Raw genomic sequence first — 259,910 nt, forward strand, 5'->3', positions numbered from 1 at the left:
CTCTGTTGTGAAGGTCATAACAACATTGCCTGAGGAATGTGCTCCGAGAAAGCGGAAAGGACACCCTGGCAGGGGCGTCCAACCTTGTGGCACCTCTGGGTCCCACTGGAAGAAGAAGAGTTGCCTTGGGCCACCCACTAAATACATTGCAACATGTAATTACAAACATATTTATAATGTTTTAAGTAAATTTACAATATTGTGTTGGGCTGCATTCACTGCTGTCCTGGGCTGCATGAGGACCACGGGCCGCAGGTTGGACACTCCTGCTGAGAATGGGAATGATACAATTTCTGAGAGTTCAAGGCTTTTAAGAAATTTGCACTGAGATTGCGATATGGAATTCAACCTGTAAAGCATTAGGAAAGAGGCCAGACAACATTGCAATATTTGTTGGAAATAAAAACACGGACGCTTTGCTGTGGGCTTCTGGAATGCTGCAAGTGTATTTTGCCTTGGAGATCAGCTTACATTAGTTCTCGAATCTTCCCTTCTAATTTCTTAGCATCAGCTCCACAAAATTCAAAAATCTGTTCACAAATACACAAAGGTGAAATGTTTATTGGTTTAAATACTGTAAAGATGTTAAAGCGTTTAAGAGTTTTGTTCCTGCTTGTAAAATCATCCTCTTTTCATTTTCAACATTGACAAGATATTTTCAATATAAATATGCATTGGACACATTCAATTCATGATGTTTTAATTGTTTGGTACCTTTTCAAAACTGTTTATGCCAGTGTTTTTCTAGTTTTATACAATTTGCCATGATATTCCCCTACATTAAAATCTAAAACATACAAAGTTGTTGAAAATGAGGAAACCCAGTCATTGAAATGTCTGAACTTCTATCCATCGGCATTCAGGGCTTGCTAACTCACAGACATGAGTCCCTGAAGTCCAATGGCTTGTGACTGTCCACTCCCTGACTGTTGCCCAGGTGACAGCCTTGCAGCCAATTGCTTCTAAGCAGCACATTTTCTTTTCAGAATTTCACACCTCTGAATCAGGATGCCTTTCACGGGGGCTGGAATGTTTTATTTGGGACACTTCTCAGGAGTGTATAAAATGACGGTGCAGCGCTCAATGAGCATCTTATATTCGATGAAACAGGAAAGTTAAAGACCTTACTATTCACTATCCTTTTAGTATCAATTATCTGAGGCAGTTGGAAGGAAGGAACAGTGTGGGAAAACTGAAGCTGGGACTGGCCGAAGACTTGATTCTCCAGGGAGGGAGATTTCAGCAGCTGAAACTCAGTGTTTGGACTTTGGGGCGGGGGTTGGACAAGTTTAGGGGTGACTTCCCTGCTCAGTGTGCAGCGGAGAAGCAGCGCTTCCCGCATCGAGTGGTTCTGCTTCCCCAGCGTTCAGTCTGGGTGCTGCCTGCGGGCACCACGGTTCCTTCTGTTCCTTTGAAGTAAGCCCCTGTGTTGTGACTCTGTCTCAATCCCGTTTCACTTACCGGCTTGCCCAGGAATCCACTTCTATAGCAGCAAATTGCTCTTTGGATTCTTGAGAATAGGTTTACCTAAGTGTGGGTGCAGAATTTCATGATTTATCTGGGTTGTCTGGTTTATAGTCATCTCCTCTACAAAAAGTTCTCTTGGCCTTGGCCTTGACCACCTGGGGAGGAGGGTGTCAGCAAGGGTCTACGAGAGTCTCTCTTGCTTACGAGTCAGGTGGCAGCTGGATGGTGGCTCTAGGCATGAAGAGAGTTTCATAATCCTCTGAGGCCAGAGCAGGTACCCAGACAAGAAGTCCTGGTAAGGACATAGGCAGGGTGTGGCCACCTGAATGACTGGACTTCTCAGGGAGCAGGAAAAAGATACTAAGCTTATCTAAGTGACCAAAGTGCTAAGTGCATTCCTAGGAAGCCAGGGATGATGACGAAGCAGCACGTCCCATAGGCGTGGGGAGTTGAGAGAAAGGGGGATGCTTTTTAAATGTCTTTTCACTTGGAGGCAGCAGGACTTCCTGGACAGCTCAATCTGCTCTTAAAGGGGCTTCACCCTCTGTCTCTCACCAACGTGGAGCTGGAAGGCAGGGCGGAAACCACAGTCTTATTCTGTCTTTCCCCACGGGAGCTGAAAGGCAGGTGTCCCTATGTCTGCAGTCCTTCTTGGTGGCTTCTGTCTTAGATTCCCATCCTCTACTCCCCTGCTTCTGGGATGGCTCGACTCAAGTGAAGGAACGTGTAAAGCTCAGCAGGAGAGACACGCTGGCAAGGAAGGGATGGGAAGTTCCCAAGGTGTGTCTGCTCCCCACGACCACTGTCGTGTAATTCTAGAGAGTCCCCTGGACCCCCTGTGGTCTATAGGAGGGTATTTTGTGTATCCTTATGGGAATAACTTCAGTGGATCTGATTGTGCCTGTTTACTTTAGGACCTCCCCCACCACCAAAGGGCATCGTGGCACCAAAGAGAGTTTGGCTCCCTAAAGAAGGGCTTCTCCTCGTGGAGGAGACTGCTTCTCACACAGGGATGGCACAGGCTTGGGGGCAGGGGTGATGAGAAATAGGAGGGCACAGCCCCGAGGTAGATTTCCAGGGAGGGGCGATTTCCATGACCATGGAGTTATGAGAGCTTATGCTGTGACACCAGGACAGCCGCCAAGGGCAGCCAGAAGCCGCAAGTGCAAGAAGAGCCCCAGCTACTATGGAATTGGACTCCTCTTCCCTTTAGATACATGGAACCTTGTATGGGCACCACCAGCCACCCTGTTACTGGAGCCAGGGAACCGAGGCCACATTAAAAAAAATTCATGCGCACCCAGACAACCGCACAAATCGTGAAGCATACAGTTTGGAGGAATATTAGAAAAGAGAGCACATCCACACAACCATGTCCAGATCAAGATACCGGGCTGCACGGGTACCCAGACCCCTTCCTCCCAATCATTGTCCTGGGCCCAAAGGCAATCTCTAATCTGGGTTTATCACCATCAGTTGTTCCGGTCTGTGTTTAAACTTCCATAAATGGAATTCCACAGTAGGTATTCTTCTGTATCTGATCTCTTTCATTCAACATAGTGATATTTACTTGTATAAGTGGCAGCACATTCATCTTTCGTGTCTTACAAATAATTATTTTTAAGGGGATATCTTTGAGGACATACAAACACTCATTTCTGTCGGGCTCTGTCGTGTCCCTGAAGGTGGGATTACGGAGGTCGGCTTCACTAGGAGACACCCAGTGGGTTTCCAAAGCGATGGCATGAGCTGGCACTCTGCCAGCAGAGCCCACGTGTTCCGGTTGCTCTGCAGGCTCGACGGCCCTTGGTTCTGCCAGTCTTTTTCATGTCGGCCACTCTGGAGGCTTCAGGTGGGATTACATTTGCCGCTGAACTCATCAGCTTTCACCTGGACTTAAGCAACGGCTTCTAATTTGTTTTTATCTCCAGTCTTGTGCTCCTTAGATTCCTTCTAACCCTTGAAGCTACCTCCTCCCCCCGCCCCCCCCCGCCAAAACAACGAACCAAACAAACAAAAAACACAATTCCAGGCATGCTATCCTTCCTTGTGAAACTCTTCAATGCTTCTCCATCATTATCAAGCCCAAGTCTCTTACATGGATGGAGTCCTTGATTTTTGCCTTGTATACATCTATGCCACTCTTGACCATAAACTCTAGCAACACTTTCCAGATAAATTCGCTTGACCAATACTTCATCAGTCCCCACTAGAAGCCAGAAAACCAGACAAGATCCCCTCATGAAGTTCGTATGCTAGTGATAACTTAGTCATTTCATGCTATTGTGATATCATGATCAAACAGTTCCTGACACACAGCCATGCTATTTTATTATATCTCTTTGTTTCTTCCCATTTTTCTCACTTGCTAATCCTAACCCTCCTCAAGATTTAACCCATGAAACCTGCCCCGAAGTCTTCTCTGTGATCTCACAGTCCCCTGCGCCTTCCATTATAAACAGATGATTTTGTTATCTTTCTTCCCTATTAGTCCAAGGACGGGAACCAAGTACCTTGTTCCTTCCTCTATGTTGTTCGTTTCTAGCCCAGAGCCTTGCACCTGGGCGCTCTGTGAACGGCTTTAGGCCTGAAGTGAGTGGAGTGAAGCTGATGTCTCATCACTGAAGTTCGGGTCTGAGGCTCTGGGTAGTGCTTAGTCTCCGGCACTGGAAGGCACACACTCCTCACACTGGGACCTCTGTTAGGCTCTCCCTGGCCAGTGCGCCAGAAGCAAATGTTGCATCTGTGTCTCCAGTCTAGCACGGGCGTTGCATACAGGAGCTTGATAAACGCAGTTAATGAAGGAAGAGCAGCTTCCTGATAAGAGCTTATTTCATAAGTAGCTTTTTTTTTTAAGAGAAAATGGATGCAAGGCAACTAATCTGTCTGTTCTGCCTAAAATGTTTTCTCATTTTAACCTGAATGTTTGGCTGTGTCTCTCAAAGGCATCCTCTACTCCGGAGCATTGGAGAGCAATACTGACCTCTGTCTTCTCAATGCCTTCACTTCCCACGGACTGCTGGTCTTCTGCTAAGGATTGCTAATGACATTTATAAGCTCCAGGTCACTTGGGATACAGGGTGGCTGTCCATGCATAACGGAAACAGCCATGTCCAACAGTCAGGTTTTTTGTTAAAAAGGTTTTTTTCCTTGGACATTTTCAAATATACATAAAAATAGGCTCATGAAGTGAACTTCCCCACTTACCTATCCAGCTACAACCAGAGACAGTGTTTTTTTAAATCCTCCATGAAAGTCTATTCCTGTTACTGGGAAAGTGCAAAGAGGCTGGACACAGTGGTCCCTTCCTAACAGAGGGACTTCTGAGAGTGTAAGATCAGGAGTCTGACTAACGCCACAGTCATAGAATAATTATAAAATGTCTTGGCCAGTTGATATGCAATGTGGTTGAGTGAATACTAACATTATATTTGAACCAGCTGCATGAAAGCTCAAAAAAATTTTCAGACATCTGTACATGGTTAAAAACAATAACAACAAAATCCTGGAAGCAATAGCAACAGGAACAGTACAAAAAAAAAAAAAGAAATCTCAACCCACCAACCAACACAAAACATTTTGGGGGGATGTTCGCATGCACAGTAGAAATGTTTGCATGTACAATACAATCTTGTCATTTGTAGTAGTATGATGCTCTTTTTCTTTAGGAAGGGCTTATTTACTAAGGCGGTAAGTCTCACAAATAAGATGGAAAGGATACGTCTAATAAGAAAATTTTAGCCCTGGCTGGCATGGCTCGGTGGATTGAGCACGGGCTGCGAACCAAAGTATCGCAGGTTTGACTCCCAGTCGGGGCACATGCCTGGGTTGCAGGCCATGGCCCCCAGCAACCGCACATTGATGTTTCTCTCTCTCTCTCTCCCTCCCTTCCCTCTCTGGGGATAAATAAATAAAATCTTTAAAAAAAGAGAAGAAGTTTATTAAAAAAATAAAAAATAAAATAAATAAAAAATCCTATCTCCTAGAATCCCATATGTCCTGGAAGCCAGTTGGGACTGTCCAGCTTTTTTTTTTTTTTTTTTTTTAAAAAAGAAAATTGTAAAAGTACCTTAAACTTCTATTGAGAGGTGGACAGTATTAAGCACTGTTTGTTTCTGTCTTGGCCGTTTCTCTGACCGCCACCCACCCCCAGACCCACTCCTCCCCAGAACCATCTGCATCACGGCACAGGTGTTTGTACACTTCCCCTCGGGCTTTCACAACACCCGGGGCAGGCCTTGCACATGTCAGCAGCCCCGCTAAGCTCTTTTGGAGTTGAGCAAAAAGCAAACCAAGAAGTCAGGCAGGGCCTCTTAGAAACGGTCTGTTTCAAACAGCTTGAAATGATATGGGTGTGAATTCAAGCACAAAGCATGTAAAAGCAATCTATTATCTCATTTTCTTCCTAATCTAGACTGGCCTTTTTCTCAACCCATTACAATAGTGAGATTTCAATAAATTATTAACTTACTTTCACTTTGAAACTCTGCCCACGTATGTTTATGAGAACCTCCGTGGCATAAATAATGACTAAAGTGCTTTTCTCCTTCTGTGTAAGAGACTGACACGCTGTTTTGCGAAGGGACTGATAACACCTATTTTAGGCTTTGCAGGGCACGTGGTCTCTGTTGAAACTACTCAGATCTGCTAGTACAGTGTGAAAGTAGCCACAGGCTATATTTAAACAAATGGGTATGGTTGTGTTCCAGTGACACCTTTTTTTGACAAAAACTGGTGGAGGGATAGATTTGGCCTCTGGGCCAACCCTTATTCTCTGCTATCGGCTGAAGTTGCTGAGGACACACAATGAAGCTGCTGAGAGCCAGTTAGCGCCTCCGTATGGCTTCCGGTTGAAGGGAAGAGGGGGCGTGGCTGGAGTGTGGGACCTCATTTGGAGCCACACTGGAATAGGAAAAGTGATTTTGGACTGTGGCTGGAGGAGGTGTCATTCTGCCCATCACGAGAAGCATGGGATGGAACGCAGGAACACCTTTGGAGCCGTTTCCTTCAGTGGCATATACCCGTCGTGTTTCCCCTGGAAAATCTGCTCCCCTCTGAAGTGCTGGGAACGTATGCTTGCTTTTCCCCTTCCCTGACTTCTGTCCAAGTTCAGAGGCGAGCTTCTCGGTTAAATCTAGGTGCAGGAGAGAGCTCATTCCATCTTCTCCCTTTGGGGGGATGTTCTGCTGAAGGGACGGGTCTGCTCTCCTCCCACTGCTCTTCTGGAAAACACATCTGACGGGGGCCTAAGTTCTATTTCCTACACATAGGTCTCGAAGGCTCTCACCCTCTGACCTCACTTTTGGGGATCCATAGTTGTGAAAAGCAGCAATATCACCTTCACCTGGTGGGTAAGTTTCTCTTCTGCTGCCCCAAACCTCCCATAGACGGGTCATCTGAAAGTCAATTTTCAAGGGATCGTGGGAAGTCTGTTGATGTGGGTACAAGCCATGCCCTTTAGTTAGTAGTACATGGCACTTCTGTTACTTAAAATAAAGGTGATATTTGATTTTCTACTTCGCACCATGTAAGAAAAGAGTTAGCACAGCAGATCTGGTAGCTTGCTTCTTGCATGTCTCCAAGAGAACAATGAGAGAACTTTGAAGAATTACTCAGAAAATGTGGCCCTCTGAGTTTTCTGTGTGTTAGTGATTGATGTTTTATTATACGAGGTCTGTCCGGAAAAAGTTCAACCATTGTTCATATAACAAGAATGGTTTGTGCACTGGTGTAACCTGGCAGCCTAAGAGAGTGGACTGGACTGTGCATGTGTGAACAATGACCACTTCACTGTACTAGTCCGTGGGGGCAACAGACATCATTGAGTGAGCATGTGCACTGTGTGGCCGTCCCATTCAAAATGACTGAGCAAGCAGAGCAATGAATTTTCATTAAATTTTTTGTGAAGCGTGAACATTCTCCTGTGGAAACTATTCGGATAATTCCAAAGGCTGCAAATACGGGCAGCTGGTGATCGGCAGCTTCGTCACTACAACACACCTGCTCATGCATCATGTCTCATACAGAGTTTTATGGCAAAAGATGAAGTCACCCAGGTGACTCAGCCCCCCTCTACAGCCCAGATTTGGTGCCCTGTGATTTCTGGCTTTTCCCAAAATTAAAATCAGCTTTGAAAGGGAAGAGATTTTGGACTGTCGATGAGACTGAGGAAAATACAACGGGGCAGCTGATGGCAACTGGGAGAACTGTGTGAGGTCCCAAGGCGCCCACTTTGATGGAGACTGAGGCATCACTGTCCTACACACAATGTTTCTCATATCTCCTTCAATAAAAATCTCTGTTTCTTATATTACATAGCTGGATACCTTCTGGACAGACCTTGTATCAGTTTGGAGTGAAGGACCGCTACTCAGTGGCTTGTCAAGCTGCTTTGTGTAAACATCAGTATTGGTCATGTGAATCTGGCTTTGTTTTGGGGGTCCTGAGTTTCCACCATCATGGCTAGTCATGTAGCAATGGCTGCCTAGCATGATACGTCTGTGTAACCAGTCCCCACACCAAGTCCTCAAACCCTGAGACTCAAAAGGAGATCCCTCAGGTAGAGACATTGTACACATGCCCCTAAAGTTCATTGCCAGAGAGAATATTCTTGTGTGTCCTTGGACAAGGAAGAACATCAGGAGCCCATGCTGAACCTCTCCGGACTCCATCAGTGCATTTCTGGTTCCTGCTGTTTCACTCTCTACTCTTTGCTGTGATGAATCTCAGTTATGAGTACAGGCTGCCATGGAGTCTTGTAAGTCTTTCTGGCGGATCACCTATTTTTCAACAATTTAAAATTCAGAGAACAATGGGGCTTGGCCTAGGGTGTAAATTTAAGGGGTGCCAGAAACTCAGGATTCAAGATAAATAAGAGTTTAACACATTTTTAAAAGTATTAAAAATGAATGCAAAAATCCATAGTAAACACAACACGAAACATTCACATAAAGACAGGGTTCCTTCCACCTTGTACTTGCAATATCCTGCCTCACTTGCCTCACCCTAATCCCTGCCCTGGAGAAAAGAGGTGCACGAGCAATTACTGCCTTTCTGTTGCTAAAGCCCAGAGCAGTGCCTTTGGCAATGCGGTCAAGGTTGCTCCATGGTGATAAATGCTTGCTGCACTTTCCCCGTCTCACTCGGTTCTTGCGTCCTCCCGTCAATTAATCTTTCCCCATGAATCAGCTGCTTATGGGCTGATAGGAAACTCCTTTCAGGGATCTGCACCCTTTGGTACCCTGAAGACCGTGTGAGAGTTCTTGTTTTTCCCTTCTCATGCAGAACCCTTCTGCGTCTGAAACAATCCTTACCAGGTTGGCTGTCATTGGGCAGGTAGTTCCTCCGTGGTAGGATGACTTTCTTTAGATGGATATTGTAGTTAGTCAAAGAGCTTTGGGGATTTCTCATAATTATTATTTCTGAAGTTCTATTTATTTCTACATTTTCAGGACAATAGGGGTACAGGTAGATAGATCCTGGGGCTCTGCTGGCAGCTACATTTTGCAGCGTGTGCCAAGTCCAGGGCAAGGGCACCTTGCGTACATTTTCATGACCATCATTCAGATACACGTGATACAGTCCCTATTGCACAGGGCAGGCCACTGAGCCTCAAGGTGGTTAAAACACATTTCCAAGGTCACTCACTGATAGGAGGCAGACCTGGGGTTCAACCTACAGCTGTCTGACTCCAAAGATGGCAGAAATTAGCTGCAGACACTACTCTTAGAGGGTGGGTCCAACGCTATTTTTTATGAACTTGAACAGTGAGCATTCGAGAGGGTGATTTTTTTCAAGGGCCACCTACCATCTTCCTCACTTCCATTGTCTCATCTACTGTCCCTGCCTGACCCTTGAGGACACCGAGTTGGTGACCCCTGCTTCTAAAACCGTCTTCTTTTTAGTACACAGTGTTGCTGCCTACTTGGGATTCTTTTCCCCTCTGTGCCTGTGTCAAGCAGGGTGCTGGCTGGAAATGACTTCTATGACTTCAGCAAGAACCTTGTGCTCCACAAGCATAAAGGCCAAGTTTCCTCTCACTTAATTGGAGAGCTCAGTTCTTCTGAGTTATTCATTTGTGAATAATCCATTTGTTACTTAGCTATGTAGCCATATCCCATCACTCTTATGAGAAGACTGAAGTGCATTTTATCCTATCAAAGAATGAAAGGTGGGACCAACTGTTGCCAGTGGCCCATACTTAAGCAGTTGGCCAGGACTTGCTAGGTCTTTGTTACTCTACCTTCCCCCCTTCCACGGACATCTACCAACGCTGATGTGGAACCAAAGGTGTTATCCAAGGGAATCTCTTCATGGGCTTCAGGGGCTCATCGAGTACCCTGGTATGATATGTGCATGTCGGTACATGCACACTATGTGCATTTTGCTGGAGAGAGCTTATAGTCTTTACTGGCTTTTAAGAGGGTCTGTAAACCAAATTTATGAACTACTTATAATAGAATACAATATACTATTCTGGTTACAAAAGCCAGCCAACATTTTGAATGCCCCACCTGGAAGATACCACAGGAATGCACTATTTTTTTAAACCACCATTAACGTTACTGGAACATAATGTGATGTCTCAGATGAAAACACTGAGAAATACAGCAGGAAGGAACAAACCCACCTTATTTATGGACTGTAATTGGCTTTGGCTGCCCTGCGCCCTAAAGCTGTGAAACAACGGCAGCTGTTGTTCCCAGGGCATCCCTGCCAGACGTTTAGCCAACTTCTGGATGAAAACTTCTAGCACCGAGGAATGCCCATTGTACACCATGGCCCTGCATCATTGTTATAATGGCTTAATTTATTTTAGTTTTTTAATTTTGTTTATATTCTACACACCTTGAAAATATTTGAAATGAGCTAGAATCAAGAGCAAGGCAGAATAACAAAACGTCAAAAGCATGAGGCCGTGTGGGGATGGTAGTTAGGAAATGCCCGGAAACTGGCTAAGGGAGGCAACAGTGTTTGAGTAGTGGAAGGAACCCTGAGATTCTTGGCAGCGATGGAAAAAGGGAAAACCACGAATTCCCTAAGTCTCCTGATTGAATGCAAGGGAGCAGATGCTATTTTCAAGGGAGGCAAATATTCTCCACAGTCTGTGTTCTAGGAGGAATTACCATAAGGCTTTTTGTACACTGTGCTTTTAGAAAAGGCCTAATGGACTATGACTCTGCCAGTGAGTGGAAGCCTGGAACAGAATAGAAAGAATTTAATCAAGATGCGGTGGATGGAATGGATTTGGAAGGAGAAAGCATCCTTATTTCTGAGGTGGACAAGAAGAAGAAAACAAAAGATGCCACAAAGAACTTCACATGGAGGCGGGGGAGGATGACGGTGCGTATGTTAAACAGCTTCAATCTTCAAGTGAAAACGCAAGAGAGGGAACAGGTCGTTTTATTTTTTTTTTGAAATGTTATTTAACTCTATTGCTCAAGTGTTGTTAAAACTTGTATACATTTGTATGAGAATTTCATCACGTCCTTTTTTTGGTAAGATTCTTTCTGAATGGTTTACCCCAGAGAGAGAGGTAATAGTGGGGTATTTCTTATGTATTTGGACTCCTCAAGTGGTCTGAATGGGGAAATTTATTATCATTCATGCGTTTTTTAACTCCTTGCCAATATGTAAAGCTCAGAAGTAAGAATTACATTGCTAAGTATTAAAAATAAACACAGCTGTTTAATCCATCCAGGATACTCCAGTCTTTTTTTTTCTTTTTTAGATTCTGATGGTTCTGTAATCTATCTCAACTTTGCCAGTTTATCATGGAAACATACCTTTTTGGCTTGCTTGAACATCTGAAATGTAGGTATTACTCTGATGTGACAAGTTTTGGCCAACTCCTAGGGAAGAAAAGAAATGTCACGAAGTCAAAATTTGGTACCCTCTTTTTGTAACAAGCATAGACTTTGGTGACTTCTCAGAAGGCTTATCTTAAAGCTCAGGGACAGATGACATTTTTAAGCTTCTCCTACCAGGAACTTTCTAACGTATCCCCCAAGCTTCCAGGGTGTTACAAGAGAAAATGACTGTTCCCAGCTTTCCTGAGCTCTCTCACCCCAGAGCTGGAGAAGAGGGGTGGGGGTAGGGGTACCGAAACAGAATGCGTTGAATGACTAAATGAGCTCTGCTTAAAAGAACCAGAAAAAGATTGCAGAGGAACCCAGTAGAAGTCAAGATGGAGAGAGAACATTGGGGGGGAAAGGAAGAAGGAAGAGTAAAGGTATCTTTATAACTTGCACTTCTTGCACTTGAGATATGGAGTGACATAATGGTCTAGCATTTTAAGTGAGGCTTAGATGTTTCTTTTTTTAAGCCTACTCCTCTTCACGGCCCATCTTTGTAAAAAATTTGGAGCAAAAAAAAATGTCAACATGTCAGTTGTTTTAATCTATTACAATCTGCTTTCAATGGCAGTTTTTGTTGATCTTGTTTAGAGCTAAAAGAAAATCACTCACAGGATCAACAGAATTGGGCTTTTTCTCTGTGATATACTTGTCACTCATGGTACTAAATCTCTTCCCTGCTACTACCACACTCCCCCCACACACTCACACACATGTGCACATACACATTACATTATAATTTCCATGATAACAGCAATGACAACAAGTAATAAATAAATTACTATCCGGGAAAAAAATTGTGCATTTTGTTTGATCTTAAAAGCCAAAGAGCTACAATTAAAAAGGCAAACAATAATGTGTCAGCGAAGATGTGGAGAAATCAGATGTTTATACGTTGCTGGTGGGGATGCAAAATGGTTCCGCTGCTTTGGAAAATGGTTTGTCAGTTCCTTAAAAACTTGAACATGGAGTAACCATGTTACCCAACAATTCCACTCCTAGATATACCCACGCGAGAAGAAAACATATGAAAGAGCAGAATGGGTGGACCACATGCTCTTTTGCTATTCTAAAGCTCAAATTCTGATGTTTGCATAGGTCACCACTTATTGTTACTTTTCCTCATTACAAATAAAACAAATGTTAGGAAGAATAATACTGTAGCCACACTCTGTGTATAATAAGGCACAATGTGAGGACTTGCGGCTGATTATTTTTGGCGGATGGGGTCAGAAAGAAAGGCTCTAGGGACATGAAAGAAAGATTTCCTGGAATTTCTTGTGATGTTTTAAAAAAACCCTACCCCCCCCCCCAAAAAAAAAAAAGAAAGAAAAAAAGATACAGCAAGAGGTAAGGGAGATAGATTAAAATGTCTGTAATGCACTGAGTTAGAAATTGATTCATAATCTATCACAGGGGTGAAATTCACTTGTTGTCCTGAGCCCAGCTCCAACCAAGTGGTGTGGTCTGCCTCCAGCAACTCTGCTGAGCTGGTTTCTCGGGCAGAGTCCAGGGCGAGTAAGTGGTGAAGAATGTGGGGATTGATTAGTGAAGCCTGCCTTCGTACGAGGGGGGAGGGGCGGCAGGAGAGACCCATGTTTGCTGTTTTTTAAAAGATTTTTTTGTAAGTAATACACAACACACTAGAGCATATGAGGGAGTTTACAACCGTTTACCACAAAGAACTGTGAAATTTTGCTTGACTTTAAACCGACTATAACCACTCACTGAGACAGTGCTCTCGGTGAAGTTACATTCAGATTTTTACGTGCCTACGTGGAAAGATTTAAAACTCTTACCCGAGAATCGTCGATATCCACGTTAGCAAACATTACATTTTGGTATTGCAGAGACATTGCCTTGAAAAAGAAAAGCATAAAAATTCCCTTTTAGCTTAGTGTTAATATTAAATTACACACTAGAGGTGCCTTTTTTGGCAAAAGCAAGAAACGAACAAATGTCCAAGACAGCTAAGCATCATTCTGGCCTTTCACTGCTGCCTAGACCCTGAAGCACCTAAGTATTTCAATGCCAAGGTCGAGTTAAAGTCAACAGCAGAACCAGAGTCTTAAGAACCGAACTGAAGGTTAGAGTTTCAAAGTTGGGCAAGGACACAAAGCGAAGGAATAATGAACAGTATGTGGTGGACCCAGACTTACCTGGGGAGAGGGAAGAAGAGATAGCAGCTTTTTCTGGGGGGAGAGTCTGTTTTCAGTGGTCTGAAAAACACAGGCCTCTGAACCAAATACCAAACGCTGCCTTTACTGTCTCCTCTTGCCAGGCTTTTTGAAGGTGGTGATGCTGCGGGTGGCGGAAGGCTCTAACGGCTGAGGTGTTACAGAATATCTGTGCCGACCATTAGCCTAATTGCTTTCTCCCCCACTGCCATCCCCGGCGCTTTACTCTGCACTGCACTGCGAACCTGCGTTTTCCGGATCCTTTGCCAGCTGTCTTCCAATTAGGTTCTGCCAAGGCGAAGCATTTGCAGAAAAATGGAAGGTGAGAGGCAGAAAAGCAACATTCTCTGCTTCTGTTTTGTTCTGTGTCATGAGCAAACATTTCACGATACAGTCTTTCCTGTAAGCCAGCCCTCAACACCGCCCCCACCCCTCACCACCTCCTGCTCAGGCTGTCTGACCCAGGCCTTAGGAACCGAAAGCGTCAGGCCACCTATATGGTCTGTGCGCCCCACAGGTAACGCTGCCACCAAGGAAAAACAGTGAGTCCACAGAGGTCACTGCGCTCTTCACTCAGCTTTTATTAAAGTAGATTCGATCCAAATCTGTAATAACCTAATAACGCTAATCATCGCTCATGAACAATTAGCAATAACATCACACAAGAGAACCGAGGGATAATGAATCCCAAGGGCCCGGATCAGGGTCTCGGTCCGGGAAGCAGCGGCCAATGTTTTGCAAGGCAGCGTCTGCAGCGGCTTCAGAGTCAGCGAGGGCAGGGCTGGTCAGGGCAGCGGCCTGCCCGTCCTCTCCCTCTCAGCTGTCTCGGCTGTCTGTTTGAAGGCTTCTGCTTACATAGTGTTGCAGGATGTGATGCTCCACCAGCCTTCGATGAATACATGTCTTGTGCCACTTCTGTAAGCACATGCTGGTTATGTCACCCCACTGCGCATGCTCTGAGGGTGGGTTTTACCCCTTGGGTAAGCACGTGCTTCCTCCCACATTGTACTGCGCCTGCTCCCGGGGTTGCACTAGCCCTCTGAGTCATTGCTCAACTGCGCATGCTCCAAACGTGGCTTCTTAGAGGACAGGACAGATACCATCGTAGGACAGAGCCCTGCTCTCCACATTCTGGAAGCGTTTTTGGCAGCGGCTGTGACAATGGTGTTAGTGATGGGGGGGTGGCATAGTGGACGCAGCAGCAGAAACAGCCTGTAACTGTCAGCTCCTGCTTTTGTTTTGTTTTGCTTTTTTCCAGACAGCTGTGTTCATACTTTGACCCTTAATAGCATACTGACTTGTTTGCTTTAGCATCATATTTCAAGCATATCCAGTGACCTATTTCAAATGCGACCTCTCTCTGATCATGGTGTAAGGCAGGGTTCCCCAACCCCTGGGCTGCGAACGGTGACGGGTCGTGGCCTGTTGCAAATGGGGGCTGCACAGCAGGAGGTGAGTGGTGGACCAGTGAATGGAGCCTCCTGAGCTCCGCCTCCTGTTCCCATCTCAGTGGGAAAATTGTATTCCATGACACCCGTCCCTGGTGTGGAAGAGGCTGGAGACCGCCGGTATAAGGTATGCTGAGCTTGGCCAAGGGCAGGCAGTAGGAGATGGGGCTGTCACTGAGGGCTGTGCCCACGGAGAAGAAGGGAGGAGCATGGAGCGGGCTGAGTAGTGGAGACAGCACAGTTCCGTCGGAGGGGTCTCTCCAGATGTTTGTACACAGATTGTGACCGAAGGGGGAGTCCCTTCTTTAGAAACTCATTAAGATGGTGAAATCAGGGGACAATTCTCAGGTGATAGCCACAAAGGCATTCGGAGTTTTAGAGTACTTTTCAGATAAGAAAGTTGTTGATTTTGATCGGCAGCACCTTGATGCCTGGCGGGAAAATGGTGTCACCCATGAACTCGAGGGCGGATGACTTGCTTTTTGCAAGTTTGAAGGTATCTGGATGTTCCCCTGTAGGGGTCATGGCGATGGGTGTGACCTGTGTGGGCACCTAATTCCCAGGATCAGTTCTATTTATGAAGTTTCCAGAGCCTCCCAAGTCTGTCAGGAAATGCACAGGTAGGTGGCAGTTTTCAGTTTTCTGTCAAGTGGCAGCCAGAAGACATGGTAGAGAGATGATTCCGTGCTGGGTCGGAGTTCTCGTGTGGGCATCGTCTCCTTTCACTGTCACTGTCTCCACTCCTCCCACCTCGTACCTCTCTCCCCAGCCCCTAACAACAGCTCTTCCTTCTGCTCTGTTCTTCCTCATGTTTAATGTTACTTTTGGGTCACCTACTCTGTTGATTTTAACTCTAAAATGTCTCCTGAATTTGGCCTTCCTTTTCGCCCCCAGAAACCACCAAATCTCCAAAATAGAGATTATCGTTCAGCTTGGGTTACTTGCCTTCAGTCTTTCCAACCCATTCCTAAGCGACAGTGCTCAAAGTATTTTCTAAAACCCACATTTGATCATGCCAAAACCCTTTTTAAAATTCTTCCGAGTGTACAGCAACTTAGGTTATTGCACAAGGTCCTTCTTGATCTGGCCTCAGCTTCCTTTCTGAAGCTCCTTTGTGTACACTGTAATTAGCCTCAAAGACATCTGCCTTTGCATGATCACACCGTGCAGTTTCTCAACAAATTTACAACCTTTCCCTTTCCAGAAATGCTCTTTCTGGGGAGTCTATGCCTGGTGATCCTCTCAGCCCGGGGTCAGCAGACCGTGCCCTGTAAACCAAAGCCAGCTCTCTACCTGGTCTTGTAAGTAGCATTTGATTGGAACACAGCTTATCTATTCATTTGTGTATTGCCATTGGCTGCTTTTGTGCTACAACAGCAAAGCTGAGTAGTCATTGACAGAAACCATACGGCCTGCAAAGCTGAAGATATTGATTTTCTAGTGTTTTACAGGAAACATTTGCAACCCCTGCTCTCAGTCATCAAATGGGACTGTGGAATTTACTTAATACTTAAAGTTCTAAATGACTTCTTAAAAACCACTTTTTCGTATAATTCACCTTGTTCTCGTTGCAATGCATCCTTTAGCAGAGATGCTATGGGTTGCAGACTTACAGTTTTTGAGTGTCTAAAACACCTTGAGTTCTTCTTCCTTGGGTAAAGGTTTAGCTAGCTAACTTCCATTCCACCTTCCTTCGGAGCCTAGAAAGGACAAAAGGCGACGAATCCTTGGACTCCCTCGCAGCTACAGTCTTGGATGAAAATTGGTTTTACCCGTGAGATGCATGCAGGTAAGACCTGGAAGGCAAGGCAGCAGAAGACAGAAGGCACTTTCTGTTTGTTTTTGGGTGTTCCTGCTAGAAAGCAGGACTGTAGGTACCGGAAGGCAGTTGTGCTGGAGGCAGCAGCAGCCGCCAGACTCGGATCCAGTGTCACCCATTAGCTCCCTGATGTGCAGACGCAGCTGTGGCAGCAGCAGCAGCTTCCCGACTCCCTGGTTGCTGCTCTGTGGTTTTTTTTTTGTTTGTTTGTTTTCTTCCAGTGGTGGCTCCCATCTTCCCATTTTTGATTATGGCAAAGTTAGAATCCCTCTAGGTGGGTCCGTGGTGTTCAGAAAGAGTTCATGGCCTGCCAATCCGGAGCCCATTCATCCAGTCTCTCAGTGATGTTATAAGTATTAGACTTCTTGTATTAAAATCTTTCTGTCCGATTTGGTTTTTGTTTCCTGCTTTGATCTCTGATTGATAAAAGACCTAGAGGAAGGAAAGTATTTTCTCCAACCCCCTTATGTACTATGAGTTTTTAAAATATTACACACAATACATGAATACATCCTCTTGTAAAAGTTCAAACATTATAAGAAAAACAGAGCAAAACATGCACTTCTCCCATTCACAATCTTCCCTCAATCTTTACTCCCTTTCATAGAAAAAATGTTGATATGCATCTTCTGCTTTTTCTCTGCATACATGTGTGTGTACACATATACATATGTGTTTCTATTTTACATAAATGGAACCATATCTATAAATTTTCTTCTATTGTGCTCTTTATACTTAATACTGTGCTATCTTCAAGACATACATGTCTACTTGATTCTTTTCAACATTTTAACAGTATTTCACAGTGTGGATGCACCAAAATTTATTTAAAAACTATGTTTGCATTAGTCAGACTCCAAGAGAAAACAGATGGCACATTCAAGTTAGGATAATTCAGGGAGGTTTATCTCCACAGGGCTACCTGTGACTTACAATAAAGAAAGAGGCAGGGGAAGCTGTAGGAGCCTGGATGCAGCAGCAAAGCTGTTACTACCCTTAAAACCCAAAGGTATGAAGGGAGAGGTAACCAAGCCTCAGGTTTCATTGTGTTTTATGAAATGCCTCTGGTTGGCTGTGGGAATTTGATCAGCTTTGGTTCTGTAACATGTGAGTATATTTATGCTCCTGAAGCTGAACTTTGGAGATTCTCATAAGGTTTTGAGTGTCAGAATAGAGGGGCCTGTCAGATATTTTAATGTTGCATCTCGATATGCCAAGAATTTTAGGCACAGAATAGATGTTCATATGTCATGTAGCCAATTTCTCTATTTGAATCTAAGTTTATTTTAAATTAAATGTCAAAGGTTGTAACTGTGGATAGAATGAACTCAGGTTGATTCAAGAGTTCAAGTCAAAAAATTGAAATATTAGAAACCTCACTGAAAAATAAACCAGATTATTTCCACTTCTGTAGAGAAATGAAAACGTGTTTATGTTTGAAGAACTAGATTTCACAAACTTGACTGTAAATGCAAAACTTCTGCACTTATGGAAAAATGAGAAGAAAATGCCCTGAAGTTTTTCCTGCAGCATGTTATGCTGAAAATTAAAAAGTAAAATGGTGAAAACTTGTAAAATGGGGCAATAGAAAAATTAAATAGATAAAAACATTGGATAGGCATTAAAATTATAATCTGAAAACCTGCCAAAACTTGAACAAATGTATTTGTAGAAAAAAATCTGAATATAAATGTGTGATTATATTCTACTAAGTAGAATATTTTAATAAACTATTTTATAAAGTAGATCAAAGATACCAAAGGAATATGTAAGAGGGTTGAGGAATTGGGGGTAGTTTATTCTTTTATATTACAGTTAAAACCAAGTTTCATGTTTATCTGAAATCTATTCTAATATTTAGAAGTGCTCAACTCAAGAACTTTGGTAAAATGTCCTTATTATGAATAATCCATTCACTTGTACAATTGTCTTCTTTTGCACATCTTAATGTTCCTTGCAGAATTATCCATAGACAAATAGTCTTCATCTTCTGGTGTGTGTACTAATTAATTTGATCTTGGTATATTATATGCAGGCTAATCAAGATGCTTCAACAACTATGATTCCATAATGGCTCATAAGTGCCAAACTTTTAAGACTTTTCTGTGAAAAGTATTTGGGGGCTTGAAATTCCTTCTAAAACTGGAAAACAGAGACTGGTGATACTTACATGAATAAGAGGGTAAATCCTTTTGCAAGGTCCACACCATCTCGCTGAAAATTCAACCACCACAAGTTTGCATCCGGCACTTTTCAGAAATGTTTTGAATTCGTCCTGCAACCAGAATATAAATGAGGAAATGTGCATCATCACGGAAACTCACAAAATTTTACAAAGAATAAAATGATAGGTGATTTCTTCCAAACCTCACCCAGGTTCCCCATTTAATGGTTCTCCTGGTGGCCCAAACTTTCCCAAATGTCCCTGAGGTCATATATGTTTATCTCTTAAGTACATGTGATGATAAATCACCCTCCAAATTAGGAGCCTATTTACCAAGTGATTGTTGGTAACGGTTATTTACCCCTGGGGAAAACCAAGATTAGTCAGTGAGAGAAGGGGGGGGAGGGGGGAGGGTTGTTTAACGTGAACATCTGTATTGAGTTTTCAAACAAGGACCTAAACATGCATAAATAGTGAAATTTAAAAGGAGAAGAATGAATCTAACACCTTGAGTCACTTGTTCTGTTTAGTTTTGGGGAAGTGATCATTATTAGATCTATTGTCATAACCATATATTTAAGGATTTGACACGCTTCCTGCTGAATGTCTTAAGTAAATTTTCCACCACCTGTCCATATCATCTAAATAAGCTTTCCCTTCCTAGGACCTCATGTCACTGTATCCATAATTGCTTGCCGTATCAACAAGATAAACCGTGTAGGTGCATGGTTTATCTCTCTATCAAGCCCCTGCAGAACTCACCTGGACTCACTCCTGTGACCTCCATGGCACCTCCACAGTGATCATGGAATGTGTAGTTAATGAATGAATGGTGTGCTAATATCTAGTGTTCTGGTCAAGATTTGGCTTTCCCTTTCTGACTGGAATTGTAATAATAGTAGTTAACTTACTTTGTGCCTGGTATTCTCTCCCTTAGTCTTTAAAACCACCCTATGGAGTGGGTATTATTAGCATGATCTCCATTTTACAGATGAAAAAAGAAAATTGATCAGTTTTCTCACGGTCAGCCAGCTGGTGAGTGGTGTATTGATTGCTTATCTAGGCAGCCGACTCCGGGGTCCGTTTTCCTCAATTGCTACACAAAGTTTCTCGGAAGTTCTTTTTAGCACTGGGGCTCAGTCTCCCTCTCATGGGTCCTAATTGTATCACGTGCTCATCCCTGGAGCACTCGTTAAGACGGGGAAATGGGATCACCAACTGGATAAAGTCAAGCAGGGCCTACTACTGGAATTAGGGAAGTGGTAGATTCCACCCAAAGGGCCACTGGCTCTGCACTAGGCGAGTCTTGACGTGTTCATTGCCGTTTGGTTTAGTTTCAAGCAGGTGAAGCTGATGGCTCAAAAAAGATATACTTCGTTTCTTTACCAATTTTCCTCTTGGACAGAGATTTTCAATCGGGGCGGCGCAAGGATTTTTAAAACATGCAATACCTGACTCTTTAGTCAGGAGCACTGACCCCTTTTATTTCTCAGATTGTCAGATAAAAAAAAAACATGATAACACCCTACACAGCCATAGCTGACTGGTGTGAATGAATCAAAGTCATACCTGTTTTTGTCATGCAAAAAAAATACATTTTTTGGTATGCTGCAGAACTTGAGCAATTAGTTTATGTGAGCCAGGAGATGAGAAGGCATTGGAAATCACTGCTCTAGGCTATGGGGCAATTACCTTGTCAGAGAGCCACGCCAAGCCTCTGTTTCTCAACACCCTCCACCTCCCAGCAGTTTCTGGGGTGTAAGCTGGCGTAGCTGGACTGATGACGTGGCCTTGGCTAAGTTCTCTGAAGGGAATACCCCCGCCATGCATGTGCTGACTCAGCATGCACCTGCTGGGGCCTGCTCCAGGCCAGCTACTGGACACACTGCCAGGACGCAGCTGTGGACAGAAAAACAGACAGAATGTTCCCTGCCTTCATGGGGCTTATAATGTAGAGGGATAACAGATGGTAAGATCGATGGTAAGATCAATAAGGAAAATATGTAGTGTGTTAGTGATCATTGCTGATAAAGAAAAAAAAGGAGAAAAATGAAGTAGGAAGAAAGGACAGAAGCAGGATTATAGTTATAGTCTGGGTGGCCAAGGCCCACCTCAGTGAGAAGGGGGGTTTGGATAAAGGCATGGGGGAGACAACGGGCCCTCAGGAGAGGGGTCTGAGGAGGAGATGGAGAGGGCTTCTCAGGGGTGGGGAGGCTTCTCAGGGGCGGGCTGTACTGTGAGATTCGCAGAAAATGAAAAACAGAAGCATTAAAAGCATCGGCAAATGTGTGCTGTTTTAAAATGTGTGCGTCCATCAGCGATGTTCAACCTTTTTCATCTCCTGGCACACATAAACTAATTACTAAAATTCTGCGGCACACCAGAAAATATATTTGTTGCTGATCTGACAAAAAAAATAGGTATAATTTTGATGCATTCACACTGGTGGCTATTCACACACACTGGTGGCCTATAAGGGACTGGTTTGTTTTGATCTGGCAAATGTGACTCAGCTCTGTATGGAAAACCTACAGAAGCGAGGTGGTGGGCAGGAGCCAGACCCTCAAACCGGGTTTTCCCGTGGGAATCAGGCCTAGAAAATACATGCAGACTGCTATGGTTTGCTCTTGCTAAAACTCCATCACCCTGGTCTAAAACAACAAATGTGTACTGTCTATCTTCGAGGTAATTTCCAAAGCCTGTGTGAACTTTCCCAAGGACAGAGCTAACCAGCTTTCCCTTCTGCATGTTATTTTCACTTCCTTGATTGTACCTAAAATGTAGACAACAATATTCTAGGTAATAGGTACTAAATCCTTCTTTGATGTAAGACCCGAGAAGAACATAAAAGCTTGTCTAGGTAAGGGTCGGCACGCTCTCCTCTTGAGACAGTGGCCGAGGCACCCCAGGGGCGCTCTCCCCTTGAGAGAGTGGCTGTGCCGTCCCCTTTTTCTCCACAGGACTGCTGTCTCCTGGGCATTTATTCTCATCTTCAGTCACAACAGGCGGACTCTGCTGGCCGGAGGCCACCACAATTGTTGTGTTGGCTGTTGTCATTCTTTAATTTGACAATCTAGGGAAAAGAGGTCAGTGTCCCTGACTCCAGTCAGGTTTTGCATGTTTTAAAAAGTCTTGCGGCGCACCAGGGCGCTGCGGCACAGCGGCTGGAAATTGCTGGCTTCTGTCAAGGTTAGGAGGCAATGCTTCCTTTCAGTCTGGTCAGGCTCATTTTTGTGACCTTCTGCACAGCTGCACTTGGGGAAAATGTCGAAAGTCAAAATCCGAGGGAGCTGGCAACCCAGGCCCTCTGCCCTCCCCACTTTGGTCCATCCAGCTCCTGGGCCTCCTATAATGAAGCCTGGATTCTAATGCCCACTCCACTCCTGGATGAGGTAGGATCTCAGCTTCTCTTTTAGAGCCAATTTTCTCCTTTATAAAGAAAGAAGTATCCCTGGCCTGTCTCTGTATTTAGGTTTGTTGTGGTGATGACATTGGGCAATGGATACCAAGTGGGTTCATGAAAGACCCCTCAAGGATTGTCGATACCACTGGCCACCGTTTTTCCTACCCCACTCCATAGCCGTGTCTCTTCTGTTCTCTTCCCCAGAACAGGATAACTATGCGGACTCTTTGGCTTCCGTAGAATTTCCCTTGGTTAAGGTAGACTCCGTGGGATCGGGTACGGAATGGGATATGTTCGGAGCTGGCCTGGGCTTAGCCAGAGTCAGAGCAAGAAAGGAGCATCAGGGAGGAACAAAGCCCTTCTTCATTCATTTGCCCCTGGCTACTCTGTCAGGGGTGCCCAACCTTTTGGCGACTCTGGGCCACACTGGAAGGAGCGTTGTTTGGGGCCACACACTAAATACATCACGACACATAATCACAAAAAAAATCTTATAATGTTTTAAGCAAATTTACGATTTTGTATTGGGCCACATTTATAGACACCCTGAGCCACTTCCAGCCTGCAGGCCGTGGGTTGGACACCCCTGCTAGACAGTGCCACCTTCAAGATACAGCACAAAGAGCAGGAGTCTTGAAATCCCCCCCTTGCTACAAAGCAACGGAGTCCTGGGTGGAGGGAATCATTCTTAAAGTTGATTACATCTGTTCTCAAGTTGGTCTCTTTGGAAATATTCAACGAAGCCAAATAAATACTTGCCTCATTTTTAATAATCTGCACCATGATTTACACCTGGCAACTGCTGACAAAACTCTCTTGTTGGTTCAGTTGGCTCACTGTAGCTGTCTCTTATTCATGGCAGGATCTTAGCTGGAATATAAGGGTAATTTCTCTGTGACATCATTAAACATGACATCTCAGAACCTAGAACTTTGGTGGAGCTAATTTTGTTTTTATGCCACAACTAGTAGTCGATGGGTGGTCAGCCAAGAACAGCCGCCTGTGGAATCAATAATGGCTCTGCCTTTGGCCTCCCATCACCCACTTCCATGCGCCCCTCTCCTTTCTCCAGCCCCGCAGCCAGCCAATGAGAAAGAGGCAAGATAGTAGTAGTAGATGAAAGTTGTTTTCAGTTAGGACTTTGAAGGGATTGTTTTGCGGTCAAGGAAATTACTAATGCCTTAATTCTATAATAGGTTTCCTGTGAATTTGGTTTTGAGTCATGGATCTGCTAAACTTTGTTATTTTGCTCTAATAAGAGGTAAAGAAACTTCACTTCTGTGCACTGGATCGGAGGCTGGAAACTTCTTCTGAAAAGGACTCGATAATAGTTGGGGTTTCACAGACCCTATTTAAGTTTCTGCTGCATAATCTTTGCTTTTACAACCTTTTAAAAACCATTCTTGGTTTACAAAAACAGCAGCAGTTTGCCGAACCCTGAGCACATGATGGTTTGTCATTTTTCAGAATTTAGTGTTAGAAACCCTCCCAAATGGCAAATGTTCCCCAAATCTTCTTCAGAGCAACAAAAACAACCACAAAGTGAGACACAGCAGATTTCTGTCTTAAAGCAAAAACAGCAAAATCCTTCTGTCTGGGTTTCCCATCCAGCCTGGCTCCCCCGGATGAATTTGCTGCCTCTCTTTGTGTGCATGAGAGAACATGTTGTATGAAGTGTGACTATGTCTCGTACAGCCACAGACCAGGGGGGTTTTTGTAGCGAGTATCTGTCAGTTGCCTCCCTGACCTCATGGGAAATGGAGGAACACTTTCCATTACAAACATACTCACTTCTCTGTGGGCAAATATACCCACCTCCCGCCCCACCTTTTTTTAATAGCAGCTGTGCAGCTGGAGTGGGAGTGGCAGAGCCCTAAATCCAGAGTTAGACCTCATTACCTTAACTCAACCGGCAACCCTATCTTCGGGCTAGAAAGCAGGAAAGCCAGAGAAAGCAATTCCTGGCACTGAGGACAGGGTTACTACACTGTTCTCTTTCTCTTCCCCAGGGTAGAAACTAGAAGATGCTGGCTGATAAAAAACACATGGGAATCCAATCTTTATTTCAGGCCGGATTTCAGAAAGCAGTGAGGAGACCTAGAGGAAATCTGGGGTTTTGGTAAAACCTTGATCTACTGGATTAAGTCTTGCCAGACACTCGATCTAAGCCTGACACTGTCATTTCCACAGCCAGTAAGTTCCTTATAGTTTCAATTGGGTTAAATTGGCATTTCTCATACCTTCCTGGAAACCATGCAGATATAATATTAAGGAAGTTTCTCTCCTTGGGTCTGATTGCAGGAACTATGACTTCCCACCATTACTGGTGTTTAAAAATTTCTCACACGAGGTCCCTAAATAGTAGAGCCAAATCTAACTTCAGGATGAAGGGAGTTCGTTTCTGGCCTCTAATATGTCCAGGCTCAAAATATTCACTCACCCTCTGAGGTACCCACTTCCTAACTGGCATTCCAGTGACCTACCTAATGTTTATCAAGAGAAACCATGGAAGGAAAGTGAAGCTTGGACTCAAAATGTTATTTTTCCCCTTCATGGTACGAGAGAGGCACTACACTTGGACAAAACAATCGGCTTCAACTCTGAGCGCTGCTCCTGTGTGAGATCTTGGGCAAACTATTGCTTGTCTAAGCTCGTATTTCCTAATCTGGGAAACAGGGATCATGCTCGCCTCATAGGGACACGGTAAGAATTAACACACATGAAGAAGTCTAGTCAAGGGTGTGCAATTTCCAGCCTGAGCCAGCAAAGGCGTGCACACATTCCATTCTGACTTTCCAAGTTCAGGTTTCAGAAAGGGCTTTCTTACCTCACAGAGAACAGAAAGTGAACAGCAATTCATTGTGTGCCCAGGTTGCAACCTCATTGTCCACAAGCCTGCAAGGGTATACTCTGTTGGGCCGTACCACAGGGCTGGCTGACAGTTATAAACTGGAATATTTTAGGAATAAACAAAGCCTCTTACTCATCTTGAAAACAGCTGTAAGACCCGGCAACATGGAGCTTAGAGTCTGGTGTTGCATGATACCTGTCAGGTGGAGAGGGAGTGGCTCCCCTCCAGAGGCGGCATGCTCTGTCCAGTTGACCCCTGCCCCACTGCCTCCTTGTTACTTCGAGAACTCAAAGTGGAGTGGCAAGATGGCATTTTTGTTATGGGTGTGTAGCTATTTTCCTAATGCTAAACTAACAGGCATTGGAAGCATTTCTTTTTTTTCTTTTTTTTTTTTAAAGATTTTAAAAAAGATTTTATTTATTCACCTTTAGAGAGGGAAAGGAGGGAGAAAGAGAGAGGGAGAGAGAGAAACATCAATGTATGGTTGCTGGGGGTCATGGCCTGCAACCCAGGCATGTACCCTGACTGGGAATTGAACCTGCGACACTTTGGTTCGCAGCCCGGGCTCAATCCACTGAACTACACAAGACAGGGCTTGGAAGCATTTCTAATGCAGTTGTCCACCATCTGCTTTGCTCTTTTTTCTTTCCCTCAGTGGTGCTGTCCTGATTCACACAACCTGCCTGGGTTTACTGGCATTTGAGTTTGAGCCCTCAGATTTTGATGCTCTACCATCACAGCCAGGGATTTTACTGGCACTATATATTGCAGATTTATCATGCCCTCCTCCTTTTTCTTTTCCCTCCTTTTCATCCAGGAAGGAAAGATGGATGCTGACACATACTAAACACCTTCCAAGCCCCCAGTTGAGAATGGCTGTGAAGAAGTGTGGGCCTGGTTCTAAGCATGCCTTTCATCTGTTAAGTTACAGGCACCCAGTCAGTTAAGGCGATTGTGTCCCCTCTACCAATGAGACGATCAAGGTGAAACAAGTTTGGATAACTTATCCTGGCTAGAATTCATTTAGAATTCAGGTCTGGGTCACCGGTCACATAGCGAGGAACACAGGAGCAGCTAAAACATGCAAGTCTCTTAGAAAAGCCATTAAGCTTTGGGTGAACTGAATTCAGAGCGATGTCCTCTTTCCTGTCCAGCAAGAAGACACCTAGCATTTCTACCTTCCTTTTCCTTAAAAATTTAACTCCTTGTGAGCCTCACTGCATTTGGAAAGAGCACAGTACAGAACTCACTCTCAGACACAGACAAACAGACTCCTGCCCTGTCCCTGGGTTCCGAGAAGTGGAGCAAGCCTTCGTCACTGATAGACTTTTGCAAGGAACTCACAGCTAAGCACCTTGCTCAGCCCAAGGGCAGGGAGTGTACAGGCTCAGCTCACGGCAGTCTGTTTATTCCTAAATAGAATTAAGCACTATTAATATCCAGAAAACAGCCACGTTCACAAAAATGAACATCTTTTTTATATTTTGCAGAGAGAGAAAGAGTACTTAGTCAGTAAGCAGGACAAATGTTTAGTCCTGGAATAAAGCCCTGGTCAAGTATTTTCTAGAGAAGAATGATCCAGCCTTTCCCTTTGTACTTGACTGCCTTCTTTGTTTCTCTGACATGCACGCACATGTATTTTCTTAGACTGATTTATGATCTCACCATTGGATTTATGAAGCTCCAAAACAATCTGGGTGGAGTTTCTTTTTGAGACTTCAAGGTTGAGTGGTTTTTTTTTTTTAAATTAATTCAGGGGTGGAATCCTGAGAATGGGTTGGGGATTTTAAACATTAAAAAAAAATCAACAAGAAAATAGCAGAGTGGGAGGAAAAGAAGCAAAGAGACAAAGGATAAAAAGAAAGCTGGTGATATGACAAGGGAGAAAGAAAGTACAAAAGATGGCAAAGTGAAAAAATTTTATAGAAGAAATAAATAAATCATTCATATACTCAGTTATAAATTACCTCAGAACTTAGAGACACATGGACATATTAAGTACCACAGAAGTAGATAGAGAACTATTTTATACAAAACTCAGATCATTATTAGTCCTATCCTAAGGAAGAAAGTTTATTTCTCTCTTACCTAGCTCCCTGGTGGGATCTTGCATGTGTGTGCATGCATGTTCTTGCTTTAGTTTCATGGTGAGATGTAGTCACCATGGGAAGGAGGCCAATGGGAAGCAGGGAAGGAGGGAGGGAGGGAGGAAGGGAGAAGGAAGGAAGGAAGGGAGGGAGGAAGGAAGGAAGGAAATGAAGGAAGGAAGGAAGGAAGGAAATGAAGGAAGGAACAAAGGAAGGAAGGAGTGAAGGAAGGAACAAAGGAAGGAACGAAGGAAAAAGGAAGGGAAAGAAAGAGACAAGACACAGACAACAGTATGGTGGCTACTAGAAGAGAAGAGGGGTGGGCGCAGGTAGAAGAGGGTAAAGGGGGGATAAATACTGATGGGAGGAGACTTGACTTTGGGTGGTGAACACACAATATAATATACAGATGATGTATTATAAATCGTTCACTTGAAATGTATATAATTTATTAACGAACATCACCCCAATAAATGTAATGAAAGAAAGAAAGGAAGGAAGGAAGGAAGGAAGGAAGGAAGGAAGGAAGGAAGGAAGAAAGAAAGAAAGAAAGAAAGAAAGAAAGAAAGAAAGAAAGAAAGAAAGAGAAAGGAAAAAAAGCTACAAGAACAATAGCACAGCGGAATAATAAATGAAAGAAGGATGATGAGAAGTCACTTGTGTACCAGGAGGATGATGGATTTATAAGTAGGACTTTTGTTATGTGGATGAGAAGGGTGAATTGTCTATCATACTCCAAGACCATGCTTTTCAAGGTCACATGGACTTTGGCATCACCTGGAAGCTTGACAGAAATGCAGAACTTTGGGCTCCACCCCAGATCCACTGAATAGGAATCTGTATTACAAGATTCCCAGGTGATTCTTTTTAAAACAAATATATTTTATTGATTATGCTATTACAGTTGTATTGATTATCCCCCTTTGCTCCCATCTGCCTGGTACCCCCATTCCTTCCAAGAATTCCTCACACTTATTCATGTCCATGGGTTGTGCATATAAATTCTATGGCATCTCCATTTCCTATACTATTCTTGACATCTCCCAATTTTCTACCTACCAATCATGCTTCTTAATTCTTGTACCTTTCCCCCCATCCTCCCCCTTTTCTCTCCCAGCTGATAACACTCCAAATGATCTCCATATCTATGTTTCTGTTCCTGTTCTGGTTGTTTGCTTAGTTTGTTTTTTTAGGTTCAGTTGTTGATAGTTGTGAATTTGTTGCCCTTTTAATGTTCATAGTTTTTATCTTCTTTTTCTTAAATAAGTCCCTTTAACATTTCATATAATAAGGGGTTGGTGATGATGAACTCCTTTAGCTTTACCTTGTCTGGGAAGCACTTTATCTGCCCTTCCATTGTAAGTGACAACTTGACTGGCTAGAGTAATCTAGGTCGTAGGTCCTTGCTTTTCATCACTTTGAATACTTTTTGACAGTTTCTTTTTGTCTGCAAAGTTTCTTTCGAGAAATCAGCTGACAGTCTTATGGGAACTCCTTTGTAGGAAACTCTTCTTTTCCCTTGCTGCTTTTAAGATTTTCTCTTTACCTTTAGCCTTTGGCATTTTAATTATGATGTGTATTGGTGTGGTCCTCTTGGAGTCAAACTTGTTTGGGACTCTCTCTGTTTTCTGGAATTGTATGTCTATTTCCTTCATCAAATTAGGGAAGTTTTCTTTCATTATTTTTTCAAATAAATTTTCACTTCTTTGTTCTTCCTCTTCTCCTTCTGGTACCCCTATGATTCAGATGTTGGTATGTTTAATTGTCCCAGGGATTCCTAAGTCTATCCTTATTTTTTTAATTATTTTTTCTTCCTGCTGTTCTGATTGAATGCTTTATCCTTCTTCGTGTTACAAATTGTTGATTTGATTCTCAGCTTCATCCTCTCCACTGTTGAAGCTCTGTAGATTTTAAAAATTTCATTTAGTATAACCTTCATTTCTTCCCTTATGTTTTTGCTGTATTTAATGAGCTCTTTGAGCAATCTGATCACCAGTGTTTTGAACTCTGTATCTGATAGGTTGGCTATCTCTGTCTCATTTAGATATTTTTCTGGGGTTTTGATCTGTTCTTTCATTTGGGCCATATTTCTTTGTCTCCTCAATTCGGTAGCCTCCCTGTATTTGTTTCTATGTATTAGGTAGAGCTGCTTTGACTCCCTGTCTTAGAAAAGGCACCTGTAATTTGCATGGGGCAGACCCTTAGGTAATTGCCAAGGCAGGGCAACCTGCTTCAAACTTTGTGGCTCTGTTGGGGCGGGGGAGTGTTGGGAGAGGGGATAATGCTGCTGCCTGGCTTCTGGGGTTTGTCCAGCAGGTTCCCCATTTCTAGTAATTTCACCCACTTCCTGAATGTGACTGGCACCCTTCCGCTGTTGCCCTCCCAGGTGATTCATATGTGCCGTGATATTTGAGAAGCACTGCTCTAGATATACGTATCCATCAGGGAGCTGTCAGTGGAACAGACTATCCAGTGCATGAGTATTAGCGTTGCCTGGGAACGGTGAGAAGTGCACATTCTCAGGCCCCACCCTGGACGTACTGAATCAGAATCTCTGAGGGTGGGGCCCAGAAGCCAATGTTTTAATAAACCCTTCCACGTGATTGGGCTGATGCTCAAGTTTGAAAACTGCTTGGGCTGCAAGTTGTCTGGAAGAAATAAATGTTAAAACAGTGAGGAGAGGAGAGAAGGGAAGATTCAGATTAGGTTTTTCTCCACTGTATTAGGGAAATTCTACGCAGGGACATCGTGAAGGTCTGGGCATGGAAGTCTTCCACTTTCATAGACAGCAAAGGGACCAGACAGCTAGACTAAGAGGCATCCTTGCCTCCTACTACTAAGTCCATTAAGTTTCTATTTTATCACCTTTACTGGAGACAAAACTATTATATATATTTTTTGCACCATGTATGCGTTTTCTCAAGAGGGAGTGTAGTTAACATGTTCATTGGCATGGGGAGGAGAATACATCCCCAAGCCAACATCATGTCATTTTACTCTGAAGAATAGATGATATATTAATCTAGCCAGATTCCCAAATGGAGAAGAAATTTAAAGGATTACAGATGAGGAAATCTAGCACCTGGTTGCCTGAGGATGCCAAGGATCTAGTGTGGGGAATGCTTTGGCCCTTCCCACATACCCTCCACTCTGTGATGTGGATGATGGACTCTTCCTTGATCTTAAATAAAGTCATATATAAATGGACCTTTTCACTCCATTTTCCAACTACATTGCTGTCCCTACAAAGCCAGAACTCTCTGGGTTATAATAGTGATGCCCAGTACATTCTCATATCCCGTTATGACAACCCAGAAAGGTTACACAGAGGATGATAGCTGTCCAGTGTTGCAATTTATCAGCTCTGCTTGAGGCTGCAGCTGGAAAGAATCTCAACTGAGTAAAGAGGTACCTGTGCTCCACGGAGGAATGGCTGGTGCCAGTGGCCAAGCTTCTGTTCTTCACTCCCTTCCTTATCGTGCCACCTGGGTACCTCCCTCACCCCTGAGCTTCATTTCTAAAATCAGAAATCACGAGAGTTGCTGGCTTATACAACTCTTAACTTTCCCGAGGCCCTTTCCCCTTCTGGCGACAACAACCTTGCAGAGAGTTGAGCTGCCAAGACTGATGGCAATTGTTACTGCAGAAGCTGATTCGGGGAAAGGCACATTTCCTGGAGAGAGAAAAATGAAGATGAAAGCACACCAGGAAAAAAAGAAAAACTATTGTATCAACAATCAGAAGACAAAGTTGGGGTTTAGGGGTGTAGTCCAGATAAGCTGCCAAAAAGACAGGCCCTCCAGTGTTTATTAGGTGAGTCACCAGGGACCTTGATGACAAGGCCGATAATGGGTGGAGTAGGTAGTTCAAGCATAGGGAAGGGAATAGCTCTGTTATAAGAGCCATTTTAGGGAGAAATAAGCTGGATTTTGCCAACTTCTTTCCCCCATATTTCCACTAACCTATTAGAAAAACCAAACCAAATTGGGAGGAGGGCCAGGAACCACAGAGGAATCCCAGAAAGACTCAACCAAGCAAAAACAACGGTGCTCAGGGAAGAGCCTTTCCCAAAGCGAAGTTCAGGGTTGCAAAGAACTCATGTTTTTCCTTTATCCCGATATTTATTTTTTATTAGAAATAGCAGTGTTTAGAGAACACAGAGACTCAAGAAGGCTCTTCACAGATGTAGAAAATATCTCTAGATCCTTGGGCCAGTAATTCACCTAAGCTTATAAATTTTCATGTCAAATACTGTATGGATACAATGGCAGGCACTGACGAGTTCATTTGATCATTTCTTATCCAATCACACAAAGATATACCATTAAACGGCCAATTATACTATGCCATGACATTGTAAAATGCATTTCCACTTCAGAGATGTTAAAATAAAAAATATATATATATTTATTTATATATATGATAAATGAAACATGTTGAATATCCTAACTCTGTTGAATATTATGGTTTATGTTTAAGTCTAACTTTAACTGCTACCTGGATACTATTATATCTCAGGATATGGTGAGGCAACCAAGGCTAAGACTTCATTCATCCTCAAGACCTTATTCGAATACCCGGACCAGAGTCCTGAACACCGAGCCAGTAGAACTAAGTGGAGAAGGTCACTGGTGGTGTGCTGGTAGCAGGAGCGCTCGGTGGTTGGGTATAGAGACACTGATTGTCTTGGAAAGTTGATGGCATAGCACACAACAAGCCAACGATAAGAATGTTCTTCAACTCCAGTTCCAAGTGCTTGACAGTGCGGTCCCTCCATCTTGTTCCTGCTTCAGTGAAAGGCATCAGACCCATAAGATCCTATTCAGCTGTTGAGCATCAACAATGAAACACTGAGCTAACGTCTGTGCTTTCCTTGGAAGGGCCTGTCTTTTCATATTGTTGTGAGGTTTCCTCCAGTCTAGCCCACTTGCTTGAACCAAATACAGGGTCAGGAATAAAAAAGCCTGAGTTACAGTCCCATGGGGCACACAAGGAAATGCACTTAACTGGGAAAAATGGACTGATCAGTAAGTCGTGTGCGCACCTACTTCTTTGTGAGAATCCTGAATCCTCACAACAACAACAATAGGAGCAGGTCCTGCTGTTGCTTCTGTTACGTAGACGAGGAAAGTGAGGCATTCTTGTCCAACTCATGTGGCTTCTAAGCTGGGAGCCGGGAACTGGATGTGCGAGGTTCAATTCCCGAGCCTGTGCTTTTAATCACTGCACCCATAAATAAGAAATAAATCTTTCCATTAAGGAGATTCACACACACACACACACACACACTGGCTATGACACGGAGCAAAAGTACTTGAATAGAGAAGTGTATGAAGTGCTATGGAGCCCAGAGGATGAAGCAATTACGTTCAGGGTTCTTACATATTAATAAGAAAACTGAGCATGACTGAGCCCGTTACACTTTCTTTCTAAGAAGAGACACACCTTACTGTTCTGTAATTCCATGTCCTGGGTTTCCAAGATACCATGCATTTGCCTGTTCGTGGGGTGAGCAGCAGTGCATTCACTCCAAGGTTCATGGGTACCCAACACAGGTTCTTTAGATATTAACCAATGTTTTGGCTGCAGAAAATTTCAAACACACCCCCAAAATAGATAGTATAGTGTAATAACCCCCCTAGTATCCCTTGTTCAGTTTCAGTCCTAATCAGCACTATGCTGTTCCTGCACCCCCACCTTTTTTTAAAGGAGCATTTGAGATCAATCCAAGCATTCATATCATTTCAGTAGTCAATACTTCCGTATGACTAGCTAAATATACCAGCTCTTAAAAAATAATCGAAATGCCGTTATACCAACCAAGGTAATGAACAATGACAAATATTCACCAGTCTATGTCGCATTTCTCCTGACCAATCAGTATGATTTTAACAGAACTTTTACTTCTTTTGTATGGAATAGAGATCGTTTTCCCTCTGAGTTCTGGTCTGGCATATTTGCAAAGGCTCCATACCCTTTAAAGGAGCGATTTAGGTTGTTCAGAAATAATAACAAAATGAAGAGTTTTTATAGACCGCACATAAAGTATAGCTTTATTCATAAGGTTAGAGTCACAAAGCAGATTGGAAACAAACCCCTGGCAGTGATGGGCATGGAGCAGCGAGTGGCCCGTACCACCGAGGCGGCAGGCTGCATAAATCCACGAACGCGGAGCTGCGGAGACGCAGGTTGTCATTGTGCAAAGGAAGGCTGCACAGGTACCTCTTGGATGCGATTTCAGTCTGTTTCTCTGACCACAGTAATTCACTACTACCAAGTACCTCTCCGGACCTCATCAGCACAGCAATACGTAATTACAGCCTTAACACTTCTCAGCGTCTTCTGAACCAACCCTGCCTTCCAGGTAATCAGCATCATTCTTATCTTTCACATTTCTTCTGCACACCGATATGTTATTCAAACTATTATAGGTTCATGATATTATATTGCTGGGGATCCCCCTAAATGCTGTTTTGTTATGTTGTATAAAAGCTTTCTTTCTCCCACCAATCTTTATCTCATTCTTTCCTTAGTATTTTTTGAGCATCTACTCTATGCCCAGTATCACCAAGGGTACACTGATAAATAAGATAAAAAAAACCCTGTCTTTAAGGAAGGAGGGAGGGAGGGAGGTAGATGGAACACTTTGCTATGGGCCAAACTCAGAACTGTAGTAGAGACGCAAGTGCTGGGCAGCTGGAAATTGGAAGGGCTGTCCACCGGATAGCAAGGGGGAGGGCATCAAGTTTAGCAGCCCATCTAGAAGGAGTCGAGTTTGTAAACTAAAGTGTGCTGTATGTCAGCAGGTGGAATGAGGAGAGAAACCAGGTGGAACTGTCTGAGATGGCTTATCCATTTTTAACTATAAGGGAGGGAACAAGGGACAACAGGAATAGGAAGAGTTGAATGTCCCATTCTGGTTTGTTCTACGTGCACTTCTCACCTGGTTGTCTTGGTTCTAGATCTTTAAATGATAGGGATTGTATGGAAACTGTATTAAAATATAAAGCACATTAAATAAACACAGCATGAAGCAGAATGTTGGGAACCACCCTGCCTGGTTTCAGAAGCTGTAATTAACCCCCCCTAAACCACTAAGGAGACAAAGCTTATCTCTCTGGCAAGGGCGCTGCCTCTGCCCCCTTTCCTTCACACTTCCTGGCCCCCAGTGCATGACCAGTTAGCCAATGATGGGTAAGATTCTTCAAGGGAGGGATGGCTTAAGATAGGCATGGTCATGAGGGGGCCCTCAGGGAAGGACTTGAGGGGCTATGGAGAAAGGGAGTGATGGACCCTTGCCCCTCGGCCTTGACGTAGCCTGAGTCCTTATTCTGTCTCCTAATCTCTTGGCTGCCTTACTTCCCCTGCCTGACTTAAACCTGAAACAATGACGGAGGGTGGTGCAGCTTTGTGCTGGAAAGGGTGGGTTCCCCGGGGCGATCCGGCCTAAGAAAGAATGCATAAAATCCTGTGAAACCTGCTTTGCTAAGAATGTCCTCAGTTTTCTGATAAGGGTCCAAACATGAAATGAGTTTGTTCTCCAAAGTTTTATGGCCCTTTAGCTAACTCACCCTGACTCAGAATAAGCCCTGGTAGTTCTTTGTATGCTATCTATTGTGTGATCCTTACTGCCTGACAATGATTGATGAGCTTTACCTGTATTCCTGTGCAAACTGAACCCAATAAAAGCCCCAGTGAGGGAAAAGGCTCTTGGCCCTTCTCTTTTGAGAGATCAGCCACCTTTCCTCCCTAAGCAGTTCACGTGTTGGTAGACTTATTCTCGTCCGTGGTGGTTGAGGGGCGGTGGGGCGGGGTGGGGGAGGGGGGAAGGGCCCTGCGGGCAGAGGCCCCCCACAGCAGAACTTCTAGTTCCTTTCACCTTGGGGAACGTTCCGGGGTATGTTTTAGAAGGGGGTTTCTGATGGTAGACCAGAAGTTCAACTAGACCTGAAGCTCGGCTAGATGGGAAATTCATCTAGACCAGGCCACAGAGACTAGGGAGAAGGATGATTGTGACTTGCACAGATTTGTCTTTCCTTCAGTTTATTATACAACTAGCAAAACAGTAGAGGTATAAGGACATACCTGAGATCAAGGATGCAAATGACTGAGTGTGCCCTCCTGTTGCCTCCCTTGTTCCGCTTGCTGGGCTAATCACAGTTTGATCATCTCGGCAACCTGCGCAGTGAGGGACCCACCAGAGCTCAGTGCCTGCTCCACCTTTTACTCTAGTGGGAGCCACCTGAGCACCCAAGAGCCTACCCTATTCAAGTATATTTTTACAATGACATATTATAGGCTCCTGGGTTTCATTCCGTATTTTGGGTCTACTTAAGGTCCAAGTGTAGAAAGCTGGGCAGTGGCTTATGATCAAGGTCATGAATTGATGGGGATAAGAAGGTAAGGGGTGGCGTGTGTGTGTTTGTGTGTGTGTAAGAGAGCTTTGGGATATATCTAACCCATTGCTGCCCTTTCTGAATCTCAATACACCACACACACAGAGGATATTCACTCTGCAGTTGAATGTCCATATTGGTTTGCCTGTCCTACTCCTTGGCATTACTGACTGGAATGAGTCTGGGAATGAGGAAGGGCAGAGCTCACTTTCGCTGTGTTTCCTATAAGGTGATCTTTGGGTGGAGACGGGAAAGGGGGCTTTAGAATAAAGTCAGGAGCATCTGAGAAGTCAGCAACACGGAGTAGAAAGAAGAGTGTGGGGGTGGTGTTACGATGGCGGGGTTAGGTGAGAACCAGGTGAGGGGTAGAGGAAAGTGACCTGGGTAGAGGAAATGCCTTGTGTGAAAGCCTCAAGATGAGAGTGTGGATAGTCAGAGAACTGAAGACATTCGTCATGAGCTCCTGCCAATGTTGCAATTATGACTTACAGAACAATTCTGGGCTGCCCTTTACACATAGCCTGAAGTTATTTGGTGGGACTCTTAAAAGAAAAAACAACAAAGGTTCCTTGTCATTAGAAACATTTTCTTTTGCAAATGTCAGAAACATAGCTTGTAATAATAACCATAGCCCTAAAGCTTGGGGTTGAAAATGCCACATTCTCGCGAGGGTTTGCTTCCCAGAACATATGCTGTGGCTGATTACTCTGGACCCTAGCCTTGGGCTTCAGGTGTTGGGAAAGTCATCTCTAGATTTTGTAGGTTCTGCTTCTTTGCAACTCAATGTTCTTAAATGCAAAGCAAGAGCTTTGCAGAATTAGTGGAGACGGGCTGGGGAAGGGCTGAGCAGAGGAGGGACACCAATGTTTATACCATTGGTCTCTGTTAGGCATCCAAGAAACTTTCAATTCTCACAACTTTATGAGGCAATGTAGGAGAAGATACACTTTAAATTACAAAGCAGAATACAAACTATACGGTGTGCAAAAAAGAGCTTGGGACTATTTCCCCTTTGACGACATAGTCTGCAGATTCTCAATTAAAAAAATCCAGAGTCTTTGGAAGAACATAGTATATACTTGAGAAATGCACGCAAGTAGTTTTTGCTACTTTTTGTGGGACCTTCACCTAAATCCATTCTTTCAGGCTTTCCTAGTTTGTCAGTTTGCACTCTTTATTCCACGGGCTGATTAGACACATTTTTAACTTGTGAAAGCATACACTAGCTGGAACACCGTGCTGGGAAAGTGAGAGGTCCAGTGGACGTGACGAAAGGATTTGTGATTCAGAAGGGCGAGGACTGGGTGGGTGATCAGACAGGTCAGGGCTTAGGAGGGTGGAGCCAACACCCTAGAAATGGTTCCTCTGAGGAGAGGGTGGTGTGATCAGCATTTCCTTCGGAGAAGGGGACTGCGGTCACCTACTGATGCCCACACAGCCTAGATCTCTGTGAGTCTCTTTAAAGTAACTTGGTTTCTTTTATAGGACGTAAAAGCCCAGATGTATCCTGCCGAGGATCCTATACATTACATGGCTTTGCCTGCTCACTTTGGCAGCTGGGACCGTGGAGCAGCAGTACCAACCGAAGACAGGTAGCCCTGACAATATTTGCAGCTTTTCATTATTTTCAAAGGGGTCCTTTCTTTCAGGTTTCATCCAAGTTTACACTTTGGGTCCAGGCTACCTCGAGTGGCTGCTTGGTAAGATAATTAGGGGCAATAAAGATCTGAAGTTGTTACTGCCTTAAGGTCAGAGTTAGGAGGGAAGCATGAGTAAGCAGCTCTAATCCCTAAAATAAACCAAACAGTATTGCTGCTGCTATGTTGGTTGTTAAGGAAGCAGAAGAAACTAATTCAGATGGAACTTGGCTAGTAAGTTGCAGATATTGTAAGTGTCCTTCTTTTAGGTTCACCTGCAGCATAAAGCACTAGGATATACTGTCAAAATACACCGATAGTTTCGGTCATTTGTCAGATTTCTTAACTTGATCATCCTGTGTATACAAGTGGCTCAAATTTTATTGACACTTCCTCTTGGTGACAGCTTCTGTTTTTACATTGAACTCATATTCATTCATCTTGACCGGAACTCTTCTTTCGGAGGAGTCTTTAAGAAAAACTATACAGAGGAAAGATCTTTAAACTGACACAATACATGTCAATGCCTACGCCAGATTAACTAGAGGAAACAGAAAGATGGTATGTGCATTAAGTGGGGCTTTTACTTCAATTAACTTTAATGAATTAAGTGTTACTTTTTTGTAAATATGAAAGTGTATATATGAATATAAAAAGAATTCATTTCATTGAAAATAGGTCAGAAATAAGGGGGAAATTTGGATAAAAGATAAAAGTCACCCATAGTTCCACGTCCTAGGGAAAATTATTATTAACAAAGGTTGGTGAATTTCTATTCCTATTGCATACGCACGTTCTGGGCACTTGGGAGTCCACTAGAAACACGGTATATACTGTTTTCATTGCTTCTTGGCAATATACTATTTTCCACGGAACATTATGCTATAATGCTTTTTCAGATTATTAAAACTCTTTGTATATGTAATATTTAATGGCTTCATAGTACCTAATTTTATAAATATACCATGAATTCCATAGCCAATTCCAGGATTTTAAGTCATGGAAGTTGTTACTGGTTTTTAATATTAAAAATGCTGCGATGGTGTTCTTGTGTGCCTAAATATTTTCCTCTAAATCAGACTTTTTAAAAAATGGGATTGTGTCTCAGGAAAGAATTATGGCAGTAAAAGATAGGCAAATATACTTTTAAAGTTTTTGATACATGTTGACCATTGTTTTGAAGAAAGGCTGCATGAGTTTAAATTTCCTACAGAAGTTCAAAACCATGATGTCATCGAACAGCCAAATCCATATTATCACTAACACAAGCCCTGCCTCTGAAACCTTGGCCGACTTGGTAGGCCAGAATTTAGAGCACATTATTTTGCATGTGTTTTGTGATGAGTGAGACTGCTCATTTTCTGTCTGTATTCTTTTGTGAATTGCTTGTTGGTATCTCTCCCCAAAACAAAATATTTTTTATGGTTATCCATTAAATCATAACATTTTAGAATACCATTTTGTCATGTACGTTTTTACTTGGCTTTAGTATTCAGTTTATGTTCACTCTTGACTTGTTAGAGAAGTTTCCACATTTTTTGCAGTCAAATATATTTCTTTTTTTGTGAGTCTTTAACATTTTATAATTATTTAAAATTTTTTAATTTATTGATTTGAGGGGGGGAGAGAAACATCGATTTGTTGTTCCATTTATTCATTCATTCATTAGTAGATTCTTTTTTTTCTTTTTTTTATAATATTTTGATGAGTTCTTTTTTTTTAATTTTTATTTATTTTTAGAGAGGGAAGGGAGAGAGATAGAGAGAGAGAGAGAGAGAGAAACATCAATGTGCGGTTGCTGGGGGTTATGGCCTGCAACCTAGGCATGTACCCTGGCTGGGAATCGAACCTGGGACACTTTGGTTCCCAGCCCGCGCTCCATCCACTGAGCTACGCCAGCCAGGGCTCATTAGTAGATTCTTGATTCCTGTATGTGCCCTGAGTGGAGATCGAACCCGCAACCTTGGCGTATCAGGGCTGGCTGGAAGCCTAGCTCTCCCCTGGGTAGCTTCAATTCTTCTGGCAGGTGGACCAGGAGCTGAGTTCTAGGAAACTTGTCCCATTTGACCCTTTCCCTCCCTTTTCCTGTCCTCCTGTTTGCGATTGCTTTTCTCCCAAAGCAGTGAGTTGTGGGCTTATGAACCAGAAAGGCCTCTGTTAAATATCTTCCAGTTCTAGCATTTTTTCATTCCAGATGTGAGAAGGAAGGGCAAGGCTTTGTTTTGTGGGCCATGGTCATTATGTTTTCCCCCCATCCATTAAGTTGGTGCCTGCGGTTTTCTAGACGTTGGGAAAGGAATTGGCCAGGCTGATGTCAGCACCAGGCAAGCATGCCATGTGAAGGGTCGGAGGTTTGGTAGTTATTATCTGATTAAGCAAAAGGAGACCTTCACTGTTACACGTACTGTGAAGAAGATGGAACTAGAAGGAAGGCATCTTTTTTATTGTAATTTCTCGGTACACTACACGTGATCCTATATGATGCCAGAAGTGTGGACGGAAATCACTAGTCCTCCTCATCGTTCTGTGGTTACCTCACAAAATGGCACTTATCCAGCAAAATATTATTTAGTAGCAAAATATATTTTAATTGAAACATATTAAGTAACTGAATAAAAATGTGTACCAGGAACTTTCCCAACAGACAGCAGAGTATGTACACTTTGTGAGATGGAGCAGCATCTATTTAACATATTTTTATATAGAAAATACAGGCATATTTAAGAATGGAAACATAAGAAAGTACACCACGAGGAATAACAAAGTATAACACAGAATAAGAAGGCAAACCCCCATCGACAAGCATACTGAACAACACAACACCCAGCACCGGGTCGGCATGTCTTTGCACAAGTTCCAGGATGCCCGGGGCTCTGCCAGGAAGAGATGATCCTGCTTTCAGGAGAGCTGGTTGGTTGTGCGGTGGTTAAAACCCAGGCCTCCTTTTCCTGGAATGAAAAACAAAGCAGTTCAACAGAAAAGACTGAACTGAAGAGGTAACGGCCCCTTTGGGGCTGATTGAAACGGGACTGAAAGCCTCAGATACCTGGGCGCCATCCCTGGCGTTGTTGGCATGCATGGTAGTCATTTGTTGAGACAGCCGAGGGGCATGAAGAACACATGCTAACTTATGAAAGGATCTGAGGATCAGCGGACCTGGGGGTTAGTCCCGGCTCTGTCACTAGTTCCTTGTCTGATAAAGCGCTCATCTATAAACTGAGGGGTTTGGGCATCACGGACCCAAAGGCCTCTTACAGCATTACCAGTCTACAGTTTTTATTTAACGGTGTTTGTTTAGGGGCACTTTTCTGAAGAGGCACATTGAGATCAGGGGAAACCCAATCTCTTCATAAGGACTGAACTACCTTGGGAACACCGCCAGGTCAGTCCTACTCATCAGGAGAGAAAGTTACTGGTTGAGGGGTTTGATGAACGCTACGGGGCATTTCTTCACGGGCTGTCACAGGTGAGCAGAAAATCACTCCATCTGACAAGAAGCATTTACTGAGTGTTCATTTGTGTGCCTCTGCTAAGTACGAGGGACACAGTCTTTTAAGTACTCAATCTCATGGGAGAGAAGAAAATAAAAAATTATTTGTAAACATCTGTTGTTTTGATTTCTCAGAAAAAGCGTTCTCCCCCTCTCATTTCAGGGAATTATATTCCATCTCTCTTTCTTCTGGGAATTGCCAGCCTCCTCTCCCCTCTACCCAAAGATGAGGTAAAAGCTTAGACAAAATGCCTCTTCACGTTAGTACCACATAACCCAACCTGGGGCCATAGTGGACTGACCCACGGCGGGCCCCCGAATCCGTCGGGCTAGTAGGTTCTTCTCCTGAGTTTTTAAACTGGGTCAGAGCACACTATTGCTGTGGACACTGCAGTATGACATGTAAAATGTGGGAGCTCCAAGGAGCTCTGTCATTCCACGTGAGCTGAACGGCAGAGAAACCCACTCCGCAGCGAGAGAGAGAGCATGGAGCAGACGCTGGAGAGAGGAGGTGGGACAGGAGGTGGGGAGGCTGCAGGTGGCTTTCAAGGGCTCAGTCTGACCCTCCTGGTGCTCAGTCATCCCACGTGTTTGGGCTCCATGCAAGGTCCCTCTATTGTGACAACGCATGCCTTTCTTTGGTCAGGCTGCATAGAGCTGCGACTAGCGAGTCCTAACTAATGCAGACCTTCTAGAAAAATGGGTTGCAGTGTAAGTGGGGGTGGGGTGTGGAGTGGCCCAGTCCCCTGGGTTGAAGTTGGCCTTTCCTTGAATGTGGGATAACACTTCTCGGCTTCATTTGCCACATTTTTTGGATTTCTTTATCAAACTTTTGCATGAAACGTAATTTTGTTCTCTTTGTTAGACAGTATTTTCACATAAGTTGATAATCACCATTCCCCTTGTCAAGGAAGTCCCCTTTGGGAGTGTTTTGATGTTAGGAAACCACACACACTCTGGGTTTCCTTTTCTTGTCTGGAGGAATTGAAATAGAAAGTCTAAAATTATAAGGATGTTATAAATACTTCCTGTTCCCTTTTGAGTCACTGTCATTCTTATTTCTTTTATCTTTCCTTTTTTTCTCTTTCTTCTTTTCTCTCATTTTACCCAGAAATTCATTCCACTTTTTAAAAACTTTTTTCAACTCTACTCTCAGGTAAAACTATCATCTTTGCCTTGGAAGCTTCTAAGTACACTTGTATAATCCAAATGTGCTCTTTGGGGTTCAGTTTATTTTTTTTCTCTCTGAAGAGATGGCATATGCTGAGATGATATGAGGAAATTCATTGGCACAAGGCAGATTTTTCTGTTGTTGTTAATTAAGCTTGCATTTAAATAGAGTTTTGCCTTTGGAAGTTGACTTTGACATTCCAGTCAAAATAAAAGGAAATGAAAAAGAAGAGTTGTTTTCAGTTAAGTGAATTTCCCATTTTTAAAAATGAATGTGGAAGTAGACCTTGTTTTTAGTGAGTCCTGTACGATGGAAGCAGATGTACATTATACAGCTCCAAGTGATATAACGTGATGATGTATACTAAGAGTCTTAAAGCTGGTAACATGCCAACATTGCAATATTTGTGAGGACAATATTATAATATTGAAAATATTTTATCCATGGCACAATATATCTGACATTTCCTGAGGTTTAGAAAAGTTTAAATCCTGAGAAAGAAGAAAGATCAAAGCTGGAGGCATCATACTCCTTAATTTCAAGCTATATAACAAAGCTATAGTAATCAAAACAGTATAGATTGGCGTAAAAGCAGATACATATATCAATGAAACAGAATGGACAGCCCAGACATAAACCCATGCCTACACGGTCAATTAATTTTCAACAAAGGAGCCAAGAATATACAACAGGAAACATAGGCAGTAAGCTCCTTGACACGGATTTTGGCAATTTTTTGGATTCAACACCAAAAGCTAAGGCAACAGAAGCAAAAATCAATACATGGGACTACACCAAACTAAAGTACTTCTGCACAGCAAAGGAAACCATCAATACAATGAAAAGGCGACCTACTGAATGGGAGAAAATGTTTGCAAATCATTTATCTGGCAAGGAGTTAATATCCAAAACATATAAAGAACTCATATAACTCAACAACCAAAACTGAACAATCTGGTTAAAAAATGGGCAGAGGACCTAAGTAGACACTTTTTTCCAAAGAGGACATACAGATGAAAAGCTCAAATTACTCATCATCAGGGAAATGCAAATCAAAACCACAATGAGATATCGTCTCACCCAAGTTAGAATGGCTATTATCAAAAAGACAAGAAATCACAAGTGTTGGCCAGGATGTGGAGAAAAGGGAACCCTTGTGCACTGTTGGTGTTATGGTGGAATGAACGGCCGGAGGGGAAATAAAGTCAGGATCCTCACCATGACAATCTAACAAAGAACTTAATACAGGAGGCTAAAAGCAAAAGCTCACATGCTGGCCCAGTAACCCTGAGTATGGCTGATAAGGCTGGCAGGCAGCTGGAACAAGTGAAACTATGATACTGTGGGAGGGTGGAGGGCACCCTTGAAAGTCTGTGTGTATCATCTCCACTAGCTGGGAGAAGGAAAACCTTGAGACTTTGCATTCATCCCAAGGCCTGGAAGAGAGAAGGAGTGGGGGACTACAGTGCCTAAAGGAAAAACCCTGTAAGACAATTTTAGTTACCTGCTTCCTGTCACATCTACAAAATAAGCAAATAGAGTCTGGAGCAAGATCAAGATTTCAGCTAACAGACTCCCACCCATACCTACGTTTAGGTGGTCACGTCTCCCCTGGAAAGCTAGTACCACTTTTACCCGCCAACCAAAATGTGACTTCTTCACCCCCACCCCACCAATTATGTAAGTCCTCAGAACAAAGGACTCTCCTCTCTTGGCCTCGTGGCTCTCTTGCCACATGGGGGACCCTTGGCCAGCAGGCCTCTGGCTGGGGGGAGGCCCTTGGCGACCACTTTTGGCCACCTGGCTTCTAGCCACTTGGCCCCTGGCCATCCAGGTGCTGGCCACTCAGCCTCTGGCCACCCTACTTTTGCCACCCCTGCTCTAGCCACCCTTGCTTTGCTGTCCTATTAGAACTCAGCATTAATGAACCTTGCTTGCACATTAGTAGGCTCGCTGGCCTGGGATTCTTTACTGTGTTGGCCAGAAGAACCAAGTTTCTGGGAGCTTCTCCCGTAACATTGGTGGGAACGTAAATGGGTGCAGCTGCTATGGAAAACAGTACGGAGGGTCCTCAAAAAAAAAATGAACTACCATATGATCCAGCAGTTCCTCTTCTGGAATATTATTCAGCCATAAAAAAGAAGAAAATATTGCCATTTTCAACAACAAGGATGGATGCTGACGGTATTACGCTAACTGGCATAAGTCAGACAGAACAACAAATACCGTATGATTTCACTCAAGTGTGGAATCTAAAAAAAGCACAACCCGAGCCCTGGTTGGCGTAGCTCAATGGATTGAGCGCGGGCTACGAACCAAAATGTTGCAGGTTCGATTCCCAGTCAGGGCACATGCCTGGGTTGCAGGCCACAGCCCCCAGCAACTGCACATTGATGTTTCTCTCTCTCTTTCTCCCTCCCTTCCCTCTCTAAAAAAATAAATAAATAAGATATTTTAAAAAAAAAGCACAACCCAAACCAAACTCATTGGTACGGAGAACAGACTGGTGGTTGCAAGAGGTGAACGTGGAGGGCTGGGGGTTGGTGAGATGAATTAAGGAGGTAAAAGATACAAATATCTTGTTGTAAAATAAACGAGTCACAGGGATAGAATGTCCACCATGATGACATTAGTTAATAATCTTATACTGCATATTTGAAAGTCGTTAAGAGAGTAAATTGCAAAAGTTCTCATCACAAGGAAAAAACGAACTATGTATGGTGATAGATGTTACCTAGACTTGTTGCAGTGATCATTCCTCAGCAACATACAGATCAAATTGTTATGTTATACACTTGAAACTAATATAATGTATGTCAACCAATCATTAAAAAAAACCCCCAAAACCTTAGCCCTGACTAGTGTGGCTCAGTGGATTGAGCGCCATCCTCCAAAGCAAAAAGTTGCAGGTTCAATTCCCAGTCGGGGCACATGCCTGAGTTGTGGCCCAGGTTCCCTAGTTGGGGCCTGCAAGAGGCAACCAGTTGATGTATCTCTTGCACATTGATGTTTTTCTCCCTTTCTTTCTTCCTCCCTTACCCTCTCTCAAAAAAAAGTAAATAAATAAAATCTTAACAAAATTTAAATTATTTTTGAACTATTTTTCCTTTGACTTTTTAAAAAACAATTTTGTTTGTTTTTAGAGAGAGGGGAAGGAGGGAGAAAGAGAGGGAGAGAAACATCAATGTGTGAGAGAAACATTGATTGGTTGCCTCTTGCACATGCCCCAACTAGGAACCAGGCCTGCAACCTAAGCAAATGTGCTGACTGGGAATTGAACCCACAACCTTTTGCTTTGTGGGACCATGCCCAACCAACTGAGCGAACCTTGGACTTATTTTTGTGATGATCTTTTCTCAACTGTATTTATCTAGTTAGAAATCAGAAACCAACTGACAGAAAACATATTTACATAAATTTTCTTGTGGACAATCAAGTACTGAATAAGTGTACACATTACAAATATAAAACAAAATATCTGACTTTGGAAATAAATAATCCTTACCAATTTCAATGCCATTTTTATTGTAACTAGCAATGCAAATGCATGTCAGTAAAATGTATGGGGTTTATTATCTACTTTACATCCTTGAATATAAAGAATACAATCTGCTATTCAAGAAGGCAGTTAATTTATTTGTTTAATCCTTTTTGTGGAAAAATATGGAATGCTTCACGAATTTATGTCATCCTTGTGTGGGGTATGCTAATCTACTCTGTATTATTCCAGTTTCAGTGTATGTGCTGCCAAAGTGAGCACAAGATTATTTATTTTTTGAGATACCAGTTTTATGTGTCAGTCCTTAACTAGTATTTTGTTGCCTTGCTTGCAGTTCAGATTTAGAGAGTGTACCTCAGCATGGGTATTTTTAGGTACAAAATGCTCACACGCACTAAAGGTACCTTCGGGGTCTTGAACAACGTGACTTGAATTTCGATCTCTTTACGTTGTAGAGAGACATTAGTGTGTGGCCGTCTTACCTGGAACAGTCATGTCCGGTCCAAGGCAAGGGACAATGGCATCGGTTTGGTCTTACGCATCTTCCGCCATTTAAGCAGGGAGACTGGCAAACAGCTGGGAGAAAAAGTTCATGCATTTATGTAATTAGTACTTAGCAATTCTGAAGATGCCCACAAAAGCAAGTAAATAATACTTGACTCTGTTTTCTGCTCCAGCCACCGGCATCCCTCATAGTCTGTGTGCATGGCGCACTTCGGCCCCTTTGCGTGACCTCACGTCATTAGTTGGTCCCACCTCCTTTTTTCCTTCCACGCTGGTCAATTTTCATATGAAGTCCCAGGTTAAGTTCTAATTGTGTGTTGAAATCTTTGCTGGTAGATTTCAATGTGAGTCCAGTGATTTCTCTCTTAATACTTTTATTTATGTGACTAATCTGACATACTATTTTGCACAGTGACTGTACATCTCAGCTGGACTGCAAATCTCTCGAGGGAGCCAAGCACTGAACCCCAGTGAACTGAGTCATTATATCAGATGTCAGCTCCTATGACAATAAATCAGGTGCATGGGTTTTCTAAAATGACAGATGATTCAAAGTCTGTTGTGTTTGTGAGGACACACAGTTCGTGATTTTTACTGGCTTTAATTGGAATTATGGAACCTGGAATAGAGTTAAAAATTAGCCACAGATGAGACCCTGAGTGAACGCCCAAAGATTTACTAGAAAAGCATCTTTTTCACAAATCCAGAGTCTCCTCACTGAACTCTTTTCATTTGCACAAATCTATTTCTTAAAGAACCTAAGGATGCTGAAAACTGATGAAGACCTAACACCAGCAAGTTTAACGGCTCTAAGAGTAAGGAGAACCCCCTACGGGAAGACAATAAAATGCCTGTTGAGAGAGGGCTGAAAAGGAGAAACATTTTGGTCTTTATTTCAGCCTCATTGTAGTTTGGAAAGAAGGGCAAGCTTCCCCAGGTGAACAGCTTGTCTTCAGGGAGATAGGAGTACATGTTACTTCTTACTCATTCACTCATACAGCATGGGGACCATGCCCGCCAGAGCCAGGCACTGGGCTGAAGGACAGAGGACAAGAAATGAAACATTAGTCTTTGCCCCAGGGAGCTCTCTTGGTGGGTTAAGAGTAAGAGCAGGCCAACAGAATGCATGCATTTGTAATACAATAAAAAGAAAACTATGGAACAAAGCAGGCTTAAAAATAGCAAAAAATAAAACCCAATCATCTAAAACCAATTCTCCATAAATTCTGCTTGCTAATATTTTAAAAAAATATGGCTCCCTTTCAGAAGCATGATGATTTCATAATGCAGGGCTGTACTGACAAATTGGTCATTAATTTCACTTCCCCGTCTAAAAGTTTACCATCTTCCTCTGTCCCTACACCCTGGGTGTCCTCAGTGTTTCATTCTGAGCCACCTTCTTATGCCACGTGTCTTCTGCAGCCTTGTTTTCCCCACGAATGTCTTCCCATGATGACCTCCATCTTCTATCTTCAATCTAGATGTAGCTCCTGGGAACCTCAAGCATCATCCAGCAGCCTGTCGGACCTCCCCCTTGTACAGTTGATGCCCCCTCAAAGCATGGCGATACTTCACTCCATGTCCAGATCTCCACCTGCCCCTCCTGGGGCCTCTGCCTCAGTAAATGGCACCATCACCCCTTCAGGGGCCCGAACCAGAAATACCAGTGTCCACTCTTCTGAGACCGTCACTCTCACAATACAACCCATAACCAAGCAGCACTGATTCACCTCCCTACCTTCTCCCAAACCTGCCTTTTGGATTATCATTTCCCCAGACTCTATTACACCTTTTGCCAATTCTGCTTTGACAACTTCCTCACTGGTCTCCCTATTGTAAGTCTTGCTTTCTGCCATTTTCCCATACTGCTGTCAAAACCATTGTTCTAAAAGAAAATCTGGTGACATGTTTTTCCTGCTTAAAACCCTTCAGTGGCTTCGGTGGCTCACAAGACATAATCCAGCATCTTGAACTTGGCACTCAAAAAAAAAATTCTTCTAAACCTCTGCACAATGTTTTTCTCTACTTTCTGCAGAACAGAGCAGACGACATGAAGGCGGCTGACAGCTCAGTCCACTCGGACGCCCTTCTCTCCCACACGACCCCGAAAGGCGCCTCCACGGAGCCCAGTCACCAAGACGACGAAGCACGAGAGGAGGCCCACCTGTGTGACAGCGGGACCCTGTCCAGCCAGGCGTGCAGCTGCACTGGTAAGGGGCCACACAGCGACCACCGTTCAGACAGGGCAGAATGCATATGGCTGCAAAGAGATGAAAAGAGATCTGATGAAAACACGCACACTCATACATGTTCATGTGTTCAAAAAATCTTCTCTAGGAGGAGCATACGCTTGTATGAGAATCCTCCTGTGTGTGTTCTGTTCATTAGTCGGTGTCACTGGGGAAAACACAACGAGGAGACTAACTCCGCCCCTTAGCCTGCTGCAACGACTAATGCCAAGTTCACTCTTTTGGAGAGGACACGCTGTAATCAATATCTGCTAAGTGCTTTGCTTTCCCTTCACAAAGTAAGCAGAATGTTCTCCACTTATTACAGTTTCAAGTTTCCATCACAGATTACATAAAATGCTCTAAGAGGGTTTGGCTGCCATGGGGCTCTCTTCTCGCCGTGAATTAAATGTGAGAGTGGGAGTCGGATGGGCTGCCCTGCAGGCTGCGGGCAACACCTCGGCAGTGAGGGCAGAACTCGCTCTTTATTTCCTTGGAGCCGAGGCCTGGTGGTGACTAAACCCAGCCTCTCCTACACCCTCCATGGTACACACTCCTCCTACTAGAAATTACTGAGCAGTTTAGAGAGGCGTAAGTCTGTTTAAAAGGAGTGAGATTGTCTCTTGGTTTGCTACTCAACGCATGGTTCTCAAACCAAAAGCATTGGCATTATGTAGGAGTTGGCCAGAAATGCAAAGTCTCAGGTCATGATCAGAGTGTGTATCTAACAACATCTCCCAGATGATATCTGTGTGCACGTTAAAGCTTGGGAAGCCCTGGTCTGATCCGGGCGGGCAGGCCCATGCTCAGCGAGCTAAGCACGGCCAGTTCTTAGCGTACCCCAGGGTAAATGTCCCCGAGTCTTTGGACCCTTGCCATTACAGCAGGTCAAGTGTGGCAGCCCTAAGTGGGAAGGAATGATTGGGGAAAAGAGGAAGGAAAAATGTGATTTCTCTTCTTTCTTCATGAAAATACTTGCTTTAGTGAGTTGTTAGTGGCCTGCATTTATTGCCATGTTATATTTTCCTTTCTAGATTAGTTAAAGTAGCTACAACCTAAAATCATTTTAGAATCTCATAAAATGTCTGACCTTAGAAAAAACTGCTGGAGACCAATGGCCAGCACATTAATGGCTCAGCATGATTCACGTACCCCATGCCCAAAGAAACGTGAGATCATTATTCCCCATGCCACTCCCAAAGAAATGTGGAATCATTTTATCCTCAATATGCTTTTTAAAAGTGTGGTTTAGACATTTAAAAAACATTTAAAACCACTTATTCACAGTCTCCTGGAAGTTCAACTTGAAATCTATTATTACTATGAGAACCAAAATTCTATATGAATTTACAGTAATATGTCAATTTATTAATTAACATCGACACACAAATTTATATATTAGTAAACAAATGAATCCACATTAATATATATTGATAATATATTCACATATATTATTAATACATTAATGTATATATTAATTTACATAGGTACAGGAGTGCCCACTTTCCTTATTCCCTTCACTGGAAACAATGAGAGAGAGAGTGCATGGCGAGCTGCAAAGTACAGTGTTAGGCAACGCCATGAATTTACAGCTGCAGCAACGAGTGGCAGAGTACATAAATGGACTCGAGATGAGGGAAGGCCAAGGCTGGGAAAACCTTTATTATAAGCTCCTTCCCGAGAAGACCCTGAGAAATCTGCGCAGGGGGCACGTGGAGACGGCTCTGACAGACCTATTCTAGTATCTCCGGTAACTGCCCAGCATGCACAGGTCAGCCCAAGCTGCTGGGTCTGGCCTGCTAGCGGAGAAGCAAATGAATTCCTGCCACCAGTGAAGCCAGTCCCTAGCAACTCGGAGGTGGCAGCTTCCAGGCAAACGGTCAGGACTCAAAGTAAGACTACAGGACAGACTCACGCTCTTCACACAGGCGCCCCATCCAGCCGTCTGGACAGGAACAAGCATTTGGGCGCTGGCAGACACCTCCATTCTGACACGGGAATCGACAGACAGCTGTAAAAGAGGCGGGATGGTCACACATCTGAGGAATTACGGAGGGGGGAGTGTCAGAAAATAGGACTGCTCAGTCATGTTGCTTAAGCTTTAAGAAAGAGAAACAAAACCGAATCTCAGGGTTTGGTTGGGGGTGACCACGAGGGGCTCAGGAGGGCCACAACCAACCAAGGCTGGAGCATTCTGAGAGCACGGGTATGGAGGCTTTAGCAATGTGGAGACTCGGGGCAGGAGGGGAACGGGCGGTCTATACAAGGAATGACACAGACTTTGTGGTCTGGACCAGGGGGATGCCCCTTTTAGAAGGTTAGCAAACGCCTTTCCAATGACGGCCTTTGACGACCAGTACACTTAAAGAGCACTCTTTGGTGCTGCACTGCCTTGGGGTGTCTTAATCAGGAGAAGCACCAAGAGCAAACAGCCACCACACGGCTTTCGTTGCGTTCACTTTAACCAAAACCTGGGCTAGTCCTTGAGGAGGCCACCTCCTCGGCAGCCCTCTGAGGAGAAGGTTGCAATTTCTTGTATCTCCTGTGCTGGCGATCTCTTATCTCACTGTTGCTTCCAGACAATTAATCTCCTTGGTCCTGTGATAACCTTTGCCACTTTTCAGGCTCGTGCTGTCCATCTGTGGGCTACCTCAGTTCTCCCTGTCCCGAGTCATTAAAGACTTCGGTGTTTTTACCCCAAATCCAAGTCTGACCATTGCCCGTGGGGCCACGTGGACAGCCCACCCAACAACTTGATTATTCTTTTAGTTCCTTGGTTATGTCTGTCTTCTTCACCAGCATAGTTTCTGGCTTTCAGTAAATACTTGTAGAATGAATGGAACAGTTATTGTGATGTGTAAAATAATTATTAGTAAAGTGTCAGTTTTAGAAGGCCATACTAGAATGCCTCATTATCTATCTCTTTCTACTTTGCAGAATTGCAAGCCTAGAATCTTTTTATTATCCCAAGATTGTATTGAACACACACACACAAGTCATCCTTGGGTTTGAAAACTCCATCCAGCAAAGAGAGACGGCAGTGCCCTTGTGAACACGGAGGGCTGGCCGCCAACCCCAGCGTAGCCAGGGTGGCCATGGGGGTGGGGTGCTGCTTCCCTGGGGCCGCCGGGTGCCTCTTGCTTCACACTCTGCCCATCGGTAGGCTGCTCCAGCCCCTATGGGCCTGGGGCCTGCCTAAGATGTGTGGGTAGAACTGAAATTGGAGTGTCTAAGAGGTGCCCTCCTGGCCCAGACAGGACACAGTTCCCCTCAGCAGCTGGGAATACTCCTGAGATTCGGAGAGAAGACTTGTCTGAGGAGCCATGATGGGCTCAGGAAGGGGCTGTGTGCTGGGCCAGAGTTCCGTGTGCCAGCTTTCAGAACTCGAACCCACAAAGTTAAGCAAGATGACACAGACGTTAACATTTAAAGATGAGGAAAAATGCAACAGCACGCGTACTAGTATCACCCACACGAGACTTCCCTATCCTCTCCCTATGGCTTCACTAAGAAATAACCATGCCAATGTTTCCTCACCTCTGCACACAGGAGGCGACGTCCAGTTTCCGCTCTTCAGGCACACACGCCTGAAGGAGCCCTCCATCATGTACCCACCGTAACACGAGTAGATGATCATGTCCCCGTACTGATAATGGATGCCTCGAGGAATTGCGTTCTGTACGTGACTTGGTAGACCGCATGAGATTTCTGCAGGAAAACAAACAAACAAAACAATTAAGCCTGTGCTACTAACTCAGCCAGTGGATGTAAAAGAACACAGTCTCATCTCTCAGACTGAATCGATTTAAAGAGCAAAAATGAAACACATAAAGGTGACCTTTTTACCTATAAATATCTAAGAGATACAAGGAATTAAAAGCATAAATTGCTGCTGTGTAGAAAAATTCAATGTGCAAGATTCAAACATTTTTTGTCTGTTTCAAAGGTTGAAGCTGAGTTGTTTTATACTCAAGGCATCTGTGGAAGGCCAAGAATAAGGTCTTGTAATTCAAAAACAACATGGCTGCAACATAACTTCGATATTATTAGTCACTTATCAGATTAGAAGAAAAGAAGCATGAGGATTACTTGCCATCCTTTATTTTAGAAGAAAAACCACTAATTGCAGTACTGCACATTCCATCAGGGCTGTTTCAGTAGTACCCACAACAGTGCCAGACATGCAACAGGTGCTCGATACATATTTGAAAAGTGAGCAAATGAATGAACATTGTCTCTAGCCTACAGATGCTACGTTTACAGCCCTTGATGAGGTCTATAATATGCAAGGCTTCATAGTAGCTTCCCTCATTTCAAGACTGTAAAGCAGTGACGCTCTGCTTTTGGAATGTGTTAGACTGAATAATAATCCAATCTTTTAAATGTAATACGTATTGCATATTTCAATAAAAATGTTTATAACTGATTTGGCTTTGAGAATTTTATGAGGGGCTTTGAGAGACCTAGAGCTACTCTGGGGTGGCTCACAAGACCAGGGCTGGACTGGAATCAGGACTCTCATCACTATATAGTTTGCACACATCTAACTCAAATGAATCTTCACAAACAGGCTCCTGAAGGTCGCTTCGTGGTCATGATGCTGTTCAAAACTTTTCAGAGGGGATGATCAATTTGTACCATCTTTTTAAAATTTCTCTTCCTTCCCAGGTGGATAAAAATATTAACTCAATCAGTTGGCTATCAAATACATAGTAATGTCTACTACGTATCAGAAACTGTGCCATAGGAAAAATGAGTAACTAGTTCGAATTAGTTCAATTTAATGTACACTGGTAATGTAACACAGATTACGATGACTAAGGTGAATATCACTAATTATGCTTCGGATTGTGAGGGTCGGAATTACAGCGCAAGTGGCTTTTGGACGAGGCTGTAGAGTTTGAATGGATCAGAGAGAAAGAGCTTGCACGTGGGGGTGGAGGGGAGCGCATGTGGCAAGGTCACGGAGAACGGAGAAAGGATGGGAGGTGATTATCAAAGCATGGACCTCAGACCACCCACATGGGCACCACCTTGGCTTATTAAAAATGCAAATTTATGCATTTTCCAGCTTATGAGGCTGCATCTTACATAGTTTCCCTGGGCGATTCTCATGTATATTAAATTTTAATACTTGATTTGTAGGACTATGGGACAGGAAGAGGCAAAAAGAATGAGGAAAGTGGCTGTTCAGGTTCTTTGGGCAACACATTTTGTTCTAAGCCAAAGACTTCCAGTCTAACAGAAAATGTAAACAGAGATTAGGATAACAAACAGTAGCAGAAATGGTCTCCTCTCCAAGGCGACCCTGACCCTCCCAGGAACACTGAGGAATCCTGAAGCATGCGCCAAAGGGACATTTTCGATACATGCTTGTCTCTCCCGCTCTCTTTCTCCCGGTGCCCTGACTGACCCATGTGAGGATGTGGGGGCAGAATCAGGCCTCTTGCAGTACGCTTTGCTGGAGCACCATAAAATTCTAATGCCGCAGGAGGCTGCCAGTTGGAAATTCAAGGACTTGTGCCACTGGTGTGTCTCTTACCAAAAGGAGATATTGCTAATACATATCACTTCACTTATTCTTCAAAACAAAACCTGTAAGGTAGGCAGTGCTACTGTTGCTTGAACTGAGAACCCTGAGGTTCAGGGAAGTTAGGAAACTAGCATAAATTTAGAGGTGGAACGCTCTGAGGATACAATTCAAAGCCAGGTCTCCTCTGAGCCTATATTCCCTGTGGCCTTCGTACCCACGTTTCTTATCTCCTTAACCGAAGGGCAAGTGTCCTGAGGAGGGAAGCCATTGCAGGCATGATAGGCTCTTATACTATGTAGCCCAGTGCCTTGCATCTGGTTGGACTCAGTGAACATTTGTTAACTGATTGCTGGAGAGGGAGCTACCTTGGACTACAAGGAAGGTGGCGGGCAGGATGTTGGGCAGGAGGGATGCTTTAAGTGCAGAAACTGTCAAGGGTTGTAATGAGGCAGCAAAAGATGCTATAGAATGCATGTTGTATATCAACACGGAGCTAGCCCCGAGCTTCTCAAATTGTGGGTCCAGCACCTGCAGTATCGCCATCAGCTCCACCTGGGAGCTTGTTAAAACTGCAAACCCTCAGGCCTCATTCCAGACCTACTGAATCAGGAACTGGAGTCCCCTGGGGGGCAGGGGACAGCTATCTGTTCTTAAGAAGCCCTCTGGGTGGTTCTCAGCAGGCTCCAGTTTGAGAACCACTGTGGAATAATTTTTGTATTGCAAAGCATGAATAGCAGATGAAAGGACAGCTTGGGGACTTTTCCTTGTGGAGGAAAACTGTATTTTAGATTTAACAATAGAAGATTTAATCTCAGAAGAGCGCACCTCAAAAATTTGCTCAGTGCATCCTGGTCAGGTCGGTTTTAGCCTGGTTCTGGAAACTTTTAAGGTCTGGAATTCAAAGGTCTTTTTTAAAGAATTTTTCAAACTATCAACATAGAAGCTGATAAGCATGATAAGACAGAGATCAAAACATCTGCTGTTAAGTTACCCGCCTGAAAATAGTCTCACAAATTCTGGACTAACGCGGTTCACTGGGTCCCACCTGCCGACTTACTTTTGCATCTGGCACTTGTCTGCGTCCACGTCTCGTCGGGGTTGCAGGTAATGATGCCCTGGCCCTGGAGCAGGAAGCCCTCTTTGCACTGGATGGACACATTCTGGTCAACGTAAAACTCCCTTTCAGAAAGCACAGCGTTCTCGGGGATGACAAAAGGGACAGGGCATGGATTTGCTGTTAAAAAGAAAAGAAAACACTTACTGATGTTTTCTCTCCTTTCCTCCTTTATTCCTTTGAAGGTGGACTGTGAGGCCCTGTAGGAGTTGGCCTCTAAGTGACAACAGTATGAGGCTTAAAAAGATAGAGCTTCCAACATGAAACACAGACTTGTCTGGCATCCCCACGAAATTATTTGGGAGGATAACATTAGATAAGATCTGAAAACACCACGTTATTCAACCACTAATGCAGGGTCCTCAACCTCTAAGATGGCAAGTTCAATAATTGTCTGCTTACGGCCAACAGCAGTTTTCAGACTGCTTTTTGATCAGCATCAAGGAAACAGAAGCCATGCCAGAAACCAAGGAGTGCACTGAACACTCCCCTAACGTTGGAAGAATATTTGAGAACAGAGAGTGAATGTTTCCACTGTCACTTGACTTTCTTTCACTGAGCATCCCTGAGCAGGAGGAGCCAGAGGGGCATCAGGCGTACCTGATTTACGTGAGCGGAATATGACTTCGCACCTGGCACTGCCAGAGACAGGGTCTCAGAACCTAAACAAACTGCAGAGTTTGCAAGGCTTAGGGACAAAAATGGGTTCATTTTTCTAGGTCTACAGGAAAAACAGGAAGGGACAGTGGAAGGATTTCTTTTACTGAAAGTGTGTGACACATGCATCAACACATATTTCAAGCAATTACAGTGCCTTTGATTTTTGGTGGGCACAAAGGAAGTCTTTGTGAGGGAGGAAGTCCCCAGCCGAATCCTGTGGGCCCGGTCACTGCAGTGCCTAACACCCTGCCACAGAACCGGAGCTCTCTCAGCTGATACCTTGCTCATGAATATGGTTTTCTTGCCAGTGGTGATAGCTAATTACCTTTATGTACTATATTTATATATACTTATTCATATTGCACATGAAACATATTTTCTTCCTTCACCCATTTCACATCCCCAAATTCATTATACATGCATTGATGTCGAATCTTTTTCATTAAGTTGCAGTTTCCCTTAGCACCTTCAACTTGCATTCGGCCAAGGAATCTGACAAAAGCTGATTCTCGGCTGAGAGATTTTAGACAATACAGATAGGTTTCTGAAAGACCGCATGGTATTTGGTTCGGGTACACACAGACGGCTTTCTCTGGGCCAGTCTCGTTTATCAGAGGAGTTCCCTCCTCTGTATTTTAGACATGTGTGGGCGAACTCTTCATGACACTGACTAAAGCGTCTCTCAAAGTCAACACACACGTTTGCAGTGAGGAGCTGGGTGGCTCCAGGTCCCGTTTTCAGTGCAATGCACCTCGGGCGCCCCCTCCAGGCTGTAGCCTCTGTTGCAGGAATACAGCACTCTGGGCCCAGTGGTGGTGTTTCCGACCTCTTCTGCTTTCCCGTTCGGGAACACCAGGGGCACTTCGCAACCAGGCTCTGGAACGTAGAAGAAAAAGGGCTCACGTTAAATGCTTCACCCAATTCTCTTTGCTTCTTCTGCGATGACTTTTAAAGGTACTCAATGCACCATATAAAATATTATAGCTTACTCATGTGTGAAGCACCATGATGCACATTGATAGGAGAAAACCCCTCAGCATGCATAAGTTTTATAGTAATACACGCAGGCAGTTAAAGATTGCTGTTTTTTCCCAATTCATTCTAGCTGTCTTTATGGGTGTTGCCACCTTTTGTTGTTAACACAGCTGGGGTTCGGATGGGCAGGTGGGTCAAACAAAGGAATTCTCATTTGTGTTTTCCATGGCAGAGGAGTTTCCAGACTTGACCAAATTTATTTCTTACAACTGCAGTTGACCAGCTAAAATACAGGCTATCTGGTTAAATCTGGATATCAGTTAGACAGCAAGGAAATTTTTAGAATAAGTATGCTACATATTTATATTAAGAATCGTTTTTAATCTGAAGTTTAAATGTCATTGGGTGTTTTTTTTTTTTTTTTTTTTTTTTTACTACATCTACATCCTTACAACAACTCAGAGATTATCTCATTTCGCAGTCGAAGAAAAGGGAGGTGAAATGATTTGATCAAGGTTATTCTACGTGTAAAGAGAGATAAAAGGTAAAATTATTAGAAGGTGAAATATAATAGGAGAGGATGAAGAACAAGGGAATCGTGGGCACAGCTGAAAATCAGGTAAGGAACACTCTCCGCACCTCCCGTGGATCTAGACCCTGTCCGCTGATGGCAAATTCCCGTGTCGTTACAGATCATGGCTGAGCACCCATGAGAAACATTGCCCACAGGGATGTGCCGGTGGACAGCAGGATCATCCTTGCTAGAATCTGAAAACATGGGTCTGAGCCTTAATTTTACGAGCTTGGTGAAGGCAGAGGGGGCGGTCTAGACCCATGATTCTTGGCCTGGGCTGCACGTTATAGTTCCTGGGGAGCTTCATGCCAAGGGCCCCGTCCCAGACCTAATGAATAAGAATCTCCATTGTGGACTTGCTTTTGGTATTTTTTTCTGGAAAGTTCCCCAAATGATTCTAATGCTCACTCAGAACTGAGAGGCCCTAGGTTAGATGCTAGCTGACTTCTTTGGGCTTCTTACAGCCTGGTGAGTACTGGGACCATGGGTGTGAACAGTGGCTGTACCTGGCATGTCCTGGGAGCTTTAAAACCACAGTGCTGTGGGGCGCCACCCTCGGAGGTCTGATCTAACTGATACAGGATGCAGACTGGTCAAGGGATTTTCCAAAGCTCCCCAGGGTATTCCAATGTGCGGAAGGCTAAAAACCACGGCACTGCTTCTCAAACTGTAATGTGCATGGGAATCATCTAGGGACCTTGCTAAAATAGCAGCTTTGATTTGGTAGGATTGGGGTGTGGCCTGAGGTTCTGCATTTCTAGCAGGATCCCAGGTTACTGCTAAGGCTGCTGGTCCTATGGCTGCCCTTTGAGGAGCACCAGCCTAGGGAATCCTTCTGACTTGAACGGGCTTCCCTGAAATCTGATGGATACAGATAGCAATATATTTAATAACTTAATAACTATTATAGAGGGATCTTTCAAATCAGGATGCCCAGTGTGAGCATTATTTCCCCCCCAAATATTTGTATTTTTTATATGCCTAGGAAAAAAACCACACAATACAGTACATCAAAATATCAAGAGTTTTTATCCCTGAGTGGTGGGATTAAAACTATTTTTTTCTTTTTGCGTATTTGTGCTTTTAATATTTTTGCAAAGAATGTGTATCATTTATTTAATAATTAGAAAGAAAAAGAAAAGAAAACCACTGAAAATAATCGCATTCAAGTACAGCTTTGTATTATTTTGCATTTCAGAGAGAGAAATGATAGTTACCACTGACACTGTAGTTTGATTTAAGCCTGCTGCAAATTGAAACGATCCCTTCACATTTCCTAGGCAGGCACACTCATTTCCTTTTCATTCCCTACTCTCCTCCCTGCACACGCACACACTTTCTGAGCATATGCAGTTGGGATAAAAATGCTATTATCGGGAATGCCCAATGATGCCTTTCTGTGACTTCAGGTGTTATTCAATGTTTTTTAAAAATATTTTCCTATATAATATTTATACAACTCTTTGAGAACCAAAAGATCGTATGTCCTCCTTTGAGTTTCAACCATAAAATATTTCTTAAAAGACTTGAGATTCTATATACATGAAATCAACTGGTTAATCTATCCCAGAGGACTCAAATGCTTTGAGTCCCAGTGACAACTCTGCCACCCAATTAATTTACGATACTGGGCAGGTCACCTTACCTCTCCTAGCCCCCTTACTCGTTTAGCAAGATGAATAAATCTTACTCATCTTGATGTAGTCCCACCTGGTCCTCCTAGATCACCTGAAAGGTTGCTTAGACTCGATTATTTAAAAGGCTCCCTCTAGTTTGAGAATTTGATGACTCCCCCAGGATTATTAAGAGAAAAAATATTTAAAAGCTTTCCACATTGATGGACTTCTAGAAATAAAGACTGCCTTTTGGCAGGGGAATCCTATGGACCATATACTGGAATGGAGTCACGTGAATTAACCCACATCTGGCTAAACACACTTGACTCTTTTCATAAAACGAGTTCACGTAAAATTCCATGAAAATGTGAACATTCATTTACTTGACACGTGAGCTAACATCACTTTAAGATGTCAGTATTGGTCAGTACTGTCACCCAAAACCAAAAGACCTGCTTTCTAATTTATAATTATTTGCGGGGGGAGGGGGGCACACAAAATGCAAATAAACTCAATAATTAACTAGTTTCTAAACACGACGTTTGCCATTCCAGAGCTGGTCATCTTGTGCTCCATTCTCATGTAATCATTAATCTCAGCTACAGTTTTTGACCCTTTTAGTGGTTTGGTGTCCCTTCAGTAAAAGTCCAGAATCAATTTTTTAAATGACAAAGCTGATTTATAAAGACGCGGTAGTCGCATGTTACCATGTCCTCAGCATCACTTTGGGGGCTGCGAAGTGCCGCTGGACTTACTTTTGCACGTTGCTACCCCTCCACTCCACTGGCTGTTCTCCTGGCAGACACGTTCCATGTCCCCCTGTGAGTGGATGGAAAAGAGTCAGTGACAAGATCACAGTCTATGATGAAAAGACAGCAAGGGAATGCAAAGCAACCATAGCTGTGAACTTGGATCTCTTGGCATTGGAATGCTGAATACATTTAATAAGTAAATGCAGTTGAAGAGGCAGGTTTAGATTTGCAAAAAGGTTTTCATCAGATTTCTTCAAAATTCATAGCCTGGCTGACTAGCGTAATTAAGGCACGGGCTTTGTTTCACTTTCTGTTTAAATGACAACTGGTCACAGCCAACAGGTGAGACGGGAGAATGTTTGACATATCAAACAGGTATATTTGCTTAGTATCCTTTAAACATATTTTGAGTTGAATCTATGTTTTAATGCCTGAGAGGTACAGCAAAGAATAAAATTCTTCATCTTACACCCTTGAACATGAAACATGCCAACCTATTTTATTGGTATGAGGACTGCATTTTTCAACAATGTAATTTATCCTAGATAAACTTACACTATTAAGGGCTTGAGCATTTAAAATTTTAAATATTTTAGGTAAAATTTTTTCAAAATCCACTCCTCTGCCTTGTGAAATAGAGTAAAATGAACATAATTTACTTGAACATGTATTTGTAATTATGATACTGAGTATACGTTCTGTATGTTTTTCAATATCCCATTACCCCGGGGGGCCATACAGGCGGTCCCTACAGCTACTACAGGCTACTATATCACTATTCTTTGACTCTGCGTTATAATTTTACATCTTTGCTTCTTCCTTCTTTCTTATTTATCTTTTACAGTAATCATCAGTGTTCCTAATGATAGCCCCTTTTCATGCTTTAATTCCTAATCTACAGAATAATAAACAAGATAAGTAAAATTTTGTGATATTACATATTAAAAGAAGATCAGGTTTTAAGTAATGTATTAAGGGTCTTGACTCTAAGTCAAATGTATGAACTTTAGCATGTGAATTTTGTCACATGCTTTTTCATCGTTAGGAGCCCTTGGATATCTCATCATCTTGAACTTGCTCCTAAATTAGCAAGACGTCTGAAAGAGCCTATCACCTTTACTTAGATTAGTATCTGGATTCATTGATGCCTTTCACGCTTAGTCATCTATGCAAAGGTATTTTCTCTGAGCTTTCAGATAAATCTTTACTTGCTAAAATTCCATTAACTTAGATGGAAGGATAATGTCCTGACTTTCCAAGAAAATAATTCCTTCTATAAAATTAAAATGTTCCTTAAAGTTCATATTCATTATTTTCTTCATATTGAAAAACCAACATGTGTTCATTAGAGAAAGTTTGGAAAATGGAGGGTTTTCCATGATTCTTCATCCGGAGATAAACACTGTTAATATCTGCTATACTTTTTCTAGGCTTATATACTTACGTAGGTACAAGAAAATATACCATTCTAGTTTGTGAATTATTTTTTATTAATTTCAGGGAAGTATATGGCAAGTCACAGAAGTCAGCTAACTCCCCAACTATGTGGGTTCTTCCAGAGTAGATTATAACTAATTAATTAATTATTAAATTAACTAATTAACTCAATTAGTTAATTTCAATAGTTTTGTATTTTTCCCAGTACTATTTTTCCTTGTTCTCTTTCATCTAATGATTTCAATCATAATATTCTGCTTTGACTATGCTGATTTTAATGCCAGCAAACACTCAAATAAAATCTATTTTCTGTAACTATTGATGTAAAAAAAATCAAACACCATCTGTTGGCTGGCTCCCTTCTCAGTAAGTGACAAATTTCATCATGCTTTTCCTTCTTTCTTTTTCTCTCTCTGTTTCTGTACATATCTTGTTTTTGATGAATTAAGCTGGAGATTTAGATATAGATTAGCATTAAATTATTATTTTTGACCTAATGCATCTGCTTGATCAACAATTAGGTTAGATGGCTATCTTAAGTTTTAGAATCATAGCAACCCTTTTATGGCTCACCAGCAATGGTTTTATATCACGACTATTCTATCTTTGAGGTCTGGATTTCCATTTATTCCCCAGTTGCCTATAGTAATTTTTATTCCAGAAAGATTGCATGTGCAGTAAAATTTTTGAGGTTTAGGTAGCTCAAAAAAGTTGTGTACCTTACACATAAATGACAACTTATTTACATAGTAGGATAAGTGAACATGGTTCACATTAGTTGTCCTACTTGCTTTGTCTGATTTTGGTAATAACACAAATACCGGAAGTGATAATAATCACTACCGTATAAAGAACTCAGACAATGCATAAAAGGCCATGCTTCCCACTTTATTTCACCTCCAGCCCTTGCAGTAACTTTGCAAAGGCGGTTGTTGCATTTCTATCACAGACAGGACAGAGCAGAGGCTCAGAAGGGTTTGGTTGGTTCTCAAACAACTTTTAGGCGGTAAGAGAGCAGAGCCTGTACCAGAGGTCTGTCTGCCAGGACAAGTCCCTGTCCTTACCCACTTTCCCTTCCACGACCTTTGGTGTCTCGGGTACTTGTTACAAACACCAATCCCCAAGTCCTGTTGGGTTCAGAAGGTCCTGGGCCTAGGGAAATACACTCCTTTAAACAACTTCCCAGATGATTCTCAAACAAATGGCTCTTGGACCACACTTTGAGAAACACAGAAATGTCTCAGATTAGTGACTCTCCGTCCTGGTTCAACATTCACTGGGGAAATTTAAGTAAGATGCTCCTGCCCTCACTCCAACCAACAGAGACAATGAATGAATTAGTCTGGGTTGAGAACAGTCATTTGCATTTTTGAAACTATGTCTTATGGAAAAAGTCAAGCATGTGAAGAATAGTACAGTAGAAAGAACAGTGTAACATACTTCCATGTGGCCGTCACCCAGTTTACACAATGGACTCAAGGCCAACCCTGTCTAATTTAAGCCCCACCCCACCTTGTTCTGAGGCAAATCCCAGATGTCAAGTTATTTAATAATAATTATTTCAGTATGCATCTCTAAAATATAAGAGCTCTTAAAAATTATAACCACAATAACACCATTATATTATAAAGTAATGACTCATGAATATTAACAAAATATTCAATGTGCTCAAATTTCCAACTGTTGCATAAATTATCTTTATACAATTCACTTAAATCTGGACGAAAGGAAGGTCCATGTGGTTCATATATTTCTTACATACTTCTTTAAACCTATGGGCTGCTTCTCCTTTTCCTCTCCTCTTACCCTGCCAATTTATTTGTTTCAGAAAACAGGAGACTGGCTCATTAGCAGGTATTTCCACAGCCAGCAGTTTCCCTGATGGCTTCACTATGGTGCCACTTACCATGTTGCTCAACTCCGATACCAGCGGTTGGTTATGTGGAGGCTGGATAAGATTCAAACTGAATTTTTCTTTTTTTGGCAAGACTTTTTCAAATAGTGCGCTTGTCCTTCAGGAGGCACATGTTTTTTTTTTTTTTTTTCTTTCTGACTTGAATAGCTGTGACGAAGCTAGCTTAAATCCATTAATTTATCTAGGCTGTAAATTCTGGGACTTATATTCTACAATTTAGTACCTGGGGTAATTCTATAAAGGGGAACTTCCCCTTTGCTTCTATTTTGTTGTCTAGCAGTCTAGGTAGCCTTGAAAAAAGACAAATTTTCCCCTTTGTTTGTTTTCAAAATAATGGGTTTGTCAAGAGCATCCTCTCAAGTTATCAAATGATTTTTTTTCACATTACTGTAAGTCTAGGACTATGCACGAGACTTTTGACGTGTTTCAGTCCATTGTCGTTATTGTTCTTATCGATGCTGACGTGGTCACGTGGTCTCTTCTCGGCCTGTGGGAGCCTCGTTCAGGTGGGGCCTCTCAGTCTTTCTTAACGTGTGGCCTCTGATTGGTTCTGTCCTGTCTCAAGTGACAAGATTTTCTAGGCTCATCTTTCACATTTCTTGTCCCAGACCTGGAATAGGTTATTTCTGCAAGTAACTGGACATGAACGTACTTTTTCAAGCTTCTCAGGTAATTCTAAGATGTAGCTCGGAGGGACAACAATTGCTGTGGCACCTCTCTCATTTCTGCAGCTTACACCAGGGCATTTCCAAAAATTTTTATGGCAAACCATCTACTTCCTCAAATTTAATTTTCTACATGTTTGTTTAAATCTTATTCCATTGTTTGTTTTTTCTTAACAAATTGCAAGATTAGTACTTTTACATGAAGCACAACTGGGTTTCAAAAGCAGGAAATCTTTCCCACTGCAATCGACCGTTATATTATTACCCTTAACTTTTATTTATTTAATCTTTTGAAGGATTTGAACAAGATCTGTATCAGTCCAGTCCCAGCACTCACGTGCCTATTTTATGAGAAGTCTTTGATTCTGTGGTCACCGAATGGAATGCGCTATACAAGTGCCACTGACCACTGGCAGTGACTACTTCTGCAAAAGTGGTATTTAAGTACCACCGTAACAATGTGAACAGGGAAGAAGAGTTTCCTGAGAAACCAGACAACAACATTAAGGCAGATTTCTTAAATTTCCAAGTTGGATATCACTATGCTTTCAGCAAAAATGATCGCAGTGTTTCCATCAAAGTAAATAGGGAGACCTCCATGCTGCTGATGGGCTTTTTAAAACAGATTTTGTTTATTTATTTTTAGAGAGAGGAAAAGGGAGAGAGAGGGAAGGAGGGAAACATCAATGTGAGAAACATCTATTGGCTGCCCTCTGGTATGTGCCCCAACCCACAACCCAGGCATGTCCCCTGACTGGGAATCGAACTGGCAACCTTTTGCTTTTTTGGGAAGATGCCCAACTGAGCCACGCCGGTCAGAGTACTGATGGCAATTTCATATTACAGACCAGGTCACTTGGCATTGGGTTAGAAGTACTAGGAGACCTTTCAGGCCAGATCTGCCATGTGGGAACCTGGCATCTCAATCAAGAGCCTGACCAGGTGTTGGAGCCCACCGCTTGAGGAAAACCTAGCCTTTCATACCTAACTCCCAGCTTTTCATACCTAAATCCCCTAGGTCGCTGCTCCATGGTGACAGACAGACTGCTTTGTTTCGGAGCATGACTAACAGGAAGCTGAAACACAGGCTTGTTGGGCCAAAGGAAGTACCAGTATCAGTCTTGTGGGTGGCGTACTAACTTTTTCCTTTTTGTGGCTGTGAGTTTTTTTAATTCAAGACTTATTTTGCTTTTTTAAATTGTAGTTCAGTTACCGTTGTCCCCATTTCTCCCCCATTACTCTCCCCTGCCCTACCCACCCCCACCTCCTACCGTCAATCCCCCTCATTGTCTTTGTCCATGGGGCCTCTATACATGTTCCTTGATGACCCTTCCTTCCCTTCTCCCCACTCCCCCGCCCCACCATTGCTACCACCCTTCCCCTCCCTTCTGGTTACTGTCAGTTGGTTCTTTTTTTCCATGCCTCTGGCTCTACTTTGCTCACTAGTTTTGCTTTTTAAAGTTGTAAGTCACATTAAATATTTCTTGTAAAGAATTAGGGCGGAAAGTAACTAAGTATAAAATAATACTTTAAGACCAAAATCAGTGAAGTAAATCAATACTAATACTAAAAATGTTCCAAGCAGACTGGAAATGCAAACTAATTCTGGTTAAACAGTTTGTTCACTCACCTCTAACTCGTAACCAGGTTCACACTGATAAATAACGGTGCTTCCGAAGCTGTACTCACTGCCAACCACAAATCCATACCGTGGGCTCTCGGGTTCCCCACAAGAAACTGGGCTGCAGGATTCATCGGAAAGTGGCGGCTCCCAGGTGCCACCAGGCTGAGAAACAAGTAAATTACAAGTTATGTTTAAGAGTTAAATTGTATGAATGAAGAAGTCTGTAAATACTGATTGTCTAGCAGAGTAATCTCCAAAACGACAGTCAAAAAAACCTATTGTAGAACTTGGTCCTACTTCTGCTACTCATTATTTGCAGCCTTAAAACCACATTAGTTATTACATGGCTTTCACAGTCATTGCTAAACAATTCTGGCCATTTCTTACGCATGCAAAGAAGCATTTTTTTCCTAAGAAAATCCACTGAAAAGCCAGTAACACCAAGAAGTATGTTTTTATTATGCTGTATGAGGACTGGGTGGATGATACAAATATTCTGTGACATACCGATATATTCTCATATTTCACAAAATTCTATATTTTAAAGTTTATGAGAAATAGCAAATTTTAGGCATACTACTCAAAGTTTAAAAAGATGGCTTCCTTTTCTGCATTTCAACTCAAATACTTGAAAACAGTTTATTACATATTTTGGTGTGGGTCACATAAATTAAAAAAAAATATATATATATATATATTCAGATTTACTTTATTTCCCCACCATCATAGCTAGAACTAGCATTTCTCAGCCCTCTAGCTGGATAAGTGAAGTACACACAGATATTTGCCTTGCCTGTTATTCTCTTGCTAATATTTTTGTTTTCTTTGAGGAAACAGCCCATGAGTTGAGTAACTGTCTAAAAGAGGACTGGAGGCAAAGCCTCGATTCTACATATGAGCCAGAAGTAACTTTACATGTCTATGCCTACATATAATCAACCATTCTCCTAATGTTGGAAATATAAATTATATCTCATTTTCACACTATAAATATTGCTTCAATTAATATATATTTTTTTGAATAAATTATTCTAGGTATTTTAATAACTTTTTAAAATTACATAATATTGTTTTCTTTTGTGATAGCTAGAATTTATTTTGGTATGTGTTAATTTTTCCCCCTAATGGTTATTTAATTCTATCAGAATAATTTGTTTACTAATTATGTCTATCCCTACTGTTTTGTGATGACTCCTTTATCAGAATTTACTTTTGACTCATTTCTTCTCTTCTATTAAATTTTCCTTTTACCTAATTTTACACAAATACTACACTGATAGGAGTTTTGTAATTCTGCAAAATGTCTTAATTTCAGGAAGAGCTCATCATCTTTTAGTATTCACTTTTCAGAATTTGTAATGATCTTCTAATTTATTTGTTTTATGAACTATAGGATCATGTTATATGACAATAAAATATTTTTAGGCACTGGACACAGTTTTACACAATTTATACATTTAAACTTTTACAAAGGGTCTAGTCCAAAAACTAAACTGAAACTCAGTTGAGTGAAGGTTACGGGCCATACTACGTGGAGAGAAAGTAATGAGGGCTGCCAAAAATATTGCTTCAGAAAAAACGAGTGTTGACACCTGAATGGCTGGGTCCTTTGGGGCACACAAGGAGCCACCCCAATGTCCACACCCAACCTGGAGAAGCTTTGGGAGCCACTGAGTTGAGTCCCGTAAATACACTGGGACTTTGCTTGGTTTAGAGAGCTCAGGGTCTTTGAAAACTTTCCCTCTCAAACAGCTTCATGTCTAGACCTAAAACGGAACATCTGGAACTGCACCGATTCTGAGAGCAACTTTGACAGCCATCTGACCTGCTCCCCGTGATGCTGCAGCTCTTAGGTTTGGCAGCAGCCAATCACCGAGGACGCATGATCTATGAATGGGAAAGTGGAAGGAGGAGGAAATAGTTCTTGAGTCCCTACATCATGAGAGCCATATACTAGACACTTCACTGCATCACATAACATAATCCTTTCAATGACAGATATATAAAGAAAGGAAACAAGTTGGAGGAACATAAAGTCACAGAGACTAAAAATATTTGAGATGAAGTTCAAAGGCACGATGAACATAAAGCCATTCTACGCCATGCAGCCCTCCTTCTCATCAGCTCTCGCCACCACGCCTCCGCCCCGAACTCCAGCAAGAGAAGACCATGTGAATGGCTCGTTTATTTTTCTTTCTTTGGTGCAACTTATGGAAACCAAGAGAAGGGCATGTCTGGGAGGCTGGCTGTCAGCGGTGCCGGGCGAGGCCCTGCCCTCATTATCTGCCCAGTGGTTCCCATCAATCATGTGAGACAGGCGTTGCTGTCCATTTGTTTCTAATATGGAAACTGAAGCCCAGAGATTTTAGGTAGCTTTCTTAAAACCACACAAGCAGTAAGTAGCGGACTCAGAATCTCACTCCAATTTTCTGTCTGTTTCTGCGGCCTCTGATCTTCCTAAAACCAGGAATGTATTTGGAATCATCAGAGCTCCTTCCTATACATGCGCACTGTTTTGAGCATCTATGTGTGGACCACAGGACCAAGCAGTTAATTTTTCATGAATATCTTGTTACAGGTGTCTTAATAGTTCATCTAATGTCACCACTTTTTTTCACTGGTCCTGGGCATTTTTGTAGTTTAAAAACAGGAATGTTGAAAAGAAAGATATATTTTATTATATTTCTACCAAAAACTTCTCAAATCCTTTGACACAACTGGAAATGTGAGGCATTTTTTTCTTTCTTTTTAGGACAGGAAGATACTGCTTGTGTGATGTAAGACATACACACACGCACACACATACACACGCAGATATGTACATACACACACAGATACACACACATATATGGTGAGTTACTCTTACATGCTCTGATTCAGGCAGAGAATCTTACCTGACATGTCGATATGTTAACCCCCTCGTAGGCGTAGCCTTCTACACATGACACGGAAACTTGCTTGTTCACGCTGAAATCGTCCCCATGAACAAGTATACGTGTTGTGTTGGCTGGTGGAGAGCAGTTTTTAGGACTGCAGGAGATTCTCTCAGGGAACCAATGGCCATCCTTCTGACAAGTGAATGTATCTATGTCTGTATCCATCATGTAACCCTCCAGACACCTGCAACAGAAAAGCAAAAAATGGGTGCCTTAAAGAGAGGACAACACGGTCAATGATCTGTTTGTAGATTTGAGGAGCTGCTACAAGGCTCAGTAGATATTTTTGGTGCTACGTCAACACCGACTCAAGCACCAGATGGATGGCACTGTGATGCAGAAACACCAACATAATGATAACCAGACCAGGCCTTTGTTACTGACGTTAAGGATTAGCCAAGTTAAAGTTGCTTTAAATGTTATGGTTGACCTTCACTGTGCACAGCATCATTACTGAATCCATTTTTACTGTATGACAGCTCACAGTGTAAAAAATTCTAGACAAAGTTCAAAGTAGACTCAGACACTAGTAAGAATAGAACATAATTAATATTTATTAGGCATCTACCCTGTGCCAAGCACTGTTCTAGGGCTTTTAGATAATTTAATCCTGATTATTAGATACTATACTGTAACAATCGTGTGGTTGTTGAAGCTCCAAACTGGCTCTCAAACACCATGATTTAAAAATTTTGCGTTTATTTATTCAGCAAATGTTTACTTATTAAATTCCAGTCCCTGTTCTAAGTGGCCTACAAATAGTAACTCATTTAGTACTCAAGTTAGCCCTAGGAGTAGGTGCTATCATTATCTTTTTTCTCATCTTGTACATGATGAAACTGCTGCCAGAGAGCTGAGAATCTGGCTCTAGAGTGAAATCATTTAATTAGCTAACCTTTATGAGGTGGATATGTTTTTTTTAATTTCACAAATTAAGGGCCAAGCAGGAGTCAGAGGTTTTGCAAGCTTGGAGTGACCTGCTTATCCATCAAGCAAAGATGGGAAAGACGAGGTAATCAACCAACAGCAAGGGGACAGACAGCCACGACATCTTGGGAAGCAGGTGGTATTGTGACTTCTCAAGATATCCAACACACTGACATCCAAACAGAAATTTTAAAATGTATTTCAAAAACAAGGAACATTTTTTGTTTTTCTTTCTAGTGCATGGTCCATTTTTCTATTGCTTTGTTATTTATGAGCCTTCTTTGGGTCTGTTTCTTACTGCAACTAAGAGAAAATAAAGGTAGGGCTACAATGCCCACAACAGACATGCCTAGTAAGAGTTACTGAATCATAAATAAAATCTAAGAAGTCGTCACTATGTGAAGGATAATCTTAATTCTTTCAGAATGTGAGTAAAACCTAAATTGATTTAAAGGATTGAGATCTCTTTACACATTACAAACATATATCCCATTAAAGATTTAATTTATACATTTGTTTAAAATTTTCTCATCTTTTAAAACAATGCATTTTAAATAGGAAACTTTCCAGCAAAAACTATAATTTGTGTATTAAATGCTCAGTTTGTCCAACAGCACTGGTTGGAAGTCCCCCCATGAAAAACTCCCTATTTATACTGATCAATGAAAGAATGTGATTTTTACCTGAATTATTCAACTTCTGTCTTATTTCCTCAACATTTGCATGTATGGATACAACCATACAGTGATTTCATAAAGAAATTTGCTAGCATGATGTTTATAAAGAGCCTTATGATTTAAGAGGCAGTAAAACTAACTAGAGGATCACGAAGCTCAACAGAATATGATAATTATGATAATTACATTAGGGGTTACAATCTGAAAATGTAGGAATTTATTTTTTACAACCAATGGGTTTCTACATAATTACAGGAAGAATAAAAGCAAGTGCTAAAAACTTCAGTGTTCGGAGAGCCGTTCAGAGGTGGTGTTTTCTTCCCAATGAGTTACATTTTGACCAATCCCGCTTCCCTTTACATCTCTCTCGCCTGCATCCCTTGGAGACTTAGAGCTGTGGTCTTACCTGAGTTTCACTTTACTGTCATAGGTGTGTGCCTCTCCGGATGCCACTGCGTTGGCCACAGACGGCGGGGGCCCACAGGACAGGGGCTGACAGACTGGGTGGGGCTGGCTCCACGCCCCTGTCTCGGTACAGATGAGGTCCGCACTGCCCTGGATGGCATACCCAGGTCTGCAGCTGTACGTGACCACATTCTCCTCCGAAGAGCCACTCTCGTTGACGAATGCATTTGGGATCGCTGGGAGAGAGCCGCAGGACACGTGTTCACAGCGTGGGAAGCCAGAGCTCCACTGGCCGTTGGCTTCACAGGTGATTTCGGAAGGTCCCAGGAGCCTGAAGCCTTTGAAGCACCGAACCTGAGCTGCCTTCCCACAGTCAAAATCTGTCCCATTGACGGTTCCACCTTCAATGACTGGTGTGGCGCACCTGCAAGGCAGGCAGGAAGGTGGGCTGCCGCTCCAAGAGCCGTTGGACAGACACCTCCTTGACGGACTCCCGTGGAGCTTATAGCCAGGAAAGCACTGATACTGTATGTGCCCCCCACGGTAGAAGGACAAGCCATTAGGGAAGCTGTGGGAAGCATTTTCAGGAGGACCACAGTTCACTGGTTTACAGAGAGGGAACTCCGCATCCCAGTTCCCATCCGACTGACAGGTGAGTTTCGGGGCACCGTGCAACATGTAGCCCTCCTGACAGCGGAACGTCACTTCCTTCCCAAAGCCGTACTCCAGGCCGTCCGTCTCCCCGTCTGCCAGCGGTGGGGGCGTGGCGCACTGGACAGGCACACACGTGGGAGTGGTTCCACTCCAGCTCCCGTTGGCAAGACAAACGCGACTCCCGGCTCCCTCCAGGAGGAAGCCTGCATCGCAAGCGTACTCCACCTCCTTCTGGAAGGTGTGCTCATCTCCTCTCACCCGGCCGTTGGCTGAGACTGGGGGTGCACCGCAGTCCACAGGAATGCACACTGGCTCCCTGCCGTCCCAGTTCCTATTTTCTTGGCACGTTCTCCTCTCAGTGCCATTCAACACATACCCGGGATCACACTCATAGTGCACCACGCTCAGGTACGTGTAGTTGTTTCCTTTGACGGAGCCGTTCGGAACGGCATTGGGTTTGCTGCATGCAATGGCCTCACAGCGTGGGGAGGCGCCGCTCCACTCTTTACTCTGCAGACAGAGTCTGATGTCGGGGCCCACCAGAGTGTGTCCGGGTCTGCAGTTATACTGGACGGCACTGCCCAGGGTGGTCTCTGTAACATGCAAAAAGCCGTTTTCAGGAGCGACGGGCAAATCACATTTGATGGAGATACAGGACGGCGCACCGCCACTCCAGGTTCCATCTTCCTGGCAGGTCAGCACAGGGTTCCCCAAGAGTTCGTATCCTGAATGACAGGCGTAGGAAACCGTGGTGCCGTGTAGGAAGCTCGCTGGAGGTGTGGTAGGAGTTGAGTTTTCCCAGGTGTTAGCCACAGCTCCCAGAGGAGGATGAGGGTGAGGGGCCAGAAATGGAACTTCCATCACGTCTTCTTCTGGGTCAAAATATACCTGAGTGTCTTCGACTTTAGTATAGTTTCCAAAATCAATTTGAGGAGGGAGACCACAGTCTATGGGCACACACGTGGGGATGGAGCTCGACCATCCCGACTCTCCACAGGTGTGCATGGCGTGGCCCACCATCTGGAACCCAGGGAAGCAGCTGTAGATGACCATGGAGCCGTAGCTGTAATCCGCACCTTCCACAAAGCCGTTTTCAATGGGCTGTGGGGGATCGCAGTGGATGGCACTGCAAGATGGGGCATCCGTGTCCCAGTCACCTCTCTCTAAGCAGGTCAAGGTCTGGGGACCTTCGAGCTTGAAGCCTGGGTCACAATAGTATGTAATGGTTTCTCCAGGGCGTTGGTTTCTGTAAGAGAACTCACCATTCGAAATCTCCTGGGGCTTCGGGCACTGGATGAGTTTACACGTTGGTGTTCCTCCAAGCCAGTGGCCCTTTTCTCCACAAAGGATGGTGGTATTCCCCACCAACTGAAAGCCCGGCTTGCAGGTATAGAAAGCTGTGCTGAGGTAGGCAAGACCATGCACGTCGACGATGCCATTGAGAACCTCCTCAGGTTGGGGGCACTCCACCGGGACACACTCCGGCAGCGGAGAGCTCCAGGTACCGTCAGCCTGGCAGGAGGTGCTGGACTCTCCAGTTAGGGAAAAGCCATCCACACAAGAATACTCGACAGTACTTCCAAAATGAAGATTGGAGGCAGGAGCAGAAATACCAAAGGCAATTAGGGGCGGCGGGAGGCAAAGAACCATCTTGCACACAGGAAAAGAATCATTCCACTGCTGGGAGGACAAGCACCTCAGGACGGAGGGCCCCTGCAGGGCGTGCCCTTCTTTGCAGGAGAACGTCACCACTCCCACCTCCCCGCTCAGCTCCTTCAGCACGAGCTGGTTTTCCAGGAGGGGTGGGTCTGGGCACTTGGCGGGCACACACTTTTGGTTCGGCTTCTTGTTCCATTTGCCGGATTTCTGGCACGTCCAAGAGGTATCCCCAATCAGCTCATAACCGTCGTGACAGAAAAACTGAACCTTGGAACCTACTTCGAAATTTTCTCCTTTCACGTAGCCATTCTGGATCGGGGGAGGTCTTTCACAGCGGAGAGGGACACACGACAGAGGGGAGTCGCTGTGCCAGTGGCGATTGGCTTGGCAGACGAATACAGGACTTCCCACCAACTCGTATCCTGGGTTACACTGGTACCTCGCTTCACTCTCGAAGATCCTGCCAGTGGCATTCTGCGTGACAAGGAGAAAACGGTTAAGGATGATTTGTGTAACAGATAATATAATGAACTCAACACACTGAATAGTAACAATGAATTAAACTAAAATGCCTCCTTTAAAATGAATCAATTAAGACATAAGCAAGTAAGGATTCGTTTTTTTTTTCCAATAGGTCCAAATGTTATTTTTAAAAAAATAAGTTCAAAGGACAATAGGAAGTCAAATTAGGTAATCACTACTTCAGGAATGTTTACCATGGTACTGAGCCTGTACGTAAAAGGTAAGCAAAAGTCTCTAAATTAATGGATGGATTGATAGAGTGATGCTGAAAGTTGTAAGTTACTTGGTAAATTCAAAAAATCTTGCTGGCCAAGGCAATACTACAGTTTGTTGTTTAAATCGCAGAGAAGAAAATGCATACATAAACATACTTTATTGGTTAATTTTTTTAGATTACTTAAAAAGCTGATAAAATATTTTTCATGGATGTTTCTAAAAGTACTGTCAGAGTTCGGTGTTCATTCTTAGTATGCTTTTAAAAAATTGCTGCTAAAACCTAAGGAAGGGAAATAAAAAAAAACTCTATGTCAACTTTTAAACAGAATACTTAATACTTGTGATCTCAAAATTGAAATAAATAAGGGTATAACAACAAATCATTTTTTGGTGGCATGAAAGATGAACTAGGTGTGAAACCTTTCAAAGAGTACTACGGGTCTGTGTTAGTGGGAAAGGCGAAGTCCAGCTTCCGTGTTGTGGCAAACTCCTCGGCACTCGGCCACAATGATTGGCTTTGTCTGCTTCCTTAGAGCTTGGGGAGCCCACGTGCAGGTCAGCGCTAGGCCATTACGGACCTCACCCATACTGTTCAGCACTGGAGCTTCCGTGTTTACCTGGAACCTAGCAGGAGCTCCAGAAATACTTGTTAAATGAATAAAGACAGCTTCCTTGCATATACTATAATCTTCCAGTGGAAATCTAATACATTTACTCGAAAATCTTAAATAAAGGGCTTTTACTGTTTTGTCGTATTTGAATTTAAAGGAGGATAAAAAGTATTATGTGAGTGTTGGTTATTAAAAAGTGTTTAATTAGAATATTGTCTATTTAAAACGACTCTTGGTTTGGGGGAATACGTTTTCATTCCTGTTTTCTTGATGGACTGAATGAAAAGACAGGTGTTAGAAAGCTAATATATTAAAGGGATTCCTATCTCCGATATTTTCTCCAATATTCACCACCTACAGATTTAGCTACTTTTTTTCAACGATTAATCTGTTCACTGGCCCTGCTTTTGAATCTGGGTTGGCCACACTGGCTGGCCCTGAAAGTGACAAAAGCCACAGACTGCTTGCTGGTCGGCCTCTCACCTCCAGAAAGCCGTTCTCAATCTTCGGCGGTTCATTGCAGGATACGGGGTGGCAGGTGGGTATGGGGCTACTCCACTGGCCCGTGGCTTCGCAGGTGCTCTTCTTCTCCCCTTTGATGTAGAACCCCTTGTTGCAGCTGTAAGCCACCACGGCCCCAAAACTGTAGTTGGATCCGCTCGCATAGCCGTTCGTGATGCTTGGTGGCTCTCCACACCGCACGGGGATGCACTGGATGGTCAGCGGGGACGGGCTCCACTGCCCACCTCTCACGCACTCAATCTTCGCCGAGGTGTTCAGGACGAAGCCTTCCATGCACTTGAAGCTCACAACTGAGCCTGCTGCAAATTTTGCTTTGCTCACAGATTCCAAGATGCTGTAGGAAACAGATGGGGGGTTTTCACAGAAATGAGCTATACAGTGGGGCATGGCCTGACCTTCTGGGGGAACCCACTTGCCCTGGGCATTGCAGAGGAGCTGGGAATTGTCTGCCAGGCTGTAACCATCCGAGCAGTAGTAGAAGGCAATGTCTCCAAACAACCGATGGGCAGTCTCCGGAGAGGCGTGCTCCACGTGGGGGGGCTCATCACAGGACACAGCCAGGCACTGCTGGTTACTGCTGCTCCACTTGCCACTGGCCAGGCACTCGATGGTGTCAGGGCCCGCAAGGGTGTAGCTAAGGGGTTGGGGGGAAAGAAACGGTAAGGATGATACGTGAGAAAAGGTGTTTACATCTTTTTATTCCAATTTTACTTTTATTACCTGTCCAACAATTATTCTTTACTCCTTTAAATAACAGATCCTATTGAGCTCATTGATCACATGACTTTTATCTGGGCTACAGAGATATATCTTGATTTCAATATTAATGCTCATTCAGAAAGGGAAGTGGATTGAACATTTTTGCCATTTAAGGAACTCTAAAAATTGTGACGCGTTTCTTTAAAAATTCAAACGAGGGGCAAACTAAAGCCTGGCTTGACCCAATTCAAAATCAAAACTTTATCTTTAGATGGTTTTAGCTGATTGGTTTCATCACTAGTCTTTCAAACAGTCTCTTATGAGCTGTATATGCATGCAGCCTACAGATAGCTCACAGTCACGCCTCCTCATCTTCCATGAACGTCAAAGCAGCAATTACAGTTTCAGCCTCCTTCACCGTATGTGCACGTTAACAGCTGTGTTCTACCCATGGCTCTGCTCTTCAACCAGTACGAATAAATTATGCTTTTAATGACTCTCATCTTTCTTCATGCACAAGGTGATTGCCCAAATATGGCAGATTGATAACTCGCAAAAATCTTGAATTACTCTCAAGTGCTCTCATGAAGCAGAAAAGGATAGTAGGATATGCAGTATTAAAATAATTATATTTGAGTCATTCTTATTTTTATTCTCACTTTCTTACTGAAGGGAAAGATGATCAGTCTGTCATTTTGACATTAATGAAGGGTGAGGGGACCAAAATATTAGGCACCGAATTCAATTGTTTAGACTTATTAATTCCTTCATTTGACAGGTGAGTGAGTGGTTATTTAGACAGGTTAAGAAACCTGCCTAGCACCACACAGCTGCGAGCAGCAGAGTTAGGATCCGAATTGAGTTTATTGGGTTCCAGCAATTGTACCTTTTCATGACATTGCTGTCTCTCTTCCTCTCCCTGTAAACTGAAGTAGGTGAGAAAGCAATTTGTGGGTGTCCTATGGAAACTGTACTGCCTTGTTACTCCTACAAATGATCTGACCTACCCTTTAGGAAAGAATCTTAGGCACTAGTTAGTAAATATTCTCCGAAGGTCCCTCTGAATTTTATAAAAGATCAGCTATTACACAGGGGTTGGAATTCCTTCACCCTAGCAGGCAAGATTTATGAAATTTATAGGATACGGATCAAGGAGAAAATGATAGAGCATCAGCGGAGGTGCGTGCATCCACCCTACCTATGGTCATATATCACAGTATGGCCTCAGAATGGATACTCTCCAGCATCCCCAGCGGCCGAGCCCAGCGCCCACTCAGGGTCTGCTGCACGCACTGCTTTACGTAAGCACAGTTCTTTGCATAAAAATCTGAACCTAATACAATTTTTAGATGGCATCTGTCTTAGAGGATCCAGGCAGGTATATAAAGACCATATGCTAAAACAATTGTGTTATTAAAAAACCCATTATTCAAGGCCCGGCTGTCCAGATTCTACTGCTTCTGTGTAGGATGTGCTCTGGGTCAGGATTCGATTTGTAGAGGCTCTTGATGTTTTATAGTACAATTTACATCCTTTGCCCACTTTAAACCATGCATTATTGTCACAGGTCCCTTGATGTTGCTAGCATATGTCATTGGCTGAAGTTCACAGACATCACCTGAGACATCCCTGATTTATTAGGTTCCACTGCGCCATCTATAAAACACTTCCTATTAGTTCACGGGACCAGCTGTTTTGTGACGGAAGCATCTATCTCCAGAACCTTCCTTATTCCCCAAAGCCTCTTGAGGACACGTGAACTGTGTTTTGTAATTTGGCAGGACTTTGTTAGACCTCTGACCCCTGAGCTTCTGGAAAATCCCCACCAACGATTCCGCCCTAATGGAAAATCACAGCAAAGCTCTTCTGTAATGGCAATGGAAAATTACCACTAAATATGAGGGGGGACCCCCCTAAAAATGGAATTATCTTTTGGTGGGTGGGCCCCTTGTAGTGCAGGCTTCTCCCTCTAGGTGAGTTCTAGGAACCCATCTGTATCAGTGTACCAGCTGGTGGTGTTGTGAGAGGTTGTGTTCGGCTTCAGTGAATTTTTTTGAAGACTCAATGTGTTTGATCATTTCACGATGGGTGATTTACGAGGCATCTGCCTACAAAGCACTGAGTGTTAAGCAGTTTTTGACCCAAAACAGCATGACCCCATGCCCTACCCTCTCTATTCACCCAATCTTTCCCTGACCAACTTTTTTTTGTTTCCCTAGAAGAAAAATGTCCTCATAGGGAACATTTTGCTGATGTGGAAGAGGTGATACAAAAAAATGACAAAAGCACTAAGACAACAAAATTGATGAGTTCAAAAACAGTTTTGAGCAGTGGAAAAACGTCTTGATAGGTACATGCATAACATGGAGAGTACTTTGAAGGTGACTGAAGTTTAAACATGTAAGAATAAATATACAATTTTTAATAAATAAATTCCAGGGATTCTGACCCCCCTTGTATATGTATTTTGAATAAATGAATTTTAAAGGGTGTATTTTTACACTACCCATAATTTCTTAGATCCTATACTATTTCTTTTTCTGACCTACAATCTTGACTTTTCTTTGTGATTCTCAGTCAACATTTAATTATCAAATAAGGTAAGGACCATGCTATGCGCTAGAGTTGCTTCCTTGGTGCACAGAGGTGATGTCAGTGCATTTACTTGTTTACACGTCTGTGCCTGTCCCCCACTCCCATCCACCCCCATCGCCCAGTGCATTGTAGGCCCCTTTACACTCAAAGTGGTTGCTTAAAGGAGAAAGGGTTGATTCCATCTTAAGAATGAGAAGAGGAGGGAAGTCCTCCCAGGTGAAATGGTTTTTGAGTGGAGTCCTAAGAGCTGAAAAGGAATCATTCAGGGCAGAAAAATAACATGAGCAAAGAAATGGGAGCGTGACAACAGCTGGGGTGCTCTGAGACCTTACAAATAGTTAGAAATAGCACAGGAACCCCCGGAAGAGGAAGTGGTGGTCACCAGGGCTGTGTATTTTCACAGGCTGGGACGGTGGATGGGTGAAGATGTAGCAAGCACAGATTAACTGGAAGTGGTTTTTGGACAAGAATCTCTTAAGATTTTATCAGACAAAATGTCACTAGAACAGAACGCTATTTAAGCAGTTTCTTAACCATACGACCTAAAGGATACTGATTAATAGAAGCAAGCAGGGTGGGAGTCTCATATCTTGTGAATGGCACAACACTTGGTCCTCAGCCCAGACGCTCATTAGCTTGTAAGCAACACAAAACTATAGGGTAGGGAATATGGACTTTTTCCTTCTTTCTTTTAGCTGAGTTCAATGCTTCTAATTCTCCAAGGCGTTATGCAAGGAGGACAAGTGCAGATCTGAGGTGGAGCTGGCTGAAATGTTTGTCTTCTCAATGGCACATCTGTCTTTCAAGGCTGCGAGTTTGGTACCCGAGCCAGAGAGAAGCCTCATTTTTTGGTCATGGACATGTGTGAAGGGGCTGGGGCCCTTATCAAAGCCTCCTAATTGGCTCTAATGATTGAGCTGTAGGAGAAGCCAGTACCAAGCTGTCGATCCTTGAAGGGCTCGTATTTCAGAGGAGCAGAAAAATGTCCAGAGTGGCTGCAACAGGCGGAATTGGAGCCAGTGCTTTTGACTAGATAACGTGCTCCGTGAAGACGGGGATAGAGGGTCATTAGAAATAACCATCTTCCACAATACGTCAGTTGGTCTTTTGAGGAGCTAAAGAAAGATACACTTTCCAAAGGACAAAAAAGTGGGATTAAGTGTTAGATACAAATATAGCTGGTCTCTGATCAAACTGTGCGCCATTTTATTATGTTAGAAATCTGATCGCATTAAGATTTCTGGGGGGCATATTTCACTCGTTGATTTATTTTAAAAAATCAGTTAAAATGATAAAGTCTTGTACAGATGGTGAGACATATCATCCTATAAATGTTGGCTACCAAAGCAAGAAACATTAGAATTGATATGCATCTAAAATGTTAGAATATTTAATTATCATCTGTGTGGCACTTTGTATTCTCACTCAAGAGACACCCTTGCATGCTGTTGTTTGAAATTGGCCACACGCATTACAAAACACATTGTTTTACTCCAAAATTCCATAGAATAATGGCACATCAATACTACAGTGATGCCATAGATGAACACTGCCATAGATGAACACACATTTTAGCATGAAATGGTTGCCAGTACATTAGCATATTGCTGGCATAATAATGAAAAATCCTTTGAAAATGGGCAGAGTAATCTTAACATGCAATTTTCAGTGATTTGATTCATCCGCTGAGTGGAAGCCTACTAATGAGCATACGCCTGGGAAGCTTTATGAATGAATTCCCGAGTGGGTTATTAACTCTTCTCTTTTTGTAAGAACCATAAAAGAGGCTTAAAAGAGCTATAATTTGATAAGAGAAATAGAAAGTATGAATCTGCATCAATAATTCTGTTTTGAGTGAAAAGCGATGATTAGAATTTTATCTTAGCGTACTCACTAATGGCATTTGAAAGTCTGCATTTCAGAAGAATCAAAAGATAGACGCTCTGTTAGGGTTTCTGGGTGTCAATGAGCCTTCCTTCCCTCTCAGTCCCTCACTGAGAGAGTGGGTCTACCCATATGGATGAAAAGGAGAATGGGAAAGAAGCAATCATTTTGTTACTTTGGGCCAACAGCTGAAAACCCCAGTGCAATGTTTTCATAAAGAGATTCTGAAAGGCCACGTGTAGGGCAGGAGGCAGAAATGAGACTCTTTGCTTGCTTCCTTCCTTCCTTCTTTCCTTCCTTCCTTCCTTCTTTGGCATCATCTTCCTCCCTCAGTCTCCTCAAGTACCTGCTCTTCCATCCTGCTCTTGAGAGTGGATCTTTCTGCTTTAATCCAACACTAGTATAAAAAGCAGAAAACAGCGAGACCAAAGCAAGCATGAATGCACCTGCAATCCGCAGGCGTAGGAGGCGTGCAGAGTGCAGGGTCAGGCAGCCCCAAGGGAGACGAGGGAGTTGAGAATACGCTGCAGAGAAACAGAGGCCTTCGCCCTCTTATCAGGCCAGCGGCATCTCAGGAAGTGGAATGAGAGAGCAGGACAGAACCTACTACACAAAAGCCACAATCTGAACACAGTGGTTCCCTCCTGCAACAGAATAAGACACACTGCGTGCTAACTTATGCCTATCAACCCCCTGGGGAAAGAAACTGAAACAAACAAAGGAAGAGAGAGAGAAGGATGAGAACCGATATCTCATTCTGGCTATTACATGGGTTGAAAACCCTCCCCATATAATACTTGATGACATGTAACAAAAATGATTTTAAATGCACACCTGAGCTGTGAAAGAATGCTGTGCTTGCCCTTGGATCGGACCGGGAAGAGAAGGAGAGAGGATAGGGAGTACAGGCTCGGAGTTGAGACTGAGAGTTGCAGCTAAGTCTCTGGCATGAATCGCTGAAAAGCTGTTCACTGGAAAATGTCTGCCTAGAGGCCCAGTGAGGTGACAAGTGAGGTCTCTGCCTTTGCTGGTGCTCTGGGCGGAAAAACGAAGTCCCTGCTCAGGTGGCAGTCCCCAGACCCCACCTCATGTGGACTGGAGGGCGGGATCTATACCACTCACTTTGTGAGTCCTCAAACTGATAAATAAATGTGAAATGAGGTTGTTGGCTGGTGATGCTCTTAGGGCTCTTGGCAGAAAAAAGAATTCACACACAGACCATAAGGGACTATCATAAATAAAACAAACCCTGCATAGTACAAGGACACAATCGGAAATTATAAAACATATACAAGCATATTTTCCATTATGAATTGCTCAGCAGAGAGACCAGACAGCAAGATTAGGGCACCAATAAATTAAGATAATAGAAAAAGGGTCTAAAACCTAAAAAGTAATCTGAAATAAGTATGTTGAAATAAAGGCTAAAAGAAAGACTCAAAACTTTATTTAAAAAGAAGAGATTATGTAAAAATATTTGAAAAATAAGTGAACAGAAATTCTAAAATGATAGAAAATAAAAATTTTTGAACATTGATGGACACATTCAAAAACAGACTTTAGATAGCAGAAAGAAACATTCGTGAACTGGAAAAACATGTGAGGAAATCACCCAAGTGCAACACAGCTTATAAAGAGATGGAAAATGTGACCAGTTAATACATATGGAAAATAGAAAGAAAAGATCCAGTATAAAATCTAGTTAGACAGAAAGAGAGAAAAGAGAAAGCAAAGAAGAGGGAATATTTGATGTGAAAATGGGTGAGAATATTTTAAAATTGGCGGAAGGTATCACTTCTCAGATGTAAGGAGTGCACTGAGTCCTGAACTCTATGAACAACGGTAAGTATAGCAGTGGTCATATCACAGGGAAACAAAAGACATTACTTATAGAGGAACAACAATTCAACAGGAGTTTCTGCCTCAGCACTACGAACATTTTGGACCACGCAATTCCTTGCTGCGGGTGGCTGTCCCACGCACTGCAGAACACTTGGCAGTCAGTATACCTGGGCTCTATCCACTCGATGCTGGTGGCACCCTCCCCCCCAACTCAACAATGAAAAATGTTTCCTGACCTTGCCAAATGCCCCTGGAGGGCAATATTGCCCCAGGTGGAGATCCACTAAGTTAGACTGTGATGGAGTTCTCAACATTAGGAGTCATGAGGCAATGGGACAATATCTTCAAAATGCTTATGGAAATAATACTATTAAGGTAGGCTTCTACACCCAGCTAAACTATAATTCAAGAGCAAGGGTAAACCTTTTATTTTCAGACAGAGATTGTAGAATTCACTACTCCTGTCTAAAGAAAGATGTAAAGGATATATATCAGGAATGAGAACAACAAGTTCGAAAGGGAGGAGTGGGAGGCAAAAACAATAACAACAACAACAACAACAAAACAATGGTGATGAAGAGAGTAATACACATGTGAGTATATCTAAATAGGCATTGACTTTATTAAAATAACTAATTTGAAAAGTTGTGAAGTAAGAGGGAGATAAAATGTAGATGATGATAAGACATTTATGGTGAGTGGGATGACAGAAGTTAATGTTTTCCAAGATCTTTAAGCTGTCCAAGAAGAAGGCAGAGATACTGAGGATGATTTCAGGGTAGGAAGAATTTCTTAAATTTGACACTAAAAACAAGCTATAAAGAAAACACCCAGTAAGTGTCAAGCCCTGTGTAGCCATGTTAAATACATGCATATCCCACGACCCTGCAGCTCTAGCTCCTGGTGTCCAGGCCAGAGGTATTCTTCCGTATACGCGCCAGGAGACAGGTGCAAGGATAACTTACTTGAGAACAGTTACATCAGCATGTAAAGTGAAGATAAACCAACCCTGCCCTGGTAGGGCCACGGGTAACTTTGGAGATGGCTCATTCTCACAAGGAAATGCCATACAGGAGTTACCATGAATTCTGTCACTTTACATGAATCAACAGAGATGATGTTAAGTGAAAATCAAGCTTCTAAAGGGCACTTAGAGTGTGGAGCAACATGCACGAACATTAATGCATGGATCGGTAGAACACTTGTTTGTGGGGATATGCATGTGGAATAGAGGCAAAAATCCCCATTTGTTACTTGGGGAACTGTGGCGAAGTGATGAGAAGGGCCTCTGGTTGCATCTGTAATATCGCATTTCTTTTACGAAAAGGGGTCACACAGTAACCACCGCAAATATTTAACAGGTACTTTCATCCAGCAATGGCTATGCAGGTAATTTTAAATAGACATTATTTTTTAATTTATTTTTGTGCTTTTCTGCATATTTCAAATGTTTCATTAGACACCTGGCCAGAAAAAATAGGCAGCTCTCCTTCGAGCGGGGCCACCCTCGTAGCCCCCCACAGTGGAGGCGGTGAGAAGCCGGGGTCTGAGTGTTCTTCCTCTCACCAGAAGTTTTACTTGCAGGGAAAACATAGGCGGTCGTGTTTTGGAACTCTGTGTACTTTCTATTAATTTGGTTAATTATCTAAGACAGTTTCTCCCATAACAGTAAAATGTCATCACTTTACATAACAATAACAATGATGCAGAAGATAATAATGAAGCTACATAGCACTTCGTGCACACATAAAGCACTTCAGCCCTTTAATGGTTAAGTGATTAAGGTGCGTAGGTCTGGTTTTCACCGTTTCAATGAGAAAAAGCTCCCTCAGAGTGTCCACTTGCCTAGGCCAGAGGGACATGTACAATAATAACATGACCCAATACCTTCATGTATTAACTATAAACTGAGAATAATATTTATTTTGCCAACCACCATCATTGTAGAAGGGAACATGAGATAACTCACATGAAAACCCTTTAAAAACTGTGAAACCCTCTACAAATGAACCAATTTCTTGTAATTTTCATTATTGTCTCTAATGTTTCTTTTAATCTCTTATGTAATATATAGATTTAACGTTAGGCAGACAAAAGACTCTTATGTTATAAGCAAATGATTAGTAACAAAAATACATGTGTGCTTTGTGAAGAAGAGAAATGTAAATTGCATATACCACATGATCCTTAATACTAAAAAATATGCAAAGATAAAATTCTGTGAAGAAGTATAGTAAAATACCACTAATATTTACCTTAGAGTAATTTTTTAAATAAGCTTTTTATTTTCTAGTTTTATATGGTGATAGTGCCTCAATTTTTTAATAAGAAAAACCACAGATGTTGTCAATATCTGGTTATTATTTGGGACATTTATATTTGATAAGATTTCACAAAAAATGACCCATCTGTTAATAGTCCCACGCAGTTTATTCTGAAGCAGTTTTTAAATGAGTCAATCCACCACGGAGTGATTGGGACCATCAGACATTAACTCCTGCACTAATATTTTCATGTTAAAGAATTCTTTTTCACCTAAGGCACAGGAGGCAAACACAAGGCCTGTGGGCCGAATCCGGCCTTCCACCTTGTTTTATCGGGCCCGGCACCTAGTTTTTACCCGGGGCAGTGCCGAGCTCCCTTGCCCCTAGTTAAGGAGTAGTTACATTTATACAGTCCTAAAATTACATTTGGTCTTTTTGAAAACATCCACGAGCCTCATGTGGCCCCCAGTGAAAATGAGTTTGTCACCCCTGACTTAAGGTGTTCAGATCTGAGAGTTCTGCCTGCCATTCACGCAATCTGCAACAAAATGTTGTCGCCACCTGCTGGCAGCCCCGTACTAGTGAGAAGGTCTTCTACCCAGGGGAAAAGAACTTCACCTTCTGTGATCATACAGAAACTGTACCCTCTCACTGTGCTCTGATCATCAAGACAGTGACAATTTCTTGTTGAGTTTATGAAGTTTTTTCTGGCGGGGCCAAGCATGATATCATGTCATTTCCCGCACTATCCATCAGAATTGTGAACCTTCAGTGAACTCATCTTATGTGGGACAATCGAAGCCCAGAGCGCGTGCACACTTTTCCCAGGGCCGCAGTCAGTGAACGGCAGAGCTGAGGTTACGCACCCAGAAGATGGCAACCCTTCTGTGGCGGCAGCTCCCTACCGTGTGAAAAGCAACTGCGGTAACTCTGGAGTGTGAAAGCACACACTAGGAAGCAGGGGGTAAGTCAGAGCACCTGGGACTCAGGTGCCCCTCGACGGATTCTTTACGGCCTGTCTGAGGTCCTAAGCAGACCACCGCCCAGCGTGACCTCCCCTTTCCCTGCACCTCGCAGGGTTTTCCTGAGGATCAAATGGGACATGGAGGGCAATAGCCCTTTGTCACCTGCTTCCTGGTTTTCAAATTTTATCTCCCAAATAAATGAGATCATTAAAACCGGCAAAACCTGAATTTGATTATTTTTTTTTCCGAAGATGTGTCATCTTTATGTGGTAACGACGTTTTGCCTTTCCGTTTGCCGAGGATAAACACACAAGTGCCTATTTAAGCGTGCTTTCTGCATCTTTAATTAAAGTGTCATGGTAGCTTCCATGCACTGCCCAATGTCCGTCACTCAAGGCCTGGTGTGATAAATTACTCTAATTCCAGGAAAGCGCTGTTCCCGCAGGAGAACGTGCTCCCCTTCTGCCATCAGGAAACAAGAGCATGATGCTGCTCTGGCTTTGGCTGACAGGTAGTGTAATCGAATGCTCTGCGGGGCCCATCTCTGCAGTCGGGAGCGTCCCCGCCCTCGGCGGCTCCCACTGCTCCTCTCCTCCACAGGGCTACTCACCCCTCTTTGCAAGTGTACGTGACAGTGTTCCCCACAGTGAAGTTACTCCCGGCGGTGACAGCATCTTTGATGGCGGGCGGCTCTCCACAGAAGACAAGATGACAGGTAGGTGGCGCTCTGTCCCAGCTGCCTGACGCCGTGCATTCAAGGATGGAAGGGCCCTGTAAGCTGCAGAAAAGGAGGACACCGCCTCTTTCATTGGCTGTGTATGTACTGCTATGGAGGTGAAATAGGAAGGACTTTGGAGAGCACAGGGGGCCTTTGAGGAATCTGAGTACATGAATATAAAGTTTTTCATGTTTTATTGCTGTATATAAAAGCAAAGGACACCTGAGCAGGTTATGGACCCTTTAAAACAATGAATGGACTAAAATGAGGTAACTCGGTGCAAAATAAAACGTGCTCACTGGTGGTGTTGTAGGGCCCTGCTGACCGTGTGAACAGGTGACTTGGATGAGAAGGGGTTAACAGGCAGACTAGGGTCCAGAGGTGAAGGAGACAGACACCCAGGAAAACAGACACTCCGGGTAACTGAGGTCAAAGGGCACTGCCCTGGCCCCTGAGCCTGGGATCTGAACTGTGTTGCTCCTGACTCTGACCTCCGGTCTTCCTCTGATTTTACAGCCCTCACATCCTGTGGTTTATCCACCTGTGTTTGCCAACCTGATTCTGATCGCCCGAATTACTCACTCCACTGTCTGTTCACTTGATCTGGTGCACTTCAGATCCTGTTGGCCAAGTTTCTGATCACAGACTGAATCTCTCTCTCTATTGTCTCTTCTGTTTGAACACACACACACACACACACACACACACACACACTACTCAAATTAACCTCTGACAGTATCAGGGACTTAGACCCCGACATGCTTCTATAACAACCCATGTGATGCTGAGTAGAAGCTTGGTGAAACATTTACCAAAAAACCCAGGCATTGTCTTCTGCTTCACAACACTTTTTGCTTTCATGTTTAATGTCTAAATGTTTATAGCAATTAAAGTAGTGCTTCCAGATGGAATATTTCCTCGGGTATTGGCTACAAGCCAGGCCTCAGGAAGCATACAAATTTGAGAATATCTTTTACATTTGGAAACTTGTACTGAAAGTCAGCCAGCCACATGCAAATAAATTCTATTAAGCAAATAATCAAGTAACTGGGTACTGCGGGAAGCTGGGCTGGTGGCTGTAGACTTACCTGTATCCGCTATCACAGGAATAAGATGCCGTGGAAAGGTAGGTAAGCCCACTCAAAACATATTTCCCATGGTTTATGTTGTCGGGGCTAGAACACTTGACCAGTTCACACACAGGAGAAGAATGACTCCAGGAGCCATTAGCGAGACAGGATGATTCTTTATCGCCCTCCAGAGTATAGCCTTTATCACACCTAAAGAAGATAAAGGAAGAGAACAGAATACAGTTTGCTTTACTGTGCATCATTTTACCTGTGCCAAAACCTCCAAAAATATTGAGCATTTATTCACACTGGAAGAGTTCTGTTTTCCTCCTGAAATAACGCTTTGAAACTCTGTTTTCAAGGTTCAATACTGTACCTCTTCCCTGGTCATCTTGCTGGGGGATAAGCAGGAAGGCAGATTTAAAGACTTGGCTTGCCTCTAGTTTGTGTCATAGATTAGCAGCTGCAAACGCAGCATTCTTGGTTTGACAGTGTCTGTTCTAGTATTAGTACTTAAAACATTAGGTTTGGAGCCATAGCTCCAGCTTATTTTTTTAATTTCCAATTTTCATATTTTTAATAAACTTTTAAGCGGTTTCAGGTTCAGCAAAATTGAGCAGGAAGCATGGAAAATTCGTTCCCAGGAACCTCCTACCCCACATATGCACAGCCTCTCCCACAATCACCCACCTGTCACAGAGATATATTTGTTAAAATCATAAACCACATAAATATGGCTATCATCCCAAATCCATCATTTACATTAGAGCTAATTCTTGGTGGTGTACATTCAATGGGTTTTGACAAATATATAATGACATGTATCCACCATTATAGTATCATACAGATGCAAAGCTCCAGCTCATAACCAAGACTATTAATTGGCTTGCAGGGCCTTCTTACAAGGCATCCATTCTTAGAGCTCCTCCAGGAGGCACTGGTGGCAATGATAGGTTACTGTCATTTAAGGGTTCTACATATGATGACCATTAGAGAGATTATTGCGCTCAATTTCTTCATACTACACACAATTCAATTAATTCCATAGTACTTCAAAACCATCTTCTGGGATTATCCTTCCTCCTTTCTTCCAGTATTATCACCGCCAGCATTTCACCAACCGCTTCTACAGTGTACTTTTAATCTCAGACACTTACCTATACATTACTTTACTGCCATAGGTAAACGCTGATCCATCCACACCACCGTTTTCGGGAAGAGCGGGTGCTCCACAGGAAATAGCTTAGAGAAGGGAAAACCAACAGCATGGCTTTTCTTAGTAAACGTGTGCAGAATGTCTCCAAGTTCAAGGGCAGCTCATGTTTCAATTTGAGCCTACTCGTTGGGTTTTAAATACCAAAAACGTTGACACAACATAACCCCTGACATGTCTACCCCTCCACTGCAGGACTGCCACCCACCATAAACGTGGGAACTTACGGAAAATACCTTCACAGCTGGGTATCGGATGACTCCATTCTCCAGACTCCAAACACGTGACATTGCCGGCTCCATTCAGCTGGTGTCCTTCCCCGCATGAAAACGTGACTTCGGCACCCACTGTATAGACCTCACCCGATGAGTGGCCATTTTCTGGGTTTCTTGGAGCCTTACATTTTATGGGTTCTTGAAAAGGAGAAAGGGTTTTCGGGGAAGAATAAGTGGCTTTCACACAAGCATTCAGTAATTCCACTATGGGTAAGGTACCAGTTACATCCGGCCAAAAAAAAAAAAAAAAGGCTTTTGAAGGGAGACACGTGAAAGCCAGGGAGACCTTGAATGATTAGATCAGAAAAATAATAGGCATTTAAACAATATTTTGAAATAGCAACGACTAACAACATATATACAAAATTTATCTGGCCAGACAGGGAGCTGTTTACTGGGGAGGCAGTGGTGGAGCAGGGCACGGCTTCGAAAGGATTCAGCGCCCTTGACTTCCCCTAAACTGATACCCACGTTTCAAGAGTAACGGACATTCTCTCCAGCTGGTCCAGAGCACATTTAAAAGAAGTCCCCAGACTTTTCAAACAGACGACAGATCGTGAGCCCCTGCTACATGCAAATGTGGGGTCAGTTATTACTTTCAGGATGGGAAATGAGTTAAAGGGAGATTTGGGGCTAGCTTTGAGTAGCAGAAGGGACTATAATACTGAATTCTTAAAAAAGGAAGATACATTGATTCCATCTTTCTAGAGAGCATTTTGGCCACAAAAGCCAAGGACTTTACATGAAACGCTCTCAAAAAGTCAGTGCAATTATAAGACTGGATTTTGACAATTCCTCTTTATTGTTTCCTGGGTAGTTGTTTTCTCACAATAAATGTAGAAAGACATTGACGGGTTGAGAGATACCATCAAAGTGACCACAAAACCTAGAGACATGGAAAGGAGAGATGCCCACTTTTTTCCAATGCTATTATTCTGTGTGGCTGAGGCAGAGGAAACATACTGACGGTATAAATGTGATAATGCATCTTTTTTTTTGAACAGGCAGTGGAGGCCATGGATTGTATTTCTCAATTCACTGTTATTCTCCTACCTCGCAGGCATTCCCTCAACAGTCTGCAGATCTAGTTGGCTCTCGGTTTTGTTATTCAGCAACTGGGAGTTTGGGAGAGACACCGTGCTCATTTAAAGCCCCTTTAGCGGTTACCTGTGGGACTTTTGAAAGACAGTCTATGTTCTCCATCTGCGCATGAAGGCTGGAAATATTATCTCATCTTCCAATAACATACGGTGAACATGTATACTTGAGTAACACACTGACATAACCTCTTCCCAGCTGCACGAATGCTAGTTACCTGCACAGCGTTTACCGTCCCCCGTGTAGAGGGGGAGACACAAACAGGTGTAGGATCCATTCGTGTTCAGGCAGGAGGCGTACTTGCTGCAGTCCGACCCGAGTGCACATTCGTCAACATCTGAAACGAGGACAGATCGAAGCTGATTTTTCTCACGTATCCATCACTTGTTTTTATTTTTAAATCACTGTGTATGATTAAAATCATTGTGGAAATCATACTTCCTGTATGACACTCTGTTTTCTATATAAAATTTCAGGATAGTAGTTACCGTGACATTGCAGATATACAATGAAAGGTATTATTTCCCTAGTTTATAGGTGGGTAAGTAGAAGAACAAAGAAACATAGATACTCTTAATAGGGAACCTGGAAGAAATTTGAAATGTTTTGGGCACCTCCGTGGACAGCTGCTTTGACATCATGGTTTGCCGGAGCTTACTGGGACGAGATGACGTGAACAAGGGAGTACCACGAGAGTCTCAAAAAATAAGGGATGACTGTCCCCCGTAGAGTTTGAATAACTCCACACAGTAACTGCCAAGGTCTATCTCACCAATGCATGATGGTGAGATGCCATTCCAGCTCCCGTTATTCGTGCAGAACATCCTGGAATCACCCAACAGATAGTAGCCATTGTTGCACTGGTAGGTCACTGTGCTGCCGGCATGGAAGTCCTCGGCCGAATAAAAGCCATTCTCCAAAGAGGGTGGCACCCCGCAGCTAATGCCTGAAATGCGACCAGAAGAACACAACCACATTAGGAACTAAATGCTCAAAGAACACTTTGTGTATACTGAACGTGTAGTTAAGTGTGCATTTTTCATTGCCCACAAGCAATCGTTGAGAGTGCTCTGGGGGTGGTAGCAGCCTGTAGTCATGCCTGTGCCCTCAGGATCCAGCATATTATCTCGCTCAGAGCAGGCATGTGATTCATTCATTTAAAAGCTTTTATGGAGGCTGCCAATTAAAATGGTGAAGTAGGTTAATATGGAACTTGCATCCTCCTATGACCACATCAGAATCGTAGCTAAACTACAGAACAATCATTATTGAGAGCCACCTGAAGTCTAGCTGAACAGATGTCCTATAACTAAGGATATAAAGAAAAAGCCACATCAAAACTGGTAGATGGGAAGGGAGGCAGAACTGACTGGTCCCACACCCAAGTGTGGTGGTTAATAATTGGGAAGATATCTCAGCTGCAGAGCTCCCCGATAAGGAGCAAGGAGTCTCAGCCTCTTACTAGCCACCCTCCCACCCCAGCCCAAGGTCCCAGGGCAAGGAAGGGAAGCCCCATAACTTTTGGCTATAAAAACTAGTGGGGATTGTGGCTGAGTGAGACAGAGGACTTCTAGAGTCCTTTCTGTTGAAGGACCTGTGCCCGGACTCACTCAGACTCACTCCCTCTGACCTACTGCACTGGGGCAGTAGCTCAAAAGGCACCAAAGACAAACTGGAAGAACTCAATTATCTGGCTTCAGGGCAAGGGCGGAAGGAGCGTCTTTCTCCCAGACAGAAGTGCAGGCAGAGGCCAGCCCCTTATCTGAGTCTCCATCAACCTAGTTAATACTGTTCACTCCTCCCTGGTGATTCTCTGAGATCTCACCCCATCCAACGTTCTCAGACCAACCCAAGCCACTTACAGTAGCATTTCCATACAAATGGCTCACAGAGGCACTTTCATACAGATGGCCTGTCTTGGCTCATGCTTTGGACCTTCCTAAAAATCTTTCAAAAGTCCACAAACCACAAACAAGCAACATCTGGCCTTGGCGTGCTCTGCACCTCTTGCTAAGTGCCTCAGACCTGGTGTTAGAAGCACCCAGCCTCAGTTTGCAGCTGAGGCTCCCCGGTGCACCTCCAAGCCCAGAACAAGTAGCAGCCATCAACAGATCACTTTGTGGCTCATGCCAGGTGGCCCCAGGCAGGGCACAGGCAGCTGCTGACCTCAGCCTGTACTTCCCAGGAGGCCCCAGAACAAGAGCATCCAGTGGACATCATTGCATCACACCAGAGCACCACCTAACCACGTCCACGAGCAGGGCAGACTCAGCGGGCACCAGAGCCCCACTGAAGCAAGTCCTGGTCCATGGGGTGGGTCCCTACACAGCAGATCTCCTCTATTACAGTTGCAGCCAGTTCTTGCAGCCAAATGATCTGGAAGTAATCCCTCCTGCTGACAGGCCAATAGTTATAAAAGCTCAACTACAACAAGAGGGTGCCCATAGCCCAACTTGGTGGGGGGTGCACATGGAGCACCCTGCTTGGGTGACCAGAGAGCCTGTGCCCCTGGGCTCCACAGGGCACCTATTATATGAGCTCACTCTACCAAGACCAAGAGATGTAGCAGCTCTACCTAATACACAGGAACAAACAGGGAGAGGCAACCAAAATGAGGAGACAAGTAAATATGTCCCAAATGAAGGAACAGGGCAAAACTCCAGCAAAAGAAGTAAACAAAATGGAGACAAGCAATCTGCCAGATACAGAGTTCAAAACACTGGTTATAAGGATGCTTGACAAACTTAGGGAAGGTTAAATCAACTCAGTGAGAACTACAACAAAGAGATAGGAAACATAAAAATGGAAATAGAAAACATAAAAAAGGATGAGTCAGAAATGAAGAGTACAATAACTGAAAGGAAGAATACACCAGAAGGAATCTTCAGTAGATTAGATGAAGCAGACGACTGATTCAGGGATTTGGAAGATAAATTACCCAATCAAAAAAGAAAAATAATCCAAAATAAATGACAATAGTTTAGGGGCCTCTGGAATAACATCAAATATACCAACATTTGTATCATGGGGTGCTGGAAGGAGAAGAGAGTGAGGAATTAAAAACCTGTTTGAAAAAATAATGACAGAAAACTTCCCTAACTTGGTGAAGGAAATAGGCATATAAGTCCAGGAAGTGCAGAGAGTCCCAAACAAGATGAACCAAAAAAGGCCCACACCAAGGCACATCATATTTAAAATACCACAGATAAAAGACAGAGAATCTTAAAAGCAGCAAGAGAAAAGCCGTTAGTTACTACCAGGGAGCTCCCATAAGACTGTCAGCTGATTTCTCAACAGAAACCTTGTAGGCCAGGAAGGACTGGCATGAAACATTCCCAGTGACATAAAGCAAGGACCTAAAATCAGGATGACTCTATTCAGCAAAGCTATCATTCAGAATCAAAGGACAGATAAAGAGCTTCCCAGACAAGAAAAAGCTAAAGGAGTTAGTAACCTGTTACAAGAAATGATAAATGATCTTCTTTAAGAAGAAAAAAGGATAAAGAATACAAACTATAAAATGGAAATAAATACATATCTATCAACAATTATTTTAAATACAAATGGGTTAAATGCTCCAATCAAAAGACACAGTGTAGCTAAATGAATCAGAAAACAAGATCCACACATATACTGCCTACAGGACACCCACTTCAGATCAGATGTCACACCCAGACTGAAAGTCGATGAATGGAGAAGATATTTCATGAAAATGAAAATAAAAAGCTGGGGGGCCCTGGCTGGTGTAGCTCAGTGGATTGAGCTCAGGCTGCGAACCAAAGCATCGCAGGTTCGATTCCCAGTCAGGGCACATGCCTGGGTTGCAGGCCATGACCCCCAGCAACCTCACATTGATGTTTCTCTCTCTCTCTCTTTTTCCCTCCCTTCCCTCTCTAAAAATAAGTAAATAAAATCAGGAAAATAAAAAGCTGGGGTAAAAATACTTATATCATAAAAAATAGCAGGACCCAGCAATTCTACTTCTGGGTATTTATCTGAAGAAACCCAAAACACGGATTCAAAAAGACATATGAACCCATACTACAATTTATTTATTAAAAAGTCTGTTTGTTCTTATATGTTTGTTCTTATATGTTCCCTCTGGGGAACGTTTCATCCAGGAAAACAAAAAGAAGTCTCTCAGGGCAAGACTGGGTAAATAGGGAGGTTGGGGCACAGGGGTCATGCCATTTTTGGTCGAAAACTTCTGAACACTTGACATGGTGTGGGCAGGTGCGTTTGTAAATCACCCATCATGAAGTTGGCAAACATGTTGAGTCTTCCAAAAAAATTCACTGAAGCTGAACGCAACCTCTCACAACAATGCCAGCTGGTACAGTGATACAGATGGGCTCCTAGAACACTCACCTAGCTGGGGAAGCCTGTGTTATAAGGGGCCTGCCCTCCAGAAGATAGTTCTGGTTTTTCCTGGGCCCCCCTCATATGTTCATTGCAGCATTATTTACAATAGCCAAACTATGGAAGCAACCTAAGTGCCCAATCAAGAAACAAATGAATAAAGAAGATGTGATACAGACATACAATGGACTCTTACTTGGCCATAAAAAAAGATTGAAATCTTACCATTTGTGAAAACACAGATGGCCCTAGAGGGTATTGTGCTGTGCAAAACAAGTCAGACACAGAAAGACAAATACCATAGGATTTCACTTATATGCAGAATCTAAAGAACAAAATAAATACACAAAGTAGAAACAGATTTATAGACATGGAAAACATTTTGATGGTTGACAGAGGGGAGGGAGTTTGGGGCCTGGGCGAGAGGCGATGAGATCAAGAAGTACAAATGGGCAGTTACAAAACAGTCACGGGGACATAAAGTACAGCACAGGGAATACAGTCAATAACATTGTCGTAACTGTGTACATTGCCAGACAGGTGTTAGATTTACCAGGGTGATCACTTTCTAAATTATACAAGTGTTCAATCACTGGGTTGTACACTCAAAACTAATATAAAATTGTTCATCAACAGTAATCGAAAAATAAAAATATTACTAGAAAAACAGTTTATGGAGGTCCCGCTACCTGCGGGACACTGTCCTAGGTGCTGAGGTTACTGTCATGAACCGAACAGACAAAATCTCTGCTCTAGAGACCGTACTATCTCGCGGGAGCAGAGAGACAAGAAACGGAAAGATGTAGGTGTGTCCGCTGGGAACAGACGCCATGGAGAAGCTCCTCAGATAATCCCACCCACAGCAGCAGTCTTGCTTCCACCCTACCCCTCACTCTGGATTTCCCTACCCTGCTCTGCTGCTCTTTATAGCCCTTATTTCTGGCCCTTTGTGTTTCTTATTTAATATAAATCAATAATATTGTATTTACTTGTGATTTTTTTGCCTCCTCTACATTATAAACTCTATAAGAGGGACTTTTCCCCCCAACTGCTGTCTGGCACAGACTAGGCACTTTAAAAACTGCTGAATAAATAAATGAATGGATGCACCCAACTCAAGAGATGTCTTCCTGTTTTCCCACCCAGTGATGACCCCCCTCCCTTTGAGCATCAACCCCCATGTCTGCCTTTCCCTCCCACCCAGTTCCTGTGCCAACTGGGCAAGTGGTGGTTGCTTTGGATCATCACTGCCCACCCCCCTCAGGGCGCCCAGCACACAGGCCTCACTGCACAAAGGAAGCGTCCAACGAATATTTTCTTTATTTGCAACTGTCAAGTGTCTAGCTTTTATAGAGCATCCCTGAAAAGTGTTCTCATGGTTCCAGTGTTTTTCAAGAGCTACCAAAATGCGTCCAATAGGGGCGGCTCACGTTCACAGCGAGGGAGGGGCTGTGTCCATTGCCCTTGGTTCAGACAGTACTGCACGGGGTTCCCGACCATCTGGAAGCCTGGGTCGCAGAAAAGGCTGATGTTGGAGCCCGGCTTTAAGTCTACTGAGGTAGCTCTCAGATGAGGTATGGACCCTTCCAGTGGCGGGCAATCTGAAGGAAGAGAACACAGGTACAGAGCTTGTCAACAACGTAGTGGAGGAGGACTGGGTCAAGGCTTTCTAATTATCTGTAATATCAGCAATTGAGAGCCCCTGTACTGACATGAAAATCAACGGCAAGCAAAATTACTAGAAAAGAATTCTTCAAATCAACAAACAACATTCCCTCTTTCGACAGAATCTGCTAAATATTTTCAAACGACAAAACAGTATTTTAGGAATATGAATAAAATGTTCTTATAAGGAATCAAAAATCATACATTATAGGTCACCTGCAGGACCTCGGCTAAAGACACTGAATGTTAGGAGGCAGTTTGGATCACTCAGAGCTTGAGTCTTTGGTGTGCAGGGGGTGATGTCCTTTGTGTCACCTGCCCCTGGACGGCCGCTGGCAGGTGCAGAGCCGAGAGGGCACCCACCCCAAGTGGGAGAACAGGACTTCGGTGGGCACTGAAACCATTCACCACATTTACCTTCTCATCCTATTTTCCCTCTCTCTCTCTACCCTTGCCCGACTTTGTTCCACAATGCATTTGCACATGTGTACCCTGCTACATAGAATGTATGTAAGTAGTAAAAAAAATCCTTTGGATGTAGTGGGGTGAAAAGGATTTACTAGCTAAACAAATGACTAGTAGGCACACACTCTTTGACTAACAGAGAATTTCAAATTGTGTCCTTTTGCTAGAAAACCCCAGAGCAGTTAGGAGACAGCAGCGTCCATGGAAGAAGGAAACTAACCAGAACAGAAGATGCTCTTGGAATCGACCTTCACTCTCCCCACAATTCCCGGCAGGAAATCAGGCCAGGCTAACACGTTCCCTTTAGTGAGTTCCTCTGGGCATGAGGTAGCCAACGATTTCACCTGAAAGTTTAAAAACACATCTTTAGGTAAGCCTTACTTGTTTCACTGAGATGGAGTTATCGTATATTAGTTTAGCCCTATTAAAAACATCTGCAGATTTGCTGGGGGGGGGGTGGTGATGGGGAAGCAGGCTTTTGTATCATATGACTCCAGGTCAAAGGGAAATTCTCTTCCCTCTCCCTCTTTTCTTCCCTCCCATCATTCCCTTTCCTAGATCTTTCACAGTTGCTGGAAATTCTGAAATTCTACACGTAGAACTTGTCTAAAGCTCTGCGGTTTGTTACGGTGTTACAGAGGTTCCTCCTCTGCATTCTCCTGTCCTTCCATCTCTGATTTAAAGTTGGGGCAGCGAAGGCTTAGTCAAGTTCTGCCTCTAATAAAAAGGACAAGCATTTATCAAGCCCTTACTGTGAGTCAAACTACACCACGATTATACATCTTAATCCTGCCCAAGCCGCACTCCACAGTTTTGTTTATCTTCATAGATAAAACCAACCAACCAACCTACAGCTTAGAGAGAGGGAGTAACATGTTCAAAATTGTCACGGCCAGTTCGTGGGAAAACGGGGATTTGAACCCAGGCCACTGGGCCGCAGCCTGACTTTAACCACTAGCTCATCTGCATAATCTTAAACCACCCCTGAATTTCTGCATATTTAGTAAGAGGGGTTTGAATTATTATTCTCTATGATTTTTTTCCAGCTCTGAAATGACAGGACTTTATAAAAATAATCACGTCCGATAAAATTTAAAAACATCACCAAGAAACAGAGAAGGAGAGTTATCGAAGGTCACCATAGATAGCCTCTGTCTGGTTCAGTCTACGACCAGAGCCTCAAATGACATTGGTGGCAAGCTCTGAAAACCCAGAGGTTACAGTATGATATGGCATCATTAGGCTGTCCACGTTGTCACAAGGTTTGTACCTTCGTAGCTCATTACTGTCATACACTGAAAATGGAATTGACCTGCTGTGGAGTCAGGACATAGTCCCAGAGGTTGAGCTGGCTGATGGAGCCCACAAAAGACTCCGCTGGGTTGAATCCTTCTCCTTTTATGTCTTGCTCTTGCCCGAGAACTAAAGCGCCACCACCTAGAGAGAGGAGGAGACAAATGGGGGGACACTGGTCTGAGGGTTACGCCTAAAATGCCAACTTAATAAAAGCCCAGCCAATGCAAACATATCAGGGGAAATTATTAAAAAGCTCCATTATCTACAGTGACTGCATGTTTTAACAGTAAGGACAAATTCAATGTTTTGTATAACAAGTTCAAATAATGTTGTATTTAAATATTACATTGGATTTATAAGTATTTAACTATAAAACTATATCTATACATGTATATGAATATAAAATGTCATGTCAAAAAAACCCAGTAAGTCCTATATTGCCTCCTTTCTTCTAAATTATCCTCCACGACAGACTACCAGTTGTAACTCTTTATCTTCTTATTCTGAACCCTACGATGCTTACATTGCCATCACCGATTCCAAGGGGCCTTCTAAGGTTGCCAGTGGCTGCCTAATTGCTAACTCCAGTGGAAACTGTTCAATATTCACCTCCGGTGAGTTCTCTGTATCGTGTTCCTACAGATGTATTCATTCTCTTTGACTGTCTGCCCCGGTGTACTGGGTGGTCTGTGTCTGTCCCTCCAGAACCGACCTCCACCCTTCTCCACTCTGCCCCGAAGGTTGACACCTATGGACTGCACCACCTCGTTTCCTCATCCCTTTGGCTTTTGTTTGTGTGTGGCCAATGGGAGGACCAGCCCGAGGTAAGAAAGCAGGGTTAGGAAGAAGTTTAATACCCTGGATACTTTCCTCCCAGGCAGCAGAGGGCAGTGGCTGCCTTCCTCTGTCTAACACCATTGTTCCCACTGGGCAATGCTTTCCAGCGCTACAGGTTTGCCTCAATTCTGGTTCTCCACTCCCAGTCACCGTAGGCCCATCCCTCGTGACGTTCCATTGTTGCTAGCCAGGGGGTGCTCTGCTACCATAGTTTGGTTTTCCTAAGCCTGATCTTGCCTTTGAAAATAGTCCCTTCCTTCAACTCTTTAGTTATCCTCCTTGAGTGTGCCACCTGTTTCCTGCCAGGAGCCTGGCTGATGGCACTTGGTTCCTGGGACAGCATCCTCTCCTGGCTGTCTCAGAACCTTTCTGCCCTCTTCTCTGCCTGTCTGCCAGATGCCCGCGCACCCGGGCTCCTGCCCTGGCTTCCTCTCGGCCTTCCACTGCCCTCCCCGTCTGACCTCACCCCCCTGCTAACCACTGTCTGTGGACCCTCTTTCGTGATTTCCCAACCTACATCTTTTTCTTATAAAGTTAATAATTAAAAATCAATACATATACATGAAAGGAAATTTGGGGGTGGGGGAAAGTATAAAGAATTCACCCTACCCACAAATAATCATTTAATAGTTTTAATATTTCTTTCTAGGTTATTGTGTGTGTGTGTATGATATTTTAAAACACACAAGTCAGGATTGCACTATACGTGATGTTTCAAATTTGCTTTTTTTCTTGAACCTGTTTTCATTTCATGAATTTTAACAGCTATTTTATCACATGAATGTACAAGAATCTATAATTTGCTTCATTAACTTCACAGCCACTTCTAATCAGCTACACAGAGATAAATATATTAACACATAAATATTTCATTTCTGGTGGTTGAATTTTTGATTGCATGCAAAGGCTCTTGATGAAAGTTTCTAAATTGCTTCCCAGAAAGGTTGTTATCAATTTACACATCTGCCAGCATTCTGAGCCTACCATGCTGCACCCTTGCCAGTCACACCTTGTCCCTAGAACCAACCTTGTCTATTTGGTTTACTCGTAAAGTTCTGTCAACCTATGTTTTTAGCTGCGTGTATTCCTGTGATTAGAATTCAAAACCAAATACACGATCTGCCCCTACTCCAACTCTCCTTCTGATGATTGCGCTTTCCCTGGGACTCCTATCGTAGCTTACAGATTCTTCAATAAACTGTGTCATCCAAGCTGAAACCAGTCATCCACTGAGCGCTGTCAACTGAGCCTTGCAATATTTATGGATGCCAATTCATTCTTACTTTGTGGTCAGACAACCATCTCCCTGGGTAGATACTATTACAGTTTCCTTTTCTCCCCCCATTCTTTTAACTCACTTCTCATCTTCTATCAGCATTGAATTCTACAAATGCTCTTTTCTGAAGCATAAATGAAATGCATGGTCATTATGAAAATGTCAGAATAGAATAAAGAAGGAAATAGAAGGCCCCTGCTGTCCCATCGCCCAGAGACAAGATCGCTGAAAATGAGAACGCTCTAAGTTAGACACAAAAAGAAACTGCCACCCTTCTTCACCTGATAATGCCACTTCCCGTTGAAACACTGACAATGTTTCTATATTTACTAAAGAAAACTGCCATCCATTCATTCCTCCTCATTTGACATATGTCACAGAAGAATCAAGATAGAGCAAGCTTCCTGCCATATACAATACTGAGAACCCTGGATTGCCTAATGCTTTTGTATTCCTTTAAACTAAAACTTTGAATATTTTTCTAAAAGTATTTTTAGAAGTAAGTTTGAGTTTTGGAAGAGAGTTTGGGTTCTATTGGAAAAAGAACACAAAAGTCAGATAGCTATTAAGAATGCTCCAGTTTATCCTGGCTGGCATAGCTCAGTGGATTGGGCATGGGCTGCGAACCAAAATGTCGCAGGTTCGATTCCCAGCCAGGGTACATGCCTGGGTTGCAGGCCATAACCCCCAGCAACCACACATTGATGTTTCTCTCTCTCTATCTCCCTCCCTTCCTTCTCTAAAAATAAATAAATAAAATCTTTTTAAAGAAAGAACGCTCCAGTTTATATACTGGAAATACCTATATACTGTGTATAGTAACCACAAAACAAAACAGAAACAAAATCAACAAACAAAAAACATTAGCAATTAAAATCCTCCTTGGAAGACAGTTTGGGACCCACCCGCTGCTCGTGCAGAACGCTCCTGGGCCCTCTTACTAAAGACCCCAAAGGCACCTCTTACACAGAGAGGCATGAAACTCACCTAGAAAAAGCTTCTCACAATGTACAGTCTGGATAATCGGGGCACAGTCAATAGAAAGATAATCATTGATCTTTGTCTAAAACCAAAGACAACAAAGCCAGCACACTCCATGTTCACCTAAGCACCACCACCTCTAGTGTTTAGCACAACTACACGCATTTCTTTTGCTAAGACATACCAGGTATAGGCGAGCCAACAGAGAGCCCCATACCACCGTCCGATAACTTCCCGTCGATATAGACTTTCCAGGCTCCACCAACACTCGTCCAGGTGATCGCTATATGATGCCAAGTGCCGTCATTCACGGAGGGGCAATCTGTTATCCTTTCCTTGCCATTCACGTAAAGGACCCAGCTGTGGAGAGATGCCAGGGCACACAGGCATCAGTCATATCTTGTAATCCCACCTGTGGGGCGTGCTACTATTTTTTTTCTTTTCTTTGTTTTGCTTTTCATGTAGGTAAAAGCACTTTGCAATTACTTCTTCTTCTGCCTTTGGTCATATTTCACAGAAGCAGATTTGACTTACTAATTAAACTTTATTGTAGCTCCCTGAATATTTGTGCTTTTTAAACACAGAGTACTACTCAAAAGACAGGATAAGCTGAGACATGCTGGTCCAGTTTGAGATCCACCCCCTGTCTCTTCCGGAGAGTGTGAGTCAGGAATGCAAGGCATGAGAGCTGTGTGAGCATTGATTGGTTGCCTTCTTGTAAAATGTATGTTTCTAACATCAGGGACGAACTTCAGAAAATAACTCTGTCTCTCTATTGTCGAAGCTGTCATGAAGGTGACCGACCACAAGAGGGTTCCAACAACCATGTCACTTAGGGAAATGTCAAAGATAATCAGCTGTTTAAAGTGCAATATCTTCAAAAGCCACGGAGAAACAAAAAGGATGAGGGAAAACCAATAAGGAAGATAATAATTAATTGAATACCTCTCCCAGCATCTTCTCAGCCCTATTCTCCAAGATCTTTATGATGAAATAATATGTTTATAATATTGTTTCCCTTCTGTGTTTTCCCATTTTCCTCCTGCTGTTCAAGCAGGCCACAGATTCTCCCTACATTTTTTGCCTTCGAGAAAGCTTTTGCAAATTTCTTGAATTTTGTTTCTGAAAGTTCAAGTCCACTAAGACTAGGGTTTGAGGCTGGGAAGATTTTCTGCCAGAGCAGTGAGAGTCCCGTGGGCTGAGGAGAGGAAAGAGAGCTCAGTGGGTCTTTGAGGCTCACAATCTGCTCAGCAGCAAGCAGTCACGAATTTGGATGCATCACAGAGGACTGGCCACGTGATAAACCATGGAATCTATCTAGCTTGAAGGTATGAGCCTCGGCCTTGCTACATATTCCACATGTGACAAAGAGCAGTGGTTCTGAAGGGACCACAGAGCTGAGGCAACGGGCAGCTCAGTGACAGGTGATGTGGACAGGTGACCAATGATGGAAGTCCTGTCCACATCTGTGGATCTTTAGCAAAACTCTGTGTGTTTTATTAATTAACCTGCAAGAATCTAAAATAGATAAAACACTCAGTAGGAAAGAAAGCGGGGAAATAACTGAGGTTGAGAGTTCTAACATTCCAGAGGAACGGAGCCCTGCAACTCAAATTTATTGATCCAAAAAGAAAAAAGAAATGTCATCTTGCAACCCAAGTATGTAGACTGACTGATACTCAATATATGCATCTCCAACAGGTCACCATTGTCACTGAAATCCCCTGACCTCCGGAGGCCCTGATAAGTAAAAGGAGTGACAGTCTTAAGGGTCAGAATTTGAGACTTGTTTCTGCCACGCCCAGAATGTGACATTTCGGGCAAATCATTTAGTTTCTCTGAACTTTCTTTTACTATATGTAAAATGGGCATGAGTTCCTCAGGACACAGTGAAGACCGAATGAAGTACTTAGTGAATATTAGTACTTAGCAAAATACCAAGGAAATACTTAGGAAATAGAAAAATACACGCATGAAGTATTGTCATGAAAACTGCCTTCTTGCAGAAGTTGTCTGCATGCTCTACTTGATTATCGTCACCTGCTGTCTGCTGGAGCACCTGGCTCTCCTACATCCCCACCCCCAACGTCAGTCCTCATTGGTGCCAGGATACAACCCAAAGCACAGACTCCTGGACATTGCTGCTTACCCATTGTAATCGGTCAGGAGGAAGGTATTGTCACTGCCGTTCTCAAGTGCGTAGGAGATCGGGGTGCCGTAGTTGTTGATGTCAGAGGATTTCATCCAGAAGGCGCAGGTTACGGCGCGGAGAGATGGAAGCACGCCATCTAGGATGACGTAACCATAGATACCGGAAACTTCGAAATCCAGGTTAAATCTCGTAGACTGTTCTGCAACAAATAAGAAAAGTGTGCAGACTGTGGCACTTGCAAGGCACTTTTAGGTTGTCTAACATAAGTGGGAGGTACACAAGATTGACGAAGAAGACACTTCAGTAAATAGGATGATCTGAGAAGCAGTTTCAAAATTTAAAAATATGTTATTTACAAAATATAAAGTGTGCTTTAAAAAATAAAATAGTCAGTGAGTATCTAAGATAGGAAAAATACTCTGTAGTGAAAGGAAGCAGAGACACAGGGAGTAGTGGAAGGAGGGGGGGATCGGGGAGTCATTACAGATGAGAGACACGAAAGTGTGTCTGGACGCTGCTGAGAACGACCCATGGAGAGGGCTGACTGATGCAGGAGAGATGGAGCGGTAACCAACTGAAGGGCACCATCCTGTCCCTACTCAGGTCTCTGGCTCGTTCCTGTCTCATGACCAGTTCAGCTCTGCCCCAATCTTGCATACTTCACGCACAACGAAAGTCCTACAGTTGCCAGACCCCAGTGCCGAGAAAGCAGTTCAGCATTGGTTCTCAAACATGTCTGGGGCTTGTGACCTCTTCAATCAAATGGCTTATCAGAGTGTCCCTTCTAAGCATGTAGAATGTGAAGAGCCCCGCCACAGGCAGTTTTCTCATTTCCCTGGCACACCTCTGAGTGTCCATTTCCTCATCTGCGCTACTGCAGAGAAGATTCCCTAGTGTATTGGATGGCTCGGAGATTAAGTAAGGACAAAATGCTCATTGTAGTGTTGGGTATGTAGGCAGTGCTTGTTTCAGGTAAAAACTGACACTGTTATAGATCATTATTTTCAGTTAGTACTACATACATACATACCTGTTTCACACCTGCTGCCCGAAAATCCCGGCCGACATTTACAACTGTACGAGTTTAATTTGTCCACGCAGGTGGCCTGGTTTCTGCACGGGTTAGACTGACACTCGTTGATGTTCAGCTCACAGAGCGGCCCTGTGAAGCCGGCTGCACACTGGCACCTGGAAGAAAACAAACGGCACCCATCAGAACAGCCGCAGAAGGGCCCGGGAGGGTGTCTCCCACTTAGAACTCGTCTTGAAGGATTGAAAACTGCAACGCTGAAACCTATTTCCCACACCAAAGCATTGCTTTAACTGTTATTTATTATTTTACTTTTTTTACTGTTGTTCTATTGCAATTGCCCCACTTTTCCCCTGTTGCTCCCCCCTGCCTTTTTTAAATTCATCTAATTACACCTATTTAACACAACACTTATTTGAAATGTTGTAGTAGCAAAAATAGAGTAGAAGGTAGCTCTGGTCAAGGAGAAGTATTATTCACATATTGGGAGTTTCTGTCCCCGCAGAAGTGCTAGGAAAAAAAATAAGCCAAAACAAACAAACAAACAAGTAAGCAAATTATAACCAAAGACACTGAACTAGAGAACAGGTTGATAGTGACTAGAGGGTCAGGGGAGGGAATTTCAGGGGAAAGGGGAAGGGTCTGCAGGAACAAATATAAAGGACACATGGACAATAACAAGGGGAGGGGCGGTGGAAATGGGAGGGAGGTGGGAAGGGCTGGGATGGGAGTAAAAGGCAGAAAACTGTACTTGAACAATAATTAAAATTAAAAAAAATAAGCCCATATGCTGTTCTGAAGGTTTTACTTATATTAACCAATTCTGATAACAATTTTTATAACGATCATCATTCTCATTTTACAGATGAGTAAACTGTGGCCAAGAGAGGCTAATTTGCCAAAGCCCCCATCACTGAGAGGTGGAGAAGGATCTTGAACACCGTCTAGTGCCTTGTTCTGAGTCATTACGCCGTACACTGGCTGCTGTGTACAACAAACCACTTATACCCGTCAGGACGGAAAACACCTCTGGTCATGTTGAACACTGACAAGGGTGTTGTGAAATGTGAGCTTACAAAGCTCACATTGTAAGTAGAACACAATTTGACAATGTCAAGGGAAGCTGAGGGTCTGTATCCCCAGAGACCTGTCTACCCATTTCCAGTTACATACATAGTCCAGGAGACTGTGGCACAGGTGCACAAAAACACATGCAATGAATGTTCACAGCCATGTGTTCTGAATGTTTACGGGGAGGAGAATGGGAAAATAAACCATGGTATAATCATGCAATGGAATGCTAATCAGCGTGGATCATCGCTCACAATGAAACGAGCAAACTAAAGCCAACTGTATCAACCGTGATAATACATAATGTTGATTGGAAAAAACTCACGAGGATTTAAACAGTCTTCTACCATTCATGTAACATGTGAAACAATGCTATATTGTCTGTGGAGTCTTATATGTAGTAAAATATAAACTCTGAATGAGAAAGATATGCACTAACTTTAGGGCAGTGGTAACGAGGAAGAAGAAACACATGTCTGTGTGTGGGGGGGCGGGGGGGGGGCTGTACTGGAGGAACTCCAAATCTATATTGAGAACTTATTCTTTAAAACAAAAGATGTCAATCAAATATACCAAATGTTAAGGTTTGATAATTACTGTGACGAGTGCATGACTTTTATTATTTTTTGTAATTTTCTATATTTCTAAAATATTTTCTGATTTAAAGCACTTGTCAAATAAATGGCAGTTAATAGTGTAACCAGCACATTCATATGGGGACCTCTTTGATATTGGCCTAAAGGTGACTATTATGAATAAATGATATTGGGGGGTTTAAAGGAAAATATCAGTTTGCATTGTGGAGATCTTTACTGAGTTCTCTGCATTTGATGATGTCTATTTTAGCTACAATTTCACTTATCTTTATCTTCTCTTGTTTGACATCATTGTAGCAATCCAATAACCCTGTCTAGGGAAGAGGTTTACTTTGGTGACAACTACCATTCCTTCGAATTAGGAGAGTTCACCTTCACCTTTCCTCCAGTTAGGATTCAGACAAAGTTGGTATTCATCAGTTGTCTTGGACCCTGGGGAGAACTTGGAACTCTGCTGTTCAATTCTAAGTTTCTCATTGTCTGTGGTAGGTGTTATATGTGGAAGATGTAAAAAGCCCATGAAAAGATGATGCTATGCTGATAAGACCATTTCCACATGGAGATGGAAAGTCTCACGGGCAGAACTGGCTCCCTCTTTCTTGGGACAGTGCCCTGGCTATTTGCTGGAGGTCGTAATGGAAAGGGGGCTGAATCCACAGAGGACTGGGAAAGGTTGCAACTGGGGTAGACTTTCATTTCTTTGCTTTTTTAAAAAAATGTTTTATTTATTTTATTTTTAGAGAGAGGGGAAAGGAGAGAGAAAGAGAGGGAGAGAAACATCAATGTGTGGTTGCTGGGGGTCATGGCCTGCAACCCAGGCATGTACCCTGACTGGGAATTGAACCAGCGACCCTCTGGTTCACAGGCTGGCACTCAATCCACTGAGCCACACCAGACAGGGTTACTTTTTTGCTTTTATCTTATAGGATCAGTGGCTTGTTGGGGACAATAAAGTTTCCTGATATTTCACAAACAAGGCTGGTCTGTCTTTTGTGCGGCAGAAGCCACAGATCCTGCAAGGGGAAGGGGGTGGGGGAGGGCAGACTTGATCGTGAGGAGAACGGTGTTGGTTTTCCAACCATATTCTGTGGGCACCCTAAGAGCTGCCTCAGGAAGACAAAGTCTTTCTCCCCCGTAAACGCTACTGTTTTCAACCAAGTAATGAAAGCTTAGCCTTTATTATTCTATTTGTTTACCTTCATATCGGACTTCTTTTGAACCAAGGGTTATCTCAACTAAAAAAAAAAATGTTTGAAAACCAGACGCAGAATGTGTCTGGCACAGGCACGGTGTGATTGCATAGTTCCTTCTGAATTTATCTAGTGTGAAAATCCCAGCTGAAACATAAGACATTTGAAAATGAGTTTTGTTGAGTGCTTCCGCATTGGCTTCTTGTAGAAGAGTTTCAACTTTTACGCCTTCCCAGTACCCTGGCCCTCCGTATCCACGGGTTCCGCATCTGCAGATTCAAACCACGGATCGAAAATATTCTTTAAAAAAAGTTATGTTGACGTAAACTGTGTCATTAGGCATTTGATGGTTGCTGGCTGGGTCTGCACTGAACACGTACAGACTTTTTTCATGCCATCATCCCCTAAACAATATGGCATAATAACGATTAACACAGTACTTACATTGTGATAGACATTGTGAGTACTCTAGAGACTGTTTCAAGTACGCAGGAGGATGTGAGCAGGTTATATACACATATTAGGCCATTTTATAGAGGGGACTTGAGCATCCTTGGATAAGGTATCCGCAGGGGTCCAGGAACCAGCTCCCCATGGATACCGAGGCATGATTGCATAGAACAGCAGTTCCCAAATCTGGCTGTGCACCACCATCACTGGGGAATTTAAATCACACAGTTTGCCTACTTTAACATGACAGACTCTACACCAGACTTAGTGAATCAGAACCTCAGAGGGTGGGGAGTTGCTGCTGTAGTCTATCCTTGGGCTAGAATTTGGGAATGGCTGACACGGGACTCAGAACAATACTCCATAAAGACCACAGAATGACGGAAGAGTTCAGTAAATAAAAAGAGTGGAAAGAACCAGACCTGGTCTTTTACCTGAAGCTATTGACTCCATCTTTACAGGTAGCTCCATTTTTGCACGGTTGACTGAGACACTCATCTATGTTTTTTTCACACCGGGTACCCAAAAATCCAGGGGGGCATTTGCACAAGAACTTCCCAACCTGATCTTCACAGACCGCGTTATTTAAGCAGGGGCTTGACTGGCATTCATTGACTTCTGTTTCACAGTGCAGACCTGGGGGTGGATGAGGACGAGAAAGAGCCCACATGGTGATCCCTTCAGAGAACCGCGATCCAAGGGTGGTTCCCTGCAGGATTCTGCTTCTTCGTGGGGGCCGTGGCCGGCCTACCAAACTGGCGTGAGCCCCATTCTTTAATGAGCTCTGGCTTCTGGGAGTCATTTTCAGACTGCTTTTTGGATAATCTTCTCTTTCCCCCTTATGTCTTTCTGAAACTAATACTAGTAATGGCCATCTAATTGAGATAATGCTAAACAATAAACATTACAATTTACTTCAAAATTTTCCTCTGTTTCTTTGTTCTTGACTTTTTTCTTCACTGTCTACTTTCGTTTTTGGACTTCTTCTTTATCAATTAAATAAATATATATATTTAACCATATTATTTAGCATCCATTTGCCATATAATCTTATATGGTTTATCCCTAGTCCCTTCTTGAATGTCTGCTTTACTATATAACCTCTTGTCTTCTCTCTCTCCATCTCTGTCTCTCTTTACAAATACACAATGCACACACAAAGATATTATTTTTTCTTAACTGTTTAGGAGTAAATTGCAAATGTGGTGCCCTTTTATTTCTGAATACCTCAGGAGAGTTTCCTCAAACACAAGAAAATGAACATATATTACATTAGTCCATGTAATAATTTGTGGTGCTTTATAGAACTTTAAGACAATGCAGTGAGAATGGAAACAACCTACCTATGTAACCTTTCACACATGCGCACTGATAGCCAGCCACGCCGTCAATGCAGGCTCCTTTATTCAAACAGGGACTGGAGCTACACTCATTTATATTTTCTTCACACAGCTGACCTGCAAAGAATCGTGCGATATCTGAGCTGGAGGAATTTAAGACTAATACTATTCAAGCAAGTTGTTTGGGTATAAAGCAGAACAATTGGAAATCATGCTAACATGCTTAAAAAAATTTCACTCTTTGCCAAATACATTGAAATGAAATGTTTTCTTCTAGTCTGTGAACTGCAAAAGTTTTAGTAAGAAATTTGATATTTTCAACATGCAATGGAAAATGACAACCATGAATATCTAGCCAATTTTAGTTGAGAAGATAAGTGTGATTCTATGTTAATTTTTTATCATATTGTTTGTTTCACACCTTTTTTGAATTTATTCCTTCAGGCTGTAACATGACTTATTTATCTACTTGTTGCAGGTTTATACCCGCAAACAGCATAGCCTGAACACCCCCAGCCACCAGCCTCTGGCAACCACCCCTCCATTCTCTGTTTCCAAGAGTTTGGTGTTTTTTTCTTTCATCACTGAGATTTCATTGCTTGTTTTGAGGATAAGGACACAGATAGCTCAACTTGTACACAATTTTTAACATACGTACAAAAAACCTGAAGTTATGTAGTTGTGATTTTTTTCTAAACAGTTATTCTGGTGACTTTCCAGCTTAAAATGTGGAGGCTAATTCTCCTTGATAGACTATGTACCGATATTTTCAAATGTTGATGTGCTGTTACATCAAAGTCCCACCTCTTTACAATTTAATATCCTATATACTACATAACCATAGTTTTTATCTTCAACAGCACATTAACAAAGTTACTGGGAAAGCCGGGCTACCGCCCCGAAGATGTTGCATGAAATTCTGACCCAGAGAGTCGAGATTCAAGAGTGGTTTTCTTTAGGAAACAATGCTACCAAAAACATGAGAATAGAAGCAATTGTAAAATGTTCAAGACATAAGAAATGCATGGCTGACTCCAGATTGCATTTAGCCTGCTTTGTGCTATAGGCTGCAAAACTGCCTCTAGCTACAGACTGTTAAACTGACACCCACGACAATCCAAGCTTCCCACATTCACTATCCCACTATTTTCTGGTTCTACAAGGAGAAACAAAACAAAACAAAACAAAACCCACCCCCAACCCCCCCCCCCAAAACAGCAAATGATTTCATTTCTTTAAAAAAAGGCATTTACATGAAAAGAAATGTTTCTAGAGCTACTAAAATGCTAGCATGTATGGCAGTTGATAAAACATATTCCTCTGAAGCCCTGGCTGGCGTAGCTCAGTGGATTGAGTGCAGGCTGCGAACCAAAGCATCGCAGGTTTGATTCCCAGCCAGGGCACATGCCTGGGTTGCAGGCCACGGCCCCCAGCAACCGCACATTGATGTTTCTCTCTCTCTTTCTCCCTCCCTTCCCTCTCTAAAAATAAATAAATAAAATCTTTTTAAAAATCTTTAAAAAAACATTCCTCTGGATTGTACAACAAGGGAGACAGGGACCACTGAGAAAGCACGGTATATGACATGTCATATTAATGAGACTTGGTTTCTTTCTCTCCTGCTTCACCCAAGACTGGACTCTGCTTGTTTTTAAAGATCTTATTTATTTATTTTCAGAGAGAGAGGAAGGGAGGGAGGAAGAGAGGGAGAGAAACATCAATGTGAGAGAGAAATATTAATTGGTTGCCTCTAGCACATGTCCAGAACCCACAACCCAGGCATGCTCTCTGGCTGGGAATCAAACTGGCGCCCTTTCGCTTTTGTGGGAGGACACCCAACCCACTGAACCGTGCTGCTCAGGGCTCTCCTCATTTTCTGCAGGTAGATCTTTGGTGTCTTGGTTAGCCACTCCGGCCTGTTGTCCCTTTGCTCCCCTTTTCCTTTTAGTTTGCACTTTTTTGTCTGCAGATTTATCTTTTCCTGCTGCCTCTTTGAGCTTCATTTCCACCTTTGCAGGAACATATTTAGGTGACAACCTTGCCAATCTCCTCCTGGGCTCCTTTATGCTGCCTCCTGGGCGGGGCTGACTTTCCTCTTGGGCACTGTGGCTGCGGGGGCAGGTACTCTAAAGGCCTTTGCAAACCTGGGCTGACTGGACGCTGCTCCTTCTCCCGCGGCCCTAGCTGTGTGGACCAGCAATGGTGGTGGTGGGAGAACCGGATCGAGTTTGGCTTTTTAAGTTTCCAGAGAAGTGAGATCATATAGGATATGTCTTTCTCTGTCTGGCTTATGTCACTTAGCACAATGCCCACAAGTTTCATGCATGTTGTTGCAAATGACAAGATTTCCTTTTCTTGTGGCTGAATAATATCTGCGTCCATATCCATCACATTTACTTTATTCCTCCATCCCTTCATACACACTTGGGTTGTTTCCACAGCTTTGGCTATTGTGAATCATGCTGCAATGAACACAGGGCTGGAGGTATCTCTTTGACATAGTTGCTTCATTTCCTTTGGGAACCCCAAAATGGGGTTATTGGAACATGTGGTATTTCTATTTTTAATTCTTTGAGGACTCTCCATACTGTTTTCTACAGTGGCTGTACCAATTTTCCCACCAACAGTGCACGAAAGTTCCCTCTTCTCCACATCCTCACCAACACTGTCACCTGTCTTGACAATAGCCATTCTGACAGGTGCAAAGTGGTATGTTGCTGAGGTTTCGATTTTCAGCAATAAAACTGCAATGACTCCAAGGTTTATGTTGTGAAAACAAGAAGCCTTCCCTTACCTGTGTAACCAGACGGACACTCACAAATGAATTCCCCTACCCGGTCCTTGCAGGTTCCATTGTTGAGGCACGGCTGTGAGCTGCACTCATCAATGTCCGTTTCGCACTTTAAGCCTAAAATGCAAACCAAACTCTGAAGGACAATCAGAGAGAGGGATTACGAGAAACAGAGTCATACACATTAACAGGTGATTATCCCAATAATCTGCATTTATGGGGAACGGTGGTGGTAAAGAAAAAGCCAATATGCATTAAGTACTACCACATAGATAAGTATTTAATAAAGGTGCTGCCTCTTTCTAAACAGATTTAAGATAACCTTATAAGGATACATAAACGGCAGGAAAATATCACGAGTTGGAAGTATGTATGGTGGGGGAAGGAAGGAGGGACACCTAAAGCATAAAATGGAGCCAGAAATTTGGTTGATTTCAAAGTTGAAAACATAGCCAAATATATTTGCTACCAAGCTCACTCGGCTGAGGGGTGGGGGCGGGGCTTAACCCTGCCAGATCTCAACTCACAGGCCAGGTGCCCTAGAGTGGGACGGCATCTCCCTGCGGGGGTGCCAACAGGCTATCTACAGGCCGGCTCTGCGGGAAACCGAGTTCTTCTCTAGACCGCGGGGTCTCAAAGGGTGGTCCCTGTGTCAACAGCATCAGCGCCACCAGGAACTTGGCAGAAATTCACATTCTCCGACCTTTCCCAAACCTACTGAATCATAAGTTCTGGGGCGGCGGTCCAGCAATCTGAGTTATCAAGCCCTCCAGATGGCTCTGGTGCACCTCAGTATTTGAGAACCACTGTCCTGTATCACACCCTTTCTCAACCGCTACTCATCCATCAAATGCTAGAACAAGATCCATTATTTCTTATGGAATGTCAGGAAGTTTTTTTTAACAGAAGGTAAAACACACGCCCATGAGCAAGCTATAGTGAGTAGAATACCAATATTCTTGACAGCCTTGGGCTATATTTTGTTTCCCAACTTTCCTTTTGCTTAGTTTGTGGTGTATTCTTTTATTTAAATATCATTTTTTCTCAAAAAAAAACACATTTCATGTTGGTTGAACAAAATTCAGAAAAATGCAAGTACTTAATTTCTAGAAGAAAACTGGAAATTATTGTAGATAAATTGCAATCTTAAGATATAGTTTATGTCTCCTTAAAAATTATGTTTCAGAACTGAGTGAGAATGTGAACCAAACTGCAAAAAAAACATAATTCCTACATAATCAAGTCCAAAGTCATATTAGTTTTCTAGGCAAAACTTCTAGAAAGACAGAAACAAAGCAACAAATGATAGCTATTCACAAGAATGTCCACCAGTGTGAAGCAAAGGAGGGAAACTGGAGTTTCTTTAAAAATGCTTATGCTGCACAATCTGTTCTATGTTGAGTGTCAGGTATTTAATTTGTGTTAGAATGAAACCTTGGACATAACCTCTGCAGCTGTATTCCAATTTAAATTATAAGATAGGATGGGAATTTTTCACCAAAAAGATAATTCTTTATTCCTCTTCCAAACGTGCAAAGAAAACTGTCATTTTTAAGATGTGTATACGCTTTTTCATCTATTGGTTTATCTTGTTCAACCAAATTTTTGTGTATCGATACAGCCTAATGTATGTTACAGGGCTTACTTTTACTGTTCCAGAGTTTGATTCTGCAAGTCACAATGATTTCATATGAAAAACGCTTTACTATTTGCATTTCTCTATGTTACCTGTATATCCAGGTGGACAGAGGCAGACATAACCATGCCCAAGCTGCTGGCAGGTTCCACTATTGTGGCAGGGGTTTAGGAAGCACTCGTGGAAAACCTGCCGGTGACAGAAAAGAAATCTGTCAGACACAAGACTCTGTGCATTTCAAAGGCATCTCACCAGGGAGCTAGGAGGCTTCACCATTAGCTCGCTGGTTCCTGTTTCCAGGTGAGTCCACTCAAGCTAAAGGTACTGCTACCTGCCCATATGTGGGTGCCCTCCATAGACGACCTGTCTTATTCTTGAGTGACGTTCCAGTAAAGCCAAGCGGTGTTTCTAAGTGCTGACTGCACACGAGCATCCCCTGAGGTGTTTTAAAAGTGTACTAAGAACAGGGCCCCAGCCCAGACCAACTATATCAGGATCTCTTGGAGTGGGATCTGGGTGCATGGTTATTGTAAGAAGTTGACCAGTAGATTCTAGTATGTCTCCAGGGTTGATAGTTACAGCTCTAGAAATCCTGACAAAATCTGTGTCCACTAGGCTTAGTTTCAAATATGACTTATGAAGCCCTTAGAAATTGGTGTTTAGACAAGGCCACAGGAAGTTGAAATAAGACATAAAACCTCATTATCCTTCTTAAAAATACTTAAAGGGAGACTCACGATGACATCGGGCAGGGTAAATTCAGAGTAATGGCCGAACAATTAATTTTGTTATATTCATGAGTTATGCTTCTTAATTATTTTAAACCTTAATTATTTTTTTTAAATCTAGTAAATGATTTTTTTGCAGACAAAATAATTTAAAATAATTTTCACGGAAGTTGAGTAATGCTTCCCACCAATCAGAAAAGGCCTTTGGCTAATCCAAATGCCCTTACTCAAATGATGGGCTATGTTTATGGTAAGTTAATTATTAGTGAATCAAAAGGCTCCCATAACCAGCTCTGGCCAGGCAGCTCAGTTGGTTAGAGTGTCGTCCCCCTGTGCCAAGGCTGCTGGTTTGATCTCTGGTCAGGGCACATACAAGAAGCAACTGGGAACAACAAATTGATGTTTCTCTCTCTCTCTTTCTCTCTCCCCCTCCCTCCCTCCCTCCCTTCCTGTTTCTATTTTTAAAAAAAATCAATAGAAAAGACTCCCCATATCTACATATTCTCTATGCCAGAAATTGCTTGGAGAAAAATTCCATTTTTGGTACTTAGAACTTCTGATGCTGAATTTTTGGAAAGTTCTCATTAGAAGTCACAAGTACATATAATTATCCATTGATAATATTTATGAGTCTTGGTTAAAGTTGCAACTCTGATCATTTTCCTCTGCATGGCATGGCCATCAGCAAATTGTCTCCCAAACATCCCAAGGGAGCAAACTTCATACACAGAAAACGGGCTTGCCTGACTGCTGACTTCATACTTGGTCCTGATATGCCCGGGGGATGTCTGCGGCACTACACTTTCCTCTGCTGCGGAGAAAGTCGACCCAAAGCCTAAGAAAACCAGTGGGAAAACATCAGAGAAACATACTGCGTAGTCGAGATTGCCAGTACGTAGATTCTATTCAAAGGCTATGGTCAAGATTCTGGTTGCCAGGGTAGGCAAAGCCACGCGCATTTTGTTTTAGTAATATTACAAAAGAAAACAGAGATGGATGGGATACACCGTTCAATTCTAGACTCTTGGCAATCGGAAGTTACCGAGTTCAACATTCCCAAATTAAGAATCTTTGAGTCACTGTCATCAAAAAGACATCAAAAGGACAATTTAGTAAGTCTAAACGCCCAAACCCACTGACATGTTAAAAGTCGGAACTGAAGCTACCGCAGAGACGAGCTAACATCTCCAACAGAGGGGGATATGTACGTATAAAAAGATGTCATCTTACTGGAGCAATCTGTGATGGACGTGGCGCCAGTGAAGGTTGTAGTCCCGTAGAAGGGGCACGCCAAGCAGAAGGACTTCCCTGCATTGGGTTGGTAGTAGTCTTGAGGACAAGGGTAGCAGGGCTTTAACCCAGATCGGGAGAACTCTCCTAGTGGACAAGGTACTGCAAGGGAAAAAACAGACCATTTGTGCACTGAAGTAACATGGCCTACACTGAAAAGAAATGCGATAACCTTCGGTTGTAAGAAAGCCACTGAATTGCTAATACATTCTTTTGTGCATGTTTAATACCCAGACCATTTTATCACCCAGATGAATGTTTTGTTTTTCCTTCTTGCCTTTTATAACAGCTATAATCTTAGTAAAAATTCACACTGGCCATATAATATTGTATTCTGATTTTTCTACTTAATGTTATATCATTAGCATTTCTCACGTCATTCCCCAAATTATTAAATAACATGGTTTTGAATAAATGAAAAATATCACATTCCTTTCACAGACCATAACTGATCTAATGCCTTCTACTATTGGACATTTAAGCTGGTCCTATTTGTTTGCTATTATAAATAATGCTGACATGAAATTTTGTACATAAATTTCATATATATCTCCAATGACTTCCTTGGGATAACAGTTGCATTTGAGGTGAATAGTCAGATCTAAAGTCATGAAAAATGTAAAGCTGTTAATATATATAATGTCAAATCACTGAAAAAAAGTTAGTTCCAATTTACAGTCCTATCAGCAGTGCATGAAAATGCTCTTCTTGTTGCATGCTTATCAGCATTGATTATGATTATTACATTTTTTTCTGATTTGAGTGTGAAAATAAAATTGTGCTGTTATATTAATTTGTATTTTGATAGTAAATAAATTTGCTTTTTACTATATTTAAATTTTTTAAAAGATTTTATTTATTTATTTTTAGAGAGAGGGGGAGGGAGAGAGAAAGAAAGGGAGAGAAACACCAATGTGAGAAACATTGGTCAGTTGCCTCTTGTGTGCCCCCAGCTAGGGACCTGGCCCACAACCCAGGCATGCGCCCTGACCGGGAATTGAACCAGCGACCTTTCAGTTTGTTGGCACAACGCTCAACCCACTGGGCCACACCAGTCAGGGCTAAAGTTGCTTTTTAAAAAAAGTCTATCAGAAATTTTTATTTCTCCTGTATATTTGACATTTGTGTGGAGGTCTTTTATTTTTAAACCTGCTAAATGTCATTTTGTAGTAGACATGACTTTCTACACAACACTGAAGAAAAATTTAAACACTGTTAACCAAACCTGAAATTCTCGCCAATCATTGCGAGAATAGCAACCAAACAGGATAACAGTCTCAAACACAACATGAGCCTAGTGTTTCTTCCGAACAGTTTGGCTGCATTCGGCAGAGGGACAACAGATAGACTGCTGACGACTAACCCCGTGGACTGGGTTTAGACTGTGACCCGCACACGCACTCCGGTCGGTGGACTGTGCTCCTTCCTGTGTGAACCGGTAACATCTGTGGGAGCCCTTAAACCATTATAAGCAGAAAACTACTAAAATTATTAAGGCCTATCTGCATAAATTTAAGTATAGAAGATAGAACATAGAATGTCGCTATTTCAGATATCAACATACTTACTTATTTAGGTTTTGGGTTCTTGCTTATAAAAGTTAATACAGCAGAAATAATTAGCAATATGGCTGCAGCAGAGATGCACTTGAGGCTCAAGGCAGCCAGATACCCCAAGCGACGCATCTCTCCTTTGGTGGTATGACAATAACCATCACATAAACAATAGTGGTTGTGATAATCACAGGACAGTTGGATCAACATTCTTAAGGAGTTGGATCAACATCCTTAAGGAGAAAAATCCAGCCGAATCTCTTGCCTAAGAGTCATTTACACACCCAACTGACAAAAAGGAGTCAAGTCGAGTGATGGCAGAAAATATAAACATGAATGCCTATGAGAAGAAAATATTTCTTGTGGCTATATTCATTATAATCATGAAAACTTTTGAACTACAAGTATCTTTTTTCACCAAGGGTAATCTACTCTTTGTTGCTAAATCTCAGAGTTCTAAAAAGGGTTCTGCATAACCATAGTGTAAACTTGTGGAGTTTAAAATGGGTTTTCTGAATCTCAAGTTCCCAAAAGTAATTGTCTATTTGGAAAAGGTTCCTTCTAAATAGCTAATTAAAGTAGGTAATTGAAAATATAAATCTTCCACTGGTAAAAATATAAATTCTGTCAATAAAATCCAAGATGCTATGATAAATTAAACTTTTTTTTACATATAATTGTTTTCAGTACAATCACACCATTAAAAAAAAGGACTATGGCCTTAAAAACTGACAGGATGTCAAAAATTATACTAGGATATAATAATAAAACCTTAAGATTAAAAGTCAATAAGCCAGTTGGCAACTCAAAATAGTGGACATGCTATGTTGTCTATACTTTACTTTCGGGCATAGAAAGTGTAAAGTAAATTTTTATGTGAAAATTACTTTAAATTACATTCCAAAGGCAGACACTTATCATCAGAAATATACTTTCCAGGGGTGGATAATCAGCATTTAATATATTATTTATATATGCAGTAAATATATATATGTGTGTGTATATAAATATATGTATATATACACGCACATATATGTGTGTATAAATATATTCACAATAGCACTATCTAGTACATAACACAGTATTAAACACACATGCACACATACATGTACACATACATGTACATATACATATGCAGTTTGTAATGGAGTAAAGTCATAAGAAAAAAAAGAAGAAAGTTTCATCTTGAACCTTGGCCAGAAAAACTGTTTTCTGAGTCAAGAAAATGGAACAAAATCTGCCTCATCTCTTCTAGTGAAAAGAGAGAAAAATTTCTAAGTGTGCCAAAAGTGATATTAAAATAGAGTTATAAAAAACTAAAGCAATGAAATGACCAGGGTGAGGTGTAACCTGAATGTCTGTCCCCTAATAGTGTCCGGGACAGTGCACCACCCTGGAGCCACGTAGATTTTGCCTTTCAAATGGGTTTCCCTGGACCGGGTCAGAGGTCAAAGACTCTCACTCCCAGTTTCCTTTTAACTTCATCCCAGAGGATCTGGGTGAGAAATGCTGCCCTCCTGTCTCTTCTCCTATGGCACCATACGGAAATAACACCATCACCAAAAACATGTAGGGGGCTTACTCTTCAGCTAAAAATCATTTAAAATATTAAAAAAAATTCGGACTCTTAATCTGTAATCGTAGACCCAAGAATATTTAATAGCTTAAGGAGTGATAAAAGAAATTTCATAAAAGAGCAATAAAAGATGAAATGTGTAAAGCATGTAATATTACTTTAACATAATCATATACTTAAATATAATTGCTATAATGATGAAAGATATTTTAAGTTCAATATGTGAAAGAGTGTAAAAAGTAGTATCTTGGAAAAAAGATAAACTGTACTATGACATACCCATAAAAATAAAACAGAAAGGAAACAAAGAAAAAGGAAAGAAAGAGGGAGGGAGGGAAGGGGTGAGAGAGAGACAGAGGGAGAAAGAAAAAAATAGAAAGAAAAGAGTGTACTAAAACCTAAGAAAAAATGTGTAAGGGACCATTTTAAAGCTCAAATTCAAGTTTAAAGTAAAACGGTGTCATCCAGCAGCACAAGAAAGAGTGTTGAGTTCTGTTGCTTCCAGTTCTCACTCAGGACAAACAGAATGTGGTTACACTTGTGCTAGGAATATTAGGAAAAATAGGCCAGTTACCAGAAGTTTGGAGACTTTCTGGAAATTGTAATCACTTAATTGCAATAATTTGCTGTTAGACAAACCCCAAGGCCTACTTGGAAAGCTAAAGTAAAAAAAAACTGTCTCATGCAAACTTGTTTTACTGTAAAGATCCTAGTTGCTTTTGTGGTTGGAGAAAGGGAGTGAGAAAGAAAGAGAGAATTCTTTTACTGCCGACTTTCTCCCCAAATTAATTTGTATGCTGAAAAAATAAAATTCTCTAATAGATCTATTTCAACCATAATGGGAAGCCTTGTTTGACTTTTCAAAAACACAAATCCAAAGCTGGTATTACATACCAGACATGGTTTATGAGTGAAAATTAGGTTCTAGTTAAGTTCTCAACTCATCAGTGAAACATTAGGTTAATGAACACTCCTCGTCCAAGTCCTCAGGTCTAATGGACCTTCATCTGCTGTGATCCTACCAGACTAAGATAATTTTAACCGATGGAATACATAAAAACCAATAGCATACTTCCCCTGTAACCCTCAACTTAGGAGAACTACATTTCCCAAGATGCAGTGCTGGATACTTCTCCCTGCCAACTACTACCCTCAAAGGCCCTAAGGAGCTGTTTTCCAGGAATGTCGGTCTCTAATTGAAGGCAGACGTCTATATGACTGGCATGCAATGAGGGTGCGAGGGGTGTGTGTGAGTGTGTGTAGCCTGAGAGAAATGGCGAACCAGCAGACTGCCTTCTTAAAAATATCGCTTACTCCCTGAGGGAACAGATTTTTAATTTTTAGATTGCCATAGACCTTAGGTTTTTAAATAAGGTTGTGGAGAATGAGAATACACAATATTTTTTTTTTTCCAGAAAGCCATCTTGCAACCAGGCATGCTTGTTTTGCTGCACGATGCAGCAGAGTGAGGCCAACAACTTTTTATTTTTAATCCAGTTCCACTGATTCTGCAAAGTAGTAGCAGTTTTTGGAATTTCTGGCAATAGGCTGACCTTAACTCCATTCCTACTTTTCACTTAAGCATTGGCTGGCAGCATAAAAGGAAACACTCTAGGAACAGACAGTTATTTATATTCGTTGCATACAGCAGACATAGGGTTTTGCTGAAAATATTCCACCGCTCCGTGCATAGAACCTAGTGGGGTTGAAGAAGTATCAGTGTGTAAGGCTTTGCTAACCTCCACAAGCAGAAACGTGCGCGGCTCCTCTTTTCACCGTTGAGGTGTTTGTCGGACACGGGAGGCAGCTCCGGGCACCGACGTCTGGCTGGTAACTGCCCAGGGGACACGATTCACAAGTCTCAAGCCCATTTGTTGAGTAGGTGCCTTGTTTACAAAGAGCTAAAACAGAAAAATGTAGTATGGTTAACAACGATGACATTAAGCTATACAAAAACTAGTATTGTGTAGAACAGGGGTTTCTGCATGCTAGTTTTAGGACAGAACGAAGGACGCGGACCCCCAGCACACACACTGTATTTTAGTCTTCCTCGTACTTGTGCATCCCAGCAAGTTTCAACCTGATTCCAGTTACTTCTGTGATTACCCAGCACAGTGCTTGACCCAAAGAAAGTGTCAGTAAGTAGTTCTGCAGTGAGTTTAGAAATCTGCATCTGAGAAAGTCACTATCCTGAGAGCAGGTTAGCATGGCAAAACCAGTTCTTACACAAGCTCTCAGCTTGAGCGACAGAAAAGAAACCCTAAACGGGGCTGGAGCCTCATACCCAAGCTGGAACCTTTGCCGCTCTAATTACAAACTGGCCCTCCTACCTCTTCCTAGCCACAGACAGTCTCTATGAACATTTAGCTTAATTTGAGGCTCTGAGATATTGGAGGGCTGGAGGGGTAGAAAGTAAGCACCGTCCCAGCACCAGGCCCAGAGCGGTTAATTAAGCAATGTTCTAAAGCTCATTGCAATGGTTCTGTAGTAGGGGAGTCAGGCCAGAGTCGCCAGCTCCAGGCGTGCTGTGCTCCCCTTTTGCCCTTGTCCCCCACAAGACTCTCCCTTTCAGGACGCTAATAACGTATTGAGGGCACTTCCACCCGGCCCTGCTCCTGAGTTTGTATTTGCCAGTGTGCGTCCACAGCTGCGTTTGCAACAACAGCAAGGAGGCCGGATTTTGAAATTCCTTCCTTGAGGTCTGTCTTACCATAACTTCAATTGTGAGAGAAAATGTTTCCTTCAAAAATGTTCATTGAGACTAAGAGTGAAACACTTTGAAAATATTGAATATGTTCTTTAGTAGCCAGAATACATGCATGTTGTGGCTGTAGTTATGAATTTCTGAGTAAATAGAGAGTGGATCCCACCAGGTCGAATACCACTCTAACAAAAAAGCAACCTAATGATGGCTGTTATGAAAGTCCTTCCCCCAAATTAAAGTGAGATTCAATTAAAAAATCCAGGCAGGCTGATGAATGCAGATTGGAATTATTGCCAGTGGAGTCTGACTGAGAGCAAGAGAATATTCCAAAAGGAAAGATAAATGAACTTCTTTCAAGTATGGGAAAACATTCAGGGAACATTTTATAATCGAAAGAAAGAATAAAATAAGGGAATGCAGTGGCTTTCAGTGATGCTCTTATTTCACCTTATTCGCCATGTACACTCCGTAACTGGAGGCAGAGTTCAGGCTCCTCGTGTTCAGTGTGCAGGTGGCCCCTACCTTTACATTCCGATCTGTCTCTCGAATGGAGATACTCAGTGTGAGTCCCGGCTGGACAGGGTTTGCACTCGAGCTGCCCCTCTTCATCTTGATAAGACCCCATCAGGCAGCTCTCACAGCCAAAACGCTCCAGAGAATAGTGGGTCCCCAGAGGGCATTTGACTGCAGAGAACACAAACGGGAAACACCGACCTCAGTAAGCAGCAGCAACGGCGACCTCAGAGCTGCTCTGCCCCCAAAGCAGGAGAAAGTAATAAAGCCTGCTTCCAGGTCTTCTTGTTTATGGGTTTGTGGGTTAAACTGTCTGCCAGAGGTCCACTCACAGGGTAAACCTTACAGAAACCGACAGTGGATTTTGTTTTTTGAGAAAATGCAAATTCTCGTTTACCGAGCCTAGGGTTTACATGATGGGGGCTTTAGAGTGTGTGTGTGAAAGCTTGGGAAATGCACAGCTAATGAAGAAAAGCTAACACCCTGCTGAACAAAAGGATAAAGCTATGAACGTTTAGGTTCATTTGCGGCTCTGAGATACTAAAAGATGTCTGGCGGTTCCTCTGATGAAACTGAGTGCTTGTCTACTACACAGCATCGCTTCCAGAGACAAAAGCAGGCAAGAGTGGTGAGCCGAAACAGGTGAGTCAGGTGGACCCTTGTCTCTGCCTGCAAGAATCACTGCCCGCTGGAGGCAAGTCTGAGGCATCCTCAGAGCCATGGCCTCGAAGAAAAAGGCCAATCTGAGGACCTTCCTTCCTTCCTGGGAGATTTGGTCTCCTTTTTGCTAGGCTTGGAGTGATTCTGAATTTCTGAGACCAAAGTGGAACATGAAAGTCTCCTAGCAAAGGTAGTATTATTATAGAAAACTAGTAGCTAAACTATTAGTTGTTATTATTATTATTATTATTATGGAAGCTGCTGCTGAAAGCTGTGAGGTCTAAAGATCTATGAATAAAACTAGGATTAGAGTTCCTCATCTAAAATAGTTTTCTTGTCCTATCAAGAGTGGTTATTTAGACTTTTGAGATGGAATAGTAGTAACAACCACACGATAGCAAAATGTAGGTTTCACTTTCATATCCCATTATAGTTGTAAAATAGCTCTGCTCATCTCATTTAACCCAATATGTGTATACACGTATACATGTATATATGTGTATACACACACACACACACACACACATATATATATGTATAATTATATTTCTAATTGTTACCTGAGGGTAAGTTTATTGATTTCTAAAGAGAGAGGAAGGGAGAAAGAGAAACATCAACTGGTTGCCTTCCGTACGTACCCTGACTGGGAACTGAACCGGCAACCTTCTGCTGTACAGGACGACGCTCCAACCAACCCAGCAACCCGACCAGGGCTGCAGCAACTCTATGTGATTGCAGGGCAAAGTCTTACCACACATACGCCCTCTGAGCACTGAGCCTGGTCTGCAGAAGAGTAAAGCCTTTTCCGTTTCTAGTGAGTTGCTATCGGCTACAAGTATTTCCGATGCAAGCTGAAAGGAATACAGGGGCTCCTTGTCAAGGGTCCTTTTCAACTGATTTGTGATCGTTTCCAAGGTGTTAATGAGTCGTTGCTGGTTTTTCAGTTCAATGGTATCATTTCTTTCATCAGGTAAAGGCACACTAGCTGAGATTAAAAAACGAGACAAAATGAAACATAACATATTCAGGAAGCCATTCATAGTTCGTTTCTATCTAAAAGAAACGGCATAGCAAAAATATTCCAGGAAAAACAAACTCAAACATAAGCACTACTTACTAAGAAACTAGTACATGGGGAATAGTAAGAACAATGTAATTTGTTTTAATCCTTCGTGCTGGATTTGAATCGCCTTTTTGCAGAGTTCTTTATTACAGCATATTAAATTCCCATGTGTTCTTGCTTTTTAAAGGCCTTAGTCCATCATGCTAAGGTCAGAACAAAGCAGGGTGCTTGCTGCTGTCAGAACAACACCTGTACTTACTGCTCTCAGAACAACACCCTAACATACATCTGTGATGCTAAATTGCAAAAAAAAAAAAAAAAAAAATCACGAGACTTAGGCGACTGTGCTCTCTGCCTAATTTTCACTTCCAGGGGCATTTCCTAATGATAACAAACAGATATTTGGAAAAAAGGTCTGCGACCAAGAATTTCACATAACGTTACTCTTTCACATGAATGGTCTGTCCTTACCTGTGATGTTAAAAATTAACTTAACTTTGTGGTCAGTTAATGGGGCACTTCTTTTAGTCCGTGAAGGCCGGGCTTTGCCGGCACCCATGGGGGTTGCTTGCACCGAGTCCAAGAAGTCATCATAAGAGTAATCCAGCCGATTAGCTGCCCCCCAACCACCTGGCCCTGGGCATTTGGGGCAGAGAAAAAAAAGATTCTACAGTTACATCTTAATCAGCATTTAGCTTCAAAGGTTAAGCCAGATGTCCAAGTACCCTTGACCCCTGCTTAAATTACCCATAGGCACCACATATAGAATTTCACCTAAAGCCTCATATTATATTATAACTTTAGGCACTTTGTATTACATTTAGATGACCAATAATTACATTAAAAGTAGAAAGAAAAGTCTATGGAGCTACACAGGCATTTAAACCAGCCTTCTTTGACTCAATAGTTAATTAGCTTTAGAGACAAATGGGTGGTAACAGCAGAAATTTGATCAGTTCCTATTGCCCTTCAGAGTTTGCTCCATTTTTTAAAAAATTAGCTTTACAAATGTAATACACATAAGCAGATATTCTTTTGTGAAGATTATTCAAGATACCTGCATAGTTTCTGAAGGCAGCATATATTTAAATATCTATATCTCTCTATGTATTTATTTATTTATGCTGAAGGCAACAAGGATAAGTGAGGGCATCTGAGATTATTTAGATGCCCTCAATATCATTATGATCAACTATATGGATTCAGATTGTAGCTTCTTGACTTGGTTTTCTTAGTTCTTATCATCTTGATGAGTTTTGCCTAACAGTTTAAAATAATTTATTGGATACCCCAAATTTAATACATCCATAAAGATCACTAAGTACAGTATCAAATTATCCAAAAATAACTTGATGAGGAAATTAATAAAAGTTCATTCTTCAAGTTTGCCCTACTCTTCTGAAATTATGTTCTAATTTTGCACATTAGTCTTGCAAACTACCAACCCGGAATATTTAATTACCAATTGCAAAGCCATTTTCATAGTCATAATTATACTCAAGGCAATATTTTTTGGTCAAGTCTTCCAGTCTGCAGTCAATGTCATCAGCATCATTACAGAATGATGGGACCTGCGAACAAAAAATGCAGAGAACAAAAAGCAATTCACTCTCTGCGTGTTCTGGCCTTCACACCTCCCTCAGTAGGAGTGCGGGGGGGGGGGGGGGGGGGGGGGGGGGCGCTGGTTGGAGCTCTGCCTGTTCTTGAAAAGACTCCTGACCCTCCTCCACCCCTTGCCCTTCCTCCCTCTCACTCCCTGTGAACCACGGGGATTATTCACATGCCTCTTCTCTGTTTGTGTCACTCACCACAAAAACCCCAGGCCTCCTGGGGTAGCTCTAATCTCTGAACTCTTAGCCACACGTCTCTTCAGATCCTTCTCCTCTGACCCGGTCTCCTACCCCTCTCCCAAGTCCTGCAAACCCTCCCCTCTGCCCTCGGAAGCTCCCAGTCAGCAATCAGAACGCCTCCTGCTATTGTTTGTACCTCCTTTTCCACGTTGCCTTCACCTGTGCTCTCAAACGAAACTTGACTTTCCAGTTTTAGCTTTTCTTTTTTTTTTACTTTTTAATTAAATTTATTGGGGTGACATTGGCTAATAACATTATACAGGTTTCAGTTGTGCAATTCTATAATGCACTTTCTGTTTTCTTAAGCGGTGGGCACGGAGGTGGAGGGATGTTCACCTCACTCTTCACTGCTGTTTTTGGAGACGCATGCGATCAAGTACAGCACGCACTGCCTCACCTGTGGCTGTCATCTGCAGCCTTCCCCCAGTCTGAGTCCTCCACCTCCCCCCATACCAAGAACGCTTAGTAACTGCCCTGTTCTAATTCTAGGTGATCTCTATGACCACCCACCTAATCCTTCCATCTCCTGGGCTTCTCACTGCCTCTTGTCTTCCAGCCTCACTTCGTCACTCGCTCTCATGGTCAAAACCTCAGACCTCATTACCAGTAACTGCACCCTCTTCTCCTCCCAGGAATCCGTCAAGTCTTGGCCGCATCAGACTTTATAACCCAGTGACCCTACCACCTCTTCATCGGCCCTCTGCTGCTGCTGTCTTCCCTTCGCCAGTCACCCAGCTTAGATTCCGTGGCCCACCCCCACGAATCGCTCCTTTGCATGCACCCTCCTCCTCTAGCTAAATGTTAAATTAATAGCACTTCTTCCTCCACACTTGCACCCACGTGGTCAGTTATAACTTGAGAAGAACACAACCCTGCTTATTGGCAATCCTTCAACATTTCTTTAGTATATTCACTTCTATTCTGGAAGATTATTCCATAATTCTTTTATACCCTCTTTTTGTAAACTTCCAACAACTCCTCCCCAGTCTTAGTCTAGGCTGATTATTCTACTGTAATTACAAGCTCAATTAAGGGGACTATTTTCACTGATAAAATAGAAGTCAGAAATGGTCCCTTTTCACTCACATCCACCATCATGTGGACCCACCCGGGTGCTGTGTTCCTGTATCCTCAGCCTCCCGGACTACTCTCTCCGTCACAGTCTACACCAAATTGACTCTGACCTCTCAGTCGACTTTCAGAATCGATCCCAAATCTAAGCTAGCTACCCACTCTATTAGCATAAAATATGCAGACAGTTCTTTTTTGGCCTTCAGAGATGCTCAACACAGTTAAATATATTGCTTTGCTTTTCTATAACCACTGAAAGAGTCCTAAACAAAAATGCATGAAAAAGAAAACCCTTAAATGTCCACTGATCCCATCATAAAAGAAACACAGTCTACAATGGCATGTTTGTCCTACTTTCAATGACAAAGCAGGCGTTCTCAAACCACATGGATGCTAAGCATCTCCGACCTTTTGACTCAGAGTGTTTAAAAATTTTGTTAACTTTTTAATACAGATTTACTTATAATTCACTCCAGACGTCCAAAACCTATGAATAATTCTAACTACCAGGAACAAGTCTGGATCACAAAGAAGAGGCAAATCATTAGGACAAGAAGCTTCTGTTGCAGGGGACCCAGGGGGCCTCCGAACAGCTCAACAGCGTCCTCCGAAACAGGACCAACGGTGAGGGGCGGTGCTGCGTACCATTTTCCCCAGCGTCGTCTCAAAGGCTTCCGAAAACTTTTTCAACAGCTCCGTGTCATCACAACGGGTGGCTTTGTACAGCGTCTCAAAGGACTTGAACCCATGATTTGCAAAACGTTTTACTAGAAAATGTTGGAAAAAACAGCTTCAGTTGTTCAGTGTTTTCAAAAGAGAGATTTAACTTTCCATGGAATAACCGTAACTCAGCATTTTAACTCCAATACGATTTGTTGGATTGTAATGAAAGTAACAGAGGACAGCCATGGGAAGTTTTTAGGCATCAGTCAACCATAATAAACCAAGTGGAAGCCAAACAAGCACTGAACCCAGTTACCAGGTGATGACTTTGCTGACAAGTTATTGCTTACCTTCCAATTGTTTAGGAAAATAAGAAATAAAATCGTTTTCATTATATTCCTTGGAAAACTCATGGCTGGATAAATATATTACATTTTATATTTATTTAAGTTTATGACATGTATATTTATATTTTCAACCATAGAGGATTAAACTTCTCTATTATGTGAAATTATTACGTGAACATGTAACTTCACAGAGACACATTTGTCCTAGGCGAAATTAGACTCAGCAAGTCGTCTCAAAGTACTCAGAGGTCAGGCCTTCTACTAGCATCACCATTAAACTCCTACCCCCTGACATTCCACCACAGAGGTGGGCGATATCGCTTCTGCTTGCTTCCCAACTTTGGAAAAGAAATAGCTCAGTTAAGTGAGCTTTACCCTTTTTCCATGACATTGGCATTTAAACTCCATCTGTGGTACTGGATCAATTATTCACTCTAGATAATATCATTTACACTAGACGAAGATATTGGGTTATTTTTATAACAACATGTATTTAAGATTATAAAATAGTTCTATATCTAAATCAGATCTAAGAGTATATGAGTACCCTCATTCCATCACATGTATTGGCTCTTTAAAAGTTATGTCTTCTGTAGTCTATGAGGTTCTACTTCAAGTTCAAGTTTAGAGGTCAGAAAAAAAAAACATGCTGCCAAGTCTCATCAGATAGTTCTGGTAAATAACAATGAGAGGGTCTGGGTAGTTTTGCCTGAAACTAGACCTTGGCCTGCAGCAACCCAGCCAGTAATAAGGTTCTGTGGGGTAACATTTGAAACGGAGGAATGAACATTTCTCCACAAATCTTTCAAGTTCATGGCACTGTTTGCTACTCACCAAACCTAATCCCTATAATGAAAGCAAACCTCCTCTTTACATGCTGAGAAAGGTACACACATGGGCAGGCAAACACCCGCACTAAAAAAAGTCCAGAAGAAAGTCACCACTTACTCGCACAGTCTGGCCATTCGGTGGAATAGGGCGGCCTCCAGATGCCATCTTCGTAAGCGCAGTAATACCGCTCCGTGGAGCCCTCTGTGAAATCGTAGCCCTCCAAGCAGCTCAACGTGCAGTTCACTCCGGCACCATCGCGAGTACACATAAAGTCCCCATTTACTGGTGTAAAGGGAACCTCACATGGAGAACCTGTGTTTTAAAAAATGTTTTTTTCATATGCTGTGGTATGAGAACATAAATTAAATTCCAGGAGTCTAAACTGAATTATAAAAAGGATTCCTCCTGTCCACCATGTTACTAGAATAACTTCCATCACAAATCCTTCGCATGGGGTTGGCTTGTCAAGCCCTACATGGGCAGAGCTGCAAAGTTGTAGCTATGTGTAATTAATGGTTGTGCATGTTTGATGGAAAGCTAAAAGTGTTTCTGATTTGGGGGTTGTTACTTCTGGCATTCTCTACTAAAAATGAAAACTAGAAATGTAGTAAATGCATTTTCAGAATATCCCTCTTCAAGCATTCAAAATAAGACCATCACCCTACTTTGTACCTTAAGAGAAAATGTTAATAAAATGTTAAAAACCACCTTGGAAGATAACATCATTATTTATCATGAAGTCAAGTAATAATAACTGGAAACCTAAATAAAATCTGTCAGTAGTACTCTAACTACAAATCTACTGCTCCAAGCCCACTTTGGTTCACAATAGCAATTCCACACATCAAACGTCCACTAGGTTTCTGGAGACTCGGGAGGAGAATACCTTTTATGACAATGTGAATGTCGCACGTTCTGTTATTGCCTGAAGGGTCAGTGGCTGTATACTGCACCACAGTCTCCCCCTGAGGAAAAAGGTCTCCTGGCGTGTGACTTCTCGTGATGACCAAGTCGGCCCCTGGGGAGGAAAAAAAGGGATCGGATCTAGGGGTTACTGGTCGGTAGTCACTTTACCGGTCATCTTAATTGGATTTGAATTTTCACGTTCTATTTATACAAACCAGCAGGGCATTCACTTTATGTTGATTTGGCCACTATAGACAATAAAAGATGTAATGTTTATATAACATAGAAACAGCAGACTCAAAAACTTCATTAAATTAAGGCATTCTTGCTAAATAAATGATTTGCTTTGACTAGGTCAGTCTCTGAATATGAAATATTTTAAATAGGAAATCTAATAAATTTGCATTTTTATTGAACTAGGTTTTAGTGAAATCTTAAAGGAAACTTCAAAGGTATTTTCCCATTGTTCTGCTTTCCTATGAACTTTCATAATTTGGGGGGCAAGTATTTAAGAAATGAGCATGAATACATGCAGCTGCCTTAGAGATACCAACAGAGTGCCTTCAGGACAAAGTAAGCTTAGAGACGCAATGAGTTTATTATAACGCTTTCGAGTACAACACCAAGCACAGGTTAACAAATGTGCATTGAATACTGGATGAAGGAAAACTGGGTAGGTAAGATTAATAACGTTAAATTACACATGCAGGGGTGGGTGAAAGTAGGCTTACAGTTGCATTTTGACATTCTTTTGGGTCAATAAAGCAACTGTGATCATCTTCACCTGCATGCCCTTTTCCATATGAACTGTAAACCTACTTTTGCAATTATACTGGCATTAAAACATATTACCTTACATAATTATTCAGTCTAAGTAGACAGACAGAATTTACTTTTCATTTCTCTTTTGTGCTTTTTAAAATACACTATTGCTCAGTGTCACCGTAGGGAGAACAGAAGGCCAGCGTCCTCACCTGAGTTGTCTGAGAACTGAGGCTCGTCCCAGGTGGCCGCGTGCTGCTTCTCGCCGGAGCCCTGGGTTGGCGGCGGGGATCTGCACCTGTCTATGCTCGGTGGCTCTACATCTAAGGAATGTGAAGTCAGAGGAAGAAAGTCATGACTGACATTACAAATAACAAGGGGGTTGCAAGGCAGAACTGATGTCCACTTGTGCTGGCAAAACACCCTGACCTGGTTGGACACCAGGCTGCCCCTGGGGCCCCTTCCTCATGAGGCACGTTTTATCCCTGGCCTCGACATCAAAAGAAAAAGCTGATTCTTGCATACTGTCCTCTGCCTTTTAAAGAAGAAATACCAGGTTACTAAAATCACCGTGCCCACAGTGGTATAAAAGGTCACATGGATGTGGTGGGCATTTGTTGTGTGAGTTCTACCAGCACTAGTTGAGCTGATATACCTGGAAATGAGGATGCAGATAAGCAGAAGATAAGCAGATGAGCAGAAGGAGAGAAATAACCAATCTAGTCATTGCATTGGGATCACTCCCATGATCCTCCTCTTACTGGAAGGATCAAGATAAGTTACATGGAAGAAACAATGGGCAGAGATCTGAGTGGTGTTGTAGGATATGCAAGGCGTGAGGATTTGACATTGCCGAAATGCCAGGAGGTTATGTCCAAGGCTGGGACGCTGGAGTCTAAGGGCTGTAAGGTTGACAAATTCTAGGCAAAGACAAAGGACAGGCTGTGGCGTGGACGTGGGAGTCAGGGGCTACAGTGCAGAAGGGCTGAGAGTCACGGAAGTTAGAGAACTGTGAGTCGGTGTTGCTGAGCACTGTACTCCACACTGAAGGAGGGTTTGAGGGCGCACAGGTGAGCCAGGCTTCAGAGCTCTGATTGGGTGTGGTGGAATTTTTAGAATGTCAGGAAAGAACAATGAAGATGTATAGGAGGCAATTTTAACGTCATTATAGATTTCACACATTTGAAATGTTCTTATGTCCATAATCACATGCCTTTGAGGGAGACTGGACAAATTATTTTTCTAATTTTCTAGGTGAAGAATCTTAGGCCAGTAAATTTAAAGGACTTTGTTGGGTTGTTAAACTAGTAAATTATAGTTACAGGTATCAAGTCTAGGGTATTTTAATCTAGAATATATGAAAACACATACTCTGAAATTAAGTAAGCTGTGCTTGTGTGAATATATGGACTTCTACTTTGTCTTATAAATAAATGTTCACTTTTTCTCTTTTCTTCGTGCTTGTCATTGCATTAGCGCTGTACTTCTGGGTTACAACCTTTCTAGTCTGTCTTTTTGTTGACCAGAGATGGAGTGTCTTTTGCATATGGTTGGGTCTCCACAGAGCTTGGCCCATCATCGGTGCTCAGGGAACGTTGTTGAATGAAGAAAAGCACCAAGGAATGCTCATAGGAGGTCAATGCACTTTGAGGTTGTTGAATCAAATCAGTCATAGTTAAACTGAAAAGTCTGGTGGTATTTAGTATTTTCCCAAAGAAACTGTATATGCATATTTTCAAGATTTTCTGAACTTATCTGATTTTAGCCAAAAATTTTAAGGTTGAATCTCAGGTACATGAGTGCTAGCAGTCAGACTATGTAAAATAACTGTCAAAAGAAGTGGAGGTACCGGCAGATGGACCGTCTCCGAGAGAGGGAGACAGTCCATCTCAAAGCAAGCGAGGCAACAATCTGTGGAATGCTCAGCAAAAGCGTTCCTGCCTCCTCCCATTTCTCAGTAAGTCGCCGACACTCTGTCATCTGAGGAAAACCAGAAAATGCAGGCTCTGGAGTATTTTCTCTCTGTCTCTGTCTTTCTATCCCCCTGCCCTACTCCGTCTCTCCCTCTCCTGTACTCTCTCCTTCTCCTGCTTCCTCTTCCTTCCCATTCTCTCTCTCGCACGTGCGTAATTCACCAATTCAGCGAGTGTCTAGCTGGACGCTGGAGTACGCCCTTTATCATGCTCCATGCTTACTCTACATTGTGAAACATTAAAACTTGGCAAGCTGTTGAACCACATTTCCATAAAAAATCTAAAATATTTTTGATGTGACTGGTAAAGTTCATATACAAAACATTAATAAGCAATAAAAAACTCTAAATACTATGAAATGAATTAGACCAGATTCTACTTGACTCTTTTTATTTCCTTTTGCCAAAAAACTGTAATTTCTAGAGTAGGGAGCCTATTAAATATATATTAGTTATCTCAAGAATTTATGTAGAATTCTTAAAGTAAATTTAATGTATTGAGTTTTAAAATAAACACATTAAAATATCTCAGAGACAAATGTCACAAAATGTCAATATTTATACAGAGCTTAATGTGTCAGGCGCTAGTTCAAGGGTTATATGTATGTAGCTTAACTAAATAAACACCTCACAATAGCCCCTATGAGGAAATACATTTCTTAACTCTATTTTTGGATAAGGAGCTTGAGGCACAGAGAGGGGACTCGTCACGTTGCCTGTCAGTGGTAGTGCTGGACTCAAGCAGTTTGGGTTCAGAGTCTGTGCTCTTGACCATGGCGGACAGCTGCAGAGCCTGCTTCTCTATGTATTAAGTCTTGCTACTTGGTAGCTACTGAATACTACTGATTTGGCTGAAAGCACAAAGCTCAATTGGGTGATGATACAGTAAACCAGGCCAAAAAATATAAAGTAAAAAAAGGACTGATCTATAGTAGGGGTTGGGAGGATAGGGAGACTGGAACAGACTTCAGAGATGCTAAGGTGATGAAAACTAACTGGACGTTGGTGATGGAGGAAGAAGAGTCAACAGTGACTCCCAGATTCTTGCTTGGTGGCTGGGTTGTCGGTTGTACCATTTTCTCAGTTGAGAAATATATTACGTTTGGGTGAATGTGAAATGCCGGTGGCACATTCACATGGAAAAACTCAGTAGATGGTTTTATATGTTGATTCGAACTTCAGAAAACAGACCTGATCTGGAGATGGAAACAAAACCACCAGGAGAACCATAAAGAGAAAGAGAAGAGACCTGAGGCGGGAACCCTGGGGCTGATCCCCATTTGAGAGTTGTTCTGAGGAAGAGAAGCCTAGGAAAGCAGTAAAGAAGGATAAATGAGAAAAACTGGGGACAAACAGGAAAGACTGGTGTCAGAGAACCTGGGAAGGAGACAGTTTTGAAGAGGAGAGTATAGCCGATCATGCAAAATCTAAGGAAACATGACTATACACTAAGGACTAAAAAGCGTGCAGAAGGAGTAACTCTAGAGATTGTTGGTGACCTTGGTGAAAACAGTTCATATGATCAAAGGGGACAGAAGGCAGATTTGAATGACTTGGAGAATACATGACAGCTACACCAAAAGAGATGACAACCATTGGGAACTTTTCAAAAGGCTCCTATGGGAGAAACTCAAAGAGAAGTTGTGACAGTTAAAGAGTATGGAGGTTTCCAGGGGGTGGCTTGATGAGGTTCCAGTGCCAGTAGGAATAACCAGTAGAAAGGGAACTGTTGGAGACAGAGAGGCAAAGTCCTCGAGGAACAGGGTTATTTCCACAAACCAACCCAAGTCGTGCGAAGACTTACCAATGACTCTGACATGGAAAGTGCAGCTGGCTTGGTTACTGGATAAGTCCTTGGCCGTGTATGTGATGGCGACGTCTCCGATTGGGAAAAGGTACGGTGGGGTAAAAGCTGGATGCACGTAAATGGCCACCTTTGGGAGTTAAAGAATATTTTGAAAGTTAAACTTAATGTCAATAGTGTGTTTATTTTGTTTTGATTTATATATTACTAGTAAAGGAAAGTTAAAAATATAACAGTATTTCACACATAGCAAAAAGGAAAAAAAATCTGGCACAGTCTTTTGATGTATTTCTTTCCAGACTATTCTATTTGCATAGTTTGTAGCGTTAGCACAATCTGAAATGTTGTTCCTTGTTTTTTAAATGTAAATACCTAAAAACACTTTTTCTGTTATTACATAGTTTTTAGAACTTAAGATGACTCTTAATTGCATCTATACTGTTCCAGAGAATAAATATACAACAGCTGAAGAAAAATCTGTTGAAAGACATTTGAACTGGCCCCATATTTTACTACTGGAAACAGCACTGGGATGAACAGTTTTACGCAAATTTCAAAATATTTTTATTATGTCCTTATAATAAATTTTCATAAACAGAATCACTAACCTCGAAGTCATTAACATTTTATTGTAGGTAACACAAAATTTCTTTCCCAAAGCATGGTGCTAATTTGCACTCCCATTGTCAATATTTGATGGTTGTCAGTATCAAGGTTCCCTAATCTATTTTAAATATCATGCTTTTCGTAAGTCAAAACTATGTAACCAGGTCATTGTTTTAATTTGTAGTTTTTTTAAGTAAGTAAGATTAAATTCTCAGCCCTGGCTGGCTTAGCTCAGTGGATTGAGAGCGGGATGCAAACCAAAGTGTCACAGGTTCTATTCCCAGTCAGGGTACATGCCTGGGTTGCAGGCCATGACCCCCAGCAACCGCACATTGATGTTTCTCTCTCTCTCTATCTCTCTCCCTTCACTCTCTAAAAATAAATAAATAAAATCTTATAAAAAAGATTAAATTCTCATATGTTTGCATGGCATAGATATACCCTTCCTTTGTGCATTATATGTTTACCCTTAGTCCACTTGAAAATTACGTGATGAAAAATAAATTTGTATTAATATGTTATGTGATAAGTATTCTAACTTTGGACAAGTTTGAAGCATTTTCCTCCAATTTGCTATTTGTCTTTTAATTTAGGAATTTAAAAAAAATACTTTTGTCGCTAAATACATTTGTCTTTTCCATTGTACTTAAAAATTTCTAATTAAAAACTCACAGCTGATCGTCTATCAAATACGGATCAGCAGAGTGTAGAGAGAGAATGCTATCATTAGAGTATTAGTAAATTGTCAATATCAAACACATTTATAGCATATTTAGAATCCACTTGAAAGAGGACACAGATATTTGCATAAACCTCACCTTTTCCCCAGAGTTGTCTTCGGCTGTTGGGATCTGCCAGGTGATATTTGCAGTGTCTTGCTGTTCCTCCGTCTTGGCCTCTATGTCCTTAGGGCAGGTGATCTGGGGAGCCTCCACATCTGACTCAGAAAACACACAAATCGATGAATATGTTGACAATTAATTCTACGTCATTTAAGAATGAGATACAAATATATTCGTGCTTTGAGGCTCATCTTTTCCATCCCCATCCTGACTGACCGGGATGCACAGCTGCCTGCAGGGTGATTCACCTCAGCACAGCCGCCCCGAGTCTCGGCGTAAACCTGCTCACCTCAGCTCCTCGCCTTTCCACGTCCCCTGCTGGGATCTCCACGTTGGCTGCTTTCAATCGCATGAAAGCTCCGTGGTCATTCTTCAACCTTTGCTTACGTTCTTCCATTTGCCTGAATCAATGCCCTCTTCCCCATTTACCTGTATAACTACTACTTGTCCTTTAATTCTCAGCCGAGACACAAGCTCCTTAGGAAGCTCTGTCTGACCCCCCTGGTCCATTTTAGGTGCTCACTCCACAGGGTCCCACTACCCTGTCCTTCCTAGGCATAAAACTCAATGTGCCATTTTGAAACTGAACTGACTTCCCCCAAAGAACTTAACTTCTTTGAGTGCCAGGGTATCTCTTGACCCACAGTGCTACATAATATCTGACATACAATAGGGCTTTGATAAATAGTGTTTGAATGAAATAAATAAACAGAAAAAAATTCAATGTTTTCTGGCAGGGTGGAACTGTATTTTACAACAAGGGCTGTCAACTAGAATGGATTAGCAGTGCAAAAAGGTACTGTCACAACAAACAACAAATGAAAGTCAATGATACTTTTTGCAGTGGGAAACTCTGCCATAGGAACACTGAATCAGTGGTGGTAAAATCACATGTATCCACAGTAATGACTGTACAGCAAAGTCCTTATTATATTATATAATAAACTTCCTCATTTTAAGTTACATTAACTTAGGTCTTTTGTAACTTGCAGTGAAATACATATATCTGAATTGATTTAATTCATCTTCTTGTTTCTTTACAAGTTTATTCAATTTATATTTTCATTCTCTCCAAGGGGTTTATACTTGACCAATTCCCCCCACAAAAGATGCATTGGCATATTGACTCTGAAAATTTGAAAAAGCATTTGATTTTTCATTCACATTTGACTAACAGCTTGATGAACTGGGAATTCAAAATTTACGTTCACTTTCTCTCCATATTCTTTGGATGTAGCTTCATTCCCTTCTGGCATTTAGAGTGGTAGAAGAGAATTAAAATGTGAGCCTGATTCTTGTTTCTTTTGTGCAATTTCTCTTCTTTCTCTGGAAAATCATCTAATACTTAGCTGATTTCCAGCTCCACTATTATCCTTATTTTCACATGTCTCCTGTCATTGCCTGACATGTTGCGATTGGATTTTGTAAATCCACCATTTTGAAATAAGAATCTTCAGAGTGTATACTGGGGTCACACCTTCATTTTATCATGAATTTGCAGCAAAAGTGGCAAAGAAGGACAGTCCCGCAATGCACCGATAGGTCATGGTGTAGGAATTTGGCTTTCTACCTGACTGACCCAGAAGACCCACCTTTACAAACAGCCGTCTGAACTCGGGCGCTCCATCTTCCGGAGGTGGCGCATCTCACTTCTTCTCTGACTCCAGATAAAACGAATCCTTGGCGGCAACTTAGCTGACAAACTGTCCCAGGTTTGGCTGGCTGCCTGCCACAGTTTGGGGGAGAAATGATGACACCTTTGGGCTTCTGAAAGGTGGGGCACTGGTGCTCTACGGTAGGGAAATGACAGAATGTTATTTGTGTCCTCGCCAGCTGCAAATGCCACACGTTCTCTTTACCCGACAACAGGACTGACAACGCTTGTCAGGCCAGCGTCTTGCAGTGCTCACAGTGGTAGGTGTGTCATTGTTAATGAACTGAATCTTTGCTTAATAGTACATTTTATTCTTCTGTATCAGAGGGATTAGTTTCTTCTCAGTATTATATCAGTGTTTCTGAGCCTGCACAGTGAGGGTGGACTCTTGGGCAGTTTATGAAACCCCTACATGCCCAACATCCCCGCTGGTGGCACACTCCTTTGTGATCACCCATGAGTCCAACACTAGATCACAGCAGAATAAAGCTGTACATCAGTTTGGGAGGAACTGGAATACTCATGGTACTGTGATACCTCACCTGTCGCGGGAGTTACGTTCCAGAGACTCCCGCAATAGGTGAAAATCTGTGAAGTAGCAGCATTCTATTTATTTTCTTATTTATATTTATTTTAAGGCTTTATAAACCCTTCCCACACTCCTATAAACTTTCCCACTCTCTTATTAACCTTTACCACACTCTTATAAACACTTCATATGCTCTTAAACACTTTCTGCACTCTTCAACCTATGTAATTTTAACAACATATAAAATTCTCTATGGGTACTCACCAGTGAAGTATACAGTTGTCCCTGGCTATATCACGGTTGACTTATCGCGGCTTCACTGTTTCATGGGTTTTTAAAAAAACCTGATATAGCGAGGGATGACTGTATCTAGTTTTCCCATCTTGGGCCCTGGCATTTCTCAATTTATTCCATACATGTAGTTCTTCACCTTCTCTGTTTTTTGGACGTTGGATATTCATTACATACCTGCTAGTGCTCCTAGTTATACCATATCTGACACCTAGTAAAGTTTCACTAAGTAGTAGCTATCATCACCATTATTACCAACTCCTGATTGTTACTTTATCTGTAGTGTCGCAAAGCAGAAAAGTGAAAAAGCTACTGAATTTATTCATTCTGAACCCAACTTCAGTAGTGAGATGTCACAACTCTTAGTGAAGGACAAGGCAGAAAACATGATGAACTAGATTTTACAGTCTAGCTTAACACTCACTGGTTCATAATTCTGTCCTTTAAACAACAAGGTGAAAGTAAATTGTGTGGAACAAAGTGAAGGAATTATACAACATTTGTGTGTGTGTGTGTGTGTGTGTTTTAAAGATTTTATTTATTTCTTTTTAGAGAGGGAAGGGAGGGAGATAGAGAGAAAGAGAGAAACATCAATGTACGGTTGCTGGGGGTTATGGCCTGCAACCCAGGCATGTACCCTGGCTGGGAATTGAACCTGCGACACTTTGGTTCACAGCCCGTGCTCAATCCACTGAGCCACGCCAGCCAGGGCTACAACATTTGTGTTTTTGAAAAATCCATCAAAATTAGTCCCAATTAAAAAAAAAAAGTTTTAACCTTTAAAGCTGGACATCTCAGTGGTTTGGAAAATCGGCATCTGGAGTAGAAGTCTCTTTACCAGTGGAGGGGAATAAAACAACACACTTATTTACATGCCTACATCTCTGTGCATCTGTGTGTACGGCTTTGATTTTACAGTCATGATGCGTCAACTTTTAGCGTCAGGTCTTCACAGAACACGGAGGAGACCAGAGAGGAATGGGGCGGAGTCCCCAAAGCTTTCTGAAGCTTACCCACACAGCGGGGCTCCACGCTGTCCCACTGGGCGTTTCCCTGGCAGGTGAGCCTGGCGCTTCCTTCCAGTCTGTACCCTTCATCGCAGGTAACCACGCACGTGGTCCTGTAGGACATCTCCCCCGTGGAACAGCTGAGGCGGCCGTGTCTGGGCTGGCGGAGACGAGGGCATGTTCTCACTGTATGAAATGAACACGATTAGAGGGCATTGTACTGAATAAGGAGAAAAATAATAATTACAAGCTTAAAAATGCTGACACAGTGCGAGCAAGGAAAGGCCTTTTTCTTACAATGAATGGCAAACAATAAATAACATACCATTATTTTCCGAGTTAGTGTTAGGCAATTAAAAGCCTGTGTTTTACCAAACATGTTACCCACGCAGTTATCACTGTGTTCAGCCCACAGGTGGGAAACGGGAACTGTCTCTAAGGAGTCTGGCCTACAGATTGGGGGTGCTCGACAGAGGAACTATCTGCAGCCATCAGCTGGGCTTCTGCTGTGGTTTCCCAGGCTCTGTTCCTCTGGGGAACCGGTCAGCATGGCAATGGTGAATGTAGCCTAGTATTGACCCGGAGCACTGACCAATACGAGGCGGCACACAGGAGCCAGGCGTGCAGGTCGGCTTTCCCACGGGGAACCAGGCCAGCAGGGTACCTGGGCTGCTGGGAGACTTGCTTTTCCTGAAACTCCCTCGCCCTGAGCTAAGGCTGCAGATGTTTAATGGCTATCTCTGAAGCAACTCCTTTAAAGTCTGCTAAGATGTGCCAAGGACAAAATGTAACCAAATCAATCATTTTTATTGTTCCCTTGCATTTGTAACTTCTTCTCCTTTTTTGTTATCTGTAAGAAGTAACCACTTAACTAAATCTAGAAATAACCACTTAACTAAATCTAGAAATAAGGAGAACCTTCTTTGATGTAATGTGACTGGAAACCAATACAAGCCTGTGCAGGCAAGGGTCAATGCACTCTCCCCTTGAGAGAGTGGCCGTGCCGTCCATTTTTCTCCACAGGACTCGGTAGCCCACGTGAATTTGTGTACCGCAGCCACAACCCGCAGACTTTGGAGGGCCGGAGTCTACATCATATTCCAGCAAAAGGAAGGGGACAGAGATTTCAGGTGCACCAGCAACTCAATTCTCGCATCTGACCGGCACGTCCTGGGCCTTTCAGTGGTCCCAGCCTCTGCAAAGCCTCCCAGCCTCTGCCACCTGAAACACCAGTCTTCTTTTCTCTGACCACAACTCTCCTCCTTTCAGCCTGTTCACTCCTGTATTCCCAGACACTGACCGTAAACCCTAGTTCATGACCGTGACCGCGAAGCATTAACTGAAGCATTAACATCGTTTCCTGAAGCATTAACATCGTTTTCTTTGCTTTTTGCTCTTGTGGCAAAGAATGCTACTTGCCCACCCCAAAACCATTCAGCATAATAATATTCACAGTGAGAAGATAACAATTTCCCATCTCCACTGCAAGGAATGACCATATATAAGCTGCGGATGTGTGGGGCTTCTAGAAAAGCTATTCAGTGGGGACTGTCTCGATTGAGGAGGTACCTTTTTGCTTTCCTTCCCCTTCTCCTCCTTTGTCCTGAAATTCAGACATGAGAGATAGTACCCCAGCATATTACAGTATAAGTATAGGACAGTATCAAATAAGTATCGTGCTGTGCAATGGTAGAACAAATAAATAAATAAAAGCAGCTTGGGTCTCTGATATCAATGGCATGATCTCATCAGCTTTGGATTTTCTACTTCTGTCCTTTTAGATGAGAGGAAAGTAAGCTGGCTTAAAGCATTGTTATTTGGCTCTCTGATACCAGCAGCTGTACACAATTCCCAATTCCCCATTCCCAGCGTCCATTCACCTTTCCTTTGCTAGTTTCCTAGGGGAAGATCTCTCTCCTCTTTCTGCTTAGTTTGTGCGTGCTCCAGCCCTGCTCAAGGCTACCGCAAGTGACGCAGAGCGCGTGGTCACATTACCCTGGTCTGAGAAGTGAGCAAGTACAACTGGTGACACAGTTCCTTTCTCTGCCAGCTTTGAAGCCACCACGAGAGGGCAGCCTTCCAGAAGGGTCTACACTAAGCCCTGCATGCTGGAAATGCCCCTACAGAGGTCAGTCAGCCTCAACACCACCAGTGTGGAAGGGCCATGCGGTGTCCAGAGGAACCTGCATCTTCCCAGAGTGGCTACTTCTAACTTCCTAGCCTCAGCACTACACCAGAGAAGCTACAAGAGAACACTCGAACTGCTCCTGTTTCTGTGTGTTCCCAAGTGATTCTGTGCTCTGAGCTCTCCTGGCAAGATTCCCTCACCATCCAGCCCACCAAAATTCTGTAATGTGTCTTAGAGTCCGTACCAGTTACTTCCACAATTACCCTGTATTTCTGTTCATGACCATCTCTTAGGAAGCCCAAGTCTCCAAAGTCATCCCTCATCTACCAGGGCCATCCTCAGGCAGCCCTGATTCCAATCTAACTCACAAACTCCTGCATCCGCCCTCTGGAATACATACAAGATCGGTGTCCAGTAAACCCCCTCATCTCCTGAACTTCCCCTCTGAACTCTTCCTTCACTTTCTTATCCTAATCAAAATCTCACTGTCTCTTAGAGTCAGGGCCCAGAGCTAGGAGCGGTACCTTCTTTGCCCTTTATTGCCTTCCCAGACCATTTTCTTTCCCTTCTTCCTAAAAACCTCCAGCTCCCTCAGAGTATCATCACATTGTATATCCAACATCCTTTCCCCCGCCCCCACTGTCTGCTGACCTCTGGGCCAGGTCTCATTCTTTGAAGATTTCATTTGCATTTTCTCTCTCTCTCTCTCTCCACACACACACACACACACACACACACACACACGGTGATTCTATTATCTGTATAGATGACTGCTCTACTACCCTTGAGTCATATTTCTCACTTCCCCTTTTCCAATGACCATACCCTTCACCCGATCTCAGCCTCCTCTCTATTGCCGTACCCACTAGACTTCGCCGTCACCGATCCAAGTGTCCGGCTCTCCGACAGCAGCTTCTATCTCCCCAGATCAGTCCCTTAGGAGCTTCGACACCACCAATTTCTGTACACTGCTGGGGTCTTCAAACTACTGTGTGCTCTCTTTTTTTAAGATACAATCATATCTAAAGAGTTTATACCCGTTCTACACTTCTTTCCCATTAGTTCTAGCTTAGACCTGCTCCAATCAGGATTTCCAATCAAGGGAAGGAGGAAAAAAAAAAAGGAGAAAGAAACAGGCAAGAATAAGGAGAGGAGAGAAGGAAGTGAGGAAAAAAGGTGGGAAAGGGCAAAGGTGGGTGGAATAGAGGAAGAGGAAGACAGAAGAGAACAGGGAGGAGGTGGGAAGGACGCGGAGTAGGGCGGGAAGGTAAAACAGCAGGAGGGGAGAGAAGGTGCAGGCAGCACAGACCCATGGGAATGCACCCTCTCAGTCTGATGGAACGTGACCGGTCATAAACAGAGATACAGAGAGGAAAAGAGTGGATTCCTGTTAAACAGAACAAAGGATGGGCACATGTAATCATTTTAATTGGCTTACAGGTATAATCCTACAAGCATCACAAAACCCAAAAACAGCCCCCTCAAAAGAACAAAGCAGTTTATTCTCAGACAGTGCTATCGCATCATTGGAGCTGGAAGACAACCTAGCAATCTCTAAACATGCTGAACGAAACCATTTAGACTCAACAATTTTACTGGGACTCTGAGTGAGATGTGTTTTCTTCTAGTTTTCTGCATCTGCCAATTTTTAACATTGAGCTCGTGTTTATTTACGATAAACGTTTAACTTTAAAATAATAGGAAAGGAAGTTGGGGCACATATTCAGTGCATGTTCAACCAAAGCCACTGTTTGGCAGAATGTGTTGTGAAGGAACCAATTCAACTGCTATTAGTCAGCAGAGCAGACACACGGGCTGCATGAAATGTATGTTTAGGATTGGTGACTCCTTAGGGAAAATTCGAGAATTAGATGAAGGGTTAAGCCATAAACCCTAGCTCTTCAATCCCTGGATGGTTTGAAACAAAGTCAACTATTAATGACAACAGAGGACAAATCTTTTGCCTTCCACACTTGATTTTTATTCTGTCCATCATACAAGAAGCTTTACTGAATGTGTACATCAAGGGAGTAGAAATCTTTTGCCTTCCACATTTTAACTATCATTGAGTATGTTCCATCATGTGTAGCACAGTGCCAGGTGCCAGATGGGATTAAAAGATGAGTAAGAGCCCTGGCTGGTGTGGCTCAGTGGACTGAGTGCTGGCCTGTGAACCAAAGGGTCACTGCTTTGATTCTCAGTCTCAGGCATATGCCTGGGTTGCGGGCCAGGTCCCCAGTGGGGGGCGCATGAGAGGCAACCACACATCGATGTTTCTCTCTGTCTTTTTCTCCCTCCCTTCCCCTCTCTAAAAATAAATAGAATCTTTTTTAAAAAGATGAATAAGATAAATTCCTATAATAAAAATGTATAAAATCTAAAAAACTATATTAAACATCTGCTTTTAGAGTCAATATACTGCTTAAATCACTCTGGCTTTTCAACCTGTGAAAGAATGGATCTATATCTGCCAAGTGCACTGGCAGTTGATCATAGCTGGCAGATTCACAACACGCAAATCATACTGCTTCTCAAGTGTGGTTTGACTAGCTTTTCATTGCTCCTCAGGGCAAGCAAAGGCTGTAATAATTCCTACCCAGTCTTAAACATTTTACACTCCTTTTCAATCAAGAATAACCACTTATTATCAGTTTTAATAAGACCATGCTCATTTTTTAGTTTCAACTTATTTTTTATTGTGACAAGCTAAAAAACTCTGCAATAAATGTCTCTTGCCTTGCATTCATGTCAAAGCAACCCTTAAAAATTTATTTATTCTTTTTAAAAAACAGCAATTTAGTCTTTTAGAGAACAGTCTACTATGTCGTAGACAATGTAAGAACCTGATCTGTTTTTTATTTTAAAGACTAATTAGACTTTCCCCAGACACACACTGCTAATCTCAAGATTCTGATAGAATCTATACTAAAAATAAAACAAGTGTGATGTTAAATACAGGCTTGTCATTGTTGTTTAAACCCGTTTTTCTCAGAACAAATACTATCACAACATTTAATATACTGTGATGTTGTCATATATCTAGTTATTATTGAGAAACCACAAAGGAATCCTTGCTAGTTCATGAAGAAATGCATCATTCAGATAGAATTTAAAAAGAGTATAAACCCTAGTGAAGAGTGCACAGGAGGAATACAAATCAAGCCCATTAATTAATATGTAACACTATAGAACATTAATGATGCAACATTAAATTTATAAAAACCTTTATGTTTTACATTGGTCTTTCATTTCAGCCTGAATTTTAAAAAGGTTTTCAAGAAAAAATAAACTAAATTTATTCTCTGTCCTCATAATTAGATTTAAATTAAATCTGTAAAATATCACTCCAAAATACCCAACCTGGAACAGAAGTGCATCCCTACACAACTGCCAGTTTTCCTATAATTCCAGATGCCCCAATGGTAAGGCACACAATTTTATGTGCCACTAATACAGAAATATTTTAATAACATCTATAAAAAATTTAATGCCATTGGCATTAAGGTGCATCTCAGTTTCAGAGATACTGAAATGTGGGGGAAAAGTGTTTTAGAATTAATGAATTACGGTGTGTGTTTAACAGAACAATACCTCAACTAGCTAAACCCATTAATGAGGAGCAAGAGGAAGGATCTGAATAAGCATCTTCATTAGGATAACTCTGTACACTGGTAAGTTAGGTAGTAGCTTTGGGGGGTGAAATTGAAGGGATCTGAGGAAGATCCGAGGGGAAAGGGGCCACATATTAACCTGACACGCTCGGGGGAAGACCTACATGGTGGCCTTACACACTCAGAGACCTCAAGTAACCACAAAGGATGATCTGAAATGAAAACTTACCAACTAAAAGCAGTTCATGGCAGGTAGGCACATCCTAGGCTGGTAGCTTTCCCTGACAAAAGCCGGTCCTCACCTTCACTGAGCCTGTCTGTTATTCTTTTGCATCTAAGATAACATACCTTTGCAGTGTCAAGACAATTCCCTTCTTTTCTGGACCCCTCAGGGCACCACCTCCCACCAGACTGGAGACCTTCCAAGCATTTTTCAATGTATTAAGATTTGGCTTCCAGGCAATTGTTATCGGTTTGGCTTAAATAAACTCACAAAATTTCTGTACAGGTTTGAATGTTTCTTATATTGACATTAGTAACATGCATATTTCTTCAACTCAAGCTTTCAGTCATTCCCCGGCATTATAAGCAAGCACGGAAGGGGAAAAGATGCGTTCTGTGCCCGTAGTGAACTCACAGCAGAGGTGACAGACAAGTTGAGCCATAAAATTAAGTGTGGTGGTCCTCAGCATAACCAGTTGGCTCAGCTGGGAAACACCTTGTCAGCATCCGCCTGGGTGGACCAGGTTAGGGTTGGTCAAAAGAAGAGCGTGCACTAGATTTGGATGGCAGAAGGGAAGCAGTGCCATTGTGTCTGGACTCAATGAAGGACAAAGGCAGATGTGTCCAGTGGGCCCCAGCTTGTCTTTGCTCGCCTCCACCCTTCATCCTGACTGCTGAGTTTCAACCAAAGGTGGCCCCAGGCTCACAGCCGCATTCTTGGCTGTGGAGCATCAGGATGTGGTTACACAGAGGTGAAGCTTCTCTTAGACTCCCCAACAGGTTCCTCCCTTGGGAGCTGGGCAGGCTCGGTTTCTCAGATAGAGTTGGCAGTTACCTTCTCTGATACTCTGACTTCTCTTCTGGGGCTTGCATTTTCCAGACCCTTCCCAAGTTGTATACGGCCTGAGTCCTAAAATCGGTTCCTTTTCCCCTAACATGCATGGCGCGTTTCCTGTACTTCCCTGACACACAGGGCACAAGGGCTAGAACGAGTAGAAGACAGGTTCGTGGATGCACATACAGAGGTTCAATGTCATCCCACCAAGCTGAGGAGGTTGGGAACAGGGGGTGCTTGTCTGCAGGGACCAAGAGCAAAGGCAGGGTGATTGAACAACCGAGGCTGCTGCAACCAAGAGATGCCTTCCTCAGAGGGCGCGGCCATTTCTTCTGTAGGATGCCAGGCTCGGGGTGTGGATCGTGGAGGGTAAGAGGCAAGGTCAGTCCTTGTTCTACAGGGGTTGTCTGCCTGCTTTTCTACTCGCTTTGGAAGGCCAGAAGTGGAAAGCTGCAATGTAATGCTTTCCACCCTCTACCACGAAGTCTTTGGGAGAAGGGGTAGAGATTTTTATTTAAAGATTTTATTTGATTTAATTTTAGAGAGAGGGGAAGGAAGGGAGAAAGAGGGAGAGAAACACTGATGTGAGAGAGAAACATCAATCGGTTGCCTCTCATTCGTGCCCCGACAGGGATGGGGCACAGCAGGCATGCGCCCTGCCTGGGAATTGAACTGTTGACATCTCACTTTCCCAACGGGGCCCTGGTCAGGGTGCAGGGGTACAGATTTTAACTGTTCACTTTACAGGAACATTTTTTTTATTTCTTTTTCCAATTATAGTTTAAATTCAATGTTATTTTGTATTAGTTTCAGATATACAGCACAGTGGCTACACAATCCTAGATAAATCATTCCCTCTGATATTTCTAGTGTGCACCTGGCACCATACATGGTTATTACAATAGTATTGACTAGTATATTTCTAAGAGGTTGTTTTTCCCCTTTTCCCCTATATTTCTAAGAGGATGCAGTTGTTTCAGTAATGAGATGTGACATTTTACCATTTGAGGTCATGTGACTGAATTTCCACATGAAGAGTACTTTACCTGAGTTTAAAAATCTATGGTCTAATGCTTTTCTTTCAGAGTCCTGGAAACATACTTTTCTCTTCTAATATTTGAAATGGCTAATAAGGGGCTCCAGGCTAGTCTAATTGTTTTTCTATTGCAGGTAGTGTTATTTACTTCTAACTCTGAAACAAGCAAAATGTTCTATTTTTCCAGGGCATTCAGAAATTTCAATAAGATTATTTTCAGACACAGACCTGTTTTTAAAATTTTTTTCCTGGCACATAGCAAGTGATTTTAAACTGAACAGCAAAGATTTTAGTTGTGTATATTTTCAAGGTTTTGGATTACAGAGGTATTATTTAAACTCCACTCTCTTTCTAGACCCCTAGTATGAGAAGAGTCTATTTCCTGTGACCATTCTCAGCCTCTTTAGCCTTCCATACAGATTTTTCAATCTTTAAAATGTTGCTCTATTTTCAGAATTCTGTGAGTTGATTTTCTAATTTATTAATTTGGCTCTCAACTATGTCCATTCATTGTGTCACAAGCTTTGTGTTTTTTTCCTAAGAAGCACATTTGCTCTCAGATTTCTCCCATTTTTTGGAATCCTGGCTTTATTTTAGTAATGCCATTGCCATTTCTCCCCTTCCTCTCAGGTTTCCTTTGTTCAATTTGCTGATTCTCTTCATTTTCCTTGTCTTTTTGTAGCTATAAATTCGAATCCAGACTGGACCCTGATTTAGGTAAACTCACATTTACAGATGGGTTCAGAACTTGTGGCTGATAAATACAACAGTGGGGGTCTCCTGAGGCCTCACGGATGCCCTTGCAGTGGTGAGTGGGTGGGCTTCCCTTTTGGGTGCTGGAGCCAAGAGAAGACCAGAAGACAGCACTCCTCACCCTGATCCAGTGAGCTCGGAGACAGGCGGCCTGGGGGCAAAGTGTATTGCCAAAGGCCGCTGAGGGGATGAGGTGAGGAGTTGGCAGATTCAGAAAAAAAAAAAAAACAACTACCAAAACCCCACAAACGAATCAGGATATGCAGTCTCATTTGAATTTTTCGAAAATCAATGGATAATATTTAGTATAAGTAGGTCCCAAATTTGGTATGGGATTTATACTAAAAAATGATTTGCTGTTTATCTAAAATTCCTGTCTAACTGGGTGCCCTGTATTTTATCTGGCAACCCTAAGTGGGGGGGAGGGGGATGTTGCACTCAGACGCTGCAGGGACAGGGATTCCCAAGTCCTTCATCTTGCTCCCCTCCGACCTTTTCTCACACAGCCTTCTCTTCCAAGCCTGCGTGGGGCACCCTGGGAAGTCGCCTGTGCAACACTTGTGAAAGGCAGGAAAGTCGGTCACAGAAACGGCAAGAGTGGAGGTGACTAGAGGCACCTTCCGTTTGCTGTCTCCCTGTATTTGATGTGCATCCTTGGGTTCCACCCGAGGCACTGTCCCCTCGGCTACGGGCCTGACTGTGCTCTTTGGGATTTCACTTCAGCCAAGCCCCACTTCCTCCAGCACGCTGCTGTTCCACGTGAAGGCCAGAGATGGGTGCGGTAGCTCACTGCTCCTCCCGTAGGATACTGGCGTGGTTCCTCAAGTTGTGCAGTCCCAGCAGCCACCAAAGCCCTTGCTCTGATCATCCCCAAACTTCCCCCGGCACCCAGTCTTGGCTGCTGAAAATCTGAGGTTTGGGTGCCCTGGCAAAGTAGCTCAGTTGGTTAGCGCATCATCCCGATAAACCAAGGTTGTGGGGTTGATTTCCAGTCAGGGCGCATACAAGCAGCAACCAATGAATGCATAACTAGGTGGAGCAACAAAGTGGAGTATCTTTCTCTCTCCCTAAAATCAATTAAAAAAATTTTCCATTTTCTTCCCAGGCAGGCCCTTCCTTTGCTTGTTCATAAAAGAAATAGAAAGGGCAAAGCTCATAATGATGTGGTCAATTGAACTTAGTCGTTCTGACTTCAAACTTTCTGTGACTTTTTTCTCATTCTGTGGTCTGTGGTCTATGAAATCAAAAGAAATGAACTCACTGGCCCGTTAGAGTTTAAGTTAAGGAACTCAAGCAAGACAATCGATAAACAATGTGAACTGGCAGTTTGCATACCTTTGCAGGAGCTCTCCGAACCGGACCACAGACCATTGGGTTGGCACAAGAAGATGCTGCTTCCCACAAGGTCAAATCCAGGGTGACATCGGACCCCACAGGCTGCATTGAAGTGGTTGCGGCAAGTGTTTTGGATAAAGTAACCGTTTTCTGGAGGCTTCAAGGCAGGGCAGTGGACAACTAACATTTGTAAATATAGAGTTAAAAAGCAAGGTTAGCCTTTGTCTCTGAAGCTTCCCCCACCCCCAGTTTTTGGTTTACGAGGACATTTTATGTATATATATAATATACATTATATATATATAATATACATTATATATATATATATATATATGGCTAAAATACCCACAGTATTCCCATTTACTTGCATGTGAATTTCTCAGTGCATATTTGGAAGAAGAACCCTTACATCTCACTTCTATTGGTGATTTCTTCCAGTTAAATTTTCAAAACAAATACTATTTTATGCTTTAAACATTTATTTTGATTTATATTGGGACACAAGATTTTCTAGTTCCCAACCTTCCCATTGTCATTAGCTATTTTCCTTCTTAATTACAGTGGCAGGAAATAAAGAACAAACAAGGCCAGCAAATAGTATCTGCCACAAATCCCAAGAGCCACGGCTTCTTGTACAATACATGTTATAGGCCAGTGAAATGTTTTTAAATCTTGATATGAATAATACTAATTCATCCTACTTATAAAAATATTTTCTTTAAATAGATTTAACTATCACCAGGGCCCAAACTCGCTCTTTTGTTACTTGAATTTGCTGTTAATTTTTTGTTTCTCTTAGAGTCATTTTAGATCTTTTCTAAGTAGTCGGTCTTTCTGGTTTCATAGTTACATAACTCCTGGCTCGGATCCCCTTTCTCTGGAGCAAGACATAGATGAGTTCAGTGCTAAGAAATGCTACCGAATGAGAGGAAGGACTCCACCCCCCTCCTCACATTAGAGAGAAATAGTAAAGATCATTTTAAATGAATTGGAGGAAAACACCAGCATCTCTTCCCTTGAAGAGATCCACTTCCCTATTTCCTGTTGGCCAATGTGGGGAGACTTACCTTCACAGGTCTGGCCGGATGCCCGATAGCCCTCCTTGCAGACACAGTCTTCGGGGGACGTGCTTCCGGGGGGAGAGGTGTGATTTTCATCAGGGCACGGAAGGCAGGTGCTGATTCCTCCCGGCACTCCTTCTGGCTTGTATGTCCCCGACGGGCAAGCTGTGGGCAGGCCGGGGAAGTCCGTTTTACGTGTGTGTCGATTGATAGTTAACAACAGGTTTGAGACTCATTAGGGGGGAAAAACTGAACAACAGCACTTTGTAGTAAAAAAACCATATAATTTAAGCAAGGGCAGAAACCAAGCTTTTAAAAAAGAATGATGCAGTTTGTTATTTGCAGATTATGTAGTGGCCTCTTCTGTCCCTCAATTAGTTATAATTACAGCACAACACAGCATAGTATGCCTGGGCTTTCTTGTGGGAACACTCAAAATAGCAGTGCCTACAAAGAGACTAAAAGGAATGAACAATAGTAGATGCATATAAAAATCTTCCTCATATGGTATGCTCCATATTCTCTTACACCTCCCAGAACCTGTGTAGCTTCACCGCCTCCACTGCACCCCCCACACCCTCTCCCAAAACAGGACATCACTGTAGAAATGCAAAAAGCACTTAGCCCAAGCTTTCTGTTCAAAGCGCTTGACAAAGGACAGGTGAAAATAAAGGGCTTGAGGAAATAATTCAACTACTGGGAACTAAGGCACAAAGAACTAAGACCCTGCTTTTCCCAGGCTCAAGGGAAAATAAAAAAGATTAAAGGCAGGATCTAATTGACTTTGTTTCGTAGCCTCCTTTTGCAATGACAATGTGACTTTGAATTTGTAACGTACTCTCTCTGGAGCTACAAATCTGTAAACTTACTCAAAGTTAAGAATTCAGTAACTGAGAGACAGTGGAATAAAGAAATTTGCAGTGCTGGGTGAAGTCAATTAAATGCAGCCTAGTCAAGCACACATCTGATTATTTAGAAACAGTAGCCACCAAGTAATGTGCATGCCATCTCCTGTGAACTATCTCAGTTATTCCTCACAGTTTTAGTAATATTAATGATTTTTCATTGTTATTCCTCAATGAATTCATTGTATTATGTCCACTTTACAGTTGGGAAAATGGGGGCTTAAAGAGATGGGATGACTTGACTACAGTTACTCAATTGGTGAGAGACTGAGCTAGAATTTTATTTAGATCATAACATCGATTTATTGGTGAATTTTTATGACACAATTTCATAATTTTGTTCCTAATTGGCAAGTCAAGTATTTGTAAATGGTAGCACACTCCCTCTTCCTATCACCTTTCAAGGCCTACTGTGGGTAGATAAACTCTGGCTTATTTCTTTTTTTTAAAGACTTTTTTTTTTTAGGTTTACAACAAGATTAAAAGGAAGGTTGGAGTTATAATTTAAAGAAAATATTTATGCAGCACTTACTATGTCGCAAAGACTGTTGTACATATTTTATAAATATTACTTTTTTAATCTTCTTAAGAACCTATGAAGTAACTAATGATATTGAGCCCACTTTATAAAACTAAGGCACTAGGAGGTTAAATCACTGCCAAAGTCACACAGTGAGTAAGTGGCAGAGCTGGGATTTGAACTCAGACTATTTAGATCCAGAGACCATGCTCTTTCCTACTGCTGGTGCTGGGTCTCAAACTGAGGTTTCTTGGATACAGAAGTCCTTGTGTTAACCACTGTAACAGGGTCAAAATATAAACGATCATTACTGAAAGACAAGATTCACAACATAATGCAATTAATAGGAAAAAAACATGCTTCTAAAATTTTTGATTCTATTTCAAAACGGAAAATAATATTTTCCTGTGATATTTTTAGCAGCATATTCCAGAATTTGATAAATCTACAACTATTTAAGAATGACACAGACATTTAAAAATAATTATAATGATATTATAATGATTTATGAAGAGTGCTTGCAGAAAGGGAACATTACTTCACAGCATCATATTATTAAACATTGAATTATGCATACTACTGAATATTGTTTCCTAGAAAAAGTTCAGTAAATAGTTGTGCAGTTGTAAAGACAATGTGGTTTCCTTTAAACAGAAATCAGCAGCTATAGGAGAAAATGATTGAGATAAATGCACAAACAGAAGAGAAAATAAAAAGTGTAACAGCAACATTCAAGTTGTCTTTGGACACAGTAAAAAGAATCATAAAGCTCCAGAACAACATAAGTGACACAGGAGAAGCAACAGTTATGATATTAATGCAAATTTGTATTCCTTACTTGAAGCTTTAGAGCCAAAAAAACCCCCAAATAAACAAATAACATCAATAGCAGCAAAAAAACCTCATCAATTTCCAGGTATAATTAATAAAAAGTGATTCACACCCAGGATAAGAAAGTATTACAAGCATTTGGGTAAGAAAAACATGATACTTACAAATGGGAAAATAAAACAAATATTTTATCTCTGCAATACAAAAACAAATTTTAGGGAAAAGAATGGAAAAAGACATACAGCCACATGGAAAAATATCATGAACCCCAAATCCCATATCTGAGCAAGCTAACGGTAAATATGAGGGAAGAGAAAGACATTCGAGGATGAGTCTGGCTTCTGGAAATAAAGATGTATTTCACGGACTGAAAACAAAATAAAGAGCCCGTTGCCTGAGCCAGCAGCCACCCAGTCGAAGGAAGGCAAGAGAAAACAAGCTCTGCTGGAAGGTGGAGGGTGGTCAGTCGGAGGGAGGACTAAGGTCAGAGAGATGAACAACAGGGTGAAGCAGAAGAACACTAGACTTGGAGTCAAGACAGCTGAGCTACGATCTCGGCTCTCCCACTCACAAGCTAGGGGTCACGGGCAAGTGACTTTGTTTTCTTTCCCTACAAAATACAGAAGTTACAGGGAGCGATGTGTATGACATTTCCAATGCTAACATCTGATAATTCTATGACTAGAACAGTACAAAACAGTATGTTAAAAACGACCTTCCGTATCAGCCATCAGATTATGTCTACAGACTTTATAATTTATGTTAAAATAGTATACATGAAAAGGAACTAATCTTACATGATTAGTCTCCAAAACCTTTGGAGTAATCAAGAATTTACAACACTGGAGAACAGTGTTTTGGATAAAAATATACAAAAGCACATTTGGAAATACATTGTGAAATTCATCATGATAATGGAAAACAGACTTTAGAACTATTTAAAGGCATTGCACAATTCTAGTGGGAGAGGTGTAATCAACCTCTCTGACTCTCAAGGGGGAAAATTCCTCATTTAAAACCAGGCAAAAGCTGGAAAGATGAAACAGACCATGGTCTGAACGAGTTTCAGAAGTGATGGTAAACAGCTAGGGTATGTTTTTTTTTTCTTTTTAATATGAGATGTTTCCTTCCTGGAAGCGAACCAAATATTATTTCTTCATTGTTGCTTTTGTTGTTAAAATAAGCACTTTCTCTTTTCAGAAACATTTTGGCGGTTACCAGCTACTATTACTGGAAGTGTGATTCTTAAAGTTGTCATGTTGTGCTGACATGAGGTTCTTCTTCAGCTGGTAACTCAGTTCTCTGACTGAAGTAAATTAAAACATCAACCAGTTTGGAATTTGTAAAATACCAAGAGGTCTTCATTGTCTCCATCCTACCCGCTAAACATCAATTCCTTAGAAGACTATTTTAGTTAACATTATGTTACACAATAAATTATATTTCATAAAACTCCCCATTCAAAATCTACCATTAATCTTTTAAAAATCTCTAGAAATATTAAGAGCCCGTGCTCCGTGCTGAGAGGACCAGCTGCATCAGCTGGCTGCACGCTGTGCTCGAACCATCTCCCAGGGTGCTCAGTCACGTAGGTGACAACAGTATCCAGGAGCTGTGCACCTTGAAAGCCCTGGGTCCTGGTAGGTCTAAGTGGGACACCAAGCAGGTACCTGGGCCCCCAGAGAAAGGCTCTCCATTATTACAATATTAAACTTTTTCTCAACTTTTTGGACTTGCTCTGAATAAGGAATCTGCTCCTACAAATAGTTATGCTAGGATTCTGAGCAGAGCAATTCACTGAACTAAAGGAGAACCAACTTCTCCAAGGCTGGGCCACTATTTTCACAAATATAAGACAAGGACCTAGACATGCAAACCAGAATCCTCTGCTTTTTTTTTATTAGACAGCCATGGTGCTTTCTGTTTTCATCAATGAATTAGGTGAGGAGGCTTGTAACTAACTGCCCTGGATTCTGCACGTCCGAATGTGTGTAATGAATTAACATCCTGCCAATCGCCCTGCAGTTGCTGAGCTCATTTGGCTGGAACACAGACAACGGGGAGAAAACTGTGGATTTGAGCAACTGTGTGGAGCCACAGCACGAAGGGCTCCCAGCCGCAGGAAGCCGTGTTGCAAATGTAGACACCTGCTCAGATCAGAAAAGAGATTACTGATGGATTAGGACAAGTCTATCAAAACCCGAAGGAAAAAACCCTCAGAAGACTGTGTCCAAAAGAGAATGCATCCACTGAGTGAATGTCATACGTAAAGAATTAATATATGTGCACACACGCGTACCCATATATTCACACATAAACACAACCTGACCGAGTATAGAATACGTAGGCAAATTCTTTTTCATTGAAAACTCTGTGTCCCTAATTGTCTTAAGGTGTTTACTGTCTGGATGAGGAATGTGAGATCATCCTGAGTTTTAAAATTAAAACTCTGTGGGCTCTGGCTGGTGTGGCTCAGTGGATTAAGCGCTGGTCTGCGAACTGAAGGGCCGCAGGTTTGATTCCCAGTTGTGGCACACGTCTGGGTTGTGGGCCGGGTCCTCAGCTGGGGGGTGTGAGACAACCAGTTGATGTATCTCTCACACATCAGTGTTTCTCTCCCTCTCATTCTCCCTCCCTTCCCCTCTCTCTAATAAAAAATATATTTAAAAATAAATAAAATTAAAACTCTGTGTGTAGGTACTTTTAGGAGAGGCCTCTGGAGATTTTAGAATTATCTTTATTCTCTCTAAAATAGCTAATAACTCAGAGTCAGATGAAGAAGAAATTAAAATTTACTATGGGGTAAACCACTCTGGTTTAACATTTCTTTTAACGTTTGGTATTTAGGTTGCTTCCAATTTTTTAAAATTATACACAACTTTTCACCCATCCTATTTTTAAAAAAACATTTTATTTTTATTCATTTTTAGAGAGGGGGGAGCGAGGAAGAAAGAGAGGGAGAGAAGCGTAGGTGTGAGAGAGAAACATTGACTGGTTGTCCTCCTTATGTGCCCTGTCGGGGACCGAACCTGCAACCCAGGCACGTGCCCTGACCAGGAACTGGTGACCTTTCACTTACCAGGACAACACCCACCCAACTGAGCCACACTAGTCAGGGCCATATTGTTCTTTTATATCTTTCATCTATTAAAAATTTTCGGCAAATATTAACTTCTCAAACTCATTGACCAATTGTCATTTTACTTTATAGTCCCATCGCCAGGAATAAAAATACGTATCTTATCGTACTGTCATTAGCACTGGACATGACAGTTTTCAAAACTACCAACGGATCATTATTTAACTGTGGAGTCCTGGGGATTCCTGTGCAATGAGGTTTCAACCTAAACCCAGGGTGGATCTGTCCCTGAGATTCAGACATGTGTAGGCCCAACTGAAGCCTATTTGCTTAAAGAACCAGAGAACCTTCTGGGAGAACACTTCATCCATGGTAGGGGTAATACTCCGTGTTAGAGCCGGGAATGGCATGGTCATTCATCAGTGAGAACAGACAGCAGCCGTGGCATCGGGCAGAGTTTGGCGTGCCCGTGTACCCACCAGATGTGACTCCTACCGTGCTGGGCAGCAGGACAGGCTGGGGAACCTGGAAAAGGGGTCAGGGCAGTAAAGGGGACTCAGGGCATTCAATACTGAAATAAGTATTTCAATATTGTAACAACTTTTGCAACTGTACTGATGCATATCTGCTAAGTATTAGCCTGTCCTGAGGAACGAGATAAAGTGCACACGGTGGACCTCATAAACACTTGACCTCAGCAGTCAGAAAGGAAGAAAGATTCTCAGTACAGTCTGGTCTTTGCTGACAACCTCGTTTCCCTTTGGGTCTTATGATAAAGAGGTAAGTTAGGAGTCAAGTCTCAGGCCACAGCTGCCTTTGGTGTTTTCCTTTCCTCATCTTCTCTACCTCACTTCTGCAAGACTGTAAGGTCTTTGAGGGTCTGGAAATGTGGATGCTCTCAGTTGCTGTTTTCCATGTCCATTGTCGCTGTGCTACTTTAAAACATCATTTTATAACTTGATTGATTCTGTTACCTCCACACCCACAACCTCTTCTTCTAGGTCACTATGCATTCAGTTGTTTCTGGCTATTGTTGCCAGAGGAAGATTCCTCTAACAAGGCTCTGATTGTGCCACTTTGCTGCTAAAAAATCTTCAATGGCTTGCAGTGACCAGTTCACCAAAGGCCATCTCTGCAACCTGGAATTCAAGCCCCGGGACAACCTGGTCCCCGAATCCCACCGCGCTCATAGATTTGGCCCACTTTCCCACTCAGGCAACCACCCCGGTCCCGTCCCAAGTCTGCGCTTTCCATCCTCCACAGTACTACCCCTGCTTCTCACGGTGCAAATTCTGTCTTTTGAGCTCAGTTCAAATCCCCTCACCGCCATAGCTAGAAGTAAACACTTTTGCATAGCTATGGCATTCTGTGTGTCGTGTATCCCACGTCATTTTTATTTTCATTTCCTATCAGCTGCTTAGCACGGGATTAAGCCCAGTTCTCGGTTCACGACGCACACGCTGACTTCTTTGCGGCAATGGAGCTCGGCTCCACAACAAGCCACTGTAAGGCAAGTGCTGCGCAGCAGTCACATTTCCCAAATCCCCTAAAAGATATTCGATAAACAGTGTTAAAGGAGCCAATGAACACATTTAAATGACTTCCTTCTGTAGTGTCTGTAAAACCTGGTTCCAAAGGACCCATTCCGCCCGGCATTCACACTGGTGGTCTGCGTGGCTTATCCCACTGCATCTTGAAGTACTCCACTCGGCTAGTGATTTTCCCCTCTGTATTCCCGTATTAAAATACTTGGATTATTTTCTGAATAATCTCTGTGTACATAAAATTGCAAGTATTTTACTTTGGCAAACTGCGGGCCTTCAGCGCATTAAATTTCACCATGTCGCCACCTTTGTCCCGTTTCATCCATTAACGCAGGGTGTGGTGGGAAGGATCAAGGGAGAATCCTTGGATCAGAACTCTGCTAAGTACTGTAGCTCTGATAGTATCTGACCTTCTCAAAGTTACATAACGAATCAGAGAACTGGATTTTCCAACACAGCAACATGGGTGATCGTGTTTGTATCCAAGTCGTTTTAAAACTAAAATCCCATGACCCTCTGCAGGGATGAAAAGGATGTGACAGGTGGAAGGGTCATAGGGACACAGAGAAGAATAAGATAGAACTCCACCTGTATCCTGATGACCGTTCTGGTCTTAAACAGCTGATTAAAAGAGAGAAAGCACCAGGTTATATGACAACACAGCAGAGGGAGGTTATCCAGTCTTGGGGCAGGTGTGGAGTGGCCGGGTAAGGTTTGTGGTCAAAGTGACTTCGGAGGTGACACCAGGACCACGAATAGAAGTGGGGCAAGGCGTGGGAGCAGGGAAACGGCATTCCAGACAGAGGGACCCATATGCGCGGACGCAGAGGCAAGAGAGAGCATGCTTCAAAAACCAAAAGTGCGCTCTGGCTGGAGTGCAGAGGAGAGAAGCTAGAAAAATGAGTACTAGAACCATCCAGGCTGAACAGGCCACATTCAAAGGCCAGCAGTTTACCCTTAACACAACAAGAACAATGAGAATGTTTTAAGTTAAGGGGTGTGTCAAGATCCCTGTGGATGCCTTTTGGGGCGTAATTATGAAGAGAGTGATGTTTCATTCTCACACACATGGTGTGATTCACTCACTCTCACCTATCTCTGTGGGTAAGGATGATTTAAAGACTTGGATTAATTGATGTTTTTGTTTAATTGTGTTCATGCTTTCCTCTGTACATCTTACAAAAGCCATCACAGGACATGAGATATGGAATAAACTGAGCTCACCAGGCTTCCTCAGAGGGTGTCCCTAATTAACACCTACACAGCAGTATCTCTGTTGGCTTGACAGCATCAACATAGAAACATCTGTCAACAGAGAAGAAAGGACGCACACAAAAGCAGGGGACTCCATTTCCAGGAAGATGGGTAGATATACTTCTCCTTAGGCCTCCTGCTAAGTACAGTGGGAAACCCTGGACGTTATATACAAAACAAGCATAAATTGGCATGATGAAAAGGCAGGCCAGTGAGGGACCTCGAGGTCCAAAGACTGACATGATGGTGAGTTCCTTGGGCTTCCTTTTTCCTTGCATACCCCAGGCTGAAAGCTAAAGAAGCTGACAACTCTGAAACACCAATGAAACGAACAACATCAACAAAAAACCCCAACTAACAAGACACTGCTCCCTGTAGCCAAAGGATAAAAGAAGAGAGCAGCCTAGCAAGATAGAACATGTTCAGGTAATAGCGACTCAACTCCTCTACTCTAGCTGAACACCAGAAAAAACGGTGGCCCAACGTTGACCATACAAGGCAGAGGCCAAGTGCAGCCTAGACTTCCACCCTTGTAAAGCTCTAGAGAGCACTCCAACGACTCTGCCCAAGTGGTATCAGAGGAGGCGGCCAAGTGGAAAGGGGGGTCTTTCATGCCCATGGAGACCACAGGGGTGAGGGTTGTGTCTTGCTTCCACATGCACCCAGAAATTACAAGGGGTCCCTCCCCACCCCCCTCCCCACTGGAGTGGTATCATCTAGGAAAGGCAGGACTGCTGCCACCACCAAGCAGTAAAGAGGTGCCTTCCTTGTAGTGGCAGTGGAGGTCATGTGGGGTACCATAGCGGGGCACTCCTAGCCTTCCTAGCCTTCCCAGCCAGGGTGCTATCCGTGGCAGCCTAGCAAAGAGCCAGAACGTCCATCCACACCCGGCAGTAACGAAGACCCCCTGATACACATACTTATCGGTGTCAGTGGGGGCAAAATGAGGAACATGGATTCTACGTCCACCCGGTAGGAAGGGGGCAGTGTTCCTCATTCCCCTTCCTCTGCTTCAAGGGATGTTTATAGAATATTCCTGAAATGACAAAATTCCGGAAATGGAGAACAGGTGAGTGGTTGCAAGAGGTAAGGTGGGAACAGCGAGGAAGGTGTTTATGGCTCTAGCAGAGCCTACCGTGGGTCCCTGTGGTGGCGGAACTATTCTGTAACTTCACTGCATCGATGCCGATGTCCTGGTTCGGTTATCACGCTATAGTTCTGCAAGATGTTACCGCTGGGAGAAGCTATGAAAATGATACAGGGGATCTCTCGGTAATATTTTTGAAAACTACTTGGGACACTATTATTATCTCAAAATTTAAAAAAAAATGTAATTAAAAACAAAAAAAGCCAAAGGCAGAGAAGCACAATTTCAAAGGGCATCCAGAAATATCCAAGATAGAAAAACCACATATTGGAGATTGGGTTATTTATTTTTTATTCTTTGGCCTCTGCTATGCGGCATATGGGCTTGGAGTAAGCATTAGTAACTTTTGAGCGAATGAATGAATAAGTAAATAAATAAAGCAAAGTGCGTGTTTAGATACCCGAACACAGCATATGGAAACTCTGCTTGGTTCCCATCTTCCCGGGAATTTTCCATTCCTTTTTTGGAGCGATGAAGGTGAACAAGTCTACTGACCCCAAGAATCACTGGCCGAGAATCAAAGGAAGCCATCTGGAAGGCCGAGTTCAACAATGGGAAGTGGCTAATCACACATGTATTCCTTTCATGCCATCTAGTTCCTGGGATCGTTTTTGAAATTTAGTCCTAAACCCACGGCATTTGTGTGTGCAAGTGTGCATCTGCCTAAAGCTGTCTGCACGTGTTCATGATTGACAGTGCGGGGTGGTGTGCTAATTCATGTAACAGTGCAAGATAGCATTCCAGGATCTTATAGACTTTTATCATGTAAGCAATTATTTAATAAATATATAAAGCAAAACATTATTACTCTACATAGCATAATGTTAGTGGTGGGGAAGTTTTCCATGAAAATTTGAGATTTTAAATTTTGTCAAATTATGGAAGCAGTTAAATGGAAATAAATCATGAACCATGGAACAAGTTATAAGAAAGAAATCTACTCATTTACTCATTATATGTGGAATACTAAAGGCACAAACCATCAAAATTAATAAAGCAAGGTTCCTCTGTTTCATCATCAATATTTAATACTTTAAACAAAGAGTTATTTCACTATTTGTGTGCAATATCATTGTTAACCTAGAAAATACAAAGAAATCAATTGAAAACCACTAGGATGAACAGGTGAGACTTGTAAGGTGGCAAGGTACAATGAATGCTTCAAAACCAACAAATTTGTATGCAGAAGCACTGTATTTAAAAAATGGAATAAACTCCCATCTATAATTAGAAAACTATGTATTTGATAAGAACAATTTGAAAGAAAATTGTGTACCTCATGAAGAACTGTCAAATTTTTTGAAAGTGACATCTGAATAAGAAAGTCAATGTATACATTTATACAGGAGGAATATACCTCCCCGGTCATTCTAAGACTCATGTACACTCTTCACCATATTCTGTTCCCGGTACCAAGGCGTCTATAGAGCCAGAGTCAGGCATGAAAGAAACACCCCTGACCTCCAGCCAACCGCTCCTCTCTGGAATTAAGGCAGAACAAACAGGTCCTCAAAGAAGCTCCAAGGTGCAGTTTCTCCAAGATTTGGGTAAAAGTATATCAACGTACATTGTTAGGTAAAATAATTTTATCAGAAACTGTTGAATTGTAAAGATTTATTAAAATCTGTGGTGCTTTGATTTTTTCCCAAGCATGATTAGGTTCAACAACCTGCTTCCAGGCGAATAGAAATGGGGAGTTCTTTGGTAGGTCCCAGGGAAGTCTCTCTACAGGACTTCCCAGAGACCGGAGGGAGCGAGGGACCGCAATGACTGGGTAGCAACTTTCGCAAGCCGTCAGCTTTCCCACTGTTCAGTTTCAATGAAATTGAAAACTGACCTAAGGGAGTCATCAGCTAATGCATCATCTGTAATACTTTTTCGATGATAGAGAACTTGTTACTGTTGGCATGTAGCTCAGGAGAAACTCAAAGAATCTGGTGCCATCAATTTAACACAACTCTTTCAAGTCCCATCTGCATATCTGTACGGAGAAGGTTGTCAGCACTAAAACCCAATGAAAAATAGACGTAAAATTGATGCTGTGACTAACAGAAATCCATGGGTGCAGGAATCTCCCACAGTACCTTATTTTTATGTGTAACGAGTATCAAAATGTGTCTGTTGACAAATCATATACAAATAATGATTGTAATAATATAACTCAATCTAATAGCAGTTTTGGTCACAGAAAATTTAAAAATTAGTTTCCATTTATATTCACAATGTCTATGGCAGAGAAGTAGAATGCTGTGGTCTCTAAAATGCTTTAATACATAAAAACACTTGCACTGGAATACAATTATGTGATAGATGTAGAATGGAAGAGATTTAAGAAAAGAAACCAGGCAGTTTTTTTTTTTAAAACATGCTTGTTCACAAATGGATACTTCCAGAAGGAATCAAATTTGCTGTGGCATTTTGATTTCATTGGGCACATTCAAAAGTGATATAATAGTTTTATTTTAAAATGGTGATGCGGTACTACGGAAATGCCATCTTGTAAAAAACCTGCCAAAACATCTTTAGATGGCTCTGTAAAAGCTGATGGGGTACATGGGTTTTTGATACTTTTTTAGGAGTTACATAAGCAAAAGCCCTTGAAGACTTCTGATTTAGCAGATGTTTTTCTTTTGTCTCCTTTTTATTATTACTGGAAAGAGTTACCGATGATGGGGGTGGGGTGAAGAAGAAGGGAAAAGAGAAAATTTTACAATGATCAGCCAGATTTGCTCATAATACTTATTTTGGCAGTTTTAGAATATTGGGTAAATTTTTGTAAGTCTTTCTGAAGAGCACAGTAAACTGACTTAGGGGGATTTCCATCCAGGATGGCGGCGTAGGCAGCTCTTGGGTCACCTCCTCCCAAGGACACACCAAAGCTGCAGCTCCATAGAGAACAACTTCCTCTGAACAGAAACTAAACGCTGTCGGAGCAAGCCCGATGCGTCAGGTGACGGAGAGAAGCAGGTGAGAGGCTGGGACAGAATCTCACCTGGCATGGAGTCCCACGACTGTGGAGAAACTCAAAGCCCAGAGCCCCTCCCTGAAGGGCAAAGGGTACGAACACCAGGTTGGGCACCCCAACTTAAAGGCCTGCACCTGAGAGATGAGCCCCCAAAGCATGCATAAGACTATAATGACCTGAGAAATGTCTCCTATAGGGCTATTCGCCAGCACCAGGGTCCAGCGCAGAGACAGCCAGTCCAGAGGTGTCCGGACTTCATGTGCATGATGCTCATCTGCTAATCTTAAAGCAAGGGCCAAGGGGCTAACACCTGATTTTATCTACAGGCCCACTGGCTGGCGAGCACCGTCTTCATGGTTTCTCTCTACCTTGCTTTAGCCCTCAGGTGCCATCTTGCTCTTTTTCCTTCTTTTCCCTGGCAGGCGCCACCTGGATGCTCTCTCCCTTTGCCACACTCAAGAGGGCCGGTATCTCCTGGAGGGCAGCTTTGATAGATGCCTGGTGGCCCTGTGTTTGCAGCCACCACTCAGGAAATACCCCTTGACCGCCTGGCTCTAGTGGCCAAGGAAGCCTGTGTTCTTGGGTCCCACAGGATTACAACAATTGGAGTGGCAGTTCTCGGCAAAGCGAGCTACCACCCCCAGGGCACTGCACACACAACAGACTGAAACACCACCACCCCCTTCCCTTCCACGAAAGAGGCTTTCTGGGTACTTGTCCCAGAGATGTGGCCTGATGGACTGGCTTTGGGTTTCACACACAACCAGGGGCTTACCAGGTGCTCTCATGTCACAAAGGTGGATGGATGCCATCTGTGCTCTCTCCTTCTGCCTCCCTGCAGCTCACTACTATGTCCCAGGCAGGAGCTAAAACAGGAGCTAACTGTCCAGAGCTCCAGTTTTTGTGACTGCTGCTCAGGGGCCACCCCCATACCGCCTGGCTCTGGTGGCCAGTGGGGTTTACACGTATGGCCCCACAGTATACATCTGAAGTATACATGCACATACTCCAAAAGCTGCTGCTCCCTGAGGGTCTGGCTTCCAATCAGGCTGCAGCTGAGTGCTGTCTAATACCCTCCCTTTTGGGGCACTGACAGGTCTTGGCATACTCTCGAATATTAGGAGTCATTAAAAATCAAATAGGCTGCTGGGACGATCACCAAGGACTGAGGGACAACCGAGAGCCAAAGTAGGGTTGAATGATAAGGATCGTCTCCTACAGGAGGCTGCTCCTTCAGGACGTGGGGAGGCGGATGTTTTATCTGAAGCACAGAAACCACCACAGAGAGCAAAATGAAGAAACAAAGGAACGCGTTCCAAACCAAAGAACAAGATAAAATTCCACACCGGCATGGAGAGAAGTAATTTACCAGATGAAGAACTCAAAGGAATCCTCACAAAGATGTTCAAAGAAATTGGGAGAAGACCAGATGAACACAATGAGAACTTCAACAAAAAGAAAGAAAATAACCAGAAGGTACTGAGACAGGATAGTGCGAAGGCAGGAAAAGTCCTTGGCGAGAGGAAAAGGAAACTGAGGCAGGGAGCTGAGCACAGTGGCCGAACACTTTACAGCCAGGGGCAGACGGTCACCAGGGCAGAGGCCCCCAGTGCCTGGCAGGGGGCAGAACTGGGAGAACAAGGACCTCACCCCCAGGCTGACCTTCCCTCCCCTGGCCTTTCTCTCTGGATACAATGTCTGGGAGCCAACATCCGGGCCTTAGCTGTGTTCCAGCTCCAGGCCCAGAAAAGCAGCGAAGCCAGGGAGGTGGCGCCAGAACCCGCTGCAATGACTAAAAACCCGCTGCCCTGCCACTGACCAGTCAGTGGAGACCGTGCCCCTGAAAGAAGGAATATGCTTCCACCTGGAGACCTGATGCCTATGCTACTGAAACCACCCCCTGGAGACCTCCCCTAAGATTCCTGGCCACAAGAAAGAGAGAAAAGCCTCAAGACAAAGGGCCCAGGATGTGCTCTCCCTCCGGGGAGCAGCCCGAGCCATTCCCTTTCCCTTCTTCTTCCCCCACTTCTTCCCCACGGGCACGTGTCTCCTTACCTCCTCACCTCCTCACCTCTAGGGCAGCTGGCAGTTGGTCCCAGGCTGATCCCCTGACCCTGTCCCCAGGTGAGCTCCCAGGGAGCTCAGGCAGCCCAGCCCAGGCTCTCCTGTTGCTTCTTCTATAGTAAGCCCGCCCTTGTTTCATTACTGCAGCTTTAATAAACGCATCCTCCCAGTCACCTGGACTTGTGTTGTGAAATCTTTCCTACACAAAGTCAATAACTCACACACTACAGGTGGCCGTAGGCAGACCCGCTCAGGGCCAGGGCCCTCTCTGGTAACGGTACCAAACAGAAGTCATAGAGCTGAACGAAGACCACAGTGACTGAGCTTGAAAATACAATACACTGACTTTGGAGTGCGGTGATGTTTCACACGTATGGTGTAATTCCATGTGTTTTCCTGTTACAAAATTATAATACACCGGAAAACAGGCTACCAGGACTGTAATACTGACCTCATTCAGCGGAAAACTGAACAAACTAGCCTCATTGAGACAGCAGTTAACCACTCTACCCCTGAAGTCGAGGGGAACGCACGTCAGCATGCTAGCAATATTCCTTCATAAAAAAGCAAATAGGAATCCATTGTGCAAATTCCTCACGCCTTACAAATCCATTGTTAGTCACCTCTGGGGATGTTATTGGGAGGAAAAAATCAGCTAAACTCAGCTCAGAGAACAAGATTTCCAAATGTTTTGGTTTCCATTCAAGAATCTGTAAAGCACTTTGTCCTTTCTCTTTCCAAAGAAATGACATAATACTTAGGAAAACATGTGCGTGGATGCGGGGTGGGGGTGGGGATTTGTGTGCATAAGTTTACATACATAATAAGATATCCCCCAGTAAATCCTCCGGTGTTTCTATTTCCATAGTGTATCCTCATTTTATAAAGAATAATAGAACCGAGACTTTGGCTCGTTAGCTAGCCCTCAGCCTTGGCTAGCATCTAGCCATCATTTTCAATCTGCTAATTCCTCTAACCTCACTGAAACAGATTCAATCTCTGCAAAGAGCAGTGTCCTCAAGATGCCTATTGTCTCCATACTCTGCGTCTCTCAGATCCCTCCAGGGAGAATTCAGAACAGCTGCAGAGGCTTGGATTTACAACAGAAGTTCACTGGTGATTCAGCTGACGTGATGACCCAGCCATCTAAAAATGGCCAAGGTAGTGCATCCACCATGTACTGCATTTGACTTGTTGCCGACAAAGTTAAACCAAATGTAAATATTTTGCATTCAAATGAATTAAATACACCCTTAAAAACTTCCCACCATGTGCTTTCGTGCTAGGGATCCTGTGGTTCCCAGGGCAGATGTGGAAACCGAGCAATGGCCGAAGATTTCAACGACGAGTTCCTGTCCATGTAAGATTCTGATATTCGGCTTGACCTCTTACCCAACCCTTTTTCCGGAGCACTTACCGTGGGCTCTGAGGCAGGCCGTCAGGGTATAGAATGAATTAGAGAGCCCTGCCTATTGGAACTCTTCACTAGTCTAGTGAGCTAGGAATAAAGGCAATAGTTGGGTGAGGACGGAAACAGCCAGAAGCAGCTGAGGAGTGAGAACATCACGGAAACACAGAACAGACTGAATGTGAATGGAGGGGAGGGAGGAGGGAGGCAATGGAGGAAAGACGGGGGAGGGACTAGACAAAGAATGTGTATGCATGGCCCATGGACCTGGACAATGGTGTGGGACTTAACTGTAGGGGTGGATGGGTGGCGGAGGGCAAAGGGGGAAAAATTGGGACAACTGTAATAGAATAACAATAAAAATGATTAAAAAAAGAAATAGCGTGGTTAGGGGAAACTGTAACTAGTTCCAGCTTTTAGCTCAAAGGACAGAGAGAGATGAAATCATGCAAAGCCTTTATTCCATGCTAAGGAGCTTAAGTTTATTCTTGAATGAGTCACAATTAAAAAATTGAGCAGATTTGTATTTTATATGACTCATTTTCTTCTCTTCCTGACTAGTATTAGCTCGGACCACATGACAGTGCTGTTTTGTGGGCTGAAAATGATCAACTATCGATGATCTCCTGAGGGTCAAACTAATACTTAACAGAACTTGAAATTATATTTTTAATTGTGTGCTTATTTGTCGAATGTCTGTCTTTGTGACTAGACTGCAGACTCTGGAGCTAGGGAACTTGGATTCACAAACTAGCTCTATTAGCTTTCCAGCCCCGGGCGATTTACCTAACCGCTCACACTTTTGCTTCCCTCGTCTCTAAAGTGGAACAATACTCCAGGGAGTTGTTATGAGCATTAAATGAATTACTAAACATCAATGCTTGGAAAAGCATCGGGAATAGAGTAAGCACTATGTTAGTATTAGTTGTTACTGTCATCATCATCATTATCAACCTCATCGTCAGCATCACTGTCCAAATGTCTATGTTGAGTGTGAAGTATAAAGAAATCGTATTAGAGCTAGAAATGGAAGCAACGTCTTTTCATTGGCTAGCACAGTTTTTCAGTACTCTCCCCTTAGCTGAAGTTCAAAGACTAACCCTAGAAAGGTATTTTCTCAATGTTTTAAACCTTCTAATGCAGTGTTCCCATCCCACACAATTTCTGAATCATACAAAATATGTGCATGATTCATGAAACCAAGTTATGTAAGGGTTTTTTAGAAAATCGTAGGCCTTGTATACAGTATTGCTTTACAACAACAACAACAACAACAAAAGAATATTGATATGCAAATGTTCCTGGACTTTCTCCATTTCTGGTTCCCTAAGGAGTGATGTAGAATTAATAGAAGAGGTTTGAGCTAAGGCTTGGGTGGCAAGGTATGTGTGCCCACACTTGTATGTGTGTGTGTGTGGGGGGGGAATTTGAAGAGAAAGGTGCAGAAGAGTTACAGTTACTAAGGGAAAGAATGATGAGAAAAGGGGGATTTTAACAATTGCTCTGTTCTGTATGTCTCCATTATGGTGTTAGAGAAAATGAAGTGAAGGGCTTATACTATTCTGAAATGTATTTTGGTTGCTGAACCGGATTTCATTCACTATAGTGGCTCACTTAGATTGGACCACATAGGGGATGGCTTTCTAAGTCTTACAACTGTTTCAAATTCTTTTTTCCCAGCAAATTTTTTAGAGTTATTTCAATTCTGTCAAATATGGTTTCTGTGTTCAGTGCCATTATACAAGTGATTGAGATACACTTGAACAAAGCATCATTCTACTTGAATTATCTATTTATTATGCCATCTTTGCTCCTGTGAAACCTATTAGCACGTACTCTTTAAGACCACCAGCTAAAAAAGCACATGATTATTTTGAAATCAACTCAAAGAAGTCTGGAGCCAGGGGAAGTGAAAACCAGTCCAAACACCCTAATGGTCTTACCAAATTGAACTCTTTGGCAAAGTATGACTTGTTAGTAATTTCTAACAAATATCACCAGTCTTGCATTCCAGTGAGGATGTTCACAATATGGAACAAATCCACAGTCATCAAAATCTCTCTGTGCATCAGGGTCCTGACATGGAGCAGACACTTGCTACTGATGACTATGGTGCTCAGGCCATTTCAAGCAAAGCCACGGCCTTGGACAGGATGTTGGAGGGTCATTGTTTGAGGACCCACGCAGTACAGACTGCCATTGCCAACCCCCCAAAATGATGAGAGGAAAAGGAGGAGGAGATCACAGAAACACTGAGGTCATCATCTTTCTCTGAGGTCTCCCGGGCACCCTCTAAGACAGTCTGATGTAAAGGAAGGGTTCCAGGCTAAGAACTGGGAAATCTTAATTCCAGTTCTGGTCAAATTTCCTATATGATCATGAGACAGGGTTTTCTATTCTTCCAGCTGAATGATGAGAAAAACCCTTACGGCTAGCTCTAGTATTCTGCTCTGCTATAAAATAAATTAACAAATATAATTCGCTCCAGCATATAATTATTCCCTGATCAAGGTAAACAGTCTCTACTTTCTTCAATATCCAATGGCCCGTTATCTCACTGCCTTTTCTCAGTTAGTGTTCTTGGTTTCCACTGGATACTCATCAGGTCGCCGTTAGCAGGTGCCAGCTTTCTCGGTGGTATTCACCTGCAGGCACAGCTCTTCCTCATACCCCCCAGAGCAGGTTCTCAGGTGAGGGCCACCAGTCTAGCTTAGAGGAGTAAAATTTACAAGAGATGTGGCGTCAGTTATCTTCAGGTATCTTGTTCTTGAGCTAATTATTTTAATGTTCTTTCATTGGCTTTCTTGTATTATTTCGCAATGATTAAAAGCTACCACTGATTGAAAATTGATGTGCCAGATATTACCCTAAGCATTCAAAGTATATATTCTCTCAATTACCTAACTAGTCATCTACAGATCTCTCTTTAACACACATATATACATCTGTATATGTAAGGTGGGCAAAAGTAGGTTCACAGTTGTTCCTATGGAAAATAATACAATAGTTAATAAATAGTAACATAAGCATAAACTCTGTGTTTTGTGTACTCACAACTGTAAACTTCCTTTTTCCCACCCCTGTACATGCACACACATATTTATAAACTTCTATATATAGGTGTCTATATACATACATATGTGTGTATGTGTGTGTGTGTGTGTGTGTGTGTGTGTGTATATAAAACTACACCATTACTAAGCTGATTTTACAAAAGAAATGGAGAATCAGAAGAAACTAATCATCCAAAGCCCACACAGTTTGTAATCAGCAGAGGATGAAGTTGAGCCAGATCTTCCTTTGTTTTTAAACACTTTGAGCACAGTTCAGTGTCAATGGAAAAGCAATGTGTACAAGAAGCTATGTTCAAAAATGCAGAATAAGTGGTGTGGTGTCTTGGAAATAGCACAGGACTTAGAGAAAAGCGTCCTGCATCCCTTCCCCATCCCTGCTGATGGCTGGATATGCCATCTTGAGCAAAATATCCAGCTTTCCTGAAACCTCAATTTCCTCTAGTAGAATGAGGGGTTTAGAGCGGATAATCTCTAAGATTCCTTTTGGCTCTCTAAGGGAATGATTTGCTCCTGAAAGGCACTGTGCCTGCGATGAGGAAAGATACACAGAATTCCAACTATTCGGAATGAAAGGTAACATTCTCTCCTGCAGAAATAAATAGCTATGGTCTGCTTATGCTTCACATTGTAGCTTAGAAGGTACCATCTTAGTCTGTCATCCCCGGAGCCCTTCTTTATGCCACAGGCATTTTTATTTAATAGCACACACGCCAGTTTGCATTTACAAATGGATTTGCGTGGTTCGACTGTAAGTACTGAGAAGGTGGGGACCATGTCTGTCTGCCCACCATTGCAGCCCCGCACGGATTCCATGCCTGGGCTCATCATGGAGAAGGGGCTCCGTAACATCTGCCAACTAAACCCATCTTGAAGGGGCTCTCGGCTTCCAGGTGTTCAGTACTATATGATTTAGAGCTAATATTTCTTTCTGTCTTTCCAAGAGAAAAAAGCCGGGTCGTGAGTCTCTCATGCCACAGGAGGGGTGTGATTTATTTACTTTCCTCTTTGCTCCTGGCATGCAGGAGAAGCCAGTGATGAGCACTGTCTCCTACAACTGTACACAGTCCCTGTGTGCACCTTGGGGTTCCCATAGCACTTTTCCTGATACCTTAGAAACAGATGCTAGAGATGACAATGTGGACATTTATATTGATGCAACTGTATCTCGTTTATATCCTGCATGTAAGAAAGTGTTCAGTTGAGGCTTACTAATTTAAAAGAAGGGGTGGATACACAAACCTTTCTGTGCTCAGTGTCCTTGGCTGGAACCAGCAGCAAAAGCACTCCTGTGCTCTCTCCTGGGGCTCTCGTGACAGGCCTGCCCAGACTCATCCATGTCACGGACCACTGGGCCTTTCAGCCTCGAATGTCCTCCTGGTGACAGCCACTGCTGCCTGTGTAACGAGGGGCAGTGGGTTTGTGACCCGCCCCCGTCTTCCTGCAGCTTCTCCCCTGGGATGCTAGATTACAGTGCCGTGGAGCAGTGGGGGCTGCTGCCCGGTGTGGCCGAGGCTGCTGGGCGGCCATTCGGCAGTGGCTTGTTGGCAGGCAGGGAGCAGTTCGGTCTGGGACCACACGGAGAGCAGACATGCTGACTACAGCATGGAGCAAGGAAATGAGAGCTTCTGCCCGTGTCTGGTGGGCTAGGATGGGGGAGAGGAGGAGGAGGTGCTGGGGACAGTGCCAACGGGGGCCGTGGATGGAAGTGTGGGAAGATTCAAGAGGAGGCACTTTGCCAGCCCAGAGGCAGTTAGGCAGATCCCCGCTCCCCCACTTAAATGAGGAATCCTGCCCGGTGGAGTAGGAGCAGGGCCAAGAAAGGAGCAATTCTGCTGGGTGAGCATGGAGGGTCGAACCTAGGAAGGATGTGTCTGCAAGCTGGGATCAGAGCCAAGGAAGGGAGGAAGAATTAAGGGGAGGTGAGGGGCAGCAAGGTCAGAAGACTGTACAAGAAGAACACAAGAGGGAATGTCCTATGAGGAGGACAAGAGAAGGAGGAAGAGAGAGCAGGTCGGGCAGACAGGGGAGAACCACGTTTCTGGGTTGTAGAGCAGGCCGACCTTCCAAAGGTCAGGCTAATGTTCACGTGACACAAGCAACGACAGACCATATGGAACAGCATAAAATAACCCTGCTGCTCCTACATGTTCCTGGGGGCGGGGGGGAGTTAATTTCCACGGGAATGAGTTTTTCCCAAATAGCAAATCACAGAAGAGCTGTTCAAGTTATTTTTTAAAAAATGTTACTTTTTAGGTAAAAAAAGAACAAACAAATAAGTGCTATCACAGGAAAACTACATGTTACTTCTAAATATATATGTCCTAAAATATAATGCACATCACGAGAATCCTAAGTTGCTCTTCTTGCCTAAGACAATATTTAAGACACCGAGATCCTCTGGGAAAGAAAGCTAGAGGTGGTAAAATAACAAATGTCAATGAAGTGAATTCCATTTTGATGTGACGTCACCTTCACAGCTTTCTGAAGCCCCTTTTTGGAGACTTGTGAAGAGCTGAGAGACTATCAAGCGAATGTTGCACTTTATTCTGTGACAGTCCCACAAGTCACTGGGGCCTGAGGACCAGAATCCCACTCGCTTCAATCCACACAGAGACTGAGGCGTATATTGGTTTAGGAGCCCAGAGGACAGATCTGGCTGTCAACTGATGACAAACAAGAGACCCCAAGTGCCCCGCCATCCCAGTTCTGAATCCAGGTTGGAAGGGGCATTGCCAGCTTCCATTCTCCCGCTCGGAACTCTGCCACCACAGGAACACACCGAGGCTGAGAGGCCATTGAACGGACCGCCTAGTGGTCCTAGACCAGGTGGTTTTAGACCAGACTCCAGCCAGCTGGTCCCCACACAGATAAGAGAACTCAGCTGAGATCCTGCCCAAACTCATTGCTAATGATAAATGTATGTCCACACGCTGAGACCAAAGGAGCTGCCCAGCTGACTCATGAGCAATTCATACTCAGTGGTTTAAGCCATTGAGTTTGGGGATCGTTTTTGACACAGCAACAGATAACCGATAGAGTTAGACAGACCGGAGACTCACCTGTGCACTCATACTGGAGACCTTTCCCGTAATACCCCTTTTCACAGACGCACTCAAACTGCCCCGTGTGCGTCCCACACTTGCAGCTTGCCATTCGGTCGCAGCAGTCTTTGCCAGCTTCACACAGATAGGAGCAGTGGGACATATCCTCTTGAATGAAACTCCCAGAGGGCAGATCTGGCCATGACAGAGGGTAATAAAACAATGAATTAACAGTTGAATGCTGCAGCTCCAGTTGCTACAATTTAAGTGCAAGCTGGAGAAAATGTCTTTTCATATCCGTTGAATTCCCAACTGCCCCCCGCTCCCACCCAAATAGGAACGTGTGTTACTTGCGCTACCACAGACTGGGGAATAGGTTTCCGCCAGTTATTTCAGTCTGGGACCTCATCAGTTCTCGAGGCCACGCGGGGTCAGGCAGAAAATTAAGTGCTTTGGGGAGGAATCTCCAGATGCGGCAGGAAGGAATGCAGTCGGTCCCCCAGGTCATTCCTCTGGCTTCCACGCCAGCAGGGCTTCGCTGCCTCAGTGTTTCCAAAGTTCATGTCCAAATACAAAAATAAAAGTACGATCCTGACTGCTGCCTAAGAATGCTGCTGTGAGCTACTGACCCAGGACTAAATACCATCACTCATATAGTCGTTTGATGGAAGATTTGAATAACAGTATCATACAAGCTGAATGATAGCCTAGGATCTGGTTTGTCTCTCAGTTCTAAGTAAACCACCCCGTTTTATGTAAATGGAGATCATATGGCTGTACTTGAACCATGTTCTGAAGTGAGGCATGCTGGGAAGTCAACAACTCAGATCTGTTCAGAAAGGGACTTTACAGGGCCAGGTATGGTGGAATATGACTGATCCAGAATGGGTGGCCTTAACCAGGCAAACAGTAAGTCCCCTTTACTCTGTTGAAGAAGTTCAAAAGTCTTAGCCCAAAATTTCAGTGCTAAGTCCATGGTGCCAGACAGGCCACAGGTCCCTAGTAAGAACTCAAATGGGTGAGTTTCAGCAACACATGGGGACTGTGATTGAATACCTGGAAACGAGACTGGTGATGTCCTCAGTTACGGAACATTTGACTCTATGCCTAAAGACTCTGCACGATAGGCAGGGAAAAAGTCAAGGGAATACTCCAAGGAGAAGAGACCGGTACAACCAGGCACCCTACTGAAGCCCCACCCAGTGAACTGTGGTGTTGGTCAAGGGCCAGTAACTCGGCACTTAGCTCTGAGACATTTGGCCACAAGTTTATCTGGCAGAAGAGCAACTTAGGAAGCAAGAAAAATTGAGCTATCAAGACTGGTGCACTGGCATTCATGGCTGAGAGAGATAAGTGAACACATTACCTACGGGGAAAGCTATCAGTCTGTAGCCCGTGTCTACTTAGAATGGCCGGAAGCACGGACAGTCTTGATACCAAGAGTGGACTCACCCAAATGGAAAGCAACTTCAGAGAACACAGAGGCTGAGGAAAGGAGGCTCACTGCCTTTGATCTGATCATAATTTTTCAGAAAAACAGGGTCTTCCCTTATCACATCTGGAAACTCAATCAGAGCATTACACGTTTTAAATGTTAGTTGATTGTGATAAAAGTAAAGCCTTCAAAAACTCCGTTGTGCTATCATGACCAAAAGAAGGTTCTGTTCCACCCAGTTTCTGGGTCAACTTGTACTAGGGCAGAAGGCCCTGACCCTGCAGGACAGAGGGAAGGTAGGACTTGAAATGAGTCCAATGCAGCTCATGGTACTCACAATTTCATAATCCCATCTAGTAACACCGCCCCCTGGGTTCCCAATCAACACATCCCTTTTCCATGAGAAGGGGAGAAATGATGAAAAACTCCAGTAACTGAACTGCCACGTGCTGAACGCTATACTTGGTGAAATTTTAAATATTTTATTGGATCCTCCCGATACAACTATGTAATACAATCACTCCATTTTAAAAGTAGAGAAAACTGAAACTCATAGATGTTAAAGTATTTAAGGTAATAATAATGGACAGTTATTAAGGGCTTAGTATCATAGGCCCTCAGTAATATTTAAAATCACTTTATATGTATTAACCCATGTAATTCTTGTAATGATCCTATGTACTAGGTACTATTCTCCTTCCCTGTTTTATTAACAAGAAACTTAAGGAGTACAAAAGTTAAATAATTTGCAAAAAGCCACTCACCTAGTAGATGGCTAAGTGGGATTCTTTTTTTTTAAAGATTTTATGTATTTATTTTTAGAGAGGGAAGGGAGGGAGAAAGAGAGAGAGAGAGAGAAACATCTATGTGCAGTTGCTGGGGGTCATGGCCTGCAACCCAGGCATGTACCCTGACTGGGAATCAAACCTGTGACACTTTGGTTCGCAGCCTGCGCTCAATCCATTGAGCTATGCCAGCCAGGGCCTTAAGTGAGATTCTTTTGCTGCATACATAGCTAGCCTGAGGTCTTGCCCCAGACTCTTTTGGAACCACAGTAGGGCTGATCTGCTTATTATGAACATCACTAGTTGCCTGAAACCTCACATTGCTGTGATTTGCCCACCAAAGTGACTCTTTCACATGGACCCCAGCCAGAATCAAGCCTAATTTGCTACGTGACTTTATCTGAGGCTAGAGCTCCTGTCATCTCCTCCCCATCTACACGTTTCTCTTGTCGCTCACCAAGCCACATGCCCCCATTATGCCTGGAAGTTCATCCAACTTAAACCATACAACTGAACGTCTTAATAAATGTGTACCAAGAATTCTAATGAATGGCTTTGCTGATTTTACTTCCTGTTGGGGTAATGTTATTCAGCTTTTAGAGAGCTTATGTAGCTTCAAGCTGTCAGGTCCAGAAGTGTGTGTTAAGCATTTCCTGTCCCTATATCTTCATGTGTGTTTCTGGAAACATCCTGGCGGGATCCACTATGCCTATCACTGAACGGTTCCTTCATCCTCCCGGATAACTTCCCACGCTGTGTGTGGCCTCGAAACACACCTCGATTCATTCCATTGATGCTAATGGTTCCTGGTGGGAGCATATGGATATTTTAGCGAAAATATATCACAGCTGTTAAAAACAAAACAAAAGACACTATTGTTGCAAGGTCGGAATGTCATCTCTATTTACGAAGTTCAACACATCTCATAATACACCAAGGGCACCTCGGCATCACACTCAGCGAAGACTTCGTAGGGTGTGATGTTACCCTCCAGTGGGTCTCAAGCAGTAAGAAAGCAGGAACCCCCATTGAAATGCACCATCTAGCCCTGGCTGGCGTAGCTCAGTGGTTTGAGTGTGGGCTGTGAACCAAAGTGTCGCAGGTTCGATTCCCAGTCAGGGTACATGCCTGGGTTGTAGGCCATGACCCCCAGCAACTGCACATTGATGTTTCTCTCTCTCTCTCTATCTCCCTCCCTTCCTTCTGTAAAAATAAAATAAATTTTAAAAAATCTTAAAAAAAAAAAGAAATGCACCATCTTACGCTGTTAGGTTTCCATTACCTTCATGCAATGCCCGGCGAGCTAAAGCCTCGAATTCTTCAAAACTGTGGAGCAGGTAGCAGTGCTCCTCCTTCGGTGGGGATGCCATGTCGTTCAGTTCCCGAATGTTTCCTTGCCATATGCCGAAGGTGAAGATCTCCACTCCAAAATCTCGCAGCAATGCTGCAACTGGTCTAGGGTCTCCCCCATTAGAATAGCCGTCCGTGATGAGAAATATAACTTTTGTGGCGTTTTCCCTGGAATGACGAAGAATTTGCTGTAATGAAAGCAGAGACAGTTAGTATGAATTTGTAGTGCATTCACCCACCATGTGCTTCCCTTCTTATGTACAATAGTATTTGTGGCACTCATCAGCATTTCACCAGAGGAAAGGGACGTGGATCCCGGAGAGAAACAGGTGCAGACAAGAGCCTACAATGGCCCCACGGAACCACAATAAACCTTAGAAGCATTTGAAATGCATCAGCACTGCCATGGAGCTGGCTAAGGAGAATAGCAAATGTTTATGGAGTGAGCTTTTATTAATATTATCGTGATTGTTAAACTTTTTAAAAAATTTTCAGGCTCTCAAAACATGAACCAAATCTGACTCCAGGGTATCGCTTTCAAGCATGCATACCTCTCTCTCCCTCCCTCTCTCTCTCTCTCTCCTGCTCTCTCTTGCTCTCCACCCTGCACCCTGCACCTCATGACCACACACTAAAAGCCTAACTGGAGGAAAATTTAAGGGAATGTCTTTTCCAGAGTTAATAACGACCAACTTGCTTTCTATATTGTTTTTCCATGGTTTGTCCGGGATTGTAGAATTGATTCAATACTTCATTCTTGTCTACTGGGACCACCCAGTATCCGCACAGAATCAGCTGTTGGTGGCGATGGCCTGTTTTCATGAGAAAATGCTGATTTACTAGCCTGACACTAGGACTGTATTGTTTTAGGAAAAGTGAGCTTTATAAATGTTTTTGCTGTTCTTCTTTATAGATAAGAGAAAAAATAAAACCTTTTTTAAAAGGCATCTATTTACTGCCATTGATATCTTGTCGCATCAAACTGGACAGGCACAGATAATTCAGCGGTGAATCTGGCATTGTAACGAAATGGCATGTTGTTGCTTTCCATAACGATTGGATAAGAAAGGTAAAGGAGTGTCACAGTATATTTTATAGCAAGTTTTTAGAAGGCATTCGGTGTTTATTAGGCAGTAAGAACCCTACATTCAGACAGTACTCAAGAGAAGCTACAATTACTTCCTATGTTTTGTTAAAGTTAAAAGGAGATGATATGATTTTAACAAATAAATGCCTTAATTCACTTTATGGGCATATTCAACCATAAGATCCATATTCTCTTAGAGTATACAATTCATATTTATATACAACATTCTTTATAAATACATAATCATTAGATTATAATCCAATAATCCTTACCAAGTTTTTTAGTGTTTGCAAGCTAAAGATAAAACCTTTGAACCTGAATTTAGAGGCAATTAAATTAAACACGACTCTAGAGAACATCTGGGAAGCCAGAAATTTGAGAAGAGATGATCAGATGCTTCACCCCACTCCTTCTCAAAAACCTACTACTACTATAAACTAGTGAAGATTGCCAAGGGCATGGCAAAGAGAATCAGAAACCAGCTGAAGAAGCTCAAATAGAGGGTAATTTGAGTATTAATAAAAATAATGACTGAAATGTATAAAGTATGATACACACATATACAAACACCCTTTCAGTTAGTACATATCCCAGGCAAAAAGCCCTATCAATTGTAATGGACTGGACCACACACACACACACACACACACACACACACACACGTTTTTCTTTCATTCAGTACAACCTCTGGGGAACAATCCCATGATCTGTTATGGATGACATGAGCTAGCTATACATTTCTTTGTCTCTAAAATTGGGTGTCAGTATTCAAAGGGTAACTCCTACTTCTAGCACTCCAAGACGTGCTGAGTTGTGTTTATAACGTCCTTGCTCTTGACTAAGTGATAAACTCTTTTATCTGAGTGGTTGCACTCTGAAATCACAACCCAACTTCCATGCACACTCCCCTAAGCTTTTGCTCATTCTTACTACTCTCCTACAAACCCATGGCAGTTAATGTACACAAGATGCTCAAAAAGTGAGAATGTTGATGGAAAGGAGAAAGAGGAAGAAAAGTACCTTGTTTTTTCATTTTCAGAATGATAGTCTTGATAGTGCCTGGCCCAGAGTATGTGCTCATAAATATTTATTCAATGAATTAATCAATGAATCAGTGGAGTGGATAAACTCTAGGACATGCTGTGGAGAGTTATTCAAGTGAGCAGTAGGAATTTATGAAATACCTGTGTGTGTGCATGTATACAATGCAAGTACTTTGTACAGCTGTATACAAAAAAGATGGTTTCCTTTTTGTGTCTTTATTGTCCTTCTGACATAAACAAATCCTATTTTGTACTATTAATCTTAGCCCATTGTCAATAATACTTCTCAACATCCAGGTTAGGATTTGGCGGAGACCCCTTGCTGTACTCCTCCTTACAGAAACAACACTTGAAGCTGTGATCCTGTTTTTCTTCTCTTCTTGTGGGGAATGGGTGAATATTTACAGGAACCATTATACCCGTCGGCAAGGAAAGGTATTAAGCCTAAAAGAACAATAGCAGCAGGACCAGTAGCCCAAGCACAGAGTTTCACAAGATCTGGGTTCGGAATGCACTTTAGAGATGGAGGAGGAGCGGACAGTTCACGGAAAATCACTCGCCCCCGCCCCATCCTGGTGCTTCACTGCACTTGAATAAAAATGTAACTCAAGAAAAATATGTTTCATCCCGCAGATCTCACAAGTGAATAGACCTGTGGTTATTTCTGTGGAACCTGGCAGAGGCCTAGCCCTTGATTCCTTTTTAGTATTCCAGAAATATTTTACATCATCTGCTCTCCTTTGGAAGGCATTTAGGAAATAGAAATTTTGGGTCCAGGATATCGCACGAGGCACAAACTTTGCTGCCAAGGAAAAACTGAACATGCACTTTGTATGGTAAAAGGTTATCGCCATCTGCATTGTATCAAGCCTCTGAGTGGCTTGTATAAATATCTGGCAGGGAAGTAAGCTCCCCTTGTCCAGCAATAGTCATTAGAATGATAAAAATGCAGGGTTGTGTAACTTGTTCTAACACCCGAGATCCATCACCATTACACAAGACCGAGGTCCCCCCCTCCCCCAAAAGTCAGGCCACGAGAGAACTATTTTGAAAAAATGGTCTTGGGGAAAAAAAAAGGAGCGGTCACAACAAATCTGACTTGGGGACAATATTTGCCCTTGGGTTCTATTAATTAACTACCTGGCGATGTCATTCCAACTGCAACCCAATCTCAGCCGTGACCAACCACTGCAGCCGCTTGAGTGAGGATAGACACTCAAGATAGAGAACCTCATAAGTCATCTTTGAAGGAATTGGACTTCATGCACTGTTACCTATGGTGCATGTATCAGAGGCATTCTCCTCCAGGGAGCAGAAAGCTAGTAAATTATGTCAGTGTTACAACTTGTTCTCCACATTTGTTTTTCTCCGTTAGGAAACATTAACTATAAACAAGACGCACTCTAAGCTACACAGAACACTCCTCTCATCCTTCAAATTCTAAAACTTCACCAGGCTTTGTCTGTTATTTAGTGACGATTTTTAACATGAATAATCAGATATTCTCCAGTTTAAGGAATGTTTACTGTTGAATATTTTTGAATAGTATTTCTGGGAAAAGAAATTATGTGCGCATCTGCTGGTCCCTCATTTTCTGGACTTCATATGTTCCATACTTTTTTCATTTTCTTTCTTTTTTTATAATAAGAGTAATTTTTTAAAAAAGATTTTATTCATTTATTTATTTATTTTTAGAGAGGGAAGGGGGGAGGAGAGAGAGAGAGAGAGAGAGAGAGAGAAACATCAATGTGCGGTTGCTGGGGGTCATGGCCTGCAACCCAGGCATATACTCTGACTGGGAATCGAACCTGCGACACTTTGGTTCGCAGCCCACGCTCGATCCACTGAGCTACGCCAGCCAGGGCTTCTGTTTTGCTTTTTATCCAGTTTTAGAGATTTGCCCCCTTTTCTTTCTCCCACTCCCTTAATCTACCACCAAAAGATTTCATGTAACCCTCCTTACCTCTCCTCCTTTGATTCTAGTGTAAAAAACCAGCTTCAAAACTGTTGTTCTTGGGAGCATTTTCCCAATCTGCTGCGATTTTTGTTCCTGGCATTTGTCATTTTTGGCCACCTTGCCAGGGCAATTTTATTTCATTTTAATTTACTTAAATGTAAGTAGCCACATTGGGCTAGCGGCTACAGTATTGGACAGTGTGGGTTAAGACAGGGATACCCTCATCCCCGGAGGAAAAAGCCCAAGTCTAGGGCAGGCCTATTAAAATATTGTGTAAACTCAAGAACTGCAAAATCAGCCTGAAAATTTAGAAGAATACATAATTTAATACAGAAATATGAAGAAAACAAACACAATTGAATGCTGCTTGCATAACGAGGATTTAAAAAAATCACAGTCTCTATGGAAGGAACTAAAAGCCATAGAAGGAGAACAGGCTAAGATGGAAATGAGTATGTGCAGGAGGAGGAAGCTCTGCTAAGAAAATAATGCAAGAAAACACAAAATACAGTGGAAGACTCAGAAATCCATATTGCTAGTGGTGAGATAAAATGCCAGAAATTCAAACTGATCAAGCTTAGTACAAGTTTCAGTGTAGAAAGCTGCACACTAATCTCACTTATAAACACAGAAGCACAATTCTAAATAAATACTTCCGAACTGAATTCAAAAAATATTCAAAGAATCTTTCTCCTTTGTTGAATAAGGCTTATTCCTCACATGCAAAAATAAATTAAAATTAGTCTTTTGCTGTAATATAACACAGTAACTGTCCCAAGGAAAAGAACATAAGAATCCATGATGCTAAAAAGGAGTTGACTAAAACTTAGTTTTGCCTTTTGAATGAAAAAATTAGAAATAAAAAGATACCTCGCTAGTAATATTACACTAGATTATCTATCTCAAAGGACAATGTAAATTATGCTCAATCGTGAAAATATTTCCCAACTAGGGAAGAAATCAATCAGTCATCACAGGTATTTTCACTATTTTTTTTAAATCTTTGACATTTCCAGCCAAGGCAATAAGGCACAAAACCATAGTAAGCATTGCACTTCTTCAAACTTCTGCTCCTTTTCAAAAAATAAATCAGAAATAGAAACAAACAACAAATGAGAAAATATACACATTATGATTATCAAATAAAAGATTGAGTTTTTTAAAATATAGAAAACTTTTACATATCTCTAAGAGAAAAGAAAAAGGAAGATAACAGAAATATAGGTCTTTTGATCAAACAAAAGGAAAATCCCCAAAATTCTACTGTTGTCCAAAAGTGTAAATATCATTTAACTTCACTAATGACCAAAATAATGTAGGTTAAATAATAGCAATACTATTCTTCCACTTCTTAAATGACCAAAGATCTTTTAAAAATTTTCATTGTAAAATATCCGGTGAAACAGATGTTTCTGTTGCAACTCCTGATATTTAGAGCACAGCCTGACAAAGTGACACAAGCCTTACAAATTTCACATTATTTAAACTTAAATTCTACATCTAAGGATATCTTAAGGAAACTACCATGAATACATGCAAAAAAATCACCAGAAGGATGCCAGAATAATTTCCAATAGTGAAAAATGGAAATAATATAAAATTCCAATGATAGGTTACTAGTTAAATAAATTAGAGGGCAATTGTTTAATACCACTAGAGTGATATTGTTGAATAATATTAAAATTTAAAAGTAGATACCAAACACAACTTTATCACATTAGTGTACATATTATGTATGAATGTTCTGCATGTGTGTGCATATATGTCTAAGTATGACTGATAATATATACATCAAAATGTTGACAGTCTGCCCTGGCTGGTGTGGCTCAGTAGATTGAACACAGGCCTGTGAACCAAAGGATCACTGGTTCAATTCTCAGTCAGGGCACATGCCCGAGTTTCTGGCTGAGAGGCATCCCATTGATGTTTCTCTCCCTCTCTTTCTTTCTCCCTTCCACTCTCTCTAAAAATAAATAGATAGATAGATAGATAGATAAATAAATAAATAAAGTCTTTAAAAAATGTTGACAATCTCCTAGGAGGATATTTAAGGGCTTTTATTTACTTTTGGTTTGTAGTTTTATATCATTTCCAAATTTTCTTTCTCCCTGCCTCTTTTCTTCCCCTGGGGAATGATGTTAACTCAGAAATTTGAATCTCACCTGTAGACTAATGACACCCAAATGTATGCCAAGTTACACTCTTAAAACCCGACATGTAGTTCCCGTGGTCCAGTGGACACTCTGCCTGAACGTGCCATAGGCCTCTCGAACTCAAGGTATCCTCTCCTCCTATTTTCAAGACATCAAATACGGCCACATAATCTATCCCTACAACACAGATTTTACAAGTCTGCAGTCTGCGGGTAATCTGTAATGTCTTCTCGCTGACCTTTCACCTTTAGTAACCCTTCCAGACACTTCACCTCGGAATGACCTCCCTCCCTCATAATCTTACTGCCCCCAGCCTTTGTTCAGGTATTTCCGCCTAGATTACTGGAAACAAGAGATGTTTTAAACATCTCTAGCCAAAGAAGCTGCTCTTCGTTCAAACACATTGTATGACCTGCTGTCAAAGTTACCTTTCTGAAATACAGATCCGATCATGTTAAAAAAACTTCCATGATTTTCTCTCCATTTACAAAATAAAGTCTAATATTTTTTTACACGTTGAAGGACTGTCCTAAATAATACTTCCAACGGCACCCCTCATCACACTCTAGTCCCCTCCCTACTTCCCCGCCTACTTCTTGTGCTACATTCTCACTACACCTGAGTCTGTTCGGGGATGTTGGAATGTGCCATGCTTACCTGATGTTTGCCCGGCCTGGAACTCCCCCCGCCCCCACCAAAGACTTCTTTTGAGAAAGCAATGATCAATGCAAAGCCAATCAGGGAACATCTAATTAAGAAAATTAACATACCAAAGTAACTCTGTTACATAAATCAACCCACTTATTATAGGCTAGCATTGTGTCAAACTATGGAGCTTCTACTGGTCTCTCAATTCCTCTGTCTTGTGATGGCAGAGTGGTGTTGTGGGCCCAGGCCCCACGAGTGACTGCTTTCGCTCAGGACCCACGGGCCAGCTCCCCACAGCTCGTCTCTCCATCTTGGTTTCGCCACAGAAGCAGCAAGGGTACTTGGCGTGCGGGCTAATTTGAACTTCCTTCACCATTTTCCTGAGGGAGGCACCATAACGGGGGTCCCATATGTACTGATGATTCTGACCTTCTTGGTGTTTTTACCATGTTGCCACAAACTAGGTCAGAACCCAGGGAGGCTGCCTGGACATGCTTAACAACTCTTGTTCATCTCCCCACATATCTGCCCTTCTTTTTTCCAGTTCTTAAAAATCCAGATCAAAGTTCATCTCCCCTCTGAAGCTATCCTAAATTCTTCTGCTGTGCAGAAAACATTAATCTTTGTCCATTACCCCCCCCACTACATTGAATTATACTAACCCCATCATAACTATAATTGATGCACATATATTTGGCTATATCCCAAGTTGGACAGCAAGGACTGACCCTTATATTTTTATTCCATCGATGACTGAAAAATAACTATGAAATAGTGATGAAAGAATAAACTATTGCCTTAATCTTCACTGGCTATAAGTCCAACATGCAGAATAAACTAATAAATTCCAGTCCCAACAGTGTTCTTATGAAAGCCCTTATAAATATTATATTTAAACTTGTTTCACCAAATCTGTATTGATGTGCTATGCTAGGGACTTTTAGTTCTTCTATTTGATGGTATGATGGAAACACTCGCTAAAAACAAAAAATAAAACAATGACAAAACTATAACTGGGAAGAGTACTCTGCCATACCTAAGCCTTCTTTATACTGTGATATCAAATCAATCATATTTAGTACGTCTCATTTATTTTAACTATGTACTCAGGCTTCATAGACTGAAATTCTAGAATGAAAAATATGTTGGCTCCATTAACATTTAGGCTATTTCTCACAGTCTAGCCAAATCACAGAACAACCAGTGGGTCAAGAAAGAGCTTAATCTCAGATTTATACTCACAGAGTTCTTCCACCCACGTACATGCTTTAGTTATTAAACACGGACACAAATCATTTTGAAATGGACCCATAGGGACAGTACATCAAATTGTGAAATGGTGCGCACAGGAGTTGCAGAGCTGCAGACTGAATCCAGACTACAAAAATCAACAGAACGAGCACGCAAAAGACCGAACGGATTTCTAATAGTGCCAAATTCCATCACCCATTCTATAAACACACAAGGAACAGGGAAAATCTGGACAGCGAAAAGTCGAGTCATCAGAATCCAAATGAAAATTAAAGAGGCCTAACATATCACTATTAAACCAATTGCTAACTTAATATAAGATGCTAACGTCACTATTAATACTGTTATGAGTAAATTTATAAAATGATTTCAGTTGACATGTTTAATGGCTACACAAGATGACCAAGCGGTAGTTTGTCCAAAGAGTCAAAGGTGAGAATGTATTTATGTGCCTCACATCAAGAGGTCAAAGGAAAAAGGAAGACAATCTCACATGATATTTGGACACCAGTTTATGATTGTATAAATGATGTAGGCAAAGAATAGAGAGGCACGTAATATGACGAAGAGAGCTACCATAAACCAGCAGGCAACATCATGTGTGAAGCATTCTCACTAAATTCAAGAACAAGGTAAGAATGCCCCATGACCTCTAGGTGGGGAGTCTAGGTAACATAACGAGGCAAGAAACAGAAATAGGCGTAATAAAAAATTACTCATATTTCAGATGAAAGAGAATCGGAACAAAGGAAATGTTGAGGGGTGTTGAGAATGCATTATGCACAAGGATAACTGTTTTAGATGCAAAGTTTTTCAGTAACAACTGACCAACGACAGGAGATTCAAAAATTCAATCGTGGCATCTACATGATAAGACATACTTAAAGGTAATTTTAGAATTTTAGTGCATGAAAAATTTCACTACTCAGTTTTAAAAATAAAAATTACATGAAGTGCTTTTATTATATATTTACATATAAAACTATATATGCGATCACACATACACAAAAAAGAATAAGAGACAAAAACTGCAACTGTGATTGTATTTTCTTGTTTTATCTAAAACTATTTATGGATATAGTATTTCCACAATAAGAATGAGAAATTATCTTTAGACAAACACTTGCAGATGGAAGCTAGTAAGACTTTTAATGGTTACCCTTGAATTAAAGGTAATTGGTTTCAAGATAAATATTATAAAAATGGTTTAACCATACTTAGTTGTCAACAAGGATTAGATATCCACTTAATTACTTTAACCAAAGTGGGGGACATTTTGGAAGCACATAGAAATATCTCTCCAAAAGGCAGAAAGAAGAACCGGGCTTCACAAAGGACTGGAACAGGAACAACCAAGCCGCAGGAACACGGTGGCCACCCCCTCCAGCCTTCCATCCGTCTCCTTCTCTCAACCTCTGCCCGCTCGTGTTCATTCACTCCTAACATTGATGACACTTCTCTGGTTCTCTGTGCAGTTGTAACTCTAAATGCCCTACCTATGGGCAACCCCCCCAACAAAACCCCACACAGTCTACCCTCTCAGAGGTCTTGTGTTCCAGTCCAGATTCCCAGCAGAAGGAATATAAACAATCCACTCGGTCTCTGCATTGCCGCTTCAGTGCAAACAGAAAGGGACAACCCTCATGGGTGGGCGTGACTTAGGAAGAGAATGGGCATTGTTCTCAGTGACAGCGGTTGTTGACTGAAATGGACTAAGAGCGGAAAGAAAAGTAAGAATTTAATGCTATGCCTAGACTCACCCAGAAGGAAAATTGTTTTTGAAATGTATCATGTCAAATTGTCCTTCTAAAAAAGTGCCAAATGCCAGGAAGCATGGTATGGGGACTTGGAGACTGCAAGTACAAAAACATTTACTGTATTTATGATTCAAAGGTGTTAAAAAAGAACTTGTTTCTTTTTGCCAGGTATTTTAAGAGTAACTATGAAGAAAATGGAATTTTAGAATATATTTAGAATATATGAAAGACACAGAGAATCTAATCATTACATTGCAAATATTTGGGCTTCAGCAACAACAGAACTCTTAAAACTGTTTAAAAAGCCAGATACATTTCAAATCAAATGTACTCATGTATGTATGAGGATTGAGGGGAGATTTTAAGATCGTGAACTTATCATGTATTTTATTTGATACAGCTATTGTAAGTTTATCTAAAAACACATTTAACTGTGACATTTGTTAGCATTCCAAAGAGATGAAATTTAGAGTTTATCTTGTTTTTATTTTGTATTTTAGATTATATGAATGACCACATCAATTACCACTATAGAGCGAAAAATTTTGCATTTCATGTCTTTTAAACCTTCAAATGATTAATGGTTGAGTGTGCACAGATTCTAATATGTATTACATGTATATGCTTAAATTATCAATCCATGACTCTATAATATTTACATATATTATCACTCAAAGGTACTGACTTATAAAACTCTGCTGAATATAATATAGTCTCTGGTGGATTAACCAATTCTTACAATTTGATTATACTTGCATTTACAATAATGACAGTGTTTCTTAAATATGTGTCGGATATGAAATAAATCTCGTTCATTACTTCACATACTTGAAGAAATATTCTTCTAAGCATTGATGACCACAGAGCTGATCGCTAAAAATTTGTTTAACCTGAAGAAACTACTAAAATACTCATAAAGATTTTTTTCTTTTGTGAAATGGGATGGCGTATGGAAAAAAAGAGGAATATTTGGATGTGGGGGAACAATGAATATCCCATATAAGGATATACTGAATAAGGGTGGAAGACTAAATTTTGTACTGAGGTTTGGCATATAAATTTATAAACTTAAGTTTACACTGTCTGATATTTTGAGATACGGACTAGATGTACTCAGGACTGGAAAAACTGATTTTGCTTGAGTCACATTTTTATTTTAATAAAGGGTGTGAGGTTGAGTACTGACCTGGGATTAGACGAATCTAAGAATTCAGAAACCAGATCAATGAGAGGACAGAGGCAGATAGATGTGTTGCCAAGTATTTAGGAGATAAGATCTCCTACCGCTTTGGTGGCTGGGACCTGCAATGATCGGTGGATACATCTGCTAAGGAACACGAGGTGGGTGATGCTAGCCCAGGTAACTATACAGTGTAAATGGCCTCTGAGAGCTAATCCCCCAGACTGACTGGGGTGAGGGAAGGGTGATCACTGGGGATTATCAGGTGCTTTAGAGAGTGTCCATTCAAACGGCAGTCTCCAAATGAATTAGTCCTGTGTCTGCTCCACTTGGCCTTCTGCTTGATCATCCACATACCCAAGTGCCCCTCGTGGCCGCCCTCTCTGCCTGGTGCCTTTCCAATGAACTTCACTGGTGAGTGTGTGTCTGTGGGTCTCACTCTGCTGGATCTCTGACAATAGAGCACAGAGGCAGTGTTTCATGGTGGTTAAGAATTTAGACTTTGACCCAGGCTGTCTGGATTTGAATTCTATACCTTGACTTAGCAGCAGTGTAACTCTGGTCCAGTTACTTATGTACTTTGTGCCTCAGTTTCTTCATCTGTACTTTGGAGATAATAACAATCACCTCACTGAGCCTGTTTTTCCATTATGAGGAGTTAATGATTTCATATAAGGAAAGTGCCTAGCATGATACCTTAATGAGTAGTAATTACTCATTCCTCAGGATTAGCAAGAGGGACTTTTGATATGTTGCTAGAGTATGTCTGTCAAGCGTGTAAATCAATTACAATAACACTCAACATTCTAGTCTGGCTGTGAATTAAAGCAAGTCATGATCTTCATGGAGACTGACAAGATAGGTAGGACCGGGGATTAGGGAAAATGGTGACTATAACCAATAACCACGCCACTGTACCTGGGCCACGAAGGGGGTGATAATGTCCCGGGCAGAGGAACAGAACAAGAGCTACTTGAACTTGTCCTGTTCAGAGGCTAACATTGTGGCAGGGGTCAAAGGGCAGCACTGACTGTGATGCGGAGAGGGGACGTTATTAAAAACAGATGTCTGCACGCTCCCTCTGAACTCACTGAACAGAGTTCTCTCCAGGGGTTGGTGGGGTTGGCTTCCTTTACCAGCTTTGGGGGGCAAAGTAGGATTCACACCTGAGATTCTACTCAACACTTTCTATTTCTCCCATGAAAAGGGGTGAATCACCATTCAGCCCTCCTATACTCTAGCACTGTAGAAGTCAAGCACTCATTGAATATTCCTTTGAGAAGATGTCACGACCATCCTTGTTTTAGTGAGAAAAGAAGTCAGAGAAGTACAATGCTAAACTAAAATAAAAACACTAAATATATTAAACACAGAGCTTTTCAAGAACTCTAAAGCTATCATGAATCCCGTTTTCTAGGTCTTGTAGCAAACGGAAAGTCGAACAAGATTCGATCTGTGTCGTCAAGAAGCAGAGGGGAGGCAGACGCCACCTACACAGTAAGTGCTACAGAAGAGCTGTGTACTGCATTTCCTTACAATTTCCTCATCTAATTCACTATTTCTCTACAGTATTTTCCCACACTTTGGGAAAACAGCAAGGATGTGAATACAGGTTACTCTGCAAAATTCCTGAAAGGAATACACTGCTGGGACTTCGGAGATTCTGCTTGCTAAATTCTGACTCCGGGTCCTATGCCTCGAGACTACAGGGTCCAGCAGATGTAATGTCTGCTTACGTGTGGTTCGTAGGGCAATAATATGGGTGTAATAATTTACAGTTTTAATGAGAACATTTCACCTAAAATGTCATATGGTGTGCTTGAGTCATGTGATAGTGTTATATTACAGAAGTATATACCTGTGATTTTGTAATATTTTGTAATAAAAAAACGAAGCATTATTCATGCCAGACCTTGTATAAGACAAAGAGATTTCAAAAATGCAAAAAGTGAAAGGAAATGGGGAAAAGTCATCGGTGCTTGCTGTGTTCACGAACTACCTAACACTAACCCACATGTGTGCGCTTTGGAGAATTCGCCTTCTTTCCCAGATCCATGTCCAATGGCGCACCCAACAACTTCTGGCTCCTGGGCTTGTCCTGCTGGTGGGTGGTGAATCCCTGCTGCTTCCCATGCTCCCCCGGCACCCATGGAACAGCCACGCATCCTTGCTTTGCCAGACATTGGTACTAGAGACTGTTCCTTTGAGGCCACCTTTCTGCCTGTGACAGCAGACACTGTCGATGCCCCCAACCCTCATATCCCAGCATCTATGTCCATTGTCTGGCAGATTTTTTTTTGGTGCCTAGAGGACATTGTCCACTGTCTGGGGAGGTGAGAGGAACAGAATTAATGCCTTCCAGGAAGCAAGCCTCAACAGTGATTGATGGGAGTTGGTCTCTGAATAATCCCAGTTCCCTCTCAGTTGTGACAATTCTACAGCTTGAATTCTAGATTGGTTCACCATCTTCCCTGCTGGGATTAAACACGTTACCTTCTCTGCTGTTGGTCCCCTTCCTTGTCTCATGTCCCCACTGCCAAAGATCACCTCCCAAATACGCTATTTGTGCTTGTATCCTCAGTTTGCAGGTTCCGCCTCCGGCAGAACCCAAACTGAGACACCGGCCCTGTCTCTGACTGGCTGTGTCCCCATTAGACAGGCGCAGGGGCAAATCAAGGCTTCCACCCAAGTAACCACCAGCCAGTGTGGAGAGAGCTCGTATCCCCGTGGCGTAGCTGCTGGAAGAGGGGCGCACTCCTTGGGGTTCAGGAGGCATTTGCCTCTCTGAGCACTGCTGTTCCCCGAGATCCCAATGTCTGCTCTGTCTCTCTCTCTGTCTCTTGCTCCCCAGACATCTGGGGACATAAACTAGAGGAGGATTCTGGGTGGGGAGTGCCGTGATTGACTTTGTAGGGCCTGTTCTGCGCAGTATCCATGACCTTGGAGGGGAATTAGAATCTCAATTGGTGGCTCTTTTTAAGATATTCACTACTAGGCACTTCTCAGTTTAATCCTTGGGTCCAGGTGCCAAATCTGAGACAACAGAGGAAGTCTCATATAATATTTTGTTGCAGATAAGTATTTAAAGTGCATATTTTTACTACCCATTAGGTACAAATAGCCTAAACTGTGGTATCTTCATTGCTAGGAAATCCCAACAATAACTGCCTGGAATCATCAGGAGCAATGATGAAAAGCCAAGTGTGCATGTTTAGAAGGAAACGGTGACAAAAAAAAAAAGAGAAATCTTGGCTGGAAACAGTACTTGTGAAAAACACAAACAAATATTTCCTAATTTCTTTCAATGTCAAGTTTAGAGTCACCTGGACAGGTCAAGTCTAGAACACAGGATTAAAAGGAGGCCTTATTTGCAGATGTGACTCAACTGGTATAAGTCAACATGACTGGGTCAAGCTGAAAGAGATGCTGATATCAAAATACACTACCAAACAACACATCTCAATGGGCCTGCACCCTCTCCATCAACAGCAGCAGGTGCATGGACTGCCTTTTACTGCTGAGGACAAAGGTCACACTAAACTACGAAGCTGGAGTGCTGGCTGGTGTGGCTCAGTTGGTTGGGAGTCATCTCGTAGAACGGAAGGTTGTGGGTTTGATTCCCAGTCAGGGCACATACCAGGGTTGCAGGTTTGGCCATGGGGTCGGGGTGGCGGAGGGCAGTCAATTGATGTTTTTCTCATATTGATGTTTCCCTCGCTGTCTCCCTCCTTCCACTCTCACTAAAATCAGTAAGAATGTCCTCGGGTGAAGATTTTTTTAAAAAAATGAAGCTTGAACACTAGGGAAGAATTAATTATAGAAATGGGTCCCTTGAGGCAAAAATCTCATTTGCATGGGATAACAGTAGTGGGTTAGAGAACGTCTTTCTTCCCTGAGAATGTCCTTGGATGAGGATTACCAGGGAGGGTAAGAGACGACGAACAACACAGTGGCTCTGAGTCCTGCTCTGTGTGACAGGCCAGAGGAAGCCACATTCTCCCGACTCTCAGCGAGGCGACGTGGAGTCAGCTGTGTCCGCCACTGGCAGCCCCAGCACCCCGCTCTGCGTCTCATCTCGGCCAGCTGTCCAGGCCCCTCTCCTCAGCGAAGCAATGAAACAACCGCTATGACCTGTGTGCATTTTTTTTTTTAAATGTGACTCTGGACTCTCAAGATCCAGTGTGACACAAGGAGAGAGGAGGGGACGGCTGGGGTGAGTACCACAGTCTGGAGGGTCAGTGCTTTCGACCCAGCACACTTCTCCAGTTCCCGGAGGACTCAGTGCTACTACAGCCCTTGGCATTCAACAAAAAAAGACTGTAATTGTTTCATTTCAACTTCCTGATAATAAACTGAACCCAGGCCCCCCTACTCCCAGGCCACAGACCTGTACCCGTCTGTTAGAACTGGACCGCATGGCAGGAGGTGAGTGGCTGGTGAGATAGCGAAGCTTCACCTGTATTTACAGCCATTCCCCATCCCTTCCATAACCACCTGAGCCCCCTGTCAGATCAGTGGGGGCATTAGATTCTCATAGGAGCACAAGTCCTACCATGAACTGCACATGCGAGGGATCTAGGCTGCACGCTCCTTATGAGAACCTAGTGCCTGATGAGCTGAGGCGGTGATGCCAGCGCTGGGGAGCAGCTGCAAACACGGACTATCATCAGCAGAGAGGTCTGACTGCCTAGAGACCATAATACATCAATTGCTCGCAGACTTGTATCGAAACCCCATCAGTGAGTGGCCAGTAACAATTAAGGGCAGCTGGTGGCAGGCTGTAAAGCCATCCTCCTCCCTGCTCCCCTGTCCATGGAAAAACTGTCTTCCACAACATTGTTCCCTGGTGCCTGGAAGGGTGGGAACCACTGAACTAAAGCATCGTTTTATTTTCTAAAGCAGAGCAGTATTGTAGAAGAGACTGCAAAATTCCTCATGGATATTGAAGATAAAACCTGAGCTCTAAAAGGACTGTTTGAAGAGCAGTCACTTCAGGCTATGCTTTGAGATGCCCAAGGAGAGAGTAATATTTCACCTCCTAGAAAGCAGTACATGTTCATTATAACTAATTCCTCAAACGTAGAAGAAATGGATACATTTAAGCAGGTGAATATACTATATATAGAAAACTACTGTTAATGTTCTGAAAATGTTCTTCCCAGTTTGAGTTGCACATAGTTTATGAAATTGGACTTCAATAGATAGAGTTTTTACATGCTGATGGTAAACACACAGAGTTTCAGCTCATTTACTATGATATTTGGACAATGTACTAAGCCGTTAGTTTTTAAAAGATGACTTTCTTGACTACAATATATTCCAGTGAGGGTGTATTTCTATTTTATTCAGGTTGGAATTTGTGGTTGCTGCCTCTAGTTTCTGTGTGGAGTCAGCCTCTGGTCCCACCCCCAACCCTCTGGCCACCCTACACTTCCTTCTCTCACTCTTCCCCTGTACAGGGGGACCCCCTTGGCCTCTCCCTCTGCCCCTCTCTTGGCCCTTGGTGGCCCAGAGGAGCCTGAGTTCTACAGAGTCAGGGTCCGGTGTGCCCAGTGCTGCCTGCTCCTGGGAAGGCAAGTCACCTTTAGGCAGAGATTCAGCATTAGGAAGCTGGGCAATAAAAGCCACATTCTCCATTACCAATATCATCTTTGAAGTTAAAAAACAAAGAAACTTGTATTTTGCATTGGCAACCAGTCTATCCTACAACCAGGTGTGGTAGGATGGAAATTACACAATGGCCCTGGCTGGCGTAGCTCAGTGGATTGAGCGCAGGCTGCGAACCAAAGCATCGCAAGTTCGATTCCCAGTCAGGGCACATGCCTGGGTTGCAGGCCACATCCCCAGTGGGGGCCATGTGAGAGGCAACCACACATTGATTCTCTCTCTCTCTTTCTCCCTCCCTTCCCCTATCTAAAAATAAATAAATAAAATCTTAAAAAAAAAGAAATTACACAATGAAGGTTATTGGGAGCAGGAATTAAAATAGTGAGTTGAAGCCCTGGCTGGCATAGCTCAGTGGATTGAGCGTGGGCTGTGAACCAAAGTGTCACAGGTTCTATTCCCAGCCAGGGTACATGCCTGGGTTGCAGGCCATAACCCCCAGCAACCGCACATTGATGTTTTTCTCTCTCTTTCTCCCTCCCTTCCCTCTCTAAAAATATGTATATAAAATCTTAAAAAAAATAGTGAGTTGAACTCATATACCTCAAAATACATCTTATACACTCTAACAATAACTTATAACTTAAAAAATATCCAACTTGGACTTTGCTTGGTAAATGACTAATATACTAATAAGTACATTAACCTTACTTAGAAAATGACTAATTTACTGAGTAAATTCACTTAGTGAATGACTCAATCATGTAATAAGTCCAACTAAAAACTTTCTTTAAAATATTTCTACTAAGCTTACAGGAAATGATTTTTCCTTAATTTTGAATGGCATCTAACAAGGTGGCTATCACTAATTCAACAGGTGTTGTAATTATCCTTAAGTTCATAGCTTCCACAGGTACTCGAGCTATGAAAGAAATGTGCTATGAATTTGAAAAATCTCTGTTGCTTAACTCATTACGCAAATAAAACAACTGCTTGAATGACTTCCTGAGAAATGCAAGATGACAAAGAAGATAAATTCTCTCCAAATCTTTTCATAAAGATTGATAACAAATGCACTTACTAGCACATCACAGATTTCATGTTGTCCCACTATCATTCACTTCGAGGGAAATACTGTAACAAAATGCATGTACAATGGCGGTTTGCAAAGAGCTTTCCTGCCCACAAGTGGCCTCCAAACCCACAGCAGGTTACTATATACAAGCAGACTCTACCCCAGAAAGCCATTCTTCGTATGGCCTGAGAAGATTAAAAATCTACAACAGCTTAGTGGGCGGAAGGACACAGCAAAAAGGAAAAAGGACTCATGGACATGGACAATAATGTGGTGATTCAGGGGGCAGGGAGGGAAGGGAGTATAAGGGGGACAAATGGTAATGGAAAAAATGCAATAAAACATAAATTTAAAAAATAGAAATAATTTTAAAAGAGCATTTACAAAATCTATGGGAGAGGCAGAGACAATGGAGGAGAGGAAATTCCTTTTTACTGCAGGTCTTTTAACCTGACAACTTACCCGGGAAAAGCCAGAGAAGAACCAGGTTTTCCTGAGAAATGTCCATGTGAGTTTGTTCAATGAACAGTAAGATGCCGATTTTACTTTGTAGTGAGCCTTCTGCCCCATCACTCTCCACAGACTCTTGTATTTAAGAGTGGATGCCATGTTATTGGGAAGCTTCTGGCTTCTGGGAAACTAACGTAGGGGGTTTCTATTGCCAAGTTTAAGTGGACTGCTCTGGAACTTTGGTAGTCTTTACCTAACAAGTATAACCTAGCACAAGGGCCTGACCCTGCCATCTGAGCTGGCCCAGGCCAGTGCTCTTGGTGGAAGAAATGGGGTGGGGTTTCCAGACCTTTCCTTGGTTAGAGAGATGCTCTTCCTAACACCCTGGCATGGCAAAGACCACGCCTCCCTTCCTCAGCATCCGTCCTCCTCGCTCTCCTTAGCAACAAAGCTCCATGGAACTAAAGGTGGGCATGAGACCAAGCTTTCCCCAGTGAGATCTGCATGGAAGTGTGGCGGGGTTGCTGGAGAGTCACCTTAAACAGAGATGCAACTGTCCTTGCCCTTTCCTCCTTCCCAGGGTGTGGAACAAGCCCAGGTGGGAGGGAGGAGCTCCCACAGCCACCTTGGACTATGAGGAGGCCCAAAGATGCCACGGCAGAGCACTGGAAGGAAGGAATCTGGGTCCCTGAAGACATCACGAAGCTGCCATATTAGCTCTGAATTTCCTACTTGAGACTTCATGTGAGAGAGAAATAAATATTTGTTGTGTTTAGGCCAGTGGTACTTTGGATTTTTCTGCTATATCCAGCTAAACCTAATCCTAGATAATTCACTGGGCTAAAAAGGAAGCTCAGAAGACAAACTAGAAGGAATTATACCATCTTAGGCTCTGCCAATGATTGCTCCATGTTAGACCATGGACCCAGCAATCAGGGACCACATAATGAAGTTCCAGGTGCCAGGTGGGGACGCTGACGAATTGAGAGAAATCGTGGCCAGGACTGCGGCATATTCTAATTTATGGAGTAAGCCCCACACATTAAAACTCAGATCTTTAAAAAACGCTATCTCCTGATGTTAAAATGTCTCCCAAAATTTAAAAATATATTGAATATATGTATATATTTTAGAACACACACACACATATGAGTGAAATGTATACATACATATGTTAAGAGCCAAGTGAAATGAACCCATGGGAAACGGCCCTAAAGCCATGGTTTTTTGTCATCTGGGTTAGGCTATTTGGCTTTATATCTTAGGTAACACTTTTGCAGCCCTTGAAATGGAATCCCCTACTTCTCCCTGGCTTCTGATACTCAACACAAGGAAGAAATATAGTAAAAATTGGGAGAGGGAGGAGAAAGACCAGCTCCCAAGACAGAAGACTGGGTTCACTCTGTCTCTGGCATTTACTTAGCTCTGTGGTTAGCCTTCAGCTACCTAACCTCTCCTACAATCTATGCCTTTTCTGTAAAATGATTCTGTGAAATCATAATATGAAAGTGCTTTGTAACTTACGAATCTATTCACAAATTAAAGGTATATCCGGTCAAGAATAAACACATTTGCTAATTCTACTTCATGGCCACTGTCAAGGGAAATCCTCTCTGAGCACGTTTGTACCACTGGGGTGACTTTCCTATCCTTGGCCCGCAGAAGGGAAGTAGGACAGAGCAGCCCGCCCTCTCAGTCTTTGACTGAATGTCCTCACGGTGCATTTCAACCGAACAGAAGAGACTGGCCAGCAGTACGTGTCTTTAACAGTAGCAGCAGGTGCACAGTCTTATCACATACCACAGAGTCCTTTAGGCTGGGGATCGTAAATTAAATGCATGCAAATGCTAGACTCAGAAAAAAATTGAATTCAATATTTGAGAATTATTTGTGCATGCACACTCGTGTGCCCCCTCTCTCCCCATCCATCTCTTCAAATAGTGAATTTTAGTATCAATTTGCCTGGGAAATATACGTGAGGTCCAGGTCTGGTTCATGCACTGATGATTCATTCGATCGTTCACACGTCTGAAGTTCTGATGCAATTACAAAAGAACTTTCTACATAAGGCCAAAGCAATGTGAGAATTGTTTAAAAGTTTAAGGTGCACGAAAGAGAACATTTCCAGAGATACATTTAAAAATATAGGTCTTTTCAGCATCATAAAAGAACCTAGCTTCTGCCACAGTGTGCAATTCTTGAGAGCAAAACCATGCTCTGAGTTGGGAACAGCTGAATCCACTGCAGATTGTATGGCTCCCTCAATCCTTTCCCACGGAAAAGGAGAACCCAAACTTTCCTTCTCCCCTCAGCATTTGGGCCATCCAAAGGACTAGTACAGAAGCTATTACAGCTCATTGTGTGAAAACAAAATGGCCCTCCTTTTGTTCATCAGGGTTTTAGCCTAGTGGCATCGTACACGTTTCCAAATTTTGTTAAAAAACGTCAAAGCAGATACTTTTTTCCCATGAGGCTATGAGAAAAGATCGCTCTCCAGATAAAGGTGTGAACATAAGCCAGGGTGGACATATCCAAGGATGCTCTTCCCTTGGAGCTAGGAAGAGCCTTTGCCTGTCTCTCCCCAGTCTTCTGGCCATCTATAGCTACGAGGTCTTGGTGGGACAGCATATTCCCCATGAGAGGATCATGTTTCTGGAATTCTAGAACAATAAAGAAAGCAGAGTGTTTTTTCCAAAGGAAGCTTCACGCTTTGTTTGTTTAACAGACATTCAGCCAGAGGGAAGTGGAAGCGTGGAGCTCTGAGTTTATTTTGACGTGAAAAGACCTAGGAGATGTGGAATCTTGCATCCACAGTGGGCCCACCCTAGTCTGTGCTGTCTAGGAAAGGCACGTTATCCACCATGGTGGGAGAGACACCCGGGAGAAAGGACATTACAAAACACTCATTCCCTGAAGAGGAAACGCTGAAGAGCTTTCTGTTAATTTTGTAAAAGTGTTTCATGTGAGTTCGTTCCAGGAGCTCAGTCTTTCCCCCGTTCTGTTGATTGTGTCTCTGGAAACATCTGTGCTGACTACAGATTTCACTGCTTCAGTCTTTGCACTCTTGGATGAATTTAGTGTGGGGAGGCGGAGGATATCTAAAAAGAAAAAGGTCTGCACTACAGTTTATCCCTTCAAATAACAGGTGATCATCGTGTCCACACATATATCCCCCACTGAGATGTACAATTCTGACAATACATTTAAAGAAAAGTAAAGAGACAGTTATCCTTGTTTGGTCCCTCTCACGTGCTGAAAGATAACAGTAAATTTCACATCAGTAAAGGAAATTCTCCATCTTGAGACTTTCCCTAAGAGAAGTGAGATGTCTGAATTGTGAGAGGTAATGTGTACCTGCACGTGTGTGTCTGCGTGTATTTTTATGTGTTTGTGTATTTGTCTGCCTGTGTCTGTGTCTCAGTGTAGTTGGGTGTGCATTCTGTGTCAAATGGAAAAGAGGTGAAGAGCTAATTTTTCCAGGGAAAGTAATCCATGACCTGAAAAATATCCCTATGCTTGTCAATTTCACAGAAAGGCCAGGCCACACTCAGTTCCAATGTTACCACTCTGCACACACGTGGGAATCCGATGAGCTGCCTCTCTTTCATGATAAACCAAACCCACACTATACAGCTTACCACTTTCAAACCCATTCTGCGATGAAACACACTTGCCTGATCACTATGGAAAAATCCATATTCCAACCTCCACCAATGTCTCCTCTAACCATTGGTCCTCTTTTACTAATTGTCTCCAAGTGTATTTTAATTATTCCAAAGAATGGTCAACTGAGGTTTGGAAAAGCTACAATAAAGACACATCGGCTTCCAGGTCCGACAGGAACTGAGTCCAGTGGACCCTCTCCTGCATCTTCTCATAACCCAGCCAAAATGAGAAAAGAAAAACAGAATCGAGGGAAAGTTCGGTGAACAGAAACTTTTGAGAAGTCTTTGCTTGTTAGGTTACAAATGGATTCAAACTGAAGAAAGGCACTGGAACCCTGTTGGCAATTCTACTTTCCAAGACAGGATGTAGTATTTGGAAGGAGAAAGCTGAAGACGGAGTAGGTCTTGAGGGGAGCAATGCGTACCTAACTCATTACCCACTTAACTGTTTTGGATCAACAATACAGAGGCCCCGTAAACCTGGCCAAGCCAAACAGGGGAGCTAGTACTGTGTTGGCCAAAAAGGTCATTTAGTTTTTTCTGTGCAATGGCTCTAGTGGTGCTCAGTTGTCTTTAATTTAATGCGAAACAACTTTGTTAGATTGTATTGTGACAGCTGTCATCAGCGTGCATTGAAAAAAACTTGTCAAAATTGGTGAATTTTTGTCCAGCCATTTTAATAATGAAGACGGAAGAAGATATGCAACATTTTTAGCCCATTATGCTTTATTATTTTAAGAAAGCTAAAAATACAACTGAAACACACACAAAAAGATTTGTGCCGTGCATGGAGAAGCTGCTGTGACTGATTGAATGAGTCAAAAGTGGTTTGTGAAGTTTCTTGGCACTATTGATATTTTGGCCAAATAATTCTCCGCTGTGGGGCTGTGCTATGCATTGGAAGATATTCAGCAGCACCCCTGGCCTCTGCCCACTAGAAGCCAATAGCAGCAGATGGCCAACATACTCAAAATATCCAAATCAATAAAGTTATTGGTGAAAATGAAAAATGTGTCTTTATTTTACAGAAAAAACTAAATGGACTTTTGGGCCAACAAAATACATAGCACATTTCCCCCTGATGAAGAGAGGCTCTTCTGGTGGGATGGGCGGTGGCATCAGGAAGGCAGCCAGCCCTTGGGACCTCGTGAGCACTTGGAATGGAAACCTATAGAGAACTATGTCTGCAAAACTGAACCCTGCCCAGTGCAACTACTTCAAGAAACAAGAGAGCATCTTTCAGGAGTTATTTCATCTCTTAAAGGCAAAATTCTTTCAAACTTTGTAAGAGACCAAAGCAACACAAGGTTAAAAAAAGTCAGAGTCAATAAATTGATAAAGTGATAGACACTATCATAAACAAATTTAAAAGGCAAGTGAAACACCAAGAAAAAAAGATTTGCCTCATACATATCAGCAGATGGTTAGTATCATGAAGATTTAAAGACCACTTGCACCATGGCTGGTGTGGCTCAGTGGATTGAGCTCTGGCCTGCAGACCGAAGGGTTGCAGGTTCAATTCCCAGTCAGGGCACACATGCCTGGGTTGCAGGCCAGATCCCTAGGGCATCTTTTAGGGGGTGTGCAGGCCACACCCCCTAAGTTGGGGGTGTGGGAGAAGTAACTGATTGATATATCTGTTGCATATCGATATTTCTCTTTCTCCCTCCCTTACCCTCTCTCTAAAAATAAGTAAATAAAATCTTTTTTTTAAAGAAAATATGATGGAATAGAAATTCAAGTTACAAAAGAGAATACACAGGGCAATCCTTTTTTGGATAAACATTATTTGTACACAATTGGTGTCCATGTACAAAAAACATACCCAGTAACTAGACAACTGAAAAAATGTCAAGAAGGGTACCAAATATTATGGTGTATTTCCAGAAGATTTCTGATTATTTTATATATGACAAACTTCAGTAAAATAAAATGCATTTATTTACAAAGAAAAAAGAAAAAGAATGAAATAGAGGCTTCAACAAGAATCTAGACACAGAAGACATAGTCCAAAATAATCAATGTTTCTATACAAGAATAATTGTTTAAAATTGAATTGGAAAAGATGCCATTCATAATGGCAGTACTGAATGGACTATATTTAGGTCTAAATTTGGAAAATATATGCAGGACTTAATGACTAGAAATCTATAACTTTACTGAAGGGTATAAAAATGACTGGTTATAAGTAGACAGACCATATTTTTGACTTGGAAAGACTAGTATTATAAAATGTAAATAACCCCCAACTTAATTCAACATGTTCTATATTGAAATAAAAATTCCAGCAGGTTTCCTTTGGAATACGTGAACATGAATTAAAAATCACATTAAGTAATAAGTATATAAGAGTTGATTTTTAAAAAATAGATCAAAAAGGGTGAGAGAATTTTCACTACCAGATATTTAAATGTACTTTAAAGTTATAATAATTAAATCATATTTGCAAAGCTTAATAATAGATGGGTAATGGGAATACCCTATTATCCAGGATAATAAAAAAATTAATAGAAAGCCAGGAGGAAATCAAATACCCATAAGTATTTAGCGTATGATAAAAGTGTCCTTCAATTAAATTGGAAAAGGATGAATGGTTTTTAGGTAAATGGTGCTGAGCAACTGGTTAACTATTTATTAAAAAAATAAAATTAGACATTTTTGTCATACCATACACTAAAATAAGTTCCAGATGACTTAAACTGTTACATAGAAAATTACTTCTCTGACTCGGACAATGGGAATGCCATTGTAAGCATATGGAAACATGGAACCTGAAGAAGAAAGTCTGACAGGCTCACTTATGTAAGAACTCAAATTATCCATCTAACAACACAGCAATGAACCAAAATGAAAGGCAGTGAACTGGGAAAAACCTGTGCATCATACACAAAAGGAGAGTTACCAGTCTTACTGTATCAAATCATTAAGGAAAAACAAAAAAACAAAAGTAGGTGCCATCATTGCAAAATGGGCAAAACTGGGGAGCAGGAAAAACACAAATGCCCAGTAAATGTATTGGAAAATGTTCCTCCTCGATAAAACTAAAAAAAAATTGAACTTGCAAAATGGAACCTCTGTTCACATCGTAAATTTAGCAGATATTAAAAGTAACAGTACATATTACAGTGCTGACCATGTGGCAAACTTACTGCTGTGACATTCTGCTGGTGGGAATGTAAATGCTACAGCTTTCCAAGGGAGAATGGACAGTACATATTAAGAAATTCATAAATCTTCATATCCTTTAATTCAGAAACTTTATAGAAATTCTTACTAAAGAAGTAATCAAAGGGCTCCAAAAATATTTGTATCTATTACAACTTAATTAATTAAAAAACCTATGCCCAACACCACCAGGTGACAGGTAAAATAAATGAAGACACAGGTATTCAATGGAATAGTCTGAAACTAATATGCATATGCATCATCTATATTAGATATATATTCAAGAGCATAATGTAGATCATTTCATGATAGGACAAGTGAAAACTGTAGGCTGCAGCAAGACACCAGTTTGGTTAAGAGTACGTACAGATGTGCATACCGGGCAGATGTTCAACACTAAGTAAACAGTGGCTTTTTATGGTGATGGGATTATAGGGTTGTTGTTTTTTCCATTTCCTCCCTTCTTTTTCGTTATTTCTACAAACATGGGCTTACTGTTATGGGTCAGACATTTCTACGTGTTCCAAATTTTCTTCAGCCAAATATGTATTCTTTTGTCATTAGAAGAAGTTAAGTTTTGTAAAAGCCCATCATCGGAAACTGACTTCCTCTTTCAGATGCTAAAAATCTTGTAAAGGATTCAGAGGGCATGCAACGAAAGGCATATTGAAAGCCTAAAATACCTTGTAAGAGAATTGGAGAAATAGGTCACTCCACTGCTTATTTTTACAGATATTTCATAACAGCACTCACCTGTCCCAGGTTGGACACGGTCTGTTATTGCAAGTGTGAATGATAGCCTCTTAAAGGCACCTTCCTAAGGGGGCCCGTCGCAAAGATGACCCCTTAAGGAGCCTGATATCTAGGTGAGCGTTATCCCACGGGACCCCCACAACAAAAGGAAGGTGGTATGACTGATTTTGGGCATGGGAACACTGGACTTGCGGGGGTTGTGGCTTGGCCAAGGTGAAACCCCGGGTTAGAACTGAGCAGGCGGTAGTGGGCTGAAGGGCCGGGGAGGTGGGGAGCAGGAGAGCGAGGGCCGGGATCCGGAGGTGCGGGAGCCTTACCGCAGCTTGCTGGAACGCGCCCTTGGTGTAGGTGCCGCCGCCGCGGTAGGTGATGGCCGGGATCTCGCGGCTGAGCAGTGCGCACTTGTGCTGGTGCGCGCGGCGGGAGGAGATGTAGTCGACGCGCGGCACCACGTTGTTCTTGGACGAGAAGGTCACGATGGCCACGCGTGTGGCCGTGGGCACGACGGGGAAGTCAGACAGCAGCTTGCGAACGAACTTGAGCTCGCTGAGGAAGTTGGCTTGGCCCACGCTGGACGACTCGTCCACCAGGAAGACGAGCTCCAGGCGCTCGCTGAGCTCCCGCAGCCGCCGCACGCGCCGCCGGAACGCCTGGCCCAGCCGCTCTACTTTGCTCTCCGGCGCCTCCTCGCTGGGCGCAGGCGGCGTGGGCAGCCTCCCCGGGGCCCCCGGGGCGGCCTCGGGGAAGAGGCGGAAGCTGAAATTGCGCGACGGGGACGTCTGCTGAAAGGTTGCCCACCCCGAAACAAGCGCCAGACCCCAGCAACAAAAGGCCAGGCGCGGCCACATTGCGCTGGAGACGGCCGCCCCGGGGCGCAGGAGGCGGCGGCGGGGCTCGTGGAGGGGCGTGCGCGGCGCGCGGCGCGAGTGGCGGCGGGGAGCCTCAGCGCCCTTTTATCTGACACGGGGGACACGATCCAGACTCCTCCGGCAGCGCGGGGACTCGGGAGGGACCGGCGCGCGCTCTCTGCCCCGGTCTCTGTCTTGTCTTTTTTTCTTCCCTCTCTCCACCTCCTTTCTCTCTCTGAAGACTATAAAATGTTTGAAGGAAAGGGGGCAGTCAAGAAAATCTCCCGCTTCCCTCCTCTCCCCCCTCTCTCTGCCTCTCCCGCTCCTCTTGCTGTCTCCTGCCTCTGTCTCTCTCCTCCCCCTCTCGTCCTTCTCCCGGGATCAAGCCAAAGACTCGGAGATTCCACGACACCAGAACCCCGCGTCTGTCAGGCTGTCAACATTCCCGCAGCAAGCGCACCAGCGCCCAAGCCCTGATTGATCCCATATGTCTGGCAGGAGCGGCAGAGGAATTCACTGGAGATGGATCCAGATACCGAGAGTGCCACAGTAATTGGAAACACTTTGTAGAGGAAAACACACACACACACACACACACACACACACACACACACACACACACACAGACTGGCCAGGGAATTGAAAGCATCCTTTGAAAAATGCTTGCTCACCTTTTGCGTCTCATTTTCCCCCTTCGGGACCCCAAAGCCTTCACCAAATAGATGATTATTTGACTTTTCCTGGTGGGGATCTCTAGCCCACGCGTGGTGTGTGTGGCTGTGTAGTCTCTGGAGGGCGCCCTCAGATCACACCGTATATGGGGTGTATCTGCCCCATAAGGATGGTGTGGTGTGGTGCTTCAGTCATGCATTCATCCGTTTTTCATTCAACAGATAACATTTTGAAGTGTATTCGGGTGACCTTGGTTGATAGACCCATCTAGGATTCAAGTGCACATTTCTCTGATACATGACCTGAACATTGCATTGTGTGCCCACCACCCAAAGTCAACGAATATTTTTGAGTGCCTGTTATGTGCCAGAGCACTGGGAATAAAAGGAGGAACAAAAGTTGACGTGGATCTTGTCCCCACCGAATTTATAATGAGTGACGTGGCCATTAGCCAAATATTCCACAAGTTTTTATATATATATGTATATTCACAGCTGACTGCTAAGTGCTATGAAGACCTTAGGTAGACTATACTTGACCTTGGAGAGAGGCCAAGGAAGCCTTCTCTGAGGATATAAAATTTGTGCCAAAATCTGAAGCATGAATTGGGGTTTCTTTCCCCAGCCCCCTTTCATGTACTTAGGGTCTGTTTCCATCTCTTTCCTGGGCTTTGAGTGGTATCTGGCACGTAGCTACTTTGAAAGACAAGTTGCCCCTGGGAGTGGTTCTTCCAAAACGGGATCCTGAAGGGCGTTATGCAAGCACAAAGGAGGAGCACACCTTGCATAGGAACTGGAGTCCTTGCTTAAACAGTTCCAGGTAGGAGCCAAGAGTTCTGTGTAGGTATGCCTCTGCAGTTATGTAAACCACCTGAACTAAGTCACTTCCAGTCCTTGGCTTCAGTTTTGCATCTATTTCATGATGGAATTCAATGATCTTCGTTTCCTGTCTCTAACATAAAATGATTTCATTCCATTTGTATTTCGTGAAATACCTTCAGTGAGAAATAGCACAGGGTATCGGCTGAAATGCTAGGGCTCTGGAGTCAGTTTGCCTGAGATGAAACCTTGTCTTTGCCGTTCACTAGTTGTGTGACAGTAACAGCCTATTAAGGGTTATTGTGAGGATTTAATATGAAAACATAAAGTTCTTAGGACACTGCTTAAAATAGAGCATGCACTCCATAAATGCCTGTTACTATTTTGCCAGCTTTAATTGCAAAAACTCTTCAAATCCTTATTTTTCTAACAGCATTTATAGACTGTCTCCTGTGCCACAATGTTAGATTACTGATGATTTAAAGAGAATGAGATTCAATTCCAGTCCTCCAGGAGTTCAGGGGAAATCAGAAGAGAACAGAGGTTTGCCCGCAATCACAGAGCAGGAGGGTGACCGCAAGAAGGGAGGAAGGGAAGCAAGGTCAAAGTCTTCCTAGGGGAATGAACGAGACCTCCCTGGGACTGAGACTTTGAAAAAAGAAAAAGGTGGTCCAAATGTCATCGATTCTGTGTTGTTCCAAACACATCATCAGGCGCCAGTGTTTCAGGACCTTTTTGTGCCAGGAACCATGGCAACTACTAAGTGCACTAGCTCATGTGTTCCCCACAAAAACCCGGGGAGGTCGACGGTTGCGTTAGGACTCTTTGGTTGCAAGAAATAGACACCCAACTTCTCCTCGTGTAAACAACAAGGGATTTCTTGGCTCCCATGACTGAACTGAAGAAAGGGCAGGGGTGGACTCGTCTCAGAAAGGCTTGGACGAGGAAATCAAGAACCCCTTGGGGCATCTATTTTTCTCCTGCTTGTGCTTTTCTTTTCATGTTAGATTTAGTCTCTGTCTCCAGATTTATGATCTGAGAAGGAGAGACTCTTTCTCACAAGCTCAAGGTTAAAAAAAGTTAACAAAAACCAACACCTTAAAGAAGAACTCCGCTAGAGCAGGCAGGGGTTATGTGCCTATTCCTTGACCCAGACTGTGGTTGAGAGGCTGGGGCATCACTACCTTAGGTCACATGCTCACTGTGCCAGACACCTGATCACCCACCCATCACATCTGGTCTCTCCCTCGTAAACAGCAACAGAGCTTCTGAGTCTTAGCTGGGCACAAAGGTGCCCCAAATAAAGACGACATATCTCAGCCACCCTTGCAGATGGATGTGGCCATGGGGCTAGGCTCTGAGCAATGATGTGTAAGTGCTGGTTCTATGTGGCAGTTTCCAGAAAACCTCTTTTAAGACAGTTACTGTCTCTTCTGTGTTGTATATATTCCTTTCATCCCTTCATCTGTCTTTCGTCTAGAATGTGAATGTGGTGGCAGAGCTCTAGCCACCGTGAGAATGAAGGTCCCATTTTAAGGACGGGTGAATTATAAGCTGGAAAGAGCCTGATTCCTGCACACGTCAGAGAGAAGCGCCACTCTGCTCACCTCGGATTGCCAATCAACCCCTTTGATGTTGAGTGTTTCTGTCACATCTAGTTGAACTGGATCCTGGCTAATAAACCCACACCTGCAGCCATGGACGCTCTCCTCTCCATATAGGCTTTCATGACACTGTGGCAGAGAAAAGAGGACCTAGTGGATTGCTCACTGCCTCCTGAAGTTGTCCCCAAAGGTGACACAGATCATGTATGTTCCATTTCATTGACCAGAAAAAGGTGCATGGCCATGTCTACATCCAAAGGAAGTAGTGATGTACCTACCATACTCCCAGAAGGCAAAAATCTGGACGTATCCAGTAAAGGACACAAATAATGACCATAGTGAGTCACATGACAATGGGAAGAGAGTTGAGTTCAACGAGCAAAGTGGAGACAAAACCTTGGGAAACTGTCTGCCCTAAAATTTAGGAGAGTCTCATACTCTATAAATCAGTCCCTACAAGGGCGTTCTGGTCTTCAGTTTGGGGCAGTGCATTTATGCTTACTCTATAACCATGTTCCATGTGCAATAACCATGGTGAATTATAGTGCCTGATTTCAGCAAGTGTTTGTAATTGAGCCCCTGTGGAGATTAGATTAAATTCATCTTTTCTTCATTTTTCATTATAGCCCTTCTGGAATTTTGGTCTTTCCTGGCACAGAAACACCCAATTATAGTAAAATACAGTTATCAAAATATTTTTTAAAACCAAGTTTGTCATGTAGTAATACATATACTTCTTTATGATCACATTACATAACATCATTTATCAATTATTTAGTAAATGTCTTATTTTTAATGTAGTGATGAAAGTAACAATATTTTGGGATATCTGCCATGGATCTTGGTGCACTTAAAGCTTCCTAGGTAATTCTGAAATATCCGTAGGGGGTGTCCAACCTTTTGGCATCTCTGGGCCACCCTGGAAGAAGAGTTGTTTTGGGCCACACATTATATACATTACCACATATAATCACACACAAAAAAATCTCATAGTGTTTTAAGTAAATTGACGATTTGGTGTTGGGCCACATTCACAACCATCCCAGGCTGCATCTACCAGGGGTGGCCGCAGGTTGGCCACCCCCGGGGGAGAGCATGAGGTCAATATAATTGACATTGCGCACTTCCAGGGGGCTGAACAATGAGGTCTGTGTTAATTGTCTTCTGGTAAGAGAGTGAGGACCTAGGGAAGTCTCGCCTGTGTGGGCTGAAGCCTGCTGTTCCAGTCTCGACACCAGTCCTCACTGTCCTCCAGCCTATTGTATTCTCTAGGGTAAAGCACTGGTTCTCAACAGGAGATTTTGCACACACATACACTGACAGTATTGTGCAATGTTGGGAGACATCTGTGGGTATAAGGTGCTACTGGCATGTAACATAGAGGCCAGAAATGCAATGAACATCCTACAATGTAGTGGACAGCCCCCATGACAAAGAATCATCCAGCCCAACATGTCAACAGTGCTGGGGTTCAAAGACCCTGGTGTACACCGCAGTAAATAACAGCCCCAGAAAGTGACAAACTTTCACCCCACCAAATCTCAGACTGAAGAGCAACCTAAAGGTATTGAAGTGACAACATGAAGCTGAATTTAAAAGGCTACCTTGGCATCATCCCCTGTAAATAAGAGTTCTGTGGGGGGAAAATAATGCATACAGTAGTCCCCCCATATCTGTGGTTTTGCTCTTTATGGTTTCAGTCACCCATAGTCAACCATGGGCCAAAACTATCAACTAGAAATTTCCAGGAATGAACGATTCATACGTTTTAAACTGCGTGCCTTTCTGAGTAGCGTGATAAAATCTTGTGTCATCCTTCATCATCCTACCCAGGACATGACTCATCCCTTTGTCCAGCATACTTTCTTGGTTATCAGATCAACTGGCTCAGTATCACGGTGCTTGTGTCCAAGTACCCTTTACTTAACAATGGCCCCAAAGCACAAGAGTGAGTTTGCTAGCAATTCCAGTGTGCCAAAGAGCAGTCATAAAGTGCTTCCTTTTGGTGTATATGTATAAGACAAAACAGAGTATATCCAGGGTCTGGTACTGTCTGGGGTATCGAATATCCACTGCAGGTCTTGGATTGTATGCCCCGCAGCTAAGGGGAGACTGCTCTGTTGGTGGGGCAGCGGAGGGGAGATGCATTACATTGTTCTCACCACCGACACCTTGATTCAGAGTTCCAGAGCTGATCAATAAGAAACTGAACCTCAATTCCTATTAACCCACTGGGACCAGTGCTAAAGGATACCCACTTTCACCCTACTATTCACTGCAACCACCTTCCTACATTAAAGCAGATTCTGTAAAAAAAATTGGGTGAATTTGTGCTTGGGGACAGAAGGAGGGATTGAGGAAGAAAGCAGAGAATGGTGCTGGCATAGATTGTCCAAGGTACCAACAATCAAATCCAGTGAATGGGAGCAGAGGCAGGAGGGTCTTTAGTTCCCATGGGTGCTGGGAACGCTATCTCATTTTGTTTTTCAGTCTGTAACACCGTGTTAGTGAACCACAGCAACAAGCAGTACTGACAGGAGGAAGACATCACTTTGTGACTGTCCTTTATAAAAACTTTTCTGTCCTGGATTTAAGAAAGGCATTCTCCGCCATTGTACAGAGGTTAGGAAAATATGCCACCTGCTATGTTTCTTTAAGTAGAATTACTAAAGATGGAGTTCATGGAGGTAATGAATATAATTAAAGAGCAATTAATATAAATAAATGTAATTGTGGTCATAACATTAGATACAGATAAATTTAGAAATACACATCATTTTCCGTGGTTCATCTCATTTAATCCTGCCATAAATCTCAAAGTAAACATAATGGCTGCTCCATTTATTTTTACAAGTAAAGAAATAGAGCTCTACGAGGTAGCCATAAAGTCTGGAAATATAAGCATTTATCTGTTATATTTAAGGGCATGTTCAATGTGTTGTCTCTTGCTAGCAATGCAACCTTGAGGTGAAGGTGGTGCATTCACACATCATTCATGCTAATCCCTGCATCTGCATCTATTTCGCAGTCAATGTCTCAGCGAATTTGGCCTCTGACTTCCACTGAATAAACCCAGAGGAAGCAACAAGGGTGTCCAGATCTGGCAGTCTATTCCACACAACCACATCACTCAATCCAGTGTCGGGAATCGTCATCTAACCAGTCCTTGACCTTGCTGGCTTAACAGAAGGGTGTGCCTGGCTGTTGGAACCATCCCAGGCACCCCACCCCTAGTCTGTCATATGCAGGCATTAATAGGTCACTTTTCATAGTGAAATGCATCTCTTCAGACATGTGACTTCAAAGAAAAATAGCCCCAAGACATGTGTTTTCCCAGGTCACACCACACCATCACCTTTGCATTGGGTTGGGGCTGTCAAAGTCCATTGACACTTTGGTTGTCTTGATTGTCTCCTGACCCAACAGCACATCCAGAAGTGGCCAAAAAGTTTGTTCTGTTTTTCCATATGATGGCTGGTGTAGCACTTGGTTATCTTTAACTTCATTCGAAATGATTTTGTTAGACTGTATTGTGACAGCTGTCATATCAGTGTGCAATTAAAAAAAAACTTATCAAACTGGTAAATTTTGGTGTAGCTATTGTAATATTTAAGATGGAAGAAAATATGCAATATTTTCAGCATTTTATGCTTTATTATTTCAAAAAAGGTAAAAATGCAACTGAAATGCAAAAAAAAAATTGCACAGTGCACGGAGAAGGTGCTGTGACTAATCAAATGTGTCAAAAGTGGTTTGCGAAGTTTTGTGCTGATCTCTCACCAGACCATGCTCCACAGTTGGATAGGCCAGTTGAACTTGACAGCGGTCAAATCAGGATATTAGCTGAGAACAATCAGCATTATACCATGTGGGAGATAGCCAACACACTCAAAATATTCAACGTGTTGAAAATCATTTGCACCAGCTTGGTTATGTTAATCATTTTGATGTTTGGGTTTCACATAAATTAAGTGAACAAAATTTTGACTGTATTTCCACATGGGATTTTCTACTTAAACCTAACGAAAACGTTCTGTTTTTAATACAAATTGTGGCAGGCGATGAAAAATGGATACTGTATAGTAATGTGGAATAGGAGAGATCATGGGGTAAGTGAAATGAACCACCACCAACCACACCAAAGGCTGTTCTTCATCCAAAGAAGGTGATTTTGAGTATATGGTGGGATTGGGAATTCTCTATTATGAGCTCCTTCTAGCAAACCAAACAATTAATTCCAATATGTACTGCTCCCAATTAGACCAACTGAAAACAGCACTCAATGAAAAGCATCCGGAATTAGTCAACAAAAATCTCATAATCTTCTATCAGGATAATACGAGGCCACATGTTTCTTTGATGACAAGGCAAAAACTGTTACAGCTTGCCTGGGAAGTTCTGATTCATCTGCCATATTCACCAGACATCGCACTTTTGGATTTCCATTTATTTCCATCTTTACAAAATTCTCTTAATGGAAAAAAAAATTCAATTACCTGGAAGACTGCAAAAGGTACCTGGAATAATTCTCTGCTCCAAAGGATAAAAAGTTATGGGAAGATGGAGTTATGAAGTTGCCTGAAAGATGGCAGAAGGTAGTGGAACAAAATGGTGAATACATTGTTTAGTAAAGTTATTGATAGAAATAAAAAATGTTTTTTATTTTCATTTAAATGTTGGGAACCACCCTGCCTGGTATCAGAAGCTAAAACCCCTGCCTAGGCTAAGGCTAAGGGAATGCCCTTGGAACCGTAAGCCAGCAAGGAGACAAAAGCTTATCTCCCTGGCAAGAATGCTGCTTCTGCTGCTTCATTCATAACTGAACCCCAAAACTTGGTCAGTTAGCCAAAGGCAGGTAAGATTCCCCAAGGGGGGAATGATCTAAGACAGGCACGATCATGTGGGAGGCCCCCAAAAGAAGGATTTTGGGGGCTACAGCAAAAGGGGGTGATGGACCCTCACTCCTCGGCTTCGACATAGCCTGAGAGAAAATCTCCTTATCTCTTGGTTGCCTTAGTTCCCGTGCTCCACCTAAGCCTGAAACAATGACAGGGTGGTGCAGCTCTGTGCTGAAAAGGGCAGATTCCCCAGGTGATCAGGCCTAAGAAAGCACATGTAAATTACTGTGAAACCTCCTTTGTTTAGAATGCTCTCAGTTGAATGAGAAGGGTCCAAGGAGAAAGTTAGTTTGTTCCTCAAAGTCTTACAGCTCTTTGACCCCGACTCAAAATAGACCGGCAGAGTTCCTTGTTATCTATTGTTCCTTACTTACCCCTAAAAGCAGGTTTGGATGGTAAATCAGCGCGCTCCCCACTAGGGGTGGTGGCCATTCCGTCCCTACTTCTCCACAGAAACTAGTCTGTCTCTGTGCACGTTTTTTCTCGTATATCGTCAAGCCATCCGAAGCGTTCTGTGATCACTGCTGGCCGGTGACCCACGCATCATTTAAACATCGAGTGGACTTTTTGCCCCCCCCCCCCCATGCTTGTTTGCCTCCATTTTCACAGAAGAATGCGTGGTCTTGAGGAGAGCAGGTGTCCTTATCCAGGGGATCTGCGTGCCCTGAGCGAGTTTCCAAACAGCGGCTGGGAGTACCCTCGGCTGACCTCTGCAGGACTTGCATCTGGAACTAGGGAAAGGCATGTGGTTGGGACTCTTTCGAGTGATACTGAAAAGCACCCCAGTTTCTAGACGGCTTGGTGAGCAGACTTTCTTTGAGCTTGCTGTTATGTTCCCAGCGACCATTTCCTTTTACAAACAGTCGTCCACGAAGAAGTGTGGCCACACATTACCTGTATCCTTGAATTCGTGAACCAGCTCTCCAGAGGTGCTATGGAAGATGGTGTCTCTGAAGGACAGTCATTGAAGGGCTCTTTAGAGTCACTGAAAGGACCAGCCTTTGTTTTTACTTAGAAGTAGGAGCTCACTGTGTTCATCTTTCATCATCATCAGCCTGTAAAAAATGTAATAGTATTATCTGTATTTCTAGACATTGTATTTAAGGTCAAGGGTTGAACCCAACCCCACGTGTGATCTTGAACACTATTCTAAAAACAAATAATAATGTTAATAATCATAGTTTTTTTATAAATATATATTTTTAAGATTTTATTTATTTATTTATTTTTAGAGAGGGAAAGGAGGGAGATACAGAGAGAGAAACATCAATGTGCGGTTGCTGGGGGTCATGGCCTGCAACCCAGGCATGTACCCTGACTGGGAATTGAACCTGTGACACTTTGGTTCTCAGCCTGCATGCAATCCACTGAGCTATGCCAGCCAGGAATAATCACAGTTTTAAAAAGCATATCCTTTTGATATTTATTCCTTTTCCTTCTCCCATCAGTGTATGGACTATGAAGGGACCAGTAAAGACAATTTCCCGTTGACAAACCACACCACCGCCACTCCCATTCAGAGGCAGCTAGAGCCAACGTTAACAGTTTATTTTTAAAATTGTCATGCAGTAAAAATGACTTTTTCTCTTTGTGTGTGCATGTGTACAGGCACATGAGTTCACACACATACACAGATTCAGGTAACTACAGTTACAATACAGAAGGCACGGTGAAAAACTCCCTTTGCAGGTACATCCTCCCTTCACCCCTGACACCTGGCAAGCCGCTGATCCACTCTCCCTCCCTCTTGTTTTGTCCTTTGGAGAATGTCATGGAACTGGAACCATACAGTATATAATTTTGGGAGGCTGACTTGTTCACTCAGCATAATAACTTTAAGGTTCATGCAAGCTTGTGTATAGGTTTTTGTGTGAAACTTTTATTTACTTGGGATAAATATGCAGGGGTGAGATGACTAGATCATATGGCAAAGTATGTTTAATGCTATAAGAAACTGCCTTAATGCTTTCCAGAGTGGTGCATGTACCATTGTTCACCCACAATAGAAACGTATGAGAGTTCTAGTGGCTCTGCATCCCTCAGCATTTGGTATTACATGTGTGTGCGTATACACATACATGTCTGTGTGTGCAGTATATGGTTATATTACATATGATTCTAGATTGATAGGACTCCTCTTTATCATGCCCAGTCTACTGCTGAAACTATTAAGTTTTTAATTTATTATATTTTTCACTTCTAACATTTTCATGTACTTCTTTACATCTTTGTTAGGCAGACTATCTCTATGTTTCCATTTGTTTCAAGAATGTTCAGGAATGGTGGGACAACCCTCTTTTCTTTCAGTTTGGGCCTTCAGAGAGGTGGTGATAGTGCAGGGGCCTCAGGTGAATATGGACGGTGGGGAGCCAAAACTGAGCAACAATGAGCTAAAGAGACCCCTGAAAGCTCAGAAGAAAGTAGTGGAGGAGGTGGTCAAGTCGAAGGAACTCAGTGAGAGACAGCTACGCTAGGCCAAAGAAGACTTGATTCATATCGGTAACAAACTGCACTGAGGAGACATAACTGGAGGTCAGGGGAATCCTGGGAAAACCAAGAAGGGTAAGCTGAGCGTCATTCCCTAGGAGACCATGCTGCTGTCTCCTTGCTTGCATATGTTACCCCCTCTGCACTTTGGCCTCAAAGACAAAGAAACACAATATTGTCAGACATACTTGGACTTGATCCTGAATGACTTTATGAGGCAGAAATTCATCAGCTGCTCTAGGATCATCACATATTTCAGAAGTTTCTTGGGTGAGATGGGATTCCTAGAGATTGAAACTCCCATGTTGAAACACCTCATCCCAGGTACAGCCATGGCCTAGCCTTTTATCACTCCCCACAATGAGCTGGACGCGGATGTATATGTGAGAAGTGCTCCAGAACTCTGCCATAAGATGCTGATGATTGGGGGCATTTACGAAACTCAACACCAGTTCCAGAAGGAAGGAACTGATATGACTCACAGTCCTGAGTTCGCCATCTGTGAGTTCTTCAAGGCCTATGCAGACTGTCATGATACGGAAATCATGGAGAAGAGGATTTCAGGGATGGTAACACACTTAACAGGCAGGTTCAGGGTCACTTACCATCCAGCTGGCCCAGGAGCCAAGCCTGCAGGATTGGCTCCACCCCACCCTTCCGGGAAATCAACATAGGAGAAGAGCTTGCGAAAGCCCTGGGGGAGAAGCTGTCCTGAAACCAAAGTCTTTGTCTTGGAATCAGAAGAAACTCACAAAATTCTTGATAATTCTGTGTCAAAAGCACAGGCAGCCTCTTTGATAAGCTTGTGGGGGAGTTCCTAGAACTAACACACGTCAGTCCTACCTTCACCTGCGATCACCCTTCATGAGCCCTTTGGCAAAAGGACACCACTCCAAAGTGTCCTTTTTGAGGACGCTTTGAACTTTTTCTCAGGAACAAGAAAAGAATGCAATGCCTACATCGAGCTGAATAACCCATGCCATGGATGGGGACTGCACTGTCTTGGGCTAAGGGCTGTCCCCCACAGCTGGCTGGAACATGGGCATCAACCAAGTTACCATGTTTCTCACAGATTCCAGGAACATTAAGAAAGTACTTCTGATTCTTGCCATGAGGCCTGAAGACAAAAAAGAAAATGCAGCAACTGCTGATGCACTGCAAAGCACAGCAGCTGGCACTTCTGTCTGGAAGATAATAATTGCAAGTCACATAACTCAGGCACCTTTACCCTTCTGCAAAAGATCAAGGACTGCAAGGATATGCTCATATGTTGCTATGCATTTGACTATCACAGTTCAGTCACCAAAGAGACAAAAGGAATTGAGAATTCCTCTTTTACTCCTGGTTACCGAATAAACCATTCATCTCTAAAAAAAAAGTTAATAGTTGCTTGTTGAAGCATTTGTATGAGAGTTGTTCTAAAGTCTTTGTGATATAATTCCAGAATAAGTCATCTGGCATTGTCTTTTCCCTAGCAAGTGGTAATATTTTTCTTTTTGGTATGGCAAGTAATATCAAATTGTATCCTGGCTATTTTGAATATTATGTTATGAAATTCTGAGCCTTGTTTAAATCCCATAGAAAGTGTTGATATTTATGTTTCGGCTGGCAGTTAACCTGGGGAGGCTGAGGTCACCAGGTCCAACCAGCCTTCTGTGGGCCTTGGTTCCAATGTTCATGCAGACCTCCAAGTTTTTGCCATGCTGTAAGGGTTTTTCCTGCATGTGAGCCCCCGAGTGGTCATTTTGGGACTGGGTGTTGTTGTCTCTTACAGTTCAGTTACTAATTAAGATCCGATGCATGCATGAGCCACTCAGAAATGCCCCAAAGTTCCCCAGCTCTTTGCTCCCCAGGATCTCCTTATTACATTTCACTTTCCCAGGTTCCCTTGTTCTGTCCTCTGCCCCAAAGCTGAGACTTTCATTACCTCACTCCCCTGCACACTTTTGTGACTGTGTTGTCATCTGGGCCAAATGGCAGGCCAGGGAGCTCTGGCCCCATCTTCTTGGATTTCCAACTTTGCTGATGAGAAACATCTTTCTTCCAAGTTTTGCCTCCTGAAGATTCCTGCCACTTTGCAGGAATCACTGCTGCAAGGGATTGCCTGAAGTTCGAAAAGTATGAAAACTGAGTGAGGAAAAACAAATATGAACACTCTCTCTTTTCCAGCCCCTGAGTCTGAACTTAAATGCCTCTTCTGGAGGGCTCCCTGTCTGTACCCAGGCCTACTTTTGGGTTTCGGACTGTTGCCTGAAGCTTGGGTGATCTTGCAGGAAAGACAATGGTAAACTCACTGCTGGTTCAGTGGTATTTTGAATTCTGATCTCTTTCCCCATGCCACCCGCTACTGTTAACTTCCCTGAGTTCTTCAATAGCGTCCCCATGCACCTCTACCGATTTTGTGGTTGTATTCACTAGGAGAGAAGGAGTAGAGGATACTCCTTACTCATAGTGACTTATTACATTATATTTTAAATAATTTTATTTTCCTCCATTACTCTTTCAAGGTTATCTGTTCATTTAAAGTGTTATACTTCTTAAGGAAGTTTTACTAATTTACACTTTCTTGGAAGTTGTTTTTAACATAAATGTGGATTTTAAAATTTATTACCATGAAGATTTAAGTGGCATGCATTTTCAATCCTCATATGTCCCTCCATATGTATGGTATCATTTAATTTCTTTCTAATATTATAGATTGGTAATTTTACTGTTTTTTCCCCTTGAGTACTCTCATGGACATTTTATCAATTTTGTTATGTTTTTTAGAGAACCGACACTTGGACTCTTTGTTTTCTGCTATGTTAATTATGCCTTTATCCTGAACAATTTATTTTGTAGTTCCTTACCTCGAATCCTTCGTTCATTAATTTTCACTTACTTTGTTTTTTAAATAGAGCTCTTACAGATATAATTTTCCACTGAGTATAGCTTTAGCTAATACTCATGGTAGTGTCATTATTATTTTTTAAACTACCTATAATTGGACTTCTATTTTCTCTTAGGCCCAGAAGTTACTCAAGGGGACTGATTTATTTTATTTTATTTTATTGTTATTATTTTAACTCCAGTGTTTGAATATTTTGTTAACCTATTTTTAAATTAATTCCCAAATTTATTTCAGGGAGGTCAAAGAACATGAGTGTACATTTTCTGTTCTTATGGAAATGTCTTATGACCTGATATATGAATACAGTGAAACATACCATTAGATTTTGAGAAAAGTAAGCATTTTTGTTTGTAAGATATGCATTCTTCTCTCTTATAAATCAACTTTATTGTATACATTAGCCAAATACTCTATTTCATCTTTAATTTATTCCATCTGTTCAAGACTGAAAGTATGTTTAATTCTGGCAAAGTCAGTCTTTCGCAATTTATATTTTTTATTTTCAGGGTTTGCTTATAATGTTTGTGATATATTAATATCATCATACACAAATTAAAAGAAAATAACAAATTGGAAAATGGTAGGGAAAAATCTTATCTTTATATATAAGGCACTCTTGTAAGTCACATTAGCAAGACAATTGAAAATATGGACAAAGGATAATGGGAAAGCAATTCACAAAAGAATAAATTTAGATGGACACCAAGCAAATGAAAAACCATTCAACCACACTTATAATGGAAATATGCAAAAACAAGAAACTTTCTTTTTGCATTTCGTATTGGCAAAAATGTGTGAACAGATATTCAGTCCCAGAACTGCGTAAGGCTGGGCTGGCCGACCCCAAGCCCATGTGCTTCCACTCTCCCTTTCTCATTAAGGTTACACATTGCTGATTCATCTTAGCAGGGACCAGATGTGGTCTTGCAGTCCCTCTCATCGGGGAGAACCAGGTCACCGCTACTAATCCATCGACGTTGGTACTCCAGATGGAGTTCATTTGCCGTCTCTAAAGTTGGATGACAGTGGGGCTGCTCTACATCGTTAGTTCTTGGCAGCCTCATTCAATAATAGGATGTTTTTAAAGGTATGATAATGAGCATGTTCTTTAGCTATGGAAATTTTCTAAGGAGCTAATTGGAGATGAACACACACATTTATATAAAAGTCTGGAATTTACTAAATACAAAAGTGAAATGTTGGGGACAAGCTTAACATATAATCATAAGAGAATGGTTAGATAAAGCATATTAAATGCATATAAAATTGTACATTGTCATTATGGTTATGTCCTCAAAAATACTAATGCTGTAAAAATACTCAATATATCCTTTTAAACTGTGAGGGAGAGGAGAAAACATACTCCTGTAATGTGAAAGTTTTTAAATGCACTGGAAAAAGTGAAATGAAACATAAATACGTAACCTTAGAGTAGAGCAATTGCTATGGATTATTACTTTATTCGTTATACTTTAAGCTACAGAATATACCTTTGTATACCTATCCAGATAGTGTAGGAGGAGGCCATCAAGAGAATGTGACCCCCAATTCATGTGCAAGCTGCACCCAGACAGTGAGAGGCTCCTCGCCCTCTCTCCTGTTCCTGAAAGGTACACCCTGCTTGCTGTTCTCATGGTAGGAACCATTTTCAAGGATGCAGCCTTGAGAGAGCGATGTGTTGCTGAGACCATGTGAACAGTATATATGACTGAACCCCATTAGAGCCTCTATATAAACTTTTAAGATTCTGGCCAGCAGGTACAGGATTTACTTGCCTTGCGGCCACCCAAGACAAAACTTATATGTAGGTTTCCTTGCTTATTGCACCTGCTACCTACCAATACGGAGCGGTCTGCCTCTGTCTATGGTCTCTCTTTGGCCCCTGGGTGATGGGGGCCTGTTTCAGATCTCATCTGGGAAGTTTTTGAGTTTGTGAATCAACAAGGTAAATACTATAAGAGGTATCAGTAGGATTCTATGGTTAAATAATTTAATATTATAATTCTCCTAAGCTGTCTTTGTATGATATAGAGGTGTTCTTCAAATTCTGGCATTATGTAAGCAATGGTTTCCAATGATCTACTGTGGTGTACAAACCACCTGAAAACTTAATGACGTAAAATAATTATTTATATTACCTTTCATGACTCCGTGGGTTAACTGCGTTCATTGGGATCAGTTGACTGGGTCTCACTTGGTTCTCCTGTGACTGCAGTTAAACAGAGGCCACGGCTGGAGTTACCTAGAGGCTCATGGGAGTAGGATGTCCAGGCTGGCTGCTCCGCTCATGTGTATGAAGCCCAAGGCATCTCCAGGTGGGTCTCTGCCAAAGAGAATAGCACAGACTTCATTTTACTTTATTTTTTTATTGCTTAACCTTTATTTATTTATTTTTGACATTTCAAATTATTTATTTATTTATGTTTAATCTTTATTGCACTTTTTTCTACTACCATTTAGTCCCCTTATACTCCCCTCCCACCAGCAATCACCACACTATTGTCCGTGTCCATGCGTCTTTTTCCTTTTTGCTCAATCCCTCCACCCCCTCACCTCCCCACCCCCACTAGCTGTCATCCTGCTCTCCGTCTGTGAGTCTGTCCCCATTTGCCTTGTTAGTTCAGTCTGTCCATGAGATTCCACATATGAGTGAAACCATATGGTATTTGTCTTTCTCTGACTTAGCCCGGACTGCTAACAGGGTGGCTCACAGCTCCAAGAGGCAGGAAGCAGAAGCTGCTGGATCTGTTCGGGGTGACGACTGGACATCCTGTGGCATCACTTCCGCCATGTGCCAGTGGCCAAAGCAGATACAAAGTCTGTCTAAACTCAAGGGGAGGAAGACATAGACTCTACCTCTATAGGGGAGTAGCGAGATCACATTGCAGAAGATCATATGGCATGAAAAGTATTATTGTGGATGTCTTTGAAAAATACACTCGGCCATTCAATATTAGAAGCAATTCTGTCACTTTAGGGAACCTCCTACCTGTTCATCAACTTGCCAGCCTCATACCCAATAATTCCATATAATTCTTCAGAGAGTTTTAATATACTCAATGGGTCTTAAGCTGATATAAAAGCTAAAAATTAGGAATGTCTCTCTCATTTCACTGCTTGATAAAGGACCAATTTGCAGTAGCTTAATTTATCCCTTGTGGAATGTGATTTGATCTCAGACTTACAGTGTTTGCAAACTTGAATGGTTTAAAGTGATGTAACATACTCCACTAACTTCTGTTCATCCTGTTAATTTGTACCTTGTTTTCCTCTAGCCAGATGTTTCTTATGCTTAATTCGCCTAACAATATTCAGACTAGGAAAACATTCTAGCATGAAAATGATGCACGAAACATTTATTTTCCATATCCTTGGCTCTTTCTAGATCTGCCTTCCATTTTTCAACATCCTTAATTTCTATTGAGCCCAGATGGAATCTGTGTTTGCCAGGAAAGAAAGAAAAACAAAACATGTGACAGTATTTTATACTTTTCCGTGTCACATGGGCAAGTCTGAAGATATATAATGTGCTCTTAAAAACCATGCACACACCGGGCATTTGGTTTAAGAGAGTGGTGGGCAACTTCTGAAATGTCCCCCGAGGATCCCCACCTCCTGATATTTATGCCCTTTTACAATTCTGTCCCCTTGAATGTGGACTGGCCTTAATGACTAACTTCCAACAACTAACATATGGCCAACGTGTTGGGATGTCATTTTCAAAATTAGGGTACAAAAAAACTGTTTTCCGTCTTACTCACTCTCTTTCATTCTCTCCCTTGCTTCCCCCGAGGAAAGCCAGTTGCCGTGCCGTGAGATGCCACACGGAGAGGCCCACTGGGCCAGGAACTGATATCTCTGGCCAGCAGCCCACAAGGATCTGTAGCCTGTCAACAGCAATGTCACAGCTTCACAGTGGAACTTCTGAAACTGTCAATAGCCACATGAGTGAGCTTGGAAGCAGGCTGTCGCACTGTCAGGCTGTGTGACAACTGCGGCCTTGGGAAATGCTCTGAGCCAGAAAACCCAGCTCGGCAGCACCTGGAATCCTGAACCGTAGAAAACGCCAGATACTGAAGGTTTGTTGTGCTCAGCCACTAAGCTTTAGGGTAGTGTGCCAAGACAGCAGCAAAGCGGTTTCCTAAAAGTCATAGGGAAATCTCAAACAGCACAGAAAGGGCCTTGAAAAGCGAACTTACATTAGAACTAGCACCCACAGAAGGAGAGACAGAACTTGTGGTGTAAGCTTCACTGGCTTGATTGGTTGCTAAAACCAAACAAAGCTAAGCAAACAAACAAACAAAAAAATTGGCACCTCCAGGGGATTTTAATAGGACCTGGAATCTTACAATATAATATTCAAAATGTCCAGGATACAACTCAAAATCACATCAAAGAAAAAAAAGGAGAAAAGAAAAATCTGATCACTTTTTACTGGGAACAGACCATTAACCAAGGCAAACCCTAAGACGGTTTAGATATTTGAGTTACCAGACAAAGATATTAAAGCAGCTATTAAGGTGGTACTCTTAAAATGTATAGATCAGTAAAAGTTTTTGAGCAGAGAAACGATAAACATAAACCAAGTGAAAATCTAAAAACAGAAAAATTTAATATCTTAAATTTAAAAAATTACTGTTTCAGCTCAATAGCAAATGGGGATGACAGAGGAAATAGTCAGTGGGCCTGAAAATAAATAATAGGAATGATCCAGGCTGAAGGACAAAAAGAGAATAATTGGAAATAAAACAAGAACAAAGTCTTTGGCCCCATGACACAATATCAAATTTCCGGCATTTGTGTCCTTGGGCGTCCCAGAAGAGAGGAGAAATGTGTTGGTGCACACACACACACATACACACACACATATTTGAAAAAATAACAGGTGAACACTTCTTAAATTTGCAAAGTCAGTAGGTTCCAAGAACCCTACATAGCTTAAACTCAAAGAAAACTATGCCCAGATATAACAATCAAGCTACTGAAAACCAAAGATTAAAAGGTATACTATATTTAAATAAATAAATATAATGTGTTTGTATATACACGTATCAGTATATATTTGAATATATATACATATTAGTATATATTTGTGTATGTGTATATACATATCAGTATACAAATTTATTTATATCTATACATATATTTGTGTGCATGTGTGTATATATATATCTATCTCTATATATGGTGTGTATATATTCAGTCAGAGACAAATGACACATTACATACAGGGAAACAACACTTTGAATGACCAAGAAGTTCTCATCAAAAACCATGGAGGCCATATGCAGTGAAATAATTTTCATTTGCTGAAAGAAAAAACTTGTTAACCCAAGATCCTATACTCAACATAATGAGAAGACAGCAAGATAAAGAAATTTTCAGCTGATGGAAGACTAGAAGAATTAGGAACCAGCAGATCTACACTAACAGAAATGCTAAAGGTAGCTCTTTTTTTAAAAAGATTTTATTTATTTATTTTTAGAGAGGGAAGGGAAGGAGAGGGAGAGAGAGAGAGAGAGAGAGAGAGAGAGAGGGAGAAACATCAATGTGTGGTTGCTGGAGGCCGTGGCCTGCAACCTAGGCATGTGCCCTGACTGGGAATCGAACCTACGATGTCTGGTTTGCAGCCTGCACTCAATCCACTGAGCTACACCAGCCAGGGCTAAAGGTAGCTCTTAAAGATGAAGAAAAATTATACCAGAGGGAAGCATGGAATCCAGAAATATGAGAAGAGCAACAAAAATGGTAAATACCAAAGTGTCCTGTTCTCCTTTTAAGTTTTTAAAATAAGTAAAGCTATCAGAAGTAACAATTATGGCTCTGACCAGTATTTTTCAGTTGGTTGGGCATGGTCCTGCGAAGGGAAAGGTCACCAGTTTGACGCCTGGTCAGCACATGTAGGTGCCTGGGTTGCGCGTTTGGTGTGAGAGGCAGGCAGTCAGTGTTTCTCTCCCTCTTGTTCTCCCTCCTTCCCCTCTCTCTAAAAGTAAACAAATAAAATCTTTTTTAAAAAGTAGCAATTATGACATCGTCTGGTGGTTTTTCCAATATGAGTATAGGAATATATATTACAACTATAATATAAAGAAGGGAGTGTAAAGGAACCTATGTGGATGTAAGGCTTCCACATAGCTACCTGTTCCAATGAAAGAACAGATGGTTAGATCAGATTTGAAAAAGGGCTCAACTACATTGGCTATAGTAAAACCACTTTAAATAGAAATAGATAAAAGTAAAAGGAAGGCAAGAGATATATCATGAAAATACCAATCAAAAAATTCTGCAGTGCCTATATTCATATCAGACAGAGCAGACATTAGAAGAAGGAAATATTGTCAGGGATAACAAAGGACAGTAAATTGGTTATTAAATACCAATAAAGAGGTGAATTCTCTAAGAAGACATAACAATCCTAAATCTGTATGCTCTTAACACCAGCCATCAAACTACATGCAGCAAAAACTGATAGAACTGAAAGAAGAAATAAATAAATCAGCAATATAGTTGGAGATATCTGTAATCAGAAAGCCATAGAACTAGATGGAAAATCAGCAATGGTATTGAAGACATAAAAACTAATTGCCCTTTATGGAATGTTCCATTCAGCAAGAACAGAATATACATTCCTTTCAAGTGAACATACACCAACAGACCACACCCTGGGCCATAAAATAAGGCTTAATCAATATATGAGAATTGAAGTAATATAAGGCATGTGCTCACTACAATGGAATTAAAGCAGAAATCAATAACAGAAAAGACAGCTGGAAAAATCCCAAAACATTTGGAAATTAAATAACCCATGGGCCAAAAAATATATATCTCAAGAGGAATCAGAAAATATTTTTAACTGAATAAAAATGAAAATGCAACATAAATCATAATTTATGCAATGTGACTAAAACAGTACTTAGAAATTTACAGGATTAAATGCCTATATTAAAAAAAAGAAGGCAGGTCTCAAGTTGATTATCTAACCTCATATTGAGAAGAAAAAATTAAATCCAAAAGAAACAGAAGGAAGGAAATAATGTACACATGACAAGGGGGCATATACATCCTAAATAAATAAGCAAAAATAAAGTAGAAAAGAAAAAAACAATAGAAAAAATCAATGAAACCCAAGAGTAGTTGTCTGATAAAAACTCTAGCTAGACAAACTGTGGAGGGTAGGGAGATGCAAGTTGCCAGCATCAGGACTGGAAAAAAAGACACCACTGCAGAGCTCACAGACATTACTACAAGAATAATAGAGGGGGGAAAAGAACAGTAAAGGAACACTATGAACCATTCTATTGCACAAATTCAACAACTTAAATGAGATAACTCAATTCCTTGAAAACTGCAGAGTACCAAAAGTCATTCCAAACCAAAATGTTGATGCCTCAAGAGTGTTTATCTTAGGAGCCTCTCCAGGCTTCATCCGTAGGACCATGGCCAGCTCTCATGCACGTTTCTCCAGCCTCGTGGCGATTTCCCACCCCCATAGCTCCAGCTACCATCAAAGCTTGGACCCTGGTTCTGGCTGTGAATTCTTTGGTCTACCCTTTCTCCTATCAACCTCTACTTCCATCCCTCTCCCCTTCCCAGACCATGTCTACTGAGAGGAGAATCGATACCATCTTCAGGAAACTGGGACAGCTTAGGCACCTACAGAAAAAAATTGAAGAGTGTCTGATCAGCCTCTCTTTCTAGAATCCCCTCTCCCCATCGCCCTCCATGGGAACTCTCTCAGCAGGACACGTGTGCTTTGCAGGAGTGCACCCTCAGGAAGGGTCAGCGCACTTGCCTGCTGTTCTTTACGTGGCCAAGGCCTCCATCAAGGGCTTTTCTTCATCCAGCAACACTACTCCACAAATCAACCAGTTTTCAGTAACATGTGGCTTGCTATATAAGCTTTATTTCCTGCTGTGAAGGACCAAGAGTCCTTGGAGGCACCAAGCTCCTTGCCCAAATAACAGTGACAAGGTCAGGGCACTAAAAGGACATCTGCTGTAGCTCTCCCTTCTGATTTGAAGGAGACTTCAGTGTGTTTTCTCCAGCTTTGGTCTGTGGATTCTGCTTTGTGGATTAAGACCTAGGGTCCCTCCTCTCTTGTCAATTTTCCAGTTAGTTTGTGTTAGTTTATGAGCTGGGAAATTCATATACCCAAACCATAGTTCTTGTCTCTGTCTGAAAGTGATTAGTAGTTTTTACCAATTGCTTACACCTTTGGAGTGGTATCTCAAAACTAATATTGCCAATGAGAAACATAAATATTCCCGCAGGCAGCATTTGCCAGTATCTTCACAGACAGGACAAGTTGCATTCCCGGCAATACTTTGAGAGAATACACAAGCAATGGCCTGTGCAATAGATTCACTAGTTAAGCCAAAAAGTTACAATGTGTGAACCTCCCAAGAGTCACCCCCACAATGAATATGAATTTCTCTAAACCACCAAGCCTGGGCACTATTCCTCTCCCAGACTCCCCGGGAATTCTGACTCCCGTCCGAGACCTCCCCTGTGACTCACAGCGGGAGGACGTGGTGTTCCTGGTCTCCCCCAAGCTGGACTTCTCCTAGCTACATGGAGGCTGCCGGGCTGTCATTGAAGTGATCCCCAGCTTCGTGGAAATATTGAAGTGCTGGCACCAACTCTTCTCTGAGCTGAGCCCTTGCCTCTGGGGTGGGGGGTGGGGGGTGGGGTTCTACCCCCTTACAGAACCAGAGCCCACGGCATGTGCTAACCTTGCTTCCGTAAGGAAATGTAACTTCTACTCCGATCTTTCCTGCCATGCAGCAGCCAGCAGGCACTGCCCACCTTGCCTCTTCCACACAGTGACCACTTTCTTCGTGTTCTACCCCTTTTCTGGAGATGTGTTTTCTTTCTTAAAATGTTTCTCCATCTGAAAGTATTTTATTCCCCCTTTACTCTTTTTTTAAAATGTTAATGTTTTTCAATTACAGTTTATATTCTGTATTATTTTGTTTTAGTTTCAGGTCCTAAACAGGTACTTTCCATTTTGTTCTCCCATTTCCCTTTCTATACCCCTAGGAGTGTTAAATTTAGGACTTGATTTTCATTTTCAAATGTTTTCCACACTTGTGGCACAAATGTCACCAGAGGACTTAGAGCAGATTAGGTGAAGACGAAGACAGAGTATGAGGTGAAGAATAGAAAAACTCGCCTATAACAGATGAACCAAAATGCCAGTCAACGATTATTTTCTGATAAACGTAAGATCATCCATGAACTCACGGTAGCTCTGGGAATACGGCCAGTTCGAACACAGTCATCTCAGAGAGGATGCGGAGTCCGTTCCGCCCCAGCAGTGAAGCGAGCTGCACGGTGCAGCAAGCCGTCATCTTGTTGCCAGGGGAGGGCCTTGCCGAAAATTTCTATTAAAAAAATGCAATATTTGAGGGGCACAATAAAGTAAAGCACCATAAAATGGGCTATTCCTATAATCAATAAAATGAATCTGCATAGTCTTCTTTAGAACACTGATTTTCAAATTGAACACACATTGGAAATACCTGAGGAGTTCATAAAACGCTGATACCTACGCCTCACCCACCAAGACTGATTTGTCTTAAAGGAGTTGCAACCTGGGTTCAAAAAACTTTTCCCAGGTGACTACAATGGAACAAAGTAACTCATTGGTGCAGCAAACTTTGCATGATCAGACTGATGCAAGCTGATAAAACACAGGTTGCTGGAGTTCTGACTGGGTAGGTTTGGGTAAGGTCTGATGATTTCCATTCCTAACAAATGCCAGCTGAGGCCATGGATCTGGAGGCCATGCTTCACTGCGGGGCACTCTCGTGTGCACGTGATTCTGTTCCAAGGCAGGTGTGCTTCAGTATGTATGACAATGGACCTGAGATGCTGCGTGTCTCACCAGCCCTACGGTGACACCACAGCTGCCGATCCATGGGCCCCACTTCATGCAGCGAAAGATTAGAGCACAGGGAGTTGACTATTGTGGGTCAGGACTTCATTAAATAAAATGTGATTTTGTAAAAAAAAAATAAAACTTTTTAATATCCAAGCACAATTTGAAGGATGTTTTCAACTAATTTCATTGTCATCACACAGATACATACCAAAAATTCCAAGATCTTTGAGAAATTACCAAAAAGTTTGGCTTAGAAAACATCAATATTTTTGCTCAAGTCATCCCATCTGGGTTTTGGAGATATATAATATGCTTTTGATAATTACATGTGACAACTATTTTTTCTTTAAAAATTACTTAAGGAATGCTATTTACTAAACTTGTCCTATTTTTCAGACAGCCTATTACAACTCACTTGCAATTCAAAAGGAAAGGTTTTGAAAGCTTATGTTTCAGCAATTCCAAGGGAACGACACAGATGTCAAATGATCAAACTAAAATACTAATAGCTGTAGATGACTCCAATGTTTCCTTGACTCACTCTCATTTGTTTTGATGTGATTCTCTTCCATATTTTGAAAAAATTCTTTAGTACCATCTGTTCCTACAACACTTCAGCGTGCTTAAAAAAATTCCCTTTCCAGACTCTGCACTTTTGAAATACCTCCGTGAAGTTTTCTTAAAGAAAATAAATTAGAAAAGAATCTCCATTTCTTCTAGTTTGTTTTTTAACAAATGGCAGGCCAGTTATTCAAGAAACACAGAGCTACATAAATGTTTTATTATCATCAGGCCTTTTCCCTGTGACCTCGTGGCTATATTGTGCCTGAGGAAGAAGTATTTGAAATCCTCTGTGCATAATCTGAAGTAATTTGTGCAATAATTTTCCTTTAAAATATATGGATCTGGTTTTATAAGTCAGACTATAAAGTGATGAATTTTCATGCTGTCTCATTCATTTTATGGATAAACATTTAACAAATGATTATGCTGCCAAAATAAATTCTCCAAGGGAAGTTAATAAACTGTAGCAATAGTACCAGTAAAAGAAATCCAATAAAGCTAATAGATTTCTCATGTATGAAATTAAAACCTACACTTGGATATACATCACATTTCCCAATTTTTGACATCAGGAATGCAGAATTAAGTGGGTCACTTTTACAACGTGTACAGCTCCCCGTTTGCTAATGATTTAAAAATATAAACAAGTGCTATGATGATAGTGATGCTAAACTTGTGGTGGGAGGAAAAATCACAGGCCAATGGCCTTCTCACGGAAGTCCAAATATGGGTGTTAAACGATTTACACATGAAGGTCTGTCCAGAAAGTATCCAATAGAGACATTTGTTGAAGACCAGATACAAAGAATGGTGTACATAGGACAATGACACCTCAGTCCACTTCAGTGTGGGCACCTTGGGACCTCACACAGTTCCCCCAATCACCATCAGCTACCCCATCATATATTCCTGAATCTCAGCAACAGTCTAAAATCTCTTGTCTTTAAAAGCTGATTTTAGTTTGGGGAAAAGCCAGAAGTCGCAGGGCACCCAATCTGGGCTGTAGGTGGGGCTGAGTCACCTGGGGGATTTGGTGTTTTGCTGAAAAACTCTGCATGAGACATGATGTATGAGCAGGCACATTGTGGTGATGAAGCTGCCAATCACGTTGCCTATAGCTGTGGCCTTCTGAGTCCTCCAAGTAGTTTTTTGGTGGAGGAATGTTCAAGCTTCACACAAAATCTGATGCAGATTCATTGCTCTACTTGCTCATTCATTTTGAATGTGATAGCCACACAGTACACATGCTCAATGAATGGAATCTACTGCCCCACTGACTAGTACAGTGAAGTCATCATTGTTCACACATGCACATTCCAGTCTACTCTCCTTGGCTGCCAGGTTACATCGATGTAACATAAACTGTTCTTGTTATAAACTGTTCTTGTTTACTGTTCTAACAATGGTTGGACTTTTTCCAGATGGATCTTGATGGTATACATTCATCCTTCTAGTCACTATTCAATATACATCAAACACCTTCTGTGTCTAGATTCTATTAGTTTCTGTAATTAATAATTTTTAAAAGATTTTATTTATTCATTTTTAGAGTTAGAGGAAGAGAAGCAGAAAGAGGAGAGAAACATCAATGTGTAATTGCCTCTTGCATACCCCATACTGGCGACCTGGCCCACAACCCAGGCACGTGCCCTGACTGGGAATTGAACTGGCGACCCTTTGGTTCACAGCCCATGCTTAGCCCACTGAGCTACATTTATTTCCTTAGTAAATTAAAATAAATTATATCCATCATCTTATAGATTTAACTGGACTCTCACTACATCTTAATCAGGATTAACCTGGTAAAGTTAAAATTATGTTGAGGTTCAAACTCTCTAACATGGCTTACAAAGACCTTTACATTTTCACTTTTACTCACCTCTCTGGCCTAGCAGCTCACCTTGCTTTCCTGCCATGCTGAATTACTAAGCCGTCACCAAAGAAGTTAGGTGTTTACATGCTGGTTCTGGTCCCCAGATGCTTTTTGTCCTCTCCTGGTCCCACTCTTACCTGGCCCTTTAGTTTCTGGCCTAAGCATCTCCTCTGCTCAAACTTCTGTAAGGAATAAAGCCTGGCCAGCCTCTTATGCAGTCAAGGATTCTCTCCCTGAACTATGACCTCAGGGTGAGCCTGTTATGAACCAAGTAATACTTGATTTTTCTATGTAATGCTTAACACAGCCAGTGATTTACTTGTCTGCCTCTCCTGCTAGACTGTGTGCCCCTCAAGGACCAGAAATATGCCTTATTTGCTCTGGAATTCTCACTATGTGGAGTGTGCCTAGGCACGTCTTGGTAATAATTTGTCGAATGAGTAAGCGCAAAACTGAACAATGCATTCCTTCCATTTATGCAAGTGTGTGAGGAAAGAGGAATTGTCCTAAGCCTCACTGTTTGATGATGTGAATTGAAATATTTGATGGCAAATGTACACATGTAAGTATATTCTCTTTTATCACACCTTCTAATTTATTTTTTTAAGGTTTTATTTATTTATTTTTAGAAAGCAGGAAGGGAGAGAGAAAGAAAGGGAGAGAGACATCTTTGTGTAACAGATACATAGATCAATTTTCTCTCATGCACCCCCAACCAGGGACCTGGCCCACATCCCAGGCATGTGCCCTGACTAGGAATTGAACTGGTGACCTCTTGGGTTATGAGGCAAAGCCCAACCCACAGAGCCACACCAGTTATGGCCTAATTCTAATTTATTATTAATATGTTTTGTGCTTATATCAGTAATATGCCAATCTTTCCTACTGAGAAGATTAAGTGGCTCACTTGTTCTTTGATGTATTATGATGAATCAAATTACAAGGCATTTCCAAAATCAACTAAAATCTTTTTTTTTGAAATCAGGGTAAAAATTTGTAGTAAAAGTTAACTAATCTAGATAAATAAGCATGTTCTTAGTAGAAAGATGAGACCTGTGTTTGTGGATAAATTGTTTTAGTCCGCAGAGTATAACATAAAAGTACTCAACTTGCAAACAAGCTTTATTTTACTGGTATCTTTTTCTTAAACATTTATTCATAAGGATATGGCATTCTAGTATTATAGCATGATTTTTAACTATGTCTATAGATTCCAGGATCAAACCTGTAAACTAAATAAATGCACATCTAGGCATATTTTGACTGGAAAGAATTGCATCAAAATGCTAAGTCATTATCTCTGGTCACATTTTATTTTCATTTTTTACTTTTCTATATTTTTGTAAACTGACAATGAGCAGGTCGAGAAGAAAACCAATAAACATTTTTACACACAGAAAAAAGCAGACGGGGTGACATGGTTTAAGAGAGAGGTCAGTAGATGTGAGTGTTCTGTGAACTTCTTGCTAGTTCAAAACGCTATGATTTTATGACTTTTCAATTGTACTATGCAAAAATATATAATTCCAATCCATAATGGCTATAGTAAGTATTCTAGTCAAAATATATATGTCAAATGTTCTTTCATAATAGAAATAATTAATGAAAAGTTTGCATATAACTGTGGCCATAATAAAAGGTGAATGCCTTGCACATAATAGGTACTCATTATATGACAAATATTAAATCCTTTAACCAGTCAATGAATGCTAAATGTTTGCGTATTAAAAATCCTGTCTCTGCTGCCCTCCAGTGGCTCATAGACTTAACTCTGAAACCCCTTGAATGAGAAAATCAAATGCCTTCCATTCATGGACCCTTATTTTAGGGAAATACGAGCATTCAGACTTGGTATTTTCCTCAGACATAATGACCATGGTAGATCAGACTGGTGCTCAAGGAGAAATTGCTGTTGAGATATCAGACTCACTACTGATCACTAAAGGTCTTTGAGATATAAAGAGGACTGGGGACAGTTGCAAAGATGTTGCAAGTGGGTAAATAATGTTGAAATTTTCAGAAAATGGAAGATGAGTTAAATAAGATAATACAGCAATTTTGATTTTGAGCCTACATAGTATTATGGAATGGTTATTTAAAAAGTAGTTTGCAGTTGCTAAGATAAACCACTGGTTGAACTTGGGTTCACTGTGAAGAAGCACTCTGAGGTCATCTGGACTCCTTTGCAGACAGGATGGATAGACTTGGGAACTATCCTAAGTATAATGTGTCTGGACTGAGAAGACATTTGACGAACCTTTACATCCTTTTGGGCAAAGTGGAAAATAGGCTGTATTATAACATCATCTGTCATTGTTTCCTGCAAGCTGCTAGACCTGTCTCTGCACCAGGCCTTTTTTCACGGCCAAATCCTAAGCAATTTCTCCTCCTCTCTTTCATGGTTATTTTTATCCCAGCTTCTGACCTGACTTAGTTTTTCATTTATGACTTGACTTTGAACCCTGAAACTCTCACCCATTACAATTTGCAGGCTGCACTTGGCTGGAATTCATGTTCTCTCTTTGATTACTTCTATGAAAAGGACGCTCACAAACTGAAGATGATAAACTATAAAATGAGGGCATGAGAGAGGGTTGAGTCCATGCTCAGGTTGGGACACCATTTTAATGGCGCTATACATGAGAGTTAAGTCGAGTAAATTTCACAAGATTGCTTCTTCTATAGTCCTCTTATTTCTTAAATATTTTATCATGTCTAATTTTGGTAGTTACTAATGGCCCTAATATCTGATTTTTTTTCTTTTTTTGGTTCTGAAGAAACACTCCCAAATGATCAGCAGATGGCACTGCTAACCTGAAGAACCAGTTCCCACATGTATTTTTAAAACATGGAGACATAACTTTTAAAAAATGCATCAGTCAGTATTTTTGTTATTGCACATGTGTATTGCAGAACAAAAAGAAAATAAAGTTAAGCAGATGGAATCAATTTGAGATCATCCATAATTGCAGATAAAATAACTATTAACATTCAGCACACTGCCAAGTTTTATAATCATATTTAACAAAATTGGGATTTATCCTATTAGAGTTTAGTAACTAGGTTTTTAAAATGAAGAAATATTTTAAACACATTGCCATGTAATTAAATCTTTCTTAGCAACATTATTTTTTCTGACTATAAAAGTATATCATAACTTAGTTAACTAATAACATTGCCTGAAATTTAGGTTATTTCTAATTTCTGTTCTCATAAATAACACTGTTATGAACATCCTTGTGCCTCATTCCTAGGTTATGAGGTCATGTATTTAATTGTCTCCGCAGGATAAATTCCTAGAAGTAGAACTTTTGTTTTAAAATATATCCACATTTTTAAAGTATTAATTAATCTACAATTGGTCCCAGAAAAGATATACTATTTGCCACTCTCCTTTTTCCTTCGATTTATATACACTGGATATTACATGCAAAAATCATATGCTTCAAAATAGGTACAAAATGTAAATTTTTAAAAAATTGTCTGTCTTTGTCTCGACAAACCAGTACATAAACATCTTGGCTTTGGTGTGTCCTACAGTCTCTGTCTCGACTACTCAACCTCACCACCACAGTATGACAGCAGCCAAAGACAGCAGGTCACATGAATGAAAGAGGAATGCGGCTGAGTCCCCTGAAACTCCATTCACAAGTGCAAGTGCCCCAGCCAGAGCTGGCTCATGGGCTACTCTCTTCCAGCTCCTGATACACAACAGCCAAGGTTCTTTTCTTAAGAGCAAAAGAAGTTAAGAAGTGTACTTGCTTTAAAACAACAACTGAGTTGCACATTTAAAAGTTGCTAAGAGAGTAAATCTTAAAAGTTCTCATCACAAGAAAAATAAAATTGGAACAGTGTGTGGTGCTGGGTGTTTACCAGACTCATTGTGCTCGCTGGTCATTTCACAACACACACGAATACTGAGTCATTGTGCTGTACACCCGAAACTAATACAATGTTCCACGTCAATTATACAGCAATAAAAGTGGGGAAAATTAAAAAATTGTCTGTCTGATTAAATATTTTCAAAAACTGCGATAGGTTGTAATCTTGATTTTTGTGAATTTTATACTTATTTTATGTCTTTTACCCCTTCCTAAAAACATAATAATTCACGATTCTTCTACTTATTTTGTAAGGGCTCTTTATAAATTAAGGTCCTCATTGCCATTAAGGTTATCCTATATACCTCAGTGCCCTTAACCCACACATTACATTAGAAGGAATGTATTTTATTACTTTTTAAATTTTTTTGAACTTTTTCTTTGAGTAGTTTGTGGTTAATTGTCATGAGTGTCTCGAAGGGGCTATGAAAAGGTCAGTGTATATTTGTATGACACAGGATTTTACAATCCTGTTATAGTTCTCAAATTATCTATATAATGGTACTTATTTTTGACCACTTGAGTCTTCATAAAGAGATGCTGAATTTCTGACAGTTATGTTTCTTTTCACTTATACATGTTTTTTTATTTATAGATATTATTATTATATTACTTGATGCATAAAAGCTTTTAACCCATATATATAGTCATTGTGCATTTTACATTTTGGTTTAGAAAAAGTTCTTTGCCCTATTTCAGTTGTTTCTTCCCTTTTTAAAACTCAAATTACACTTGGTGTGCTTCCTAGGTAATGTATCAATTAGTACATCATTAATATATCAATTATTAGATACCCTTAAAGTGAGTAAAACATTTGATTTTTCAGTAGCTTTAAATATTCTACTCACAATGTTTCTTGTTTTTTCAGTGGCTTCTTTCAAAGTGCAGCCCTAGTACAAGCCCACGATGCCATCGCATATTGTGGATTAATAGGGTTTGAATTCCATAATATAAATGTTATGAACAAAGATGCAGTGTCTTTTATAGGCTTAATGTTTAAGGAGCTGCCTAGTTGGAATAGAAAACTTCCCATTAAATCAATGGATTAAAAAATAATGTTCACTCACTTAATGACAGTGTTTCACAAATAATTTAAAAAATTTGAGCAAAGAATAGGTCTATTTACCCATCAAAACATTCAATGATGTGGGTATTATTGTTGTTGTTGTTGTTGTTATTATTATTACAACATTTTAGAAATGAGAAAACAGAGAGATCAAGTTAAGTTGCCCAAGGTAAGACACCCAGGATTCAAACCCATGCAACAAAAACATGTGAGTTTGTGGTTTGATTTCCACAACCAAGCAAGAAAGAGCGAGGCCTGCAAATATCAATGGAAAGTGCTGATATTCTTTAGAACTCTGTAAGATGATGGTGGGTGACACAGCATTGCTTGTGCTGTGGTATCAGTGCATCACCTAGGCAACCACAGTGGGGATTGTTTTGACAGCTTAGGGAGTATTAGAGACAGTCCATTTGGCAGGCGTGGTGACATTATTACAGCTAGCAATAGAAGCAGTGACAGTGATGAGGGGCTGTTAAAACTGAGGTTTGGCAAGGTGCCTTATTGAAGGGTCTGGTGTGAGAAAAAACATAATAGCAAATATAGGGGTAATTGACTATACTCAGCTGTGAATTCAATGCAAACCGCCCACACATGCACCCACACATATACACCCTGGGGACCTTGAATGACTCTACTAGAAGCCACATGACAGGGTAGGGGTGAAAGCAAAACAATTTTCTAATTTCTTGACAAATAGCCCTACTTCTACCTGTCTGCTAGTTTGGCCTAGAAAAATAAAGGATTCTTCTACTGTGAAGGGGAAGCTCTATGGAGGAGATAAAGCCAGTGTAAAACTACTTGGCAGTAGTTACATTAATAAAATCAAAGGCTTGGTTTGCACAACCACAGTTCATACCTGGCCTGCAACGCCTTATATCTAGTTATCCTGATCCTGAGTCCACAGTACTCCCTTCAACAAAGCATCTGCAAGTGACAAAATCAAGGCTTGGAGGACAGATAAGGCAGGACTCTAAAAGAATCAATCACTCATGGCTACCACACCCGGTTTTTACGGAGGATGACCATACAGGCCAGAACACAGAATGTCAGACGACAGTCTACACTCAGTCCATTGTCTTTTCCACATCGAGCCTTGAGCAGATAGCCTTTGACTATACAAAGGCTCAGAACACATACCTACTCTGTGCCCTTCTTGAAAAAAAAAAGGAAAATTATTTTACTCAGTAGAAAGATGAATCCATATTCACAAGTTAAGATGATTTTGAGACACAGAAGAACTGATGAGCACATGAATAATGTGTATAGTTATCTGAAGTCTTGTAAGCATAGCTATAAAGCCAAACATAAATGTGAACATTAAATATATTGTTTATTTACAAAATTATATATGCATGTGTATATCAAACAGTAATACAGAACTATGGCAGATAATTTTGGGGAGTATAAAAGGATACAAGTGATAAAGAAAAAATCACTTGTAATTCTACCTATGGAAAAAAACCTTAACATTTCCATGAATGTCCATGCATATATATAGCATGTTGAAAGCCATAGAATACAAATTTTATTCTTATATTTTAAAAACTTAATAAATTCCAATAGTCTTAAATTCTTTTTTTTTAATTTTTTTTAAAGATTTTATTTATTTATTTTTAGAGAGGGAAAGGGGGGAGAGAGAGAGAGAGACAGACAGACAGACAGACAGACATTAATGTGCGGTTGCTGGGGGTTATGGCCTGCAACCCAGGAATGTACCCTGGCTGGGAATCGAACCTGGGACACTTTGGTTCCCAGCCCGCGCTCAATCCACTGAGCTACGCCAGCCAGGCAATAGTCTTAAATTCTAAAAATATAATTTTAAACATATCTGCATAACATTATATTCTACAAATATCCTATAATCTCAAAATATTTCCCTTTGGGGGCCTTTAGGTCATTTTTACTTTTGGAGGGCATTATACAGGGTCTGGCACAAATGATGCCTCTTGTTAGTTACAAAATCTTTTATTACAAAATCATAGGCATGCAATTCTGTAACAATGCGATATCACATTCAAACACACCATGTGACATTTTAGGTGAAATGTTCAAATTAAAAGTATAAATTATTACACCCAGATTACTACCCTACCAACCACACTCAAGCAGGCACTGGTTCTGCCGGACCCTGTATATCACATAGATGCAAATATCTTTATAGCTCTACCTTGGGTGGGGTCCTCAGTGTGGGATTAATGGGCCAAAACCCTTGTCCTTTAAAAGCTTTTCACAAAAATGTTCAATTAATTTATACAACCACTATTTGTGTATGAGTGTCCATCCATGTCACCAATAGCAATAATTATCCTTAGAAAAGGTAATTTCCAAGTTTAAAGACATCCTATTTTATTCTGCTTAGGCCACCCGTTATCTACAGAAATTCAAACTGGGGCATTCTCTCTGGGATAAACGTGGCTGGTTAAGGAGGCCAGGAGTCAGGGTCTACGTGAATACGTTATCTAAATAAACTGCTACATCCTAACTGCACACGCCCTCCACGGCACCAGCCCCACTTTCTACCGTCCCACCTAGCGCTCGCCTGCAACTTTGTCATCTTTCGAGCCCTGAGCATGTGTCATATCATCCCACCATTCGCCATAGAGACTGAAGCAAAGCAAGTTAGGGTTCAAGTTAAGGGCATAGCATAGTAATGCTGCTCATTGACTAACATTCTTCTACAATTGGCTAATTAGAAACAGGGAACCAATTCTTACTGTTGCATTCGATGAGCTCCTTGATGAGACAAAGCTTAATCGCATCAGGAATTAAGACATTCTTATGCTTACCAGTGGCTGATTGGTACAAGGTCATTGCTTGTGTTTTATTATGACCACCCCAACTGCACAGAATCTAACAGACCCTGCTTTTCTCACCTCATCTCCCAAGATGGTCTACTCTCAGAAACTTTATATTCACATTAATGCTTATTATTTGCATTCCTTTGAATACTGACTTTGAAAGTTTTATGTAATTTTATTGTATACTTGTAATTCTGTGAACTTGTTATGTTTTGTTGATATTCTGTTGGAATTTTTCTTATCAGTTTATATAAACTCTTTGTGCACTATAGCTGGTAATCAGTTGCAATTTCTGTAACAAATATTTACCTTTAATTTCTGTTATGCAGAGAATAGTCCTACCTCATCCTTGGTGTTTATGTGTGAATTTCATTTGCATAAGATTGCTGGACAGTTTCTGACTTTATTATCACTTCTTTCTGATAAAGAAGAAGCACCATAATCCAAATAATGAGTTTGGGGAGAAGAAATGGGGCATAGCTAGCCCAGCACCCATTTCAAGTATTTCTTAGTTTGGGAAGCAAACTTCCCCTCACTCAGAGCAGAAGGACAAATTTTATTCTGCTCTTTCATGCTGCAGATTTAACAGGGGTAGGGGCCACTTATGTATGTGGGCATATCTGCCTAGCTCAGGGGCTCTGTGTTAGCAAATTCACTGTCTACCCCATCCAACAACAATCTTCAACATTAGCTTTTTCACTTTATTTTTTATTGTTGTTCAAGTACAGTTGTCTCCATTTTCACTCCATCACGTCCCCCTGCCCCACCCATCCCTGCCTCCCACCCTTGAACCTACCCCCTTGGGTTTTGTCCATGTGTCCTGTATACTTGTTCCTGGATGGCCCTTCCCCCATTATCCCCCATCATCCCTCTCCACCCTCTCCTCTGGTTACTGTCAGTTTGTTCTTTATTCCAATGTCTCTGGTTCTATTTTGTTCTCTTATTTGTTTTGTCCATCAGGTTCCACTTATAGGTGATATCGTATGGTATTTATCTTTCACGGCCTGGCTTATTTCATTTAGCATAATGCTCTCTAGTTCATAGTAAAGACAATATTGTGTCCTCCACCTATGGATTTATTTCCTCCATTTTCCAATTGGTTCAGAAGTTGGATAGAGTAGAGGGGTATGATTTATTGGACCTTTGAATTCCAATAATTTGGGATTTGCTTCTTTTTTAAATTTTATTTTAATCATTGTTCAAGTACAGTTTTCTGTCCTTTACTCCCATCCCAGCTCACCCACCCCTCCCTCCCCACCTCCCTCCCATTTTCATCCCCCCTAGTTTTTATCCATGTGTCCTTTATACTTGTTCCTGTAAACCCTTCCCATTCTCCCCTGAAATTCCCTCCCCTCTCCCCTCTGGTCACTGTCATATTTGCTTCTTAAAGAAATACTTCAAAATTTTTGTGAAATCGAATTATTGCTGCTTTATTTTATTTCTTACATTCTTTTACCTTTAGAAGATCTTTTTCCACATTAACATCATTCAGGTTTATTTGTATTTTTACCCAGCTATTACATAGTTTGGCTATTTATATGTTATGTAGATCCATTCGAAATTAGCTTGTGTACCTGATGTGAAGATTTCTTTTTCTAAGTAATTAAGAAAACACACTAGGACACCTTTTTAAAATAATCTTTCACAACATTACAATCACTTTATCATATACCAGATGCATACACTATATGAGTGTATATATGTGTATGTACATATATATACATACGCCTACAGGGGTTAGCAAAGGTAAGTTTACAGTTGTTCACATGGAAAATAACACAACAATTAATTAATAATACAAGTATAAATTGTGTTTTGCATACTCACAACTGTAAAATTATTTTTGCCAACCCCTGTATATGAAGTCTGTCCAGAAAAAGTCCAACCCTTGTTAATAGAATGAGAACGGTTTGCACAACGCTGATGTAACCTGCCACTCAAGAAGAGTGGACTGGAATGTACATGAGTGAAAAATAGGAACTTCACTGTATTAGTCAGTGGGGGTGGTAGATGCCATTGAGTGAGCATGTATACTGTGTGGCCATTGCATTCAAAATGACTCAGCAAGTAGAGCAATGAATCTGCATCAGATTTTGTGTGAAGCTTCAACATTTCTCCATGGAAACTATTTGGATGATTCAGAAGGCTGCAGCTGTGGACAGCTGGTGATTGGCAGCTTCATTACCACAATGCGCTTGCTCATACATCACATCTCGTGGAGAATTTTTTGATGAAAGCTCAAATCACCAAAGTGACTTTGCCTCCTACAGCCCAGATTTGGTGCCATGCAACTTCTGGCTTTTCTCCAAACTAAAATAACCTTTGAAAAGGAAAAGATTTCAGCTCATTGATGAGATTTAGGAAAATATGATGGGGCAGCTGATGGCGACTGGGAGAACTGTGTGAAGTCCTGAGGTGCCTACTTTGAAGAGGACTGAGGCATCACTGAACTTGTACAGTGTTTCTTGTATCTTCTTCAATAAATGTCTCTATTTTTAATATTACATGGCTGGATGCTTTCTGGACAGGCCTCAAATATACATATGGTGTTATGTCTACGTGCATGCATATGCATGTGTGTGTTTATATACATATTAGTATATGTCATGTCTGTGAACTGTCAATTATACATCCTGTTGATTCTTTTGCAAAAATTCTTTTTTAAAATTACAATAGTTACAAATGTATTTTTTAATTGGGTAAAAACAGTTCTACTTGATATGATCTAATTGTGTAAATACATGTATAACAAAAGATACCATTTTCAACTATCAAGTCTGAAAACAAATGTTTAAGTTAATTTTCTACAATAAACTAACTATTTTGTAAGTGTGATATTTAAACACACTCATGTGTGTGAGGGGTGGGAAACCTACAGCCTGTGAGTTAGGCCGTGGACCACACTGCGGACTGCGTCACCAGCTGGCTGGTTGCACGGCACAGAATGGTCTCCACCAATCACAAATTACATCTGCTTAAGCCTCTATTTGTTAGACAATCTGGCACCAGGAACAGCTGAGAAGAAAGATTTGCAAACAGCTTGCTTGACTGATGTGCTGAGAGTTATCTCTAAATCCAAATAAAATGTTAAGTGCTATCAAGAAATCATAAATCAGGCATGTCCCTCTCAGAGGCATGAGAAGGTCTTGCTAAAGCTTTCATGACACCCATTTGTGAGAGACACGGTTGGCTTGTGTTCAAAGAGAGAATTAAACTCGCAATTAATGAGGTCACACTTTTAACCTGATTGTGAGGGGTAGCCCCCGCCTAGCATTCAAGTCATGATGATGAAAACTGTTGGGACTAAGGTTTTTAATCCAGTAAGAGGGATATAGCATCAACTAAGAGTGCAGAAGGTGGTTGAGACAAAGGAGAATGTCGAGAGAGCAGGTATCATCTAGGAGATCTGCTTCTGGGTAGCAAGTCAGCAACCAGGACAGGCACGAGCAATGCAGTATAGCTGAGCATCAGCCACCAGGACATTTCCTTGGGAGGCGATCCTGGCACTGAACTTTCATGGGTTATGACAATAACTTTTCACTTTTTACATCTGCGAAAACTCTACATGCCCGTAAGAGAGGGAAAATACATCTCTTCATCAGGCAAAGCTTTAAAAAAAAACAACCAAACTTGATCTCTTATATTAGATGGCACCAATGAATACCAGCTCAGCCTAATTTAGGCTGGAAAGTAATTGCTGGGAGACTATGGCGAAGCTCACAGTGTCAATAGGAAGACTAGAGAACGAACTTGAAAATGGTTAAAAATCGAGGAAAGTTAGGCAGGAGGCACTGTGTCAGACTCATGCTACAGGTGCAGCTGGGCTCTTGGCACCAGCCCTTCTACCCTAGACTCTGCCTTTGTCTATCAAGCAGAGGCTTAAACAGACGTACGGTGTGATTGGTGGAGCCCGTTCGCTGCCATAGCACCATGACGGTGAATGAGTTCTAAAGGGCCCTTTTGGCTTTTGCTGCCTTATTCAAGAGGCAGAGTCTTAGAAGCATCTGGTCATCTGATGCTGGGTTTGGAGACATTTGAGAAGAATCTGGAAACATGGGTTTCTTCAATGTAAGGCAGGGCCTTGACTCCTTAGCAAGACTCTGAGAGTGGGAGGGCAGAGGAAAAAAAAGAAGAAAGAAAACATACACACACAAATATATCAACGATGGATTTTGATACCTGAAATTTCAACATTTTGAATATTTGTTTCTTATGTAATAAAAATCTGTTTTTGTTTTATGTGCCGATTGGTTTTTAAAGGATATTTCTTAAAGTCTGTTTTTTTCTCCCGACTTTTAGTCAAACAATATCTTCTGATTACTCATTCTTTTGATAAGGGCTTGGCATATCTTTCTAGAAATAAGGGGCTTGGATCCCCCTGGATTTCCACAGGGGATACTGGTCTCTGGCTCCCTGACCCAGTAGCCCGAATTGAGTGCTGAAGGATCTGGGAGAGTGGGCAGTCCTGGCAAGTAAATCTCTTTTCCGGAGAGCTTCTCATCTCTGTCTCTCCAAACTTACGTTCCAGATGCCACATCCTTTATGTCTGGACCCTATTCTTGGTGTGGCATAAGCCACAGAAACCTGATGTAAATGGGCCACCTGAGGGAGGTCATTCCCTGCCTCTGCCCACCCCCCACTTTAGTACTCTGAACAGTTAGCCTGGGCCAGACAAAACTTTTCCAATGTCATCACTGCCAGCAGCCAGTGACTTGATAAGCCATCCAGGGCTCAGACCTCTCAGGGTAGCTGCTCTTGAATCCTGTTGGGCTCCCCCCAGGCACCTATTCCACGGAGGTCAGGTGAGCAGCAGCTGCCAAAGGCCCTTCGGGAGGAGGGCTTTCCTATGATCTGATGGTCCATTTCCAACTCAAGCTCTGGAGCATATAAACTAATGTATGTTTACAGCATCCATAGTTTCTTCTAATTTCTAAGGCAAGTGACTTGCAAGTCAGTCCTGGTTAACCGTCTTTAAACAGGTCCCATCTGCATGTTTCTGTAGTCCCCAGAAATCCTAGCACTCAGATGGTACCCTTCCCTAGTTTTCTATATGAATGCAATTGTTTTGCCGTTTCTTGGCCGATTTCACTAGTTACTAGGAAGGGAAATGCTAGACATCTGTCGACAAGTAACCACCTTGTCACACAGCAACATGATCTGCATTTGTTCTTTGTGTATTTTATTTTACCTCTTCCTTTGAGCTCTTGTCTCATTATTTTCTCTTGGCATTTGTAGAAAGGTATGAGGCAAAAATGAATCAGGCAAGAAAAGAAATAGCACATTTTTCTCATATCCCTACTTCTTGAAGAGACTTCTCCCTACTGTACCATTTACGTAGTTAATGACTGCTTAGCTCAAATGCTACGCTCTCTGGGGAGTCATCCTAGGCTGCCCTCACCATTGGCCTGACCCCCGTAAGCGCCCGCACTCTCTTTCCCCAGAGTGCTGTAAACATGCCTCTCTATCACTTACTGTGCTCATCCTAATTGTTCATGTACTCACCCATACCCCTAGCCAGACTGCGGGTTCTCTGGTAGAGCTTTCCTCATTACTGTTTCCCTAGGGTCACATTCACTTAGGGAAATGAATGAGCGGGCTTGGAAAAGAGATAGAAAAGACAAGAAGGAGCGTTTGTTTAGAACTTTAGATCATTCCTAAATTGACAGTTAAGATCTCTCATGCTTTGTTCCACCAATTTGGGAGGACAAATGAGGAAAATAAAGAAAAAGCTAGGTTATTGAGCTGATAACCATTTTTGTTTATGCTGTGTTAAAAGCATAGCACATGTACTGGAGGTTAATCTATTGATTGCAAATAATTACTAGTAGCAAATAACTAAATAAAGACATCTCTGATAAGAATGTCTATGTAATTCCCATTTCTTCATGCTAAGTGCACTATTCTGCATTGGCAGAAAAACTAATTGTTCGCTGTGAAATGCAGCCCATTAGCAACACCGATCCCAAACAGTATACAGTCTTGTCTTTTATGGCTCTCAGCTGCACACCGCCTGGAAGATACTTTTGACATGAGCCACCGTTTTATATCTGACAAATGCCCAGTAAAAGGCACTTAGAATTCCAGTTGGACTAAACTTGCCCCCTCTCCAGAGGGCACATAAATGAGTAAATACGAGGCAATCCCCTCCCATTGCGCACACACATGCACGCACGCAAACCTCAGAGCAGCTGTGTTGCATTATGAGTTGGAGGCCTTTTGTTAGCTCAGATGTTTCAGGTCTGCAAAGGCACTCCGGAGAAGAAATAAATATTATGAGTAAGTCTCGTTTCCATGCTTGTAGTGGGGACACACTAACTAGCACAATTTACTACAGTTTTATACTAAAACAATCTCGTAAAAGAATACCAGCATTACTCACTCAGCACATGACTGCGAAGACAAGATGGTTTCTGTTTGATTCCCTAAATATTCAAAACATGATTTCATTCAGACTCTTTCCCAGATGGGCTTTCTTTTCAGCAAAACTAATCAAAATAATCATGGATCATGTGCTCACTAAATCTCTTTTTCTTTTTTTTTCCTAAAGCATTCATCTTGACCAAATATTGCATATTAATACAACTTCACAAACAAGTGGGATCAGACATAAGCATTGAAAGTGCCAAAGGAAAAGCAGGCTGGAGGTGGGCAAGAACTCAACTTGGAATTTGAGTCATGCCCTTGGAGGCTTTGGTCTTCTGCTCTGAAAGCTCAGAGTCTGAGGTTGATAAATACGGTAGCGAGAAGGGAATGTATTGGAGACTAATATAAAGTGAACTTATTAACTTGTAAGGAAAAAGGACTCTCATAATGACCAAAATCTACAAGTCTGCACAATCAACATATTCTCTTCACATTGTTAAACTATGGGCAAAGCCAGATTACACTACGATTGTTCAGTGGACATAAAGTCAGAACAAGGGGACACAGAGGAACTTCTTGTCCATGGCACTGAGAGTCCCATCGGTCCATCTTCCTATGAGGTCTTGTCAAAGGGATTAGAAACACTTTGCTTGCTCTTCCCGAAGGCTGGCACATTCTTTCCCCATTCTTCACTGACTTTTACTAATCCATCTAGTCTTAGTTTAATTATCACTTTCTTAAGAGAGACCTTTTCTGGTCTTCTGATCTAAGAGAGGGCCCCCACTATATGCTCTAGAGAATGTTGTAATTTCCCTTTATAGCACTTACCTCAATGAGAACCTATGTGTCTATCTGTTGCTCTAAGTTCTGTCTCTCTTCAGACAGTAAGCTCCAGAAGGGAAGGCCCCATGTTTGTTCAGCTTTCCACAAGGTTCTCAGCACCAAGCACAGTGCCTGGCACATCTGCCAGCCTTCAGTGCACACTTCTTAGTAAAGAAGTGTTCACCCAGGAGCTCCATGGGGTAGTGGCTGAGAGCACAGGTGCTGGGTTCAGGCTCCCTCGGTGGAAACCCTCACTGTGCCTCTTAATAACCGTGTGAGCTTAAGCAAATTAGAAAGCAAGATTCCTCACCTGTAAATGAGGACAGTGACAGGGCCTGCCTCATAACATCCTAATGAGGATTAAGTAAGTTAATGGATGTAAAATACTTGGAACAGTGACTGGGACAAAGTAAGCAAGCACTCAAGCAGTGATTTTTCCTCACCCCATATACACATAAAAAGTGTCCTTCAACCATTGGTTGTAGCTGCTATTTGAAGAGCCTATTTTCATGGACAATTGAGTATTTTTACTTGAAATTAAAGTACATTTATGGTAAAGCCTATCATTTCTCTACCTTTAAGGCCATTGTGGTATTAAAGGTAGAGACTGGACCCCAAAAGGCCCAAATTAGGCCTTTTTGATGTACCTTTTTTATATTGAGGCTTAAATTGTCTATCTTCTTTCTGTTTGGATTCCCCAACTTATTCCCTCACATATGAATTTTGATGTTTTTGTCCACAAAACAAGATTTTAGTCTATGTTCATATGAATATCCCACAGAGTAAACCAATGCACTGAATCTCAGAACTGGACCAAACTCAAAGATCTTGTACAATTATTCATCTGTTGCTGAATTTGTCCTTAGGAAAACAAACAAACAAAATCTAAAATAAAACCTTGATTAGAGAAATTGAAGACACAAATAAATGGGAGAAAAAACTTGTGTTCATGTACTGGGCAAAAAAAAAAAAAAAAAAAAAATCAAATGTCCATACTATCCAAAGCAATCTACAGATCCAATGCAATCTGTCAAAATTCCAATAGCATTTTTCACAGAAATAGAAGAAACAATCCTAAAATTTATATAGAACCACAGAAGGTCCCAAGTAGTTAAAGCAATCTTCAGCAAGAAAAGCAAAGCTTGAGATATCACTTTTTCTCGTTTCAAACTACATTACAAAGTTACCATAATCAAAAATATGGTATTGGCAAAAAATTAGACATATAGATCAATGGGACAAAATAGAGAACCCATAAATAAAACTGTGCATACATAGTCAACTAATTTTTCATGAACTTACCAACAATACACAAGGAGGGAAAGAGAGTCTTTTCAATAAATGATTCTAAGGAAACTGAATGGCCACATATAAGAGCATGAAATTGGACCCATACACAAAAATCAACTCAAAGTTGATTTAAGACTTAAATGTAGGACCTGAAACTATACAAATCCTAGAGAAAAATGTAAGAAAAAAGCTCCTAGGCCAGTTTTGGTGATGATTTATTTTTTAATTTAACACCAAAGGCAACAAAAGCAAAAATAAACACATGAGACTACATCAGTTAAAAAGCTTCTGCACAGCAGAGGAAACCAACATCAAAATAAAAAGGTAGCCTGGGGGATATAAGTAAATATTTGCAAATCATGTATCTGATAAGGAATTAGTATCCAAATATATAAAAGACACACACAACGTAATAGCCAAAAAACCCTCAAACAATTCAACTTAAAAATGGTCAATCTGAATACACATTTTTCCAAAGAAGATATACAAATGACCAGCAGACACATGAAAATGTGCTCAACATCACTAGTCACTAGGGAAGTGCAAATCAAAAAACCATAATGAGATACTTGCTCACACGTGTTACAATGGCTATCATAGAAAAGACAGATATTGGCAAGAATGTGAACCAAAGGGAACTCTCGTGCATTGTTGGTAGGAATATAAATTGGCGCAGCCCCTATAAGAAACAGTATGGAGTTTCCTTAAGAAATTAAAAGTAAAACTACCATATGATTCAGCAATCCCATCTCTAGGTATATAGCCAAAGGATACAAAATCACTATCCCACATTTATTGCAGCATTATTCAGAATACCCAAGATATGAAAAAAACCTAAGTATTCATCAACAAATGAATGGATTAAAAAAATGTGGTGTGTGCATACCATGGAACATTGTTCGGTCTTTAAAAAGAAGGAAATCCAGCCATTTGTGACAACATGTATGAAACTAGAGGACATTATGCTAAGTGAGATAAACCAGACAGAGAAAGATGAATACTGTATGTATCACTTATATGTGGAATATGAAGAGAAATGTCAAACTCAGAAACTGAGAGCTCAGTGGTGGTTGTCAGTGATGGGGCTGGGTGGGGGGAGGCACTGGGGAGAGGTTGGTAAAAGGAGGGTACAAACTTTCAGTGATAAGATGAATAAGTTCTCAGGACCTAACATACAGCATGGTAACTATGGTTAATAATACTGATTGGAATTCCGAGAGAGTGGATCTTAAGCATTCTCATCGAAAAAAAGTAAATATCAGGTGATGAACGTGTTATTCAACTTGTTTGTGGGAATCTTTTCACAACATATGCTGATATCAAATCATTACATTGTACACTTTAAATATCTTACAATCTTATTTGTCAGTTATAAAAGCTGGGGAAGATCTATAATTTTTCATTTGAATTATCAGCTTTAGAGAGATACGTTAAAATCTTCTGCAGTGGCTATAGGTTTGCCAACTTCTCATAGCAATTCTATAAATGTTTCCTATGTGTACTAGGGCTATCTTATCAGGTAAATAAAGCTGCAATATATGATAGCAGGTCAGGAAGAGACAGGCATTAATGAAATGCAATGTACAGATATAAAGCATCTTTACTATTACCCTCCCACTCATGTGCTCACAGAAGACATCAGTAATCAATCACTGCATAACAATCGGATCTCATAGTTGCTCCAGAATATGTTTTAACACAGCGCTCTGTGCAATCCTCTTAGCTGTCACTCAAGGCAATTCATTTTTGCCTTTCCCTACCCCACATATCATTGTCCTAAAGGATAGAATCTGCTAAAAAGATGAGATTTTAGATCAACAGAATAAAAGATTATTCTATAAATTCTATGGCAACAATTGATACCTAAAAAAATAATGACATATTTCTACTTTCCATCGTATGCTAAGAATAATTCTGGATTGATTGAGAATTTTCATGTAGAAATACTAAACTCCTCAATGAAGAGAACAGAGGTGAATATTATCTTTTTCTATAATCTAGAAAGGCTGTATGATTATAAAAGCTGGGGCTAGGGGGAGGACATAAGAAGGAAGCCTGAAAATTTAGGTGCTATAAAAATTAAAATCTTTTTTTCAGTCACAAAAGGCAAACTGAACAAGGAAAAGTTTAGCAGTCTATATAATACTCAAAGGTCTTAAAATATAAAGATAATATAAATTAAGTAAGCAAAAGACAAACACCCTACAAAAACAATAGACTGAGAACAACCTCATAAAATTTACAAGAGAAGTAGTATTAATGGCAAATATATATATTGCATTTCACACTAACAAGACAATCACACGATGCTTTTTAAACCATCAATTTATCATACATAGTTCAAAATGATATCATCATAGAGTACATTTTGCTGAAAATATCTGGAGGGGAATTTGGAAGGACACACTAGGGACCTCACAAACATTCACACACTTTGACTCAGTAATTCCATGGATGTTTGTCTGAAGGCCATAATGGGAAGATCAGATGAGCCAGAATTGGTGAAAGGCTGACAGTTTATTCCTAGTGGTTAGAAACCAGACACAACTAAAATGGGTGAGTGACTATACAGGTAATAGCATATTTGTATATTAAAATAAAATGTGTGATAATCAGTGGTGGTAGAAATGTACACAAAACTATGTGCAGTGTATTTCGAATTTTACTTACCATATATTTTCTGTATATTTAATACAAAGAAAGTTGAGAAATAAATGTACAAACATGGTGAAAATGTGTTTTCTAAGTTTGGATACTATTGTTAAATGGTTGACTGCTGTTTTTATTCCTCTCAATAGTTTATAGTTGTTTTGTTCTTTTCTACAACGAATGCCTAAAATCAGGAAAAGAATTTTAAAAGGAAAATATCAGAGAACTAAAGTGCTTAAAAATCATAACCATTATCGCAGTCCAGAGAGACATTTCCTAATCCAGAAAGATACAGCCAACAACTGTTTTATCAGACTATTGCCAAAGAAACATCTCAAAAATCCTACTTCACTCGTGAAGATGGGAAAACCACAGAAAATGTCTCCTTGAGTACATGTTATAATAACGCATAGAGTCCTGTGTAAATCACAGCTCAGAATCTCTCCAGCTCTCCTGAGTCAACACGGTCCCATCAGGCCCCTGCCCTGGGCTAACCTAAAACAACCTCTTGGCTGGTCAGTAGGCCACACACCCGGGCTTCCAGAAAGACCCAGAAGCACGGTTGTTCTGCCTCCCCTAATCCCGGGGATTACCAAAACATTACAAAAACAAGGCTTATCTGTGGGTTTATATTTTTATTAAATGAAGTCTCCCGAGAGTGTCAGAGTTATGCATAAACCACATTTATTAATCCTTGCACATAGCTCAACAAGATCACTGCAAAAATAGGCTATGAATAAATGGACCACGTCATCCTGATTCAGTTTCCTAGTGTTATTTTGCGCTGTTGAGCTGCGGAGCTGATGAGGGGCTAAACTATGGATTTTCTTTCCCTGAGGTGGTATGTTTTCAAAACTGAGAAATTCTTTTCCAGGCTGCATTCCCACTACTGCACACTTCCTGAGGCCTTATTTATCCAGCATAGTCACTATAAGTGCACTGTGTTATTTATAGAAGAAACATCTAGCATCTTCTGGACTTATTCAAAATGATTGAATTTGGTCATATAAAGAAGCATTCCCATAATCCGTGTGTGCAAATGGCAATTATTGCTAGGTAAGGAGAAGAGAGAACTGACAGCATTTATTTTCTAATCTTTCAATCATATGGCAAAAATGAGGGCTAGTTATTTGGGAAATCAATTTGCAAAGCTACTTTAAATATGGTGTTAACAGTTCAAACACATTATGTTTTAGTGATCTGAAATGAGGGTTGCATAACTCAAATTAAATCAAACCGAAACTTAGTAAATGCAGAGATCGCCTAAAGATTCATCATGTGAAATGTCTGCAATATTGTATTTTTGTGCTCGTATTAGCCCTAAAGTCTGTAAGTTTGAACCATTCCTGCCAAGGTCACCAGTAACCATCAGTGGCCAAATTAGATGGACGCTCCCCACTCCTAAATTCCCTCAGCCTCTCGGCAGCATTTGACTGAGCGGACTGCTTCTTCCTCCTTGGGGAACTTGCCTCTCCTTCCCACAAGGCTGATTCCCTTCAACTTCTCTGACAGATGCTTCTCACTCTCTTCTGCCGTATCAACTTACTAATTTGCTTTTCTTCCTCAATACAACCTCCACACATTGGCATTACCAAGAGCTCAATTCTGGACTCTCAGTTTTGCTCCATGTATGAAGTCTGTCTGGAAAAAGTCCAGCCATTGTTAATATAACCAGAATAGTCTGTGCGACATCAGTGTAACCTGGCAGCTAAGGAGAGTGGACTGGAATGCACGTGCGTGAACAATGATGACTTCTGACGACTACGCTTCACAGTGGCGGTGGTAGATGCCGTCGAGCGAGCATGCGTGCTGTGTGGCCATCACATTCAAAATGACTGAGTGAGTAGAGCAATGAATCTGCATCAAGCTTCGCATTAGGCTTGAACATTCCTTCATGGAAACTAATTGGATGATTCAGAAGGCCACAGCTAGGGGCAACTGGTGATTGGTAGCTTCATCAGGACAACACACCTGCTCATGCATCATGTCTCATGCAGAGTTTTTTGGCAAAACACCAAATCACCCAGGTGACTCAGCCCCCTACCACCCAGATTTGGCACCCTGTGGCTTCTGGCTTTTCCCAAAACTAAAATCACCCTTGAAAGGGAGGCAATTTCAGACTACTGATGAGATTCAGGAAAATATGATGGGGCAGCTGATGGCGACTGGGAGAACTGTGTGAGGTCCCAAGCTGCCTACTTTGAAGGGGACTGAGGTGTCATTGTCCTGTGTACAATGTTTTTTGTATCTTGTATCTTCTTCAACAAATGCCTCTATTTTTCATATTCCATGGCTGGATACTCTCTGGACAGACCTCGTATACCGGCTTATGACAGTCTGTGCTACCTCATGATTGATTAATCAACATTAACCTGATGTTAACAAACGAATACTCAAGTCAAACTTCTTTTCTGAGCCGCAGACCCTAAATCTGACCTGCTTAGTGGACACTTTTAGTTGGATGTCACATAGACTTAAACTTCACATCCAAATCCAAAATCATAATTAAGAACATTTTCCTCCTTAAACTGGTTTTTAAATTTAATCTTTAGTTGTGGCCTCCTTCTGCCTCATGAAGTCTTATTGTTCCAATGCCCCAGATGAAGCAGCAGTCTTTTTATAACCCACTATTGGAAGTGACACGCCATCACTTCTGCTGTATTGTATTCATTAGCGCCAGTCATTGAATCCAGACCACACTTAAGGAGAGGGGATAGCACAAAGACATTCCACACTGAGGGGTGTTTTAGAGGCTGGCTAAGCACCCGTCCGCTGCAAGGCCAGGTTGGCGAGGACTGCTCTGACCCTTCTGCAGGGCTCCGGGCTCTGCCAAGTGCTCTCTCCTCACGTTGCCAGATGGCCTAGTGGAAGCTGTTGTCCATGTTTCTTTTGGATTCCAGTGCTTGGCACAGGGCCTGCAATGACCTGCTGAACTCAACTGAATTGTGTGTTTCTGAGCCATGGTCAGAATATATAAACATGCTGATGGTCGGGGCTAAACTAAGAAATAAAGCTTATAAGGTAGGATGTTTCCTTTGGAGATGATGTAGTTTAGGGTTTTCCTCTCTTTTCCACACTAATTTTGAGGAATATATGGTAGAAGTCTGGAACCCTCCAGTCATTATAATGAAGAAGGAGGAAGGACAGAGGCAGTAAGAAATAGGGGTGAATCTGTCATCCTACAAGTGGCTTAGGTGATGATTTGAAGTCTCCTCTGTGTCTTTTCATATCTTAGGAAAATGTGGATGAGGTTTATGATTGACAGAAGCCAAAGAGATGAGGCTATAGGAGGGAGCTTTGCAAGGCACTCGGGTACCATTTTTATGATAAGAGAAACCAAGGAAAGACACGTGCTTACCACCATCCTCAGGTTCCCCAACAACAAAGGCCAGGCAATGCCCAGATCAAATTCACTCTTTCCCTGTGCACAGAATACACCCAGAATTCCTGCCTGCCATTTTCCCCTAGTGAGCTGGGTAAATAACATAATCTTTCTTCTCTGCCAGAAGCACAGACTTTAAGTATCCAGCACTGTGCTAGATACTGTGCAAGCAAGCCTAGTCCTGCTTTCTCTTCAACGTTGAGTGTGCCTCCAATCATTTCCCCAAGCTGCAAAACACAATTCTGCGTGACAACACCACACATGCTACTTTAAGAGGAAATGGGAAAAAAGACATAAAAGGGCAAACCAAGGAAATCCTTTTTAACTCTATCAAAAGAATCCACCACCAACATACATACAATGGAATATTACTTGGCCCTAAAAAAGAATGAAATCTTATCATTTGTGACAACAAGGATGGACCTATAAGGTATTATGCTAAGGGAAATCAGTCAGTCAGAGAAAGACAAATGTGATTAAACTGGTACGTGGAATCCAATAGACAAAATGAATGAACAAACAAAGTTGAAACAGACTCATAGACACCCAGAGAAAACTGGTGGTTGCCGGAGGGGAGGGGTGTTGGAGGACTGGGTGAAAAGGGTGAAGGGATGAAGAAGTACAAATTGGTAGTTACAGAATAGTCACAGGGATGTAAGGTACAGCATAGGGAAAGTAGTCAATAATGTTCTCATAACTACGTATGGTGTTAGATGGGTACTAGATTTATCAGCATGATCACTTGGTAAATCCAATCACTGGGCTATACACCTGAAACTAATACAACGTTCTATGTCAATTCTAGTTGAAAAAATATATTTACAAAAATCCACCGCAGTCTAAAATTCCTGTGGAGAAAGGAGGATATGGCTTCATTTATTCACGCTTTCATCATAAAATATGTACCATGTGCTACATCAGGAACCCTGTCAGGCACAGGAATCCCAGAGAAAAGTGACATAAAAAGCAGCTTCCAATAAGCTGGTTGTGGAGAGAAAGAGAGACTCACAACCAGGTAAGAATTTTATTGTACAGTGTGTTGTGAGTTAAGAGAGAGGTGAGCACAGAGTGGGAGCTCCCAGCAAGAGTGGAGAAGACATCCTACCTAGACTGGGACATCAAACGACATTTCTCAGGGAAGTAAGAACCAGGGGAAATCTTGAAGAGCAAGCCACGGTTGGCTACAAAGAAACAGGGGCGTAGCATTCCAGCAGAGAGGAAACCCTAGTAAAAGGCACGGAGATGAGAAAGAGCAGGACGATTTCAAGCAAAACAGTTATGCCTTGAACAAAGAGTATGAGGAAGGGAAGATGGGAAGAGAGGGAGGAGAGGTGAACAGAGGTTGCCATGCTAGGGAGTATGGAGTTTATCAAAAAAACAGCAGAAAGCTATAAAACATTCCAAGCAGAAGAATGATGTGGTCAAATTTATATACCGAAAGGAGCCCTCTGACATCAGTGCAGAGAAATGATGGGCAGGGAGACCCATTAGGGAGCTGCTATAGTAAATAGACAATAAATTAAAGAGGGCTTAACATAAGGCAGTGAGGGTAGGGAGAAAGGGACAAGTCAGAAAGGCCCTCAAAATTGGACCCGATAAGACTCAGGTTAATACAGGGTGACAGAAAAAGGAGGGTGTCCAGGATGATTCACAGCTTAATGGCTTGGGAAACTGAGTAGAAGCTGGGTAGTCATGGAAACAAGAGATAAAGGAATTCCCACGTTTCAGGGTAGATGATGTGTTTAGTATTGCATGCATTAGTGTTAAAGGGACTTAAGACCAATTTCCCCTGAATTTTGGAGTTATTTAAATTAAGACAGAGTCTTTGGCAGTAGAAGTATAGAATCTAGGTCTTGAGGGCCTTGGGAAAAGGTTTAAATCAGATTTGATTAACTCTGAAGTCATAATACCTTCCCAAGCCGTCTCCCACAGCTTCCCATAGTAACTTCCCATCACCAGACAGGGAGTGGGGCAGAAGGGGGGACGAGCAATGGAGGATGCCTTATTCAAAGGTACATCCAGCTGCACAGGATTAGCTCTTTCTTTGACACCATCTTATCCCTAAGGACACTTTCACGTTGAAAATCATGTATACAGGTCAACTGAGAGCCATGTCTGTTTGGAAGAAATCCTGACTTTATATTCAACTCTTATTTATTGAACGCATTCCATGTGCCAGTCACTCTTCTAGAGTAGTTGCTTTCATGGAACTCACCAATAAGAAGAAACCTGTATTCTCCAACTTTCCCACCAATGCCTTCATTTTCAGGAATTTGGAACTAGAATTATTTTCTGGAAGGCATTTTGATTTCCAGAAATATTTTCTCTCAAAGAGGACAGTGGAAAGCCGTTATGAAGATCCAACACGTGAAGGGCATTTTGTCTTAAAGAGCCCTTTGCAAGGGTGGGGAGAGAAAGCCAAGTTTGACTGTTTGCTGTCCTTTCTGATCTCATTGTTAATTCTAGGTGAATATTAAGAATGTTTAAGGTGCATAATATATTACAACCATTGAGTTTCAGTGACTTGTGGGACAGCTATGTAGGTGACCAGACAGATAAGCATTTTCAAGAGAGATTTAAATCGGAGATACAGTGGCAGGGGTCACACGCGCACAGAGGGCATCTAATTCTGCAAACTGGTGAAAACCACCCCGAGTGCGTGCACGGTCAGGAGGGGTGCCGAGAACTTAACTTGGGGCAAAATCAGTATTTAAGTTCTACATGGGAAAGAAAAGAATTTTATGAAGGAGGCAATAACGGTAACAGGAAAAACAGACAATAGCTCTATCAGAAAGTGACAAAGGCAACAGTAAAGATAAAACTGGCAAGGTTGTCATACGTTGAGGAAAACTCAAGTGGGATACATACAGATGCAGCTATTAGCTTCGCCATTTTTTTCATATTGATATTTGATTTTCATCACTATGTTTTCCCAGGCAGATTTAAAAACTTTACATAGTCAAATACATTCGGGGTTTTTTTTTGCTATTTTCTTTCTTAAATGCATTTTATTGTATTTTTTCCCACTACCATGTATCCTCCTTATACCCATCTCCCCACCGCAGTCACCCACTGTTGTCCATGGGGCAGAAGTCAGACAGGCCTGCATGAGAATTCTGTGTCCCTCATTTACTAGTTGTAAGACTTTGGGCACATTACTTAACATTTTAGAAGAGATGTCCTTTTCTTGTCTACAAAATAGACATTGTTTCAGTCAACAGAGAATGATCCCGCTTAAGTTAGGAGAAAAGGAATTTATTGGAAGAACATCAGGGAGCCTATGGGGTCCTGGGGAATGTTGGAGGCCGGAAGCAAAGGCAGTCAGGTGGCAAGCGCTGTGGCCCAGGCCTCAGCAAATGAACAGCATGGTCAGGGTGACGCAGCTTTGCTGCCGGGCCCGGGACACAGCCGCTGGCACTGCCACCACGGGATACTGGACACCGCTGAGGCACTGCCACGGTTGTACACCGCCCTTGGCACCACTGCCACTGAACATTTGATGCCACCACTACTGGGCTGAATCCTAACTGCCTCCTTCTGTGTGTCACTTGTTCCAGATTCAGAGTCCCAGCCGGGGCGTCTGACTGCCTGAGCTTAGCCCACGTGTCCATATCTAGCAACCAGGGGTCACAAGAGTATGCACTCACTTTTCTTGGCTTTTGTAGGGAGAGCAGGGAGCTGCCTCCTACCAAACTCATGCAAACATAGAAAGAGATTCAAATACTGAAGGTTTTTTAAAACTTCATTGCAAAGGATAATGCCTTCCTTGCAAAGATGTTTTGATGATTAATATTTGGTCATAAAAGGACATTTGTAGTTGTCACAATTTTTAAAATATTTATAAATACTTTAATCAAAATAAGAATTGAATAATATCATTGTACTTGAATTTTAACATACATTTTAAGAGTTAATTTTTCAGAGCAGTGTTAGTTTTACAGAGGAGAAGGTGATACAGAGCTTTCCCTTGCACGTCCTGTCCACACCCATCCACGGCTCCCCCATTATCAGCCTCACTCACCACAACGGTCAGCAAGGGCGAACCTACATTGACGCATCATATTCATCCAAAGTTTGCAGTTTGCCTCTGGGCTCACTCTTGGTGTTGAACATTCTATGGGTGTGGACAAATGTATAATGACATATATCCATCATGACCAAATCATGCAGAGTATTTTCATCTCTTCTCCCCCACTCTCCCAGCCCCTGGCAAGCACTGATCCTTTTACTGTAGCCATAGTTGTCTCCTTTTCCAGAATGTCCTATAGTGGGGATCATACAGTACATAGCTTTTTCAGATTGGCTTCTTTCACTTAGTAGCATGCATTCAAGGTTTCTCAATGTCTTTGCATGTCTTAATAACTCATTTCTTTCTTGATGAGCCACAGTTTATCTAGCCATTCACTTACCGAAGGACATCTTGGTTGCCTCCAAGATTTGGCAATTGTGAACAAAGCTGCTATATAAACATCTGTGTGCAGGCTTTTGTGCACTTAAATTTTCAACTCCTTTGGTAAACACCAAGGAGTACAATTGCTAGATTGTATGGTAAGAGTATGTTTTGTTTTATAAGCAACCACAAACTGTCTTCCACAAAGGCTGTGCCATTTTGCATTCCCACCAGCAATGTGTGTGAGCTCTTGTTACTCCACATCCTCGCCAGCATCCAGTGTTCCAGATTTTGGCCCCTCCAATGTATGTTTACTGGATAAGTTATCACATTACTTGAAAATCCTTCTGGCATCATTAAGGGGGCATGGCAGCAGGCTGAGGCAAGGTAGATGAAGTCTGCAAGGATAACAACCATCCCATAGCTTTTTCTAGCAGGTGGCAGATGAAATTGGCATCCCCAGTAGGCACCCTGGAGAGCTTCTTCCCTCAGTACTATTTAAACCAGATGTGAGAACTTCAGGGTCTTTAAATTGTAGCCATGTTAGAATTTTCCATAGGGTTTTCAGGCTGATATCTTGATGCTGTCAGTGGGACTGGATGAACCAGGAAGAAGTACTGAATTCAGACATATGACCAAGAAGTTAGAGAACTTAGAACAGTATTGTTCCATGGTCTGGAAAAGCCAAAAAGAGCAGACTCATAGGCCCAAAATGCCCCTGTAATACACTAGAGCACTGAAGATGTATTCCAAAAAGGCAAGGTGGTGGAATGATACAGAAGCAGCGTAGTCGTCCTTTGGAACAAGTGGATAGGTGGATGAAAGTATAACATATTGATTGAATGGATGCAAAAGTAATTGTTCCAACGAATGGAAGTATTTGCATGCCTCTCTCGTTTGGTATCTCCTCTGTGCTCTAAGGACAGAAAACACCAAAACACCGTGGGAAGCCAGGAGGGGGTGTCCTTGTTGGGAAACGCCCTGACTGGTATCAGAAGCTGAAACCCCCGCCCAAGCTAAGGCTAAGGGAACACCCTTGGAACCGTAAGCCAGCAAGGAGACAAAAGCTTGTCTCCCTGGCAGGAATGCTGCTTCTGCTGCTGTACCCCAAAAAGCTTGGTCGGTTAGCCAAAGACGGGTAAGATTCCCCACAGGGGGAATGACCTAAGCCAGGCACGATCACTTTGGGAGGCCCCCCAAAAGAAGGACTTTGGGGGCTGCAGCAAAAGAGGGTGATGGACCCTTGCTCCTCGGCTTTGAGATAGCCTGAGTTCTCATCGTCTGGGAGAAAATCTCCTTATTGCCTTAGTTCCAGTGCTAAGCCTGAAACAATGACAGGGTGGTGCAGCTCTGTGCTGAAAGGGCAGATTCCCCGGGTGATCAGGCCTAAGAAAGAACATGTAAATTACTGTGAAACCTTCTTTGTTTAGAATGCTCTCAGTTGAATGAGAGGGGTCCAAGGAGGAAATTTGTTCCTCAAAGTCTTACAGCTCTTTGACCCCAACTCAATAGACCGGCAGAATTCCTTGTTTTCTATAGTTCCTTACTTCCCCCTAACAAGTACTGTACTTTACCTGAATTATTATGCAAAATGAGCCCAATAAAAGCAGGTATGGATGGTAAATTGAGGCCCTCCCCACTGGGGGGGGTGGTGGCCATTTCTGTCCCTACTTCCCTACAGAAACTAGTCTTGTCTCTGTGCATGTGTGTTTGTTTCTCGCGTGTTTTTCGGCGAGCCATCCACAGCGTTCCGTGGTCACTGCTGGCTGGTGACCCACGCGCAACATGTCCTTCCATTTGTCCACTTCTGCCCTGCTTTGTGCCTGTGAGAACGGACTTCTGTGAACTCTATCAATGGGCTTTCTTGCCCGCTAGCTTCCTGTTGGTTTTGGCCAATGAGGAGAATCTGCCAGAAATCAAAGGCATCTTCATGAGCTGGTCGAGTGCCTCACCTAAAGGTCTAAGCTCTCTCTCCACACAGTCATCTCTGCCTGCAGCTTCCAGTAACCACTTCTCTGCTCCTCCAGCCCTCGGGCCTAGAGAGGCAAAGAGCCACTGTCTGTGGTTCACAGCTTCTGCGCTAATTCTTGCGGTTTCCCCACACCTTACCCCTGTGTATATATCTCCCTTCAATCTATTTGAGTGAGCCAGCTCTTTAGGTTTGAAACGCAGCCAGCAGCTCAAGACATGTAAGATACATATATTGACCATTCCAGTAAACAAGTTTTCCTTTTGGAAGTTCCTGCTAGCATATGATTAAAAACTCCACTTTCTACATTCACTTAATTTTTATTCCCTCCACCAGCCCCGCCCCCTACTACCGTCCCAGGTGCCCACTCCTGGGCTCTCCTGGGCTCCGCAGTGATGCCACACTCCAGCAGCCCCACTCTACTCAGTGTCTCACGTTGGGCATCTGGTATTCATCTTGACTCTACCACCAAAGCCTTCTGTACTTGTCTCAAATCTATCCATCCTCTCCTCGCCGTCCACACTATTACAACCTCATTGTGTCCCACGCGCAATAACAATGGCTTTAGAACTGGTCTCTACTCTGAGAAATGAGCTTAACTACACAAAAGCCAAATGGCCCCAGGTCATGGGCTATGTTTCCAAGGCGAACTCCTGAACTGGCTTAAACCTACCCCCATCACCAAATCCCTCTCGTTATGGTCCTTGCTCCCACTGGCCATTTTCCTGCCTTCTTCATCCTACCAGTAACATCATCTGTTTATTGACCACCTCTGTTTTTGATATATCTGCTTTGCTTCCTAGCATCACATTTCATTTTCGCTTCTGGCATGCTGCTTCCTTGGACTGATATATTCCTAACAAATACCCTTTCCTCTCCCCCACTCCCAAAATAACCCTAACCATTCAACATCTGTCATTTGGGAAGCTGAGAAGTGCTAGAGAGAAAAAAATAATCAGTCTAGTGTGTATAGGTATCAGTATTTTTTAAACAAGATTTTATTTATTATTTTAGAGAGAGAGGAAGAGAGGGAGAAACAGAGGGAGAGAAACATCAATGTGTGGTTGCCTCTCCCATGCCCCCACTGAGGACCTGGCCTGCAACCCAGGCATGTGACCTGACTGGGAATCTAACTGGTGACCATTTGGTTCGAAGCCCATGCTCAATCCACTGAGCTACACCAGCCAGGGCTGTATGGGTATCAGTATTAACTCCATAGTGAAAAACCTCAATTGTGTGCTCTTTTAGTCTTCAGAATGACTGTGTTAAATCCTCTTCACCCTCACCTTCTACTTAGAAAAGAAGTTGACAGATGAGGGCTCAGTAGACGCTTTGCCATTCTGCCTACAAATTTCCCTGCTCATCTCAGTCTCATCCACTTCTGTATGTCTCACAGGATCCTATGCTCAGGGCTCTGGCTCCTCCCACCTTCCTTGGGTCTTCAAATGATCAATTATCTCTTTTCTCTCCTGTGTCTTTAACCTCTTTTTCTATGAGGTTACCTTTTCTCTACAGAATCCTTTTCTCTGCAGAATCCTTTGCATCACATCTTCAAAATAAATTTAAAAATAAATATAATAATTTCTGTCTTCATTCAACCTTTTCCTTCAGCCACTACTTAAGTTTCTTCAATCTCCTTCCCTTCACAATGATTTTTCCTGAGAGAACCATATTCATGTACTGTCTCCATGCTCTTATTTCCCACTCACTCCCCCACCAGCCTGTATGACTCTGTTTGCTCACCTCATGATCTTCTGTTTCCTGAGGTTGTCCTTTATCAAGGTCATAAATTACCTCTAAGTGACCACATTCAATGGCAGTCTTTCTGTTCTTTCTTACTTAGCCTCTCAGTGGCATTCAGCATACTCCTGGAAAGCACACTCTCATTCTGGAAATGCTCTCTTCCCATCCCTTCATTTTTGTGATACTCTTTTTTTTTTCTTCTATCTCGCTAGCCCCTTCTTGGCAATGGCTCTTTCTAGCTCTTTATCTACTGCAGACTTTCAAACCTTGGAATGTTTTATGACTCAGTTCTAGTGCTTCCTCTCCTTCTACACTCTCTCCTTAGCATATCTGATTCATTTTTGTAGCTTTAATTGCAATCTACCTTCCCATGGGCTCTCACTGCCATTAGAATGAAGTTCTTCCTGAGATATACAAGGTCCTGAACGACCCTCCCTCCCTGCCTCTGCAGCATTTACTCTCGCTTCTTGTACTCCAGACACACTGACCTTCTTTCATTTCCACCACATCACTGTGTCCCTTCATGTCCCGGGCACTTTTCTATTCTTCTCTCACTACATGTTCCAGTCTGCTCCCAGACCTCCCTAGTGCAGCTGTCCGACTTTTATTTATCCGGCAGGGCATTAGCCTCAGTGACATTTTCTCAAACAAGCATTTTTTTTCAAAGATCATGTATATTTTTTTAATTGTTGTCCAAGTACAGTTTTCTGTCTTTTACTCCCATCCCAGCCTACCCCCCAGCCCTCCCCACCTCCCTCCCATTTCCAACCCCCCCTAGTTTTTGTCCATGTGTCCTTTATACTTGTTCCTGTAAACCTTCCCCTTTTCCCCTGGAATTCCCTCCCCTCTTCCCTCTGGTCACTGTCAGCCTGTTCTCTATTTCAGTGTCTTTGTCAAACAAGCATTTTTGAGCCCTCAGACAAGACTACGTTCAATTTTACATCATTCCACAGCATAGTACATCTCTCCAGGTTATAATTTAGTTAGTTACTCATGTAATCGTATAATATTCACCCTATAGCCAGACATTAGGCTCCATTGTTGGGAGCAGATATTCAATGCAATTTATTCATTTATTAGACAAACATTTTCTTTTAAGAGCTGCTTCTAATTATATAATTATAGGCCTCCAAAATATTGATACATGTCTAATCACTATCCAAATATATAATGGGAGATTCTATCCCTTTTTAAAAATAAAATTCCAGAATATCTTCCTGACTCCCCAGGAGTTTTCTGGAAAGGGCAAGCCATGTGGCATTTCTGACCCACTGTCTGCTGACCAGTGGGGCAGAGAGTTAGGTCATCACTGTTTGTGATCATGGGAAAGGGCTCTTTGCCAAGCTTCACCAGATGCATGAGAGCACGGTGCAGACCAGGACAGCTTACTTGGTGATGCGCGGACTCCAGCAGGAATGGGGCTGGTCTCACCGGCTGCTGTGCAGCTGAGTTCCAGTGTCTAGTTCAAGATGTGGCTCAGAATGGTGCTACTTGTCCCGAGCCTACTTCCCAGCTTCTGACATGAAGCAGATATACTCGGGGTGGCAAGTTGAGCTTAATTGATGGTTGGCTGTATTTTATTAAAGAGAAGACTGGCTGGCACCCAGTCTCCGCTCTCTGTGGCTGAATGAGCCTACTATTGTAAGGAATAGATTTGCTTTTATTGTAGGATAGAAGGCCATTTCGTAGCCAAGTTCCAAGAAACTGCAGCAAGGAGCATAATCGGCTGATAGCCTCCAGCTGCCACACTTTGGGATCATGCCTAAGCCACACTCTGCATGGGTTTCTCTTGGCCAGCGATGGATTTGTTTTGAACGAGCACTCTCCCTCAAATCCTGGCTTCATTTTCCCTGAGCAGAGTTTTGTCCTCTCTGAGCTTTGCAGAGGACTATTGTCCCCTTCAGACTCAGGGCGTGGTACAATTTGAAGTAGGGGATAACTTCCTGGGGTCACGGGTTCTATAGGGTGCAGTTCCTGTTGGATAAAAAATGGGCACCACCCATGCCTGTTTGATGTTTTAGGGGAAAGGGAACACAAGACGGAGAGCTCCCGCTCACAAACCCTCCCGCTGGACATTTGAATGGGGAGACCCCTTGAGGGGCCCACCTTGGACTTCCCTTCACTGATGGTGGCTCCTGATCTTGAGCTGAACTTTAGCTCACAAATCTACAGTCACCCCAATGTCCAGAACCCTGTGCTTTACCTAGTGCTACCCATGGGAATGAGAGACGGCCACACTGTTCATCGTCTGATTCCTGAACTTCACATAAAAAAAATGCGCTCATCCTGCTAATGTCTATATTTCCCATGAAATAAGTGGCATTTTGTAGGATATTCCCAGAGCAGAAACCTGATTAAATCTATATCTCGTCTATCAAAATTGCATTAGGATTATTTTGATTGCAATTTAGGAAATCAAATTATTATCAGCCAAGCCAAAAAGGAGAGGATTTATTAATTTAAATAGCAAGGAAGTTTAATAGATAGACTTGGTTTTGCACATTGACTCTTGTTCATGGAGCATGGAAGTCTCCATTAGCCCTGGATTACCTGGCTTTTGTGGGTGGCGATCTAAGAAGGAAGAACTTATTTTGCACTAGGTCCAGTAATATGCCAGGGAGACCTTGGGCTGGCCAGCTTGAGCCATAAGCCCATTTCTGAACCAATCACTATGGCTGGGTAGTAGAGCTATTCTATGTAGAAAATATTTGCAATATATGTGACAGTTGAAATGATATAAATTATTTACATCCAAAGTACTAAAGAAACTCTTAAATTAATAATAAGAAGAAATATGGCCTAAGAGGAAAATAGGCAAAAGCCACAGAAAAGGAAAATGAATAACAATAAACATATGAAAAATTTTCATTACCAACAGTATTCAGTAAAATGAATGACAATTAAAACAATGAAATACCAATTTTATTTTACCTAAATGTAAAAATTCAAAGGTAAGTATTGATGAATGTGTGGGGAAATGGATTCTCTCCTAAGTCACTGGGGATAGTTAAATATACCATCACACGTCCATGAATTAGAGGACAATGTAGCCAATAGAAGTAACGAGGCAGTGCTGTATACATTAACATAGCAAAGTCTCCAAGGTATACTGTTCACTGGGAAAAGGCCATTTGCACAGTGGGAAGTTGTAGGAGCCAGTGGAGGTGCGTCTCCAGGAGGAGCTGTAGCTAAGAGTGTCATTTGGCTGACAGCCCAAAGCTCCTGACTCCGTGGACTTTTGGGGCCAAAGAACGAGAGTGCCTCCAATGCAAGGGGGAAAAAAATCTTGAAGCCGTGAGGTAAGTGCAACAATACAGATGTGTTCATTGGATTATGGAAGCCCAGAGGAGGCAACCCTAACACAATTTTGGGGAGGTACAGAATTTGCGGTCTGGGATGGCTCCCAGAAAGGGGATAATGATCAAGCTGAGACAGGTGTGACCTGGGTGGAGAGAAAGGGAAGAGCATTCTAAGAAGCTGGAACTGTATGAACAATTTATGATTTATGGAAGCAAGAAAGCTATATATACAGGGAACCATCAGTGGGTTGCTATTACAAAAATAAGAGGTAGGGATGGATTATAAGAGATGAAGCTAACAAGGTAGGCAGAGTCCAGCAAAGCCTTCTATATCATGTACAGGATGTTTGACTGTTTCTTATGTGATGAGGAGCCACTGAC

General features: G+C 42.2%; 2 protein-coding genes, 1 non-coding gene and 1 pseudogene across 4 annotated transcripts; 1 reads left to right on the forward strand and 3 right to left on the reverse strand.

Annotated features, from left to right (window-relative positions):
- Window positions 1–236: 236 nt before the first annotated feature.
- Window positions 237–23,194, reverse strand: LOC114513303 (thioredoxin domain-containing protein 8). 2 transcript variants are annotated; one of them, XM_036022042.1, is made up of 5 exons: window positions 23,092–23,194; window positions 18,936–19,040; window positions 11,253–11,318; window positions 1,462–1,527; window positions 237–530 (listed from the first exon to the last, which is right to left on the reverse strand). In XM_036022042.1, exons 1-5 carry the CDS (start codon window positions 23,113–23,115, stop codon window positions 468–470), a joined length of 324 nt encoding a protein of 107 aa, XP_035877935.1. In that variant the 5' UTR covers window positions 23,116–23,194; the 3' UTR covers window positions 237–467. The 2 variants fall into 2 exon arrangements, 1 of the variants encoding a protein (XP_035877935.1); XR_004902302.1 differs by lacking the exons at window positions 237–530; window positions 18,936–19,040; window positions 23,092–23,194 and adding exons at window positions 13,121–13,180; window positions 13,481–13,957.
- A 16,671-nt stretch (window positions 23,195–39,865) lies between these two features.
- SVEP1 (sushi, von Willebrand factor type A, EGF and pentraxin domain containing 1) lies at window positions 39,866–200,642 on the reverse strand. Its single transcript, XM_028528876.2, has 48 exons — window positions 199,658–200,642; window positions 173,485–173,740; window positions 170,001–170,177; window positions 148,157–148,315; window positions 147,090–147,269; window positions 137,176–137,355; window positions 135,281–135,478; window positions 133,665–133,783; window positions 132,241–132,370; window positions 128,677–128,787; window positions 127,683–127,814; window positions 126,914–127,108; window positions 125,601–125,722; window positions 123,497–123,605; window positions 122,506–122,670; window positions 121,723–121,956; window positions 120,321–120,482; window positions 118,834–118,995; window positions 113,906–114,067; window positions 113,419–113,510; window positions 112,040–112,136; window positions 110,315–110,428; window positions 107,524–107,637; window positions 106,615–106,816; window positions 102,874–103,031; window positions 101,841–102,042; window positions 99,876–100,051; window positions 96,614–96,738; window positions 95,522–95,645; window positions 94,602–94,772; window positions 89,585–89,758; window positions 89,030–89,149; window positions 87,676–87,852; window positions 87,384–87,468; window positions 86,245–86,436; window positions 85,049–85,216; window positions 74,151–74,823; window positions 70,007–72,792; window positions 67,955–68,180; window positions 65,067–65,222; window positions 59,423–59,486; window positions 56,202–56,378; window positions 54,786–54,962; window positions 51,733–51,903; window positions 50,111–50,206; window positions 48,132–48,227; window positions 45,946–46,039; window positions 39,866–40,251 (listed from the first exon to the last, which is right to left on the reverse strand). Exons 1-48 carry the CDS (start codon window positions 200,186–200,188, stop codon window positions 40,230–40,232), a joined length of 10,713 nt encoding a protein of 3,570 aa, XP_028384677.1. The 5' UTR covers window positions 200,189–200,642; the 3' UTR covers window positions 39,866–40,229.
- On the reverse strand, window positions 45,622–45,724 carry LOC114513962. The gene has a single exon (XR_003685891.1). It is a non-coding gene; the product is annotated as a U6 spliceosomal RNA (small nuclear RNA).
- A 9,892-nt stretch (window positions 200,643–210,534) lies between the features above and the next one.
- On the forward strand, window positions 210,535–212,023 carry LOC114488320 (annotated as a pseudogene).
- Window positions 212,024–259,910: the final 47,887 nt, after the last annotated feature.

This window comes from Phyllostomus discolor, chromosome 3 (assembly GCF_004126475.2).
Source record: "Phyllostomus discolor isolate MPI-MPIP mPhyDis1 chromosome 3, mPhyDis1.pri.v3, whole genome shotgun sequence".
NCBI lineage: Eukaryota > Metazoa > Chordata > Mammalia > Chiroptera > Phyllostomidae > Phyllostomus > Phyllostomus discolor.

Coding starts and splice junctions, on each gene's coding strand:
- SVEP1 (XM_028528876.2), bottom strand. CDS start 200,188: ATGTGGCCGCGCCTGGCCTTTTGTTGCTGGGGTCTGGCGCTTGTTTCG. Junction 123,606..125,600: donor AGACGACGCTGGGGAAAATG/GTACGCAGCACC, acceptor TTTTGTTCGCAG/GTCCCATCATTCTGTAATGA. Junction 95,646..96,613: donor ATGTCCTGACTCCACAGCAG/GTCAATTCCATT, acceptor TTAAACTTTCAG/GTGAAATCGTTGGCTACCTC.
- LOC114513303 (XM_036022042.1), bottom strand. CDS start 23,115: ATGGTGCAGATTATTAAAAATGAG. Junction 11,319..18,935: donor GGATTTACCCTCTTATTCAT/GTAAGTATCACC, acceptor TTTCTTCCCTAG/GAGTTGGCCAAAACTTGTCA. Junction 531..1,461: donor GTGGATTCCTGGGCAAGCCG/GTAAGTGAAACG, acceptor ATTTGTGAACAG/ATTTTTGAATTTTGTGGAGC.